The following is a 265,193-nucleotide window of genomic DNA, read 5'->3' on the forward strand; positions in this document are numbered from 1 at the left end:
TTGCCTGGTGACTCAGCAATGCCCACCAGACGGGCCTGGACTTGTGGTCTCTAAGCACATGGACTAAGGGTATAAAACAGAACACAGTGGCCCCATGCGTCACCTTTTTTTTTTCCTTCCCCCACCTACGGTGCAAGCACCAAAGACGCGCTATAGACTCCAACAGAGGAGACCGGCCCAGGTTTCCAGGGTGAAACCTGTGTATTATGAACTGTAACATCCAGTGGGGTGAGAAAACTGCTTGCTCTAAACACTACCTAGTGTCTTCCAGGTTTAAGATTCAGACTGTGCACTTGTTTTGTTTTCTTTGGTAACTAACTCTGACTTTTAGTCACTTAAAATCACTAATCACTTAAAATCGACCTTTTGTAATCAATAAACTTAGTTTAATGTTTATCCTTACCAGTGAGTTTGACTGAAGTGCTTGGGAAATCTGCTCATGTTACAAAGACTGGTGTATTATCCACTTTCCAGTTAATTTCCAGTTAATAAAGTGGCATTTCTCAAGAAAGGGTCTTGAGCAGTGCAAGACGGTATATTCCTAATGTACAACTCTTAGAGCTGGGGGGATTTGGTTGATGCCTTTCTCTGTGGTTCATGAGTGGCTCTGGGAGCATTCACGCAGTCTAGCTGGGTGTGGGGCTCCACATGCAGTTGTACTGAGTGGTAACAGCACCTGCAGGGCTTTGCTGCTTGCCACCAGTAAGGCATTGTGACGGACACCCCAGAATAGAGAGGAAAGGGGGCACAGCGGTCCCACAGTCACAGGTTGCACCCCAGGGGTCCCGTCACACCTCCCCATTGGGCAGAGTAACAATATTTTAAGGCAAATGAGGTGATGAAGGAGGCCGTGAAGGTGACAGCTCTGGTGGAAGTGGTTTCTCGACGTGTGTGCAAAATTTAGCAGATGGGAGTGGGATCATGCTTGGGTGTGCAGGGGGCTCATTATGAAGCCTTGAAGGAGGACAAAGACAGCCGTACTTGCGGGTGGTCCTTGAAGTGCACATGGTTATAACCTGCTGCCATGGTTAGCCACTCAGCTGGCTGGCAGCTCCATCAGGAGCCCAGGCTCTGCAGGGGGGTTACAGAAACCAGCAAAACTTCTGCTTTTATAACCTCACCAGAGACTCTGGAACAGGCCCTGCCAACAGGGTCACAGAGTTGCCCCCTTTTCAGGGGCTCTTCCCTCCCCGCACCCTGGGAAACCCCCTGCCAGGGGGATCTTCTTCTCTTTGTCTCCCCGGCTTCGGTCCCAGGTCTCAGAGGAAGGTGGGTGTGATGCTGCCAGTGCTGGGCCCGCAGCTGCCTCCCCTCCCCAGGCCTGGGGCTCAGAGCTGGGGGCAGAGACAGGAGACGTCTGTGTCCTGCAGGGGAGCAGCAGAGCTAGTGCCAGGGGCGCGGAGGGTCAGGATCTCCCAGCTCCGCCGGCTCTGAGCCTGGCCCAGCTGCCTGGGGGGGGGGGCTCCCCCTACAGCCGCCCTGGAGCGATGGGGCTGCTCTGATTGGGTCGCACCATCCCGGGGCTGATCAGTGCCAAGTCCAGCCTGATTGGTCCAGACCTGAGTGGGCAGGACTTAAAGGGAACTTTTTAAAATCTGGTTGGTCAGTGGAAAGGGTGAGGGGGCGGGGCTCAGGAAGGAGTCTTACCCCAAACCGTATTCCTCATTGGTCAGTGGCAGAGATTTGAAGTGTCTAGGCCATTCTCCTTTTTGATTGGTGAAGGGTAAAGGGCGAGGGGTGGAGTTTAGACAGGAAGTCCCACCCACTGCTGGTTTCTCACTGGACGAGGGGTGGGACTTGGGACAGAGTCTGTAACAGGACGTCTTACTCATTCTGGATGCTGATTGGTCAGACAGAGGGGCTGGTGGGTGGGGCCACCTGTCAGAGCAGCTGTGATGAGCCCCATTCACGCATTGATCCCCCTTCTCTGGCTTTCTCTCTCCTGCAGGTTGGATGAGTGCGGTGTCACAGCCGCTGCCTGTGGGGATCTCGCTGCTGTTCTCACAACCTGACAGAGCTGGACCTGTGGGCTAACCAACTGGGAGAGGCCGGAGTGCGGCTGCTGTGTGAGGGGCTAAAACACCCGAACTGCAAACTACAGAAACTAAAGTAAGTAGCAGCCGGCTCCCTTTAGTCTGTGCCTGGTAACACTGATGCTGTGAGTTAAACTCAGGGTACCAGGAAGGATCACAACATCCTACAGTGCACGCAGTGGGCTCAGGCTTCAGCCTCTGTTGAGCAGGGACAGCAGCTGGGCAGCTGCCCTAAAGGGGCAGCTCAGGATCCCCCTGACTCAGGATTATCCTCTGGTGGTAGAGAGCAGGTACAGAGAACTCTGTATCACCCACTCCCTACATCGCCCTGCCTCTATGTAGGGGGCGTGGAGGAGCATGGAGGTGTATGTCCAGGGCAGAGTGCACGGTGCTCCCCCTCTCCTAGGCTGGCACAGCATCTGGGGTAACTTAGGGCAGCCCTGAGGTTCCTCTGTGTTAGACAGAGGCCGTTTTGGCCCCCACCTGGCCCAGGATCAGGGGAGTGCAGAGGTGGCTTATAACCAGTTTCTTCAGTCTCCTCATCAGCGCTGAGTGTGAAGTTGGTGCAGCCGAGGACAGAGCCCAGTGGTTTTTAGCAAATCCCAGAGGCAGCAGATTTTGAAGTTACAGACCCAATTATTTTAAGACCCAAAAAACCCAACAACCCAGTACTGCCAACATTAAGAGATCAAAAATCATGAGTTAGACCCCCCCGAAAATCATGAAACTTCAAAAAAATTCTAATTGTGGTGTGGTTTTTTTGGTCTACCTTTTGACTTATAAACTCCCCTCTGCTCCTTTGCTGATGTGTGTGAGATGATATCAGGTTGAAAAATCAATTGTTAATGTACACAGAAATTCATGCCTCTCCCTGGTTGCTCAGATGGAGACTGCATTTAATTTCTCCTCATCCATCATGTAGAGGAACTGCTATCCCTTTCCAATCACCGTCTTGACTTTCTCCCCTCGAAATTTATTTCCTTGGATAAAAGAGAGGCCGGTTTGTGAATGGTTCAAGGACCACTGACCTCACACTTGCACATACAACTTACACTTGGTTAGGGTTGATGAGTTACAGATATACGTATTAAAAAACTTGAAACTTATTCATATAAAGATATAAGCCAGGGGTGTGGAACTTATGGCTCGTGGACCGGATCTGTCCCCTTGCTTATTCTCATTTGTCCCTCGGGCCACACACATTCAACTCGCACACCGGGAGGGACACCAAGGTTCAGGGCTTCCCCCCGCAGCGGGGCAAGCCAGCGTTCACATCTCTAGCTCTGCGGGCGTCGCCGAGGCTCAGGACTTCCTGCCCGCAGGACTGGAGCTGCAAGTGCTGGCTCATCCCACCACAGGTGGGAAGCCCTGAGCCTCGGCACCCCCCACCCCCGTGGGGCTGGAGCCGCGATCGCTAGCTTGTCCCACCATGTGTGTATGTGGGGGGGAGCCCTGAATCTCAGCGCCCCTCCCGGGGCTGGAGCTACGAGCACTGGCTCATCCCACAACAGGTGGGAAGCCCCAAGCCTCCGTGCCCCCCCCAGGCAAGTGAGTTCAATGTGTGTGGCCCACCATTAATTTTTTCAGTGGGTCAATGGCCCCTGATACAAAAATGGTTCCCCACCCCTGGTAGAAGTGATAAAGTCACAGTACACTACTATGGGATTGTTTTAGCCTTTTCCAAGAAGCAGCATTTCCCTGATTTCCCCCAACCACTGCGTCTCTGCCAGAGACTAGACAGCGCTCCACCCCGCAAATACTCCTCCTCTTCCTCAGACCCCACTTCAGTCTTCTCCCTTCTGTCCCCCAAATCGCCCTGCAGCCCATTTTCCTGCACCCCAAAATCTGTCTCCTTCTCCCCCCCATTGCCCTGCTCCCCTCACTTGCTCCATCTACTTTTAGCACTGTCCTTGGAGCACCTCACAGTCCTTATGTCCCATCTAGTCCCCACACAAGAGTGGTAGCCATTTTGCCTGTGGGCATGGCTTCGATCTCATTGTAAACAACGGGAGGTGGCAGCCAACTTTATCAAGGGCAGCCTGACTTCCACGAGCAGATGGACTATAGGGAAATGGCAGCCATATTGCTGGCTTGAGCCTCACTGGCAGTAATGGGAGATGGCAGCCATTTTGAATAAGGGAAAATGTGCACGTTTTTGCCTTTCATTATGTTTTCAGGTCGGGGTGGGGAACTGTCAGTATTGCAAACTCGAGTGATTTTAGCACAACTCTTCCATGTGGTCCAGCCATTAGGGAGGGACAGAGTCATACTAGGTAAGGTGGGTTATGCTAGCACATCCCTTTCCTTCGACCAGGACTGTCAAGCTGTCTGGGGGGGATTTAGGAGCGTGGACACCTTCCAAGAGACAAGTCACTCACCAAGGGTGATTTCCATCCTAGATCTCACACCAAAGACACTGGCATCCAATCCTATAGTAAGCTATTGAGAGATTCATTACGAAGGGTATATCTACACAGGAATATAAGCCTAGGCTCAAGCCCTTGTGTCCACACATCAATTGTGTTAATCTAGGACTCAAACCTAGGGTCCAGGACCCTGCAGGACTGGAGCGTCCGAGCCCGTGTTAAGCTGGGACCTAGGGTCAGAGCCCTATATCTTTTCTCTTTGCATGTGGCCCTTACTTGACTCGGGTCCCTCTGGATGTATCCCAGAGTTCCTTGGGGCAACTTCCTTAGTCCTGTCTATGCGAACAATGGGTGGTGCAGTCTGTTGCACTCTATTACAAACAGAAGCCACATCGCCCTTTGCAAGCTGCAGCAGCTCAGATCAGCATTAACCCATTGTCTGCTGAACAGCGGTCTGCCAGCACACTGTCAGCGAGCCTGCAGGGTTTTCGATGGAGACTGATCAGAAGAAGCTTTTTGCAAAGAGAGCTGCTTCCTGGTCCCAAGAGCACAGCCAGATTTTGGTGCCTGCTGCCCAGGTGCCCCTGCACAAACAGCCCCAGGGAGGGCAGAGCTCCCAGCTCAGCATGGCAGGGGGAGGATGACCCCTAACACCTGGCTGTTCCCCATCCCTACAGGGCAGCAGCTTCGTCCCCACTCCGCTCTCTGGCCGCCGTTGCACTCCCTGTGGCTGTGTGTGTAGATTCACCTGGGCATTGTTCACTGTCAGGGCAGCGAGTGGGAGCCAGCCCCAAAACCTCCCCGTAGCCTCCTGCGGTGGTAGCTCTGTCTATGGCTCCTCCTCGCTGCTCTGCAGAGCTTGCCTGAAACACAGAGCAATGCTGACAGGTGGGAGGCAGCTCCCAGCTGCCAGCATCAGCATTGGCTCCATGGGTGCTCCGGGGCTCACGCACCCACAGAAAAAAATAGGGGGTGCTCAGCACCCACCAGCCATAGCGGTTCCGTGCCCTGCGGCTGGTCACCGATCACTGGCCAGGGTCAGCCCTGTTGGAGTGGGGGTGGGGAGAAGTGGACCATTGACCAGGAGAAATAAAGTTAGTGCCTGTGGCTGCGAGGATGTTGGGGGTCATCCCTCCCCCAGCCATGCTGAGCTGAGAGCCCTGCTGCTCCTTCCCCCTTTGCAAGGCAGCCTCACGGTCGGCCCTCTGTCCCTTTCTCATGGGCTCCCCTGGCCCTCCCTGGGGCTGTGTGTGCAGAGGTGTCCAGGCAACATGCACTGGGAGCCAGCCTCTAAACTTCCCCACAGACTCCCGGGGATCCCTTGTCCCTGTCTCCCGGGCTGTGGCGGAATGGTGGAGCACACTGCACCCCAAGCCCTAGGAATACACTTCACTGCTCCGTAGCCGCAGCAGCCAGGCTGGGGTGGGAGTGTTTTTTTCCGCTGAAACCTACATTTTATGTCAAACTTCAAAACAAAAATAAATAATAACAACCGCACAAGACCACCTTCACTGAACGGCCCACTTTAAAAATTAAGACTTGCAAAGTTTCATTTGAATAGTTTGGCAGCCCTGGAGACTGACGTCCTAATTATCCTCAAAACAGGAGCACATGGGCATTTTCCTGCCAGTGTGACTCAACCTAGAGGTGCAGAGCCCAGTTCTCAGATTCGATGGCAGTTCAGTTTCTTCCCAAACTGCAGTCATTCTACTGAGACAGCCACCAAAGGAGCTAATTATGCGGTTTCTGTACTCGTGTGTCCTTATGGGCACCTGAGTCCCATCGACAGCACCGTCACAGTTAGGAAATAGGATGGGCTGGAGAGTTTTCCCGCAGTGTAACACATTCGTAGCGCTGGAGTGTTGACACTGGAAGGGGAGCGGAAGCGAGGCACTCTGGGGTAGGGTTACTTTGACTGGGGTCTGTGCACTGCAATGTGGGTGCCAGAGTCCTAGGTTCAAGCACAGGTCAGAAAATTCTTAACCTAGGGTTAAAATACAGAGTAGATGCTTAAGCTCAGGGTTTCCAGACACAGGTCAGGTGACTCCAGTCCCACTAACCCTCGGCTTCCATTCCTGTGTAGAAACACCCCCAGAAAAAGAAATGAGAGTTATTGAGAGGTCAAAGCATGAAAAGATATATGTACAGGGGAGTTACTGTCTGTAATTTCAAAAGGTAGCAGAGATGGAGGTGATCAAATCACAGAACAGGGAACGAGCTGCATCACGTTACAATTCAGCACAAAAGGAGCAGAACTTTAGAAGATGTACAGAGCAGGAAGGAGGCATGTGTGGGAGTGGTAGTACTAATACTTACTAGTGGTAACTAAAATGAGAATAAAAATAAGAATTCAAACAGTCAAAAGATGAAGAATTTTTCCTTGTGTCCGCATTTATATCTTCTGCTCACAGAAACCAAGTGGATGGGATGGCCCGTAAATAGGTTCTTTTTTCTTAGCGGGAAAAGAGGAATGCACTTAGAGAGGGATCTTTGACCTCACACACAATGGCCATCTGCTTTCAATGCACAGGAATTAAGACCTTTCTGTTAATCAGGCCAGATTTCCAATTAGGCACAGTGGGCACATGCTTCGTGGCGCTGTCATTCTAGGGGCACCTAAAAATTCAGCGTTTGCCACTCCCGGGCCCTGGCAGGGGAAGCTGGGGGGGTGGGGATGGCCCCACGCAGCCCTGCTGAAGCACTTCTGCCAGCAGGGAAGGCAAAGCAGCCCCCTGTGCTGGGAAAGAGCTCATCAGACTAACACAGGGGGCCATGCCAGGCAAGCAGGTCCTGAGGGAGTCCGGCCTGGGTAGGCCCCACTCCTGTTCCTGCTCCAGCCTGGCTGATCGCTGTTCCCGAGGGGCCAGAGCAATCCCCAACAGGCCCCGGCCGTGCTGCCAGCTCAGCCCGACAGATACAGTCACCTCCCAGTGGGGCTGGTGAGTGTGGCTGGGGGGAAGGGCACAGGAAAGTGGGTCTCTGAGGGGGCTTGTGGGGAGGGGGCTGGGCATTGAGGGAGTTGGGGGGTACTGAGCAGTGGGAGGCTTGAGGGAGTTGCTGGGTGCTGTGGGCGTTGTAGAGGAGGTCTGTGTATGTTGAGTCGCTGGGCAGTTGGGTATCTGTAGGAGGCACTGGGCAATTGAGGCGGTGGGGTTGTGTGGTGGCTGTTGAGCAGTGTGTGGGGCATGGTATATAGGGTGCTGGGCAGTTGTGGGGGGGGGGGGCTGTGGAGGGCGGTTTCTGGGCAGGGGGGAGGCTGAAGATGCTGTGCCTAGGGGCTCGTAAGGTGTAAATACGGCCCCTGGACTTCAGAAAAGCAGACTTTGACTCCCTCAGGGAACAGATAGGCAGGATCCCCTGGGAGAATAACATGAGGGGGAAAGGAGTCCAGGAGAGCTGGCTGTATTTTCAAGAATCCTTATTGAGGTTACAGGGACAAACCATCCCGATGTGTAGAAAGAATAGTAAATATGGCAGGCGACCAGCTTGGCTTAACAGTGAAATCCTTGCTGATCTTAAACACAAAAAAGAAGCTTACAAGAAGTGGAAGATTGGACAAATGACCAGGGAAGAGTATAAAAATATTGCTCGGGCATGCAGGAGTGAAATCAGGAAGGCCAAATCACACCTGGAGTTGCAGCTAGGAAGAGATGTTAAGAGTAACAAGAGGGGTTTCTTCAGGTATGTTAGCAACAAGAAGAAAGTCAAGGAAAGTGTGGGCCCCTTACTGAATGAGGGAGGCAACCTAGTGACAAAGGATGTGGAAAAAGCTAATGTACTCAATGGTTTTTTTGCCTCTGTCTTCACGAACAAGTTCAGCTCCCAGATTACTGCACTGGGCAGCACAGCATGGGGAGGAGGTGACCAGCCCTCTGTGGAGAAAGAAATGGTTCGGGACTATTTAGAAAAGCTGGACGAGCACAAGTCCATGGGGCTGGATGCGCTGCATCGGAGAGTGCTAAAGGAGTTGGCGGATGTGATTGCAGAGCCATTGGCCATTATCTTTGAAAACTCATGGCGATCCGGGGAAGTCCCGGACGACTGGAAAAAGGCTAATGTAGTGCCCATCTTTAAAAAATGGAAGAAGGAGGATCCTGGGAACTACAGGCCAGTCAGCCTCACCTCAGTCCCTGGAAAAATCATGGAGCAGGTACTCAAGGAAATTAATTCTGAAGCACTTAGAGGAGAGGAAAGTGATCAGGAACAGTCAGAATGGATTCACCAAGGGCAAGTCATGCCTGACTAATCTAATTGCCTTCTATGACAAGATAACTGGCTCTGTGGATGAGGGGAAAGCAGTGGATGTGTTGTTCGTTGACTTTAGCAAAGCTTTTGATATGGTCTCCCAGAGTATTCTTGCCACCAAGTGAAAGAAGTATGGGCTGGATGAATGGACTATAAGGTGGATAGAAAGTTGGCTAGATTGTCGGGCTCAACGGGTAGTGATCAATGTCTCCATGTCTAGTTAGCGGCCACTATCAAGTGGAGTGCCCCAAGGGTCGGTCCTCGGGCCGGTTTTGTTCAGTATCTTCATAAATGTTCTGGAGGATGGTGTGGATTGCACCCTCAGCAAGTTTGCAGATGACACTAAACTGGGAGGAGAGGTAGATACGCTGGAGGGTAGTGATAGGATACCGAGGGCCCTAGACAAATTGGAGGATTGGGCCAAAAGAAATCTGATGAGATTCAACAAGGACAAGTGCAGAGTCCTGCACTTAGGACGGAAGAATCCCATGCACCACTACAGACTGGGGACCGAATGGCTTGGCAGCAGTTCTGCAGAAAAGGACCTACGGGTTACAGTGGACGAGAAGCTGCATATGAGTCAACAGTGTGCTTTTGTTGCCAAGAAGGCCAGTGGCATTTTGGGATGTATAAGTAGGGGCATAGCCAGCAGATCGAGGGACATGATCGTTCCCCTCTATTCGACATTGGTGAGGCCTCATCTGGAGTACTGTGTCCAGTTTTGGGCCCCACACTACAAGAAGGATGTGGAAAAATTGGAAAGAATTCAGCGGAGGGCAATAAAAATGATTAGGAGACTGGAACACATGACTTATGAGGAGAGGCTGAGGGAACTGGGATTGTTTAGTCTGCAGAAGAGAAGAATGAGGGGGGATTTGATAGCTGCTTTCAACTACCTGAAAGGGGGTTCCAAAGAGGATGGATCTAGATTGTTCTCAGTGGTAGCTGATGACAGAACAAGGAGTAATGGTCTCAAGTTGCAGTGGGGGAGGTTTAGGTTGAATATTAGGAAAAACTTTTTCACTAGGAGGGTGATGAAACACTGGAATGCGTTACCTAGGGAGGTGGTGGAATCTCCTTCCTTAGAAGTTTTTAAGGTCAGGCTTGACAAAGCTCTGGCTGGGATGATTTAGTTGGGGATTGGTCCTGCTTTGAGCAGGGGGTTGAACTAGGTGACCTCCTGAGGTCCCTTCCAACCCTGATATTCTATGATTCTATGATTCTATGTTTGTTAAGAGTTCTTAATTTGCATTACACACAGCTTCTTTCTTGTTTGTGTTATTTCCTTACAGAGGCATATACAATGCAAACGTTTGCTATTACATTAGGAGAGGGTACAGATAAGTAAAAACAATGCATGCTACATCCCACCAGATTTTCATGAACTTTAAATACTAAACACATTCTTATATATCTACATCTCCTTTGAACTATGCTAAAATACCAGTCAGCTGGTCTGGCTTCCAGCTATGAGTTTGTCAGTTCTTAGCTGATGCCTACGGCCTTGGCCAGAGCTGGCCCTTGCTTTATCAGCATCACAAGCAGCATGCTCTGAACTGGAACACTGGCTCCTGCTCTCCCAAACTGGCTGCAGACAGACAAACCCCCATTCTCCTGAACTGGCTGTAACAGTAAATACAAGAGTAAGTGAAATGTTCCTGACTTCCTGCAGCAGGGGTGGAGTTTGAGCTCCTACCTGCATTTCAGCAGTGTCAGACCAAGTCTGCAGCCCCACAACAGCTGCTAAAGACTCACCCCCTTTAAGAGCTGTGTTACTGAGGGGAGTGGGGGCATGAGGTGCCCGCACAGCACTGAGAGCTGAGATCAGGCTGCTTCTATGGAGAGATTCCATGAGCTGGATTTTGCGGCTCCTGCTCCCTGTGAGCGCTGAGTAGCCCACAGCGATCAATGGGACTGTCCGTGTCAGTCATTGCTCCCCACCCTGAGCAAGGGCTGCACAATCTAGACCTTTACGTGCAGAAAGAACATTGATGTCCCTGCCCAGAGCTCCCAGGGTGAGTGGGGTGTGGGGGGAGCTGGCCAGGCTACAGACTGCACAAGCCCTTCTCCTCCCCTCCCCCCAGTGAAAAGCACCTGCTGGCGGAGAGATGAGCAGGTGGCAGTGACAGTGACACAGATCCTGTGGGTGCAGCACTGGGCTTCACAGGGGCTGTGGGCGCAGGTGTTGTGTCTGCAGAGAGAGTTAATACTTCCTTTTCCTTCCCTGTTTTCCCCACAGCTTGGACCAAAGGTATTTCCCTGAAGAAATGTGGGCAGAGCTGGATGCTGTGAAAGACACAAAACCTGACCTGGTCATAGAGACACAGTATAGCTGGTGAGCGGGAGCCACTGCACCAATGCAGCTCTGACCTGGCTGCTCTGCCACTGGCTAAAGGAGCAGCTGGGGGAGCAGGAGAACACCTGCCCCTATTAAGAGGAAACTCTGCCAGCCCCAGGGACTCCAGCAGCACATGTCCACATCTGTGGCAGGGGGCTGGGTAGAGATTGTCAAGGCTTAGGAGTAGGGGCTGGGTTTGCTCTATTCTGACTGCAATGGGGTAGCTGGTTTTTTGTGTGGGGGGAGTGGGGAAGCAGGAGGGAGGAAGGGGATCAGGGCCTAGGGGAGGGAGAAATGTGGGCTTATGAGATGGAGGGGTCTGGTAACCTCCCTTTTTCAGTTTGTCAGTGCAGTGGGGTGACTCAAGAGCCATCCTTGGATCCAAAGGGGAACTGTCGTGCAGCCTAGAGCACTAACCTGCTTGCTTGCATGTATATATAAATAGATCTTTTCTTATAGTTTAAGTATTTGATGTATTGTAATAGGTTTATAAATTTATATTAAAGTAAGTTTGGCTGTAATGCAAGAGACCTACAGGCCCTATCCTGTATGTTAAGCTAAGGCAAAGTTAGCATGTCTATATTAAGACCTTTTACCCAGAAAGCAAAGTTGACCTATATCTTGTTACCTAAGTAGATAAGTATCCATGCATATGTCTAGGACCTTTTATCTAGACCAATAAACAATGAAAGAATGGCATAGAGGGTTTTTCAATTTGTACCCACAGATTTAACAGGTACACCACACGGAAACTTATGTGCGTATGTACATGTCATCAATATGCACATACATACTAGCCTATGGAGTAAGCGTACCCTAAGATTTTATGGGTGAGGAATGAAATTTGGGCATAGGAGTGTAAGGGGATTGTTGCCCCCTTACTAACATTCAGTGGGGGTGTTTTAGTTGCTAGCTCCCAGTATTCAAAGGGGAAGGGTCGATGGGGAATCAGGACCCTGAGATTGACAGTCCCCAGGAACAATGGGGAGAGGCCAGTGCTCCAGGTCAGCCTGAATGACAGGGTGGGCAGGCTAATCAGGAGGCTCCGTGTGAGCTGGAATTGCCTGGGTCAGACAGAGTGGGGAGTGGGGCCGAGCTAAGGAGAAAGCAGAGGCTCGAGCTGAGCTGGGGAGCAGAGCTGTGCCAGGTCCAGAGGGACCAGAAAAGCAGCCCAGAGAGAGCAGACCCTGTCCTGGGAACAGAGCTGCAGCCCCAAAGCCAGAAGCACAGCCCAGAGAGAGCAGACCTGCCCTGGGAGGAGAGCTGCAGCAACCAGAGCCCGAGGAGCCAGAAAAGCAGCCCAGGAAGCAGGTCAGTGCTGGGAGCAGAGTCACAGAAGCAGCCTGCAGAGCAGACCAGACCTGTGCTGGGAACAGAGCTGTATCCCCAAAGCCAGAGGCACAGCCCAGAGAGAGCAGACCTGCCCTGGGAGGAGAGCTGCAGCAACCAGAGCCAGAGGGGCCAGAAAAGCAGCCCAGGAAGCAGGTCAGTGCTAGGAGCAGAGTCACAGAAGCAGCCTGCAGAGCAGACCTGTCCTGGGAGCAGAGCTGCAGCAACCAGAGCCAGAGGGGCCAAAGAAGCAGCCCAAGGAGCTGGAGGCAGAGCAGCAGCAGCGGTGCAGAGACAGAGTGGTGGAGCTGGGGCTGGAGCAGTCCGGAGCTGGGTGCGGTGAGCAGCTGGGGAGAGCGAGGGGGACCCTGGGCAGCAGGCCCAGCACAGGGAGACACCTCAGCCAGGAGGCTCTGCAGGCCAGGCTTGGATCATAACCCGACAGGGCGGGGGCAACGCTGGGAAGAAGGGTCCTACCACTTAGAGCCTGAGATTGTGTGGCCCCCACCAGAGCGAGTGTCCAACCCACAGCATCCCTGCAGCACAGCCAGGGCCTGAGAAGAAGGCCTGGGACTTACAAGGAACAGACTGTGAACCGCCCTAACGTTCCAGAGACACTGTTAGTGATAGGTTTCAGAGTAACAGCCATGTTAGTCTGTATTTGCAAAAAGAAAAGGAGTACTTGTGGCACCTTAGAGACTAACCAATTTATTTGAGCATAAGCTTTCGTGAGCTACAGCTCACTTCATCGGATTTGTGATGTTCCCTGCCACAGAGCGGGTTGATGTGTTTCCTTTAACCCTTCCCATTTTTCCTTATTCTTTTTAAAATTAATTGTTGATTAAATAACTTGCATTTATTTTAAATTGTATGTAATGGTCAGTTGGTCAGAGAAGTGCCCAGTGCAGAGAGAGCACCCTGGAGTGGGGACACTCTAGCCCCTGTCTTAGGTGGCCACAGCAGGGTTGGGGGTCGAGCCCCCCAGGAATCCTGGGCCCAGCTTTGTTGGGGTAATGAGGACTCTGCCAGAGGAAGGGGAGTCCTCAAGGGCAGGGAGGCCACTGGGTAAAGGAAGTGGGAGCGAGGACTCAGATCCTTTCGGTAGTCCACTTCACCGGGGTAGTGCAGAAGCCAGGAAAGTTCCCCACAATAGCGGGACTATTCCCCCGCTTACATGAGGAAGGATTTCCGGCACTTGTGCCCTATAAAAGAGGTGACCCACCTCGCTAGAGTACTCCATTCTCACTTATTTTCTACACTCTCTCTATTCTATCTATCTATGATGACTGCTACTATTAGTAGGCTGTACTTGTTCTTCTTAACTTTCTAAGTTTCAAGGGAACTAGGCTTAGTTTGGTTTCCCTAAGTTTTTATTCTTAGTTTGTTTATTAGGTTTTGATTTTAAGTTTGTTAGTCAAGTAAAGCCTAAGTTAGCTTTGATAGCTCTTAGTATTAGTTTCTTCCAAGCATTGCATCTCTTACTCAAGAATTGAGAAACCTGAACCGCAAGGCTGGTCCTGTGTCTCTTACCACCAGGTTATCGAGGAAGGGTGTGAGTATATTAACCAAAGCTTTGCAGCATATAATACTATATTACCATGTGTATCTTTTGAATAGCAGTAATGCAATTATAACTTTGTAACTCTGATTATTTTACCATTTACTTACTATTTCATTGATTTGAATAAGTCTTTAAGGCTATATCTGTCTCAGTGTGAGCTTCCTGTCGTACCCCCGAGGGTCCTTTATAAATTCTGTGGAGCCTGATTCAGGACAAGAACTTTTATCTTCTGATCAAACAGATTGGTGAGCCTGAAATCTATATTATTAATTAATTAATTATTAATATTATTAATTAAATTAAATAAGAGTTAAGTTGACGAATAACATTAATATTATAAATTCACCGTAAATCAGGCTACAGTCCTTCTCTTACAATGGTTCATTCTATTACGTGTATATTTACAAGGGGGTTGTAATTTTACACAACTCCACAGCTATTAAGTCATCATTTTTCTGTATCTATCTCCAGCAGCGGTTTATCCCAGATGTGTGTTTCTGTCAGTTTTGCTGGAGTTCAATAAAGATAATTTATCAAGAAATAATGCTGCACTTTAGAATTTGTGCTCATGCCCCCAAATTTCCCCATTCTCCAGAGCTAGGGGAGTCTTCAGGAATGTTTCACAGAGATTTTCTCATGGTCCAAGTTTCTTATCCATTCCAGTCAACACTTGCAGAAGCCTGTGCTGGCAAAATGACAATGTGGCTGGCTAAAATGGGGAGGGGGTTGTTTTTCCCCCATTCTCTGGGTGCTTTTTCCAAAAAGTGGTGAGGGTGACAACAAAGGACCCAGAATATCCAGTTGGGTGGGGAGAACAAAGGAGCAGGACAGAGAGAAGGACATGGCTGATCACGTGGCATTTTTAAAAGCCCTAACAGGAGTCCCATGTGCCCAGATAGATGCTGCTGCTCTAATTAAGCCTGGTGCATGATTGAGGAGGGACAAGTGAACACACTCACCTCACAACTACTCCCTTGCTCACATGGATATAACACACATGCAGGCCCCATTACACAACAATTAAGATACACGCTCTCTCTCTGTGTTTGGGGGTATTTGTTTGTGGGTTTGGCCAGGCAGGGGGAGGACTGGGTTTTCCTTAGCTCTGTGCTAGGAAGTGTTAGAAGACTACTGCATTTTCAAAAAAGGTTGTTCATGGGGTGGATGGGGAATGATGCAACGTGGGAACCCCGTGACCACATGAGTCCAAATTTGAACCACAAACTCTACCCTGCACCTTCTACTGGCCTGGCAATTTCCAGGCTTAGTTAGTTACACAACTGTGTTTTAAAGCACTTTTAAAAACTCAGCTGTTCACCGCAACTGCAACAGAACCCCACCCCACCCCATAATTGAAAAGTGGCCTCAGGGAGAGTCCTAAGCTAGTTCACACACTGTGAGTGTGGATGAAGATCCATTACGCTCTGAGTGGCACCTCTGCAGCTTTCTCATTCAGTACAGTCTTATAAAAAAGAGGAAATTATTGGGATGTTTTAGGGAGAGTCCGAGGACTATTGGAGAAGTTATTGAACATAAAATCGGAGCCTCCAGTGCAAGTGGAGGTGGATTTTCCTAGGCTCTGTCTGCCTTCGGGTGCTTGGAGGGACAGTAAATGCCTGGCTGAGGTGTGACTAGCGATGAGAGTGCAGCGAAGGTGTCACCCACCTGTTTTCAAATGCTCCTCATCTCTCATTGTTCTCTGGGGAATGTGTAGAGCATTTTTATGTCAGCATTTAACATGTTTCTGCTCTCTGAAGACGTGTGTATTTGTTTCCCTCCATACCAAAGGCAACTTAGCTCAGCAGCTATCAACTGGATTTTGCAGTATGTGAATTTTATAGCAATTAGAGCAGGCCGTGCAGCAGTTTATCCTGTTAAACCTGGACTGGTTTATATGGTAATTCCTCTGTTACAGGACTGGGATGGAGCCAATAGGTTGCTGGGTCACAAGGGCCAAATTCTGCCCTCAGTTACATCCATGCAGCTCCACTGACCCATAGAAGTTACACATGGACAAGACCCATGATCTTCCTGCCAGCGCAGGACTGTTCCTGCAGAAGCCCAAGGGGCTGCACTGGGGGAGGGGGGTAACTCAAAGTGGAATTTAGCCCCAACACACTGTGGGTGATTCTCCCCTGCACGGCCCCATATCCAGACAGCTGCGTCTGAGCAAGGCTGATGTGAAGATGGGTGTCCAGCTCCCGCACCAGACATGAAGGGGTTAGGGAGCTGCCATGGGTTCGAGTAGCCCTGCGCTGCCGCACCTACCAGGCACGTCAGGACTGGAGGGAAGGTTCAAAGGGGAGAAGCCCGGCCCTGCAGGAGGTGGCTCTGGGAGGAGCACAAACCTCTAGTCCCCAGCTCCAGGGGAGAGGCCTGGCCAAGGACAGAGCCTGCTCCCATGACTGCGGATGGTCCAGGCACCCTGAGAGGAAGGTGAGTTGGGCTAAAAACGGTCACCTCAGGACAATTTCTGGGGGTGCCCAGAGGACACTGAGCTGGGCTGTGGGTGGCCAGAGGCTCCCTGAAGGACTCACAGACATAGTGTTGTTGTTGTCATCGTCCATCCTCGAGGTCGAGGATGACTCTTCCACGGGTTTTATAAAAGTTGCTCCTTTGAAAGAAGCCTGCGCGTGAGTAGTTTGATGTGGGGGAGCCGTTCTGCACCGGCAGCCACACAAATCTTGGTGAAAGAGGCACCTGTGTCCGGTGGCAAGAAAGTCCAAGACAACCACGGGTTTCTTCTCCATTGCAGCCTTCATCTGCCTCTGCAGCCGCTGAGAGGTGATCCTGCTTCATCCTCCTGCTCTGTCACTGAGGTCTTTGTAGGGCTGGAAGGGATCTTGAGATTCTTGTAGAATCAAGTGTCTGGTTGGTGATTTCACAGATCTTTTACCCAGTGATGACGTCTTTCCACTGGGGCTTTTCTTGGGGTTTTATCCTTCTCCAGGCTTAGAAGGGGTTAGCTCCAGTGGAACCAGCTGGAGAGTTGAGTTTCCGTCCCTCAGCCTGTATTGCTGACAGCCTGGTGCCGGCTGACGAAGGGCTGGGTGAGTACGTGGCCCCCTTGTACTCCAAAGGGGGCGCTGTGGAAGGACCACGCTCTGGACAGACAGGTTCATTTCCTGGTTTTTGGTGCTATCACACTTCACTCCTGCTTCACTCTGAGCAGACAGTGAGCCCTCTTTGTCCAGCTGGGGTGACACTCTGGGAGTAGGAAATGGAAATGGTCACACTGCCTGGTGGGTTATGGGTGTTTGACCCCCATCTCCCATAACTGCCTATGGCCCCCAGAATGTCTTGCCTGATTTCTCACAAGCCATTGCTGTGCCAACAACTGTGGTATAAGTACCCAAAGGGCATCGAAACTGCAAAGGGTGTATTAGTCAGCTGGAACACAGCACAGGAAGTCCTTGGTTAGCACAGAGAAGTGAAGGTTAAAGCATTGTCCATTCTGGGTAGCCAGCACCCAGCCCAGCGGTAGTGAACCCCGCAGCCATTTTTACTGGAGTGGCAGCCTGGTTCCATCGCTATAACCAGTAGGGTTTTTACAGGGTGAGTGGCTACCCTTGAGCTCAACCCTCCCCACTTTATCAAGGCTTTGGACCAGTAGCCACATCAAGGTGCAGCAGACGGGGTTAAGGGTAAACAATCAACAACAGACTGGTGCACCATGGATGCTGGTGTGAAGCAAGGCTGCATTGTATCTCCACTGTTGTTTGGCATTGCCATAGACTGGATAGTCAAGAAGTGTATTAGCAACACAAACACTGGTATAGCAAGGGTAGGTGGCAAATGCCTAGAAGATCTAGACGCTGCTGCTGCTGCTGCTATTGCACTACTGAGTGACACCGCCAAAAAGTTAGAAACAAAGACAAGCAACCTGGCTGTCAAGGTTCCTTCCCCACTCTGAACTCTAGGGTACAGATGTGGGGACCTGCATGAAAACCTCCTAAGCTTACTTTTACCAGCTCAGGTTAAAACTTCCCCAAGGTACAAACTATTTTACCCTTTGCCCTTGGACTTTTGCTGCCGCCACCAAACGTTTAACACAATACTGGGAAAGAGTTGTTTGGAAACGTCTTTCCCCCCAAAATCCTCACCAAAACCTTGCACCCCCCTTCCTGGGGAAGGTTTGATAAAAATCCTCACCAATTTGCATAGGTGACCACAGACCCAAGCCCTTGGATCTTAAGAACAATGAAAAAGCAATCAGGTTCTTAAAAGAAGAATTTTAATAGAAGTAAAAAGAATCACCTCTGTAAACTCAGCATGGTAAATACCTTACAGGGTAATTAGATTCAAAACATAGAGAATCCCTCTAGGCAAAACCTTAAGTTATAAAAAGACACAAAAACAGGAATATCCATTCCATTCAGCACAGCTTATTTTCTCAGCCATTTAAAGAAATCATAATCTAATGCATATCTAGCTAGATTACTTACTAAATTCTAAGACTCCATTCCTTTTCTGTCCCCAGCAAAAGCATCACACAGACAGACCCAGACCCTTTGTTTCTCCCCCGCTCCAGCTTTGAAAGTATCTTGTCTGCTCATTGGTCATTTTGGTCAGGTGCCAGCGAGGTTATCCTAGCTTCTTAACCCTTTACAGGTGAAAGGGCTTTTCCTCTGGCCAGGAGGGATTTTAAAGGGGTTTACCCTTCCCTTTATATTTATGACACACACCCCAAATCACAGATAGGGTGAAACGCTGGCTGGGATTTCTTCCTGGAGCTCTAGGAAAAAGCAGAGTGAATAAGACACATGCACCTGTAAATATACTACCAAGTATATAAAGACTAACAATATTTTCCACATCTCAAGGACGATTTGAACCAGTTGATTCTGGGAAACTTTCACGGGACAGTGCATCAGCCACTTTGTTAGAAGCTCCTGAGTTGTGTTGGATGTTGAAATCAAAATCTTGGAGAGCTAAACTCCACCAAATAAGTTTTTTGTTATTTCCCCTGGTGGTATGAAGCCACTGTAGCACAGCATAGTCGGTTTGCAGGTGGAAAAACCGTCCCCAAACACATGGGCGTAGCTTTTCCAGAGCGTAGACAATGGCATAACATTCTTTTTCGCTGACCAACCAGTTACTTTCCCTCTCAGACAGTTTTTTTCTGAGAAACACTACAGGGTGGAATTCTTGATCCGGTCCTTCCTGTATTAAAACTGCTCCCACACCACGCTTGGACACATCTGTGGTTACTAGGAACGGTTTGTCAAAGTCTGGGGCCCTTAGTACAGGGTCAGACATGAGTGTCGCTTTAAGCTGGTTAATGGCCTTCTGACACTCTTCGGTCCACTGAACGGCATTTGGCTGTTCCTTTTTGGTTAGGTCTGTCAGTGGGGCAGCGATTTGGGTGTATTGCGGTACAAATCGTCTGTAATAACCAACCAAGCCTAAGAAGGATTGAACCTGTTTCTTTGACTTTGGGACAGGCCACTTTTGGATAGCATCCACTTTGGACTGTTGGGGGTTGATAGTTTCTTGACCCACCTGGTGTCCAAGGTAAGTCACTCTGTTTAGGCCTATTTGACACTTCTTCGCCTTAACAGTTAGTCCTGCCTCCCTTATGCGCTCGAAGACTTTTTGTAGATGTTCCAGGTGTTCTGCCCAGAAATCCGAACATATGGCCACATCATCAAGGTGGGCGACTGCATATTCTCCTAATCCCGCTAGGAGACCATCTACAAGTCTTTGGAAGGTGGCGGGTGCATTCCACAGCCCGAAAGAGGGTACATTAAATTCATACAGCCCGAGATGTGTGGTGTAGGCTGACCTTTCCTTGGCAGATTCATCTAGCGGTACCTGCCAGTACCCCTTGGTTAAGTCCAAGGTAGAGATGAACTATGCCCGTCCCAGTTTCTCTAATAGTTCATCTGTGAGTGGCATTGGATAGTTGTCGGGGCGAGTTACAGCATTTAGCTTACGGTAGTCCACGCAAAAACGTATCTCTCCATCTGGTTTGGGAACTAGAACCACTGGAGATGCCCATGCACTGCCAGAGGGCGGATTACCGCCATCTGTAACATATCCTGGATCTCCCGTTCTACAGCAGTTTTAGCTTGAGGAGACACCCGGTAAGGTTGGACTTTAATTGGGTGAGCATTACCTGTGTCAATGGAGTGGTATGCCTGTTCAGTCAGTCCTGGGGTGGCTGAGAACATCAGCGCGTAGCTAGTGTACAGCTCCTTGATCTGCTGTCGCTGCATATGCCCAAGGGTCATGGAGAGGTTCACCTCTTCCATGCCACCAGCACTTTTCCCTTTGTAGTAGACACCTTCGGGCCACTCAGCGTCATCTCCTCCCTGGGCTGTAAACTGACAAACCTTTAATTCTCTGGAATAAAAGGACCTTAGAGGATTAATATGGTACACCTTAGGCTTTCGGTTAGAGGTGGGGAATGCTATGAAATAATTAACAGCTCCCAGGCGCTCCTGGACCGTGAATGGCCCTTCCCACGACGCTTCCATTTTACAGGCCTGGAGTGCCTTTAAGACCATGACCTGGTCCCCTACTTTGAAGAAATGCTCTCTGGCATGTTTATCATACCAGGCTTTTTGTTCTTTTTGAGCATCCTGTAGGTTTTCTTTAGCAAGGGCTAGAGAGGTTCAGAGGGTGTTTTGTAGGTTGGTTACAAAGTCCAGAATGTTAGTTCCTGGAGAAGGTGCAAATCCCTCCCATTGCTGCTTCACCAACTGTAATGGCCCCTTAACCTCACGGCCATATACAAGTTCAAATGGTGAAAACCCTAAACTGGGATGTGGTACAGCTCTGTAGGCAAAGAGCAACTGCTGCAACACTAGGTCCCAATCATTGGAGTGCTCATTTACGAATTTACGTAGCATGGCCCCCAAAGTCCCATTAAACTTCTCCACCATGCCATTTGTTTGATGGTGGTAAGGAGTGGCAACCAAGTGATTTACCTCATGAGCTTCCCAAAGGCTTTCCATAGTTCCTGCCAGGAAATTAGTTCCTGCATTTGTGAGGATGTCGGAGGGCCAACCTACCCTGACAAAAACGTCTGCTAGTGCCTGGCACACACTTTTAGCCCTGGTGTTGCTTAGAGCTACTGCTTCCGGCCATCGGGTGGCAAAATCCATGAAAGTCAGTATGTACTGCTTTCCTCTGGGTGTCTTTTTCGGAAAAGGACCCAGAATATCCACAGCTACTCGCTGAAATGGAACCTCAATGATGGGGAGTGGCTGGAGAGGAGCTTTGACCTGGTCTTGGGCTGGTTTTCCCACTCTTTGGCATACTTCACAAGACCGGACATGGGTAGAAATATCCTTGCCCATTCCCTCCCAATGGAATGACCTCCCCAAACGGTCTTTGGTCCTGTTCACCCCAGCATGGCCACTAGGATGATCGTGGGCTAAGCTCAAGAGCTCGAACCGGTACTTAGTTGGAACTACCAACTGTCTCTGAGGATGCCAGTCTTCCTGGTGTCCACCAGAAAGAGTTTCCTTGTATAAAAGTCCTCTTTCTACAACAAACCTCGATCGATTAGAAGAGCTGAGAGGCGGTGCGTTGCTCCGTGCCGCCGTCCAAGCTCTCTGGAGGCTTTCATCTGCTTCCTGTTCGGTCTGGAACTGTTCCCTTGATGTTGGAGACATCAGTTCCTCATTGGATTGTGGACCTATGCTTGGTCCCTCTGGAAGCGATGTAGGGGATGGGGCTGTTTCCGTTGACTGTGAACCGCTCTCCGCTGGGACACTATGTTGGGGTTCAGGCTCCGGCTGAGCCTCTTGTGTCGGGTTATCGGCTGCTGCCGGTTCAGGTTTGGTGAGGCCCTCTGGTGTTGGGGTTGCAAGTACTGGATTCAGTGCTGGCAATGGGTCTGGTGCTGGTTGTTCCGCCGGTTCCAGTTCTGGGACTGGTTCCGTCTGGGTCTCTGGGACTGGATCTACTACTGCTGTTGCAGACATTGGCCTGGGGTCCGGGTCCATCACCTCTGACCGGGTCCTGGTAGAAGTATCCAGAACAGAGCTAGGCATCACGGCTGGTTTAGCCTGGCTGCGGGTGACCATTCCCACCCTCTTGGCTCGCTTCACATGATTGGCCAAGTCTTCCCCCAACAGCATGGGGATGGGATAATCATCATAGACTGCAATAGTCTACGTTCCTGACCAGCCCTTGTACTGGACAGGCAACTTTGCTGTAGGCAAATTGAAAGAGTTGGACTTGAAGGGGTGAATCATCACTTGGATCTCTGGGTCAGTTAAATTGGGGTCCACTCCATCATATCCCCCCTGAGTCATCTTTTTTCCAAGCTGAAACTTTCCCCAGTTTTATTAATCTCTCCTCATATGGCAGCAGTTCCATACCCCTAACCATTTCTGTTGCCCTTTTCTCAACCTTTTCCAATTCCAGTATGTCTTTTTTGAGATGAGGAGACCACATCTGCATGCAAATGACAGAGAAGAATCATAGAATGGTAGGACTGGAAGGAACCTCAAGCATAGGGGTGGGAACTAGAGGTGTGGGGGTGCTACAGCACCTCCAGGTTTTATCTGGGGCTCCACTGCCTGCCCCGGGCCCATGTCTCAGCTGCTGCACCCCCCTGGGGTCTCAGCTGCCAGCCCTGGCACCGACTGCTGCCCCCCACAATCCCGGCTGCTGGCCCAGTGTTCACCCCTAGCGTGGGTCGGGGGGGGGGGACAGAGGTAAGGGGGCTGGCTTTCAGCACCCCCACTATTAAAAGTGTTCCCGTACCACTGACCTTGAGAGGTCATCTAGTCCAGTCCCCTGCACTTAAGGCAGGATTAACTATTATCTAGACTAGAGGTGAGCAAACTACAGCCCGCGGGCCACATCCAGCCCATGGGACCCTCCTGCCCGGCCCCTGAGCTCCTACCCCGGGAGGCTAGCCCCCGTCCCCTGCTGTAGCCCCTCCCCCGCAGCCTCAGCTTACTGCGCGACCGGTGCAATGCTCTGGGCAGCGGGGCTGGGAGCTCCTGGGGCAGAGCAGCTGCAGAGCCTGGCCTGACCCGGTGCTCTGTGCTGCGTGGCGCATGGGTGGCTTCACCAGTGTTCCAGGCAGTACGGTAAGGGGGCAGGGAGTCGGGGGGGGTTGGATAGAGGGCAGGGGAGTTCAGGGGCATGGTCGGGGTGTGTGTGGATAGGGGTCGGGGCTGTCAGAGGGCAGGGAACAGTGGGGTTGAATGGGGGGCAGGGGTCCCAGGGGGGCAGTCAGGAAGGAGGGGGGTTGGATGGGGCGGCAGGGGGCAGTCAGGGGACAGGGAGAAGGGGGGTGGATGGGGCAGGAGTCCTGGGGGGGCGTCAGGAAGGAGAGAGGGGTTTGGATGGGGTGGGGGGGGGCAGTTCGGGGCTGGAGGTTCCAGGGGGCGGTCAGGGGACAGAGAACAGGGAGGTTTGGATGGGGCAGGAGTCCCGGGGGGGGCAACAGGGGATGAGAAGGGGTAGGGGCCATGCCATGCCTGGCTGTTTAGGCCGGCACAGCCACCCCTAACTAGCCCGCCATACAATTTCCTAAACACAATGCGGCCCTCAGGCCAAAAAGTTTGCCCGCCCCTGATCTAGACCATCTCAGACAAGTGTTTGTCTAACCTGCTCTTAAAAATCTCCAATGGTGGAGATCCACAACCTCCCTTGGCAATTTATTCCAGTGGTTAACTAACCTGACAGGAAGTTTTTCCTAATGTTCAGCCTAAACCGCCCTTGCTGCCATTTAAGCACCTTGCTTCTTGTCCTATCCTCCGAAGTTAAGGAGAGCAATATTTCTCCCTCCTCCGTGTGAGAAGCTAGTTTCCACCCGGTTTGCAAACACTGGCACAGGAAGGATGTTATGTCTCAAGTACTAAGTTCAGCTGTCACAGGGTGACTGGCCCTTTTAAGGGGAGATGGGCCCAGCCCCATCTGTGACTGTTTAGCTGCCTCCCAGGGAGGCTTTTAAAGCCTGGTGAAGAGCACTGGTCCTTTTAGAAAAGCCAGCAAGGGCTGAGTGGAGACAGAGGAGCGACAAGGAGCAGATTGGCTCCCGTATTGAAATAGTCATTGGCGCAGGGACTTGAGTCTCCTGTCTCCCAGGTGAGTGCTCGGACCGTTGGCTATAGAGTCACTCTCATGCTTTTTCTGGCCTGATGAATATTTAGTTATTTGTGCAGAGTGGGATGGCTTCAATCGGGGGGGGGGGGGGGAGGGGAGAGAGATCCACAAGGAAACATCCCATAGCACAGTGATTAGGGCACTCTCCAGAGATGTGGGTTCAAACCCCTGCTCCACAGCAGGTGTGGGGGAGAGATTTGAGCCTGGATCTAGTCTATCATGGTTGAGTGCTCGACCCACTGGGTTAAAGGTTTTCAGGGGATCACCACCACTGCCTATGGCCCCTTGAGGCCTGGGATTTAGGTCACATCCTTCACCTCTATTTCCTATTGGCTAGCTTAAGCACATCCCTTTCTGATGGCTTTTGTAGATCCTGTTCTAAGGCTCCTGCCTCTGCCCATGCATTGTATAGAGAGCCTGGCCGCCCAACCCAGGGCTCTGGATTCATTCAGGCAGAAGGCCACATAATCCTCCCAGCCTTGGGAGTACAGATCTTCTCCTCTTCTGCCTTTTAGAGCAGATTTCTCATCCCTCATTGCCAGAGAAGCGTAACGGTTCTTCATCACTGTACGCAGGAAGAGCCGCAAATTCTTCTTCTGCCAACATGTAAATACAGCAGAAGGCAACTCTCAACCAAGGTTGTAGGTCAATAGGGCAGTCATAATACTGGTGCAGAGGCAACGAGCCCACATTTCTTTCAAAGGTATCCGTGTAATCCTGGTATGGATCAGGAATGCCGGGTGTCCAAGTCCAGAATGGTGGACTAGGTTCAGGGGCGGAGGCTGGTTAAAGAAACCCCTACATTTTCAGTCATTTCCATTGCACAATTCCAGTAGGGGCATCACCGGGCCATAGCCCTGACAGCCTGATGCTTCCGAAACTGGCCTCTGAGCATGGGGGCAGGGACAGTATCTGGCCTGGCCCCAGCTCCAAGGGGTCGGGGTGGGGCATGGTGGTGAGAGCGAGGTGCTCGGCCTGGGTTTCTCTCAGTGCTGTGGGCTCTATGGCCGCTCCCCCCAGCCCTTCTCCCCCAGGCCCAGTGAGAAAGAGCAGTACCTGCCGCAGGGAGTGGGAGCTTCTGGGCATGCGAAGGGTGGGCCCTTCAAGGGTGTCCCATGGAGCACAGCCCCTGCAATGCTTTGGGCACCTGGTGCAAGCACCTGAGGTAGAAGAGGTGGGCCATGACCTGAGCTGTAACATCCTCCCGCTGCAAGGAAACAAGAATCAATCAGAGAATCAGACACCCCTGATAACGAAGGGCATTAACGGCACCGGGAGCCAGCAAAATTTCCACCCAACCCCTCCCCACATCTGAGCAATGGATTCCCCCACCCAACCCCCGAGGCGAAATCTTGTCTCCTCTCCAGTGACTTCCAACCCCATTCCCACCATTGTGGAATGAACTCCTGCCCCCATTCCTCTCAGTCCCCCCATGAGAGCTGTTCTACCTCCCAGCCCGGCTGGGGATTCCGCTCAGCTCCCCAGAATCCCCTCAGCCACCCTCTCCCCCTCCGGCTGAGGGGTTGGGAGGCTCTGGGCAGTAGTGCAGTGGGGTGAGAGGACGTGGACACCTTTCCCCAAGGGACACCCTCCGCCCCCGTCCTTAAGGTGACAAAATGGACAGTAGCTCTGGTGAATGGGGCACTTGAGCAGCCTCTGCTGACTGACTTCTCCAGTTCCCCCAGAGCAGGTGGTGGCTGGGATAACATGATACTAGGGCCCTAGAAACCAGCCTGAGGCCCTGAGGGGTATGAGAGGCTCACAGAGGTCGCTAGGGAAGTTGGCAGCCCTTAGCATAAGCAATGGCAGCTTGTTGTGTTGATGTGATGCCTATTAGGAAATAGCCTTGCTGGAGAGCTGGATCTGCTCTGCTTTGAGCTGCTCAGGGGACAAGCTGGCACCGACCAAAGGCACCTGCCTGGGTTCATCCTCTCCTTGCTCCCTGGTCAGCAAATGGGGATGGGATGGGAGTGATTTTCAATGGCCTGGAGTTGAAAGGTCCTGGGGGTCCCTCCCCAGTTGATCCTTCTTTGGTTACCTCGTCCCCTATCAGCTGGCCAGCTTCCTCCAGGATGGAATACGTCAGCACCAGCCCAGCCTGGCTGACACGGAGCTGGGGGTCGTGTATGGCCAGCAGTGCCGCTTGGAGGAAGGTTCTTCTTTGGCCTTCCATGAAGATCTCTCCAAAGACCTGAAACCAACAGCACCTGAGTCCTTGGCAATTGCCCAGAACCAGGCTCCAAATCTCTTTAGTGGCTCACAAGGAGGATAAGAGTCCTGCTGCAGCCAACCTTTGGAGTCCCATGGACCAAGGAACCCCCTTCAGGAAGAGGTTGCAGGCACTGAGGCCTCAAAGAGCTCTTTCTGGAGCAGGATTCACCGCAGGTGCCGTGACGTGCTGGGAATGTGTCTGTGCATGAGCTTGGCGTGCTCTGGAACTCAGCTCACAAAGACAACAAAGGACCCCCTTCTGCTCCCAGCAGCGATATCTCCTGCAGCTCACCCGCTAGAGGTAGGGGCCTTTTAAATCTGCTTCTGTTCCCACTCCCCACCCCACTGACATTCCCACAAGCCTCACATTCGGTGCAGTAATTCAGCCGAGGGCTATAGCTCAGTGTCCCTAACCCAACGCCCAGCACAGGGGCAGGTTCTGCTTCCTGACTCGCAATGGTGCTGGACAAACCCCACACCCTGCCTGTGCTTCCACAGGGTGCAGGGAATCCAACGAGGATCTGGTCTGGCACTAGCTGGTGTGAGCTTCCCAACTCACTGACCCAGGGGCTCCCCTCTCAGACACCAGGTGTCAGCCAGGGAGAGAGTGAGCAGAGCCTGATCCCCTGACATCCAATCCTCCATTAACTCAAATCCCCAGGGGATCCCTTTTATGCCAGGTAGCCACGGATCTATGGAACACACTGTCAAGGTTCCTTCCCCACTCTGAACTCTAGGGTACAGATGTGGGGACCTGCATGAAAAACCCCCTAAGCTTATTTTTACCAGCTTAGGTTAAAACTTCTCCAAGGTACAAACTATTTTACCTTTTTTCCCTGGACTTTATTGCTGCCACCACCAAGCATCTAACAAATATAACAGGGAAAGAGCCCACTTGGAAACGTCTTTCCCTCCAAAATCCTCCCAAGCCCTACACCCCCTTTCCTGGGGAAGGCTTGATAAAAATCCTCACCAATTTGCACAGGTGACCACAGACCCAAACCCTTGGATCTTAAGAACAATGAAAAAGCAATCAGGTTCTTAAAAGAAGAATTTTAATGAAAGAAAAAGTAAAAGAATCACCTCTGTAAAATCAGGATGGTAAATACCTTACAGGGTAATCAGATTCAAAACATAGAGAATCCCTCTAGACAAAACCTTAAGTTACAAAAAGACACAAAAACAGGAATATACATTCCTTCCAGCACAGCTTATTTTACCAGCCATTTTAACAAAACAGAATCTAACACATTTCTAGCTAGATTGCTTACTGAGTTTTTACAGGAGTTCTGACCTGCATTCCTGCTCTGGTCCTGGCAAAAACAACACACACACAGAGAGAACCCTTTGTTCCCCCCCCCCCCAGCTTTGAAAATATCTTGTCTCCTCATTGGTCATTTTGGTCAGGTGCCAGCAAGGTTGTCTTAGCTTTTTAACCCTTTACAGGTGAAAGGGTTTTTCCTCTGGCCAGGAGGGATTTAAAGGTGTTTACCCTTCCCTTTATATTTATGACACACACACAAACCGGGGCCGTTAGCAAGGCTCCAACCCAGGATCCTCAGCCTCTCGCAGCCGAACACTGTCAGCTGGAAATAAGTAGCAGGCTCTTGCCCCGTATCCATGACACACTCACTGCAGGGGGAGACAGCTCCACAGCTGAGTTGCTGCAATGCACCGGCAGGGAGTCCTTACCTCCCCCACCCTGGCCATGTTCCTATAGCCCAGGCGCTCGGTGTCCTGGAGCCCGTCCCGACACCACAGCTCGCTTGCCTCTCTGATGTTCAGCCCTGGGGGAGAAAGGCACACCCATTGGTGAGGTTTGGCATTCCAGTTTCAGTGCCTGTTTCCTTCTGTTCCCTTTGCTGGGTGCACACTGGCCAGGGTCCCCATGGCATCCATGGCTGAATGAAATCGCAGGGTCCCCACCAGGCAGTTTAGTACCTGAAGGGGGATTTGTCTCATTCACCACAGTGATCATGTGACCCTTATGGTCTTTGTGCTCTGGGAGTGGGCGCCTGTTAATGGTGGCATCTAATACTGAGAACCCTCCATGCCCACTGAAGTCAGGATCTGGCCCTAGCTACCCAGCTGGTGACATCCTACGAGCTTTGTGTCCATCCCCTGTGGTCTCTGCTCCTGCCCCTGCCCTCATGATGGGCTCTTCCCCTCCACGTGTCTCAACAGCGCCAGTCCTGTCCCCTCATGGGCTGGCACCACCGTGGGCTGATTTCCCTGGGCTGGGGAACAGAGCTGGGCTCTGAGATAAAGCAGCTTCCTGGCACTTTCTTTCTCTTCCCCTCTCCCACTCCATCTGTAGGAGGCGCTGGGGGGGCGACGCTAGAGCCCTCATTCTCTAGGGCTCATCCAATGGAGCTTGGAGCGAAGGGACCAGGGCAAGGGCCCTCTATGAGCACTCAATGCCCAGATGCTCCAGAATTACAAGGGCCCTGAGGCCAGGCACGAACCTGCCCACCAGTGGCCTGTGGAACGTGGCAGTCCCTTACAGATCCCGGGGGAACCACTTAGCCAGGGGAAGAGGAACTTGACTCAAGCATAGTTGAGGCTCAGTTCTGACTCTGCCTCTGATGGGGGCCCTCTCTATGTACAACCACTGCAGCGGCTTTTCCCACAGCCTGTCAGAGCCACCCCTGCCTATACAGGATGCTGGGGTCAAAGGTCATGTACGTCAAACCCGGGGAGGGAGGTGGCGAATCGGAGCAGGGCAGTGCTGCTCTGTATGGCCCTAGCTCTCTCCTGGGTTTCTCTGGAGTGGAGCCAGAAATGGACGTGCTGCGGGAGAAGGAGGCAGGGGAGGGTCAACGGGCAGGCGTACATGCTCTACAAATGAGCCTCTCCCCCTCCCCAAGGGGATGAGACATTGTGCTCAGGGTAGAATAGCTGACCCCTGGTCGCAGAGCTTAAAAAAGGGGGTTCATGACACTGCCCACATCTTGCTGGGCACAAGCTGTCATTTTCTCTCCTGGCTCGGACAACGTTCAGCCTTGGGGCTGGTCTATTTGCTCTGAACCCTTGATCCAGGAACAACTGCAAAGGCCTTGGTGGGATGGATGTAGTGAGCATGAGGACAATCCCTCTGGGAACTGCAGTGTGCGTAGGACAGAAGAGCTGATTCCCTGAGGCTCCTCCTGTGAGTCAGGGTCTCCCTAGAAAGGAGCCAGTGACTTTTCTCAGAGGCCCATGTCCTGGATCCCACAGGGGTTTCAGTCCCTCAGTCCGCAGCCAGTCCTGGTGCTCAGTGTTAGTGCTTAATGGAACTATAGAGAGCTCTGGCTTATCGTCCCAGTTCCTTCCCTCTGCCTCTCCCCCAACCTATCCTGGGAGGCGGAAGGGCCCCAACATTGCACTGCTCTGCCCTGGGAAAGTGTGGCCGGCTGGGTCCAAGCTGGGAGGACACAATGGAAACATGGCTCTTCTAGTCTCTCCTTTGCAGCCCTCCCACAGGGTTAAGGGCCTCCCAATCTGCTCACCTCCAAGATGCGCTGCAGCTTGTCCTTGGTGGGGGTCTCTGTCAGCAGGCTCCTGAGCATGCTGTCCAGGCTCTGTGAACAGGTCTTGTGCAGAAGAGGGCGCACCCGTCAGTCATTGTATCTGGGGCTACACCAGTCAGGGGACAATTACGGGGGGTTCTCTGGGGACCCCTGGCAAGACCCAAAAGACACATCCTGGCTTCTCCCATTCACATCACTCCAGAGACACTTAGGAAGCGTTCATAGCCGGATGCCTGCTGGCTCTTCAATCCTTACCCTTAGCAGTTCTCTGTGCAGGGCCTGGTACCCAGCAGAGTATGGAACAGCCAAACTGCAATGGGTGGGAGATAGGATCCCCGGGAGAGTCCAGGCAGCAGAGCACAGAATGAGGAGAGGAGGGAAGGCTGGGATCAGCCACAGAGGGGTAACGCAATCCCCTCTGGAGGGAAGGGGCCCTCCCTGCCAGTTTGTGTCCCCCACCCAACCCAGGCCTGTTCCCAGCTCTGCTCACCTCTCCCCTATTCTCAGCAGCTTCATCAAACCGAGGGAGCAGGGACCAGAGGCCACTCCTGGGACAGAGAAGTAGGATATGACCTACCTGGAAGTGGGTGGTGTCCTTCCCAGTGCCCATGGTGAAAATGGTGTAAAGAACAGCCCGCAGGAGGTGTGATTCCAGGTCCAATGCAAGCGGTGGCTGCAGTTTGCTGGCAGGAGAGAGGAGTCTGTCTTACCGTTTGCAGCACCGGAGTGGCGCTGGCAGTACCATGGGCATGACCCCCCACCCCTGCAGTGATCCCCTCCGTAAGGCCACTGTAACGTTACTGGAGTGAAATCAACCACCCAGCCAGGAAAGAGATCCCATTCCCACCTCTTCTGCTGGGGGATGCGAACAACCACAACTGGGGGTAACCTAGGCCGGGGAGGATCTGTGACTCTCAGCTCTGGGCCTGATCAGCATCAGGGTTCGGGCAGCTGGATGGGAGGGGACCTGGTACCTGAGGTTGCAAACCGCAGCCATGGAGCTGGACAGGGTGGAGCTTGGCTCGGACTCCATGGGGAGATCTTCAGTCAGCTCCTGGGAGACCACAAGGAGACAAAACTGTGTGTGAGACTCAGGCCCCACAGACCCACAGGCGCTTCCCAGGGAGGAGGCCAAACTGCTCTGCAGAAACAGCCAGTATCACCCCCACCCCCAACCAGCTGGGCCCCCCTATTCCTCCCACCCATCAAACTTACGCCTTCCTTCCCCCTCTCCCACCCAATTCCTCCCTCCCCTCAGCCTCAGCTGCCCCTCTGGCCTTACAGTTCCCCCACTGCCAGCTCCTGATCTGTGTTAGAAGCTCCCCCTTCCCTGCTCCTCAGCCCCAGGAACCCCTGTCCTCTGCTTCCCCCTCCAGCCCCACTAACTCTTCCTCCCATGTCTGGCTCCCTCGTCCCCAGGGGCCGGGCACGGGGCCCCACTCACCGCAATGCTCTCCATAAGGGCCGCTTTTGAGAAGTGTTTCTCCAGGGTGTCCCGCCCCTGCCTCTGTGCCGAGAAGCACAGACACGGGACAGCATGGAGGAAGCAGACCTGTTCTGCACCCACTAGGAGTGGGATTGGGTCGGGGACAGAGAGAGAGCCTGTTAGGTAGGGACCTCCCGGCCACACCCAGACCAGCTTCAGGGCTCAGGACCTCCATGGGGTTGGACAGGGAAAGACACCCCCCCTGCCACTTCCCGAAACCACAGTGTCGACCTGCACAGACAGGGGTTGTAACTGGGACAGTGTCTGTGGGGAGAGGATACCTTGGCCTATGTGGTACAAACACCCCCACTTTGGGGCCTCAGCTAACAGAGGAGAAGTGACACCCCATTAGGGGTGATGGTTTCTCTGGGACAAGACCCCCCTGCATAGGTGGGGTTGGAACAAGGAGCAGGACAGACTCGGTGGCAGTGCAGATGGGGGATTTTTGTACCTCATCTCTGCCCTGGAGGTGCTGCTGGATGACCCTGATGGTGGATTGTTCTGGGGACACATCCTCCTCTTCCTCCTCCACCTCCTCCAGCTGGGCACTGGGGGTCTCTGCCCCAGGGAGAGAAGGAGAAAGGATAATTCCTGCTGCTGCTGGGGGGATGCAGTGGAGAGAGAAGGCCCAGTGTTCCCCCCTCCTCTGCAGGGAACCCCATGGAAGAGAGGGCCCCACCCTGCCCCTCCCAGAAACACCCTCAGCCCCATCAGCCTCAGGGCCCCATGGCAGTCAGCGCCCCCCCAACATCATCAGGGGAGGCTGGAGCTCCCCCGACTCCGCTCATCATCCCCTGCCGCAGGGCGTGGCTGTGTCACTCCACTGGTGTCAGTGGGGCTCACGTGGCTGTGTCTTGGCGCCTTGGTGTATCAATGGGCACAGGGTGTTACTAGTCCCCCACCGCCCCAGTCCTCCTCCCTTTCCCTTGGGTCTCCCCTCCCCTGTGCAGAGGAAGCCTTCAGCCTCAGGGCTGTCAGAGCCCACGGATGGGCTGCTGGCCCTGCGGGAGTCGGCGGAGCTGCTGGTGCTGGTGCTAGAGTCGCCCATCTCCTGCTCTGGGCTGGCTGGGAGCTCCTCAGTGGCCAGGCTGGTGGGTGGCTCCTCCTGGGCCCTGGGGCTCAGCTCCTGGCTCCTCTGCTTCCTGTAAAGGAAGCCCCAGAGCTGCTTTGCCCAGCTCTCTCCCTCTCCTGGATCCCTTCTGAATAGCTGCACTCTGGGCCACCTCCATTTGGGCCCAGAAGGTGCCTCAGGGCCTGCTATGGGAGCTGGTGTCTTCCTCCTCCTCCAGAAGCAAGGCAGCTCCTCCTGTTTGCCTGGCCACAAGCCTCTTCCCTGCCCGCGGGGACAGAGAGTCCACTCTCCTCCTGGGCAAGCCGGCCGCTTTTTCCTACTGGCTCTGGAGCCACCTGCCCAGCCTTCCTCCTCAGCATCTGTTTCAGCCGCTCCATCCTGGGACTGAGTGGGGAGCAGTCATGAGTCTGGGCTCAAGGCAGCCTCTCATTAACGGGCCTGCCTGAGCCCCTGCCACCTCCCCTCCGCTGAGGCAACTCCCCCACACCACACACCCCATCCCAGGGCACAGGGGCTGCCATCCACACACACTGGCAGCAGCTCACAGCACAGGCTGCTCCCAACGTTCCCCTCACCACTGGGGCCCTGTGACACCGGGGGAGTCTCGTCCTTTCAGAGCAATGGGGCTCTCAGTTAGTTTGGGCAAGGAATTCTCTCCATCGTAATAGACCACGCTCCCTCCCAGGCCAGAGAAAGAGCAGAACTCAGACAGTCCCCAGCGAAAATTCACAAGGTGTCAATCCTAGGAGGCACGGGTTGCCCTCAGTTTCCATTGATTTCACTGACTCGGGGTGTGGGTGTTCAGCAGCTGGCAGGTTCTGCCCTCCCCAAAGACTCTCGACCTGGGAAACAATCTCTGAAAAGGGATGGGCAGGGAGCCCTATTGCTGGGCCATTCCCACCACACTGGGGAGGGCTCTGGAGAACACCCTGCAAGAAACAAGCTGCCCAGGCTGAGCGAAGGGCTGCAGGGCTCTATGTTAGGAAATCTAGTCTCATTAAGAGGAGATTCCCCCCATTTCTGCCCCTCCCCATGCAGAACAGGGAAGCCTCTGAGGAAATGCTCACGTGCCACTCACTTGCTCTAGATGGGATGGAGCTGGATGGCAGATGCTCATTGATGGTCGGTCCCTTGCCCTCCTCCTCGATCTCCCGCACCCAGGTGGGCTGGAAAGGGTGCTGCACAATGCCCTGCCAGCAGGGCAGGGAGTAGAAACCAGGAGAACAAAAGCGGCTGTGAAAACAAGACAATGTTTTATTGCCAGGGGATGGATAAACTCAGGCTAGCAGCCTGGGGTCCAGAACACTGACTGGCAGCCAGCAGGACACCTCCCATCTCAAGATTTCCTAGTACCTCACGCACATTCCTGAAGTGTGAGGACCCAAGGGCTGTAGGGGAGGGACCCCAACCCCACTGATGGAAACAGAGGCCTGGGCAGGAGAAGCCCCTGCCTCAGGGTCGCACTGGGAGTCAGGGATAGAGCCAGGGATGGAGCCCAGGAGTTCTGTGTCCAGACCACCGCACTAGCCACTAGAGGAACACTCCCTTCTCGACCTGGAAAGTGCAAGCAGGACCCTGTTCCTAGTGTCCCTGGCTTTGAGTGTGACTTCTTGTCGTGACTGAGGCAGGGTGTTGGGAGTCAGGACTCCTGGCTTTCATTCGTGGTTCTCCTATTCACTTAAGGGACCTTGGGCAAGCCATTCCCCCTCTCTGCTTCCGTCCCCAGGAATAAAATGAGGATCTAATACTTACCGTTACTGCAAAGCACTGTGAGATTTACCCAGAAAGAGCCACTCTGTGAGTGCTATGCAGCACTGGACCATCAAAGGTCAGATCCAAATTCCTGCACTGGAATGGGTTACCTAGAGAGGTGGTGGAATCTTCATTCTTAGAGATTTTTAAGGCCCAGCTTGACAAAGCCCTGGCTGAGATCATTTAGTTGGAGTTGGTCCTGACAAGATTGCCTTCTGAGGCCTTTTCCAACCCTAACCTTCTATGATTCTATGATCCTAGAGTCAGGAGTGTTTGGATCCTGGCTTTCAGTTCAGCCCAGTACAGAGAGAGGCGCCCATCCTAGAGTTTGGATGGAGGAGGATCAGTCCTTTCTGGGTTGGGAGATGAGCTAAGAGGCCCTTTCATACCTAGCGGGGTGGATAAAATAGATTATTTTTAAAAAATATTAACTGGATTTGTAATTAAATTAACAACAGGCTTCTTTATTAAAAATCATCTACTTAAAATTAATGATGTGTTAGCTAAGCCCCTGGAACCAAAGTTAGCTGAAATGCTAACCCAGCTTTGGACAGCAATAGCTTCCTTGAAAGGTGCAGAAAATATTTTCTTCATTTCAGTTTATTCAGATAGTTCCATTCAATTGACCAGTTTGTTGAAATTTAAGAACACCATTTGGAGTTCACAAAACAGGCAAACTTGTTTTCCTCTTTCAATCTATGAATAATCTGTGGATCTACTAGTTCATAAATCTAGAAACACATGGTGACCAGAATGTATCATTTCAATTCACTAACTACACTTCACATTTCCTTTGTTTAAGAAATCAGTTAGTTTTAAATGCAAAACATTTTTGATACAACTCTTTTCTTATGCTTCTCTTTCTAGCTCTGGCATGACCTTGCTGTGTGACTGTAGATAGGTCACTTCCCTTCTCTTTACCTCTCTATCATGGGGATGGAGAAAATTCTCTAAGTCCTAGCAGGAGAGAGATTTGAGCATGTCAGGAGTTTTAGAGCTCTTGTGCTCCAAAGGACAGTGGGTGATTGTTGTTTGGGGCAAGAATCCTGACGGATTTACTACTTGTCCCCCATTCAAAGACAATAACACATCTCTGTGTTTGCAATCATGAGTTAGAAATTCTCAGTGCCCCTCTGTCTCCCACTGCCATCAGATGTTCCTTGGATTATAGAGGCTTGGATGCTAACAGGACTGGAATTTGTTACCGGCTTCCTGGATGTTCCTAGCCAATGAGGGTCTCAGTCAGGACTCAGAGGCCCAGACCCCAAGACACTAAAGATCAGGGTGGATTGATTTAATTCAAAATGTTTTGCATTTGTATTTTTGAGTATTTTTCTAATGAAAGATTGATTCTCATGAAATTCTTAGTGGTGGCAGATGGCAGAACAAGGAGCAATGGTTTCAAGTTGCAGTGGAGTAGGCGTAGGTTGGATATTAGGAAAACCTTTTTCACTAGGAGGGTGGTGATGACCTTGAATGGGTTACCTAGGGAGATGGTGGAATCTCCATCCTTAGAAGTTTTTAAGGCCCGGCTTGACAAAGCCCTGGCTGGGATGATTAAGTTGGGGTTGGTCCTGGTTTGAGCAGGGGTGGACTAGATGACCTCCTGAGGAAACCATTAAAACATGTTGACTTGCTGGTTTTGCAGGCTACATAAAAATAAAAAGGTTGATTGAAACATTTTTTTTTCATTTAAAACAAACTAAGGTAAAGAAGTATCTCTAGTTAGTGAATTGAACTGATTGTTCTTCGTCATAATGTCCTTCAAGATTTTAGAAGTAGTAGTTCACATCTCCTCCTCTCTAGCATTTATTCATATATTACAAGAGGAAAAGAAGCGTTTATTCTTTTTCATCTCCTAATCAGTTTCTTAAATTTGAATGAAGAAGCTGCATGAACTGAAATGAAGAAAATATTCTGTCTGCACCCGCAGAAGAGGTTATTGCTGCCAAAATCAGGCTCAGTATTTCAACAAACTCTGGAGCCAGGTGCTTAGGCAATGACTTCCAACAGTTCAGTGGTTTGACTTCCTCTGAAACTTGGCAGCAAACATGGATTTCTTCATGTATTTATTTAATTTAAATTAGTTTAATAGGTTATAGCAACTATAGGCCTTAACAGAGCTTGTCATAGTTTCAAATTTTATCCCTGATAGTTTGGGTTTTTAAAACAAATAAAATTGTTTTTAAATTTATATTTTAAAAATCCAATTTACATTTTTAAATCCTTTTTGGGATTTTTGGTTTTGAAACAGCCATTGGTTCATATGCATGTTGATTTTAGAAGAACGACTTCATTCAAGGGAATCATAAACTGCTCATATTCTATGAAAGGAGAGGAGGCAGCAAAAGTCATTGTTGGGGACACTGGGGCATGGCCACTAGGTAACTCGAGGGGATGGAAGACCACGAGTGTCGATGAAGCCCCCTCGCACTAGGCCCAAGTGTCCTTGGCCCCCCGGCCTGGAGGCACACACAGCAGTTATGCTGAGGATCTGCAACAATATGTTGCAGAGTCAGATTGCCTGAAACTAAGCAAGGCCAAACAAGGCAGATATGGAAGAACAATGCTGAATAAAGCAGCTTTATGTATAGTTTAACAAATGATACAGAGAGTCAGGGAACTAGCTGGTAACTGGATTGGCTGGCTATATGGATACTTGGGGCAGCTTGCTATTGGATAAGTATGCTGGGAAAAAGGATGTATAAAAGCCTGTCTAACTTCCTGCTCTGTGTGCAGGATTTGAGATTTTATTCTCCCTGTACCTTTTTGCAGCTGCAAATAAACTTTTCTGCTTCTCCACCCCGTTGTGATTATTGGGTGTAGCACACCGGGTAACGAACCAACTCAAGCTGTTGTTCAGCCTCTCGGCACTGGGTGCCGGCAACATCATCATATCAATAATTGGTTGTGAATTATTTGCTCAGTCTTAAAAGAGACTGACTAGAGTTTTGGACACTGGTTGGTTTATGTAGGCCCAGCTAAGAGGTGGGGGGAGGGGCAGGAGTGCTGTCTCTGTCCCTGCACCAGTAGCAATTTCACAGGATCCTGCCACAAAACCTACATTTGATTGCCAAATCGTCTAAGCCGTTCATGTCCTGCGCTTGCTGGTTTATAAGTTTCAAATCAATGAAACCTTCCCCTTGACAGTCACTGCCCAGGTGGTGCTGCAGACAGAGAGGCCTGAGCAGTAACCCTGTGACATCAGCGGTAACTCAGCCACCCGTCGCTCACTCACTCCACTAACCCTGAGCATGAACCCGAGCCCTGCGGCCTGCCTTGGCCATCACTCCCACCGAAACCTGCAGGTTCATTTGCTGATTTATGCAAATCGCCCACGGAGATTTAGCACTGACTGGCTGAATTAACTCGGAAGTCACGAGGCTCTTCAGCTTACAGCACCAATGTAAGGGGAAATCAGGCTTTTCTGGCGGTGTTGTTTTCCAGTTGTCACTAAAATCAACAAGGTTCTTCCCACCGATGCCTAGAAATTCCCTGAAATTTTGGAATGAATTGGAAGCAGGCTTCAAAAAATTTAGCCACAGGTAGACAAAGAAATGCCATTGAATTGAGCCTTAGGCCTCACTGTACTCAGCCAAGAGTGCCTGAGTCTCCTCCCTGTTGACTCAGCAATAACCCCACACTTGGCCAATCAGTGTGGAGACTCTCAGGGCCTGGGGCCTGAGCATTCTCAACAGATGGGCAAAAGACAGCACTAGTCACCACAGGAGAGCACTCTAGTGGAGATCACCATCAGCAAACAATTCCAGCCCCACCTCTTTGTGAGGGCCCCCTACAATGACAGCTGGAGCAGAGCCCCACCCTCCTCAGGAAGAAGAGCAGCAGAGCTAAGAGAAGAGACAAGAGGGAAGGAGGAAGAGGGAATCAAAAAGGGACAAATTTCAAACACCCCCAGCGAGTCACAGATTCATAAATTCCAAGCCCAGAAGGAACCACTCAGGTCTGACTTTCTGTTTAACGTCGGCCATAGAACTTCCCTCAAAATAATTCCCATAGGAATTAGAATGGATTTTTTGGAAAAACGCCCAATCTGGATTTTAAAAAAAGCCAGTTGTGGAGGATCCAGCACAACCCTTGGTGAATTGCTCCACACCCTGACTGTTAAAAACGCTCGTCTTATTTCCAGTGTGAATTGGTCTAGCTTCAGCTTGCAGCCATTGTCTGATCATAACCTTTATCTGCTAAAGTGAAGAGCCCATTAGTAAATATTTGTTCCCTTAGGCTCATCCCTTAATCTTCTCTTTGATTGAGCTCCTGTAGTCTGTCACCAAAGGGCATGTTTTCTAATCCTTTCATCATTCATGTCACTCTTCTGTGAACCCTCTCCAATTTATCAGCATCTGTCTCAAATTGTGGACACCAGAAATGGACACAATATTCCAGGAGCGGTTGCACCAATGCCCAGTACAGAGATTTAGAACCTCTCTACTTCTACCTGAGATTCTGCTATGTACGGCTCCCAGGGTCACATTTGCCCCTTTGGCCATAGCATCCCACTAGGAGCTCATGGTCAGCTGATTATCCCCCATGACCCCAAGTTTTTTTCAGGGTCACTGCTTCCCAGGAGAGAGTCCCCCATTTTGTACATATAGCCTACCTTCGACACAGATGATGACTTCTTTTGACAAAATCCGCACAGAAATGCAAACACTCCCAAAGAATCTCCTCCACACCAATCCTCTCTTGGTCCTCACAGAGAGACTGCGAGATGGAGGCTTGCTGCATCAAGGCTACAGGGGTCTCCGAGGTTCCCCCTGCCCCGCATCTCTGTCCTGCCGGGCTGATGTCAAGGGAGCTCTGTGAGGTCACAGCCGCCTCACCACCTTTGCCCAATGGGCTGAGTTCCTGCCAAAGGCCTTTGGGAAGTCACTGCCACACTCACCTTTCCTTTGCAGGCCTGATGTCTGCCCCTGGCCAGCCCGGTTGGATGTTTGAGCTGCACCCTGGATCGCCCCACTTGCTCATTATTGATTCTAGGGAGCAAGCAGGCTACCCACTAAAACAGCAGAGTCTGTTCCTCAGCCCACATTGAGTTTTCGATAGAGGCATAGGTTGTGAAACAATCTGATCTCCTAATCCGGCCTCTATTTCACGGGCAATGAAATTTCACACACTTACCACCATATTAAGCCCAATAGCTTGTAATTCACTAAAAGGCACCTTCCAGAATGACAACCAGTTGTGATGTGAGGATACCAGGAAACAGAATCCACCTCTTCCCTGGGTAATTTGTTCCAGTGGTTAGTCTCCCTCACTGTCAAAAATGTGTGCCTTACTTCTCATTTGAATTTCTCTGGCTTCAGCTGACAGCTGTTCGTTCTTGTTATGCCTTTCTTGGCTAGATTGTAGATGGTATTCGTTTTTTTCTCTTCATGAAGCGACCTCTACACCGTAACCAAGCCACCTCTCGATCTTCTTCTATAGCTAGGGCCCTACCAATGTCACAGCAGTGAACGTGTCACAAATCATACATTACACCTGCCCTGTGAAATCTGATGTCCCCATCCTGCTGGGAGTCCCCCAGGCAGGAGCCCCCCAGTAGGGGCCTCCTAGCTGTTAGTCCGCTGGGCTGGGGACAGGACGTCCCCTGCATGGCTGCTCTCTGTGGGGATATCAGAAGCACCTCCAGAGGCAGTGCAGAAGCCGGTGCACTGCAGCATCCTGGCGTTGGGCTCAGGGCTTTGGCCCTGGCAGCTTCTGACAAGGGTCCTGCTCCAACCATGTCTCTGGGTGCCCGGGCTCAGGGCTTTCATGCCCGTTCCCATTCCTACTGGCGCTCTTGATGCCTGGGCTTGGGGCTTCTGGCACCCGTGGCTGCAGCCAGGGCTGGGGCACTGGGCTCAGGGCTTTCATGACCCTCCCCATTCCTTCTGACGCTCTTGATGCCTGGGCTTGGGGCTTCTACCTGGCATCTGCAGCTGGGGCTCGGGCTTCCCTTGCAGTTCCTTCTGGGGCTCAGGTGTCCATTTTTCTGGATGCCCCCAAATTGGCCAAGGCCCTTGCATTGATCTGCCAGGAACTAGTAGGTAGGATGCCCCAGCTGAGGTGCTCCCAGCAGCAGGGACCCACCTCCACATCTGGGAACCTCCTCTAGCTTCAGAAAGGTTGCTGGATGCTGCCCTCAGAGTCCAGGTCTGAAGGCAGCATAGATGAGAGGGTGGCAATGCTGTGACCCCCCTACAACAACCTTTGAACTCCCCCACTATCCCATTTTGGTCGGGACCCCCATGGTTGCAATACCATGAAATTTCAGATGGAAACATTCTGAATTCATGCTGCCTGAGAAATTTCCCAGCATAAGCTACCAGGATTGGGGGGAAATGAAGGAAACCAACCAAAGCCTGAGCTTGGCTGGAGAGCATTGATCCAAGTGGTGTTTGAACCTCTCCACCCCCACCTGCCTGCCTGCGGTGAACTGGACAGAGGGGCACTGATTTCTATTTGTGAACTTGCTAGAGACCATGGGCTTCAGCACAAGCCATATAGCCCATACTCTGAACTCTTGGTTAAACAGCAAAGTTGGCTTTTCAGAAACCATTTCCACCAGTGCTCTGCATCTACTTTGGATTGTGCCCAGCAGAAGCTGGTAGAGGGGAGGGGAAGGTAGAGGAGGCTGTGGAAATGTCATGGCGTCCGCACTACACCACAGACACACACACAGCAATGCATGGCATATTATCCAGGACAGCAAATTATTTGGCCATAACTTACAAAGACCTCAGTGTTGAAAGTACAATTTATCCAGAAAACAATGGGAGGGAGGGGATGGAGAGTTGCAGTAACCAGCCTGGACTTCCAAGTCTCTGGCCAGGCACATCCTCATCTCCAGGGTTTTCACTGATATCTTCTCCAAACTGGTCCTGATATAATCTGAGCTCACATCCTGGCCTTCAGGGACATTGACAGGATCTCCATTCTTCCCAGCTGCTGCATCATCCTAGTTATCCTGCCTGATAAGGGTTCAGCTAAATGGCATGTGTCATGGCAGGCTCTTTGCTGAGGGCCCTTGACAGCGCCCAATCTAGATCTGAATCAGACGGGCACATGCAGGTGCATTTCCTGACTTTTTACTGGAGTTCTGGACTCTCTCATGCTTCTACTTCAAATGTTTCCTTCTCTCTCAGCGCTGAACAGCAGAATGCTCATTGACTTTTGGCTGTGCAACATACAGATGTCTAATCCTGCTGCTCTGAAGGAAACTGTATTCACAGCTATAATCCTAGCAGATATTGATTATAATCTCGCTGGGCTCCTCCAAGTGTATTTGTGATTGGACGTGCCTCTTGCTAGGGGGATTTTCAGATTTATGGACTGCATAAAACAGAGGGAAAGATAAAGAGAAACATCAACATGTCCAGGAACTTGAACTACATTTGAAGACCACATATTGCTGTCTAACTCTCTCCTGCTGCCAGGAGATGTAACTGGTATTTTAATGATCCCCACGCACACACTTGTGCCTGACCTGATATTCAGAGCTCTGAGGAATTCTGTCCCCTCGTGTATGCAGAACAAATAAACTGTGTCTCCAATTACCCCTTACCCAATCCATTTGAATTCAAGAAAGAGAGATCTCTCTCTTGCAACAAGTTTTAATATTATGAGGCAAAGACTAAGGTGATTCATCTATTTTTCTTTCCGTTCTGATACCTGGGGAAAGCTCCAAAATCCATTTTGTCTGCCAAGAGAGAAGATTGTTTTTCTGTTCTCAAAATGCTGATGCTTTTGACCCCAAAATGTTGTCTTCATTTTCTCTCACAAAATAACTTGCAGTGAAATGGGACCAACTGCCTAAACTATCCTGAACGCTGCATGTCAATGTTTGGGAATATCAGGATAGATCATCATCTGGTGTCAGTTGTCATGGATCCATCAGCATCAGCAGAGCTATGTTGATTTATACCAACCGAGTATCTGGCCCATTGTGCTTTAATGAGTTAAACGAAGAGGAAAATAGTCTGTTTAAAATTACCCCTTGGTTTCAAAGAATATTGTTTAATGGAGGTGTAAGCAGAGTCAGGATGAGCTCCACCCTGACATCTGGTGGTGAGGTGTGGCAAGTTTTGGGAAAAGAACTTCAGGGGCTGATCTCATTTGCATAGGCACACCCACCCCGCCTAGAATGAGGCCATAGCTGCCCAAATGGTCACTTTGGCTGCTGTGGGATCCCCAGTGTCTCTGTTATTGGGGCAGGAAGAATAAATTGTTATTACCCTGATTATGAGAATCAAGGACAGTGGAACTGTACTTGGCCTTTTGTTATGATGGAGGGACTCGCCATCAACTAAGTAGCACTCACTAGGCAAGGGACATGAGTTCCAAAACTCTGTGACTTGAGAGAGACTGGGGACAGGTATTAATACTTGGTGGCATGGGTCCCATGATGAGGGCCTTACATGCTAATTGCACTTCCTTCTCTCTCTCCACTGTGGAATATCAGAGCTAATTTTGATTCCATCAGGAGTCTAGTTACAGGCTGCTGAGCTGAATTCACTTTGGGCTAATGGTGCACCAGTACTGAGGCTCCCATACTACAAGCTGAAATCACAAAAGAGCTAAACTTACTAAGAGCTGAAATCACTGAGTGTTGTGTTAAGTAGTGGGGGAGCCTGAAGATATATGGTGGAGCTGTTTGCGGGATGGCTGGCAGAGAAGAGCATTGCAGTTTGTGGGATGGCAATCAGAGCAGCTTGTGGAGCAGAGCGGCTGGTGGAGCAGAGCAGTTTGTTGGCTGCCTAGAGCAGCTCATGGGGCGGCTGACAGAGCAGAGCCCCATGGAGAGGTGGAGCCATCAGCTTTGGACCACGTAAGGTGCCCCTTAACCCTGCCCCCCCAATCTCCACCCAGGTTGGGAGGTAAAACTCTGCAGATAAACTTTCGAACTCTGGGGCTCCTCTGACCAGAGACAGAGACTTTTGGGTCCTTGGACTTTTGGGACTTTGGGTGATTTTGGGTTGCTGGACTCAAGAACCAAGGGGAAAGGACACGCCCCAGTTTGCTTGGGGTGGGTTTTTTGCTCATGGGTTGTGTTATGAATCCTGTCGGTGGTGTTTCCCCAACATAATGCCACGTTGTTTCTCTCTGTTATTAAAAGGCTTTTTGCTACACTCAGACTATGTGCTTGCGAGAGGGGAAGTATTGCCTCTTGGAGGCGCCCAGCGGGGGTGGTATATATTTGTCCCAGGTCACTGGGTGGGGGCTCGAGCCGGTTTTGCATTGTGTTATTGGAATGGAACCCCTAGATACTGAACCCGGCCCTTGTTGCTGCCAACTCTGACAGGCAGAAGGGTTACAGAGGTTTGTTTTTTTTTTCTAAAAATGTGTTTCATTTATTTGAATATCAAACATTTTCCTTTAAAATTTCCCAGAGTGGGTTTTGTGCTGATGAAATATTCCCAGTTGACAGCCCTGGAGAGAGAAGATTGTTAAAAAAGACAGTACAGAATGGAACGGGCAGCACTGGCTTCCCAAATGCACCATTCTCTGCCCCCATGGAAGGTCTCATGTGTTTCGGGTGGATACACACTGATAATGGAATGAAATATTTCTTGCATAGTTCAGTTTTCTTCTTAGTTTGAAGCGGGAGAAAGAACAGGGACATCTGGACCCACCTAGGTTCCAAGGGAACCATCTTTCTTGATGCTGTTTGACCTGCAATTCCAACTACCAGAGTGTCTCATTGTGGCCCGTTAGGTGGAGATCAGTGGCTATTCTCTTTGAAGCTGCTTTATGACTCTGCTAAAGAAATATCTTCTGAGAAGGACAGGCTGGTCCTCCCACTGTCTCCACTCACTCATAGTAAATTATAGAGATTTGTAGCCCTATATTATACATGATGATAAGATACTGCATGGTGAGCACGGGGGAGAGAGAGAGAGATGTTTTCCTTAATATTCATTAGGGTCCTTTCCTCTTGAGGTGGAAGCTTTTCCAAACTCGCTTGCTGCCTCTGCTTCCCCACTTTTGAAATTCCATAATGCTCACCTCCTTCTATTTAAAGTAATTCCTTTTCTCTGCCATTGTCTTTCAGTTCAGTTTCTCTAAATAGCTACAGTATTAGTGTGATTCACTTAGAAATTAGATTTTTTTTTTTACTTTACTAGCAATTTTGGCTCTTTCTACCTGAAAATGAGTCTTGAATTAATTTATTTTCTATCCCACATTACATCACAGTTAAGAGGGAACACAGCATTTGGAAGTGTTCTGGATATTGCGGTGTTATAACAAGGTAAGAGTTGATGATGTTTTAGGATCAGTTCTGAAACCTGGAAATGATAAAGGAAATAATAACACAGTAAAATTACATTTTGTGGAAAAAATACTTTATTTTTCAATGGTCTGTTTAATATATATTTTTTCTCTTGACGTTTTCTTGTGGTTTCCTATTATGGTGAAATGTGATTAATCCACACAGGACAATTGAAATGTGTGTGTGCATGTGCGCACGCATGTGCATTTTAATTTTTCACATTGATAAGGTAAAGAATTCTAGAAATAGCATACAAAATAGACACATTACTAGGAAATCGGGCTTCCAGAAGAGTGTGACTTTATGCTTCCATTTCCCTATGGAGATTTTGATTCCTATCTTTGGTGTTTCTTTGTCTCATAGAGAAATGCAAGAACTTTGTTTTTGGTGACCTTGTTCATAACCATAGGTGGGCAAATCTGAAAAAAAACTAGGAGCTGTAATAAAAAGCAACCAAAGGAGACCAGTTTGTGCAAAAGATCCATATCTCAGGAAAATGACTGAATATTCATGCAAATATATTGTTCACCATGTTTTTATTTTTTATTTGTAAGACTTTAAACAAAAATGATCTCAAAGTATTAAAGTGCTCTATTTAAAAGTCCTCCAGCAATTCCAGTTTATACCAGCTCAGGATCTGGCTCCATAACTTTACCTTTACAGAGATTTCAGGTAGGAGCCCAAGTAGAGATATGTTTGGGTGGGTCTGGCTGTATTTGCATGGGCTGAGTTGACCAGTGCGCTGCTTATGCCATTTTATTACGGATGTTGTTTCTACTCATCAGTTAAAGGCAGGTAAAGCTATCACAAACATCTTGGGATTTTAGACCCTGCTTTCCATTTCCTGACTTCGGTGCATTCAAAATCTCATATTTAATAGTTCAGTAAAAGAGGTAATGTTTTTTCCCCTTTGAGTTCATATAAATTTATAATTCTTTGTGAACTTTACTAATCCATTTGCCTTGAAGATATCCTCTTGCAGGGAGTGCAGAAGGTTCAAATACATGGCATGTTACCTTTCCTTGCTTCTCACTCTGATAGCTGTTAATATCAGATTTCATCATCTTCCCAAACAGCCTGACCCGAAGTGCACTGAAATAAATGGAAAAGTTCCCTTGGCGTCAATCTGTTTTGGATCAGACCCTCCTACAGTGAGTGGGAACACTAAATTCCTAGGAAATAGATGAAAACTGCCCTCCTCCTGCAAAAACAAACATATCTCTTTTTCATTGAATTTTCCATGGAAATTTCAGCATTTTTGCAAAAAAATAAAATAAAATAATAATAATAAATACAAATACTTTTATTCAGGAATCCTGGCAATGTAGGGTGGAAGGGACCTCATGTAGTCAATTTAGGCTCCCTGTGCGGGGTCAAGACCAAGTAACACCAAGTTAACATCCTGATGGGTGGTTTTTTCCGACCTGCTCTGAAACACCTCCAATACTGAGGATTCCACATGTAGAACTGTCTAACTTAAATTTCCAAGGGGGTAGGTGGGAATTTTGACCAGCTCTTCATAAAAGGCCTCTATTAACAGTGAGGGTGATTAACCCTTGGGACAATTTATCAAGGGTCATGGTGGATACTTCATTCATGGACAATTTTTCATTCAAGATTGGATGATTTTTTAAAGGATATGTTCTAGTTTACAATGAAAAATATTGGAAAAAAATGATGACCTGTGTTATACAAGCAATTAGACTAGATTGATGGGTTTGAATTTGTCATCTGCAAATGCCTTGGGGTCCACAGACTATATCTAAGGGGTCCTCAAAAGGTTGTTGTTACTATAGAACACTGGTTTTCAACCTGTGGTCCGTGGATTCCTAGGGGACCACAGATTATGTCTAAGATTTCAACCTCCATTCAAAATTTTTGATTGGTCCAGAAATTAAAAACAAACAAACACTGGTCTAGATAATCAAAATGGTTCCTTTGGGCTTTGGAATCTATGACTAAATTAAATTTCCGTTGTTTAGGCACCTCTTAAGAGATAACAGGAGTCTCCAGTGTACATCAGATTTATTGTTGTGGTACCCATTGCTTCTATCCCCTCTTCTGCCTCTTCTTTGACACAGAGCACAGTGACAGGAGAAATGGCTCCAGGGTGACTGGCTTCATTTTCTGGAGAATAACAGACAGTCCAAAGCTGCAAAACATCCTCTTTGTGTTCTTCTTTGCCATTTAGTTCTGCCCCCTGGTGGGGAATGTCAGGAAGATTGTGCCTGTTAGGGTTGACTCCCAACTCCACAGCTCCATGTACATTTTCCTCAGCAATTTGTCACTCTTAGATGTTGTCTACTCCGCTGTGATTGCCCCCAAGGCGATGGTCATTTCCCTAGCGAAGAGTAAAGACATTTCTTTCCCTGGGTGTGTGGTTCAGTTTTTCCTCTTCTCCTTCTGTGCCAACAATGAGCTTTGCCTCCTGGCTGTGATGGCATAGATCGCTTCGTGGCCATCTGCAACCCATTGCTTTATAATGTCAACATGTCCAGGAGAGTCTGCATCCATCTGGTGGCTGGCTCTTAACTATGCGCCAGTTTCAATGCCATTGTGCCTATGTGTACTGTATTCAGTCTGTCCTTCGGCCACTCCAATGTTCTTGATCTTTTCTTCTGCGATATGAGTCAACAGGTGCCCTTGTTGCCAAGAAGGCCAATGGCATTTTGGGATGTATAAGTAGGGGCATAGAGAGCAGATCGAGGGACGTGATCGTTCCCCTCTATTCGACATTGGTGAGGCCTCATCTGGAGTACTGTGTCCAGTTTTGGGCCCCACACTACAAGAAGGATGTGGAAAAATTGGAAAGAGTCCAGCGGAGGGCAGCAAAAATGATTAGGGGACTGGAACACATGACTTATGAGGAGAGGCTGAGGGAACTGGGATTGTTTAGTCTGCAGAAGAGAAGAACGAGGGGGGATTTGATAGCTGCTTTCAACTACCTGAAAGGGGGTTCCAAAGAGGATTGCTCTAGACTGTTCTCAGTGGTAGCTGATGACAGAACAAGGAGTAATGGTCTCAAGTTGCAGTGGGGGAGGTTTAGGTTGGATATTAGGAAAAACTTTTTCACTAGGAGGGTGGTGAAACACTGGAATGCGTTATCTAGGGTGGTGGTGGAATCTCCTTCCTTGGAAGTTTTTAAGGTCAGGCTTGACAAAGCCCTGGCTGGGATGATTTAGTTGGGGATTGGTCCTGCTTTGAGCAGGGGGTTGGACTAGATGACCTCCTGAGGTCCCTTCCAACCCTGATACTCTATGATTCTATGATATTCGCCCACTCCAAGAAATCTCGTGCTCTGACTTTCGCATCAATAAGCTAGTGCATTTCATCTTTGCAACCATAGAAACAATAGGCACCATTCTCATCATCCTCATCTCCTACATTTACATCATCTTTGATATCCTGAGGATCCGCTCCGCTGCAGGAAGGCACAAAGCCTTCTCCAGCTGCGCCTCCCACCTGACTGTCATTTCCATCTTCTATGGGACCCTGATCTTTACATATTTATGACCCTCACCTGACAGCTCAGGGTCTGGCAGAAAATGGTGGCTGTGTTCTATACCTTGGTGATCCCCATGCTGAACCCCCTGTCTACAGCCTGAGGAACAAGGGCGTGAAGGATGTCCTGAGGCAGGGGCAGATTTACAGTAAAACACAGGATGCCCTGGCATGGGGCCCCTAACGACAGGGGGCCCCAGGGCCAGGCAGCTGCAGGGACAGAAGCTTGGTCCTGCCAGCTCCTGCTGCAGGCTCTTCCCCCACCGGCAGCCAAGCTTCCGCCTCCCCTGCCTCCTCCCCAAAGTGTGCCACGTCCCTGCCCCTCCGCCGCGCTTCCCCTGCCACCGAGGAGCTGTTTGCTGGTGCTCTGGGGAAAGGCGGAGGGGTGGGGCCCCAGTGTGCTCGGGGGAGGAGGTGGAGAAGAGGTGGGGCGGGGCCTTGGGGAAGGGGGTGGAATCGGGGCAGGGCAGAGCAAAGGCGGGGCCCCCTCACTCACCCGACACATAGCCCCCCCCAGCCCCCTGCTGTGAGCCACTCAGGGCAGGGGGCTGGGAGCAGCCCCACGACTCCAGCCCACACCTCCAGCCCCCTGCCCTGACTCCTGCAACCCCCACACGTACCTAGCCCCACCCTGAGCACCAAACGGGAGCTCCTACCCCCCCCACCATTCCCACCTGCATCCCTCGGACCAAATGGGAGCTGCACCAGGTAAGCGCTCCACACCCCAACCTCCTTCCCCAGCCCTGAGCCCCCTGCTGCATCTTAACTCCTGGGCAGACCCTGAACCCCAACCCCCAGCCTGCTCCTGCACCCTAACTTCCTCCCAGACCCTGCACCCCCAGCCTTGAGCCCCCTCCCACACCCTAACTCCTGGCCAGACCCCGCACCCCAATGTTTTTTTGCATTTTTTTTTATAAAGCGCTCTTATCCAACGTGCTTTACAATAGTTAGCTAACAGTACAAACAACATTTGGAAAGATCATTAAGTGGTCCACTGAGACCCTCCGCGATTTTCAAGTGGTCTATGGAAAAATAAGTTAGACTACAAAAACAATCAAGGTACCTCCCTTTATTTTCATTTACTTCCTATTACTTATAGGAGGAGGATGAAGAAAAAAAGAATGAAAAACGGGCGGGGAGGGGGATTAGAGAGAATGTTCTTTTTCTTGGCTGGGTCCCGAGGGGGGCCCCAAAAATGAAGCTGAGCACAGGGCCCCACTAACTCTAAATCTGCCACTGGTATTTAGGGACCCGTATATAGGCCATCCCATGGCAGTAGTTCTAAGGTGACTTACACCAGCTGAGTGAGATATGCCCCCAGGCGGAAATCCCTCTCTCTCCTTCCATCCTAAGAGGAATGGGATCAATGGATTCCCGTTCCCACTTTTCTTATTTCTCTGCTGAAATGAACAGCAAACCTCTCGTTTCCACTTCTCAGCTGGGACAAGGGCTTCTGGCAGCTGCAAACAAAAACAAAAAAGTGAGAAATTCTTAAAATGAGGCAACAGAGCCCCAAATGGTGGCGGGTGGTGGGGTGTGAGCCAGCTCAGAGTTGCTGCTTATTTGATCTTAAAGAGAATTGCCCCAGAAAGACGGCAGAGAGCCCTATCTCCCCAAAATATCCTCCCAAGTTCCTTCACCCCCTTTTCTGGGGAAACTTGAGAATAATGTAGCAACCAATAGGTTAACAAAGTGAGCACAGACCAAATCCCTGATTTTTAGGACACTGAAAAGAAGAATTTTATTAAAAAAAAAAGTAAAAGAATCACACCTGCAAAATCAGGATGGAAGATAACTTCACAGGGTAAATAAAAAGATTTAAAACACAGAGAATTCCCGTCTAACTTTGCTTCCCAGTTACAAAACAGGAATAAAATGACTTCTTAGCATAGGGAAAATTTACAGGCTAAAACAAAAGATAATCTAACTTATTTTCTTGCTATTACTTACAATTTTTGTACTTTTAGATGTATTATTTTAGGATTTTTTTAGGAGCTGGGTTACCTGCTTGGTCTCTTTCTTTGTCCCGAGAAGGAACAAAACAAAGAGAGCACAAACAAAACCTTCCCTCTCCTGCAGATTTGAAAGTATTTCCCTTCCTCCTCCCCCGGCATTGGTTCTTTTGGTTAGGTGCCAACTAGGTTAATTGAACTGATTAACCCCTTACAGGTAAGTGATTCTGTACCTCTGGCCAGGAGGGATTTTATGTTACCGCATACATAAGGCTTGTTACCCTTCCCTTTATATTTATGACAGGATGTAAGTCCCAACTCCTGCTAATATCACTGCTATTTATGTATCAAGATGATGCAAAGTCCAAACTCCATTCTGTCTGTTGCACACTATTCATATGTGGCTTGTCTTGGTTAAAGCTGCTGCACTTGGGAAGGGAAAAGTGGTGAACATGTCTATGGAGTTCATGACATCAATATTCAGAGAAACAGGTTGCTGAAGCCAAAGGAATAAAAGGAATAAAAACCAACACAATATACATACATGGACTAAGAAGGCTTTAAATCCTACTTGCTGTGGTATGAGGGTTGGTAGAGAAATTCAGAAAGTGCTGAAGTTCAGTTTTAGCTGGAGGTGTTTTAGTTTCTTTGTATTGCACAATAAACTCTGAGCAGTTTCCTGTTCCTCTGTCTAGGGTTTTTTTTTGGATGTCTGTGTTTGAACACAAACAAGACTGAGAGAAACAGATCAAACCAGGGCCATCAGATGATGTTTGTGTGAACTTTCTGACTAACAGTAAGTCCATCACTTTCTGCATTTTCTCTTGGGATGGGCTAACTTTAATTTGAACTAATTGTAGTTTATACATGTGGGTGGTGAGACCTGGCAGAATGGGGCCCATGGGGATGTTTACACAGCAACTGAGAGGTGTAATTCCCAGTGCAGGTAGACATATGTGCATGAGCTGTGTTTGTGCTCCTGCCTCAAAGTAGCAGCGTGGGCGGTGGCTTGAGCTAGCTACCCGGGCATGTATCCAGGAGGTCGGGCGGGATTTTACTTGCGTGTCTAGCCTGTGTTGCCCCCACACTGATATTTTTAGGCCCTAGTTCAAGTAGAGCTGAATGTCACATCTGTCTGTCTACCCAAGATGAGACCAACACCCCGCAGTTGCTGTGTAGATGCACCGTGTGTCAGAAATTACCACTGCTCCACCTCACCTTGCTCTGATATCCAAAATACCCATGAGGTTCTCTCAAGCTAACACTGGATCTCAGGATGCAGGGCCTGATATTCCAGGACTGTATTTTCTGGGTTTATATTTTGAAATGTTAATTAAATTAGGGTGTCCCACCTCTATTTTCAAATCCAGTTGGATGACAAATTACCATAGCCCCATCTTCCTAAAAACTCACCTGGCTTTACGAAAATTAGCTAAGCTGCACCACACCCCTGTGAGTTAAATCAGTAGGATTATCTCCATTTTACAGATGTGGACACTGGCACAAAGAATCATTTGTGAGAGAGAAACACTGAGGAGTTATGAGCCCCAGTGACCTTCTCCCACACTTCTTTCCTCTACATGGGAATAATTGTTGTTATACACGATTAATGATTAACACCAAGACTTAACATTGCATTTTAGCTTCTCTCTTGGTGCCCAGTGATGGGAAACCAAAGCAGCAGAATCAGTGACCTGCTCTTACGAGCCCTCGACAACCTTTCTCAGGAAAACTTGAAAAAATTTAAAGACAAACTATCACATTCTGACTTTGAGAGGAAAGGTACCATCCCCCGAGGTCGGCTGGAGAATGCCGACAGGATAGATACGAAGAACCTCCTGATGGAATTCTATGGTGGAGAGGCTGCAGTAGATGTGACCATAGAGGTTTTCACTCAGATCGACCTCCGAGATTCTGCTGCAAAACTCAGAGAAGAAAGAGAGAAAGGTAAGAGACATAAAGTTACTGTAAAACCTAGGAGTCTGCCCCAACAATCTCCCCAGGGAAGCAGCAGCAGGAGCAGAAGGAGAAAGAGGGTGATGGCAGGAATGACACATTCTAATCCCAGCAGGAATCCTGGGGGATTCAAAGCAGAGATGCCCACAGTGGGCCAGATTCTTTCACCTGCTCCACTCCCTTTTCACCACTCACCTGGCACAAGGGGAGCAGAGTCAGCCTTTAACTCTCCCTCTGAGGATATCCCCAGTGTGAGGTAGCTGCCAGTGGGTGTAGAGCCAACACACTGGTGCAGAGGGAGTGTCATGGACAGGGAGAGGTGGGAAGGAGGAGTAACTGAAATGCACCCCCAGCTGGGAGATCATTCCTTGGTGACCATTAGCAGCTAGTGCAAGTAAGAACAGCCCCCAGGCTGCTCTAACCTGTGCCAGAGCTGGGACAGAGAACTGAGGATCTGTAAATGGTAACTGATCACAGCAGAGTATGTTATCCCCAAACAGCTGGTTGACAACATGAGACATTCCTGGGGTTCCAGGCAGGATCTTTATTATCTCCAAGGCTATCTTTTAATTAAAGCAACAAATTCAGTGCAATACAAACAGCCAAGGAGCCAGCAGTCCTGCAGTTCCAAAGGCTCCAGATCGCTTTGCAGTGTCTCACAAAAGTGTAAGTGCCGGTGGGAAGCCACTCTTTAGTGGAGCAGTGTTAGAATCCATGTGCTCAGTGATGGAGCTAAACTCAATCCTGTTACAGTCATTCCTGTTCCACTTCCCTGCACCCCACGGTGACAGTGGAGCTCAGCTGGGTTGGTTCTGCCCGGGGTCCCTGGGATGGAACGCTCCAGGGCTGGCAGCGGGGCTCTCCCTAGAGGCCTTTGGAATTCACTCCCTCGGAGAGTCTCCCAGGGGACAGTTTAGTAGCCTCCAGAGCGCAATTCAGGGGGCAGTTACTTGCTTTAGACTTGCTTTAGAGCTCTGTCAGGCAGGGACTGTCATGTTCTGTGTACGCACAGGACCTAGTACAATGGGCCCCTGATTGGGGCTCTAGATCCTACCATAACTCAGTAATAAAATAATAATTATTGAGGGGTGGGGAAAGGGTACTTTGTTCCCCTAAGTTAGTAACAGATGCTTGGCAAAAGGAGTGGCAATATTATGCAAACATTTCTGGTTGCCTATGCAACTTTTAATCCAGTCAGCATTCTATCAATAACTGAATCTAGTGAAAAGCTCGGGGCTGTTGGGGGGAGGGCGGATGGGGTTGCCCCACGTGGAAGTTATCCCAAATGAGCAAATTCCGTCTGACTGTCCTCTGTGTCTGTCTTAGATCCCTAGGTTTTAAAGGCTCTCCTGAGCCACCTAGCCCATCCCTGAATGAAGGCAAAATTGTCCTTCCCATGGACCCTTTAGTTGTTTCACCTAATCTGTGTGAGAACATGAGTGTTTGTAAGGCATTCCCTCTCCCCACAAATGTTCCTGAATTGACTCTTTGTCCCAATGCCAATTGTTCTGTGTTTCTCTGACCACGTGGCCGGCTCATCATGTAAAGTGCAGACTAGTCATCAGTAGAACCAGGCAGGGGGAGGTCCGAGAAACTGAGCTCCCTTCACAGTATTCCCCAAACTGAACTTCGTACACTGACAGCTGGTAGCCATGCTCTCCTCAGTGATTACTTCATTAACACAGGATGCAATTGCATCGTTTGGCCCCTTGCTGCCTCCGTACGGAACAGAAACGCACTTGCATTGAAATACACTGTAGCTTCTTACACTGTTATTTAAATGCAATTTCCCTTTCAGAGTTTCATCAGAGTCAAAACCCATCAGAGTTGTCGGCAAAAGGTATGTGATGGCTACCCAGGATGTTACCTAAGGACAGTGGTTCCTGCTTACTCAGCTGGATACATTCCCAGGTCTATTGCTGTGAAACAAAAAGGAATAGTTTGCATGGGAACAAAATCTGTTAAGTGCCTTTCCAGGTGACACCATTAGCACAGGGTGTCCTGCCAATTCTCCAGAACAGGGAACACCGTGAAACTGAAGTAACGCTACCTATTCCCAAAGGCCATATTGTAAAGATTTTGATGGTGACTGTGGCAATAGCCCTGGAGGTGAGGAGCATTCCCTAGGATTTAATGGGCAGCAGCCAGCATCAATCCCCCGGAAATGCCTTTGTGCTGGTGGTGCTGCTGAGGTCCAATCCTGTTCCCTTCCACAAAGGGGAGAGACAAATAGCGAAGAGAAAATGACGCTGGTCTCTGATGCTGATGTTCCCATGCAGCTTCCCTGCTGCCGAGTTACAGGGGCAGCAAGTGTGTTGATCAGCCCCCCTGAGACCCAGCAAACTTTTACCAGTGTCGGACTAAGGCGTGACTTGGTCTCAGGCTGACAGCAGTGCTGGGATAGATGGAGTTGTCTTGGCCAGCTGTGCCAGACTTTCCTTAGATAAAAGAAACACGGAGGGGAAGGCAAATGACAGGATTGGGGGCGGGGGGGAACGCAGGGTGACATCAGGAGCCTCAGGCTCACATCCCGGGTAGTGTTCAGGATTTAGCCAAAGGGCAGTGATATCAGTACTCCTGCTGAGACCTCACCGGTGCTGAGCAGAGCAGGACAGTTGCCCCCTGTGTCTTACATAGGACACTCCTGTTAATACACCCCAGAATATTAACCTTTTTCACAACAGCATCACACGGTTGATTCATATTCAATTTGTGATACACTATAACCCCCAAATCTTTTCAGCGATACAACTGCCTAGCCAGTTATTCCCCATTTTGTATTTGTGCATTTGATTTTTCCTTCATAAGTGTAGTACTTTGCACTTCTCTTTATTGAATGTCATGTTATTGATTTTTTACAAATTCTCCAATTTATAAAGGTCCTTTTGAATTCTAAACCTGTCTTCCAAAGTGCTTGTAACCCCTCCCAGCTTGGTGTCATCCACAAATTGTATAAGTATATTCTCCACTCACCATCAAAGTCGTTAATGAAAATACTGACTAGTACTAGACCAAGATTGACTGTTGAGAGACCCCACTAGAATGCCCTCCCATTTGGACAGCAATCTATTGATAACTACTCTTTGAATGCATTTTTTTAATCTGTTGTGCACCCACCTTATAGTAAATTCACCTTGACCACATTTCCCTATTTTGCTTATGAGAATGTCATGTGGGACTGTGTCTCAAGCCTTATTAAAATCAAGATAAGTGATATTTATGGCTCCCCCCAATCCTGTAGGCTAATAACCCTGTCAAAGAAGGAAATTAGGTTGGTCTGGCATGATTTGTTCTTGAAAAATCCACATTGGCTATTACTTATTACCCTATTATGCTCTAAGTGCTCACATATTGAGTGTTTAATAATTTGTTCCAATATCTTTCCATGCATTGAAGTTAGGCTGCCTGGTTTATAATTCCCCAGGTTGTCTTTGTTCCATCATTAAAAAGATATTTGCCCTTCTCCAGTCCACTGGGACCTCATCCGTCCTCCATGAGTTCTCAGAGATAGTGGTTCAGAGATTGCTTCATCTAGTTCCTTAAGTATCCTAAGGTGAATTTTTAGGCCCTGCTGACTTGAATGCATCTAATTTATCTAAGTAGTCTTTACCCTGCTCGTTCCCTATTCTGGCTTTGGGGTCTTCCCTCTTGTTGTTAATAATAATTGTGTTTCCATCTGGTCACAATTAACATTTTTAGTGAACACTGAAGCAAAATAGGCATTAAACATCTCATCCTTCTAGGTATCATCCATTATTAGATCTCCTTCCCTGCGAAGCGGTGGACCTATGCTTTTCTTTGTCCTTCTCTTGCTCCTATTGTATTTGTAGAACCTTTTATTGCCTTCTATGCCCTTTGCTAGGTGTAACTCATTTTGTGCCTTACTTAGCCTTTCTGATTTTGTCCCTACATCTTTGTGCAATCCTTTTGTACTCATCTGAAGCAATTTGTCTGTCTTTCCACGCTTTGTGTCATGGTGGATTCCAGGAGGTGATGGGAATCCCAGCCATGATGGGAAAGTTCGCTCCTTCTATTTCATGTGTTCTTCTGTTCCATTTAGCGACCCCCAGACAAACTGTGTACAAAATGGGGCGGCAGCCTCATGCCATTACAACAAACTGATCAAAATACTTTGGTGATTTCAATTATAAACATTTTTCCTATTTCTAGAATCTCTTGGCTCATTGTCATGCCAACCTATGACTTTACCAGGAGCCTTGCAGACCCCTCAGTATTGTTTTTCTAGCTTAAATGATCCAGTTTGTGTCAGTTGTTTTACAAACAATTTTATATAATGGGCTGAGTGGGACTTTTATTACCTTGGGCAACTTCCAGTACACACGTGTGCAAAATGTCCCTCTGGGTCAGTACTGAGTGAATGTACTAGCCTGGTGCTGGAGGACACTCTGCTGTAGGGGCACCGTGTCTTAAGTGAGGAAGGTAACTGGAGGTTCTCAATTGTGGTAATTAAAGATCCCGTGACATTCTCTCTTGTAAACCCATGTGTCCTAACAAATTCTAGTTTATGAAGTTACATTCTTTCTACCTAAATTCCCAGTATTGTTTCAACTGCATATGATATTCTCCTCCACTTGTGACCTACCTTGCTGTGTAGTGTTGCTGTGCTCTGTCAAACAGTAGCCGGGTTTCACCAGAGGGGTGGCTGCATTTCACTGGGGATAAAGTGATGCCTACAGTCTTTACTCAAATGAATCATTTCAGTGGGAGGCCGTATTTGAGTAAGGGCTGCAGGATCTCACCCATAGTTAAGTGATTTCAGGATCCTTTTTGAAGAAGGTTTCATTATAAATGTGAAGAACCATTATTGTTGTTACAGTAGGACTATTTTAAGAGATTAGTCTGAGATTAGTCTGTCTGTTTTCTGAACTTTCAGTTCAATATTTCTAATGTCTCATGTTCCTGATACAGGTTACAAGAAGAAGTATAAAGAAGATATTAAAAAGAAATACAAGCTAATAAAAGATATGAACAGTCGTTTTGGTGACAATATGATTCTAAACAGAAGATACACAAACCTCACTATTGTAGACAGACCTCGTCAGGCAAAGGAGAGAGAACATGAAATAATGGCTGTAGGATGGAGACATGCAGAAATCATGACTGAACGAGCTAGTTCTGCAATTACACTGGCCACCCTATATAAACCTGATAAAGATGGACAAACACCACAAGTCGTTGTGCTGCTGGGAGCTGCAGGGATTGGGAAAACAATGACTGCAAGAAAGATCATGTATGATTGGGCAGCTGGGGAACTTTATAAGAAAAAGTTTGATTATGTTTTCTACATAAACTGTAGGCAAATGAACCTTCTTAATGAGCAGGGAAGTGTGGCTGACATGATTTTTAAAAATTGGCGTAATACAAATGCACCAGTTAACCACATTCTGGTGAAGCCAGAAAAACTTATGTTTATAATAGATGGGTTTGATGAACTGAGATTTTCCTTTGATCAGCCTAAAGATAATCTGTGCACTGATCCCTGGGAGAAGAAGTCAATGGAAATCATCCTGAGCAGTTTATTTAGGAGAACAGTTGTTCCTGAATCCTACCTGATGATCACTACAAGGCCAGCTGCTCTGGAGAAACTCGGGCAGTGTTTGGAGTGTTCACGTTATGCAGAGATCCTGGGGTTTTCTGAAGCTGAGAGGGAGGAATATTTCCACAAGTTCTTTGAAAATGAGAGAGAAGCAAGACAAGCTTTACGATCTGTGAAAGCAAATGAAATTCTTTTCACCATGTGCTTTGTCCCCTTCGTATGTTGGATCATCTGCACGGTTCTGAAACAAGAGCTTGAAAAAGGTGAGAATCTGACACAAACTTCAAAAACGGTCACTGGCGTGTATATGCTTTACCTTTCCAGTTTAGTCAAGCCTCTCGGCAACAATACGAAGCAACACTTACATGGAAATCTGAGGGGACTTTGCTCCTTGGCTGCTGATGGAATCTGGAAGCAAAAGATACTGTTTGAGGAAGAAGAAATCAAGAAGTTTGGCTTAGATCAAGAAAACTCTCTCCCCCTCTTTTTGAATGAGAATATTTTTCAAAAAGAAACCGACTGTGAATGTCTCTACAGCTTCATTCACTTAAGTTTTCAGGAGTTTTTCGCAGCTATGTCCTATGTCCTAGAGGAAGATGAAACAACAACAGCTTCAGGGATTCCCAAGAAAGATGTGAAAACTTTGTTAGAAAACTATGGAAACTCTAAAAATTATTTAATGTTAACAGTGCGATTCCTGTTCGGGCTCTTAAATGAAGAAAGAATGAAGGACCTGCAGAAAAAAATTGGGTGTAAATTTTCACCTAAAATTAAGGCAGATTTACTGAAGTGGGTTCAAGTAAACCAACAAACAGATTTAACCTTGCCCCATGTTCATGAGGGGATTTATCAAAGTTATCAGCTTGAGTTGTTTCACTGTGTGTATGAGATGTATGAAGAAGATTTTGCAGTTAATGCATTGGCTCACTTCACTGAACTGAAGTTAAATCACAATAAATTTACTCAGATGGATCAAAGGGCTCTTTCATTCTGTGTAAAGCATTGTCGTAGTCTGGAGTCACTTTGTATGTATGACTGTACATTTAGCTTAGAAGACCATGAGGAAGAACTCCCTAGACGACAAAAGTGGCTACATCAGTAAGTACTATCTGAGCTGAAAAATCTGTAATTTCTTTAACAGATTAAATGTTGTTTTCCCTATGTCTTGATAACTAATAATTGGCTGAATGACCTATCTGAGAACAATTCTACTGTTACTGTAAGATAATGATACAGTTATCAGACTACCGAAAAAAATGACCTTTTTTTTAAAAAATCATGATTGTTTGGTCTGCTTTGTCCTCTCAATGACTGAAATGTTTGCTGTACTGTTTTGTGTACAGATATGAACGGGGTGAGACAAAAGAGCGGGGGAGGGAAGCCTGCTTTGTGTCAACGGTTGTACAAGGAAGGTTGAGAGCTGCTCACTGAGACCTTCCATGATGAGGAAATCACTAGGAAACAAAACACGCTTCCACATGCCCGGTGTACAACTAAGGCACCTTTATAGTGGTAAAACTGCATCCACCTTAGGGATTGTACTGGTTAGAACATTTTGGTAAAAATTTGTCTCCTAACCAAAATAGTTATAACAGTACTAAAACCGTGTGTTGATCAGGCCTCAACTGAAAATCAGCATGTAGTTTTACTGTGCTATTGTGTGTAGAAGGCAGTGTGTTTGAACAGTTCGCTGATATTAAAATAAAAATTCAGAACAAAACCAAAACTTGAAATTTCCCACAAAATTCTGAGTTTCAACCAGCTCTAGCTGCAACCAGAAGACGGGTGTCGTCGCCACCAGACTACGCTGCAGTGCTTTAAAATAACAAAGAACAATTGTTTTCGCTAGAACTCTTCACCACAATTTGCTGCATGTGGATAAAACTAAAATTACCATTTAAAAAAATCAGTTTTACATAGGATCTGAAAAATATTTCAGAAGTTTCTTCCTATCAGTATAATTGGATTTTAACAAACAAAAAAGGTGCATTCAATAATTGGTGGTGTGTCTCGGTGTTGGTATTAACAACTGCTTGGCAGGTCTCCAAAAACCATCCTAACCTGACCTACCATGTCTCGCACATCTTGCAAGACTGTCACGTGTCCACATAACCAGTGCAACGTCATGCATGGGAGTGTGGAGTTTTTTTGTTTTTTTCTGGATGAGCGAAGATGCCACAATACCCAGGAGCTTAGTAGATGGTGCATTGAGGCTAAAGGCCTGTAAATTCTAATCCCAGCTGTTTTCTTGGCTGCTCTTGATATTTCTCTGCCTTTTTCATCCCTTATTAACACAGGCCTCAAAACCCTGCCTTAGGGGAGGTATAACTATCACTCACCCATTTTATAGCTAAGATAATGGAGAGATTGGTAAGTTCACTTCAACAGAGCCGAGGATAGAACCCAGGCCTCTAATAGCATGGATCTCAGGCTCATCCATTTTGGCACCCTGCCTATAAGGTGAAAAGAGCCAAAATATCTCTGTGTGTAATCCACAGTCAGACAGATTTCAGAGTAGCAGCCGTGTTAGTCAGACAGAGTGGCTCTTTGTTCTTGTCTAGTGACTAGATCGTACAGCGAGCGGTTCAGGGATCTCTAATAGCCTCTGTTCTCATGGGAGTGTCCTTTAAATCAAGTGACAGATGCTCATGTTTTGAGGTTGAGAGCCCAGGACCACTCCCTGCAGATCACGGCCGGCCAAATCAGGCAGGGAACAAACCTGATCCTGGTCTCTCACATTTCAGGTCAGTGTCCTAACTACCCAGTTACAGAATCAGTCTCGCTCTCTCTGGCCCAATGAATATTTAAGGATTTGCACAAAGTGGAATAGCTCCAACAGAGAAAAAACTGCTAACCGTGGGGTTATGAGCTATTCTGGGATGAGATCTCTCTCTCTCCCTCTCCCCACAGGTATTAAGGAAAGTTTGTTGAACATTCTCTAACCAGTTCTACTGAAGACAACCCAAGCAGGAGGGTTGTTGCAATGGCTCTGCTGTCTCTAACCAGCAGAGCTTAGATTCCTCCCAGAGCAAGGAAGAGAACCCAGCCTAACAATCCTGAAACCCAACAGGCTAGTGCTGGGGATTAAACACTATTCCCCGCTAATAAGGATGTTGGTGGCCCCAGAATGAATTGAGATTGGTCAGTTCCAGGCCCCACCTCACAAACTCACCACCATGTGTTGCACTAACTAGTAAATGATCACGTTTAGTCTAATGAGCCGAAGTTAGGAAGCAGGAGTCATGTGCACCGGCTGCCCGGCCATTGTCAAGTGTGTTGCAGGATTCACAGCAGAGGTGAGTTTTCAGGGGGGATTTGAAGGAGGCTATTGTAGAGGAGTAATGGAGTTATGACATGTTCCTCCCTGGCCCATAAGGGACAGCAGGGGAGAAAGCATGAAAATATTATGGACTAATGGGTAATGAAAGCTGGCGTGGTCGGCAGAGTAGAGGCAGAGGTTGACATCTTGATAGTGTACTACAGTTGACAGACAGGGCAAGGCTAAGCCATAAAGGGCTAAAGGGTAAAGATGAGTAACTCGTGTTCGATTCAGTGGAGAAGGGGTGGCTAGGTCACCAGGAACACGTCTCCCCAAAACAGTGCTGCCTGCACTGGCTCCCTATTGACCAGAGTCGAGTTAAACGTGGTTGTGCTGACTCTTTTCAAAGCATTGCACGGTGCTGGCCCCAGCTGAGAGAGAGAGAGAGAGAGAGAGAGAGAGCTCCTGTCCCTCCATGACAGTGACTTGGCCTGGTGGCTTTGTTCCACAAAAAAAACCAATCTGTTGACAAGGAACGAAAAGCTCATCTCTGCAGGAGACTCAGTTGTCTCAGCTGTGGTGCCACAACGGTGGAACTCACTGCCCAATGAAATAAGAATGGAACCCCTGCCCACACACACACACACACTGCCTCAAAACTAAATACAAACCCTACGTCTCTGACTGAGTTTTCCCACAAGAACCAGCTCTCACCAGCATTGTCACTTTATACATGTTCTTTAAAAATAACCTTAGTGATAACCACGCTCTTTCCTGCTGGAGGGGAGATGTCTTGTGGAAGGCACTGGGACACTACGGTGTTGGATGACCTTATAATAATCTGAGTCTTCAGCATAAATTTGACCATCAAAGCCACATTTTGAATGAAATTCCCCAGTGTAAAGGTGTAAGTGGAGAAAAGGAGGGGCCAAGGATGTGTCATAAATATAAAGGGAAGGGTAACCACCTTTCTGTATACAGAACTATAAAATCCCTCCTGGCCAGAGGCAAAACCCTTTCACCTGTAAAGGGTTAAGAAGCTAAAATAACCTCGCTGGCACCTGACCAAAATGACCAATGAGGAGACAAGATACTTTCAAAGCTGGAGGCGGGGGGCGGGGGGGGAAGGGTCTGTCTGTCTGTCTGTGTGATGCTTTTGCCGGGAACTGATCAGGAATGCTCTTCATAACTCCTTAAGTTTGTACATAATCTAGCTAGAAATGTGTTAGATTTCCTTTTGTTAAATGGCTGGTAAAATAAGCTGCGCTGGAAGGAATGGATATTCCTGTTTTTGTGTCTTTTTGTAACTTAAGGTTTTGCCTAGAGGGATTCTCTATGTTTTGAATCTGATTACCCTGTAAGGTATTTACCATCCTGATTTTACAGAGGTGATTCTTTTACTTTTTCTTTAATTAAAATTCTTCTTTAAAGAACCTGATTGCTTTTTCATTGTTCTTAAGATCCAAGGCTTTGGGTCTGTGTTCACCTGTGCAAATTGGTGAGGATTTTTATCAAGCCCTTCCCCAGGAAAGGGGGTATAGGTTTTGGGGGGAAGATGTCTCCAAGTGGGCTCTTTCCCTGGTCTTTGTTTAACACACTTGGTGGTGGCAGCATAGAGGGTTCCAGGACAAGGCAAAGTTTGTACCTTGAGGAAGTTTTTAACCTAAGCTGGTAAGAATAAGCTTATGGGGTCTTTCATGCAGGTCCCCACATCTGTACCCTAGAGTTCAGAGTGGGGAAGGAACCTTGACAGGAGCCCTGTGGGGTGCCAATGAAAGGTGGAGGGGGTTGGGAGGATGCAGCACATGAAATACTGACTAGAGAGGTAGGAGGAGAAGCAGGAGAGAACAGACTCCTGAAAGTTGAGGGAAGAAGAGATTTCAAGAGGAGGAGAGTAGGCAAAGATGTTAAAGGCAGTGGAGAGGTTGAGGAGATGGAGGACCGAATACAGAATCTGAACTCTGGTTAGGGTGAGGTTAATAAAAACTAAGATGGCAGCTTCAGTGGTGAGGAAGCCAGACTGGACAGGATGACAAAAGACAAGGGATTTGGCCTGCTCTCCTTTTACCCACCATCCCATCCTATCTTCTGATCTACCTTGTCCCTAATACCCTTCCACTCCTCATGTTTTTCCCTCTCAAACTCTGGTCCATTTCCTTGGTAACATATGTGTGATTTATTTGCCCCCATGATAAAAAATCCTTCCTGTGACCCCATTTGTCTCTCCTATTATCACCCTGTCTCCCCAAGTCTTCTACAACTGCTGTCTAAGAAAGACCTGATTATTAGAGCTGGGCAGATAATAATAAATATTTCACTCAGTGAATGTTGCCTTTTTCACAAATTATCCAAACAATTTTATTTTTTTTAAATATTAATTTTTCTAAATTATTCATTTTGATTGGACACACAGGTCATAGATATTTTGGTTCTGTAAATCAATTAACATAAATACGAGAACCAGATTTCTAGTATGAATGCTCAGGATTACAAATACAAATTTGGTTTCACAGGAATATTCTGTAATAGTGACTTAAACGTGTTGCTTCAACAACATTCCTGTCTGCAAATTCCCGTTGCTAGAATATTTGGAAAGCACACAATAAAGATGTGTGAACACAGTGGAAATAAATTCACTTTAAAATTCATCAGAATATTCTTGAATTTTAGTTGTTTAATTATTCATCCAGCACTATTTCTTATACAGATGCTGCTTTAAAATTAACTTGCCATTTTACACATTCTGCTGTCAGGAACCAATGAGCTCCATTTCTGGTTCCTCCTAGGGATGTAATTTCACTAAGCGTAACCCCAATTATACAATATTGAATAACAGTTGTCATACTTACAATTTTAAGCAAATACTTATATTTGGTTTTTAGCTTTGTGGGCAAATGAAAGACAGCATTCCTAGTTAAATAAACATGATAATTTCTATTGTATCTCCAGAAATCATACTGAAGTTACTGGCTGACACACAAGAATAAAAGCTCTGGAGACACTCCCATTTGTCTGAGTAGTTAGAACTGGGTTTTAATATTCAGAGAATCAGAGTACCACAAGTTCATAAAATGAATGGATTAATCGTAGTCACACGTATTCGATTTGACTCCATGTACTTAAAATACATATCAAAGTACTAGCTGTAGTGTTGAACTGGGGGGGCTTACAACTAACTGTAACTGCAGAATAACCTGTATGCACTGTATCACACTGTCCAAGAGGCTATTTCAATGTTCAGGGAATAGAATTAAAATCTGCCTTCAGAGAACAACATAGAAAATTTCTCTTCTCTCCTTTTTTTAAGGAAAAACCATCAGGATAAGCCAAAGCATTCGCCTATTTACCTGCTCTGTCAAGCACTGAAGGATCCAAACTGTAAATTAAAGAAACTAGAGTAAGTAACTATTCATTACTTTTTTTAAATCCTCTTCTTACTGCTGCTATCCCAGAAATTCTACAGCAGTACAGCTCTTCACCGTGGTTGGTATAGCGACCACATAGAATTGTGTAACTTTTGAGTATTATGTTTAAATTTGCAGTTAATACATGTGGGTTTGGCTTAGTCAGCCTAGTGCTACAATGACAGTTTACCCAATTACCTTACCAACAGATGAGCCTGAGAGACAGAGGTAAGCAGTGTGGCCAGGGGAAATTTTTGAGATCAGGAAAGACTCAGGAAGTGGAAAAGAGAAGCTGAGGCATTTTAATCTTAGATATTTCTAAGGTGCCTGTCACTACTGCTGGGTGAAATTTACATGGTGAATAGCTGATTTGGCAAATAATGCAGTTTCGGGTCAACTGAAACTGTTCACAAATTCAGGTTGAATCTGATGAATAGTTTTGACTGAATAAAAAGGGGGGAAAAGTTTCCAAAAAAGTCAAAATAGTTAGTTTAGATGTTTTTGAAACAAAATTTCAAAATTTGTGTCAAAATGATGTTTTGTCAGGAAAAACTAGCTCAGTTTAATTTAAAAAAAATAGAGTTAAACAAAGCCAAAAAACCCTGAAAACTAATCATTTTGTTTAGGGTAGCACAAACCATTTCATTTGAGCCCAAACAAATTTTTTTACAGTATTTTCATTTTGGGAGAAAAATTGACTTTACTGTTTCAGGTGAACCCAGATAAAATGTTTCTTTCATATTACTGGGCTCAGGCACTGAACCAAATAATCAATTATTTGCCCAGCCCTACCTGTCACCAGGGTGTCTAAGCCATGAACATATCTATTTATTTAACATTTATGTATCATCATTGGATTTCATTTCTCCCTGATTCACAGGTATGTTTTTTTGGGAGAGGATTGATTTCTTTCTTTCTCTCTCTGCTCCACCCCTCAACTCTCTCCCTGCTTCTTTCTCTCTCCTCTTACCACACCATCTCCATCTCATGCTAGTTGGTCTAGTTATTACTTAGTCCTGCTTTGAGAGCAGGGGACTGGATTAAATGGCCTGTTGAGGTCCCTTCCAGTCCTCCACTTCTGTGATTCTGTGCTGATCCTGGAGTTGTACCTGGCAAAAGCTTTAGCGAAGAGGTGATCTTGCATTTTGCCTTGAACATGGCCAGGCCAGGACTCAGTCTGATCCCTTCTGACAAGGAGATCTACAGCAAGGCTCTAACTGATTAGAATTCTCTGCCCCAATGCCCAAGAGTCTGAACCTGGGCTCCTCTAGTTGGATTGTCCCTGTGCAGCACAGCTGTTCTGTGGGTCCTGGTGGATGAGCGGCTTGAGACTATGTCTGTGCTAGAAAACTTGGACCTTACCATCAGCAGCAAGTCTTCCTAACACACCCGTAACACTGCACAGCCCCATACTCACACACTTACAGCGATGCACAAGAGATCACATCACCGCTGGATTTTAATCAAATGCAGTGACACACTGTCAGCTACCACGTCCCTTCGCACTGGTTCAGCATGAGCACTGGCAGAGCAGCTGCAGTGGGGTAATAAATACTCCCCGTGCAATCCGACAATGCCCCATGACATCTCTGACAGCTCGGCGTACTGGCGCCGTCGTGACAAGCCTCTCACTGAAGCTAGGAGATTTCATAATGTGGATGAATTAGCAAAAGGTGATGCAAAAATATCAACAGAAAATTGTTTCCAGGTTCCAGCTGGCTCTGCTACTTGTACCCCTGCTGCCTGCCAGCCCCAGAGCATGTGAAGGGAGACTGGCTGGTCTTTGCTCTGTCTGGCCCCAAACGTCTCCCCCCAACCCAGGTTAACAATGCCAGCAATACACTGTGACTACATCTGAATTTCAACTTTAAAACAGAAATCTTGGTTTTATTTGGTCCCTTGAGGATTCTTCTGAAAATCATAAAAGGGAAAAGCAGCAGCTCGTGAACATTGCCCTGGTACGTGGGCACGTACATTCACACACATCGCACTGTGTGTTCACTGCCGCAGCAGCAACTTCCATACAGGTGAGATCTGCAAACAAGAACACAAAGCAGGATAATTAACTAATGAATGAACAGCCAGACAAGCGCTACCCTCTGCACTCCCACACCTCCAAGTAATTCCATTTACTGTCCCATGGTTCTCATTGCTCCCATCCTCCCCCCAGGAAGCTGCACATGCCCCAGGGCCTGCACAACAGGAGGTGGGGAAGAACTCTGAAGTCTCTGGGCTGCATGGAGGAGGGGCCCTGAGTGATATTCTCCCTCTGAGCCCAGAGCACGGCCATCTCAAGCTTCCAAAGAGCTACCTGCAAAGGAATGGCTAGTTCAGCTCCAAAACAAACCACAAAACAAGAACTGAAAACATAACAAAACTACTGAACAAATGAATAAAATCCAGCCCCTCATGAGCACAGACACCCACAGCTGCTGGTGCTTTTCAGGATACATTCTGGGCCTGCGGGCCCACAAACAGCATGGCAGAGGGGCAGTGGGAACTGCTGAACCCCCATCACATCATCTGTAAGTGAGAGGATGTTGCCATTCACAACATATGTGTGGATTTTAGGGCAGGACAGAACCATTTAAAGGAGGCAATGCAGCAAACTAAAAATATGAAGTGAGAACATACACTGTAAGCCATAGACGTTATGCTCCTGGTTCAGGGAGCTGTGTTAAGAAGTGTGGGTCAGATGCAAGAAGCCACAGGCCTGCAGCACTTGCAGACCATGCTGTTTGTGGACATGGGGCACCAGAGTGATAATGCTCACTTTGGCCTTTGTAGCTTAAGGAGTGATCTGCTGACAGCTGAAAGGGAAGCCTACACCATCCTGAGAGAGAGCGAGTCGTGACAGTCCAAAATAAAGGTGACAAAGCCATGGACAACCATGGCTAAGGGCTAGGGAATAGAAGTGCAGAAAATAATTAAACGGAACATCATTTTACTGTTTCCAGGCCCCAATGGCCTAAAGTAATTCCATGTTGGGGGGAAAAAAAGGTGGTCTCCGAAAGGGAGAAGGCTTTTGCCAGCTGCCCCAGAGCTGAGAGCCAGACCTGGCCCATAGTGTGAGGCTATGAAGCTTATAGAGCCCTTGTCTCTTCTGAGATGTGGTGGTGTCTGTGTCTCAGCAGCTGGAATCAAGGTCCACAGGAGCATTCTTCTCCCGGAGGTAGAGAGAGCCCCCTTGCTAATGTTATCTATTCTATGGGCTATCAGCAGACGGCTGGTAGGTTCTTGTTCAGGGATGTGGCAAAGAGAGACCTCCCTCTGCCTGGTGCCCTCTGAGACGGGGCTCTCCAGGGAAATTCCAGTCTTTACTAGTGTATGATCAAGAGAGGGTGGGGGGGACTTGAGACTTGGCAAAGTGGAGCCATCCCTGAATCCTGATACCATAGATGGTGGCTTATTGGCTGAGTCCTCAACTGAAAAGATGCAGCAAGAGAGAATAAAAGGCTCCTCCCATCCATAAAACTATAATATACCTTCCAGTGCAGCACCATTGTCATTAATTCCCAGTGAGATTCTACTCCCCCCACCACCCATCTTTCCTTTCCTCACTTATAATAAAGTTTCTTATTAGCAGACGCCCAAGTGTGTCTGCTCAGAGATGGAAAACACTCATATGTGGAATACGGGATCAATGAGAGCTACAGCTGCACGTGGATTGAAATCCACACAAGGTCGTGTGGTCATCAGCATCCATTACTACAGCTCTGTGATTCCCCCCTCCCACCCTGCCACCCCCAAATAAAAGAATCTTTCTAGAAACCCACGGAGGGGACTGTGCAGACAGAAGTTCTCATTTTCCTCTCTGCTTGTCTCCTGCAGGTTTTGTGATTGCCATTTGACAGCTGCTTGCTGTAAGGATCTCTCCTCTCTTCTTGGTAGCAAACAGACCTTGGTCGAGTTGCACCTGGCAGGAAACAGCCTGGGAGAATCAGGAGTGCAGCTGCTGTGTGAGGGACTGAAGCATGCGAACTGCAAACTGCAGACACTGAGGTGAGTATTTACTGGTTTTTTTCTGTAAAGGAGTGTGAGGATGGTGTAAGATGTTGGCTGCGGGTGCATGAAGGGGGTGTCTACGTTGCAAAAAAGACCCACAACAGCGAAGTCTCAGATCCCGGATCAACTGATCCAGGCTCATACTACAGGACTAAAAATAACAGTGTAGATGTTCCTGCTCAGGCTGGAGTCTGGGCTCTAAGATCCACCCCCAGTTCTGGTTCCAGCCCAAGCAGGAACATCTACACTGCTATTTTTAGTTCTGTAGCATGAGCCCTGCAAGCCCAAGTCAGTTAACCCAGGCTCTGGGACTCTCTGCAGTGCAGACACACCCAGAGAGGCTGAATGCTGAGTGTCCCTCCAGCCCCCAGTGTGTCAGTGGCTCCCAACAGTCTGCTAGCCCGTCGTGTTCGGTAAATGGAATTTATAAATAAAGATGGGCACATACTGGAGCAGTAGTTCCAATCCCCCGGAATCTGAAGAATAAGTCGTCATGTATAAATGATTCCTAATGTGTGCCTGGCATTTAAAACTAATGCAGAATCTTAATCACTTTGATAAGAGCCCCGTTTTATCATCGTTGTAATGATTTTTAAAATAATTTTAGACTTATTTTGATTTATAACTAATAAAAGCACAATGACCCTAAATGAGCCTGATGACCCTAAATCTCCCAGTCGTCCCTTATAGACACATTCCCATGCTGGGAGTGGTGTGCGTCTCAGGGGAACTGTGGGAGGGATTCCAGCTCAGAAAGGAAGAATTTTTCCTGTAACTCCTTCATCTGCCAAGGAGGGGGATTTGCCTGTAGCTAACCCCGCTTCAGGGGGTGCAGCATGTTCTTTTGTTTTACCCAGTCAGCTCTGCTGGCCATTACATACAGGTGTATTTTATCATGGCCCCTTTCTGCTCTTCCCTGCATCCTTTAGTGATTCTGCTGCCCCTAAGGTAGGGAAAGAAGAAGGAGACTGAGTTCATGGGAAGGCCCAGCACAGGACACAAGGACAGGGATGTGTCACCCCTTTTTGACTTGAGCATTTAGCCAAAATTTGGGGTCCTGTGTATTGTTTGTTAGACGAAGAAATTTGGTGATGGATCCAGGCATCTTTGATGCAGTCTTGTTTATGAAGACTGCACACGGTCCCCTTTCCTCAAACACAGGAAGACTCAAACACAAGGTAGTTTCTTTGCTGAAAGCTCCCGCCTCTTTCAGCCAGCGCTGAGCTGCTACAAACTCTCTCTGGGCTTTTTCTGAGGGAAACATCCCCAGTGCTTGTTCGGCTGCCTTGTTCTGCCCTTCTGTCTCTCGTTCTGTGGTATTTCTGACAGCTTCCCTGTCGCACACAGACACAATCGACCCACTGCCCTGGGTTATTAGATCGTCACGGAACCCCCCCGGTGCCACAGGGTGAACTCCTGCTCCAGCCTTGCATGTGGCCTGTGTTTTGGGCGGAGGCCGGTAGTGGCTTCAGCTGCCTGTTCCATAAAGTAGCTCAACTGCTCTTTTTACGTTGGTTCTGAATAAAAGGCAGCTATTATTACACCCGACCCTATAAACGAGGCTTCCTGTGGTCTCCCTGCCCCTTGTGCATCTTTTCAGCAGTCCAGCTCAGTGTGTGAACTGTAACATTCACCGTTTTCAGCTCCTGCCTGGCTGAGGTGCGTCTGGCCTGTGAGGTACTCACAGCAGGCGGTGAAACCCATTCTCAGAGGAGAGAAGGCACCAGTTTGTAGAAAGACCTTTGACACACAGCCCCTCTGGGCAATAGAAAAGCATTTAGTCACTTTTGTCACAATAGCCCCTGCAGTAGCTGTCCTAATAATAGATGAGGCTCTCTGGGTTACATCAGGTACCTGTGACATTCCAGCAATAGATGGGCCTAATTTTTCAATAACCAATATGACACTTGATAACCATGTCATAGTCTTGGAGAAGGTGGCCACAGTCTTAAGATCCATTAGGGAGGCAGGACGGACTGTAAACCCTGCAGAGTGTTCGTGAGCATGGTACATAGATGCTCCAGCGTGTAAGGCTGGGGTGTCAAACTCACTTGAAGAGGGCTGAATTCTATGGTTAATTATGGTCCATAGGTCAGACTATAAATACTATATTCTCTCCATGATGCACAATGGAATGCCCCCCTCATGTCAGAGATCAAGGGGAGAATATGGCCTTTATGTAGTAACTAAATGTTTTGTTACTATTTATTGTTTGTTTAGTGCTTTATTATTGCATTCATCGTCAGTGGAAAAATCTGCTCACCTTTAAGCCCGCTGCTTTTCTGCCTTTGGTTTCTCTTCCTTCTCCATCCTCCCCTCTCTGCTTTCTCTTCTGCTGTCTCCTGTGTGTTCTCTGCATTTCCTTCCCTGCAGCAATTTCCAGTTCCCAACCCAGCGGGCTTCACTCCCATCCCCTACTCCCCTCATTCCACCCACTACAGTGATCATTGATTCAGTAGTTGATGTTGGCACTGAAATGTCACTGGCGAGCAATAAAGTTGATAGTGCAGTCAGATTACTGGGGACAGGAGAGTCCCCACTCCTGAGTCATTGTTTCAGGCTCTCTGTAGGCTTAGGCTGGCTCCACTGCATCGGTTACAAACTTGGCTCACATTGGTGATCTCTGCTGCCATGAGGGCCGGAAACTTCCTTATGTCTGTGGGACACTAAAGCAGCTTGTAGGCCAGATCCAGCCTACGTTACTTATGTTTGAAACTTCTGGGGGATCTGAGCCCAGCTTCCTGCCTCCCATGTGTAAACCGGAATGCTAAATACCTGATGGCGCGGGGGATGAGAACTCCCACTGAGATGAATGGAGCAGTTCATACCTCTAGGAGCTATTGTTTCAGGCTGTTTTCATCTCCATGCTGTGTTCTCATTCAGCTGAGAACGTCTCACTGAGATGAATGGGCCACTTCACACCTCTCTGAGCCTACTATGCTGCTGATGGATGTGTAGAGCCCCTTCTTCATACACTAGGCCCACATTTGGGGTTCCTCACAGCCACACCACATAAGAACATAAGAACAGCAATACTGGGTCAGGCCAAAGGTCCATCAAGCCCAGTATCCTGTCTTCCGACAGTGGCCAATGCCAGGTGCTTTAGAGGGAATAAACAGGTCATCAAGTGATCCATCCCCTGTCGCCCATTCCCAGCTTCTGGCAAATAGAAGCTAAGCACTTCCCATGGCCCCTCCAAGCTCACCGAGAAAAAGTTTTGAACGGTTTCACAGCTGCATTTCGGGATTCACCAGCCCACTGAAAATGCAGCCACGCTCTATCCTCACCTTCAGCTTAGCTGAACACACGCTTGTGGAACACAGGCTAATGGACATAACAGGTGCCCAGAGAAGCACCTCAGTGTAAACTTCTCTTTTACCATCTCACTGCTGCCAACACCAAGGGTAAGATTCATTGCTGAGCTTCTAAGAGGCACAGCAAAGATCTCACATTCCAGCGAGAGGGCGGGGCTAAGTGGATTTAAACCACCTTTATGCCTCCCAGATTCAGGGCTGCTCCAGATATTGGAACGGTTCCCTAGTGTAAACTAGAGCAGCTCTCGGATCCCCAGGCTGCTAATGGACAACTCTGCAGCTTGCAACAGATGAGAATCCCAATAGCTGGCAAAGCAGAGTAATTGTTCTAAAGGAAAAGTGACTTTGATTCTGGAGTAGTGTGTCCATACAGGGAGCTATTCTGGTCAATGTCCTTGTATAGACAAGCCCTCAGTATCTAGTGTGACAGGGTCGGGCCAGATGGCTATAGGAGAGTAATAGAAGGCAGGTATATTAGCCCCAGGCTAAGTAGGTCCCTTTTCCCTGGGTAAGGTAACAGGGAAGGTTCCAGAACAATCAGGAACCTTCTGGAGACAATTAAGACAGGCTGATTAGAACACCTGCAGCCAATCAAGAAGCTGCTAGAATCAATTAAGGCAGGCTAATCAGGGCACCTGGGTTTTAAAAAGACGCTTACTTCAGTTTGTGGTGTGCGTGTGAGGAGCTGGGAGCAAGAGGCACTAGGAGCTGAGAGTGAGAACGCGGAGTGTTGGAGGACTGAGGTGTACAAGCATTACCAGACACCACGAAGAAGGTGCTATAGTGAGGATAAAGAAGGTGTTGGGAGGGAGAAGGCCATGGGGAAGTAGCCCAGGGAGTTGTAGCTGTCGCACAGCTGTTCCAGGAGGCACTCTAGTCAGCTGCATTCCACAGGGCCCTGGGCTGGAACCCAGAGTAGAGGGCGGGCCCGGGTTCCCCCCAAATCCTCCCAACTCCTGGCCAGACACAGGAGGAGTCGACCTGGACTGTGGATTCAGAAAAATGGCCAAGCTCAGGGCTGCCGTGAAGCTCCAAGGCGAGCAAATCCGCCAATAAGCACAAGACCCACCAAGGTAGAGCAGGAACTTTGTCACACTAGCCATCATGTTTAAGGCCTGATCTACACTTAAAATTTAGGTCAACATAGCTACGTGGCTCAGAGGTGTGGAAAAGTCAATTAAATTAAAAATTCAACCCCTGGTGTAAATGCAGCTAGATTGATACAAGAGGACAATATATCTTCAGTTTGTCTATTTTGGTCATATTCTCCTTGATCTGGGTGATATTTCTTTCTAAAGCACTGAGACTTTTAGTCTACAAGAAAGAGAAACTCTAATTTACAACTGGCTTCCTATATAATTCCCTTCTTCTTCATTTTTCACACCAGTCTCTATGCATTTGTTTATTGATATGTTGCAAATCCTTAGATTAAGGGTCATGGGGACTATGGTAAATTCTTCCCATGCTGGAATTTCTATTGAGAAGAGAGGACCGGATAGACAGACATGCTCATTCTCTAATCTGTGCATCTATCTCTTTCAGATTGAAGGCTTGTAAACTCTCAGCTGCTTGTTGTGGGGAGCTCTCTTCTGCTCTCAGCAACAACCAGTTGCTGACAGATCTGGACCTGAGTGATAATCAACTGGGAGCCATGGGAATGCAGCTGCCGTGTGAAGGACTGAAACAGCCAAACTGCAAACTGCAGAGATTAGTGTAAGTATTGACCAGTTTCCTTTATGTACAGACCTTGGCAGGAGGTGTGATGGGGTACGATCAACTTCCTGCAGGTACATGGTGAGGTTAAAAGCTGAGTCTCTCCTATTAATGCCTCAGTTGGGGATACTTTCTCCCCACCCCCAAGCATGTGAGAGCAAGAAGGAGCCACTACCCATAAGGACCCTTTCAGTGAAGGAAAATCACCACCTGCAATCCAGGACAGCTCTGATCCCTCTGTTAACAATTTCTCCTCATGTCCAGTCACCCCCGCATCCACTTCTCATCCCTCTCCCCTGGTCTGTAGGATAGGTGGTGGGAGGGACAGGAACAGTCTCTATCCCTGAAGCCGAATGACATGCCCTCCTAGAGCACCGTCTAGCTGAGGAGCTCAAAGCACTTACAGAGCTGAGGGAATTCACCTCCCACCCCATCGAGCCAACTGGACACAAAATGTAAGATTCATTTAAGTCAGTTCCTGATGCCTTTATCCCCTCCTGCTCCTCCCTCTGCTCCTGACCGTACCCCACCATCCAGGCTTGTGACCTCCCTGTTGATTTTTACTTCCTCAAGTCCCCCACTTACACCCAGGCTGTCATTGAATCTTCTGTGTTCTCCATCCCATGTCCTCCCGTCATCGTTCAGCCTGATGAAAGCAGTTTTTGCTGCATACAACATCCCGATACTAAGGTGCTCCCCCACCCCATCTCCAAGTTTTACTGTTGACTCCAACAAGAACAGGGTTTGTCCCCATTCTGCAAATCCTGACAGTAAAAAGCTTCAAAAATCCTCTCGCCTGTGGACAGGAGGAGGTTCTCCAGCAGCGTTGGCAGTGCCATGTCTGTTCTGTGTCTAGGCCTAAAACCCAGCTGGATATTGCCAATGGACAGATGAAGTTGGATGCATCTGTTCAGTAGCTGCTTGACTAGATTGCTCAGAAACAGGAGACCTGATGATACCGGGCATTCGCTTGTGAAGCTGGTTGCATCAAGCCATGGATTCTTAAGTCCTGGCCAGGGTACTGCATGCTCCAGTTTGGGGGAGCAGATTTCTATCCTCAAAAGCAGACAATGACAGTATTTGTTAGTAGGGGTTCTAGATGCTCTTGCTCAGAGCCGTTCCTAGGGTACGGCGAATCAGGGCGACCGCTCTGGGCCCCGCGCATTGGGGGGCCCTGCGGGCCTGAGCAATTGGCCAGCGCGGTCGCTCCCAGAAGTGGCAGGTCGGTCCCAGAAGTGATGGATTCATCACATCCACCCCGGGCCCCGCACCCCCCTAGGGACGGCCCTGCTCTTGCTGTCCTGCACTAGCCACAGAGATCAAGGATCGGAGTCATAGGCAGAGGCTCAGATTTCCTCTAGCATGTCTAGAATTCCTGTTTTGTAAATGAACAGAATTCTGAGGAGCGTGTTGTGTTATCCCTGATGGCCACAGAGGCCATCTTGGATGTGGAAGATCTTCTCTGTGAAGTGGGTACAGTTCCTCACGCTGAGTGGTGCTGGGCTCTGGAGCTAGGAGACATCTAGGTTAGCAATGTTATTGACAATCCAGAATAGTTCTGTGGGGTGTGACTTAGGGCTTGTCTACACAGCCCTGCAGTTCAGACTACAGGGGTGTTAAGTGCAGCATGCACCAAAGTGCTGTGTTGTAACTCCCCCATATAGACATATAGGTGCAAACAAAAAGGTACCTAGTGCACGCTAATGTAGTCCTGTTTGAAGAGGACTATGTTAACACAAGCTAGGTACCTCTTAGTTCACACTAGGACCATCCACGTTGGGTAGCTGCATGCTCCAGAATGCTGTGCTGTTGCAATTCACACCCCATAGTCCAACTGCATCGATGTAGCCTTGGTGGTTGCTATGGAAGAGGAGAAGGAGGATCTCTTGGTCTCCTCCATGGCGAAGGAGCAGGCAAAGAAGAATTCGTTGTTAAGACACCTGTTTCTTCTTGAGTGTTCTCAACACTGACAGTTGGTTTTCTTGCCTCCTTGCATCATCTGTCACAGGAAGAAGAAACCACAAAGCTCTCTGAGGGCCATACGGGAAGGAAGTGCTTTAGAACCAAAGTATTCATGGCTGTGGTCAGTCAGTGACTGTGATGTCTCACTGGTTCTTCTAGTCCTTGGCTGCTGGGCTAGGGCATCAGTGCTTTGTGGATCTAACTGGCTCAATGAGCTCTCTAGGATGGACCATGACGTTAAGACCTTCTTGCCTGGAAATTAATTAACTAAGAGGCAGCAGATTTAAAACAAACACAAGGAAGTATTTTTTCACACAACGCACAATCAACTTGTGGAACTCCTTGCCAGAGGATGTTGTGAAGACCAAGACTATAACAGAGTTAAAAAAAGAACTAGATAAATTCATGAAGGTTAGGTCCATCAATGGCTATTAGCCAGGATGGGCAGGGATGGTGTCCCTCGCCTCTGTTGGCCAGAAGCTGGGAATGGGCGACAGGGGATGGAGCACTTGATGATTACCTGTTCTGTTCATTCCCACTGGGGCACCTGTCACAAGACAGGATACTGGGCTAGATGGACCTTTGCTCTGACCCAGTATGGCCGTTCTTATGTTCTTTCTCTTTTGGAGGTGGTAATCTGACTGGCATCAGGGAGTGATCCACGTTCATTATAAAGATCAGGATGTGACCAACTGTGTCTGTGTTTAGGAGACTGCCTGTGAGAATCCAAAGGTGAACAGGGCAAATAGAAAGTTTTGTGCATTGGATCAGATGCATTGTCAGTGTGAATCGTTAAGCCTCCAAGAATGATGAGCCTCAGGAATTGCATCACCATGTGTCATAAATATAAAGGGAAGGGTAAACACCTTTAAAATCCCTCCTGGCCAGAGGAAAAACCCTTTTACCTGTAAAGAGTTAAGAAGCTAGGATAACCTCGCTGGCACCTGACCAAAATGACCAATAAGGAGACAAGATACTTTCAAAAGCTGAGGGGAGGGAGAAACAAAGCCTCTCTCTATGTCTGTGTAATGCTTTTGCCGGGGACAGAACAGGAATGGAGTCTTAGAATTTAGTAAGTAATCTAGTTAGGTATGTGTTAGATTATGATTTCTTTAAATGGCTGAGAAAATAAGCTGTGGCTGAATGGAATGGATATTCCTGTTTTTGTGTCTTTTTGTAACTTAAGGTTTTGCCTAGAGGGATTCTCTATGTTTTGAATCTAATTACCCTGTAAGGTATTTACCATCCTGATTTTACAAAGGTGATTCTTTTTACTTTTTCTTCTATTAAAATTCTTCTTGTAAGAAACTGAATGCTTTTTTCATTGTTCTTAAGATCCAAGGGTTTGGGTCTGTGTTCACCTATGCAAATTGGTGAGGATTTTTATCAAACCTTCCCCAAGAAGGGGGGTGCAAGGTTTTGGTGAGGATTTTGGGGGGAAAGATGTTTCCAAACGGCTCTTTCCCAATAATAAACACCGGTTAGACATTTGGTGGTGGCAGCGAAAGTCCAAGGGCAAAAGGTAAAATAGTTTGTACCTTGGGGAAGTTTTAACCTAAGCTGGTAAAAGTAAGCTTAGGAGGTTTTCATGCAGGTCCCCACATCTGTACTCTAGAGTTCAGAGTGGGGAAGGAACCTTGACACCATGTCAGCCAGTGTCTCTGTCAGCTCCTCCAGAAAACTTTCTGTAGTAATAGATCTGTGCTATTGGGATGTCTTATTGGTCTCGTCATTGGTCTCTCAGATTAAGTAGATGCACTCAGAGGATTTTGTTACAAAGGAGCTTCTTTTGCATTTGAAACTGGATGGCAATAAAATTGGCTCTCTGCCAGTGGAACTGCCTGGTCTGGGTCTGTAGGGCACTGTGTCACCTGGAAGGATGAAATGATCCAGCTCCCAGCCTGCAGTGTCATCTAGCCAGGCTCTGGTGATGCAGACCAGGTCAGGGATCTAATCGAAGCTGTTAAAGGGCTTTTCAGCCCCTAACCTTGCTTTGTTCAACACAAGCTTTGATCCTGAGGTGTGCTTGTGTCTGTAGTAATTTTGTGTGCCGTGGCTGAAACTCACTTGCACTGGTTTGGTGGCTGGTGCCTAGAGTAATGCTTTCCAGAGGCTGGCTTGTATTTCTTGTGTGTCTTCCATGTAAATCTTGGATTGGAGTGGAAAAGTCTCATATCCATGAGACACTCCCACAGTCTTTTGCCCACACGAAGGCTACGTCTGCACTCGGAGCTGGGGGTGTGATTCCCAGAGTGACTAGACATACTCACACTAGCTCTCATCGACCCAGAGTGCTAAATTTAGTGATGTAGCTACGGCAGCGCGAGCAGCGGCATAGGCTAGCTGTTCCAAGTATGTATCCATGAGGTCTGGGGGGTGGCAGGAGTTCGCCTCCCCACAGCTCTTCATGGATTCGCATTTTTGCTTGGGTAGCACCAGGCCTTGGGTAGACAGCTTCCTGAAATTTCCCGGACACAGTTCCTCAGATCAGATACCGTGGTTGGACCCCTCATCACTGCCCCTACTGTCTATCCATTGATAAGTAGCTCTCTGCCCTAGAAGCCTTAGGCTTTGTCTGCAGTTAGAGCTGGGGGGGATGTGATTCCCAGCTCACGTACGGACATTCATGCTACTGCTGATCTGAGCTAGTGCATTAAAAATAGTAGCGTAGCCGTGGTAGCATGGACAGCGGTGAGCAGCGGCATGAACTAGCCACCGCACCCAGGCATTTTTGAAAAGTTAGGTGCAATTTCCTGTATTTTAGAAGCTTTTCATATGTTTCAAAGTCAGAATGCTGTGCAATAATTCAATAATCAATAATAATAATAATTAATAATAAATAAATCAATAATTCAAGCACAGCTGGTGTTCATCTGGACTTCCGTGCTAGGATAACTTGTGAATGCATCAGGTAATGTACTGCGAAAACAGATGTGCATCAAAACCACAGGAATCCAAAATATATATGGTTATTTCAGGTAGATGCAAGCTTAAGTAGTCTAAAACCCAGCACCAACACGGGGGAAAAACCTGTGGAGGGAGTGCTAGCAATTCTATAATTAAGTTTGCATTCAGATTTGCAATTAAAGGAGGACTGAAAACCCATTATTTTACAGTAAAGATTTTGAGGTAAACAAAAATCAGGTTATTCCCTCCTCTAATCTCTGGACAAATGGATTTCCATGCCCACCTGCCATTCCTAACCAGGCTACAGAGACCCCATTGTCCTATGGAGTCATGTTGTCTGATATATAATATTGTTGCCATCTCATGATTTTATCACAAATTTTTATATTTGATGGTTTTTCTTAAAGTCACAGCTCCTGGAGTCATGTGAATAAGTGAGCCCCTCACTTTTTAAAAATGAAAGCTAAGTTTCTAGCCCTTGTGGTTACAGAGAGAGCCTGAAAACACAAACCCTAAAGTCTCAAAAACCAGAAGACAAAGAAAAAGAACCCAAAATGTATTTGTAAAAAAATCCCCTGAATTCTAAGCCGATATTGTGATTTTTTTGGAGCCTGACTCATGATTTTGGAAGTTTTGGGGTTGGCCACATGCCATGAGCGTATTTTATTGCAATGTTTTGGCATCAAACTTGATATAAAATAATGTAACAGAGTGTTATTTACTATTTTTAGTTTTTCTCTGCTTGAATGTTTTCTTCTCTCCTTTTCTCTCTGACTCTTTTTTCCTCATTATTTTGTAGTGTCTGTTTTTACCCTCCAATTAACTTCTCTCTTCTGATATTTTCCACCCTCTAAACTTCTCCATCCATCTTCCCCATTTTCCTCCTCCTAACCCTTTCCTAGAGCCTTCCTTGAAACTTCTCTCTCTCTCTCTCTCTCTGTATAGTGCAAGCGGTGGAACTAATGCAGGAAGTCACACCCAAACCTGGATCTGGGTTCTCATTGGTCAAGGCATGCGTCTTGGGACAGAGTCTAGGGCTGGACTTCTGGCTCATTCCTGATGCTGATTGGTCAGGGAAAGGAGACGGTGGGCAGGGCCACCTGTCAGAACGGCTGTGATGAGCCTCATTCACTCTCTGATGGATCTGTCCTGCATTTGTCTCTCCTGCAGGTTGAGATGTTGCGGTCTCACAGGCTCTTGCTGTGGGGATCTCGCCACTCTTCTCAGCACCAGCCAGAGCCTGACAGAGCTGGACCTCAGTTATAATTTTTCTCTGGGAGATGTTGGAGTTCAGCTGCTGTGTGAGGGACTGAAACATCCAAACTGCAAATTACAGATACTGGGGTAAGTAATATTTGGTCTCCTCTGTGTATTTTCAGGTGACCTCTATGTAAAGCGCTTCACAGGGGCTGTAGCTTGTGTCTGGTGTCTGCCCCCTGTAGGTATATGGAAAAGATGAGAGTTAAATGTCTCTCCAGCACCGTTGTCAATGGCTTACAACACGCACCCAGCCTGCCCTGTTTGGAAAATGGAAATATTAAGCAAAGGTGGGCCCACAGCAGACGGCTGGTAACACCGTCCCGATCTTGGGAAAATAAATATTTTAATGTTTTAAAACCAATTCTTTAATATTTGGCTTTTTTTAAAAAAAGAGCACTCTCTTACCCTTCCACTAACAGCCCATTTTAAAGATAACTTTAATGACTTTGACACCTTTACATATTAACTTTAATACTTGTGACACTTTTCTGCCCAGATTTTGAAGCCTTCAACATTGAATGCTGAGCTCTCTTGAAAATCTTCCCTAAAAGCACCAGCAAAGTGAATGTCAGAATTAGACTTCTTTTACTGCAGCTGCTGCCCATCATTGGCGGTTTGGGGTTAGAGCCACCAACCCCTAATTCAGGGACCCTCATTCTCTCCCCAGAACATCAGACCCATGTCAGGACCCATGTTGAGCTGCTTCTGTCCCCATCTCTCCCCACCAGCCCCCAAGCAGGACCTCACAGCTCTGCCTGTCAGTATGTAGGTGGAGAGGACTCGTCTCAGGGCTCTTGGTTTTTTTCTCCTTTTATTCCCACCATCATGGATGATTTGCCTCTCCTCCCCCACAGCCCTGCAGAGAGTGATGGTGGCTCCTCTCCCTGGTGGCAACTGCCTCGACTCTCCCTCACAGAGGAGAGTGAGGAACGACTCAGTAACTCACTGATAGTGATGGGGGGGGGCAGGGAAGATACACAGCTGAAGGGTGAGTCTGCTTCACGGCTGTGTTGCTCTGTCAGATCTACTGGCCCATGGAATAGTCTCCACCTGGAAGGGGTGGAGGCTCCATGACTTGGGACATCGTCACAGTAGACTAGACAACTCATGGGGAAATACTCATGTAGGGAGCGGGGAACAAGGTGAAATAATGGCCTTGTGAACCTGGTGCAGTGCCCACCCCCCACCAGCTTTGGATCTAATGTGCTGCAGAGAAGGGATCTCTGGAGACTGTGTTAGTGACAGATCACTCCTACCTCACCACCCACCCCACTCTGATTGACAACTGTCTCAAACAGAGGCAGCTTGTGTCACTCACTGGCCTGGGGTATCTGCACTCAGCTGCTTTGATGCTGTCATGGCAGGACAGTGAGCGTCTGCCTTGGAAAAGGAGAAAGCCTAAACCCCTGGTCAGGAGGAAGAGGGACGTGGTCGCTGCCCAGACAGAGGTGACAGCTACAGGACAGTAGCTGAGAACTTGTGGTGTTTGCCCTGGATGTAAAGGCAGCTTTTCTTCTTCTCCTGGGATGTAGGGAGCTTGCAAAAGTTGACAGCTTCCTTGCCAAGAGCCGAACTGACCTGCTTTCAGGTTTTAATGTTGCCTTGGTCAAGAGGGTTCTAGAATAGGTGACCCCCTCCCAGAACTGCCGCCAGGTACATCTCCCAGCTGTTGTCGCACTAGGCACAGTGCGTGACCTGGCAGACACACGAACCCAACAACAGTGGCAAAAAGTATGGAGAAGTCAGCTCCAGCCTCTCTGCTTGGAGAGGCTGCAGGACCCTAGGTTTCCCGGGTTCTCGGATCAACAGCCAGCTCTCCTGGTCTGCCCAGGTCCCTAGCTAGTCTCCTCTCCAGACGTCTGGGAAGCCAGGCAGCCCTGGAGCCAGGCGGGCAGCTAGGGAATCATTTTGGTTCTCCCAAAATAGGAATTTTTCTGGAAGTTCTTTCCCACAAAATAATTTGAATTTTTGTCCCAATTTGGTGCAGAACATTTTCAAAAATGGAAATTTTTTTGTGGGAAGGGATTTCCATTTTTAGGCAATTTCTCATCCAGGTCCAGACGGCCTGTGGGGAGGGAGGAAGGAGAAGCAGGAGAAGCAAGGGTGCTGCTGCCAAAATCAAAGGGTGTGCGGCCCAGCTCCCTCCACACAGGGCAGAGCTGCTCGGAGAAGGAGTTTGCTGTGGCAGTTTGGGGGCTTACACTGAGGGATGACTGGGAGCAGAAGAGCCTCTGTCAAAGCTTCAGAGCTCCAAGGAGCCACGTCTTGGCAGGCAGAGCAGAGGCAGCAGTTGACAGGTAGGAACCAAAAACACAGGCCCCTTTGTGCGGGAGTTAGACAGGGTGGAAATGGACCTGCTGGAACCCCATACACACCATTAACCCCACTTCAAATATCCCTGCTCCCCCTTTCCTCGCCCCTCCCCCCCCAACCTTCCTATATTTGTGGTATTAAACTGGGATACTCCATAAACTAAATCTTTATTTAGAAAGGATTATGGCTGGGTGAGTGGGACACCCACTCAACACAAATCCTTAAAAGCAAGGAAATGACAACTTCTGGGACACCTGTTCATTATACCCCAGTGTCCCACTCAGCACATATCCACTGACAGCAACACGGCACATCACCACAGGGAGCTGCCTGCTATCTGAACGTCAAATAGCATCCAGCCTTCTACTGCTGTATGGTCAATAGCTGTGTGACCCACTGGAAACCCCCTCTCTGCAGGCTGGTCCATGCATAGGATAAATAGTTACTATTTCATCTCAGGTGGCAGCAATCTGTTCTGTGTACTTGAAAGTCTCTGATCCAAACCTGGCTGCCGCCCCGTGCAAGGGTCCTTTGGGTGCCACTGGACTGAGTTCTTGTTTTTTTTCTAGTTTTCTTCATAAACAACTAGTTTATTTAATTCACACAGGGAAGAAACAGCCTTAAAAGCAGACGGTTAGTTAAAAATCGTTAATCTGCTCAGTCACGGTGCCATGTAAAGCAAGACCCCGGTGTTCCGCATTCCAGTCATTGTCACACATTTCTATTGCGTCTGTCACTCACTGGCAGGGTGAGGGCTGAGAGGTTTGAGGATTCCCATTGTGCTAGAGAGAGGCTGTAACGGGGGGAAGGTACTGTATCCTCACCAATGTGGGGGGTGAGAATGATCAGGCAGTTTGTCTTCTGGGATTAAGGGTGTCTCTTCTTACAAGGGGCAGGTAATGAATATTCGTGGCCCTGGGGAACGTTTCGGGGCTGGAGAGTTTATTCTGGCTCCATCTGCTTAAACTAGAAGGGATCCAGAGTGCTAGCAATGAAAACGTTTGAACTATTTTCCAGCCATGACCTTACACCTCCCAACCCACTAAAATTATCCTCACAACCCGCCCCCTCCCCTCACTTCAACTGAACAGTCACTTGTGGAGTGCTGGGTAACCAACATAACGGGCCAGACTGTGCTCTCAGCTGCTCTGTATTTGCAAGCCTGCCTTTATTGACTGCAATGGATTTGCTCCAGAGTTACACAAACATAAATGAGAGCTAAACCCTGCCTGACAGATGTGCATGGAAGAAATCTATACTAATGACCTTTCGTGTTTTTATTCCCCCCGGCCTCTTCCCACAGCGCTGTCGTCTCTCCCTGCACTCCAAGAATAATAGATCTTTCTAGACTCAAACGGACATCTGTGAGGGGAACACAGTGCACGGGTCAGAAATGAGTAGTTTTCCATTCTCTCTTCATTTCATGCAGGATGGAGCAGTGCAGACTCTCAGCTGCATGTTGTGGGTTTCTCTCCTCTGCTCTCGGCACCAGCCAGGCCCTGGCAGAACTGAACCTTTGGGGGACGAAGCTGGGAGATTCAGGACTGCAGCTGCTGTGTGAAGGACTGAGACATCCCAACTGCAAACTGCAGAAAATACTGTAAGTATCGGCTGGTCTCCTCCAGTCTGTACCTGCTAGCATGGTAGCTCTGGCTGCTGTGTTTACAGAACTGTAATGCTTGCACTCCCACCAGCCCCAGGCCCTGCACCTTCCACTCCATAGAAATGTGAGGTTGGAAGGGACCTCAAGAGGTCATCGAGTTCATCCCTCAGTGCAGAGGCAGAATTAAGTAAACTTAACTCATCCCTGACAGGTGTTTGTCTCACCTGTTCTTAAAAACCTCCAAGGACGTGGATTCCACAGTCTCCCTAGGTAACTTGTTCCAGGGCTTTACTATCCTTATAGTTAGAAAGTGTTTCCTAATATCCAACCTAAATCTCCCTTGCTGCTGATTAAGCTGATTACTTCTTGTCCTACCCTTGGTGGACATGGAGAACAATGGATCACCATTCTCTTTATAACAACCTTTCACATATTGAAGACTGTTATCATGTTGCCCCTCAGCCTTCTCTTCTGTAGACTAAACATGCCCAATTCTTTCAACCTTTTCTTGTGGAGCTTGTTTTCTAAACCTTTTTTCACTTTTGTGGCTCTCATCTGGACTCTCTAATTTGTCAACTTCTTTCTTGAACTGTGATGCCCCAAACTGGACACAGTACTCCTGCTGAGGCCTCACCGGTGATGAGTAAAGTGGGACAATCACCTTACTTACGACTCTCCTGCTAATACACCCTACACTGATATTAGCCTTTTTTTCAATATTGAACAGTACTGGACCCAGGACAGACCCCTTCGGGACCCCATGTGATATATCCTCCCAGAGGTAGTTTCAGGCCAAACTTGCAGGGCCAGTAAAGCTCTGAAGACTCAGCTACAACAGCAAATGTCTTACTGAGAGTCGGGAAGAGGCAGCATGAGCAGCAGGTGTCCAGGGTGGTACCATGGTCCTAGCACTGTGCGGCAGCAAGACTGGTAATCAGGAAGGATATTTCAGCAGAAACAAATCTCAGTCAGCAAAGAAAACCACTTAAACACATCAAACCATAAACCACCCCAGCCTGAGGCTCGCTCAGCCTGGATTTGCGGCCATCTCAACCCACAGCCGTTCTGCGCCCAGCAGCTGTTTTGATAGCCCTTTCCCTGAGCACCTGTGCAAGGACAGATGGAAGGACGCCAGAATTAACCCCTCAGTCACTGAGGGTCTGGGATGTCCCTAGCCCCCAAGTCTTTGGCTAGTGGCACATGTGGCAAGAGCCATCCTTCCCTCCCTCCAGAATGGAAATGAAACCTTCTCCAGACAGACACCGACCTCAGCGAGGGAACCTCACCCAACAGGGAGGACACAAGTGATCAGGTCCCTCTCTGTGTGTTTGTCTCTTGTAGGCTGGGGAGTTGCAGCCTCACAGCCGCTTGCTGTGGGGATCTCTCCACTATTCTCAGCACCAGCCAGAGCCTGACAGTGCTGGAACTGGCGGATAACAAACTGGGAGATTCAGGCGCGCAGCTGCTGTGTGAGGGACTGAAACATCCAGACTGCAAACTGCAGAAATTAATGTAAGTAACAGATGGTTTCCTGCAGTCTGTGCTAATTAACATTGTACTACAGTGACCTGAGCTTTTTCTTCCGGGACATCCGTATGCCTGACAGCGGTGGGAGACTGTTTTCCATCCTGTGAAAACTCAATATTTCCCCCTGTTCTGCATTGTGATGAAAAAAACACCTTCTTAGAGAGAGAGAGGAGCTAGACTAGCCAATCCCCCACTGGTTAGGGCTCTCACTGAGGTGTGGGGGGCACAGGGGCAAAGCCACTGCTCTGCCTGATTTGTGAAGAGACGAAGCTGGGCCTCCCACAAGCCAGATGAATGCCCCAACCACGGAGCTACTGGCTATTCTAGCCTTGCTCTCGCTGTAGTTTTGCCCAGAAAGTCCAGCCTGGCTCGGAAAGACCTTCCCGACAGAACTTTCATCAACACTGAGACATGCCCATAAAAAGTTTGTGACCAATCTGCATTTTCTGATGGAAAAACTATTCCACTGAAAAAATCCCAACTGGTTCGTCTAATGACCTCCCAAAAACACCTACTCTCCTCCCACGTACAGCTGAGAGACCTCACTGCACTGTAGATTTGTCGTATTTTACTAGATAGAAGTTGGGTCACACAGAGCCTCTTCATGCCCCATAGATATTTTCTGTAGATCCTCTGTTTATTTTACTCGCTAAGGTTTGGTCGTCACTAGAAAGTTAGATCGACTCAGCTATGTCATGCAGGGGTGTGAAAAATTCACACACACCCCGAGAGACTTAGTTAAACCGACCTAAGCCCCAGTGTAGACAGCACTAGGTCACTTACTGAGCATGGCATCCTGCTGGGAGCACATGGCTCCAGGATCTGCACAGGCTGCCCATTGGTCTCTGGGTGGAGTTTAAGAGGCTGATTCTGATCTGTAAAGCCCTAAATGATCTGGGACTGGCCTACCTGAGGGATTGTGTCTGTCACTAGACCAGACTGCCCCAACTGCAGTCAGCATGGGAGCCTGAGCTGAGCCCCCGTTTGTTATAAAAGAGAAGGAATGGCTGGCCTCTGTGAGGGCTCTGGGACTTGCCCTTCCCTCCAGTCCAAAATACCCCACATTTAGGGACCTTCTGGGCATGCTGCAAAGAGCTTCTGTTTGATCGGGGTTTTAGAGAGGGTTGAGGAGTGGGAAGGTGCTTTCTGTAGCTGTATGGATGAGTTCCTATTAGAATAATTAATTTAATGCTACTGGGGTTTTGGTTGTAGCACTAATTGTGTGTTAGAGGTCTAGAGCAGGGGTGGGCAAACTTTTTGGCCCAAGGGCCACATTTGAGAATAGAAATTGTCTGGCAAGCCGTGAATGCTCTCAAAATTGGGGTTGGGGTGCAGAAGGTACCACCCCTACAGCTCCCATGGGAGCGCCAGAGGGGGCCATTGGAGTGCGCAGCAGCCAGAGCGGGGCCATGCCGCGGCTTCCGGGAGCAGCATGGAGCAGCCCCCGACTCTTTTCCCCAGAGCACCGGAGCAGGACAACCCCAGACCCCACTCCCCAGTGGGAGCTTGAGGGCCGGCTTAAAATGGCCCGTGGGCCGTAGTTTGCTCACCCCTGGTCTAGAGCCTCCTATAGGGGGTGTTTTTGTAATCTGAATCAAAATGAAGTGATTTCTGTATTGCTTCTAAATTAAGAATCACTTTAGAGTTACATATAAGTATCAAGGAGGGGAAATGCAGAGGATGGGGCATAAACAAGTCATCATTTTGCTCTCTGTATATCTTCATATCCTACAGACTGGGGTATTGTGATCTCACAGTTGCTTGCTGCGGGGATCTGTCCTCTGTTCTCAGCACCAGCCAGACCCTGACAGAGCTCGGCGTAAAGTGGAACAACCTAGGAGATTCAGGAGTGCAGCTGCTGTGTGAAGGATTAAAACATACAAACTGCAAATTACAGAAACTGCAGTAAGTACCAGCTGGTTCCCTTTAGTCTGTGCCTGTTAACACGGTGGTGTTGTGAGTTACACGCTATTTATCAAAAACAACAAGGAGTCCGGTGGTACCTTAAAGACTAACAGATTTATTTGGGCATATGCTTTTGTGGGTAAAAAAACCACTTCTTCAGATGCATGGAGTGAGACTTATAGATGCAGGGATTATTATACTGACACATGAAGAGAAGGGAGTTACCTCACAAGTGGAGAACCTTCTGAATTTATGAATAATCCCCAAGCCTCCTCTCAGAGCACTATGGTTTATCTGTACATGTCTAGAATCAAGACTGCTGATGGCAGTGAATGGGGCAAAAATAAGCAGTCACAAATCTTTGTATATCTCTGGCTCCTGCAGACTGAGTGGTTGCCATTTCACAGCTGCTTGTTGTGGGGATCTTGCCTCTGCTCTCAGCACCAACCAGACGCTGACAGAGCTGATCCTGGGAGAGAAAACAATGGACAACTCAGGTGTGAAACAGTTGTGTGAAGGACTGAAACACCCAAACTGCAAACTGCAGAAACTGGGGTAAGTTACAAGTGGGCTCCTTTCGCGGGTGTTCCTTTCACATGGGGCCAGGATTTCTAAAGTGCTCAGCATGCAGTAGCATGTGACTTTTATGGTCAGATTTTCAGAAGAGCTCAGCACCCTGGGTAAATGGGACTTCAGTCCCCTTGAACATCCAGCCCCAATTGTGGGTGCTGAGTTCCTTGGAAAATCTGGCACATAGTGGTGTGATTTAAGCTCTTTCTCCTGGGGTCACATTGTTATTTTCCATGCACCCAAGAACTGGCACCTAGTCTCCTCCCACAGAGAAAGGAAGAGAGATCCTCTGCTGTGATAATAGTAGAGCTGGGAGAATTTTTTTACTCAAATAGTAAATTTGCAGAAAAATGCAATTTCAGGATGAAAATATTTGCAAATGGAGGTTGCATTTGGTGAATAGTTTTGGAAGAATAAAAAGCTGATTTTTTGTAAACAAAAGATTTGACTTGTCACTTTGAAACAATCTTTTATTTAGAAATTTAGCTAATTTGATTAATTGGTTTTTTGAGGGTAAAAAAACACTTAAAAAGAAACTAAACAAAAGAAAAAAAAAAGATAAAGACCCGCATTTTTTTTCAGATCAAATAAATTTTCATTTGGCACCAAAAAAAAAAAATGTTTGTTTGATTCCTTTCAAGAAAAAAAAGGAAAAGTTCGGTTTTGGTTCAAAATGGACCTCCTCCCCCTCCCTCAGTTCAGCCACCAACCTGAAAAATGTATTATTCATGCAGGTCAACTAGCTTAAATGTGGGATAATAAAGTGGCTGTTTGAGCACTCAAAAGCGTAGTTTTATGTTAGAATCTCAGTTATTTTACTCAGGAAGCAGGACTAAGAATAGAAGTCTGGGGTGTTTCACAATTGAATTAAAATAGCCCTCCATTCAAAGGATAATTTACCACCATTTCAACAAATAATTCTGGGACAAAGCCAAACAGACAAACAGAAAAAGAAAAAGGAAAAAAGGGAAAGGATACAAAGTGAACACCTCATTGTTTCTGTTTAATTTCTTTTTCTGTCTATGATGGCAACCCCATTCCTTCACTCCTCTCCTCCTCATCTTGGTTGTCTCTCCGGTCAGCAGATCATACAGATATTGGTAGGATTGGAAGGTCCAGCTGGCTCCTTAGGCAACTGACATCTGCCTTTTCCTCCAGAACAATGTCAGGCAGTTTTAAACCATTTTAAAGATCTTCTTAGTTCATAAAAACTACCAGGGTTTCAGTTAAATCCAGCACAGCCAGCCAGCCAGGAGTTTTAAATCAACAGCTACAAGAGAATGTTTTGAAATTTCTATACCACTGACCTGAAGGGGGAAAGGCAAATCTATAAAAGAGAGAGAACTAAAAGGACCAGAAATAAAGGAAGATAAAAGACTGATGGGAATTAAAAAAATGGAAGTAAGTTCTGTGGCGCATTGAGATAGCAAATACATTTAAACAGCGTCCAGTTTTCTACACAGTCCTCGATTTCCCCCACACAGCCTTTGGTTCTGGAATGTTACAACCAAAACACATGATGATTTAGATTTAAAACAATAACTTTATATATTAATAACAATTCACAAACAAATAAGTTCGCTGAAGTCTGTTTTCTTGCTTGCTATAAATTTCACATGCTGGCATCTCCCTTCCTCTAAGTGGGCTGAGAGGTCCACATGTCACTCAACAGCAACCTCTTCAGTAGGAAAGGACAGGCATGGTCAGACTCCAGAGGGAATCCAGTGCAGATGGGGTGGACCAAAAATGTCTGGGATGGGGACAGAAGAAGGGCCCAGATAGTTATGTCTGAACATTCATTGCAATAGTCTTTTGTGTCCATTCCAGAGATGATTTCACTGAAACCAATGGAGTGCGGCTAACTGTGCTTCAAAGGGACTATGTTCTCAGGCTATTATATCTAACACTTTTTCTTGACTTGTTTTCCCCCACAGTTTGAGCAGTGTCAATGTAAATGAAGAAACAGAGAGAGAGCTAGATGCTGTGAAAAAGAGAAAACCTGATATGGTCATACGTATATGGAAGAATTGGTGAGCAGGAGCCATTGCACCAACACCGCTCTGGCCTGGCTCTCGTCCTGCTAGCTGGGACAACAGCTAGGGATGGGACCTGCCTCTTTTAAGGCATCTCTGCCATCACCAAGGACTCTGGATATATTTTCTCCTGACTGGTGTAAAGAGTGAGAACCTCACAATATGGGGAAAAATATGCTCCCATTCTGTGAGCTTGTTGAATTTACACATTCAGCCTCCATAGGCGCAGGGGTGGTAGAGACTGTCAGGGTTATGAGACCCAAAGACTTATTATGTGGAGCTGGTTAGGCTTTTAGGTTCACCCAATTATATCTGCGCACATCCTCAAGGCTGTAGACCCATGTTGCTTATTGAAAGAAATGTTGTTTGGTATCAGTTTTATAAATTGTATTTAAACTATTACACCAACAAACTGTATCACCAAAGCGAAGCTACTAATCGTACCACGAAACTAAATGACGCTTAGCGCAATGCAACTACCCAACCAAAATCAAACCCCAATTAAATTAGTCTCAATGTTGGATCAAAATTATGTCACCGAATTAGTTACCTCATCAGATTAATAAGAACTGATTATTTGTTGTATTAATCCTAAGAAGGGATCTAAGAAGGTGACTGTTTTAGGTATGAATCCCAACTAAAGAATTTTACTCAATCAATTAAATCTTAATACTGTAGGCATTTATTATTTAATGTCTGAACCACAAGCTCAGAGCCGATTACAAAAGCTTCCTCCTGACATTTCAGTGTGTGGTGGTGAAAACTTTCCTCACCACACCCAGAGCTGTTACAGTTCAGGCTTTAAAAAAAACACACTCTGATAAGCAGAAGTTTGACATCTCTTATTTAGCAATTTACAGCGGACAGCTTTGTTTCTCAGGCCTTAAACACACACAGCACAGAACATACTTCAGCAAATGTCTTTGAGACTGTTTTAGGGCTACTTATATCTGGGAAACTTTCTTTAAGGCGTCTTCCTGATGTGGATTCAACGGGTGCTCATACGCACATGCTGCATGCATGTACAAAACCACGCTTTCACACCATCAGATTAGAGAATAAAAAAGGGCTAGGAGTGGAAGGTTGGACATATGACCAGGGAAGAGTATAAAAATATTGCTCGGGCATGTAGGAAAGATATCAGGAGGGCCAAATCGCACCTGGAGCTGCAGCTAGCAAGAGATGTCAAGAGTAACAAGAAGGGTTTCTTCAGGTATGTTGGCAACAAGAAGAAAGCCAAGGAAAGTGTGGGCCCCTTACTGAATGAGGGAGGCAACCTAGTGACAGAGGATGTGGAAAAAGCTAATGTACTCAATGCTTTTTTTGCCTCAGTTTTCAATAACAAGGTCAGCTCCCAGACTGCTGCGCTGGGCATCACAAAATGGGGAAGAGATGGCCAGCCCTCTGTGGAGATAGAGGTGGTTAGGGACTATTTAGAAAAGCTGGACGTGCACAAGTCCATGGGGCCGGACGAGTTGCATCCGAGAGTGCTGAAGGAATTGGCGGCTGTGATTGCAGAGCCCTTGGCCATTATCTTTGAAAACTCGTGGCGAACGGGGGAAGTCCCGGATGACTGGAAAAAGGCTAATGTAGTGCCAATCTTTAAAAAAGGGAAGAAGGAGGATCCTGGGAACTACAGGCCAGTCAGCCTCACCTCAGTCCCTGGAAAAATCATGGAGCAGGTCCTCAAAGAATCAATCCTGAAGCACTTACATGAGAGGAAAGTGATCAGGAACAGTCAGCATGGATTCACCAAGGGAAGGTCATGCCTGACTAATCTAATCGCCTTTTATGATGAGATTACTGGTTCTGTGGATGAAGGGAAAGCAGTGGATGTATTGTTTCTTGACTTTAGCAAAGCTTTTGACACGGTCTCCCACAGTATTCTTGTCAGCAAGTTAAGGAAGTATGGGCTGGATGAATGCACTATAAGGTGGGTAGAAAGCTGGCTAGATTGTCGGGCTCAACGGGTAGTGATCAATGGCTCCATGTCTAGTTGGCAGCCGGTGTCAAGTGGAGTGCCCCAGGGGTCGGTCCTGGGGCCGGTTTTGTTCAATATCTTCATAAATGACCTGGAGGATGGTGTGGATTGCACTCTCAGCAAATTTGCGGATGATACTAAACTGGGAGGAGTGGTAGATACGCTGGAGGGGAGGGATAGGATACAGAAGGACCTAGACAAATTGGAGGATTGGGCCAAAAGAAATCTGATGAGGTTCAATAAGGATAAGTGCAGGGTCCTGCACTTAGGATGGAAGAATCCAATGCACCGCTACAGACTAGGGACCAAATGGCTAGGCAGCAGTTCTGCGGAAAAGGACCTAGGGGTGACAGTGGACGAGAAGCTGGATATGAGTCAGCAGTGTGCCCTTGTTGCCAAGAAGGCCAATGGCATTTTGGGATGTATAAGTAGGGGCATAGCGAGCAGATCGAGGGACGTGATCATTCCCCTCTATTCGACACTGGTGAGGCCTCATCTGGAGTACTGTGTCCAGTTTTGGGCCCCACACTACAGGAAGGATGTGGATAAATTGGAGAGAGTCCAGCGAAGGGCAACAAAAATGATTAGGGGTCTAGAGCACATGACTTATGAGGAGAGGCTGAGGGAGCTGGGATTGTTTAGTCTGCAGAAGAGAAGAATGAGGGGGGATTTGATAGCTGCTTTCAACTACCTGAAAGGGGGTTCCAAAGAGGATGGCTCTAGACTGTTCTCAATGGTAGCAGATGACAGAACGAGGAGTAATGGTCTCAAGTTGCAAAGGGGGAGGTTTAGATTGGATATTAGGAAAAACTTTTTCACTAAGAGGGTGGTGAAACACTGGAATGCGTTACCTAGGGAGGTGGTAGAATCTCCTTCCTTAGAGGTTTTTAAGGTCAGGCTTGACAAAGCCCTGGCTGGGATGATTTAACTGGGACTTGGTCCTGCTTCGAGCATGGGGTTGGACTAGATGACCTTCTGGGGTCCCTTCCAACCCTGATATTCTATGATTCTATGATTCTATGATCTCCCAGTTAACACAACCAAGACAAAAATAGAAAAAAAGGGGAAAATAAGACATTTAAGATGATGGGGGGGAGCGGTTGTGAACACTTCAGTGCTCGCAGTTGTCTGGATTCTCATCACTTAGAAGCTGGAACTGCTGTTAAGGAGCCTGACAGTGATGTTGATGGCACAGCACTTCTCCTAGAGTGATATTACTGGGTGCAGGGAGACTGGTGAAAGCCTGGCATAGCCGGTTTGTTGATGTCTGGACTTCTTCTCCCCAAGGTGAGGGATCCCACATGTTCTGCAATGCCCATTTTCCCTCAGGTGGCTTCTTGACCTGAAAGGTGAGGCTTCTTAGCCTTATCCTGGGTTCTGAAGTTTGCAAATTTTATGTATTCTATCTCGCAGCACCTCCCGTGAAGGCCTTTGGACAAATCACATGCAAGAAGTTGAACAGATTCCCCCATTAATTCCCCTCTTCTTGCTCCTATGACCCTATTGTAGTTTCCCCCAACATTAGCCCTCTAATAAGATCATCTGTTTTTTTAATGCTTATCTGTGGGCTTTTGTCATCTGCCCCCTTTGCACCTAGTTTAAAGCCCTCCTCCTGGGTTGGTGAGTCAGTGCATGAAGATGCTGTTCCCCTTCTTGGTCAGATGGGCCCATCTCTTCCAAGCAGACCTTATTATGAGAACAGCATTCCGTAGTCGAGGAAGCCAAAGTCCTCCCATCCACACAATCTGCATAGCCATGTAGACAAGCCCTATGATGCTAGTTCATAACCTCCTTATATCTGCTGTTTCCATTTCTCAATGTAATCGTTATGGTTCCCAGGTGCGGAGTCAGCGTTTATAGGTAAACAAAACGTGATGTCAATGCGGTGAACTTTGGGGAAATGTGGTGAACTTCAATAGAATACTGTTATGCTGGAAGGCGTTAATGCCTGCCAGCAAGCATGTCTTTGATCTGTAAGCAAAGACTTCTGTGAAACTGGGAGGTGTGCTAGTCGCCCTTCCTTCAGGGCGAATGGAAGGAATTATGGCGTAAGACAGGCAAAACGGACGACACTGCTCAAGACCCTGAACCACAAGGGACAGACTGAGCGAGAACTAACTCAGAGAGAATAAGATGGGTTTCCTGTACACTTATTGCAAAAGCTGGGACTGAGGCATGGATTGTTGTGTCAGAGGCAAAAGCAACCACAAAGTCAAGAGAGAGACCAGAAACCCAGAGAAGCCCCGGTAGGAGATGCAGGGACCTAGTCCTTGGGGCACAGGACTCACTTCAAAGGCAGGGCGTGGATTTCTGAGCAAAACTGCCTCCTGTTTGTTCCTACCGTGCTCAGGAATCAGAACTTTGTGTACATTCTTTGTAAATAAACAAGATTGCACCGAATCAATTCCTGATTCTATAATCAACTTCTTGTCCTAATAGAAACAACCCAGCAAGGCCCCAAATATTGGTTAAGCACTTAGGCCTAAGGGCAATAATAAAAAGGGATGAGAATCCCTTAACTTCATTTTATGTACAGTTATAGGTATCCATTGCTTTGTGCAGACACATTTATTCCCTTAATAATCAGCGCCACGCATGTGCCTTTTAGTCACAAAAGTTAACCTGGCAGAAAGGAGCTATGATATCTGGGCTAAGGAGCGACTGGCAATGAAGGCTGCCTTTGCTGAGTGGTGCCACCTCTTAGAAGGAACTTAACTGATTCAATGAACGTGGAATATCTCCACATGGCCCCAAAACTTAAATCAGCATCAGATCTGCTGGTCACTATTCTTTGCCTGATTTGAGTTCATTGTGACTTACTGTCCGGGTGCTAGAAATGGAAAGATGGACGTCTTGCCCCACAAGGATGAATATGTTGAATCACACACAAAGCCTCTTTTGACAGTCCTTAAGCCAGCCAATTTTCTCAGTGGAACTGTGGACAAGAGCCTAATGTCCACATTCAGTCCCTGCTCCTCATGACACATTCGCTACCCAGATCCATCAGGCCTTGGACAATATGCAGCTATTCAGTCCATCATGTTTCCAATTGCAGCCTGGTATCCTCTATCATGAAGAGCACATTTATGTCCCGATGCTCTGCCTCGACTCAAAATGCTGAAACTTTGCCATGATACACCGCTCGCTTATCACGTTGGCCAAACTAAAACATGGAGCTTGGTTTCAGAACTTCGGGTGGCTGGGTACGTACTCCTTTGTTAAGAAATACATTAGCTCTTCCAACTTTTTGCTCCTGAACCAAGAACCCAAGCGTGAAGCCACTTGGCCTCCTCCAGTCCCTGCCCACCCCATGCCAACCTTGGTTCACCATGTCTCTGGACTTGACTGCGGATCTGCCTTGTTTCCACAGTTGCATGGTGGTGCTAGTGGCCGTTGATCTTTGACCAAGATGGCACATTTTGTATCTTCACGCATAGTCCCATCCACCCTGGAGACAGACCGCCTCTTTTTAAGATCATGGCTTCCAGCTCTGCAGACTTCCAGCTGGCATTGTGTTAATACTCACAATTTATTATCCGGTTCGGGAGCACATTTTTTGAGCTCCTAGGTGTAGAACTTCTTACCTCATCTGTATACTATCCACAAACTAATGGACAGCCAGAATGGGTAAATCAGATTCTGGAGCAATACCTCCACTGCTTCCTAAATTATCATCAGGACAAGTGGGTCTCCCTGCTGCCTTTTGTGGAAATGGCCTATAATAATTTGGTCTGTGCCTCTACCCAACAGAGCCTGTTCTACACCAACTTCAGCTTCTGCCCCTGTTTCCATCCAGCATTATCAACAGTTTCCCTGGTCCATGCAGTGGCAGATCGAGCTACTCATCTGCACCATGCAGGAGCTCATGGAACATCTGGAAGCCTCCAAAGAGGCCTATGAAAAGCACTCTGCTGATCAGGGCCATCAGGCCATACCTAACTTTACCAGGGGGGAGAGGGTCTGGTTGTCAACCAGAAACCTCAAATCAACAGGACTGTCTGCCAAGTTGGACGATCAATACATAGGGCCATTCAAGAATCTGGAGCAAATCAACCTGGTGAGGTTCAAACTGCAGCTAGCAGAGTTAGTGAAAACCCATCCAGTATTACATGGTGCATCTTAACACCTTATGTAGAAAACCCATTCCCTGGTCGGTGCAACCTGCCACCACTGCCTGTAACACTCCAAGAGGAAGACCGGGTCTGGCATATTCTGGCCTCCAAGTGAGTGCGGGGTAGGCTTTATTGCCTAGGAGATTGGGGAGGTTATGGTCATGTTGACTGGTCATGAGAGTCAGCAGAGAATGTCCATGCACCAGCTTTACTGCAGGATTTCCACCAAGCTCAGCCCAATAGGCCCAGGCCCAGGCCCCTTAGAAGGACCCTAGAGAGATTTGGGTACGATTAGGAGTGAGCTCCTTAAGCTGAGCCTGAGAACTAGCCAGCCCAGCCTCCAGGCAGATCAATGAGCTGAGCCGGGGTGCAGTAAGGCTGCCTGACTGGCTGAAAGGAGCCAAGAGGCCTGCTTTTAAGGTCAGCAGCAGCAGATCGTTGGCTACTCAACGCACATGCCCGCAGCTGTGATCTCTCCTGTACCTTTCCTCCTCTTAGCCTTGCTTGATTCTTGCTCCAGTCCTGCTCCTGTCTTGCCCCTGTCCACTCCAGCCCTACTTCATTCCTGATTCTGGCTCTGACCCTTGCTTCTGACTCCAGTCCAGACTCCTGAGGGCTGTTCCTGGCATCTAACCAGCACTGCTCTGATCACTAAGCCTGATTGCCCCTGCCCCAGTCTGTGCACAAGGGATAGTTAAATACTAGAATCAGGTGCCAAGGGAGGTTGTGGAATCCCTATCACTGGAGGTTTCTAAGAATAGGTTAGACAAACACCTGTCAGGGAGGGTTTAGGTTTACTTGGTCCTGCCTCACCATGGAGATGGACTAGATGACCCATCAAGATCTCTTCCAGCCCTACATTTCTATGACTCCGTTATTTTTACCCACTAAAGAGCTTTGCAAACATTTCTCGAAAATGGACCTGGTTTAGAGGGGAAGTGAAGGCAGCTATAAAAAACATGGAAGAAAGGGGAAGTTGATAGTAATGAATATAAATCAGAAGCTATGAACTGTAGATAATGTATAAGGGGTGTGAAGGGGCACAAGGAGAAATGTATAGTCAGCAGAATCCAGGACAATGAGAAGATTTTAAAACATTTTGAAATAAACTGTTTCACAGGAAAAAGTTGGCTGTTTTTGACTAGCTCTGCAATTAATTTAGAACCCAGAGATCTGTACGAGTAATTCAACTTATTCCCTCCCATGTGCATTACTTTGCACTTGTCACTACTGAATTTCATCTGCCATCATGTTGCCCATTCACCAGCCTTCCCCCCTACGCTTGACTAACACCAGCAAGTTTCTCTCTTCTGCAAATGGCATCTCGCTATTCTCACCCTCCTTCAGATTGTAATATATACGCTAAACTGTGTTCCGACCACAGAACCCTCTCGAACCCGCTGAAACTGTGAATCTTTCACAGTGGCAAAGATTGGCGATTTATTTCTACTCTGCTTTTTGTTTCTTACCCAGTTTTTCATCTGTGACAATATATTGTGTCTCACCTTAGGACTAATTAGTTTCCTTCATAGTCTTTTGGGAGGGACTTTCAATGAATGTTTGAAATTATTATTTTGAAATAATATTTCAGCTGGTTCTCCTCTACCTGCTCTTTTATTGGCATGCCAGAGAATTCCAATAGGCAAGTGCGGCACACTGTTCCTTTGCACAAACCGTGTTGTTACAAGGTACAGTTGTGAGGCTTTCGGTTCTGTAATTCCCACATTCACCCTTAGCACTGTTTTTAAAGATGGGTCCAACATTTGCTTTCCTCCACACCTCTGATATAGGATTCTGGTATGACATCTGTAATCCTTCTGCCAAGGGGAAGCCAGCAGCAGCCAGGGCCGGGTTGAATATCTAGGGGTTCCTTTACATCGATCCAACACAGAACCGGCTCGAGCCTCCACCCAGTAACCTGGGAAATTTACACATCCCCCCGAGGCACCTCTGAGAGGCAATACTTCCCCACTTGCAAGCACAGAGTCTGAGTGTAGAAAATAAACTTTTATTAAAAGGAGGGAAGTAACTTGGCATTAATTTGGGAAAACACTGCAAACAGGGTTCATAAACGTAAACCATAAGTAAAAGACCTACCCCAAGTAGGTTGGGCAGTGTCCTTTTCCTCTCAGGTTCTTATGTCCAGTGACCAAAAGTCCCCTTCACATGCCCTGCCCCTCTCTACACCCCACTCACAGTTGCTGCCCCTGGACAGTGCAGACCCAGAGTCCAGAGGTGCATCTGCAGAATTCACTCCCACCCTGGGTAGGGGGTAAAGCAGGGATAAGGATATCTTACGCGCTCATATGCCTCTCTGCTGGCCAGCCACCTGCTTGCTGCCCCGCCCCCCCGCATCGCTGCTCTCGCCAGCCACCCCTGCTGGCCAGACTCTTAAGATTTTAGCTCCGTGCAGGAAACACCATCCTGCCACAAGTGATTTCAGCTCTGATTGAGCAATGAAAATAACAAAAGAGTTGCCTAATAAAGCCTATTTAGCCCTATTCTTTGAACAGGAGAGAAGGAAACAGGTTAAACCACCCTCAGTAAAATCCTTGAGGGTATACAGCCTCCTAGCTATTATTCCTGCCCCCTCCCCCTTACTTTCACAGGACTGGGACATTCGAGCCCTTTGCAAAATGCAGGTTGGATCTCCTATCTGCTGGTGTCACCAGATGCTCTTTGGCTGCACTTTGGAAGAGGTGCCCTCACCCTGCCAGACTGCATAGAACACGGGACACCCTGGTGATGGGGATGTTCTAACACAGCCAGAGAATGAGACTGTCACCCCCCAACTCACCCTGACTTCTGCTTTAGGGTACAGCTACACTAATGACTCCACATATGTATATGCTCTGGCTTGTGCTATAACCCCCTACTGTCCACACTTAAACTCCAGCAGCACCTGTCTCAAGGCAAGCAGAGGGCGAGGGAGCTAGCAAGCCTGAGGGGCGTGGGTAAGCATATGCCTTAACAGTGGCATGGGGCCAGACCTATGGGCCAGTTTTCAGTCTGAACAGGGGGAAAATGTACCAGTTCTTGAGATTCATTAGTCCTCCACCCCCATTCCCACAATGATCCTTTTCTTCCTGACCGTTTCCAGTCTAGGTCCCTGCCCCCTGAGCACTGGTGGTAGCGTGTGGCACTGATTGGCCACAGAAGGGAGAATGACTTTCCACTGCACACCTTATAGGTGAAAATGGATCCCGCTCTGAAAGCAGCCGCTTGGCTGACCAAGCATACCCGGGTGCTGATCAATGCATGGGTGCAGTACACTGTGCTCCACAAATTTGCCCAGAGCAGCAAGAACATTTCCCTATATTGGGAAATTTCAGGAAGGATGGAGCAGGAGGCATTCAGCAGATTCCGTCCCCCATGCCATGAATGCATAAAGCACGTAAGGCTCCTCTACAGGCTGACAAAGACTTAAGCAGTTCCCCCAGGAGGGCTCATCATACATACCCCTTCTACAAGAAGCTTAACCAGGTGCTGTCCAGGGCTCACGATCCCCTGTTCCACCACGCTGGCTTCATTCTCCAAGAGGGCCAGGGAGAGGAGGCAGCAGGGACTGTGGAGGACACCCCAGAAGACTCGGAGGACAAGGAGCATGTGATTCTATACCTGTACCTGCAAGAGCAGGTTGAAGAAGCCCCCCCCCCGGCACGACAAACTGAGGAAGACCCCGAGCTGTGTCAGGAATCAGAACCTGAGGCTTGTAAGTTACGATGCCCCCTCACTCTCCTCACTGATATCCCCTCTTGTTCTGGTGCTGAATTCTCAATTTTAAGATCAAGGGCACTTAAAGTATTGGGCGCTGACTTTTCCTCCCTGTAAGCATATTTCAGCCAATTTCTGTTGCAGCAAAAACTCCAGCTCGTCCTTCAGGTTCACCGGCAGTGCGAATCTGCTTGGTCCACCTTCATAGATGACCAAATCCCTCCATTCAGCACTATGCAGAAGGGTTAACCATTAGCGGAAGCATCTCTCTGGCATAGATTGCCAGATCTCTTCCACAGGACTGGAAAGCCACCTCTTCTCCATTTTGTACTTTGAAAACTGCTATGTTCTCCAAATGTTGGCCAGCCTTAAGGGAAGAAATTGTAAACTGGTGATTTAGCCCCGGGAAGAAATTACCCCCACCTCCTCCCACCCCTGTTGAAACACCATGAACATTTTAAATTGTTAAAAAGCCTAGTAGAGTTTTCTTACCATGACTAGCCTCTGCTCCTTCCTCATGGGCTGCAAAAGGTTTCTGAGAACCCAGGATTGTGAGAGAATGACATTCCTGGAGTGCTGAAAAGTATCAAAATTTTGGCCTCTACAGCAAAGTCATGTAATGTGGGGGGATTTCTCAGCATGTTTCAAAGACCAAAAGTATCATGCTTTCCTTCTCTTTCAATTGGCAGAACCTTCAGTGCCCAAAAGTGAAACCATGCCACCAGGAGGGCAGGAGCAGCACCCCAGAGATAGCAGAGATAGACAGAGATGGACCCTGGAGGAGCTGCTTGTAGGGATGGAGAGGAGAGGCCTGGAGCAACTCGAGTTCCTCAGGGCACGGCAGGAGTGGGCATTTCAGCAGGAGAAGACACTTATAAACCCTTTCATGGACACAGAGACATGCCATAGGGAATGGGAGTGTTCCCTAGAGGAGAGGCTCATTCAACATTGATAAAAAGTGTGTGCCGTCCATCTGCTGTCAAGACCCCAGAACTAGTCCATGATCCACCTCTTCCTCCAGTTGCCGATCCAGGTGCTGCCAACCCAGAGGATCCTGTTACAGTGACACCTGCCACGACTGATCAGGAGGAGAACACTGAGCCTGCAGGAAACCTGGAACACCACCATGTTCTGTCCCCGGAAACCTCTCACATGGGCCACCCCCAGTTCTCAAGCTTTCACAATCTTTCCCTTAAACCTTCTACCACATATTTAATAAATGTTATGCTTTAACTATGTGTTGGTCCTCCATCCTAATGATGAACTGAATATGGTTTTTCATTTTTGAAGGGGTCTCAAGCTTCCTACTGCACATAAGGGAATAGTGTGTAAAAATCTGGTGCATCATAGTGCAAATATTTTCAGTATTCCCCAGGTGGTTCAGAAACAGCTTAAGTCTCACAGATACACAGGCAGGATGGGGAAAGCACAGTGTATGGCATTGAGCTTTAAAAAGCATTATTATTTCTCTACAGAGCAGATGTCTAAAAGACACAAAAGGGGTTGATCAGTGTCTTAAGGGCTTTTTTAAGCATGTTGAAAATCAACCCGTAAGAACAATAACAAAGACAGAAGGAACACGCTGGCAATAATAGCATCGATCAGTACCCGCTCTGCCCCCCACCCAAAACCTTTAGCAATATCAGCTATATCAGGTTTAGTGTTAACAGCTGTTAATTGCACTTTGCACTGTTGACAATAAAGTAAAAAAAAAACCCACAATAGCTGCAGTATTCCCCACCCAAAGTATCCCGTCATCCGCTCATTAAAAAAGCTGAAGTGCTCCCGCTGCAAGAGTGTTCTAAACAAGTGTGACTAGTGAAGACAAAAACACTGAACAATGACTGCATAACAACTCAGCTGGCACCCTCAACAGCACAAACCCAACCCCAGGGCAATCATCCAAGGGAGGGGCCCTGTTAGAATTGTCTGTAATGTGTGCAGTATCTCCTGAACGAACAGCTAATGCCCTTCCGCTACAAGGGAACAAAACCCTCCCAAAGCTACGTAGCCCCATAAGTATGTACCAGTGTTCCCTTCTGTGCATTTCCAGCAGCTTTACAGGCTGGGAAGGTGTCCCTCGGCACAGCCAGATGTCAGCCTCTGCCTCCCTGCTGCGCCAGGAATTGTGAAAATACAGCAGCCCTGATTCCCGTGCCCGCTGGGAGCCAGGATGACTGTGCACATGCAGGTGTTTGTAAACCAGACCTGCACTGAGCCCACTCTGGTTGGAAGCATCCCCTTCTCCCTCACAACAGTTATGTTGTGTGCTGCAGGTGACAATTATATGAATGATGTTTGCCACAATGGCAGATGACTGCATAGGCAACACCAATGTTTCAGCCCACCAAATGCACTCTCCATGTCGATTTTGCAGCTACTTTGCATGTAATAATTGAATGTTCCAGGGTCATCAATGTTGGACCCAAGGTTCAATGAGCCAAGTCAGGGGCTCATGCCTGTGGGGTCCCCTCAAATAATAGCTGTCCAAGACACACCATACAGAACCATAGTTTTTTCTGGGGAATAAAGATCCTTTTCCCCCCCTCCAGGTACAATCCTGATCTCCTCAGCACTGTGGTGCCATGAACCTTTCCAGTCCTTCCCACGTTTGTATTCAGGAATCTGCTTCTGTGATCCACTAAGCCTTGCAGAACGATTGACTGGTAACCTTTTCAATTCACTGATTCACTTGCCCAGTGCAAGGGGCAAAGTACTGGGATATGGGTGCCATTGATGGCCCTGCACAGTTCGGAAACCCCATTCTCTGAAAACCAAGTAGTAGTGCTGGAACTTTTCTTATGGCAACCATCTGTGGGTAAATCAGTGTTCATTGCCTCACAAACCTGCACAACCACAGCCCTGACAGTGGATGGGTCAACCCCAAAGTGGTTTACAATGGACCTATAGCTGTCTGGTGTAGCCAGCATCCACAGGGCAAGAGTCACCCATTTCTGAACTGGTACAGCTTCCCTGAATCAAGTGTTCTGGTGCTGGAGAGTTAGTGGAAACCTCATCACTGTGCTCCATGAAGGTCTATAGTCTCATTCGGCACAAAACTTCATTCCTACCACACTGTGTTGGTTCTCCTTCACCAGATGTGACAGTCACTAAAAGGGCATACCATGACAATACGGGCATTCACATATCTATACAGTGTGAGCAGAATTGACTTGTCGGTGCCTCACAAGGTCAGCCATCTTTGATGCGTCAGAAAATGTGCCCAAATTCCATCCAGCATCTTGCTGAGCACCCACTTCACCGCATAACCATTTATCCCTTAATAAGGAACAGGAGACGAACCAGCTCATCCTCCAATTGCTCCATGTCTTCTAACCAGTTCTGTAGGGAGTAACAATCAGAGAGTGACATGATCAGGAACTGCCATAGGCAAATGTGTGAAGGCAGAGGACAGTATCAGTACCTCACAGCTAAGCGGTTCTTGTAGTGTCTCCCTGTGACACAGAGCCCTGAGAGACCACCCCTGAAATGGCAGGGCTACTGCTGTGTACTTACACTGGCAGTGTGGCCACAGAGCTATGCATCTACACAGTGTGTAACGATGCTGGCTTTGGTGGGACCCAACTGAGAGTACCAATTCAGGACAAATTCCTGAAAGCAGGGCAGTTACAGCCCAAGGCTGGGGTTCCTATGTACACCAAGGCAAACCAAAACAGCCAAACAGAGAAGACTTCAGTTTTACCCCACTGGCTAACCATAAGTCATACAAGCAATTCCCTTAGACACTCCAGTTTTCCAGTATCACCACCAGTGCCACTCGTTATGGGGATGAATGGTTAAGAAAACCAATACCCCAGTAAAAGAAAAAAGGTTCTCCTGATCCCAAAGGACCAAGCCCCAGACCCAGGTCAATGTACAAATCAGATCTTACCCACAAACCACGCTGTTGCCAGTCCTTTAGAATCTAAAATCTAAAGGTTTATTCATAAAAGGAAGAAGATATACATGAGAGCTAGAATTGGTTAAATGGAATCAATTAGATACAGTGATGGCAAAGTTCTTGTTTCAGGCTTGTAGCAGTGATAGTATAAGCTGTAGGTTCAAATCAAGTCTCTGGGGGACATCCACAGCTGGGATGGGTCATTCAGTCCTTTGTTCAGAGCTTCAGTTTGTAGCAAAGTCCCTCCAGAGGGATGGAGCAGGATTGAAGACAAAATGGAGGAGATGCAGCAGCCTTTTATAGTCTCTTGCTTTCTTTTTTCCAAAGACAAGCTATCCAGCAACTGCCCTGGAAAAACCTCAGAGTTCTGTCCATAGGCATATCCCTGCATGCCTTGCTGAGTCCCAAGGTGTATCTACCTTCTCTTAATGGGTCAATTGTATAGCTGATGGTCCTTAATGCGCCATCGAGCAGGCTAGGCAGTGCTGACACCAAATTGTCTAGAGTGTCACCCAGAAGCATAGCACAAGTTTGAAATATAGACAGTATAGAGCCAATACTTATAACTTTAAACACAAAAATGATACATGCATACAGATAGCATAATCATAACCAGCAAACCATAACCTTGTTTTAGACACCTTATTTGACTCCCTTTATACAAGATTTGGTGCCACTACAGGACCTTGATTGCAACAATGATCTATATGGTCCCAGTTCATATTAATAACATCACACAGTGTTATACCTGTTTTCATCAAAGCATATGTGGGTTCTTGGACATGAGTATGTGAAGCCCATGGGGGCATAGGCTTAGAGTGAGGGGAAAAAGCTCTCACCAACATAAGCTCTAAATCAGACCAGTCACATTCAAAAAAAAAAAAAAGATCCAATGCGGATATGACGTGGTGATTACTCCAGAGGTTGCTTTTCCACATAAAGCTGAATCCAAAGCTCGGGGAAGATTCCCTTTGACCTCAGTGGGCTTTGGAGCAGACCCATAAAGCCTATCGCTGACCAGTCAAAGTCAAAGGGAGTTTTGCAGTGGACTCCAGTGGCAGCAGTATTAGGCCTATAGAGCAGGTGAAATTCCCTTGTGTGACAGATTTCAGTCGGTCGTCTGAGCCCCTAGGGGGCGATGGAGAGCTATGGGCCCACTGGCAGGCCTGAGTCACACCTTTCGGGCACACCCCTCAGGCGGGGGGGGGGGGGGAGCGCCGGCCCGAGCCTGCGGCGCGCCCCTCAGACGGGGCCTCCCCTGGGTCAGCAGCAGGATCGCGAGGGAGCAGCCTGTGTCTGTCTCCCCCCCGGTGCTCTCCTCACTGGGCAGAGGGCCCCGCCCTTTGTACTTCCTGTCCCACCCTTCCCCTTCCGGGGATTGGTGTAAGCTTGGCCTGGCCCCGCCCACTCAGGCTGAGAGGGTGGCTCTTTACCCTCTGGTTCGGAGGGGAGCCACTCTGGCTCCCTACACCTAGTAAGGTTTAATTCGCTCTTCACACCAGCTTTGCTCAGATGCAGCTGTCTGGACATGGGGCCGTGCAGGGGAGACTCACCCCTTAATGTGTTAGGGTCAAATTCCACCGTGAATTACCCCCGTGTAACAACTCTGGCTTCTCCAGGAACTGTCCTGCACTAGCCCTAAGATCCTAGGTCTTGTCCATGTAAGTCTGTGCTTCAGTGAAGCTGCACAGATGTAAATGAGAGCAGAATTTGGCCCTTGTGTCACAGCAACCAATTGTCTCCACCCTAGTCTGGTAAGAGAGGAATTACCATGTAAAACAACCCAGGGTTAGCAGGATAAACTGCTGCACGGCTGCTCCAATTGCTATAAACTCACACACTGAAACAGCCAATTCAGGGCTCCGGAGCTCAGCTGCCCTCAGTATGAAAGGGAACAAACATGTTTCTTCGGACAGAAATATTTTTAAATCAAAAGACAAACATAAGCGGTAACCCCCATGGAACAAGGGGAGATGAGGAGCATTTGGAGACCTGTGGGTGACCTCTGCACTCTCACTGCTAGTTACCTCTCAGCCAGGCATTACCAGTCACCAAGCACCTCGTGGCAGACATGGCCTATTGAATTCTGTCTCCACAAGCATGGGAAGCTCAGATTTCTGGCCAATAACTTTTCCAGTGGTCCTGGGGCTCTCCCTTAAATATCTCATGTCTCAGGATTATTTTAATATAAAATTTATATAAAATCCACCTACACTGTCAGATTGGCCTGAAAATTGCTAGGCCAGTAGAGATCCTAGGGTGGAGTTGGCAGTTGAAACTTCAACTCATTTGGTCAAGGGGCTTTCGGGCTACAGTCCTCCACTATCCCCAGCCTGCCCCTCTCCAACATGACCTGCTTTTAAAATGTGTATTTTCTTCTAATTCTTTTTAGCTCAGAGCTAGGCAAAGCCCAGTCCAGCTTCTGCCCAGGCCAAACCCACAAGCACATATGAGCTCTCTGTGTCTCACTCCACCCCATAGTCTGTGTGTTTGGGGGTATTTTAATCAGTGCGTGATAGGGTCTGCAGGTGTGTGTAGCTGTGCGAGCAAGTGAGTGGCTGTGAGGTGAATGTCTTCACTTATGCTGCTATATTAGTCACGCACCAGGCATAGCTGGAAAGCAGCATCTGTGTGGGCACATCAACCAGGTGGTTGGCCATGCCTTAATCATCTCCGTGTCCAGTTTTTTTGTTTTGTTTTCCACTCCCAAATGGGTGTTCATGGTCCTTTATGGCCACCTACAGCACCTTTCTGATAAAGCCATGAACACCCAGAGAAGGGTAAACAAACCCTCTTTTAGCTGCCCAAACAGACATTTTGCCTGGACAAGCTTCTTGACCATAAAGGATAAGAAACTGGGACCCTGAGAAAGTGGTCTTGGAAGCAACCCTGAGGACTCCCCCAGCCTTGAAGAATGGGAGAATTCTTGTGCACAGGAGCAGCACAAACTGTGGCAAGAAATACAAACTCTGAAGTGCAGCATTAGTTCTTGATTCGTGATCTTTATTGAACTGCAGCAAAACTGACACAGAAACATCCATTTGGCATAAACAAATGTTGGAGACAGACACAGAATGCTGCCTTAATGACTGGGGAATTGTATGAAATTGAGGGTGAGGTGTCAAGGTTCCTCCCCCACTCTGAACTCTAGGGTACAGATGTGGGGACCTGCATGAAAACCTCCTAAGCTTACTTTCATCAGCTTAGGTTAAAACTTCCCCAAGGTACAAATTAATTTTATCCTTTGTCTTGGAATATCCACTGCCACCACCAAACTCTAACTGGGTTTACTGGGAAACGTAGTTTGGACACGTCTTTCCCCCCCAAAATCCTCCCAACCCTTGCACCCCACTTCCTGGGAAAGGTTTGGTAAAAATCCTCACCAATTTGCATAGGTGACCACAGACCCAAACCCTTGGATCTGAGAACAATGAAAAAGCATTCAGTTTTCTTACAAGAAGACTTTTAATAGAAATAGAAGTAAAGGAATCACCCCTGTAAAATCAGGATGGTAGATACCTTACAGGGTAATTAGTTTCAAAACATAGAGAATCCCTCTAGGCAAAACCTTAAGTTACAAAAAAGACACACAGACAGGGATAGTCATTCTATTCAGCACAGTTCTTTTCTCAGCCATTTAAAGAAATCATAATCTAACACATACCTAGCTAGATTACTTACTAAAAGTTCTAAGACTCCATTCCTGTTCTATCCCCAGCAAAAAAAGCATACCGACAGACACAGACCCTTTGTTTCTCTCCCTCCTCCCAGCTTTTGAAAGTATCTTGTCTCCTCATTGGCCATTTTGGTCAGGTACCAGTGAGGTTATCCTAGCTTCTTAACCCTTTACAGGTGAGAGGATTTTTCCTCTGGCCAGGAGGGATTTCAAAGTTTACCCTTCCCTTTATATTTATGACATGAGGGGTAGGGGAAGAAACATACAACAAATAATGACTGAGCTATTGGAACAGGATCTGGATCCAAAGATGGTTCCTGGGTCACCCCCCTGCAATGAGAAACTAAAAAGGTGTGTGGGGGGGTGTTACCAGACCTCTCCATTTCATAATCCCAGAGCCATGTTGGTGCAATGGCTCCCACTCAGTCCTCCAGCTATATCTTTATGTTCAAACCAGGTTTTATCTTTTTCACAGCATCCAGCTCTGCCTCCATCTCTGGAGTTGGATGGCCAAAGTCCACCCTGTGGGGAAAATAAGGAAAGAAAAGGATGTTAGTTCTCTCTGCAGACATGATACCTGAGCTCACAGTCCCTTTCACTGCGCTGCCGACCACTGGGTTCTTTCCCATCTGCTGTCTGAGCTCACAGGATCTGTGTCACTGTCACGGCCCTGCCTGCTGAGCTCACTGCCAGCAGGTGCCTTTCCCTTGTGAGGGAGGGGAAGAGAAGCGCTGGTGCAGTCTGTAGCCTGGTCTGCACCACCACACCCGACTCACCCTGTGAGCTCTGGGAAGGGACAGCAATGTCCTTTTTGCACGTAAAGGGCTGGATTGTGCAGCCCTTGCTCAGGGCGGGGAGCACTGACTGACACGGACAGTCCCATTGATCACTCACAGGGAGCAAAAAGAAAAGGAGTACTTGTGGCACCTTAGAGACTAACCAGTTTATTTGAGCATGAGCTTTCGTGAGCTACAGCACACTTCATCGGATGCATAGCATATCGTGGAAACTGCAGAAGACATTATATACACACAGAGACCATGAAACAAAACTTCCTCCCACCCCACTCTCCTGCTGGTAACAGCTTATCTAAAGTGATCATCAAGTAGTAGGGCCATTTCCAGCACAAATCCAGGTATTCTCACCCTTCCCCCCCCCACACACATACAAACTCACTCTCCTGCTGGTAATAGCCCATCCCTCTTTGAAACCTCTCTTTATAATGCGCATGATAATCAAGGTGGGTCATTTCCAGCACTAATCCAGGTTTTCTCACCCCCCCCCCCACACACACACCCCCCTCCAAAAACCACACACACAAACTCACTCTCCTGCTGGCAACAGCTCATCTTACAATGTGCACAGCAATAATCCAAGTTTAACCAGAACGCCTTGGGGGGGGTTTGTAGGAAAAAAACAAGGGGAGATAGGCTACCTTGCATAATGACTTAGCCACTCCCAGTCTCTATTCAAGCCCAAATTAATAGTATCCAATTTGCAAATGAATTCCAATTCAGCAGTTTCTCGCTGGAGTCTGGATTTGAAGTTTTTTTGCTTTAAGATAGCGACCCTCATGTCTGTGATTGCGTGACCAGAGAGATTGAAGTGTTCTCCGACTGGTTTATGAATGTTATAATTCTTAACATCTGATTTGTGTCCATTTATTCTTTTACGTAGAGACTGTCCAGTTTGACCAATGTACATGGCAGAGGGGCATTGCTGGCACATGATGGCATATATCACATTGGTGGATGTGCAGGTGAACGAGCCTCTGATAGCGTGGCTGATGTTGTTAGGCCCTGTGATGGTGTCCCCTGAATAGATATGTGGGCACAGTTGGCAACGGGCTTTGTTGCAAGGATAGGTTCCTGGGTTAGTGGTTCTGTTGTGTGGTATGTGGTTGTTGGTGAGTATTCGCTTCAGGTTGGGGGGCTGTCTGTAGGCAAGGACTGGCCTTTCTCCCAAGATTTGTGAGAGTGTTGGGTCATCCTTCAGGATAGGTTGTAGATCCTTAATAATGCGTTGGAGGGGTTTTAGTTGGGGGCTGAAGGTGACGGCTAGTGGCGTTCTGTTATTTTCTTTGTTAGGCCTGTCCTGTAGTAGGTGACTTCTGGGAACTCTTCTGGCTCTATCGTTCTGGGATCAGGGAGCAGGGGCTGCAAAATCCAGCTCAGAGACTCTCTCCATGGAAGCAGCCTGATCTCAGCTCTCAGTGCTGCAGGGGCTCCTCACACCCCCTCCCCACAGGGGGTGAGTTTTTATCTGCTGTTGTGGTGCTGTAGCCTTGGCCTGACACTGCTGAAATTCCACCCAGCTACAGGAAGACAGTAATATGTCACTCTTGTATTTACTGTTACAGCCAGTTCAGAAGAATGGGGTTTGTCTGTCTGCAGCCAGTTTGGGAAAGCAGGCACCAGTGCTCCAGTTAAGAGCATGGTGCTTTTGATACTGGTAAACTAAGTGCCAGCTCTGGCCAAGGCCCTAGGCATCAGCTAAGAACTGACAAACTCATAGCTGGAAGCGAGACCAGCTGATTTGTGCTGTAGTATAGTTCAAAATAGATTGTTAAATGTGTTTTGTGTTTAAATTTAAAGAAAAACCGGTGCATGGATTGTTTTAACTTGTCTGTACCCTGTTATACTGTAATAGCAAACATTTGCATTGTATATACCGAAGTAACTCATCAAACAAAAAAGAAGTCTTGCGTAATGCAAATGAAGAACTCTAGCAGAAAGGCGTTAAATCCTGCGCATTCAAAACAAATGGTCATTGTGTGTGAGTTCAAAGTCTCTAAGAGCATTCTTCTTTTCCCAGGGCCGCTGATCGTGATTGCGGGGGAATAAGGGGCAGTGGCGGTGGCTGGAGACCCGGGCCCTTTAAATCACTGCTGGAGCTCAGGGCGGTGAAGGGGTACTACCCGGGGTAGTGCTGTAGGGCTGGCTTCTGCCCGAGGCTCAACCCCTTCCAGCCCCCAAACCTTTCCCAGGGGCCTGGCAATTCTGTTGGCAGCCCTGTTCCCACCATGAAGAAAGAACCCACGTCCTGTCAGCTTGGCTTCTGTGAGAACTTATAAATACAGACCCACGGAAAAATTCTTCATTTCTTGATGGTTTGGATTCTAGCAGGACAGAATCTTTTATTTGTTCTTATTTTTATTCTCATTTTCGTTACCACTAGTAAGTGGTTTACACCCATATGTGCCTCGTTCCTGCTCTGTACATCTTCTAAAGTTCTTCTCCATTTGTGCTGAATTGAAATGTGATCAATTTGGTTCCCTGTTCTGTGATCTGATCACCTCCATCTCTGCTACTTTTTGAAATGATAGACTCTAACTCACCTGTACATACATTTTACCTGCTTTAACCTCTCAGTACCTTCCATTTCTTTTTCTTGGGGTAGGTCTACACAGCAATGTAAGCCTAGGGTTAGTGGGACTTGACTCAGTGGATCTGTGTCAGGGAACCCTCGGCTTGAGCATCTACTCTGCATTTTAACCCTAAATTAAGAATTTTCTGACCTGTGCTCAAACCTAGGGCTCTGTCGTCCACATTGCAGTGCACAGACCCCAGTCAAAGTAACCTTATCCCAGAGTACCGAGTGCATTTCCACCTCCACTGCCCCAGTTTTGACACTCTAGCCCTAAAAATGTGTTTCACTGTTGGAAAACTCTGTTGTCCACCCTATTTCCTAACAGTGACGGTGCTATTGATGGGATTCAGGTGCCCGTAAGGAGCACACGAGTACAGAAACTGCATAATTAGCTCCTTTGGTGGCTGTCTCAATGGAACGACTGCCAGCTAATCTGAGAGTTGGGCTCTGCACCTCTAGGTTGAGTCACACTGGCAGGAAAATGCCCATATGCTCCTGTTCTGAGGATAATTAGGACGTCAGTCTCCAGGGTTGTCAGACTAGTCAAATGAAACTTTGTAATTCTTAATTTTCAAAATGAGCTGTTCAATGAAGCTGGTTTTGTCTGTTTGTTTTGACAGTTGACATAACATTTCAAAACAAAAACAAGGTTTTCAGAGGGAAAACCACCCACCCACCCCAGGCTGGCTGCTGCTGCGGAGTGGTGCACTGGATCCCCAGGGCTTGGGGTGCAGCGTGCTCCAGCTGCCCCCAGGGATACCTTATCCTTGCCCCCCCCCCGCCCCCCCGCACCTTGTGAGGCAGGGATAAGGGATCCCCAGGAGGCTGTGAGGAAGTTTTGGGGCTGACCTCCACTCACCACCCTCACAGTGCACACTGACTGGGCACCTCTGCATATGCAGCCTCAGGGAACTCTGGGATACATCTGGAGGACTTTTGAGACCGAGTCAAGCCAGGGCAATATGCACACAGGAAACCAACAGGACTCAGACCCTAGGTCCCAGCTTAACAAAGGCTTGGATCCTCCAGCCTTGCAGTATCCTGTGACCCTAGGTTCAAGCCCTAGGTTAACACAATTGGTGTGTAGCCACAAGGGGGGCTAGGGGGCACAAGCCTGGGCTTACATTGCTGTATAGACATATCCTTAGTAATAAATCTCTAAATAGCTTACTATAGGATTGGCTGCCAGCTTCTTTGGTGTGAGATCTAGGATACAAATCAACCTTGGTGAGTGATGTGTCTCTTGGGAGGTGTCCACGCTCCTAATTCCCAACAGACAGCTTGACAGTCCTGGTCTAAGGAAAGGGTAGTGCTTGTCAGGGCCGGATTAATTTTTTTGGGCCCGGCACCAAACATATTTGTGGGCCCCCCTGGGGAATGAAGGGGCTAGGGGCAAGAGCACAGTGTGCAGGGTGGATTTGATTTAAATCATGATTTAAATCACTAGTCAGGAAGACTCGATTTAATCATGGTTTTCTACATAAAAGTGCATTCTTGTTGGTTGTTATAACCTTAATACATATTCTTCACAACTCAGAGATACATGTAGCTTTCATTTTTAGAAGGTACACACTATACATTTTTAAACAGTGATTTATTTTGAAAACTTTTCAGATGAGTTTTACAGCTATATCAGAAAACGAATGATTGTTTGGTTATTTCGTTTACCAAAGATAACTGAAGTAGATATTTATGAAGTCATTGGGAGGTGAACTATCTCCAATTCAACAGGTTAATCATTAATATTTGGAGGATTTTCTTGCCATGCTGAATTAGGAGGAGAACATCACCAGATAGACATTTAAATTGTTTTATTTAACTAAAACAACAACGTTAAGTATTCTGGATTTTTTTCTTCAACAGCAAACATAATATTTTAACAAAAAAGCATATGTCCCTCGCTTCTCACATTTATCTCCAGAATTCTTCTCCTTGGCCAGATCTATTTCACCCCCAACAATCTTCTATTCATTGAACTTTTTGAAACTTTTCACTTTTAAAGAGAGGTAAGGGGTTGACTCTGTGTACACAAATTTGCAGAGGAACTATAAAGTTGAGGTCTGTTATTTCTCGCCTCTATATATTATTTATTTATTTAAAACATTTTTGCTGTTAACAAGCATGTTACCTCTGGAGACACAAATCCACAGTTTGAGAACTGAAAAACTAAGCATCTCTGATGGTATCTTCTAGACCAGGAATTGGCAACCTTTGGCACGCGGCATGCCAGGGTAAGCCCCCTGGCAGGCCGGGCCAGTTTGTTTACCTGCCGCATCCGCAGGTTCAGCTGATTGCAGCTCCCACTGGCCACGGTTCGCCGCTCCAGGCCAATGGGGGCTGCGGGAAGCCGCACAGGCCAAGGGATGTGCTGGCTGCCGCTTCCTGCGGCCCCCATTGGCCTGGAGCAGCGAACCTCAGCGAGTGTGAGCTACAATCGGCCGAACCTGCGGACGCAGCAGGTAAACAAACCGGCCCGGCCTGCCAGGGGGCTTACCCTGGAGGGCCGCGTGCCAAAGGCTGCTGATCCCTGTTCTAGATTGAGCACTGAGTCCCATTGGGTAGAAAGAAAGATTAACCTAAATAATCTATACAGAAGCTTGTGGAACCCCATAAGACTGGGTCCCTAATCCATGAACTATTAGAACTCATTTACAAAACTTTTCTTAAACATGACATGAATATATTGTCTCATACTATAGAATCAGAATTTATAATCCCTATTCCATGATAAGATATAATGTATCTTAATTAAAACTATCTTTAGATAGATTTTTTCCTCAAAAATCCGATTTAAATAAAAAAAATCCGATTTTTTGATTTTTTTTTTACAAAGCCATTGATTTTTTTCCACCCTGACAGCTGGGCATGGTGGGGGGGGGAGGATTAGTCCCTGCTGACTGGAGCAAGGCAGGGGCCGGGGGCAAAAACACAGTGGGGCAGGAGCTAGGGTTGGACCCTGGAGCAAGGGAGGGGCTGGGGGTAAACTGTAAGCGCAGCAGGGCTGGGGAGGGGGTAAACAGGATCCTCCCCTCCACCCCTGCCCACACAGAGCGGGTACCTACCTTCTCCCTGGTTCTAGCCCGTTCTCTTCATTTCTCTCTGCACTAAGCTGAGGGTGGGGGTGCACTGAGCACAGGGCTGGGGGTGCAGGGTCTGGGAGGGAGTTAGGGTGCAGGAGCAGGCTGGGGGTTGGGGTGCAGGGTCTGGCCAGGAGCTAGAATGAGGGAGGGGGCTCAGGGTTGGGGCAGGAGGTTGGGGTGTGGAGTAGGGGCAGCTCCCATTTGGTGTGAGGGGTGCAGGTGGGTATGTGGGGGGGAGGGTGTAGGATCTCCCATTTGGTGCTCAGGGTGGGGGTGGGGACGTGTGTGTGGGGATGCAGGAGTCAGGGCATAGGGTGTGGAGGGGCTGGGTATGTGTGGGGGTGCAGGAGTCAGGGCTGGGGTCGTGGGGGGATGCAGGAGTCAGCGCAGAGGACTGGGGTGTGTGTGAGGGGGGTGCAGGAGTCAGGGCAGGGTGTGTGAGAGAGGGGTGCAGGAGTCAGGGCAGAGGGCTGGGTGTGTGGGCTGGGGTCATGGGGGTGCTCCCAGCCCCCTGCCTCGAGCGGCTCATGGCAGGGGGCTGGAGGGGATATGCCCTGATTCCACCCCTCTTCCCCAAGGCCCCACCCTCACCTCTTCTCCGCCTCCTCCCTCCTCCCCCTCCCCCTCGTGCCGGCAAACAGATGATCAGCGGCAGGGAGAGGGAGTGAGAGAGGGAGGGGTGGGAACGCAGCATGCTGGGGGAAGAGGCGGGGGAGGGGGGAGCTTGGTTGCTGGCGGAGCCTGCCCTGCAGCAGCAGGACAGAGCCCCAGGAGCCAGCAGCACCAAGCTTCTGCCCCCACAGGAGAGAGCGGGGGGGCGGAGAAGAGCGGCCAGGTCAGGGCCCCTTTGGAGAGTGGGCCCGGTGCCATGGTAAATCCAGTACTGGTGCTAGTGTGACCCACCTTACCCAGAGTGGCTCTGTCCCCCTCTAGTGGCTGGACCACATGGAAAAGTGGTTGCTGAAATCACTCGAGTTTGCAATACTGACAGTTCCCCACCCCCACCTGAAAACATGATGAAAGGTGAAAACTTGACAATTTTCCCTTATTAAAAATGGCCGCCATCTCCTATTACTGCCAGTGACTCTGAAACCAGCAATATGGCTGCCGTTTCCCTACAGTCCATCTGCATGTGGAAGTGAGGCTGCCCTTGATAAAGTTGGCTGCCACCTTCCATTGTTTACAATGAGATGGAGGCCCAGGCAAAATGGCTGCCATTCTGGTTCGGGGGGCTAGACAGGGCACAGGGACTGTGAGGAGCTCCAGAGACAGGGCTAAAAGCGGATGGGGCAAGTGAAGGGGAGCACAGCACTTGGGGAGAAGTAGGCAGATTTAGGGGGTGCAGGAAAATGGGCTGCAGGGCAATGTGGGGGGCAGGAAGGAGGGGATTGCAGGAGTTTGAAGGAGGAGATGGGGTATGCAGGTGGTGGAGCGCTGTCTAGTCTCTGGCTGAGACATGGTGGTTGGGGACTCAGGGAAGTTCTGCTTCTTGGAAAACGGTAAACCAATCCCATTGTACATTTACTGTAACTTTGTCGCTTATACCCTTATTTGAATAAGTTTCAAGTTCTTTGATATGTATATCTGTCACTCATCAACCCTAAAAAGTAGTGTAAGTTCTATGTGCAAGTGTGAGGTCAGTGTTTCTCAAACTATTTACAATTCAGCCCTTCTTTTATCAAAGGAAATAAACATGGATGGCAGACAATCAAGACAGTGACAGGAAAGGAATAGAAGTTCCTCTATATTATGGGTGAGGACAGACTAAATGCAGTCTCCATCTGAGCAACCAGGGAGAGGCACGAATTTTTGTGTACACCGAAGATTGGGTTTTCAACCTGATGTTATTTCACTCACGTTGGTGTAGTAGGAAGAGAGCTTGAGACATAAGCCCTTGTATCAGAGGCCTGAGCTAAAGTAGTCGTCAAAGCTTTGCTAATATAAAGCAGAATCAGGCTGTGAACTGGAGGCAGGCCCTGTTGACAGAATTTGGCAAGAACAGGGCTGATATTGCAGAAATACACATTCCTAAGAATTGCTAGGCAGTGAACACACACACACAAGCATATTCCAGAAGGGTGGTACCAGAACACCTCGATACCAACACATTCCCCAAAGATAACAGGAACACATTGACCCATTTTAAAGATAAGGTCAGGATGACAGCACGATGAATAGAGATGTTTTGATCGAACCAACATGTACAAAGTGGCACCTAGCCACATCAGAGGGGCAATACGTAACTTGTTTGTATCGGTGTGTAAAATGGAGTCTCAGAGGGCGTGTCTTTGGCCCACCAAGGGCAGAATGGAAGGTCCTGCCATTCACTGGGCTGTGTGCATTATCCCGGGCACACACGTGTTAGTGTAACTGTAGACACTGATCTGGGGAGTTAGGACCATGCTTCGTTGGTAATAAACCTGGCCAGGTGCCTCTGCTATTGAAACGGGTCTTGGTCTCTCATTGGGCGGTTCCATCGAGGTCTGCTGTGCAACAATCTGCACAGAGCTGGGACAGCACACAGAACACACACGCAGCCAAACGTGTGACTACATTTGGCAAACGAGTAGAAGGGAGTTAAAAAGCTAAGACACTAAAAAAACCACAATTTGATATTTTTTAAAAATTTTCAAGGGTCTAACGCATGATTTTTGATCTCTTGATGTTGGCAATGCTGGGTTGTTTTTATTGTCTTAAAGTAATTGAGTTTGTAACATCAAAATATGCTGCATCTGGGATTTGCTAAAAAACACTGGACTCTGTCCTCAATTCCACCAAGTTCACACTCAGCACTGATGAGGAGACTGAAGAAACTAGTGATAAGCCACCTCTGCACTCCCCTGATCCTGGGCCGGGTGGGGGGACAAAATGGCCTCTGGTCTAACACAGAGGAACCTCAGGGCCCTAAGATATATCAGATGCTGCGCCAGCCTAGGATAAGTGGAGCACCATGCACCCTGCCCCAGATATACACCTCCATACTCCTCCACACCCTCTACCTGGAGGAAGAGCGATGCAGGGAGTGGGTGGTACAGAGTGGGTTGTACCTGCTTTCTACCACCTGAGGATTACCCTGAGTCAGGGGGATACTTGGCTGCCCCCTTAAAGCAGCTGCCCTGCTGCTTTCCCTGCTCAGCAGGGACTCAGGCCTGAGCCCACTACATTGTTCAATTGTCTAACTAGTAAAATACAAGCAGTGAACACATCGGTGGGTCTCTATTCTTCGCCTGGGGAGCAGAGTGGGGCTGGTCCATGGCTGGGTTCCATGCACTGTAGGACATTGTGATCCTGGTACACTGAGTTTAACTTAAAACATCACAGTGATACCAGGTACACACTAAAGGGACCCAGCTGTTACTTACCCCAGTCTCTGCAGTTTGCAGTTTGGATGTTTCAGCCCCTCACACAGCTGCCGCATTCCTGAATACTCCAGTTTGTTCCGCCTTAGATCTAGGTATGTCAGGGTCTGGCTGGTGCAGAGAACAGAGGAGAGATCCCCACAACATGCAGCACTGAGACCACAATTGCACAGCCTGCAGGAGACAGATATATACAGAGTAAAATGACTTGTGTATTCCCCATTCTCTGCATCTCCCCTCACTGAGACCCATGTGTATCTCCAAAGGGATTCTTAATTCAGAGACAGCGGCTAGGAATAATGTTATCTACTTATTTTGATTGAAATAATCATAAAAAGACACCTACTGAAAGTTACAGGTCCTTAACGTATAATTAATTATATAAAACTCCCCTGTGTTAAGAGAATATTAAGGCTGCAAGATTAAGCACCCAAAAGTTAGGAGCCGCCAAGCTTTAGGCTGCCTAGGCAACCTTAATTTAGCTCCTTTCTGTGTGTGCATTTTGATACAATCTGGGCAGGGAATTCTGGTCGCTGCTGGTGGTCGGGGTGGGGAGAAGTGGTGCGGAGCTCTCCCTCCTCCCCCATACTGCTCCTGCTGTCCATCCGCCTTCCTGCCTACCTCCACCTCTCTGAAGATGCTGTGGAATCGTTGCCTTTTTTCTTTGCAAGGGCATGCGGGTGCATGTGCTCCCCATCAGACTTTCCTCTTCTCTCTCCCTTCAATTTGCATTAGTGGATTGCTGGGCCTCCTTCTCTTCCCTCTGCCTGCCCAGCAGTCCCTTCCGCCCCACCCCCAATAGTGCCCCCTTGCAGTTTGCTGCCCCCATCTCAGGGGATCCCCCTTGTGATCCACTTTCCCCCATGGTGTGTTGCCTGTTTCCTCTGCCCTTCCCAACCAGACCCCTCGCTACTTGCTGCCTTTTGCCCCACCCAGCCACACGTGTCCTGTGCACCCATGTGTGCCTGTGTAGGTGTTTCTCCCCATTTTGTTTAAGTCCTACTCAACTGCACCCCAAACATACCCACTTATATGCACCCCTTCGCTACCAGTGTGGCTGGAGAAGCAGGCCCCACTCCATACTGTTTACAACAAGCTCCCTTGGCTCTTCATTTATCAGATTGATCCCGCCATTGACATTTGCTCCCTCCTCACCACACAGCAGTGTAGTGCAAAGGCTGGGGAGCAGTGTAGTGGGGAGAAGTTGTTAGACTCTGCACAGGCTCCAAAATGCAGCACAGACATACCCTCAGACTCAAATTCCCAGCTATGTATCTTGCTGATGTTCAAATGTGCCCCTCCCAGCCCATCTGCTTAGCACAGCTGGGTTCCCGCTCCCAGAGGGGCTTTCTGGGTGTGTGAGAAATGATCTTCCTCCCTTCCCTGTATCAGCCCCACCTGCCATGGCAAGAGGTGGGTTTACAGGGCTTGTAACATGAAGGAATTCACAGTGAATCCCAGAGAGTGCTCCTTTTAGTGTGTTTCAGAGCTGGGACACAGGGGTCTCCACCCCAGGTAAATGCAGGCTGCTGTCCAGGCTAGAGCTGGACACAGAATGGATTGTTCAGTTTGCTGGCAACTTCAAACAATTACAATAATGTTTCATTTAGAGTTGAATGGAAAATGACACTTTTCAAAATTTTTGATGAGTTGAAAAGTCAGAAAAAAATATTCAAGTTGAAACGTTTCATGTTCACCCATCTCTATTTTTTCATTTTGATTTCAGGCACTTTTACCAATAGCAAGGGAGGACTAGATTAACCATATGGCTGGAGGAAGCGCTGGTGGTGCCCTCTGGATAAGTGTTAGTCCAGTGTGATCTGTGAGTCCTAGATACAGCTCCCCACAGCCCCCAATGGAGAATGGATTTGAATTTGGGACTACAGGATATTCTGGCGTGGGGCTTTCTCAGTCTCTCCTACTGAAGTTCCACTTTTTATAAATAATTAAATAGCTAGTGGATCAGGGACTTGAACTGAGATCTCCAACCTGCTAGCTGAGTGCCCCAACTCATCCATGGGCAGTAGAGTCATTCTCACTGTCTTTCCCTGGCCCAATGACTATTCACTGTCATTAATTAATAGTCATTCTTACCACTAAGAATAACACAATACACTCACACCGTATTCCTCATAGTCACACTGTAATGCAATCCCTAACTCTGTCCTCCTACTTTCCCATGGGGTAAATAGCGCAGCATGCAGTTCACCTGCACATGGATAGTTTGGAATCTCACCTTCACATTGCCAGATTTCAGAAGGCCATGGCTAACCTTTCTCCTGTGGTTGGAAGCTCCTATGAGTAGCTGGACATTTAACTTGGTTCTGCCACATATTAATGGAATAGCTCTTTGTATCAGTGGCAACCTCATCCCTATACTTCCATTCAAGAGATGTTGCTTTTTTTAGTAGTGGCAGTCCTGTAATACCACGGACAAACCATGCTGAATTAAAATAAACCTTACTGAATTACATGTAATACCTTTGGGGTCCATTGTATTAAAGTGTAATTGTTTGTGTTACTGTGAAGATTGCATATAACTTTGCTAGGGGGACAGGGTATGCTAATGTAATTCCTCCAGTCAGAAGCATTTCGAAGCCACTGTCTGCAGAAGTTTGCATATACTAATTCAAACTGGAATCTCCAGGGACCCACAAACAAAGAAAAGACTTTGGCATAAATAACTTGTGTTTAAACTGATTCAGGGCCTTCTTCCTGATCCAGCAAATGGATAGGACCTCTGGTCCACGGAGGGTCCCAATCCCTAGGGAGGGGTAGAAGGACTTGGCCTAGTGAGACCCCAAAAAACAGAGTTCTCATTCTGAGCAAAGGATACAAGAAAACACCTGGGTGGGGTTTTGAAGGACTGCTACTGCCAGAACCCATGTCAGAGGGGGTGATCTCTGTTACACTTATTAGCATGAATGTTGGTTCTTTTATTATTTGTAATATGTTTTCTCTGTAGCGCTTTGACCTTTGGCATAAAATATGTTTGCTTAGAAAGACCTGCATGGTAACTTATAACTGGGGCTATTATGCTGTGTATTTTCTCTGAGGAGAGGAGTGAATCAGACCTGCTTAGGCAGATTGTTGTTTGCTGGGAATAACACAGTGACGGCAGGGAACTGTGCAGCCTGAAAATACCCCACTCAGAAAGGAGAGAGACATGGGCCTCCTCCCAGGACAGGCAGTGGCCAGGGGAGTTGGAAGCCTAAGAGGGGGTGCCCTTGATGGATCACTGAGGGGAAATAATGGTGCAATTCCCTGAATTGTGACAATTCCAATCAACTTCTCCAGAAGTTAACTGTGTTATCTAATAAATCCCCTTTTCTTCAGCTTTTACCAGACAAAGTAGTACTCAGAACTATTCCAGAATTCCTGCCTAACAGAGTTCTCCTTGTCATTTCCATCAAAACACCGCTCTCCTAAACCTACCCTTCTTAAGAGTTCAGATGTCTACAGGGCCATCAAATTCTCCCCGTGCAGGACAAAATCTGATGCCTTGTTCCTCTCCTGTGTTGGAAATAACAAAGGTCTCAAAAAACTTATAAGGCAATCAACTCCAGATGGGTCAGATTTGCTAATCTGGAAGCCTATAGGAAGGCTCAAAAGACACTGCTATCAAACCTCAGAGCATGTTCAATAAGATCAGTCTCTAAATCTCAGCAGATAGATGAGGTCTATAGAGTGACCGCCTGACAATCTCTGCATCTTATGACCAGACACTACAAGTAGATCCATAGTCGCTAGATGCTGCCTTTGGTCTCCAGGACTTTCAGTCTGCTGTTCTTCCTTGATTTGTCTTCTCATTTCATTCTGCTTTCCCTCCCCCACCCCCACCCCCCTTTTTTTTTTGATAGACTGCCTGATACTTCCCATCCCTCAGTCTCCAAACTAGTGGATTCTGGAGAAGACATATTTGAAGTACATTGTAATTATTTGTTACTTAAAATTAGAGTAATTCAATTTTCTTATGCAGGTCTTCAGATTTTACAGAGTTTAACCTTAATTATAAAATATGCAAGTCTGTGTTGTGTGGGACATAAAGGGGAGGAAGAGAAGTTGGGTGTCTTCAAGTTAAACCCTAAAATCCTATGTCCTTAAAATGTGAATCATGGACAAAAATCAGGGCAGCATTTGAGAAGGAAGTCCAGGCTCTATCTACAGTCTGAGGTGACCAAATGTTTTTAGTCCAACTACAGGCAGAGATTGGGTTTAGTCACAGAAACCCCTTCTAAAACTACTGGGCCCTAAATCCAGAGAGTGCCTCTTGACTACATCAGGGCTCCAGAGGTGGGAATTGCTTTTAGGAGCACACCAATGCGAACTTGCATTTGAGTCAGGGCTCTCTCCTAGGTGGGCAGATACATTGTCCAGGTTGCCCTGGTTTAAAGCAAGCAGGAAACATCATCTGTTTGATGCACTTTGCCTAAGTACTGCACTGAGATATCAGTAAGAGTAGAATCTAGAAGCTCATCTTGTAGGCAGCCTTAGCTATTCCCCAAGCCTTAGGTGAACCTTTCTTGGGAGAGGTGCAGAGAATTCTCGGTAGATAACTGTTACTCACTGCTTCATTGTCATTCCAGTAGGACTTATGCCAGCATTGTTAGAGAAGTAGAAAAATGGACATATTCATATAATTAAGATTACACTGCTGGTACGGAGTTCCACAGGGTAGTCTAGATGAGCATATTACCAGTTCAGATGTGGATTCACTTCTTGACATCTATAATCAAAACTACCCTACTCCAGTGCACATAGAGCAAAATCAATTGACTGTGGACAGAGTAGATCTTAAATGACATTCTCAAATTTTCCTGCGGTTGTTAGCCTGGAGGACACAATACAAAAATTCATTCTCGCAGCCCATGTTTTTTCCAGTTCATGCAACAGACTGTCATCAAGGCATACCCTGAAAACACAGGCCACCCTTTATCAAACAGGATGACCAAGCCCTTAGTGTGTTGTGGAAAGTCTGAGGCATGCCTTGTGGGAACTTACACAACAGGGCTCATCAGCAGGGGCCTCCTCTCAGATAAATTCCAGGGGTGGGGGGTGAAGTTGTGACAGCATATAGAACTTTATATGGAGTTACATTATATCTTAGAAAGGCAGGGAGTGGAAGACATAATGGAGCATACAAACCTATGGAAAGTCCAGTGGGGAGCGGGGACAACTGCCCCCTAGAAAATGATGTCCCTGCTGGTAAGTATGAGAAGATATCAATGTGTTTTTACAGCTTTACGGAGAGGTACCCATTTGGGGAGAAGAGAGAAGCCAGGATCAGAGTTTTGGGCAGCTGTGCACACTGGGGTATCCCGATGTGTAAACAGCATTTGGGCAATCGCCCATACCATGGGTGTCTCCTTCCATGGGGGAGGAGAACAATAAACTAGGAAGACCTGTTTTGTTTACTTCCCCACCTGGACGGAATACAGTGCAATGAGTTGACACCTATTCCCTGGCTAGTGCACAAGGAGACTGGGCCCATTTACACAGTACATACGAGTCACAAATGCTTTTATAAGAATAACGCAAGATGGGAACCTTTCAGCTGCGGCAGAAGAAGCAGATGGTTCCTACATGTCCTGTTATTCCGCAAGCCAGTTCTGTGGATGAACTCACTGTGCTGGCCCCATTATTCCAGGATAAGATCCCAAAACCTGGACCCCACAAAAATGCCAAAAAAATGCCATAGAGATTGGCTGTTACAGACACGGCCCTCAGGGGATCCTTTGCCTTCTGTAATTTATTCTGTAACTGAGATTACTCAGAGCTTGTTGACTTTCCTGTACGGTGTAAGAGGACAGAAAAGTGCTACATTGTCTAAACAAAGTAAAAGAAGCAGTGAGAGGCAGAAAGGCCTTCTTTAAAAAGTGGAATTTAAATCCTATTGAGGAAAACAGAAAGGCACATAAATTCTACCAAGTGAAGTGTAAAAATATAATTAGGAAGGACAAAAAAGAATTTGAAGAACAGTTAGCTAAAGATTCAAAAAGTAACAGCAATTTTTTTTAAAGTAAATCAGAAGCAGGAAGCCTGCTAAACAACCAGTGTGTCCATTGTGCGATCGAGGTGCTAAAGGAGCACTCCAGGACGATAAGGCCATTGCAGAGAAACTAAATGAATTCCTTGCATCAGTCTTCATGGCCGAGGATGTGAGGGAGATTCCCAAACCTGAGCCATTCTTTTTAGGTGAAAGATCTGAGGAACTGTCCCAGACTGAGGTGTCATCAGAGGAGGTTTTGGAACAAATTGATAAATTAAACAGTAATAAATCACCAGGACCAGACGGTATTCACCCAAGAGTTCTGAAGGAACTCAAATGTGAAATTGCACAACTACTAACTGTGGTATGTAACCTATCACTTAAATCAGCTTTTGTACAAGGTGACTGATGGATAGCTAATGTGATCCCAATTTTTAAAAAAGGCTCCAGAGGTGATCCTGGCAATTACAGGCCTGTAAACCTAACTTCAGTACCTGGCAAATAGGTAGAAACTATGGTAAATAACACAATTACTTTACTTAAGCAAAGGAAACTGTCATGGGATTAGAGGGAAGGTGCTTTCAGGGATCAGTAACTGGTTAAAAGATAGGAAACAAAAGGGTAGGAATAAATGGTCAGTTTTCAGAATGGAGAGAGGTAAATAGTGGTGTCCCCAGGGGTTTATACTGGGACCAAAACTGTTCAACATAGAGATAAATGATCTGGAAAAAGGGGTAAACAGTGAGGTGACAAAATGTGCAGATGATACAAAACTACTGAAGATAGTTAAGTCCAAAGCAGACTGCAAAGAGTTACAAAGGGATCTCACAAATCTGGGTGACTGGGCAACTAAATGGCAGATGAAATTCAGTATTGATAAATACAAAGTAATGCACATTGGAAAACATAATCCCAAGTACACATATACAATGATGGAGTCTAAATTAGCTGTTTTCACTCAAGAAAGAGATTTTAGAGTCATTAGGGTAGTCTCTGAAAATATCCACTCAATGTGCAGCAGCAGTCAAAAAAGCTAACAGAATGTTGGGAATCATTAAGAAAGGGATTGATCATAAGACAGGAAATATCATATTGCCTGTATAGAAATCCATGGTATATCCATCCTCTATATAAATACTGCATGCAAATGTGGTCGCCCCGATCTCTAAAGAGATATATTGGAATTGGAAAAGGTATAGAAAAGGGTAACAAAAATGATTAGTGGAACAACTTCCATATGAGGAGAGATTAACAAGACTGGGACTTTTCAGCTTGGAAATGAGATGACTAAGGGGAGATATGATAAAGGTCTATAAAATGACTAGTGTGGAGAAAGTAGATAATGAAGTGTTATTTACTCCTTCTCATAACACAAGAACTAGGGGTCACCAAATGAAATGAATAAGCAGCAGGTTTAAAATAAACAAAAGGAAGTATTTCTCCATACAATGCACAATAAACCTGTGGAACTCTTTGCCAGATGATGTTGTGAAGGCCAAGACTATAACAGAGTTCAAAAAAGAACTAGATAAATTCATGGAGAATAGGTCCATCAATGGCTATTAGCCAGATTAGCCAGGGTTGGTGTCCCTAGCCTCTGTTTGCCAGAAGCTGGGAATGGGCAACGGGATGGATCATTTGATAATTTCCCTGTTCTGTTCATTTCCTCTGGGGCACCTGGCATTGGCCACTATCTGAAGTCAGGACACTGGGCTAGCTGGACCTTTGGTCTGACCCAGTATGGCCAATCTTATTTTCTTAAGGGGAAGTAGCTGGGGTAGTAGATATCAGGAGCCCAGTGAAGGGAGTTGCACTGTTCCCAAATGTTCCGACAGCTCAGGAATGTGGCGTTATCTCAGCTTCTCCAAATTCAGCTTATCTTTTATTGCTTGGCTGGACCTAGGATGATGATAATTCCCAGCTCACCAAGCTAAACATCTTTGGGTTACAAACACCACACTATATCTCTGTCACATCGGTAAGAAGTTCTGTCTTCTAGTCCCTGGATGGGTAAAGCTGCCCATCTGTCAATACCCCATCCTGGTCCCTGATCTCTATGTGAGTTTTCTCTTTTCTCACACTACACCGCTATTTCTCCATCCCTCTTTCCTTCCTCTCATTCTCTTCCCCCCTCACCCAGTCATGCTACGGGACACTGACCTTTCTGAAAGTACATCACATTTCCCACTCCCACCCCCACACACACATCTTGGGGGGTCTGCCAAGTCATATATAAAATTAACCTTTGGACAGTCCATCACCCTTCTCCTCACAAGCAGCAACTTGCCTGGCTGGTGATTTGCAGGCTTCATACGTGATTTGCAGGCCTTTTTGTGGCTGTTGTCAATCAAGGGTTGGTGGGTGATGGTGGAGAGTGAGCTGTCACTTCCAATTTCTCCAGAGACCCCCTTCTCTGCAGCACATTAAAGCCATAACATGGGGGGAGGGGTGGAAAGGGGCACTGCACCAGGCTCACATGCCACCCCTATTAGATGACCTAGTACCTCCCCCTGCTAGTGCAGGATAGCTCTCTACAACATGTTTCCTGTGAATTGTCTAGTGGAGAATTAAGATGTCCCAAGTGATGGAGCTTCCATCAGTTCTATGTGGAGACTATTTTCATGGGATAGTAGATCTCACAGCAGACCTTTCAGAGCAACACAGCAGTGAAGCTGTGTATCTTTCCTCCCCATCTCCCATGCCACCAAGAGTGATTTACTCATCCCCCACCCTGCTACAAACATGGCAGGCTGGGAACATATGGTGAGTCCTTCATGCAAGTGCTGGAGGGACACTTGATTTTCAGATTCTCCTTGTAACTGCAGGGAGCAGACACCAGGTATGCACCCTGTTGAGCACTTTACATAAAGGACACCTGTGAATGCAAAAAGGAGGCCAAATGTTACTTACCGCAGTCTCTCTAATCTGCAGTTTGGCTGTTTCAATCCCTCACACAGCAGTTGCACGCCGGCATCTCCCAGAGAATCATTACCACGCAGGTCCAGCTCTGCCAGGCTCTGGCTGGCTCTGAGAACAGCAGCGAGATCCCCACAGCCAGCGGCTGTGACACCGCAGTCCTCCAAGCTGCAGAGAGAGAAAGGCAGAGAAGGGGGAGCATGGTGTGAACGGGCTCATCACAGCTGGTCTGACAGGCCCGCTCCCTGACCAATCAGCATCCAGAATGAGCCAGAAGTCCTGCTGCAGACACTGACCCAAGCCCCACTCCTTATCCACTGAGAAACCAGCAGTGGGTGGAACTGTCTGTCTAAACTCCACCCCTTGCCTTTTACCCGTCACTAATGAACAGTGGGAATGGTCTAGACGCCTCAAACCTCTGCCACTGACGAATAAGGAATAAGGTTTGGGATAAGACTTCCTTGCTGAGTACTGCCCCCTCACCCTCTCCACTGACCAACCAGAATTCAGAAGAGTAAAAAAGTCCTGCCACTGAGCTCTTGACCAGTCAGGCTGGACTTGGCACTGATCAGCCCGGGAATGGTGCGACCCAATCAGAGCAGGCCCCTCCCCAGGCAGCTGGGCCAGGCTCAGAGCAGGAGGAGCTGGGAGATCCTGACCCTCCGCGACCCCGGCACTAGCTTTGCTCTCCCCTGCAGGAAACTGATGTCTCCTGTCTCTGCCCTCACCCCATCAGCTCTGAGCCTCAGGCCTGGGGAGGGGAGGCAGCTGGCAGGCCCAGCACTGGCTGCATCACACCCACATTCCACTGAGACCAGGGACCAAAGTGGGGGAGAAACAAAGAGTGGAAGATCACCATGGCAGGAGGTTCCCCAAGGATTAAGGAGGGAAGAGTCCCGCAAAGGAGGGCAACTGTGTGACCCTGTTATACAGTTGCCAGGTGTCCAATTTTCAATTGGAAAGTCCAGTCGAAAGGGGACCTGTACCGTGTCCGTCAGATGGACTCACCAGACACAAAAAGTCTGGTTACTGCAGGTGGTGGGGAGGAGGTGCGGGGAGGTGACGGGTTGTCAACTCACGCCAGACCCTGCTCATTCAGGGCCTCTTCATACATACATCTTGTGGGTAGTCAGGCTCCACATCATGAGCTGAAGCTCCCATCCCAGCCCTGGAAGCACAGGGAGCCAAGCTTGCGGGGGGAGATGGGGTGGTGGAGAGGATTGAGTGACGAGGAAGGGGAAGTTGTAAGAGCAGCTAGCAATGGGGGAAGGCAGGGAGAGGAGTGAGTGGAGGGCCTCAAGGGAAGAGACGGAGTAGGGGGAGGTTCCAGCACTCTTGTTATAATGTCTGGTTTTCAGAAATTAGAAAATTGGCAACCCTACTCTGTTGGCAGGGCTTATTCCAGAGTCTCTGGTGGGGTGATAAAAGCAGAAGTACTGCTGGTTTCTGTAACCTCCTTGCAGAGCCTGGGTTCCTGATGGAGCTGCCAGCCAGCTGAGTGGGTAACAATGGCAGCAGGCCACCTATGACCATGTGCACCTCAAAGACCACCTGCAATCATGAGAATCTTTGCCCTCCTTCAAGGGCTCACAGCAAGCCTCCTGCACTCCCAAGCACGAGTCCTCTCCACCTCCAAAAGCTGCTAAATCTTGCACACATGTTGAGACACCCCCCCATCAGAATTGTCACCTGCATGGCCTCCTTCATCACCTCAGTTGCCTTAAAAATATTGTTACTCTGCCAAATAGAGGGGAACCCCAACATTTGGAAGAGAAAAAAGCCCCTGAATTCATACAAGGGAGAGAAATCCACACTTCTTGGGGAGTGCCCAGGTTCTGTTAGGGTTTGTAGAGCCCCCAAGATATTTTGGAGGCAGGAAGAGAGGAGCCTGCAATGGGGGTTAGGGGAGAGATTCTAAGATTGGGTCGAATGGGGGAGAAAAACCACAAAGATGTATGTGGGAATCTGAGGGGATAAACCTTACTCTGGGGAGGAGTGAAGTGAAGAGGACATTCAAGCTGAAGCAGAAGAGAAGAACCCCATAAAATTTAAAGGTTAAAAGAGAGAGAGGGGACACCTGAGAAGGTTAGGCAAAAGAGATCCTAAAGTTGTGGGAGGACTTTTGAGGGGAATGGACCTCACTTGGAATTAGTAGGAGACCCCCTCTGACACTCAGCAGTAATAAAGGGAGTAAGGAAAGAACACCCCTCCAATAGAGACACCCTGAGATATTCAATTAAAAGAGATAAGGCTAAGGCAGGTTTGGGAAATACCCACCACGGTGCAGAGAAAGAGAGACCTCCAAAGAAGAGCACCTAAGTGGGGAAAGACTGTAAAGAAAACAGGGGACACCCCTGGAGGACAGAGGAGAATTAATAAGGATACAGAGAGCAAGACAGAAAGAATTAATGAAGTGTGGAGCGAGTCGGGAGCAGCAGGAGGAAAACGGATAAGAAGGAGTGAGGGAGGAATGGTAGGAAAAAGAAAACAGCTAAATTTGAGGGCAAACACGGACACTCAAAAGACTGAAGGAAAAAAGAGACAGAAAGAGAAGAAAATATCTGAGCAAAGAGAGAAACAACAGAACAAATACAAAATAAATTTTAAAAAAGGGAGACAGTGGCACGTCAATTTTTTAAAAAATATTTTATATAAGTTTGATGCTAAAACGTTGCACAAAGATACACACTCACTGTATGATGCCAAATGTTCAAAAATGACAAGTCAGGCTGCAAAGAGTCTTAAACTGAGCATAGTCATGTTACTGTCTTAAAATTCGTGAGTTTTTTTTTAAGGAATACACTGAATTCCTTTTATTTGGCTTCTGGTTTTTCAGATTTTAGGGTTCATGCTCAGGCTGTCTCTGCAACCATAAGAATAGAAACTTAGCTTTCTTTTTTTTAAAAAAAATGGAGAGTCTTCCTTAGTCATATGACTCTGGGAGCTAGGACTTTCAGAAAAACATGAAATATGAAGAGACTTGTGATAAAACCTCAAGATGGCAACATTGTCATATATCACAACATGATTCTCTGGTGTAACAGGGATCTCAGGGACCTGGCTGAGAATGGTAGAGGGCATGGGAGTCCATTGTTCCTGAGATCAGAAGCAGGAATAACCTCATTTTTCTTTCTAACAAAATGATGTGTAAAATAAAGGGTTTTCAGTCCTGATTTAACTGTAAATCTGAATACAAACTTAATCCTGGCGCTGCTCATGGCCCTCCATACATTCCCCCATCCACTCAAATTGAGGCTGGGTTTTAGAATGTAGTTGTGTGTGCATCTGTTGGCAAATAATCATGTCTATTGGGTTTTGATGCACTTCTATATTAACAATATGTAATCTGAGACACTAGAAAGTTATTCTAGTGCAGAACTCCAGATGAACACCAGGAATGCTCTTATTATTCTAATTGCATAGAATTTTGCCTTTGAAATGTCTGAAAACTTTCAAATATACTGGAAATGGCACATGACATTTCAAAAATGTTTGGGAGATGCCACCCTTCACCCCTCACCTCCAGGCAACCCTACCTGGATTTTGTTTTGCCTCTTCATAGCTTTCACATGTTTGTTTGGGTCTGGTCTGGTCAGTAGTCAGAGCTTTTTAATTTTCCTGACACACTTAATCAAATTACACAATGTGTAAAATTCATCAGTAGTAATGGCACTAATTTTTAAATGGTGAATATTAAGTAGTTCTACTTTAAAAACCACAACGATATAAAAGAGAGGCTGTGTCCAATCCAAAAAGCACTTTTCTGAGACCAAACCTCCTCCCCCCCCCAAAAAAAACCCCCCACAAGACAATGATCACAGTTCTCTCGAAGAGAAAGGAGGCTCTTGTAGTTAAAGTCCTGGCTCTACCACTCTATCTTTTTGGATCTCAATTTTCCATGTGAAAAACTGGAATAATTATACTTTCTTCCCCCATCCTTTGTCTTTTTGGTCTCTTATAACAGGGTGATGCTATAGTTAAGGTTTAGACCAGGTTATTTTATTTCGCTATTTTACTGGACAGTTCCAGGGAATAGTCAGTTGCCCTTTGACCCCAGGTCAGTTTGAACCCCTACTTGGGGAGACAATTGGAAAAGGCAGGATAGCAGATTGCCAAAATGTGTGTCTGGGGAGATTGTTATTTTGGGGAAATGTAATCAAAGGATTATTGTTAAAAAATTAGTTACATGAATGCTTGCTGGCAGGGAGGAGCATTTTAGGGGTGCACGAGTGGGGGGAATAAGCATGAGAGGGATTTGGGGCTGCATTGAGGGGAGGGGGATAAAAGTGGATGGGCGGTAGGGGAGGTGAGGGGGAAGGACACATAAGGTAAGTAGCAAGGTGCTTGGGGAGAATGGGGGGAATGGTGCCTGTCAGACCCACATTCTTCCCTTCTGTGTGTGTGCCAGGATCTGGGGTGTCTGACCTCTATCCCTACCTCTCTCATGTGAGCCAGCTTTTGGAGGGGTTGCATTTCTAAGGGTGACTGAGTCCCGCTCCCTTTGTGTATGCCAGGATCAGGGGAAGTCCTGCCCCTCTGGGTGGGCAGCGTAGAACAAGCATGCTCAGAGCAAGCACCAAGAACACACGGCTGAGACTGAGGTGAGAAGCCAGGCACAGGTACTCTTGACCAGGCCAGACTAACCTTTTGTGGGTCCAGCACCAAACATATTTGTGGGCCCCCATGGAGGCAATGGGGCATGGGCTGTGGGGGTCGGTCTCTGGAGCGAGGGGCTGGCTGGGGGCAATGGGGCATGGCGCAGTGGCGGCAGCCCTGCTCCACACAGCCCAGCATAAGGGCACTGTTTACAAACCAGCAGCCGCCAGATGCACACTGGCCTGCCTGGCCCTGCGCTGCCAGCATACCCCTCTCCTCAGAGGTGGGCCCGTGCCTCACCACATGCCCCCCCCCCACCCAGAGACCCCCACACACAGACCTGCTATGGCTAGCACCCCCATGCCAAGAGACCCCCCCCAGATCGCTCCCACCACAACTGTACTGCACCCTGCACACCACGGCCCCCCACCCTTAGCACCCTCACACTCCGACTGGCTGGAGCCAGCCCCTTGGGGGCAGCACCACCAGCCAGGCTGGAGCAGGACTGGGGCCTGCGCAGGCTGGGCTACCTCAGGACCCACTTGCCTGGTGGGGCCCGGCTGAGCCCTCCATGCTGCCCTCCCCCCATACACAAATGGGCCGAGACCGGCCCAGCCTTTGCACCGCTCGGAGGCGGCTCGGCCCCGGGGAGGCGGGCAGGGCCCCACAGGTGGCAGGCAGCAGAGCTTGGAGCCAGAACTGCACTGCGGAGTGGGGAGACCCCTAAGATGTGACCCCCAAGAGCTCACCCTGCCCAGCCGCATCCATCCGCCCTCCGGCCAGCAGCCCTGGCCAGCCCACATAGCTGAGCCTGCTGTTGGGCGGTGAGCCCCCTACAGGTGAGCGGGACCTGCTGGGTGGGAGCTGCTCACACAGCAGTGGCTGGGCGCTGGACTGCCCTGGGCGAGGGGCCAGAGCCGGCCATGTGGATGAGTTAGACAGGTCCGTAATGGGCCCCTTCCTAGTGTGGGAATGGCAGACATTGTAAACCCGGTACTGTGCTTGGCCCATATCATAAATTGTCTCGCACTGGTGGGGGAGGAAGGGACACCCACTGACACGAATGGACCAGTTCACACATCTTAGAGCCTTTGTTTCAGGCTGTGTCCATCTCCATGGGGAGAACATCTCATTGAGATTAATGGGGCGCTTAACACTTCTCTGAGTCCCTAAGACTGAAGTTTGAAACTCACCCTGGGCAGAAATCTCAGAATTTACTTTCAACATTTTGGAAAAGTCTGCCTCTGTTGAGGGCTTTTTTTGTTTGTGGTTATTATTTTGGAGAAATGTCATCTAAGCACAGCAGAATATTCAGAAGGCGCTGATACTATTGTTGAAAAGAAAACAAATTACATGTGACCGCTCACTGCGGGGGGGGGGGGGGGGGGAGGCTGATTAACGGTGCAGGAGCAGGTAGTAATACAGGAAGGGGAGTTTGGGTCTGCAGCAAAGGATGGGGGTATTATGGGGAGGGGGACATATGGGAACAGGAGCGGGGAAGAGGCTTTGGTGGGCTCAGGTAAGAGGGGGTAGGGATTGCAGGAGGGGAGAGGAGAAGATGGGAGGGGTTGGAGAATGTGAGTGGCAGGGGAAGAAGTTGGGGGTTTAGGAGTGAGGGGGCCTGTCAGCCCTGAAATCTCACCTTTCGTGTGTGTGCAGGGAGCTCTACCCCTTTGCAGCAGCCTGAGCATCTCTCCTTGCCCATTGGATGTTCTGGGACCTGGCAGGGGGGGGAGGCTGCTCCTCTGGGGGATCTGAGCTCCTCTCCCTGCGCCTTTGGTGTCTGACTTAGTAGAAAGAACAGGAGTATTTGTGGCACCTTAGAGACTAACAAATTTATTTGAGCCTAAGCTTTCGTGGGCTAAAACCCACTTCATTGGATGCATGCAGTGGAAAATACAGTATAAATCTGTATAAATATAGTAAATCTGAAACCTGACTTAATAGAATGTCTGCAGTTTGTGAAGGCTGTACTGAACTACCATCTAATCTGAGAATTGGGCTCTGCACCTCCAGGGTGAGTCACAGTGGCATGAAAATGCCTGTGTGCTCCTGTTCTGAGGATAATTAGGACATCAGTCTCCAGGCCTGGCAAACTATTAAGTGAAATTTTGCAATTCTTAATGTTTAAAGTGGGCTGTTCAAATGAAGGTGTTTTTGTCTGGTTGGTTTTTTATTTATTTTTGTCTGTTTTGGAGTTTGACATAAAATGTAGGTTTCAGGGGAAAAACATACCCCCATCCGAGCCTGGCTGCTGCTGGCGATGGAGCAGTGAAGTGTATCCCCAGGGCTTGGGGTGCAGTGTGCTCCACCATCCCGCCACAGCCCAGGAGGCAGTGATAAGGGATCCCCGGGAGTCTGTGGGGAAGTTTAGAGGCTGGCTCCCACTCACCACCCTCACAGTGCACGCTGCCTGGACACCTCTGCGCACACAGCCCAGGGAGGGCAGGAGGAGCCCATGAGAAAGGGACAGAGAGCAGACAATGAAGCTGTCTTGCAAGGGGGAGGGGGAGGAAGGGCTCTCAGTTCAGCATGGCTGGGGGAAGGATGACCTCGAACATCCTGGTAGCCACAGGCACTGACTTTACTTTTCCCTCCAAAGGGGCCCACCCTGGCAAGTGATCAGTGGCCATCCCTGGGGCCCGGAACCACTATAGCTGGTGGCTGCTGAGCACCCTCTATTTTTTTTCTGTGGGTGCTTGAGTACCAAAGCACCCATGGAGTCGATGCCTGTGCTGGGAGCTGCCTCCCACTTGTCAGCTTTGCTCCCTGCTTCAGGGAAGCTCTGCAGAGCAGTGAGGAGGAGACAGAGACAGAGCTACCACCGCAGGAGGCTATGGGGAGTTCTGGGGCTGGATCCCACTCACTGCCCTAGCAGTGAATTATGCCCAGGCGCCCCTGCACACACAGCCCAGGGAGTGCAGGGGGGCCAGAGACCGGAGCGGGGACCAAGTGGCTGCCCTGTAGGGAGGGGCAACAGCCAGGGTGTCAGGGGTCATCCTCCCCCAGCCATGCTGAGCCAGGAGCTCTGCCCTCCCTGGGGCTGTTTGTGCAGGGGCATCTGGGCAGCGTGCACCAAAATCTGGCTGTGGTCTTGGGACCAGGAAGCAGCTCTCTTTGCAAAAAAGCTTCTTCTGATCAGTCTCCACTGAAAACCCTGCAGGCTCTCTGACAGTGTGCTTACAGACCGCTGTTCAGCAGACAATGGGTTAATGCTGATCTGAGCTGCTGCAGTTTGCAAAGGGAGATGTGGCTTCTGTTTGCAATAGAGTGCAACAGACTGCACCACCCATTGTCCGCATACACAGGACTAAGGAAATTGCCCAAGGAACTTTGGGATACGCCCGGAGGACTTCTGGGACCTGAGTCAAACCGGGGCCACATGCACACAGGAAAGCAATAGGGCTTGGACTATAGGTCCCACTTAACACGGGCTCAGACCTGCCAGCCCTGCAGGGTCCTGGACCATAGGTTCGAGCCCTAGGTTAACACAATTGGTGTGGGGATGCAAGGGAGATAAGGCTTGAGCCTGGGCTTAGATTGCTGTGTAGATATACCCTTAGTAATAAACCTGTCAATAGCTTACTATAGGTTTGGCTGCCAGCATCTTTGGCATGAGATCTAGGATACAAATCAACTCCAGTGAGTGACGTGTCTCTTGGGAGCTGTCCATGCTCCTAATTCCCCCCCAGACAGCTCGAAAGTCCTGGTCTAAAGAAAGGGATGTGCTAGTGTAACCCACCCTTACCCAGCATGGCTCTGTCTCCCTCTAGTGGCCGGACCACATGAAAGAGTTGTGCTAAAATCACTAGAGTCTGCAATACTGACAGTTCTCCACCTCAACCTGAAAACACGATGAAAGGCAAAAACTCACAAATTTTCCCTAATTACAACTGGTCACCATCTCCTATTACTGCCAACAAGGTTGAAGCCAGCAATATGGCTACCGTTTCCCTACAGTTCATCTGCTCGTGGAAGTCAGGCTGCCCTTGATAAAGCTGGCTGCCACCTCCGACTGTTTTCAATGAGATGGAAGCCATGCCCACAGGCAAAATGGCTGCCACTCTTGTTTGGGGGCTAGATGGGACATAAGGACTGTGAGGATCTCTAAGGACAGTGCTAAAAGTAGATGGAGCAAGTGAGGGGCAGCAGGGCAATGGGGGGGAGAAGGAGGCAGATTTAGGGGTGAAGGAAAATGGGCTGCAGGGTGATGTGGGGGACAGCAGGGAGCGGATTGCAGGGAGGCCTGGAGGAAGTGGAGTAGTATTTGGGGGGTGGAGCGCTGCCTAGTCTCTGGTGGAGACGTGGTGGTTGGGAGATCAGCGAAGTGCTGCTTCTTGGAAAAGGCTAAACAAATCCCATAGCACGTTTATGGTGACTTTGTCGCTTATACCCTTATAAGAATAAGTTTCAAGTTCTTTAATATGCATATCTGTAACTCGTCCCCCCTAAAAAGTAGTATAAGGTCTATGTGCGAGTGTGAATCGTGATTCATTAATTAGGTCAGTGGTTCTCCAACTATTTACAATCCAGCCCTTCTTTTATCCAAGGAAATAAACATGGAGGGGAGAAAGTCAAGACAGTGATTGGAAAGGGATAGAAGTTCCTCTGCATTATGGATGACGAGAAATTAAATGCAGTCTCCATCTGAACAGCCAGGGAGAGGCATGAATTTCTGTGTACATTAAAGACGGACTGATTTTTCAACCTGATATTATCTCACAAACGTTGGCAAAGGAGTAGAGTGGAGTTAAAAAGAAAAAAGACTTAAAAAACACAGATTGTTTTTACAATCACATGATTTTGGTGGGGTCTAACTCATGATTTTTCATGTCTTCATGTTGGCAATACTGGGTTGTTGGGGGTTTCTTTTGTCTTAAAATAATTCTGTCTGTGACATCAAAATATGCTGCATCTGGGATTTGCTAAAATCCACCAGACTCTGTCCTCAACTGCACCAAGTTCACACTCAGCGCTAATGAGGAGACTGGAGAAACTGGTTATAAGCCACCTCTGCACTCCCCTGATCCTGGGCCAGGTGAGAGACAATACGGCCTCTGGTCTAACACAGAGGAACCTCAGGGCTGCGTCTGCCCTAAGTTATCCCCTATGCTGTGCCGGCCTAGGATAGGTGGAGCACCATGCACTCTGCCCTGGACATAAACCTCCATGCTCCTCCACACCCCTTACATGGAGGCAGGGCGATGCAGGGAATGGGTGATACAGAGTTAGCTGTACCTGCTTTCTACCACCTGAGGACTGCCCTGAGTCAGGGGGATCCTTGGCTGTCCCTTTAGGGCAGCTGCCCAGCTGCTTTCCCTGCTCAACAGGGGCTGAAGCCTGAGCCCACTACGTGCACTGTAGGCTATTGTGGTCATGGTACACTGAGTTTAACTCACAATATCACAGTGATACCAGGCACACACTAAAGGGACCCAGCTGTTACTTACCCCAGTCTCTGCAGTTTGCAGTTTGGATGTTTCAGCCCCTCACACAGCTGCTGCATTCCTGAATACTCCAGTTTGTTCCGCCTTAGATCTAGGTATGTCAGGGTCTGGCTGGTGCAGAGAACAGAGGAGAGATCCCCACAACATGCAGCACTGAGACCACAATCGCACAGCCTGCAGGAGACAGATATATACAGAGTAAAATGACTCGTGTATGCCCCATTCTCTGCGTCTCCCCTGACTGAGACCCATGTGTATCTCCAAAGGGATTCTTAATTCAGAAACAGTGGCTAGGAATAATGTTATCTACTTATTTTGACTGAAATAATCCTAAAACGATGCCAAGTGAAAGTTGCATCCCCTTAACATATAATTAATTATATGTAACCCCCGTACGTCAAGAGAATATTAAGGATGCAAGATTAAGCACCCAAAAGTTAGGAACTGCCAAGCTTTAGGCTGCCTAGGCAACCTTAATTTAGCTCCTTTCTATTTGTGCATTTTGATATAGTCTGGGCAGGGAATTCTTGTTGCGGCTGGGGTTGGGGGTGGGGAGAAGTGGTGTGGAGCTCTCCCTCCTCCCCCATACCTCTACTGCTGTCCCTCCGCCTTCCTGCCGACCTCCACCTGCTCCACAGATGCTGCAGAATTGTTGCCTTTCTTCTTTGCAAGTGCATTGTGGTGCATGTGTCCCCCCTCAGACTTCCCTCTCCTTTCTCCCCTCAATTTGCATTAGTGGACTGGTGGGCCTCCTTCTCTTTCCTCTGCCTGCCCAGCAGTCCCTTCCACCCCCCGCTCCACACACACACAAAACGTCCCCCTTGAGGTTCGCTGCCCCTGTCTCATGTGGTCCACATTGTGATCCACTTTCTCCCATGTTGTGTTGCCTGTTTCCCCTGCTCTTCCCAGCCAGACCCCTCACTACTTGTTGCCCTTTGCCCCACCCAGCCCCACTTGCCCACACTCATGTGTGCCTGTGTTTTCCCCCCATTTTGTTTGATTCCTACTCAACTGTATTCCCCCCCCGCCGCCCACATACCCCTTCACTCCCAGTGCGACTGGAGAAGCAGACCCCACCACACATACTGTTTAGAACAATCCCCCTCGGCTCTTCATTTATTGGATTAATCTTCCACTTAAACTTTGCTCCCTCCTTATGCTTCTGTGATCTAGTGGGGAGAAGATATTAGCTTTCCCCCAGCCCCTTCCTTATATATCCCTCTCAAGTGGCTTTTCCTGTCACCTGTCCTCAATGGGAGAGCCCGCCCCAGCCTTGGGCAAGGCTTCTGCTGTGGTGTCTTGGTCCATGGCAGGAAGCCTGGGACTGAGGGAGGGGAATCCCCAGCCACTGTTCACACACCCCCTAGGCTCTCTCCCCTTTCTGCCCCTATGGCTACCATCAACACCTCTGTCACCACCATCGTCACTCCCTCTGGGGCAGCAGCAGAAGGCACAGCCAGGGGCTCTGCTGCCAAACCCACCACCACCCAGGGAGCCCCTCAGTCAGGAGGAAGGGCCAGGGCAGAAAAGAGGGAAAGAGCCCTGCCCAGAAGGCTCCTGCCGCTGTGGTGTTGGCTGCAATTGCTGCAGCCCGGCTATCGGCTGCGGCTCCCCGTCCCGCTGACATCCCTTCCCCAGTGCTGCTGGAGGGCAATGGGGTGTCTGTGGACTTGGTGATTCTGCAGACTTCTCAGCTCCTAACCTGCCACGGGACAAGCTATAAATGTTCCTGAAAGACTCACAAGGATCCAGGAGGAAGGAGCAGCTCACTCTCTAGCATTGGGGGGGATTTTGATCTTGTCTTCCAAAGTGTGACAGTCTTATTGGGGGAGGATGAAGGGAGCAAAGGGCAGTGCTCTGCAGCCTACCAGTGGGCCTGCAACTTCCATGACTCCCTAGTCACCTTTGGGATCGAGCACAGGTTGCTGTGTGGTTCTGAGGGTACAGGCAGCACCACCAGCTGTGAGGATCTTCAGCTCCGGTAATGAGACCTACACCATTGCACCTCTCAACATCAGGGGCTGTAGTGTGAGTCTCCACAGGTGCCAGGTACTGTCCTACCTTCGCACAGGGGTGGATACTCTTTGATCTTCCTGCAGGAGTCTCAATCCGAATCAGCTGTCAAAGCCAGCTGGTAGCTGGAATGGGGGTGCAGGGTGTATACCAGACATATCACTGAGTTTTTGGGTGGGATGGTGACCCTTTTCATCAAAATTTTGCCAGCTCACCTGCTGGATCACTGCATCCAGGTGTAGCATCTGATCCTCAATCCTGGGTAGGGACTTTAACACTATCCTTGACGCGTGCATCCTCACTGGCAGATAGACTTGTCAGGCCCCCACAGACACCCTCAGGCAGATCATCGACCATCCTTCCCTGGTCGAAGTCTGGCACAATCACCACCTGGATGATTCCACCACTGTGACCTGTGTCCAGGTAGAGGAGTCTCATTCATGGCACTCCTGCTTGAACTGTATCTATGTCTCCTGTTTTACCATCTTGCAGGCCAACTCCTCAGGACAGCCCCGTTCTCGAATCACCACATGGTGGCTGTGATGGTTGTTTTAACACCTGAGTGGCCAGTGCTCGCCTACTGGCATTTTAACAAGATCCTGCTGGAGGGGTGGACTTTGTAGCTTCCTTCTGGGAGTTCTGGCTGCAAGTACTCCTTCCTAGGAAGTCATTTCCCATTTTGTATGTGTGCAACTGATTGTTCCTTCCTAAATGGAGTACTTTGCATTTGTCCTTGTTGAATTTCATCCTGTTTACTTCAGACCATTTCTCCAGTTTGTCCAGATCATATTGAATTTTAATCCTATCCTCCAAAGCACTTGCAACCCCTCCCCAGCTTGGTATCGTCCGCAACTCTGTATGCCATTATCTAAATCATTGATGAAGATGTTGAACAGAACCGGACCCGGACTCTGCGGAATTCCACTCATTATGCCCTTCCAGCATGATTTTGAACCACTGATAACTACTCTCTGGGAATGGTTTTCCAACCAGTTTTGCACCCATCTTGTAGTAGCTCCAGCTAGGTTGCATTTCCCTAGTTTGTTTATGAGAAGGTCATGCAAGATTGTATCAGAAACTTTACTAAAGTCAAGATATACCACATTTACGGCTTCCCCCCATCCACAAGCCTGGCTACCCTGTCAAAGAAAGCTATCAGGTCAGACTGACATAATTTGTTTTTGACAAATCCATGCTGACTGTTATTTATCACCTTATTATCTTTTTGATGTTTGCAAACTGATTACTTAATTATTTGCTCCATTATCTTTCTGGGTACAGAAGTTAAGCTGATTGGTCTGTAATTCCCTGGGTTGTCCTTATTTCCCTTTTTATAGATTATCACTATATTTGCCCTTTTCTAGTCTTCTGGAATCTCTCCCGTCTTTCATGACTTCTCAAAGATAATCACTAATGGCTCAGATATTTCCTCAGTCAGCTCCTTCAGTATTCTAGGATGCTTTTCATTAGGCCCTGGTGACTTGAAGACATCTAATTTGTCCAAGTAATTTTTAAATTGTTCTTTCCTTATTTTAGCCTCTTCTGATCCTACCTCATTTTAACTAGCATTCACTACGTTAGACATCCAATCACCACAAACCTTCTTGGTGAAAATCAAAACAAAGAAACAAACCTCTGCCATTTCCACATTTTCTATTGTTATCCGCCTCCTTCCCCCCCCCACACACACACACATTGAGTAGTGGGTTGTACAGACAACAGCCTCTTTCACTACACAAGCCCAAGTAGTAATACAGAGCATTTCCTCCCTGTCCCCACAAACACATCAGTCTGAACCCAGGTCATTGATTAGTAATTTCCTTTCTTTATGTGAAGAATGTCTCCCTGGAAGCAGCATGACTGTATCTCTCAGTGCTAGGACCAAGGTTCTACCCCATGCTTCAGACACTGCCTCCCCACCAGGCTCTCAATAATAGATTCCTTGGAAGGTCTGAGTTCCTCAGCTGTGTTGGTGCTGCAGGTTTTGTCTGAAGCTCCATCAGAGAGCAGGTGAGGAGATCTAGCCCTTCCCATAGCTAACACACAAATATTTATTCTTTTTGCCCATTTATTATTTATTTTTACAGCTGGTTCTGGAGAATGATGGTATTTTTTCTTCCCAGTCTCTTTGGGAGTGGGAGCCAGTGTTACATTCATGTTAAAACCCTAGGCTTCAGAGCCTGAGCCCCAACTTCAAAGCTCTGTCTGCACAGGCTCTAAAATGCAGCACAGACATACCCTCAGACTCAAATTCCCAGCTATGTGTCTTGCTGACGTTCAAATGTACCCCTCCCAGCCCATCTGCTTAGCACAACTGGGTTCCCCGCTTCAGAGGGGCTTTCTGGGTGTGTGAGAAATGATCTTCCTCCCTTCCCTGTATCAGCCCCACCTGCCATGGCAAGAGATGGGTTTACAGGGCTTGTAGCATGAAGGGATTCACAGTGAATCCCAGAGAGTGCTCCTTTTAGTATGTTTCAGAGCTGGAACACAGGGGTCTCCACCCCAGGTAAATGCAGGCTGCTGTCCAGGCTAGAGCTGGACACAGAATGGATTGTTCAGTTTGCTGGAAGCTTCAGACATTTACAATAATGTTTCATTTAGAGTTGAATGGAAAATGAAACTTTTCAAAATTTTTGATCAGTTGAAAAGTCAGAAAAAAAAAATTCAAGTTGAAACGTTTCATGTTCACCCATCTCAATTTTTTCATTTTCATTTCAGGCACTTTTACCAATAGCAAGGGAGGACTAGATTAACCATATGGCTGGAGGAAGTGCTGGTGGTGCCCTCTTGGTAAGTGTTAGTCCAGTGTGATCTGTGAGTCCTAGATACAGCTCCCCACAGCCCCCAATGGAGAATGGATTTGAATTTGGGACTACAGGATATTCTGGCGTGGGGCTTTCTCAGTCTCTCCTACTGAAGTTCCACTTTTTATAAATAATTAAATAGCTAGTGGATCAGGGACTTGAACTGAGGTCTCCAACCTGCTAGCTGAATGCCCCAACTCATCCATGGGCAGTAGAGTCATTCTCACTGTCTTTCCCTGGCCCAATGACTATTCACTGTCATTAATTAATAGTCATTCATACCACTATGAATAACACAATGGTAGGTTTAGGAGAGAGGTGTTTTGATGGAAATGACAAGGAGAACTCTATTAGGCAGGAATTCTGGAATAGTTCTGAGTACCACTTTGTCTGGTAAAAGCTGAAGACAAGGGGATTTATTAGATAACACAGTTAACTCAGTGACCGTTCTGTTGAAGTTGATTTTAATTGTCACAGTTCAAGGACGTGCACTGTTATTTCCCCTCGGTGGTCCAGCAAGGTCTCCCCCACTCAGGCTTCCAGCTCACCTGGCCATTGCCTTTCCTGGGAGGAGACTAATGTAGTGCCCATCTTTAAAAAAGGGAAGAAGGAGGATCCTGGGAACTACAGGCCAGTCAGCCTTACCCCAGTCCCTGGAAAAATCATGGAGCAGGTCCTCAAGGAATCAATTCTGAAGCACTTAGAGGAGAGGAAAGTGATCAGGAACAGAAAGCATGGATTCACCAAGGGCAAGTCATGCCTGACTAATCTAATTGCCTTCTATGATGAGATAACTGGCTCTGTGGATGAGGGGAAAGCAGTGGACGTGTTGTTCCTTGACTTTAGCAAAGCTTTTGACATGGTCTCCCACAGTATTCTTGCCAGCAAGTTAAAGAAGTATGGGCTGGAGGAATGGACTATAAGGTGGATAGAAAGTTGGCTAGATTGTTGGGCTCAACGGGTAGTGATCAATGGCTCCATGTCTAGTTGGCAGCCGGTATCAAGTGGAGTGACCCAAGGGTTGGTCCTCGGGCCGGTTTTGTTCAATATCTTCCTTAATGATCTGGAGGATGGTGTGGATTGCACCCTCAGCAAGTTTGCAGATGACACTAAGCTGGGAGGAGAGGTAGATACACTGGAGGGTAGGGATAGGATACAGAGGGCCCTAGACAAATTAGAGGATTGGGCCAAAAGAAATCTGATGAGGTTCAACAAGGACAAGTGCAGAGTCCTGCACTTAGGACGAAAGAATCCCATGCACCGCTACAGACTAGAGACCGAATGGCTAGGCAGCAGTTCTGCAGAAAAGGACCTAGGGGTTACAGTGGACGAGAAGCTGGATATGAGTCAACAGTGTGCCCTTGTTGCCAAGAAGGCCAATGGCATTTTGGGATGTATAAGTAGGGGCATTGCCAGCAGATCGAGGGACGTGATCGTTCCCCTCTATTCGACATTGGTGAGGCCTCATCTGGAGTACTGTGTCCAGTTTTGGGCCCCACACTACAAGAAGGATGTGGAAAAATTGGAAAGAGTCCAGTGGAGGGCAACAAAAATGATTAGAGGACTGGAACACATGACTTATGAGGAGAGGCTGAGGGAACTGGGATTGTTTAGTCTGCAGAAGAGAAGAATGAGGGGGGATTTGATAGCTGCTTTCAACTACCTGAAAGGGGGTTCCAAAGAGGATTGCTCTAGACTGTTCTCAGTGGTAGCTGATGACAGAACAAGGAGTAATGGTCTCAAGTTGCAGTGGGGGAGGTTTAGGTTGAATATTAGGAAAACCTTTTCACTAGGAGGGTGGTGAAACACTGGAATGCGTTACCTAGGGAGGTGGTGGAATCGCCTTCCCTAGAAGTTTTTCAAGACAGGCTTGACAAACCCCTGGCTGGGATGATTTAGTTGGGGATTGGCCCTGCTTGAACAGGGGGTTGGACTAGATGACCTCCTGAGGTCCCTTCCAGCCCTGATATTCTATGATTCTATGAGACCCATGTCTTTCTCCTTTCTCACTTGGGTATTTTCAGGCTGCACAGTTCCCTGCCATCACTCTGTTATTCTCAGCAAACAACAGTCTGCCTAAGCAGGCCTGCTCCTCTCCTCTTCTCAGAAACGATACAGCGTAATGGCCCCAGTTATAAGTTCTTTCTTTCATGGCATACCCTGAAAACACAGTCCACCCTTTATCAAACCAGATGACCAAGCCCTTAGTGTGTTGTGGAAAGTCTGAGACAGGGCTAGTCAGCAGGGGCCTCCTCTCAGAAAAATCCCAGGGGATGGGGGGCAAAGTTGTGTCAGCATATAGAACAATATATGTGGATATATTACATCCTAGAGAGGTGGGGAGTGGAAGACATAATGGAGCGTACAGACCTACAGAAAGTCCAGCGGCAAGCAGGGACAACTGCCCCCTAGAAAATGATGCCCCTGCTGGTAAGTATGAGAAGATATCAATGTGTTTTTACGGCTTTACGGAGAGGTACCCATTTGGGGAGGCGGAGAAACCAGGATCAGAGTTTTGGGCAGCTGTGCACACTGGGGTATCCCGATATGTAAACAGCATTTGGGCAATCGCCCATACCATGGGTGTCTCCTTCCATGGGGGAGGAGAACAATAAACTAGAGAGAGCTGTTTTGTTTTGTTCTTCCCCCTTGGATGGGATAATGTGCAAAGGGTTGAGACCTATTCCCTTGCTAGTGCACAAGGAGACTGGGCTCATTTGCACAGTACATATGAGTCACAAATGCTTTTATAAGAATAACCCAAGATGGGAACCTTCCAGCTGCAGCAGAAGAAGCAGCTGGTTCCTACATGTCCTGTTATTTCCCAAGCCAGTTCTGTGGATGAACTCACTGTGCTGGCCCCATTATTCCAGGATAAGACCCCAAAATCTGGACCCCTTAAAAACACCCAAAAATGCCATAGAGATTGGCCGTTACAGACACTGCCCTCAGAGGATCCTTTGTCTTCTGTGATTTATTCTGTAACTCAGGTAACTCAGACCTTGTTGACTTTGCTGTACGGTGTAAGAGGATCAAAAAAATACCACATATTGGCTAAACAAAGTAAAAGAAACAGAGGCAAAAAGGCATTCCTATTGAGGAAAATAGAAAGGACCCTAAATTCTGGCAAGTGAAGTGTAAAAATATAACTGGGAAGGCCAAAAAATAATTTGAAGAACAGCAAGCCAAAGACTCAAAAAGTAACAGCATAGAATCATAGACTATCAGGTTCGGAAGGGACCCCAGGAGGTCATCTAGTCCAACAACTATCCCCGAGATGAGTCATATCCAACGACATGCTGCCAGGTGGAGCTTTGAGGCCTTGCTTGTGGGCTGATGGGGTTAGATGGCAGCAGAAGCACCTCAGCCCTTCAGGTAGTGTGTCTGATGTTCTTGGGAGAGAATGGGAGTCCGGGAATTACAGGTTAGTGGCATTAATCCCAGTGGTATGGACAGATTCTGCGAAAGGAGGCTGATTTTGCTATTCACTCTACTGATATAAGTTTTAAAACCAATTCTTAATTAAAATGCATTGGTTTTAAAACTTATACCAAGAGGCTGTGGAGTTAGTTGTCTAGGATGGGCCCAGCTTTATTTATATTTTCAACTCTCACAGGCTGGACACATTGTGAGTCCTTCCTGCAAGTGCTGTACATATACTTGATTTTCAGATTCGCCTTGTAACTGCAGGGAGCAGACACCAGATATGCACCCTGCTGAGCACTTTACATAAAGGACACCCATAAATGCATAAAGGACTCCAAATGTTACTTACCGCAGTCTCTCTAATTTGCAGTTCAGGTGTGTCAGTCCCTCACACAGCAGCCGCATGCCGGCATATCCCAGTTTATTACCACTTAGGTCCAGCTCTGTCAAGCTTTGGCTGGTTCTGAGAATAGCAGTGAGATCCCCACAGCCAGCGTCTGTGACACCGCACTCCTCCAAGCTGCAGGAGAGAGAAAGGCAGAGAAGGGGGATCATGATGTGAACGGTGCTCGTCACGGCTGCTCTGACAGGCGGCCCCGCCCACCTGCCCCTCTCTCTGACCAATCAGCATCCAGAATTAGTCAGAAGTCCTGCTACAGACTCTGACTCAAGCCCACGTCCTTATCCACTGTCTAAACTCCACCCCTTGCCATTTACCCTTCACCAGTGAACAATAACAATGGTCTGACACCTCAAAACTCTGCCATTGACAAATGAGGAATAAGGTTTGGGGTAAGACTCCTTCCTTCCTTCCTGAGCACCACCCCCTCACCCTCTCCACTGACCAACCAGAATTCAGAAAAGGTACAAAGTTGCCCTTTAAGTCCTGACAACTCAGCTCCTGACCAATCAGGTTGGACTTTGCACTGATCAGCCCTGGGATGGTGTGACCCAATCACAGCAGGCCCCACCCCAGGCAGCTGGGCCAGGCTCAGAGCAGGAGGAGCTGGGAGATCCTGCCCCTCCATGCCCCTGGCACGAGCTTGGCTGCTCCCCTGCAGGAAACTGATGTCTCCTGTCTCTGACCCCAGCTCTGACCCTCAGACATGGGGAGGGGAGGCAGCTGGCTGGCCCAGCACTGGCAGCATCACACCCACCTTCCTCTGAGACCAGGGACCAAAGGGGGGGAGAAACAAAGAGCAGAAGATCCCCATGGCAGGGGTTCCCCTAGGTTTGTGGAGGGAAGAATCCCTGAAAGGAGGGCGACAGTGTGACCCAGTTATACAGGTGTCCGGTTTTCAACTGGAAAGTCCAGTCGAAAGGGGACCTGTACCGTGTCCGTCACGAGACACAAAAAGTCCAGTTACTGCAGGTGGTGGGGAGGAGGTGCAGGGAGGTGACAGGTTGTCAACCCATGCCAGCCCCTGCTCATTCAGGACCTCTTCCTACATGCATCTTGTGGGTAGTCAGGCTCCACATCGAGGGATGAAGCTCCCATCCCAGCCCTGGGAGCACAGGGAGCCAAGCTCGGGAGTCGGGGGGCAGGGGGGGCGGTGGAGGGGATTGAATGATGAGGAAGCAGGAGGGGTAAGAGCAGCTAGCAATGGGGGAAGGCAGGGAGAGGAGTGAGTGGAGGGCCTCAAGGGAAGTGGCGGAGCGGGGGAGGTTCCAGCACTCCTGCTTTAGTGTCCAGTTTTCAGAAATTAGAAAATTGGCAACCCTACTCTGTTGGCAGGGCTTGTTCCAGAGGCTCTCGTGGGGTGATAAAAGCAGAAGTTCTGCTGGTTTCTGTAACTCACCTGCAGTCTGGACTCCTGATGGAGCTGCCAGCCAGCTGAGTGGGTAACCATGGCAGCAGGCCACCTATGACCATGTGCACTTCAAAGACCACGCGCAAACATGAGTGTCTTTGCCCTCCTTCAAGGGCTCACAGCAAGCCCCCTGCACTCTCAAGCACAAGCCCTCCCCACATCCAAAAGCTGCTAAATCTTGCACACATGTTGAGACACCCCTCCCACCAGAACTATCACCTGCACAGCCTCCTTCATCACCTCAGTTGCCTTAAAAATATTGTTACTCTGCCAAATAGAGGGGAACCCCAACATTTGGGAGAGAAAAAGCCGCTGAATTCATACAAGGGAGAGAAGCAGGCATTCCTTGGGGAGTCCCCAGGTTCTGTCAGGGTTTGTAGAGCCCCCAAGATATTTTGGAGGCAGGAAGAGAGGAGCCTGCAATGGGGGTTTTCTTTAGTCACATGACTTTCAGAAAAACACCGAATATCAAGAGATTTGTGATAAAATCACACGATGGCAACATTGTCATATGGGACATATGGGAACGGGGGTGGGGGAAGAGGCTTTGGTGGGCTCAGGTAAGAGGGAAGGGTACTGATTAGGGAGAGTGGGAGGGGAGAAAATGGGAGGGGTTGGAGAATGTGAAAGTGGTAGCAGAAGAAGTTGGGGGCTTTGGGGGTCTGTCAGCCCTGAATTATCACCTTTCGTATGTATGCCGGGCTCTATGGGAGCCCTACCTCTTTGCAGCGGTCCCAGCCCCTCTCCCTGACCACTGGATGTTCTGGGAGCTGAGGGGACCTGGTCCTCTTGGGGGATCTGAGCTCCTCTCCTTGCCACTCCCTGTGAGCTGGGATGGGGGAGATGAAGGTGACATAGATTTAACATCTGAAATCCAGACAAGGAATAGTTAAGATTCACATCACCCCTGTGTGTTGGAAGGGGAAGGCTGGCCGGAGTGTGTGAGAGAGTATCCCAGTTTGGAGGAGGGGTGGATTGTGTGGACCTGAGACATGGCTGGGGAAGCCTAGTTGAAGTAGGGGCAGGAGTTTCAACTGGAGCTGGGTAGTGGGAGTGAGAGGCCCAGCTCTGTGTGCGGTTTGGACTGTGTAACCAAGAAAGCATGCAGCCCTCTGTTAAGCTGCTGCCTGTGATATGTGCATGCAGCAACATAGGGCAGGCAACTACAAGGAGCAACTTCTTACATGGTAATGGCTTCTACAGTGCCAACCAATGGCTTAATGGGATGGGAAGAAGAGGTGGAGCTGGAAATGTTGCTGCAGGAGCTATATTTTGCAGGGAATGGTTGTGCAGGGGGTGGAGAAGGAAAGAGACACACCAGTCTTCTCTCACATGCTTAAAGTTATGTAACAACCATGTAATAAAGCTGTCAAGGTTTTAGGACATAGATCATGGAAGAGATTTCTCTCACTGGCCTTGTTAGCAGCTTCACAATGTAAACATTTCAAAATACAACCACTGTCCCATTTCCACTATAACAAAACGTACAGGAGGCAGAGGAGCACTGAGGGATCACAAAGCAACCATGCAACTTAGTGGAAAGACCACTGGACTGGGACTGTTCCTAGCTCTGTGCTGGTGCTGAGTGAGCTTGGGTTAGTCATTTCAGCTCCCTGTGCCTCAGTTTCCCATTTGCAAATTGGGAATAAATGGAATAAAGATATTTGAGAGCTACTGATCAGGAAGGAAAATGGATGTAGTGGTATGGTAAATACTCTGAGATGGAAAATCACTGACAGATAGCTTTTTTCACTACCAGTGGTTGGGGTGAGTGTGTGTCTTTGATACCAGCTGATAGTTTCTGTCTGTCGCAGCTGTGTAGTGAAGAGTGGCACCTCCTGATCATCAAGAGGGAAGAGAAGGAAGAGGCTAGACAACACAGATAGTGGGAATAAAAGGATAAAACAAGCAGTGCTGAGATGAGTCCTATCCACCTACAAACTGATAGGGAGAGCTCTGAGACCTTGATAGCGGCCTAGTGGGGTAGATGGTGACAGAAGCACCTCAGCACTCCAGGCCATGGATCTGATGTTCCTGCAACAAAAAAGGGGAACTTGCATTGGGAGTTAGGGGCATTAACCCCAAACCTCCAGTGAGGGTCAGCAGCTGGTGCAACAGAAGGCTGATTTTGCAGATGACTCTGCTGGTGCTTTGGGGGCAGATTTTCCAGGGGGCTCAACATCCAGCCTGCAGATCCTTTGAAAATCTGGTCACAAGTAACACAATGGGAGCTGCTGGGTGCGGAGCTCTCTTGAAAATCTGGTGTCAAGTCCTGAGAGTTCACCAGAACCTCAGAGGCCTGGAATGGGGCTTCTATCTTGAAAGCAGAAGACACAGAGCAGAAATGTATTGAAAGACAAAAAGGAAGAGCCACAGCTTTCCCCAAAAGGTTTAGTTTCTTATAACGAGTCCAACACTGGCACCTGCTCTCACCTGCCCTGTTTGTAACTGTAAACACACATCCGCATCCCCAACAGGCTGCACTTCAGAGGGTGTTTCTTCAAATTGGTGGTGGCTCTCAGCTGGGAGCACAGTGAGCCCCAGCCCTGGGGACATCAAAGGCAGAAGCCACCATGGCTGGGGCTGAAGCTTAAACCCAAACTGAGTATTTCTGCTCAGCTGGGGAGATTTAGAATCCTCAGATCCCTTGTATCTCTTTTGTTTTTATTCATTGTATACAGTAAAAGCTGTTTTATCTGGCATGTTGGGAGAATGGGGGAGGGAGGTGCTGGAAAGTGAAAAATGCCGGTTAACTAAGAGGGAGGGAGTTTGGGTGCAGGAGGCACAGCCAATGGGAGCTGCAGGGGTGGCGCCTGTGGTCAGAGGCAGCATGCAGAGCTGCCTGGGCACACCTCTGCCTAAGAGCAGCCGGGACAGGTTTCCGCTTGAGGGGAGCTGTCCAAGGTGAGCAGCCCCCGGATCTGGCACCCTGCACCCCTCCCGCACCCCAAGCCCCCTCCCACACTCAAACTTCCTCCCAGAGCCCACGCTTCGCACCCCCTCTTGTGCCCCAAACCCCTGATGGTCCCATGCCAACCAGACTATGAACTGGCATTTCAATGAAGATCAGAAATGCTGGTTTATAGAGATTTCCTATTGGTGAAGTGCTGGATAAAACAGCTTTTACTGTATATGAAAATTCGATGTGTCAAAATTATTAGAATAATCTATAAAATAGGCTGTTAGCTGAAAGGTAACAGTGACCTCTTTTTAATAAATGCTTTTTATTAAAAGTTGTTTATATACATACACATATTCTCTGAAAAACAGGGGGCTGAGGAGCTAATTGTTAGGTGTGGGCTCAGATTTATGTAGTTTCCATTTTCCAAACAGGGCAGGCCGGGACATGTTGTGACCCATGTACTTGAGACACTGAACTCTCAGGTTCTCCATGTAGCTGCAGGGACCAGCCACCAACCATGCACCCTGTCAAGCTCTTTACATAGAGGATGTCATAAATACAAAGGGAAGGGTAACCACCTTTCTGTGTACAGTGCTATAAAATCCCTCCTGGCCAGAGGCAAAGTCCTTTTACCTGTAAAGGGTTAAGAAGCTCAGGTAACCTTGCTGGCACCTGACCCAAAATGACCAATGAGGGGACAAGATACTTTCAAATCTGGGGGCGGGGAGGAGGCGGGGGAGAAAGGCTTTTGTCTGTCTGTGTGATACCTTTGCCGGGAACAGATCAAGGCCTCCAACTACTGTAAAGTTAGTAAGTAATCTAGCTAAAAAATGTGTTAGGTTTTCTTTGTTTTGGCTTGTGAAATTTGCTGTGCTGGAGGAAAGGTGTATTCCTGTTTTTCTGTCTTTTTGTAACTTAAGGTTTTGCCTAGAGGGATTCTCTATGTTTTGAATCTGACTGCCTGTAAGATTATCTTCCATTCTGAACTTACAGAGTTGTTCTCTTATCTTTTTTTTGGTCTTCTAATAAAGTTCTGTTTTTTTAAGAATCTGATTGGGTTTTTTGGGTCTTAAACATCCAAGGCTGGTTTGTGCTCACCTTGTTTATTCTCAAGCCTCCCCAAGAAAGGGGGTGTAAGGGCTTGGGGGGATATTTTGGGGAAATAGGAAATCCAAGTGGTCCTTTCCCTGTTCTTTGTCTAAATCACTTGGTGGTAGCAGGATACTATTCAAGGACAAGGCAAAATTTGTGCCTTGGGAAAGTTTTTAACCTAAGCTGGTAAAAATAAGCTTAGGGCGTCTTTCATGCGGGTCCCCACATCTGTATCCTAGAGTTCAGAGTGGGGAGGGAACCCTGACAGAGGACATCTGTAAACACACAGAGGAACCCAAATCTTACTTACTTCAGGCTCTGTAATTTGCAGTTTTGTTTCAGTCCCTCACACAGCAGTTTCACGCCGGCATCTCCCAGTTTATTACCACCCAGCTTCAGCTCTCTCAGGCTCTGGTTGGTTCTGAGAACAGTGGCGAGATCCCCACAGCAAGTGTCTGTGAGATCACACTCCTCAAAGCTGCAGGAGAGAGAAACACAGAGAAGGGGGATCACGGTGTGAACAGGACTCATCACAGCTGTTCTGACAGGCGACCCCACCCACCAGCCCCTCTCCCTGACCAATCAGCATTGAGAATGGGCCAGAAATTCTACCCTAGGCCCTGTCTCAAGCCCCACCCCTTACCCAATAAGTAACCAATGTTGGATGGATCTTCCTGCTTAAGCCCCACTGCTTCCCCTTCAGAAATAACCAGTCAGCACTGAGAATGGCCCAGATATGTAAATCCCCAAAACTTTGTCATTGACCAATGAGGAATAAGATTTTCAGTAAGAAATAAGATTTTCCTCCCTGGGCAGCTCCCCAGCCCTTTCTACTGACCAACCAGAATTCAGGATGGGCACAAAGTCCCTTAAGTCCTGCCCACTCAGCTCTCAACCAATCAGGTTGGACTTGGCACAGATCAGCCCCGGGATGGTGCAACCCAATCAGAGCAGGCCTATCGCTCCAGGGAGGCTGTAGGGGGAGCCCCCTCCGCAGGCAGCTGGGCCAGGCTCAGAGCAGGAGCTGAGAGATCCTGACCCTCCGCGCCCCTGGCACTAGCTCTGCAAAGCACAGCCCTCTGAAGCCCCTGGCCTTGGCTACTGTCGAAAGACAGGATACTGGGCTAGATGGACCATTTGTGAGCCAAACTCTCAGGCAAACCAGGGCTACTCGCTCAACTGCCCTTCCCACAGTGCCTGCACTGACTCAGCCCTCAGGCATGCAACAACAACCTATCCCTGACCAAAGCCTGGGTCACGTGTCTCCCAGGCTCAGGTATTTCCACAGCCCCACTAGAGCTGCAGATCAGTCTGCACAACAGCACTACCTGGCCAGGAACCCCCCTGCTGCCTCGCAATGCATCAGATTCTGGAGACTCCCAACCTACTCCTGGCCCAGCCTTGCTTGAGCCCTGTCCCAGTATTGTCCGTGGCCTACTCTAACCTTGCTCCAGCCCTGTCACCGACCTGCTCCAGCCTTGCCTCTGCCTGCTGATCCTCCCCAGACCCTCAGACTCTGACTACTCAGCTTCAACCTTTGGCCTGTATATGGACACTGGCTTCAGTACTGACTTGGCTTGTCCCTGGACTCTGACCACCTGCCCTCGACCTCTCTCCTGCCCCTGGACTTCACTTACAGTTCAGAGTCTGGTTCATCTACAGACTTTGATCGCAGTTTTGATCCCGGCTTGTTCCTGGATCTCATTTCCAGCACCACCCTTGGCCTAAGCCGAACTGTACATCTAGCTGCAGCCTACACTCCAACCGCTAGGCCTGCTTTTCAGAGGCACTGCCTGACACCATTGGTCTGACCCAGTATGGCCATTCTTTATTTTGTTGACCACTACCCATATATATGTAAATACACAAAAACACAAACGTTATCTTCCCGCATGTCTTTAAGGGTTGAATTTGAGTTATTTATCCTGCAGAACACTTAACCCTTTCTGGTCATGCATCACAGTAGGTTTGAGGTTATTTTAAGAAGAGGCCTTGGTTTTATTCAGTTATTTGGCAAACAGTCAAAAACATTCATTCTGATTAAAAGTTTATTCATTAAACAAAGAAAGAACAAGAAGTCAAAGCAGTCATTTATATTGAAAATGTGGCTGAGTGATTATGCAAAACAAACTAAGTCAAAGCCTTTGAAGTCTTTCTTTTTTTGGAGGCAAAATATCAGTCTCTTATTTTCAGAACACCCTTTCCTTGATGAAGAGGAAAGGAGTAATTTTACTCTCGGTCCTGATGTATAAAAGGCATTTACTTGTCCTGTTTTTTAACAAACTGACAGACACGAGGTGGAAGAGAGACAGGATAGAAAAGATGAGTGAAATATTGGTTTTGTGGATGTTTTTGGAACACAGTATTGCCAGTTATTTACATATGGATGCTTTTTGGCTGGCAAATCGACCACGACACCTACCGCCAGGACTCCGTTTTACAATCTGGCCAGGGATGTTAGTTGACTGGATCTTTTCTTCCTGGACAAAGCATGTTTGGATGAATACAACATATCTAACTTCAGGATTTGATGAAAAGCCAAAAGAGAACAGAAGGAAAGAAAGGGGGGCAGAAAATAACAAAACAAAGGAAGGGAGAACAATGCAGGATCTTATGTGCTTCTGTGGTGCTGCTAGTTACATACCCCACTGATGGGCTGGGGATTGGACGTCATGATAATGAGATGACGTTCAGCACTCACAGGTGAAAACAAAGTTCCTCAAACAAGTTTAAGGCCAGCCGGCCTTCCTCTCAGGAAGAAAGTCCTTTAGATGTTTACGTGTTTAGCTCTGCACTCAACCCTCCCCACTTTATCCGGGCTTGGGACTGACAGACACAGGCACAAGATGCAGCAACGCAGAAGTGTATTTGTAACACAAATACCAGTCTAGCATAGGTAGACAGCAAATGCCAAGAAGACCGAGACTTAGCTAATGATATTGCGCTATTGAGCAACAGCCCTGAAAAGTTACAAAGTCAGACAACTTGGGAAAAATAGCAGGCTAAGCAGGGCTCAGAGTTAATTATACTAAAACAAACATCCTTGAAACCCAGAGGTCAAGCAGTAACAGCACATTAGAATACAAAAACATCAAAAAAGTAGAACAATTCGTCTATCTGGGCACGACCATATTGATCAACAGATACCTCAAGAAGGAAGTGACATCAAGTATAGGAAAGGCATTTACTAAACTCAGCAATTTATGGAAACCAAAGATATTCAGCACCAGAACAAAACTGAGAATCTTCAATGCAAACATAATCTCGGTGTTAACATAAGGCTGCTAGAACTGGGAGAGCTACCAAAACTTTAGACAGAAAACTAGATGCCTTCGAAAATAAGTGCCTGCAAAAGATTCTTGGCATTGGTTGGAAAGATGTCGTCATCAACAAAATGATCTGAGAAATCACCAACCAGCAGCTCATTTCCAACACAATCTGAGGGCACACTGGACATATTTGGGGCATGTACTGCAGATGCCAACACAGACTCCCACATGAAGTTATCAAGTGGAAATCAACTGCTGTGAGAACACAAGGGTGTCCAAGAGAAAATTTGAAAAGAAACCTTAGCAGGGAGGGCAGAATAGTCCATCTAAACACTTTAGAGCAAATGGAAGCAGCAGCAAATGACAGAGAGGAATGGAAGAGACTGGTTTACACCCTGTGTGCCAACATTGGCAAGGGAAGGATGTAATAACATAATGTAGTAACTCCAGCAGTGCCTAGGGCTCAACCAAGAACAGGGCCTCATTGTGCTAGGAGCTGTTCAGAGTAGTAGCTAGTCCCTCCCCTGAAGAGTTTATGATGGATGGGAGTTGCTAGATGGGGATTAGCTAAATGGAAGGAAATAGGAAGAGGGTGGGGAGGAAGGAATGAGTGGAGCATGGAAAGTGGCTGAGATGCACTGACTGTGAGGGGAGGGGAAAGGACAGGGTTGCAACACGTAGCCAATCAGCACAAGGAACAGAATGTCGAGAGTGACAACTTGTAGCAGGCTGTCTGACGACATCAGTGTCCATCAGCCCTGCTGAGTCTGCTTCTCTGTCTGCTCCTACTGGCTGGGAGTCATCTCTGGTCCTGGGCTTGGTTCTGGAGTTTCATGGAGGATTAAGACCATGGCATTAAACTGACAGCAGAAGCTGACCGGGACCCAATGGAGGGACTGGAGCACTGACGTGATGTGGTTGTAGTGGCATAAACCACAGAAGAGGTGGAGAGTCCTTTTCTATCAGCTGCAACATTTGGATTGTTAGATTCAGCACAATGAATTACAGTGATCTGGTCCAGCGATGAGTAGATTGAACTATTTGGCTAAGTCTTTGTCTGGGCAGAATGTGTGAAGTTTCTGAGCAAACTGCTGATTCCTATTCAAACTCTGTCATAGGTCGTTTCTCTAGAGCACCCCTGTGGGGTGACGGTGGGCGCCTTTCTCATCCCTAAGGTCCCTTTCTGGCTGGAGGTGTCGCTATAGCGCTGGTTTGGATTACAGGGTGCTGTCTCCTGGCTGTTGGTCTTTGGGGCGTGTCTCCTCCTCCTTTAAGGCATGGCCGCAGTCAAAGACAGAAAAAAGCAAAGAAAATAATCCTGCAACCCACAAAACAGCCTGGGCTCACCCCGCTGTTCCTCGCAAGCTAACAGGTAAATAGTCGCTGAGAAGGGGGCTGGGTTCCTAACACCCTGAGTGTCTGAGAGATCCAGGCTGAGCGTCCTGGTTGCTAATGAAAAGCAAAGCAGAGTAGAGATGGTTCCTCTGCCTCTCCAGAGGGTTCAGGCAGCACAGTCTCTTCTGCAGCTTCCCTGGATAGCAGCCCCTGCTCTGTGGGGCTAGGGAGCACTAGTTCTGCTTTCCTCTGAATGCCACCCTGCACTGACTGGGCTTGGATCCTCCCTTTTAAGCAGCCACCCCTCTCCAGGTGCAACAGGTCTCAGAGGTCTGCCATGTTGGGGCTGACTGTGCCTGGAGGAGTTATTTAACCCCTTCCTGACTGGGGTGGGAATCTGTCCCACCACATACCCCACCCCTCAAGATGGAAGTCGGGATCCCCCGATCCAATCCTGATTTCCCCACCAGTCCCAATCAGGGCCGGCTCAACCCTCTGGAGCCACAGGGTGGAGCATGCTTGGTGAAGAAGGGACATTTGGAGATTGTAGCTGCAAAGTTGAAATAAGTCTCCACTGAGCATCGACACTGACATTTTTCAAAAACTTACAACTTTGAAAATTGGGGCAGATGTTCACAGGAACAGAAATAGGCACATCCCTGGCACAAATGCTCCCCACTGCCAAATTTCAAGTTCCTGCTCCAAAGCATGGGGGGATGGAACTTCTCACTGAAAAGTTCACCAGAACTACTTAGGGGAAACAGTGTGTTTCCCTAGCCTATGGATGAAAATGGATGAACCATTTAGGCTGAAATTTCACAAAAATATCCAGCTTGAAGCAGACACCCGGCATGGAAAATGTAAGTCAAAATGGTTAAGGTTAGCAAAGTTATAAGCAACAGAAAACAGGGTCTACTGATGGAAGTTTCAGGCTATAGTAACTGAAGGTAGCACTTCCAGCTTCACTTATATGTACTGCACAAAGCAAAACATAGCTTTTGGCATTAGCAAATATAAAACCTATCAAAGGCACGATACATCCTTTTTACTTCCTAGTCCAGGTTGGGTAGTGCCTTCGTAGCTCTTGTAATGTAGTATTACAAAGAAAGAGAAAGTTACACCATGATACAAGATGAAAAGAAAAAAAGCTGACTGCTAAATTCTAGTCCTGGGTGACATATTTAAATAACCATGCTGTGCTATCTTGGGTGCATATTTTTGAAGCACAACTTCTGTGTGAGGTGAACATGCTGTGACATTAATTGCTTCCCAGAAGGAGTGTATGTATGCCCCCCTTTCATATTGTACTGCTTTGTCCCTTATTAATAAACTAAGCTAAGCTGGGTTATTTGGTCTCTTAAATACTTGTAATATTGAACTGCAAGTGTTGCCAAGACCTCTGGGAATATTGTTAGACTGATACAAGTCACTCTCCCTGTGCGGGAGATAAATAGCACGTTCAGATGGCAGCTGCTCCTTTTTTAAGAAACAATGGCTGATGCGAGCCCCTCTCTGATGCGCCACAAACTCAGTTGGTTTCCCATTCCCTTCCAGACTGAATTCAAAGTCCTCGTACTAATTGGCAAGGCCCTGGATAGGGTATGATCTAACGTGTACACTAGAGAACTGCACATTGCAACTTGCATCAGTGTGACTGAACTGGAAGCTGCAGTGATGCAGTGCTTCCACACTAGCCATTCTATCTTGGGTGCACACAATGAACTGTTCCCCAGGAGTGCACTCTGTAAATGTTGCAGGGCCTGTGGGTTGTTGCACCTACCCTGCATTTCCTCGTACTGCTTCCTGGAGCAGGTGCATAATGTCTACGGCTTATAGTGTTTGTGTGCACATAGTCACTCTTTTTGGTTTGCTGCATTGCCTGCTATAAATGGTTGTGTCCTGCACAAGGATCTGCGTATGTGTTGTGAGCAGGAACACCCTGCACTTGTAGACGCCATGACAGAGAGTCACCAGCTCCTACTGTCACTCCGCCATTCAGTTTCTGGGCCTGGAGGCCCAGAGTGGATCATGACGAACACCAGCAGCTTTGGATGTTGATGCTCATGGCAGTGAGGAGCTGGATTATTTTTCTTTTAATTCATGTCTTCAATCATGTTTGTTAGTTTTTTAGACAGAGTTTGCTTGTTTGTTTAAATTTGTTACTTTTTCCGTTTTTTTGTGTGTGTAGTAGCTGAATTCAGTTCCCCTCTACCCTGTGTTTTCCTTTAGGAGCTAGAGAGGAGAGTGCTCTGGACCCAAAGGAAGAATATCCTTGGGGGTCCTCCACGCAGCCCAGCAAATCCTCCCCGAAGTTCTTCCTCAGCTGCTATAGTGGAGTCCCGTGGGGCTGGAAGGACGGGAACAATAAGTGGGTGATGGAGAACCGTGGAAAAGAGGATTTAGTTGGGGCGGGGGAGTGCAGAGGGTAGGGTTCATCCGGATGTTGATTTGTTAACTAATTACCCTGCTCTGTGTTCTCTTTAGCACATCTCAGGAGTGTGGAAATTGCTGTGGATGCTGCCAACATGCAGCTGTTGTGCATTGTGGGGTGTCTGTGTTCATGCACATAAATCAGGGGCTAGACAGCACTGCCATGGTGTAGCATTTTGTGTTTTTGCACAAGAATTCCCAATGCACCAAACAATGTTTTTAAGTTGACATGTGTTCGAAGTTCTAATGCTATAACATTGTATTTTTCATTCATTGTGTCTTTGTTAATCTGGGGGGTGGGTGTTTGGGGCCAGGCCAAGCAGAGACCAACAAATCTCCCCTCAGCTGCTCTGGGGCTGGCATGCAGCAGGGATAAGAGTGGCAGAGCTCACAGAAAAATGGAAACAATTCTCTTTGGAATATTTTGCTTAATGCTTCATCCATTTTTGAACCAAAATTATGAATTTTTGCAACTAACTCCAGTGAGTGGCTTGGCAGGTGACAGAATCAGCTTCATGGAGTTTAAGGCCAGAAGAGACCATTAGCTCATCTAGTCTGGCCTCCTGCACATCACAGGCTGTTACATTTCCCCTAAAGTCCCCTGTGTTGAGCCCAGTGATTCTGAGTTATCAAAGCACTTGTGGAAGGATGGGCAGGGGCAGTGTGGAATTGCACTGAGAGAAGACTCATTCCACAACTGCAGCTGCTTTGCCAGTGCGTGCGCTAAAAGAATGCAGAGGGACGTGGTGGTGGAAAATATGTGATTGTATTTCCTTTGAGCAGGTTAAACACTAGAGGTGATGGGATCCCTTGTGCACTGCTGTACACACGTTTGTGTGTGGCTGTGCAGCGTTAGAGGTATGGTACAGAGTTGTGCTATTGCTGTCAAGGCCAATGGCCTGTAGCAGACAGTCTCAACTGCGCTCCACAGGCACAATCCCATTGGAGATGCCCAGGTTCAGACTCCAGGGCATTGGAGCAGAGTGTTCTCAACAGCTAGAACTCGGCTGTAGAAGGCCTTCTGAGAGGGGATCAGACTGAGCCCTGGCCTGGCCATGGTCCGAGCAAAATGCAAGATCACCTCTTTGCTAAAGCCTTTGCCAGCAATGACACCAGGGTCAGTATGAGATGGAGTTTGTCTAATAAGAGGAAAGATAAAGAATAAGAGAAACTAAAATGCAGTGGGTGTGACACAGAGCACCCTTGGCAAAGGGTCCGCTATTCTTTGCAAACAGCTCTCACCTCATACCTGACAAACTCAATACACCAAACACATCTTACAGGCTATTTATTCATCAAGTATAACATGTAATGTACCTACAGAAAGCTGTGTTGTCTACCCTTGCCACATCCCAGAACAGTCAATGGAAAACCATTAAAGACCATGGTAAACTAGCAAAACCACTTGGAGGTGAAAAGGAACATCACAGCAGGCAGGAGGTTGCCCTGGCTATGAATATAGCAAATGTCAGTTTTCAGTATAACAGAGCGTAGGCAAAGGCACTCTGTATTTACTGAGGAAAGCCTTTGAGGAGCTGTCCTGAATATTTGGATCCTGGTTCTTATGAAACCAGCTAGTCTGCAACTGACTGAACTTTGTGGGGAAAACCTAGTTCATTAGATCAGGGTTGATGCTTTAGGAGTTTGTTTTGCATTACAACCAGTTGTTTCCATCACCTTCTCTCTTTCCTGGATAAATCTTTATTCTTTCTTAAATAAACCTACTTTTGTTTTATTGTAAGTGTTCAAAAGTGCTGCGTGCTGTACCGGAGCAGTGATTACACGGCATCTTTGGGTGCAGAGGATCTGGTACTTCTGTGACTAGCCAGAGTCAGGGGCTGGGTATAACGGGAATGATTCAAAGGGATTCAGTGACTGGGGTGCCCCTCTTGTCAGTCTACAAGGCAAAGTTGGGGCTGGCGTAAGCCGAGAGGAGAGTGCTTGAGTGAGAGAAGGGCTGGTGGTGGTAGGCAGCTGCTGCCCAGGTACTACAAGTAAGACCTACCCTCTTGCTGTAGGTGGGGGATAAAGAGGTGACTCTCAGTCCCTGAGAGCCATCAGAGTGGGGCAGACAGAGAGAGAAAATATCCTCTCCTCCCCACCGTGTCGAGCACTTCACATACAGGACACCTGTAAATACATAGAGGAGGCCAAATGTGACGTACCCCAGTTTCTGCAGTTTGCAGTTTGCGTGTGTCAGTCCCGCACGCAGCAGCTTCACTCCGGCATCTCCCAGGTTATTAGCACCCAGATCCAACTCTGTCAGGCTCTGGTTGCTGCTGAGAACAGAGGCGAGATCCATGCAGGAAGCACTTGGGAGATCACACATCCACAAGCTGCAGGAGAGAGAAACACAGAGAAGGGGGATCACAGTGTGAAGGGGGCCTGTCACAGCTGTTCTGACAGGCGGCTCTGCCCACCGCCCCCGTCCCTGACCAATCCACATGACGAATGAAGTAGAAGCCCTGCTCCACTGCCTGTCCCAACCCCCACTCTATTCCAGTGCGGAACCAGCGTGGGGTGGAACTTCCTGTCTAAGCCCCACCCTTTGCACTTGACTCTTGACTAGTCAGCACTGTGAGTGGCCCAGACACCCCAATGCATCTCAATAACTAGCCCCCAGCAGGGCTGTCACATACTGCTACTCCCCCCACTCCCTCCAGGGCTCACAGGGAACCCTCTGCACCCCCAACAGCTTCCAAATATTGCCTATATGTTGAAACACCCCTCCCACCAGAACGGTCACCTGCACGGCCTCCTCCATCACCACAGTTGCCTTGAAAATATGGTCACTCTGCCAAATGGGGAGGGGAGTCCCAATGTTTGACAAAGAAAAAGAGCCCTGAATTTGTATGAGGGACAGAAGCTCCCACTCCCTGGGGCCCCCCCCAGGTTCAGCCAGGGTTGGTAGAGCCCCTGAGATATTTTGGAGTCAGGAAGAGAGGCGCCCCCAGTGGGATGAGAGACTCTAAGTTTGTGTTGAACAGGGGAAGAAAAAATTTCATGGGTGTATGTGGGAAACTATGGAGATAAGCCCTAGTCGGGGGAGGTGGGGAGAGGGTGTTCTTGAAGCAACAAATGCTCCACAAGATTTAAAGGTAAGAAAGGAGAGAAGACAAGTGATAAGTTGACGAGGAAGGCTCCCCAAATTGGGGAGATGACACGTAAAGGGAAAGAAGGACAACAACAAGGATAATAAAGGACAGACTCCCACAAACAAGGAGAAAGGTTGGTAATAAGTTTTGGGAAGGAGTTAGCTGTGCCAACAGTAGAGAGTTTGTTCTCTGCCTTGCCTCTGAGTAGAGTCCATTCTTCAGGCAGAGTTTCTCCTTGGGAATTTGGTGCTGGGCTGAGATCTCTGGAAGAAGAGCCCAGCCTGTTTGCTGTGTCACCATCTCATTTCAAAACAGGTGAATGAATATACATATGTAATTTAAATATTAAATATGACAGTTTTCACTTAGAGTTTACTCAGACTCCCTGTCACTGGTTTCTCCTCCGATCTGGCAGGTGCAGGACACCTGCCATTACTTGGCTGAGGGTAATGCTGGTGTCAGAGCAGGACACTGGTGCTAGAAGAAGGAGGAACACTACACACAGACAGTCCCTGCCTTGAGGATCCTACAATCTAAATAGACCAGACAGGCAAAAGGTAGGGAAAGGAAATATTATTATTGTCATTTTTCAAATGGAGAATTGAGACCCATAAGAGATTGAATGACTTGGCCAAGGTCACACAGAGAGTCTGAGTTTTGATCTAGTGATTTAATGACACGACCATCCTTTCTCTTGCATAGAGCTGTGCTTAGTCCCTCGTGTTTCTCAGTTTCAGAAGTGCCCCCATATTTTTTAACCAACATGATCTCTTTTTTTTCTTCCCCCGCCTCATACTTGAGGCTCTTAAGCAAGAGCTACCTACCAATCAGGTGTTGAACATTAGGGCCTGAGCTACTGATGAGGCTTCTTACCATGATACACATTGTGATTTGCTAAAGTGTGTTGGAAGAATTCAAATAGATCTAACTACTGACCAGACCTGACCCAAGCAAACATTTGAAGAGCTCTTGGGAGGGAAAACAAAATTCAAAATGGGATCCCTAGAAGTGAGGAACTCTAGTGTGTGTGAGTGTGGGGGCAGGGACGGGGGGAAGGTTGGACTGACTCAGATGTTTTTGAAATGTCAGGTGCCATTTCCAACATTTTAGAAATGTGCCATACATTTCAAGGGCAAAATTGTGTTCTATCAAAATTACAAGTGCATTCATTGTTTTCATCTGGAATTCTGTACTAGGATGGCTTGCTAGTGTGTCATATTATGATGTACTGTTAAGAGATGTGGGTGCATCAAAACCATGTGACCCCAAAATAGATTTGATTATTTCCCAGCAGATGCACACACAGTACAAAAGCAACATCAACTCAGTGGGAGACAGGAATGTATGCAGGGACATTAGCAGCTCCATGATTAAGTTTCCATGTGGACTTACGCTTGAAGCAGGATAGAAGTGAAAACCGTTTATTTTCACTAGATTACCAGTCCAGACGCATTTTGGGCACTAAGGGGTAAGCCATCAGCTAGAAAATTTTCATTGCTACCATGTTAGGCACATATCTGGTGGTCATCACCAGGGGGGACACAGATGTGGAAAGTGGTGTGTTTTTTCTCTCATAATTAAACGTTATTGGTTATCCCATCGAAAAAAAATTAGAAAATCACAAAAATGGCCACAACTCATAAAAAGTGTTTAATTGTCACCAAAAGTTGCAGAAATCTTCTAAATATGATTTATAATGCAACTATGTACTCAAAAGAGCACTGTTTTTGAAAGTGTGGGAAATACTTAGACCCAGGTGATAGCTTGTATGCATTTTCCCATACTTTTTTCCCTTTGGATACAGCAAAAGTCTGAAATCATAGAACAATGTGAGCTTGTACCATGAAATGCAAAAAAAAAAAGGTCATCATTTGTAGACTGGACTGATTTCAGAACGGTTTTTCCGCCTGCAATTTTTATGAAGACATGCAGACAAGAAGACTCCTACCCCCTATTTATAAAATGTTTTTGATATTACTTCTTCAGCTCTGTGGCTATCAGGACTAACATGACACCCCCCTTCTCAGAATTTTCCCCCTTCGCAAAAGAGGAATCCTAGAAACTCTAGAGGAAATCTAAGCCTCCACTTATGACTCGGATCCTTCATCTTGTTGGCTGATGAAGGACAGTAAGAGCACGTAGAACGTGTATTAACAACTATTCTCACCAACTGCCACTGAGGAGGGAAATCTAACCCGCCGAACTCTTGAGCATGCAGCACTCTGGCCAGCACTTACAAATCCGTTGCTTGATGCAGCCAGACTTACAAGCTACCTCCTGTGCTGTTCAGTGATCATGCAGAGCCAGGGAGTCTGACAGAGCTCTGCTACATTCAGTGTCTTAATTATTACTGGTCAGCATTGCTTAACAGGAGCCTCTGCCCAACATAACCACCTGTTCCAGCTGGCTCATCACCAGGTATCATCTGGTCTCCCAGTTCTGAGCAACTTACTCAAGAAACTGCTGAATAACTGTGTCCAATGTCAACCGTCCTTTGGCAATACCCAGCTGGGTTTTAGGGCTGGACACAGAATAGAAATAGCACTGCTGAGGCTAGGCTGAGAGTGCTTCGCTTCCAGCTCTCACATGTTTCATCCTAGGTTTTGCGATCGGCTTTTTCCCAGAGCAGCACAAAAATTTCTGCAGTTCAGTGATCGAAATTTGATCTCTCATGTCGCTGGGGCTAGAGCCACTAGGTTTTTATTGTTTGGGTTACAGTAGTGCCTGTGGAGCAACCAGGAACAGGGCCACATTGTGGTAGGCACTGTACAGAGTTTTGCTATAAAGTCCCTCCCCGGAGGAGTTTAAAATGTAATTAAACAAGACAGACAAATAGAGGGGACAGAGACAGAACACACAAGCAGAACGAACGGCACAATTGTTTGTAAGTCTCACTTTGTTTATTATTTTGTTGCGGGCATTTCTTTTTTCTTTTTTTTTTAATTCTATGGGTGAGGTTTGTTAGGTGGGGATTAGCTTCATGGAAAGTGTGACAAAGAGACTTTAAACAAGGAAAAATGACACTCCAATAGCTTGGGATAGTCTGATTCTAATCTCAGACACAAAAAAGACACTACAGAGGTAGAAACTAATAATAAATTGCTGAAAGAAATCCTAACAAATGGTGAAACCATGAAAAGGAGAATAAGACAAGAAGAGATTAAAGACACTAGAGATGAAAGGCACAGGGAATGTACCAGCAATGGCAGAAGTGAAACAGGACATGAGAACCCAGACACCCGAGGAATAATCTACAGATTAACCAGAAGGGAATCACTGGAAGTCATCCAGAACAAGCAGATGAGCAGTAACTATCTCAACACTGTAAAGCAAATAGTCTGGAGTTGGTTTAATTGGAGTGGGCAAAACTCTGTGGTAGCTGTGTTCCGTATTAAAAAATAGAGAAAATAAAGGTTATGAAGGGGGAGCATATAAGAGGGTCTCAGAGATGGAGGAGACTGGAGAAAATAGAGAGGGAATCAGAGGGGCCCTCTGGGGTTCTGTGGAAATCCTCCCCCTGTAACTCAAATGATAAGATGGTAATTTATCCCTAGGGGGTGAGAGCTGAGGTCCCATATATGGAGAATGTACTTCACTTGGATTATTTCCCTTTCAGTCCAAATGTTATTGAGAGAGTACAGGGCCTTGGGAAAACACAGTCATTTGGGGACAGATTTATATGACATTTTGGTATTTTATTTTTGGATTTAAATGAAAGGGAATGCAGGATCAGGGACGAAAAATAATATGGGATAGGTGTGGAAGTCTACAAACTGAAATCATGCCATATCAAGGCACACCATTTTAATACAATTTAATAAAAAATGGGAGAGATATTTGCCACAATAGAATTCAACGCATCAGACAGCCTCTCTGCAGACAATTCTTAATTATAAATTAGAGGAAAAGACTAGCTGGATTGCAATCTTTAGTGAAAAGAAAGGGAAAAAACTAAACAAAAACAACTGCTCACCACCCAAAATTGTGCCAAGATTACCTGTGTCCACATCTTGCACTCTATTGTAATAATCTTTGTCCAAAGTATGTTTTGTGAGGTATCATTTGAGAACTCATGATTTGCTGGTCATTATTATTCTGGTAAAATGTGTGTGGCAACATTGTGTGTGAAGTTATAAGATTCCACTGTATGGTGTTACTAACACATATTCCAAACTGAGGTTGGCAAACAGATCAGCCTCAAACAAAGGAATGTCTTCTCTGCGCAATTTGCATTCAGGCAGGAAACAATGATCAAGGAGGAAGGGGAGATAAAGAAGGGTCAGACATGTGAGGGAAAAGCAGCAGGGCACATCCTTCCACATAGACTTTTTGTCTCCCAAATCCCAACTGGAAATGCTTCTCAAAGGGGGAACAGGACTATAAAAAGAAGGAGCAAACACCCCAGGGATGGCCCTCTCTCTCTGCCCACTGAATTCATGGCACCTGAAAGACAAAGGAAGCAGCATTGGACTGGGGGAGGGGTTCTGACCTAAGAATTTGGTCAGTAATTTGCTGAAGCATGTGGTGGGAAAACACCGCTTTCAATCTAATGTATTGTTAAGTTGGCATTAGTAAATATTTTATCTTTATTTTTCTTGTAACCATTTTTGACCTTTATGCCTCATTACTTGTACTGACTTAGAAGCTCTACATCTGTAAGAATTTTATATATATTGTTCCTCTCATGTCATGCCCTGTGTTCTACTATAAGCCCTGAAAGAGGTTAAATGAAAGATATTAGATGTAACCAAAGAATGTACAGACTAGGAAATATAAGGGAAATTTGTTTTCTTTCTAAATGATTGTTGCATTATAGAAGTGGTATGAACAAAGAACAAAGGAATATTGAAAGAGAAAAGCACCTAATTAGGGCATAACATTGGAACTTTAAAATAAATTCCTTAAATAGGGGGAAATTTCAGGTGAGAGTCTGAGATAAAAATGAAATACAATCATTGAAATGAATGAAATATAAAATCCTTCTGACTAAGAAACATTTCTGAGAGATTTGTTGTACATCAACACCACCTTCTGGAGATCCACACTTGCCACTCTCTCTGAGTATGGAAAGGTCATGTGTCCAATAGAAAATCAGAGAGTAGCCCTGGCCAATGAGATCTGCAATAGGGGTATATAAGACTGAGATCACTGTATGGGACCCCAGAGTTGCTGAATCCATTGAAGAAGCTCCAGGACTCAGAAGCACTACCGAGCACTTGACCAGCCCCACAGACCAACTCTCCTGCTGCTAGGATTACCAGGACTGAAAAGAAGCATCAGTGAGATTTAATTTCAGAGATTGCATTTGTCTTTGTATTCTTTATATATATAACTGAATGTTATCTTGCTGCCTGTACATTCTTTTTAGTAAGACATCAAGTAACCATATTATGGATTTTTACTAAATAATGCTGTCTGTGTGTTTATCCTTTTTACGCTCAAGTAAATTGGCCAAAGAGAACCAGAAAATATAGCTTCAAGCGACTGATTTTGAGATTTTAAACCTGTCCGTTTCATATTTTAAATACACTTTAAATAGCACTAGCAGGCACCATATTAGTAAAAGTGCCTTAAGACAATTGAATGCTTATTCCTTGGAGAATTACTGGAATTACTTAAAGTGGGATAAATGTATTAGTGGGAATAAAGAATTGATAACTAATGATTAAAAGTAGCTGTAATAAGAAATGTTGGTGACTTGCGTTGTTCCTTGGTATAATTGCTGGACCTCAATGCTGATCTATGTTAACCACTTTCAAGACTGCACGTGTTGTTTATGTTCAGTATATGCCTAGAGTATTTGTAAAAAGAAAAGGAGTACTTGTGGCAACTTAGAGACTAACAAATTTATCTGAGCATAAGCTTTCGTGAGCTACAGCTCACTTCATCGGATGCATACTGTGGAAAATACAGTGGGGAGATTGATATACACAGAGAACATGAAACAATGGGTGTTACCATACACATTGTAACGAGAGTGATCAGGTAAGGTGAGCTATTACCAGCAGGAGAGCGCGGGGTGGGGGGAAGGGGGAACCTTTTGTAGTGATAATCAAGGTGGGCCATTTCCAGCAGTTGACAAGAACGTCTGAGGAACAGCACGGGGTGGCGGGGGAGAATAAACATGGGGAAATAGTTTTACTTTTGTGTAATGACCCATCCACTCCCAGTCTTTATTCAAGCCTAAGTTAATTGTATCCAGTTTGCAAATTAATTCCCACTCAGCAGTCTCTCGTTGGAGTCTGTTTTTGAAGATTTTTTGTTGAAGAATTGCCACTTTTAGGTCTGTAATCAAGTGACCAAAGAGATTGAAGTGTTCTCCGACTGGTTTTTGAATGTTATAATTCTTGACGTCTGATTTGTGTCCATTTATTCATTTACGTAGAGACTGTCCAGTTTGGCCAATGTACATGGCAGAGGGGCATTGCTGGCACATGATGGCATATATCACATTGGTGGATGTGCAGGTGAACGAGCCTCTGATAGTGTGGCTGATGTGATTAGGTCCTACGATGGTGTCCCCTGAATAGATATGTGGACACAGTTGGCAACGGGCTTTGTTGCAAGGATAGGTTCCTGGGTTAGTGGTTCTGTTGTGTGGTGTGTGGTTGCTGGTGAGTATTTGCTTCAGGTTGGGGGGCTGTCTGTAAGCAAGGACTGGCCTGTCTCCCAAGATCTGTGAGAGTGATGGGTCGTCCTTCAGGATAGGTTGTAGATCCTTGATGATGTGCTGGAGAGGTTTTAGTTGGGGGCTGAAGGTGACGGCTACTGGCATTCTGTTATTTTCTTTGTTGGGCCTGTCCTGTAGTAGGTAACTTCTGGGTACTCTTCTGGGTCTGTCCATCTGTTTCTTCACTTCAGCAGGTGGGTATTGCAGTTGTAAGAACACTTGATAGAGATCTTGTAGGTGTTTGCCTCTGTCTGAGGGGTTGGAGCAAATTCGATTGTATCGTAGAGCTTGGCTGTAGACAATGGATCGTGTGGTGTGATCTGGGTGAAAGCTGGAGGCATGTAGGTAGGAATAGCAGTCAGTAGGTTTCCGGTATAGGGTGGTGTTTATGTGACCATCGCTTATTAGCACCGTAGTGTCCAGGAAGTGGATCTCTTGTGTGGACTGGTCCAGGCTGAGGTTAATGGTGGGATGGAAATTGTTGAAATCATGGTGGAATTCCTCAAGGGCTTCTTTTCCATGGATCCAGATGATGAAGATGTCATCAATGTAGTGCAAGTAGAGTAGGGGCATTAGGGGACGAGAGCTGAGGAAGTGTTGTTCTAAGTCAGCCATAAAAATGTTGGCATACTGTGGGGCCATGCCGGTACCCATAGCAGTGCTGCTGATTTGAAGGTATTCATTGTCCCTAAATGTGAAATAGTTATGGGTGAGGACAAAGTCACAAAGTTCAGCCACCAGGTTTGTTGTGACATTATCGGGGATACTGTTCCTGACGGCTTATAGTCCATCTTTGTGTGGAATGTTGGTGTAGAGGGCTTCTACATCCATAGTGGCTAGGATGGTGTTTTCAGGAAGATCACCGATGGACTGTAGTTTGCTCAGGAAGTCAGTGGTGTCTCGAAGGTAGCTGGGAGTGCTGGTAGCGTAGGGCCTGAGGAGGGAGTCTACATAGCCAGACAATCCTGCTGTCAGGGTGCCAGTGCCTGAGATGATGGGGCGCCCAGGATTTCCAGGTTTATGGATCTTGGGTAGCAGATAGAATACCCCTGGTTGGGGTTCTAGGGGTGTGTCTGTGCAGCTTTGTTCTTGTGCTTTTTCCGGGAGTTTCTTGAGCAAATGGTGTAGTTTCTTTTGGTAACCCTCAGTGGGTTCAGACGGTAATGGCTTGTAGAAAGTGGTGTTGGATAGCCGCCTAGCAGCCTCTTGTTCATATTCCGACCTATTCATGATGACGACAGCATCTCCTTTGTCAGCCTTTTTGATTATGATGTCAGAGTTGTTTCTGAGGCTGTGGATGGCATTGTGTTCTGCACGGCTGAGGTTATGGGGCAAGTGATGCTGCTTTTCCACTATTTCAGCCCATGCATGTCGGTGGAAGCACTCTATGTAGAAGTCCAGTCTGTTGTTTCGACCTTCAGGAGGAGTCCACTCAGAATTCTTCTTTTTGTAGTGTTGGTAGGAAGGTCTCTGTGGGTTAGTATGTTGTTCAGAGGTGTGTTGGAAATACTCCTTGAGTCGGAGACGTCAAAAATAGGATTCTAGGTCACCATCCTAGCCACTATGGATGTAGTGATTACAGACCTAAAAGTGGCAATTCTTCAACAAAAAATCTTCAAAAACAGACTCCAACGAGAGACTGCTGAATGGGAATTAATTTGCAAACTGGATACAATTAACTTAGGCTTGAATAAAGACTGGGAGTGGATGGGTCATTACACAAAAGTAAAACTATTTCCCCATGTTTATTCTCCCCCCACCCCCTGCTGTTCCTCAGATGTTCTTGTCAACTGCTGGAAATGGCCCACCTTGATTATCACTACAAAAGGTTCCCCCTTCCCCCGTCGCACTCTCCTGCTAGTAATAGCTCACCTTACCTGATCACTTTGGTTACAGTGTTTATGGTAACACCCATTGTTTCATGTTCTCTGTGTATATCAATCTCCCCACTGTATTTTCCACTGAATGCATCCGATGAAGTGAGCTGTAGCTCACGAAAGCTTATGCTCAGATAAATTTCTTAGTCTCTAAGTTGCCACAAGTACTCCTTTTCTTTTTGCGGATACAGACTAACATGGCTGCTACTCTGAAACCTAGAGTATTTGTGTATCTATACCTGACTGATGAAGTGTTGCATATATACATAAGTGGTTCAGGGAGAATTAATAAACTGTTGGTCAGTTAAGAGCCCCGCGTGTCCTGATCTGAGAAATACTGTCCAAGGTAAAAGCTGACCTGAAAGGAACCGACCATTAAAATTAGTGTGCTAATGCTCCCTAGACTCAAAAAAAGAGGTTCTCCTATTTAAATTCCATTCCAACATTGGCTACAACACTTATCAAATTGGCTAATCTATTTCTTAGATTTCAGCTCTAAAATCTAATTGGTCCCTTGGGAAATTTGTAAAATAGCCCCACATTTACACTTACAGCTGTGGGTTATGCTTGGCATTTTTAATGTCATAGTGTGGGGTATTAGGCTAATGTCCTTTGTATAGAATCCCAGCACATGCAGCAATTTCATCTCTATTACTATTATTAATTAAATGGTAATGGACTTCTTCTCCCCCAGTGCCTGGGCTGCAGGGGGTTGTGGCGAGAGCCAGAGCCTGCGGGAATGGGAAATTGAAACAAAGTGTGCTCATGGTTGGTGGTATTGCCCATCACCTGCTCCAGGGAAAGCAGGCACTGCTGTGTTAAGGCTCTCATGATATTACAGTTTTTTAGAGTTTAGATAACATGGTCTCACCTCATTCTTTCCGATATCCCTGATGTTACAATATATATTGTACCAATGTGGGTCTATAGTGGGAGCACTAGGGATATTTCTTCTGGCCAGCCATCTGCAATTACTTTGTCATGCTGCTGTAAGGTTGGTCATTTGTTGTTTCGTGTCTGACTGTGTCAAACTTTGTTTTGGAAATGCGTCGTATTGGAGCCAAACTCCTCCTCATGCAGTTCCCTGATTTCACTATTCATAGATGCACTTGAAATCACAGCTGCTTTAAGAAGCTTTTTTCTGGGCCTTTATTTCACATTAAGTACTTTTGCAAAGTCACCATCATTTTCTAACAAACAAGCAGTATTGCCAATTCCAGATGTTCAAAACTCACGAGTCAGGCCCTCCAAATCACGATCAAAATAAATGCTTTTGAGAGTAGCAGCCGTGTTAGTCTGTATTCGCAAAAAGAAAAGGAGTACCTGTGGCACCTTAGAGACTAACCAATTTATTTGAGTATAAGCTTTCATGAGCTGTAGCTCACGAAAGCTTATGCTCAAATAAATTTGTTAGTCTCTAAGGTGCCACGGGTACTCCTTTTCTTTTTATAAATGCTTTTGTGTTTCTATTTCTTAGCCTTCTAGTTCCTGAGTGTGTAAGTTACACATGGTTCACATTTTTAATCTTTTCTCCACAATCACAAGGGCCTAGAAACATAATTATAAACACAAATGTAACCTGAAATTCTCAAATATTCACATGACTCCAGGAGCTGAGGCTGAATAAAAACCCCACCAAGTATTGTAAACCTCGCAATAAAATGGCAAGAATTAGCAACACTAGGTGGTTCTTTGCACAGTGGATTCTGTAATATGGCTTACAGCTCTTAAATTTCATGAACATGTTATGGTCAGAAATCAGTAGAGCTCGAATACACCACCAGACACAACAGCCAGCATTTGTCTCTTCATGGGCAGAGTTGTGCCGTGTTTTACTCAGTCCTTTCAAAGCAAATGTCCATGAGGAGAAACCCCCACCCATAACGAAGCAACTACAATTTTAGGCTCTTTGTTAATCTCAAAGCACTTCAGTACCAGGGCCCCATGACAACATTTTTTAAAATTCCCTAAAGCTTTTCTCGTCTGTCATCCCAGCAACATCCTCTAGTGCCCTCAAGCAGCATTCTGAGTAGAACACTCAATTGTGACAAGTTAAAGCTGGATTTGCTGAGACGTATTAACATGCTGTCACAGGGGGCACTGTCCCTTTAAGGGAGCTGCCAGGTCCAGCTCTGTGGTCTTGTTTTCTATCCTGAATGCGGGCTTCTGGCAGCTGTGGTAGAAAGCAAAGCCCAAGAGGCACTCTGATTATTAAATACCTCTGCCTTAAAAACCTTAACCATAGAAAAGAGAGATGATATCCATTTTTAAAAAGCAATTTCTGACACTGAGAAACACAAGAATGAGCACAACTCTCTGCATGAGACAGCCCAGTTGTGTAGTTAAAGCCCTGGATCAGAACTGGAGAGATTTGTGTTCGGTTCCTATTCCACCTGTGTGACCTCGGACAAGTCATTCCATTTTTCTGGGTCTCTATTTTTCATCTGAAAAATGGGAATTGTAATATTTCCTTCCCCCTCCCTTTGTCTCTCCTGCAATGAGATGGTCACACAGCATAAAGGGCTGTCTCCTCTTTCAGGGATCTCAGCCCAGCACCAAACTCCCAAGGAGAAACCTGTCTCCAGAATGGACTGTAATCAGAGCGCAAGGCAGACAGCAAATTCCGTTGCTGTTTGCACTGCTCCCTCCTTCCCAAAACTGCACCTCCATGAAATCTTGCAAAACCTAATAAAACTAACATAACACATCGCCTCAAAACTAAAACCTTCCTTATGTGCTAAAAAAGAACTTGGAAAACTAAAACAGAACCACCTGGTGACACCTGCCATTGCAACATGTCCAGTGCCTAACACACTGAGGCCCTAAATGTGGCTGGGGCACTTAGGCAATACTGTAATACACTAATAATTAAATGACAAAAATCTTGTTTAATTCAGAGTTAAGGTTGCCTGGTGATAGCTCATGCCCTTCTCACACTTCAGAAAGCCAGGAAATACAGACGTGAAGGTAAACACCCGCACAACCTTAACTCTGCCCCCTGGAGCTAGCAATAGCCACTGGGAATTAAGTGCATGTCCTCCAGATGCATTCACCATGTTAGGTGCAACTGTACTGAATGGTGGAGGAAGCAGCTTGGAAGAGCTGTGACTGTGATAGGAGGAGATCTAGGGATTAGCTTGAGGAGTGTCATCATGGAGCTGTGACTGTGATATGAGGGGATCTGGGTCTGAGTCTCCCCCCTGTGTATTCTCAAAAGAATGTGGAGCATGTGAACCATGAGGTTCCTCTCTGCATCATTTCCGTATAGAATTGTGGAGGTTGTGTCAGGAGCGGGGCACTGGGTGCTATGGCTAGTGTCAGTCGTGATGTGGGATGTGAGAGCAGTCTGTGGATTTAATGATGGGTCAGGGAATGTATAGGCTGAGGGGGTAACCTGTGTGTAAGTCTGAAGGGATTCTAAAAGGGTATGAAAGGGTTGTTAAATTTTACAGATGTGGTGTTCTCTAATGGGAGTAGGCTCAGTATTTGAGTGGAGGGCAATTGCAGATAGCATCTGTGCATCACAATGAAAAGAGAGAGTGCAAATGTGTGTGTTTTGGGCATTCTGAGACATCACTCAGAGAGGGCAGAGTTAAGGTTGTGTGGGCATTTAGCTTAATTTAATATTTTCCCAGACATTTACAGTTAATTCTCTGATTTCTACCCAGGGCGGGTTTCACACCTCAAAGTTGAAGGCTCAGAGGGGTGGTAATGGCTCATTCATCTCAATGAGAAGTCCTCAGCTGAAAGAGAATACCCCACGGAGATGAATACAGCCTGAAAAAATAGTTCTGAGACATATATACTGCTTCATTCATTTCTGTGGGTGTTCCCTTCCCCCCTCAGTGCTGGAGAGTTTCTGATGTGTGTCAAGCACACCTGTCTCAGGAGTGTGTTCTTGGTGCATGCTCTGAGCATGCCTGTTCTAAGCTAGAGGGCAGGGCTTCCTGAGATCCTGGCTCACATGTGGGCTCAGATATGACCAACAAGCAGGCCCCCTATCAACCAGCTCACCTGAGGGGAGGGAAGGGATGAGGGTCAGACCCCCATAGATGGGCAGGGGCTCCCAGAACCAATCACACAGAGGAAGGCAGAGGACAGGGAGAGGGGCTTAGACACCCCAAAAGGGGCAGTGACTTCCAGATTACATGGAGGAGTTAGGGAGAGGGGCTCAGACACCAAGAAAGGCAAGCCCCCTCCAGAACATGGCTTACATGAGGGGGCAGTGATGCGGGTCACACCCCATAGATGATGGGGGCCCCCCAGATCCTCACACTTACACAGGGGCATGGAGAAGAGTTCAGACACCACCAGGGGGACAAGGGACCTCCAGATCCCCAATCTCATAAGGAGTAGGGAGAGAGGCTCAGATCCCCGTGGAAAAGCAAGCCCCCCCCGAACCTGGCTCACATGAAGGGAGTAGGGAAGGGGGAGGTCACGCCCCTATAGATGTATTGGGGGAAACCCAGATTGTGGCACATGCAAACCATTCTCCCCGTGCCCCTATACCCCCATTATCTGAGCCTTAACCCTCTTCTCACCTACTCTTTTATCCCAATCACCCTCCCCTCCAGCAAGCATTTGTTTGTCTACGTTTTTTTTTTCAAACAATAGTTTCAGCACCTTCTGCATATTCTGCCACACTCAGATTCTATTTCCCCCAAATTAAAATCCCCCTGTAACAGAGGCAGATTGGAGCAATATGCCTGCTTCTTTTACTTCAGATTTCTGCCCTGGATTGGATTTGGACTCTCAGTGCCACAGTGGTACTAAGAAACAATTACCATAACATATCCACAGAGCCACCCAGGTCCTGTGATAGGTGGTTTCCAAGATAGCAGTCTCTGTCTCTGCACGTGCTCAGTTTAACCATTAGGCACATAAATAGGTGTGCAAGACTTCTGAAGTGCCTAACTGGAGATGCAAACTCTTTTTGAAATAAGGTTTTAATTTGATTTCCCCCAAAGGGCTTGTTTGTTGCCAGGCCCTCTGTTGGGGAACCCTTGAGCATTGAGACGCAGTTGTGATGGGCTGAGCCCTAGATTGATCTTTATCTATGAGCATAAATTGGTTGCCAGAATTTGTCAGCTTTAAGAAAAGCTGGGTTTTTGGTGGGGGCTGTATCGCAGGAAACCCCTTTGTCAAATGACCCCAATGTTGGGTCACTAACAGAACTCCCTGCAGCCATGAGGCATGCCAAATTCAAAGAAATCTGAGTAACCATGTGGATTTTAGACCTCTCAGTGTCTAGATTTAAACAGGAGGCTGGTCTGAACCTTAACTATAGCAGAGCTATCGCTTTACTGTAATAAAAAATACAACTACCCTAAACAAAATGTGGAATTTATTCGGCTAGCACCTGAGGTCCAGTGTCTGCAAAGAAAAGAATAAATTGGCAACAAGTTCACTTGGTGACAAGAGAAGCTAATTGGAGACACTTTTAGTTGAAACACTGGACCTCAAACAAGACAGCTCCCCCACACACACAACAGGGGCTGATGAGCATCATTTAGACCATCAAACTGGTGGGCCACAAACCATAATTAAAGGACAAGCACATGGAGGTTCTGCTGACCAAATCAATGCTGTATCTAGTGCTGAACAATGAGATGCAGGGAACCCATTCACTGGTAAAGTGGACCTAAAATTGTGGAGGAGTTTCTGTAAAAGGGACAAATTTGGTAGCTCAATGGCCAGAGTGTTTGGCTTCCAGTCAGAGTTGGGGAAACAAGATCCCCTCATGCAAATATTTTATAATGTGAGCTAAAAAATCCCCCTTCACACAAACTTAAATCTTTGTTTTTAGTCTTGACTTCAAAGCGGTAACGTAAACAAGCCAACCCTGCAGAAATAAGCCTATGGTCATGTTCTGCTTTTGCCTCAGACTTGACATTGCAAGTAAGTAGGGTGGAGAAAAATCAGTAGTTTATAAAAAAAAAAAATCCTTAAATCAGCTTTCATTTAAATCAGTGGTATATAAATTAAATAGGTTCATATTTTAAAAGAAAAATGTATTTAAAATTAAATTTGAAATGAGACATCCTATGTTAAGGCCTAAATCTACTATAATCGACATACATCATTACTTTAAATGTCACTGGCTAAGCATCTGGAAGCCCTGGGAATGCTGGCTCCAGCTGTTGATCGGCTTCAGGCTCCACCGTAGGGAGCCTGCCAGCCCTGAGAACTGCAATTTGAGCAGGGCTTCAGCTCTTGACTCCCTGCCACGGAGCTGGGAATCTTGGAGCTCCGGCTTCCGAGTTCCAAGACTCCTGGCTCAGTCGTTGCCTCCAGGACTTCTAGCAGACTGCTGGGGAGCTGGGAGCCTAGAAGCTCTGGGAGCCCTGGCTGAGCTGGGAGACTCAGCACTTGGTCTCCCAGGCTTAATTTCTTTTAGATATTTTTGAAACAAAATGTTTTGATTATTTAAAAATTGGTTCTTTCATTTTTTTCCATTCCAGGGGAAAACTTCAAAATTGCTATTTTTCATTCTGAACTAGGAACTTTTTTTTCCCCCCAGAATGTGTTGCAGAATGGAAACTCTGACGTTCAACCAGGTCTAGTCTTACTTTTGTGGTCTGCCTCAGAGAGCTCAAGGAACGAGTTACTGTTACAAAACACTGGTACCCTAGCCCAGCAGAAAACGACTAGAAAAGCCAGTGAGACGTGATCATCACTGACTGACCACAGCCATCAACACTGGGTTCTAAGTACCTCCTCCTCACTTTGGCCCTCACAGAGGTCTGTAGTTTCTCCCACATGTGACAGATGAAGCAGGAGGGATGAAAACCCAAGTGTCAGTGTTGGGAAACCCAAGAAGAAATAAACATCTGTACAAAGAATTTTTGCAAGCTCGCTCCTTGGGCACGAAGAGGCCAAGAGGTCCTCCTTCTTCTCTGCCATAGCAGCCACTAAGTCACACCTCACTGTTAATCACTTTGTCAGTCTAGTCTCATCTCATCTCCAGAGCCCAGTACCACTCACTGCAAGGAACTGGGCACCCACTTCACAGAGAAACTCTTCCACATCCAGGATGGCCATTGTGGCCATCAGGGATAAAATGACAGCCTCCTTCTCAGAATTCTGACTATTCACAGAACAGGAATCACTAGAGAAAATCTGATCCTCCACCTATGATTCTGATCCTTGATCTTCTTGGCTGGTGAAAGACAGTGTCAAGGTTCCTTCCTCACTCTGAACTCTAGGGTACACATGTGGGGACCTGCATGAAAACCCCCCTAAGCTTATTTTTACCAGCTTAGGTTAAAACTTCCCCAAGGTACAAACTATTTTATCTTTTGTCCCTGGACTTTATTGCTGCCACCACCAAGCGTCTAACAAATATAACAGGGAAAGAGCCCACTTGGAAATGTCTTTCCCCGCAAAATCCTGCCAAACCCTACACCCCCTTTCCTGGGGAAGGCTTGATAAAAATCCTCACCAATTTGCATAGGTGAACACAGACCCTAACCCTTGGATCTTAAAAACAATGAAAAAACAATCAGGTTCTTAAAAGAAGAATTTTAATTAAAGAAAAAATAAAAGAATCACCTCTGTAAAATCAGGATGGTAAATACCTTACAGGGTAATCAGATTCAAAACATAGATAATCCCTCTAGGCTAAACCTTAAGTTACAAAAAGACACAAAAAGAGGAATATACATTCCATTCAGCACAGCTTATTTTATCAGCCATTTAAACAAAACAGAATCTAACACATTTCTAGCCAGATTGCTTATTAATCCTTTACAGGAGTTCTGACCTGCATTCCTGCTCTGGTCCCGGCAAAAGCCAACACAGACAGAGAGAACCCTTTGTTTCCACCCCCCCTCCAGCTTTGAAAGTATCTTGTCTCCTCATTGGTCATTTTGGTCAGGTGCCAGCGAGGTTATCTTAGCTTCTTAACCCTTTACAGGTGAAAGGGTTTTTCCTCTGGCCAGGAGGGATTTAAAGGTGTTTACCCTTCCCTTTATATTTATGACAGACAGTCAGAGCATCTAGGACCCCTACTAACTAGTATGGTCAACACCTGCTTCTGAGGAGGGAAATCTACGCCCTTGAGCATGCAGTACTCTGACTTTACTTAAGAATTAATTGGTTGATGCAACCTGCCTTACAAGCTACCTCCTGTGCCATTCAGTGATCATGCAGAGCCAGGGAGTCTGACAGAAGTCTGTTTTATTCAGTATTAGAGTGCTAACTGATCTGTATTGCTTAACATGAGCCTCTGCACAACATAACAGCCAGTTCCAACTGGTTTACCACACCCAGTATCATCTGTAGGCCTTAATGGAGGCTTAGGCATGGTTAAAACTATGAACCAAAGTAAAGCTGTGAATAAAAGAAGGCCTTGTCAAAATAGTAAAACTAGGTATCAGATAACCAAGTAAGCCCATTCCTGACCTGTGAGGATGGTACAAGAACCCAGTGACCCCTTGTGAGATAAGGAGAGAATGACAGGAGAATGGATGAGAATGTTTTGTTCTAGCTATCAGGTACAAGGATGGTAACTAACAACATTTGGGGTGTAATATGTAACTTGTTGGTATCAATGTATAAAAGGAGAAGTCATAAGAGGGGTAGCTTTGTATTGGCCAACATTATTTTGATGGACCTGGTACTTAGTCACAGGAATACATGTTAATATACCTGTAACCACTGAGCTGGGGCCTTGATACTGTGCCTTGTTGACAATAAACCTGACCGAGCCTTCGCCACCGAACCAAGCTTCTCGTTTTTCTGTATGATTAGCAGTGAGGTCTGCTGAATCAGGAAGCTACAAGCTACGCTGGTGCTGTCAACACCGGAGCTCCACAAACAGCCTAGGAGCACCACAGACCCACAGCAGCATCGAACATCATCTGGTCTCCCGTTTCTGCGCAACCTCATTAGGAAACTACTGAATAACTGTATCCAGCTTCACCCATCCATTGCAATATCCAGCTGGATACAGATCAGAGATGGCTCTGCTGAGGCTGAGAATTCTTCACTCCCTGCTTTCACATACTTGGTCCTGGGCTCTGTGGACTGCAGTGTCCCAGAGGTGCACAGCAATCACCCCAGTTCACAGATCAAAATTTGGTCCTTCATTTGGGGATAGAGCCATTTATTTATTATTATTTGTATTACAGTAGTATAACTCATTTTTATCCTCATACCTGTGTCCTTCTGTTGGAGCACAGCACTATATGATTGATATTTTTAGGAACCTGGCCTGGAGCCTGATGTATATGATGTGTTGGTTCCCTCACACAAGTAATGTTGTGGAATCTATTTACTTTGAAAGTGCATCTTACAAATTAGATTTTTGTTGTTGTTACATTTTATGTTGTTGTTACATAACTGCACTCAAATGAAACAATGTAAAATTTTAGAGCGGTGGTTCTCAAACTTTTGTATTGGTGACCCCTTTCACACAGCAAGCCTCTGAGTGTGACCCCCCTCCTTATAAATTAATTTTTTATACATATATTTTACAACCCCTGAGGGGTCACAACCCCCAGTTTGAGAATCCATGCTTTAGAGCCTACAAGTCCACTCAGTCCTACTTCTTGTTCAGGTTATCACTAAAACAAACAAATTTGTTTATTTTTATGGGAGATAATGCTGCCCACATCTTATTTATAATGTCATCTGAACGTGAGAACAAGAGTTTGCATGGCACTTTTGTAGTAGGCATTGCAATGCATTTATGTGCCAGATATGCTAAACATCCTTATGCCCCTTCATGCTTTGGCCTCCATTACACAGGACATGCTTCCATGCTGATGAGTGTGTATGAGCCCTCATCAAAACATGCCTTCATGTATTGCTGCTACATTGTCTCCCCACAGTCACGGTCTTTACTTATGTCCTCTCTTACTCCCCTTATGTCAGGGTCACTTCATGCACGGGCTTTCTCACCATCCCCTTGTATTAGGGGAGACTGTATGCCCACATTCTTCACCACATTGTCAAGGGGCACACTCATGCTTGCAGCACCTCCTGCTGGCCATCCTGAGAATTAGCTCTGCCAGTTTGCACTTTCCCTCCAGTGGTGTCTTCCCCGTCCTCTGCACCTGCCTCGCCCTTACCTCAGGGCCCTCAGGCACTGCACTGTTCACAATGCTAGTGCTCCTTTCACCTGCTGGGAGACCAGACTTCACTCCATGATCTCCAGGCAGCTACTGACCCTACTCTGCCTTGTAGCTCATTTTGTATGAGCCTGTCAGACGCTGACTGGTTGCTCCCTGCAGTTACTCCATGTTTGGCTTCGCTTCACGCAGCCTCTCTGGGCTGCTTGGAAGACTCACCTCCCCTGCTCTGGTTAACCCTTTCCATATCTGTGTGGGGCCAACATCCCAACACTGGATTAGTTTTGATTAAAGAATAAAACAAGTTTATTTAACTACAAAGAGAGAGATTTTAAGTGAGTACAAGTATAAGGCATTAAAGTCAGAAGTGGTTACAAGAGCAATAAAGACAAAATACTTTCCAGTAGCTAAACTAAACAAACTAGATTTGGTTCAAGGTACGATTCTTACCACATATTCTCAGCAACAGGGCCGACCAAATTTTCAGATCAGAATCTCTCCCAAACTCCAAAAGATGGTTCCTTTGTCTTCTCAGATGAAAGAGAAGAGAGAATACCTTGGGTGTTTTGCCCCTCCCTTTTATAATCCAGCGACCCCTTGAAATGCATTTTCCTGAGGGTTACCCCCCAGTAAAGTTCCTTCTAGGTGTGAGGATGAAGATATGGGGTCATATGGTGAAAGAGGTTCCAAGTGTTTGTTTGTTAAAATGCAAATTGATTTGTTTCTGCCCCCCTTCACTGCCAAAGAATGGCCACTTGACCAGTGGTTGCCAATCACCTTTGACATGTGACTAGAAGTGTCAGCTTGTCCTTTGTCTTTGAGAAACCGGCTCATCCACTCCCCAGACTTGTCTGGTGAACACATTTCTGTCATAACTTCAGTTTATGTTAATAATTTTACATATAATGTTTCTGCATGCATTTCAGCATGAGATTATTGACCAGCAAGTTAATAGTTTTCAAATAATACCTCACAAGGCATATTTTGTACAAAGATATTTCAATAGTTTGTAGAGTGTGAATACAGGGGTGCATTCTGTCACATCCCACTGTTTCTTGCAGGGTAACACGTAAATAATGTCTGAGAAAGGGGCTCGGTTCCTAATGCCCTGAGTATCTAAGAGGCCCAGGCTAGGCGCCCTGGCCTCTTATGAAAAGCAAAGCAAAGCAAAGCTGGCCCCTCTACCTCTCCAGAGGGTCCAGGCAGCAAAAACTCTTCAGCAGCTTCCCTGTAAGCAGCCCCTGCTCTGTGGGGCTAGGGAGCGCTAGTTCTGCTTCCCTCTGAATGCCACCCTGCACTGGGCTTCAAATTTCCCTTTTAAGGAGCCAGCCTTCTCCAAGTGCAATAGGTCTTACAGGTGTGCCAGAGGAAACATCATCAGGTCCTGCCGACTTCAATACATCTAATTTATCTAAATATTTTAAATCTGTACTTTCCCTATTCTGTTTTAGAATCATAGAAGATTAGGGATGGAAGAGACCTCAGGAGGTCATCCAGTCCAATCCCCTGCTCAAAGCAGGACCAACACCAACTAAATCATCCCAGCCAGGGCTTTGTCAAGCCGGGCTTTAAAAACCTCTAGGATGGAGATTCCACCACCTCCCTAGGTAACCCAGTCCAGTGCTTCACCACCCTCCTAGTGAAATAGTGTTTCCTAATATCCAACCTAGACCTCCCCCACTGCAACTTGAGACCATTGCTCCTTGTTCTGTCATCTGCCACCACTAAGAACAGCCTAGCTCCATCCGCTTTGGAACCCCCTTCAGGTAGTTGAAGGCTGCTATCAAATCCCCCCTCACTCTTTTCTTCTGCAGACTAAATAAACCCAGTTCCCTCAGCCTCTCCTCGTAAGTCATGTGCCCCAGCCACCTAAAAATTTTCATTGCCCTCCGCTGGACTCTCCCCAATTTGTCCACATCCTTTCTGTAGTGCGGAGACTAAAACTGGACGCAATACTCCAGGTGTGGCCTCACCAGTGCCGAATAGAGGGGAATAATCACTTCCCTCAATCTGCTGGCAATGCTCCTACTAATACAGCCCAATATGCTGCTGGCCTTCTTGGCAACAAGGGCACACTGCTGACTCATATCCAGCTTCTCATCCACTGTAATCCCCAGGTCTTTTTCTGCAGAACTGCTGCTTAACCAGTCAGTCCCCAGCCTTAGCAGTGCATGGGATTCTTCTGTCCTAAGTGCAGGACTCTGCATTTGTCCTTGTTTCATAGATTCATAGATATTAAGGTCAGAAGGGACCATTATGATCATCTAGTCTGATCTCCTGCACAACGCAGGCCACAGAATCTCACCCACCCACTCCTGCGATAAATCTATGTCTGAGCTGCTGAAGTCCTCAAATCATGGTTTAAAGACTTCAAGGTGCAGAGAATCCTCCAGCAAGTGACCCATGCCCCATGCTACAGAGGAAGGCAAAAGAGCCCCAGGGCCTCTTCCAATCTGCCCTGGAGGAAAATTCCTTCCCGACCCCAAATATGGCGATCAGCTGAACCCTGAGCATATGGGCAAGACTCACCAGCCAGATACCCAGGAAAGAATTCTCTGTAGTAACTCAGATCCCACTCCATCTAACATCCCATCACAGACCATTGGGCCTATTTACCATGAATAGTTAAAGATCAATTAATTGCCAAAATCATGTTATCCCATCATACCATCTCCTCCATAAACTTATTGAGTTTAATCTTGAAGCCAGATAGGTCTTTTGCCCCCACTGCTTCCCTTGGAAGACTATTCCAGAACTTCACTCCTCTGATGGTTAGAAACCTTCGTCTAATTTCAAGTCTAAACTTCCCGATGGCCAGTTTATATCCATTTGTTCTTGCGTCCACATTGGTACTGAGCTTAAATAATTCCTCTCCCTCTCCGGTATTTATCCCTCTGATATATTTATAGAGAGCAATCAAATCTCCCCTCAACCTTCTTTTGGTTAGGCTAAAAGGAGGAAGTAAGGAAGATGCTGGAACTCTGGATGATTGAGGAATCCCACAGCCAGTGGACCAGCCCTATTGTCTTGGTCCCCAAGTCCGACAGCACCCTGAGGTTTTGTAATGACTTCCGGAAATTAAATGAGGTATCCCAATTCAATGCTTACCCAATACCACGTATCGATGAGCTGGTGGATCAGTTAGGCAAGGTCCAATACTTGATCACCTTGGACTTGACAAAAGGCTACTGGCAGATCCCGCTGGCTGAGGACGCCAAGGGAAAAAACGCTTTCTCTACACCCAACGGCCTCTTCCAATATACCGTCCTCCCTTTCGGGATCCAATGGGGCTCCCGCGACTTTCCAACAGTTGATGAACAGATTACTTCGACCCCTTGCCAAGTATGCTGCTGCCTATTTAGAAGATGTAGTAATCGATAGCCCTGACTGGGAGACACACCTTGGGAAAGTGGAAGCAGTACTAGATGCTCTTAGATAGGCCGGCCTCACCGCTAACCCATCCAAATGTGCAATAGGGCTAGCCGAGGCCAGATACCTCGGGTATGTAGTCAGAAGGGTCTTAGTGAAACCCCAATGGAACAAAGTGGAGGCAATACAGGAATGGCCCTCACTGATCCACAAGAAGCAAGTCAGAGCATTAATAGGGATAGTGGGGTACTATCACTGGTTCATCCCTCACTTCGCCCCGAGGGCAGCGCCTCTGACAGACCTGATAAGAACTTGGGGCCCGGAGATCGTTAAGTGGACCGAGGTGGCAGAAGAAGCTTTCACACACGAGGATGGCCCTTTGCAATCATCCAGGGCTCACAGCCCCAGATTTCAAGAAGGAATTCATTCTACAAACAGACATCCCTTGGGGCGCTCCTTTCACAGATGGTGGGGATGAGGAGCACCCGATCCTTTACCTCGGCCAGAAGCTCCTGCCCAGGGAGCAATGGTATGCTGTAGTAGAAAAGTAATGCCTAGCAGTTAAATGGGCAATAGAGATTCTACGGTACTACCTACTTGGGCGGCAGTTCACCCTTGTGATGGACCACGTTCCACTCCAATGGATGCACACAAAAAGGAGAGGAATGCAAGAGTGACTATATCAGTGGTCTCCAAAGTTTTTGGATCATGCACCCGCACGGTGCCGCAGAAGAAAGGAGAGTGGAAGACCTGCCGAAGGCATGCTGCTGAAGAAAGAAAGCGGGAAGACCTGCCGCAGGCGTGCTGCCAGAAGGAAAGACTGGCTGCAGGCATTCAGAGCTGCCGCTGAAGAAAAAAATGGCGGAATGCCGTCCAGTGGTGCTCCTCCTTCCACGCACCCCCTGGGATCCTCAGGCGCGCTCACCCCACTTTGGAGACCTTGAACCTCATCAGATTTCTTTTGGCCCAATCCTCCAATTTGTCTAGGTCACTCTGGACCCTATCTCTACCCTTCAGCATATCTACCTCTCCCCCAGCTTAGTGTCATCTGTGAACTTGTTGAGGGTGCAATCCATCCCATCATCCAGATCATTAATAAAGATGTTGAACAAAACCGGCCCCAGGACCAACTCCTGGGGCACTCCGCTTGATATTGGCTGCCAACTAGACATTGAGCCATTGATCAATAGCCCTTGAGCCTGATGATCTAGCCAGCTTTCTATCCACCTTATAGTCCATTCATCCAGCCCGTACTTCTTTAACTTGCTGGCAAGAATACTGTGGGAGACCATATCAAAAGCTTTGCGGAAGTCAAGATATATCACATCCACTGCTTTCCCCATATCCACAGAGCCAGTTATCTCATCATAGAAGGCAATTAGGTTGGTCAGGCATAACTTGCCCTTGGTGAATCCATGTTCACTGTTCCTGATCACTTTCCTCTCCTCCAAGTGCTTCAAAATGGTTTCCTTGAGGATCTACTCCATGATTTTACGGGGACTGAAGTGAGGCTGACCAGTCTGTAGTTCCCCGAGTTCTCTTTCTTCCCTTTTTTAAATAAGGGCACTATATTTGCCTTTTTCCAATATGGGCACTATATTTGCCTTTTCCAATCGTCCAGGATCTCCCCCGATTGCCACTGATTTTCAAAGATAATAGCCAATGTCTCTGCAATCACATCAGCCAACTCCCTCAGCACCCTTGGGTGCATTAGATCTGGACCCATGGACTTGTGCATATCCAGCTTTTCTAAACAGTCCTTAATGTGTTCTTTCACCACTGAGGGCTGCTCACTTCTTCCCCATACTGTGTTGCTTGGTGCAGCAGTCTGGGATCTGACCTTGTCTGTGAAGACCAAGCCAAAAAAAGCATTGAGTACTTCAGCTTTTTCCACATCATCTGTCACTGTGTTGCCTCCCCCATTCACTAAGGGTCCGACACTTTCCCTGACCTTCTTCTTGTTGATAACATAACTGTAGAAACCCTTCTTGTTACCCTTCACATCCCTTGCTAGCTGGAACACCAATTGTGTTTTGGCCTTCCTGATTACACCCCTGCATGCTCTAGCAATATTTTTATACTCCTCCCTAGTCATCTCTCCAAGTTTCCACTTCTTGTAAGCTTCCTTTTTGAGTTTAAGCTCACCGAAGATTTCTCTGTTAAGCCAAGCTGGTCGCCTGCCATATTTGCTCTTCTTTTTTGCACATTGGGATGGTTTGTTCCTCCACCCTCAATAAGGCTTCTTTAAACTACTGCCAGCTCTCCTGCATTCCTTTCCCCCTCATATTAGCCTCCCAGGGGATCCTGCCCATCCGTTCCCTAAGGGAGTCAAAGTCTGCTTTTCTGAAGTCCAGGGTCCATATTTTGCTACTCTCCTTTCTTCCTTTTGTCAGGATCCTGAACTCAACCATCTCATGGTCACTGCTGCCCTAGGTTGCTACCCACTTCTACTTCCCCTACCAATTCTTCCCTGTTTATGAGCAGCAGGTCAAGAGGATCACAGCCTCTAGTTGATTCCTCCAGCACTTGTACCAGGAAGTTGTCCCCAACACTCTCCAAAACCTTCCTGGATTGTCTGTGCACTGCTGTATTGCTCTCCCAGCAGATATCAGGGTAATTGAAGTCCCCCATTAGAACCAGGACCTGTGATCTGGAAACTTCAGTTAGTTGTCCAAAGAAAGCCTCATCTACCTCATCCTTCTGATCCGGCGGTCTATAGCACACGCCCACCACGACATCACCCTTGTTGCTCTCGCCTCTAAACTTAACCCAAAGACTCTCAACAGGCTTTTCTCCAGTTTCATACTGGAGCTCTGAGCAATCATACCGCTCTCTTACATACAATGCAACTCCTCCACATTTCCTCCCGTACCTGTCCTTCCTGAACAGTTTATACCCATCCATGACAGTGCTCCAGTCATGTGAACTGCCCCACCAAGTTTCTGTTATTCTAATCACATCATAGTTCCTTGATTGTGCCAGGACTTCCAATTCTTCCTGCTTGTTTCCTGGGCTTCTTGCATTCATGTATGTGCACCTAAGATAACTAGCCAATTGCCCTACTTTCTCAGTATGAATCAGGAGGCTTCCTGTCTTGTACCCTCCTCCTTGTGTTTCCTTACCTCTGGGCTATGTTCACTGTCCCCTGGCGAACCTAGTTCAAAGCCCTCCTCACTAGGTTAGCAAGCCTGCCTGCAAAGATGCTCTTCCCTCTCTTCGTTAGGTGGATCCCACCTCTTCCTAGCAATCCTTCTTCCCGGAACAATATCCCATGGTTGAAGTATCCAAAACCCTCTCTCCGACACCACCTGCATAACCACGCATTCACATCCACAATTTGACAGTCCCTACCAAGGCCTTTTCCTTCAACAGGGAGGATGGACAAGAACACGACTTGCGCCTCAAACTCCTTTACCCTTCTTCCCAGAGCCACATAGTCTGCAGTGATCCACTAAAGGTCATTCTTGGCAGTATCATTGGTGCCCATGTGGAGAAGCAGGAAGGGGTAGCGGTCTTTGGTCTTGATCAGTCTCGGCAGACACTCCGTCACATCCTGGATTCTAGCTCCAGGCAAGTAGTACACTTCTCGAGTCTCCTGGTCTGGTCGGCAGATGGATGACTCCGTCCCTCTTAGGAGGGAGTCACCAACCACCACTACTCATCTCCTCCTCTTGGGAGTGGTGGTCATGGAACCCCCATCCCTAGGACAATGCATCCCATGCCTCCCAGCTGATGGGGTCTCCTTCTGATCCCTTCCCTTGTGTTCCTCCCACCTCATTGTTAATATTAATTGTATTAAGCATCTGGTCACACTTAACCTTTTTATTGAAGACTGAAACAAAATAGGCATTAAGCATCTCAAACTTCTGGAGGTCATCTGTTATTAGCTGTCTTTCCCTGCTAAGTAATGGACCTACACTTTCCTTTGTCTTTTTCTTGCTCTTAATGTATTTATAGAACCTCTTCTTATTGCCTTTTATATCCCTTGCTAGGTGTAACTCATTTATGCCTTGGCCTTTTCAATTCTGTCCCTACATGCAAGTGATTTTTTTAATACTCATCCTTAGCAATCTGTCCATGTTTCCACTCTCTGTAGGATTCCTTTTTGACTTTCAGATACTTCTCACTATTCCTATCTTCCCTTCTCACCAGGATAGTTTGCTATTGTGTTTTTAATATTGCCTCTTTGAGAAACTGCCAGCTCTTCTGAACTTCTTTGTTCCTTATATTTGCTTCCCGGGGACCTTACCTACCAGTTCTGTAGTTTGTTCAAGTCTGTGGGGTTGTGGTTTTTTGGGGTTTTTTTTAAGTTAATCATACTTATTCTGCTGCTCCCATTCCTTCCTTTTCTTAGAATCATGAAACCTATAATTTCATGATCACTTTCACCCACATTGCCTTCCACCTTCAGATTCACAACCAATTTCTCCCTGTTAGTCAGAATCAAGTCTAAAATGGCTGCTCCCGGCTCACTTCCCCTACCTTCTGAAACAAGAAGTTGTCCCAGTTATGTTCCAAGAACTTAACAGAGATTTTGTGTGTTGCTGTACTTCTTTTCCAACAGATATCTTCATAGTTAAAGTCCCCCATTACTGCCAGGCCTTGTTTTTTGGCTATTTCTGTTATTTATTCTGTTATACCTAAATGGAGCAGACATCTTACATCATCTGAACACTCTGCTGAGTTCTTTACAGAAAGGAAATTTAAAAGTACTGTGACAAAGCTCTGTCCTTGCCTCCATGGGTCCTGCGTTTCCTGGCAGATTTCGCTAGCCTCAGAGGCTCACTGTGACCCTGCACGTAACCCTTCTCTCTCCAGAGACATGGGTCACAGGCTACTGAGCCATTTTCATCATAAGCCAGCGAGGGAGGTGAGAAGTTATCCTTCCTTGCACAGTCTCTGTTGTCTCCCAGTCTCGGTGATTAATCAGGGGGCAAAGGTGGGGGGGGGAGCCCAGGCCCACCCTCTACTCCGGGCTCCAGCCCAGGGACCCTAATAGTATCAGCTATGGTAGCTGACCTTTTAGAAACATGACATGTACAATTCCCTGGGCTAGTTCCCCCAAAGCAGCCCTCACTTCCTCAAGCTCCACTTCACTCTTACCTCAGGGCCTCCTTCCTTGTGCCTGATATGGTGCGTACTACTCAGCCTCTCCAAAAGCGCAACTTCCTCCCACAGCTCCTGACATGCACACCCACCTGACTAACTGGGAGGTTTTTAACTAGTTTCAGCCAGCCCCTGATTGGCTTCAGGTGTCCCAATCAACCTAGCCTTCTCCCTGCCTTCTGGAAAGTTCTTAATTGGCCCCAGGTGTCTTAACTGACCTGGAGCAGCTGCCATTTCACTTATCCTGGTACCAGGGATTTGTTTAGCCTGGAGCTAATATATCTATCTCCCACTACTTTTCTATAGCCATCTGGCCTTGCCCCGTTACATATCCCCCCGCCCCTCTGCTCAACACCATAGAGTTGGGCAACTTGGGACACCAGGCAGTATGCTCATGACAGACCATCAGCGTTGCCATGGCGGCATCCAGCCCTGTGCCATATGTGGAACTGGAATGGTTGGAGGGATAAGAACCACCTGGTGACCCTTGCATTCTTTTCCTTATTCCGCTGCATCCACTGGAGGGGTGCATGCTCCATCACAAGAGTAAATCGCCAGCCTAAGAGCTAATAACGCAGTGTCTCCATAGCCCATTTGACAGCAAGGCATTCTCTCTCGACTACTGCGTATTTCTGTTCTCTTGGGAGAAGCTTTTTGCTTAGGTAGAGGATCGGGTGTTCCTCTTCTCCCCCTATTTGCGACAGAACTGCTCCCAACCCCACCTCGGAAGCGTCTGTTTGTAAAATAAATTCCCTGTTAAAGTCCAGGGCTATGAGTATGGGGTCATTACAGAGGGCCGTCCGAAGGTCTGTAAATGCCCCCTCTGCTGCGTCGGTCCACTTTACCATGTCTGGACCTTGGGCCTTCACCAGGTCCATTAGGGGACTTGCCCTAGTGGCGAAGTGGGGAATAAAACTTCAATAGTAGCCTACCATGCCTAGGAACGCACGGACCTGCTTCTTTCGGGTCGGCCGGGGCCAGTTTTGAATTGCCTCTAGCTTATTCATTTGGGGCTTCACTATGCCCCTTCCCACAATATATCCCAGGTACCTAGCCTCTGCTAGCCCTCATCCTCAAAGGAAATCTGCACAACACTTTCAAAAGGTGAGCCTGGGAACTTAAATTCATTACTCTGATAGACACTAAAAATTACGATTTATGACTTATTACAAAAATCTGTAGCCCACTAATCCCCTCTTTTTGTTCTATGAATGAAGATGTCACTTTGCCTTAAATGGTCCCTTACAATATGGGACATGTTTGGAAAAAAATAAGAATTTGCCTAACTTTCCTATTCCTATTTCCTATTCAAAAAAAATAAAGGTTATCTTAACAAATAATTTAGGATGATTCACATATGCGAGGTGAATGAGGGTGTTTTAGTGTCACCCTGAAATATAACCAAGGCTGGTGAGAGCCAGAGTGTAACCCAGCTGTGGCTGGCAGGCTGCAGAGTGTGCCTTGAATGCTGGATAGCAGATTCTGAGCAGCCCAGGTGGGAGCTACTTCAGCAAGGCATTAAGGAACCAAAGGTCGCAGGGCAGGGGTGACAGAGCTGCTCATTAGTCTGGATTATACAACAGTATGTCTCACACACACACACACACACACACACACACACACACTTTTTAAAATCTTCAGAAAACTAAATTATTATCAATAGTTCTGCCCTTTAAAACAACATCTTGGATGTCAAAGGAACTGGCAGAAATCAAAGAAAAGAGAAAAAAAGCCCCCACTTCCAGAACATTTTACTTCAAGAGACTGATTTTCGGGAGAGTGGGGAATTAGTTTCTGCACATTTGTTTCTTTAGCAGAACCAACAAAAAAGGGGAGGGGCCGTAATACTGTATTTGCTAAACACATGTCCTTTCAGATTAAAGACCAATTGAAGGAAGAGGAGGAACACTTAATTTTCACAAAGGGCACAATGGCAGGGTTCTGAACAACAGTGGGCTCAGTGTATGCTCCCAATGGAGATATAAATGTTGACAGCCTGATGACTTATCTGCCAGACATAAAGGAAAGAAACATTTTAACACACTTTTAAAAAAGGTCTGGGCTCAGAAATCCCCAAGCCTGCCTTTCCAGCCACTGCAGTACTCAAGGATCTCTGTTTCTCAGGGCTCCTTCTCAGGGTCAAGCTCCCCACGGCTTCTCTCATCTTCCGATCACTTTCTCATGGCTTACTTCCCCTACTGGCTATAACACACACAGACTCAGCTGCCATCAAACAAATCTCCTACCCCTGCATTTGCAACCAGACTTCAAAAAAACTGCTCAGGCGGCATGGCTAAGCTTCTCATCTGCCTTTCCATGTGGCCTGTTGTTTCAAGTGGTGGTTCCTATTGTTTCTGCTACCACTATACAAAAGGACATTTAACTGGTCATCCTATTTAGCCTGAATGAAAGCTTGTTAGCAGATCCATCAGTTTTAACTACATATTGCCAGTGTTCTAATAGTGTTTCAAGTTAATTGAGAAGCATTTATGACTTTAAATCTTACGATGCCTTTTTCATAGAATCATAGAATATAAGGGTTGGAAGGGACCTCAGGAGGTCATCTAGTCCAACTCCCTGCTCAAAGCAGGACCGATCCCCGACTAAATCATCCCAGCCAGGGCTTTGTCAAGCCTGACCTTAAAAACTTATAGGGAAGGAGATTCCACCACCTCCCTAGGTAACGCATTCCAGTGTTTCACCACCCTCCTAGTGAAAAAGTTTTTCCTAATATCCAACCTAAATCTCCCCCACTGCAACTGGAGACCATTACTCCTTGTTCTGTCATCTGCTACCACTGAGAACAGTTCAGAGCCATCCTCTTTGGAACCCCCTTTCAGGTAGTTGAAAGCAGCTATCAAATCCCCCCTCATTCTTCTCTTCTGAAGACTAAACATCCCCAGTTCCCTCAGCCTCTCCTCATAAGTCATGTGTTCCAGTCCCCTAATCATTTTTGTTGCCCTCCGCTGGACTCTTTCCAATTTTTCCACATCCTTCTTGTAGTGTGGGGCCCAAAACTGGACACAGTACTCCAAATGAGGCCTCACCAATGTCGAATAGAGGGGAATGATCACGTCCCTCGATCTGCTGGCAATGCCCCTACTTATACATCCCAAAATGCCATTAGCCTTCTTGGCAACAAGGGTACACTGTTGACTCATATCCAGCTTCTCGTCCACTGTAACCCCTAGGTCCTTTTCTGCAGAACTGCTGCCTAGCCATTCGGTCCCTAGTCTGTAGCGGTGCATTGGATTCTTCCGTCTTAAGTGCAGGACTCTGCACTTGTCCTTGTTGAACCTCATCAGATTTCTTTTGGCCCAATCCTCCAATTTGTCTAGGTTCCTCTGTATCCTATCCCTACCCTCCAGCGCATCTACCACTCCTCCCACTTTAGTGTCTTCCGCAAACTTGCTGAGGGTCAATCCACACCATCCTCCAGATCATTTATGAAGATATTGAACAAAACCGGCCCCAGGACCGACTCCTGGGGCACTCCACTTGATACCGGCTGCCAACTAGACATGGAGCCATTGATCACTACCCGTTGAGCCTGACAATCTAGCCAGCTTTCTATCCACCTTATAGTCCATTCATCCAGCCCATACTTCTTTAACTTGCTGGCAAGAATACTGTGGGAGACCGTGTCAAAAGCTTTGCTAAAGTCAAGGAACAACACGTCCACTGCTTTCCCTTCATCCACAGAGCCAGTTATCTTGTCATAGAAGGCAATTAGATTAGTCAGGCATGACTTGCCCTTGGTGAATCCATGCTGACTGTTCCCGATCACTTTCCTCTCCTCCTAGTGCTTCAGAATTGATTCCTTGAGGACCTGCTCCATGATTTTTCCAGGGACTGAGGTGAGGCTGACTGGCCTGTAGTTCCCAGGATCCTCCTTCTTCCCTTTTTTAAAGATGGGCACTACATTAGCCTTTTTCCAGTCATCCAGGACCTCCCCCAATCGCCATGAGTTTTCAAAGATAATGGCCAATGGCTCTGCAATCACATCCGCCAACTCCTTTAGCACTCTCGGCCCCATGGACTTGTGCTCGTCCAGCTTTTCTAAAGCTCGTCCAGCTTTTCTCAAGGAGTAATGGTCTCAAGTAATTGGTCCTGCTCTGGGCAGGGGGTTGGACTAGATGGCCTCCAGAGGTCCCTTCCAACTCTGTTATTCTATGATTCTATGAATCTCTCACCACACCTCATCCCAGACCCTCTAGCTGGGGTGGTTCTCTTCCCCGTTTCTTTGCCAGGTGTGGTTCCTTGCCTGGCACCATCAGTGGGCTCACCCCAACATCATTCCCCAGCCTTCAGCCCTCACTGGTTGCAGCTGTCCAGCTCAGATATATGATGTCCACCTTCAGCCCTTGCCAGCCATGGCTCTCTGGCCTCGGGAAGTTTGCAGGTGAACCCCCAACTAACTGCCTTCTGACTTCAGCTTTCACCAGCCTTCTCTGTCTCCACTGCTCAACCAGGAAATGCTCACCATCCCCTCCATCAGGGTCATCCCCTCCCTGAAGCTTTCAGCCCAATTCTGCTCTGCTTCTGGGTTCTGGACTCTCACTGATAACTTCTAGGGGCAGTCCCCACACCTCATTACACCAAACTAGGGCACATCTGGATTGGAACAGGAGATATCGGCCCTATTCCATGTAAGGGGCCAGCTATAAGCACCGAGGCAAGAATCTCACATGATTTACATATGGATAAAACTTCTCTCCCCCTCCCAACCTAGCTAAAAAAAACCCCCAAATGCTGCCAAACAGAGTAATACTCTGCTTTCATATCATGTAAAGTGGCCCATTATAGACAGTGAGTAAATCAAGGTCAAGAGATGGTGAAGAAACTACAGGCATTAAACTAACTAGAAATAACCTGCTGTGAACCCAGAAAACAGAAGGATGTATATATATGTGGGTCAAATCTCTTCATTCCCCAAAGAAGTCCAATTCACATTTTTTCATCCCAAATTATAAGGTGCACATTTCTTTCCCATATGAATCAAACATACCATAGATAATTTGTTTTGGTCCTTCAATATGTCTTTCACCCTGAATTAAAAGCTCGACATTTATCTACCCTAGGAATCAGATATGTACATCTCTCTGTACATGAATAATCTGTCCTGTTCTTCCCATGTCATGCCTCATGTTCTACTATAAGTCCTGAAAGACGTGGAATGAAAGGTATTAAATATAACGAAAGAATGTTGCTTTCTTTCTAAACTATTGTTGCACTACAGAAGTGGTAGAAATGAAGGAGAAAGGAATATTGAAAGAGATAAGCACCTAATCAGAAATTCCTTAAAGGGGGAAATTTCAGTTGAGAATCTAGGCTAATAATGAAATACAATCTGTGAAACGAATGAAATATAAAAAAAAAGGCTAATGTAGTGCCAATCTTTAAAAAAGGGAAGAAGGAGGATCCTGGGAACTACAGGCCAGTCAGCCTCACCTCAGTCCCTGGAAAAATCATGGAGCAGGTCCTCAAAGAATCAATCCTGAAGCACTTACATGAGAGGAAAGTGATCAGGAACAGTCAGCATCGGTTCACCAAGGGAAGGTCATGCCTGACTAATCTAATCGCCTTTTATGATGAGATTACTGGTTCTGTGGATGAAGGGAAAGCAGTGGATGTATTGTTTCTTGACTTTAGCAAAGCTTTTGACACGGTCTCCCACAGTATTCTTGTCAGCAAGTTAAGGAAGTATGGGCTGGATGAATGCACTATAAGGTGGGTAGAAAGCTGGCTAGATTGTCGGGCTCAACGGGTAGTGATCAATGGCTCCATGTCTAGTTGGCAGCCGGTGTCAAGTGGTGTGCCCCAGGGGTCGGTCCTGGGGCCGGTTTTGTTCAATATCTTCATAAATGATCTGGAGGATGGTGTGGATTGCACTCTCAGCAAATTTGCGGATGATACTAAACTGGGAGGAGTGGTAGATACGCTGGAGGGGAGGGATAGGATACAGAAGGACCTAGACAAATTGGAGGATTGGGCCAAAAGAAATCTGATGAGGTTCAATAAGGATAAGTGCAGGGTCCTGCACTTAGGATGGAAGAATCCAATGCACCGCTACAGACTAAGGACCGAATGGCTGGGCAGCAGTTCTGCAGAAAAGGACCTGGGGGTGACAGTGGACGAGAAGCTGGATATGAGTCAACAGTGTGCCCTTGTTGCCAAGAAGGCCAATGGCATTTTGGGGTGTATAAGTAGGGGCATAGCGAGCAGATCGAGGGACGTGATCGTTCCCCTCTATTCGACACTGGTGAGGCCTCATCTGGAGTACTGTGTCCAGTTTTGGGCCCCACACTACAAGAAGGATGTGGATAAATTGGAGAGAGTCCAGCGAAGGGCAACAAAAATGATTAGGGGTCTAGAGCACATGACTTATGAAGAGAGGCTGAGGGAGCTGGGATTGTTTAGTCTGCGGAAGAGAAGAATGAGGGGGGATTTGATAGCTGCTTTCAACTACCTGAAAGGGGGTTCCAAAGAGGATGGCTCTAGACTGTTCTCAATGGTAGCAGATGACAGAACGAGGAGTAATGGTCTCAAGTTGCAATGGGGGAGGTTTAGATTGGATATTAGGAAAAACTTTTTCACTAAGAGGGTGGTGAAACACTGGAATGCGTTACCTAGGGAGGTGGTAGAATCTCCTTCCTTAGAGGTTTTTAAGGTCAGGCTTGACAAAGCCCTGGCTGGGATGATTTAACTGGGACTTGGTCCTGCTTCGAGCATGGGGTTGGACTAGATGACCTTCTGGGGTCCCTTCCAACCCTGATATTCTATGATTCTATAAGATCCTTCTGACTAAGAAAAGCTTCTGAGAGATTTGTTGTACATTGACACCACCTACTGGAGATCCACACTTGCCCATTCTCTCTGAGCACGGACAGGTCAAGCATCCAATAGAAAATCAGAGAGTAGCCCTGGCCAATGAGCCATGAAATCAAGGTATATAAGACTGAGGTCACTGTGTGGGACCCCAGAGTTGCTGAACCATTGTAGAAGATACAGGACATTTGACTAGCCCCAAAGACTGAGAAGAAGAAGCGGTGAGATTTAATTTCAGAGATTGTATTTCTCTTTGTGTTCTTTAATTATATATTATGATACAGCATGGCCAGAGGGCAGCAGAAGAGTGTTTTTTTTTAAAGCAAACAAGAGTTTTATTTGTATAACACTTACAAAGAATCACCAAAAAAGATAAAGCAAAACTATGCAACAAAAAAAAAAGCAAACGCAAGGTATAACACAGCAGCCTTCAGGAGGGAGAAGTGTTCAGGCTAGCCTGGGCCCAGAGCGGGGGGGCTTCCTTGAAACTCGTGGTCTTCCACCCTCCTGAGTTACCTGGTGGCCTAGAGCAGGGGGGCTTCCTCGACACTCATGGTCTTCCACCCCATTGAGTTACCTAGTGCCATGCCCAGTGTCACCGATTATTCCTCTCCTGAGAATGCCCGACAAGATGGGCACGGCTGCGGGGTGGGCAGTTTGGGGATGGGGGGGCGTACACCCACGTGTGATAGGACTCCTCCTAGGTGACAGTGATGATGGTATCCACAGCGGCAACGGCTGGGGCTGGGGTCTCTCGCTCTTCCCCTCAATCAAAGGGTCAGACGGAGGGAACCAGACAGGGTCACTGAGCAGAGAATCTCGGACAGCGCCCACCGCTCCTCGAAGACGTCAAGGGAGTCGGTGGACGCCGCTCAGAGGAACTCCGCCCGGGTACGTGAATGTACTAAGGATCGGAAAACGGCCCTACAGTAGCAGAAGAGTGTTTATTTTTGAAGCAGAAAAGAGTTTTATTTGTGTAACACTTACAAGGAATCACCAAAAAAGGATAAAGCAAAACTATGGAACAAAAAAAAAGCAAACACAAGGTATAACACAGCAGCCTTCAGGAGGGAGAAGTATTCAGGCTAGCCTGGGCCCAGAGCGGGGGGGCTTCCTCGACACTCGTGGTCTTCCACCCTCCTGAGTTACCTGGTGGCCTAGAGCAGGGGGGCTTCCTCGACACTCATGGTCTTCCACCCCCTTGAGTTACCTAGTGCCACGCCCAGTGTCACCGATTATCCCTCTCCTGAGAGTGCCCGACAAGATGGGCATGGCTGCGGGGTGGGCAGTTTGGGGGTGGGGGGGACGTACACCACATGTGATAGGACCCCTCCTAGGTGACAGTAATGATGGTATCCACAGTGGCAACGGCTGGGGCTGGGGTCTCTCACTCTTCCCTTCAATCAAAGGGTCAGACGGAGGGAACCGGATGGGGTCACTGAGCAGAGAACCTCGGACAGCGCCCACCGCTCCTCGAAGGCGTCAAGGGAGTCGGTGGACGCCGCCCAGAGGAACTCCGCCCGGGTACGTGAATGTATTTTTTTTTAAAGCAGAAAAGAATTTTATTTGTGTAACACTTACAAAGAATCACCAAAGAGGATAAAGCAAAACTATGCAACAAAACAAAAGCAAACAGAAGGTATGACACAGCAGCCTTCAGGAGGGAGAAGTGTTCAGGCTAGCCTGGGCCCAGAGCGGGGGGGCTTCCTCGACACTCGTGGTCTTCCACCCTCCTGAGTTACCTGGTGGCCTAGAGCGGGGGGGCTTCCTCGACACTCGTGGTGTTCCACCCCCTCGAGTTACCTAGTGCCAAGCCCAGTGTCACCGATTATTCCTCTCCTGAGAGTGCCCAACAAGATGGGCACGGCTGCAGGGTGGGCGATTTGGGGTGGGGGGGAATTACACCCAGGTGTTATAGGACCCCTCCTAGGTGACAGTGATGATGGTATCCACAGAGGCGACGGCTGGGGCTGGGGTCTCTCGCTCTTCCCCTCAATCAAAGGGTCAGACGGAGGGAACCGGACGGGGTCACCGAGCAGAGAACCCCGGACAGCGCCCACCGCTCTTCGAAGGTGTCAAGGAAGTCAGTGGACGCCGCCCAGAGGAACTCCGCCCGGATATGTGAATGTACTAAGGATCAGAAAACAGCCCTACAGTAGCAGAAAAGTGTTAGAAGGGAGCCTTATTCCCTGTAGAGGGAAGAAAGTTTGCTATAGATTAATTAAAGCACCTGAAGCCAATTAGAGCACCTGAAGCCAGTCACCTGATAAAAACCCCCTGCTTCAATCAGACAAAGGGAGGAGTTGAAGCAGAGTGGATTGGTGTGGGAGCAGAGAGCAGTTTGGAGGAAAGCAGAGGAGAGTTTGGAGAAGTGCTGCAGTGGGCTCAGAAGACCAAGACCCTAGGTAAAGGGACACCTGGTTTGTGCAGAGGGAGGGCAGGAAGCCCCACAAGCTGAAGGGCAGAAAAGGGAAGTAGCCCAAGGGAAGGAACCGCTAGTTCAAGTGGTTTACCGCTATCCCTAGGGCCCCTGGGCTGGGACCTGGAGTAGAGGGCGGGCCTGGGTCCCTCCCTCTCCACTCCCCTCCTCTAGGACACTAGTGGGGCAGTTAATACCCCAGTTCAGGGGCAAGAAACGGTGCCCTGAATCCCCCCCCCAAGAAGAGAGAGCGCGAGACCCATCATAGTAGTGCTGGCAATTTGCCACACGTGGTGTCAGAAGTGGGATATACACGCTGGGGACTTAAACCAGGGTTAGCCGAAACCCTGCCATCCCTAAGATGGATGGCGTGGTCAGGGCCCTAATAAAAGCCGCTGCAGCCCAGCAGGAGGCTACCCGGGTCCAAGGAACCACCCAACAGGAGGCGACTTGGATGCAGCAGGAGACTAATCATCTGTTGATGAGTCAGGCTGCCTGGGACCGAGCCCTGCTGCAAGAGCTGGTGAACCAGCTGAAGGCTCTTATGGAGCTGAACCGCAACTGCGACGGGACCCAGACCATATGGGCCAGCCACTGCCAGAAAATGACACGGGAGGATGATGTGGAGGCATACCTCCTGGCTTTTGAAAGAGCAGCCCTGCGGGAGGCCTGGCCCCAAGATCAGTGGTCTAGTATCCTTGCCCCGTTCCTGTGTGGGGAGGCCCAGAAGGTCTACTACGATATGGCCGCGGAGACTGCAGCAGATTATCCCCAGCTGAAGGCAGAGATCCTGGCCAGAACCGGAGTAACCATGGCATTACGAGCCCAGAGGTTCCATGAGTGGCAGTATACGGAGGACAAGACACCCTGATTGCAATTGTTTGACCTGATCCACCTGACCCAGAAATGGCTGCGCCCTGAGGCCCTCAGCTCTGAGAAGATGATGGAGCTCCTGGTACTGGACCGGTATATGAGGGGGCTACCACCAGGCCTCCGGGCTTGGGTTGGCCAGAATGACCCTCCACCTATGATGAGTTGGTCTCCCTCGTGGAAAGACAGCTGGCAGCCCATGAACTGTTCCAGACCCCAGGGAGTGAGACACAGCAAACCAGGAAGCCAGTCCCAAACCCAAAGCCCCGGACTGTCGAGAACTACAGAAGAACCATAACTGGGAGGAAAGACACTGATACCAAGAAGGGACCTGGGGGGTTGGGAAGAGAGGGCTGGGGGGGCCGGCCAAATAGCCCCAGGCAGAGGGCAGCAGCCGCAATAAGGGGGCAGTGTTATGAGTGTGGGGAATTGGGGCATATGCCCAATGCCCCAACAGGGAAGAGCCTATGCTATGTAATCTGGGGGATCACGGGGAGCAATGTGGTCTAATCGGCCTGGTAGGGGTCGCAATGACCTTGCATGGATATACAAGATCAGTAAAAATGAATGGTATTGAGACCATAGCATTAGTAGATTCCGGGAGTGCTGTCACGCTGGTCTCGGGGAAGTTGGTGGGGCAAGACCAACTAACCCGGGCCAAAAACACAGGGGTAACATGCGTTCATGGCACCGTAAATTTCTACCCCACAATCCCGGTACGGATTGAGATCCAGGGGAATACTACCAGGGTGACTGCAGGGGTGGCCCCCAGGCTCCCCTACCCTGTCTTAATTGGTAGGGACTTCCCTGGGTTTGAGAGCTTACTCCCCGCAATAGAGCCAGGGGAGGGTAGCAACCCCTGGGCTGGGATGGCGGCACCTACAGATAACCTCACCACAATGTTTGCCGAATTTGCCCCAGAGTTATTCTCATCCCCTGGAAAACCCCGAAAGTCTAGGCAGGAAAGGAGGGCAGATAAAAGATTAGGGACCAGGATTCTAGCAGAGAACCAGAAAACCTCCCTTGTTGGTAGGCGAACCCATTCAGGAGGCCAGGAGATAATTCAGGCCAGTGAGGACTCGGAGGCGGTTCCTAGCCCAAGTAGGGGCCACCCAGGGGGTGGAGTAGAAACAGGCCCCCTGGAATTAGGTCAGATCAGTACTGCACATGAGAATTTCGGGCAGGACCAAGCCAATGACCTGCTATATGCGAATGTGAGGGAGGAGGTAGTGGAAGAAAATGGCATACCCATGGAAGGAAAGACCAAAGGGCCAAGGCCATATTATGTGCTCAAATGCGATCTGTTGTACAGGATAGCGCAAATACGAGGGGAAGAACTAGAACAACTCTTAGTCCCACGGAGATACACAAGGGCAGTACTAGAGTTAGCTCACAGTCATCTATTTGGGGGACATCTAGGAGTAGACAAGACACTGGATAGAGTCCTAAGAAGGTTTTATTGGCCAGGAATATGTGCAGAGGTCCAGCACTATTGTGCCTCCTGCCCTGAATGCCAGTTGCATAGCCCGTGACCTCAATTGTGGTCCCCATTAGTACCTTTGCCTAATGTTGAAGTCGTGGACATAGTGGGCCTACTGGAAAGATCGGCATGGGGCCACCGAAACATACTAGTCATCCTTGACTATGCCATGCGGTATCCAGAAGCCATTCCTTGAAGAAACCGCATATCCAAGGCAATAGCAAAAGAATTATTCCAGGTTTTTTCCAGAGTGGGCATCCCTAAGGAGATCCTGACAGACCAAGGAACCCCTTTCATGTCAAAATTAATGAAAGACTTATGTACCCTACTCTGCATCCAGGCCATACGGACCTTAGTCTACCATCCACAAACAGATGGACTGGTCCAGCGGTTTAACTGTACCCTTAAAAGTATGATCCGGAAGGTGGTAGCACAGGACAGAAAAGACTGGGATACCCTTCTACTGTATCTAATGTTTGCTATACGGGAAGTCCCCCGGGCGTCCACTGGTTTCTCTCCCTTTGAACTACTATACGGACGCCACCCATGCGGAATATTAGATATTGCCAAGGAAGATTTGGGAAGAACTACCCAACCCAGGAAAGAATGTCAGTGAGCACATGACACAGATGAGAGAGCGAATAACTCAAGTAACCCCTATAGTACGAGAACATTTGGAAAAAGCACAAGAGGCCCAGCAGACATATTACAACTATTGGGCGAAAGTACAGAGATTTCAGCCGGGAGAACGGGTGATGATGCTACTCCTAGCCAGTTGGCATGGACCATATGAGATTGTGGAAGCCATTGGGGAGGTGGACTATAAGGTCAGACAACCAGACCACCGAAGGCCAGAGCAAATCTACCACATCAACTTACTGAAGCCCTGGCTTGACCGAGAGACGTGCTTGATCATTCGGGGAGCTCCACCCCAGACAGATGACCCACGGGAGCAAGTGAAGATATCTCCTGAGTTAACTCTAGAACAATGAACAGAGGTCATTGATATGATCCAACGGAACCAGGACGTGTTCTGTTCACAGCCGGGCCATACGACACTGGTCCAACATCATATTGTCACCAGGCCTGGAGTAAGGGTGACGATAAGACCGTACTGAATACTGGAAGCTAAAAGGGAAGAAATTAGGACAGAAGTGAAGAAGATGCTGGAACTCGGGGTTATTGAAGAATCCCACAGCCAGTGGTCCAGCCCTATCGTCCTAGTCCCCAAGCCTGACGGCACCCTGAGGTTTTGCAACGACTTCCAGAAGTTGAATGAAGTATCCCAATTCTATTCCTATCCGATACCACGCATTGACGAGCTAGTTGATCAGTTAGGTAAGTCCCGATACCTAACCACTCTGGACCTGACCAAAGCATATTGGCAAATTCCCCTGGCCAAGAATGCCAAGGGAAAGACTGCCTTCTCTACACCAGATGGCCTGTTCCAATACACCGTCCTTCCTTTCGTACTCCATGGAGGCCCTGCAACATTCCAACAACTTATGGACAAATTGCTGTGACCCCATGCCAAGTATGCCACCGCCTATCTAGATGACATAGTCATCCATAGCCCTGACTGGGAAACGCACCTAGGAAAAGTAGAAGCGGTGCTAGATGCCCTGCGGAAGGCCGGTCTCACTGCCAACCCTCTCAAGTGTGTAATAGAACTAGCTGAGGTCAGATACCTCGGGTATGTAGGAGGGAGAGGTTTGGTGAAACCCCAGTGGAACAAAGTGGAGGCAATACAAGGTTGGCCTTGACCAGTCCGCAAAAAGCAGTTCAGAGCATTTCTAGGGATAGTAGGATACTATCGGAGATTCATCCCTCATTTCGCCACAAGAGCAGGGCCATTGATGGATCTGATAAAGGCTCGGGGCCCCAAGATAGTAAAGTGGACTGATGAGGCAGAAGGAGCATTTGCAGATTTAAGGACAGCCCTTTGCTGCCATCCAGTACTCATAGCCCCAGACTTCGAGAAGGAATTCATCCTACAAACAGGAGGTAGGGCTAGGAGCCGTCCTTTCGCAGATGGTAGGGGAGGAGGAACACCTGATCTTGTACCTCAGCTCGAAACTCCTCCCCAGGGAACAAAAGAATGCCGTCCTTGAAAAGGAATGTCTGGCGGTAAAATGGGCGATGGAGACTCTCCGCTACTACCTACTGGGGCGGCGGTTTACCTCGTGACAGACCACGCCCCACTCCAATGGATGCACAGAAACAAGGAGAAGAACACAAGAGTGACTAGGTGGTTCCTATCCCTGCAGCCCTTCCATTTCCGGGTGCAGCATAGGGCACTGCTGTGTCAGGGCTCTCATGACATTTTGGATTGTATATAACATGATCTCGCCTCATTCTTTCCAATACCCCTGATGTTACATTATATTTTGCACCAATATGGTTCTACGGTGGAGGCACCTGGGATTTTCCCCTGGCCAGTCCTCTAGAATTACTTTGTTGTGCTTGTGACATTGCACTCCATATGCTTTATGAAAATATGCTTGTAAATATGAATATGACATAACTTGAATATGCTTTATGCTAAATATGCCATGTAACATATCTTTGCAAAGGTTATGATCTACTGAATATATTCATCCTATTTGTATGCATGTATCATTTTTATATCGGAAGTTATGAGCGTTGGCTCTATGCTTGTATCTCAGTGTGTTTGATTTCGAGTAGCATCAGTGAAACATTTTGTCAACTTCTTGAGAAAGGACTATTCTGAATAAGTGCCCAGTCAAGAAACACTTAACTGACAATGGGCCTTGGGAGACTCCAATCCACATCTGAGGAGCCTTCCTGGGAACGTTTGAGGTAACATGTGAGCAGTGGCTGTTCTACTTGCACACTGAGTCATGCATGGACATGTGACTTGCCCATTTGACTCCAAACTCCATCTTGCTGCTGTGATTTTGCGCAGAAGAATAAAGGGGTTTCTGCCAACAAGAGAGAGAATATAAAAGGCCCTGGAAGCCCCTCCATTTTGTCTTCAGCTGGCTCAAGAGGCTGCTAGTCAGGAGAACACCCCTGTTTATCACCTGTGATGTAAGCTGGAACTAACAAGGACTGTACAAGGGGAAAGGATTGGGACCAGGCTAGGAAAGAATCCAGTCTGTGAAGCATGCTTATTGGCACATCTTTGAGTGTGAGATATTACCTGTAACTAGATCCTCAGGGCATTAAGTTAGCCTTGCGTATTTTGATTTATTTTACTTAGTAACTTACCTTGTTCTCTCTGTTATTACTTGAAACCACTTAAATCCTACTTTTTATACTTCTTAAAATCACTTTGGTTTCTTAATAAACCCAGAGTAAGTGATTAATACCTTGGGGAGCAAACAGCTGTGCATATCTCTCTATCAGTGTTATAGAGGGCGGACAATTTACTAATTTATCCTGTATAAAGCTTAATACTGAGTAAAACGGATTTATTTGGGGTTTAGGCTCCCAGAAAGACTGAATACTGGGTGCTGGAAAAGTCACTGTTAACTAAGAAGCCCTTAAACTGAGTGAATCTCAGTTTCTATGAACTTCAGGGGGGCGTGGCCCAACCTCTTGGTCTGTCCTGGAGCCAACTGGTGTGTCCAGCCCAGCAAGATGGGAGCAGTAGGAACCCTTTTCTGGCAGGGGGGTTTGTTCTCAGCGGTAACCTAGCACATCTAGTGACAGTCTTGAGGGAATTTCTGTGACCCAACCCATCACAGTGCTGTTGTCAGGCTAGCCATTTTCTGTTTCTTGTCTGAGTTGTCAGACTTTGTTTTGGAAATGTGTCGTATTGGAGGCAAACTCCTCCTGTTGCAGCTCCCTGATTTCCCTATTTATAGATGCCCTTGCAAGTACAGATGCTATAAGAAGTTCCTTTCTGGGCCTTTGTGTCACATTAATGAGTACTTTTGCAAAGTTATAATCATTTTCTGATGTATTGGCTGTAGTAAGTCAGAGCCCTCCCCATCTAGTGTCTCGTGTCTAGCAGTTGGGGATTTTTGCTACAGGCAGTTGCCAATGAGCCGCATGCTACTGTAGGCAGTCCCATCATACCACCCCCTCCATACACTTAGCCAGCTCCTCACGGCTCCCTTTCGAAGGCTGTTCCAGAACTTCACTCCTCTGATGGTTAGAAACCTTCGCCCAATGTCAAGCCTAAACTTGTTGATGGCCAGTTTATAGTCATTTGTTCCTGTGTCCACTTAACCTAAATAATTCCTCTCCCTCCTGCTATTTATCTCTCTGATGTATTTATACAGAGCAATCATATCTCCCCTCAGCCTTCTTTTGCTTAGGCCACACAAGCCAAGCCCCCTGAGTCTCCTCTCATACTGTAGGTTTTCCGTTCCAAGGATCATCCGAGTAGCCCTTCTCTGCACCTGTTCCAGACTGAATTCATGTTTCTTAAACATGGGAGACCAGAATTACACACCGTATTCCAGATGAGGTTTCACCAGTGCCTTGTATAATGGCAATACTGGAAATACCTCACCTGATGCATCCTAGGATTCTATTAGCCTTTTTCTTGGTCACACCACATTGATGGCTCACAGTCACTCTGTGATCAACCAATACACCCAGGTCTCTCTCCTCCTATGTCACTTCCAGCTTATAGCAAAAATTCTTTTTCTTAGTCCCTAAATGCCTGACCTTGCATTTTGCATTATTAAATTTCATCCCATTTCTATTATTACAGGTTACAAGATAATTGAGACCTTCCTGTATGATATTACGGTCCTCCTCCATATTGGCTATACCTGCCAACTTTGTGTCATCTGCAAATTTTATTAGTACACTCTCACTTTTTGTGCCAAGGTCAGTAATAAAAATGTTAAATAAGATTGGTCCCAAGACCAATCCCTGAGGAACAAAGAAAAGCTCCCAGACTGCTTTACTGGGGCACCACAGTATGCGACGGAGGTTAAAGACTATTTAGAAAAGCTGGACATGCACAAGTCCATGGGGACAGTTCTAATGCATCCAAAGGTGCTGAGAGAGTTGGCTGATGTGATTGCAGAGCCATTGGCCATTATCTCTGAAAACTCATGGCAATCAGGGGAGATCCTGGATGATTGTAATAAGGCAAATATAGTGCCCATTTTTTAAAAAAGGGAAGAAGGAGAATCCAGGGAACTACAGACCAGCTTCACCTCAGGTCAGCTTCACCTCACCAGGTCAGCTTCACCTCAGTCCCAGGAAAAATCATGGAGCAGGTCCTCAAGGAATCCATTATGAAACATGTGGAGGAAAGGAAGGTGATCAGGAACAGCTAACATGGATTCACCAAGGGCAAGTTATGCCTGACCAACCTAATTGCCTTCACTGATGAGATAACTGACTCTGTGGATATGGGGAAACTGGTAGACATGATATACCTTGACTTTAGCAAAATTTTGATAGGGTTCCCCATAGTATTCTTGCCAGCAAGTTTAAGAAGTATGGATTGGATGAATGGACTATATGGTGGCTAGTAAGCTGCCTAGCTCACTGGGCTCAATGGGTAGTGATCAACAGTTTGATGTCTAGTTGGCAGCTGGTATCAAGCAGAGTGCCCCAGAGGTCGGTCCTGGGGCCGGTTTTGTTCAACATCTTCATTAATGATCTAGATAATGGGATGGATTGCACCCTCAGCAAGTTCACGGATGACACTAAGCTTGGGGGAGAGGTAGACATGCTGGAGGGTAGGGATAGGGTCCAGAGTGACCTAGACAAATTGGAGGATTGGGCCAAAAGAAATCTGATGAGGTTCAACAAGGACAAGTGCAGAGTCCTGCACACAGGATGGAAGAATCCCAGGCACTGGTACAGGCTGGGGACCGACTGGCTAAGCGGCAGTTCTGCAGAAAAGGACCTGGGGATTACAGTGGATGAGAAGCTGGATATGAGTCAACTGTGTGCCCTTGTTGCCAAGAAGGTCAATGGCATATTAGGCTGTATTAGTAGGAGCACTGCCAGCAGATTGAGGGAAGTGATTATTCCCCTCTATTCGGCACTGGTGAGGCCACATCGGGAGTATAGCGTCCAGTTTTGGTCCCCCCTCACTACAGAAAGAATGTAAACAAATTGGAGAGTGTCCAGTGGAGGGCAACGAAAATGACTAGGGGGCTGGAGCACATGACTTATAAGGAAAGGTTGAGGGAAGTGGTCTTATTCAGAAAAGAGTGAGGAGAGATTTGATAGAAGCCTTCAACTACCTGAAGGGGGGTTCCAAAGAGGATGGAGCTAGGCTGTTCTCAGTGGTGGCAGATGACAGAACAAGGAGCAATGGTCTCAAGTTGCAGTGCATGGTGGGGTCTAGGTTGGATATTAGGAAACACTATTCCACTAGGAGGGTGGTGAAGCACTGGAATGGGTTACATAGGGAGGTGGCAGAATCTCCATCCTTAGAGGTTTTTAAGGCCCAGCTTGACAAAGCCCTGGCTGGGATGATTTAGTTGGGGTTGGCCCTGCTTTGAGCAAGGGGTTGGTCTAGATGAACTCCTTAGGGTTGGAAGAGACCTCATCTTCTATGATTCTATGAACTCCACTAGCAACCTCCCTCCAGCCTGACAGTTCACCTTTCAGTATGACCCACTGTGGTCATCCCTTTAACCAGTTCCTTATCCACCTTTAAATTCTCATATTAAACCCCATCTACTCCAATTTAACTAATAATTTCCCATATGGAACTGTATCAAATGCCTTACTGAAATCCAGGTAGATTAGATCTATTGCATTTATTTTGTCCAAAAAATAAGTTATCTTCTCAATGAAGATCAGGTTAGTCTGGAGGGGATGGCATGATGGGACTGCCTACAATGGCATATGGTCCATTGGAGACTGCTGGTAGCAAAAATCCCCAACTGCTGGACACGAGACACTAGATGGAGAAGGCTCTGAGTTACTACAGAGAATTCTTTCCCAGGTATCTGCCAGGCAGGTCTTGCCCACAAACTCAGGGTCTAACTGATTGCCATATTTGGAGTTTGAAAGGAATTTTGCCCCAGGTCAGATTGGCCAAGATGCTGGGGGGGGTTGCCTTCCTCTGCAGCATGGGGCACAGGTCACTTGCAGGTTTCAATGGTGTAAATGGTGGACTCTCTGTAACTTGAAGTCTTTAAACCATGATTTGAGGACTTCAGTGACTCAGGGGATACTGAGCTGACTCTCAGTCCTGGGTGCCCCGAGAACCATCACAATGGTACAAAGAGAGAGAGAAAAAACATCCCTTGCTCCCCTCCAAAACCCGACCTTTGAATCAGGGAGAAATTAGATCAAACCAGGATACATGAATGGTAAACAAATAGACTTGTACAGACGCTCCCCGACTTACGCAATCGTTCCATTCCAGAAAGCCTTGCGTAACTCAAATTTTGCATAAGTCTGAAACTTATACCCGTACATTACACAAAAATTTCCACGACTCGAAAATTCTATTTCTGGCTTACGGAGCTTTTTTTGTAAGTGTGAATTTGCGTAAGTCGGGTCTTGCGTAACCTGGGAAGTGTTTGACAGGGTTTAGACACCACGGTGACAGGCAACTTAGAAATACCTAAGATTAAAATACCTAAAGTCTTCTCTCCAATCTCCTGAGTCTATCCTGACCTTAAACCACACCCAGCCACACTGCTTAGCTCTGTCTCTCCTGCTGACTTGTTGCTATGGGAATTGGGGTAAATGTCATTGAACTGCTGGGCTGCCATATAAGCCAAACCCACACGTATTCCAGCAAATACTCAGCTGGAGAAACTTGACTTCAATGGAGCTATGACAGTTTACACTAGCTGCGAATCTGCCCCATTGACTGGACAGTTAAACAAATTCCTGAACAGCCATGGTGAAGAGCTGTCCGGGCTGCAGCCTTTCTGGGATAACAGCAGTAAAAAGGGGAGTTTTTTAAAAAAAGGAAGGAACAATTTCTTACTTTAGCGTCTTTAAATTAGAGTTTGAAGCCTTCAGTGCTTGGCAGAGCAGGTAAATAGGAGAATGATGTAGCTCATCCTGATGATGTGCCCTGAAAAGAGAGAATAGACACTTTCTATGTTGTTCTCTGGAGACAAATTTTAATTCTATTTCCTGAATACTAAAATAGGCTCTTATATGGTATGATCATGCACTGCACAGGAGTTATTCTGCCATTTCAATTCATTACATTCACACTTATATCCTCCAAACCAAAAATATATCAAGTACGCTAAGATACATAGATATACATTTAAATACACAGAGTCAAACAGAATAGGTTCTGCTAAGTGTAACCTATTCATTTTTTGAACTTGTGGTACTCTGAGCATTCACATGCAGTTCTAAAAACTCACACCAATGGGAATGTCTCCAGTGGTTTTACGCTCTTGTGTTGGTCAGTTGTTTTCAAATCAGTTCTGGAGATACACTAGGAATGATTGTGTTTCTCTAACTAAGAGAGTTGATTTTAATTTACCCAAAAAGAGGAGTATTTGCTTACAATTTTAAGTATGATGACTCTCACTCAGCAATGTGTAATTGGTGTTGCATTTTGTGAAATCACATCACCATAACTAAGCGGAAATGGTGGCTTATTAGCTCCTGACACCAAAGAGAGTAACAGGGCAAGTTAATTTTAAGGCAGCATCTGTATAAGAAATAGTGCTGGATTATCATCATAATGGCAAATCCCAAACAGGCATAGCCTCCTTGCAGATCAAGCACCACCCGGATCAATCTCTACCTAGGACCTTATGATGGTCTGGCTGGATTCTCAATCTATGTACATTATTGGCATCCTTATTGCACCACCAAAGTTTCTAGCGCCCAGTGGTCACATGTGACCACTGACCATGTAGTAGCATTCCTTGGTAAACGTGTTTTGTAATCCATTAAACCAAACCAGTGCTGATGAAAGCGGTTGCTGAGTTCAGCTATGAATATCCTCATTGCTGAGCTTGTCCTACCTCTTAATATGGAGCAACCAACAAAGACAACAAGAATCAAAAATGTCAGTCCACCCCTCTTCAGCCTTCCTCAGTGGTGTTTTTACGAATGTAAATTGGTGAGACTGATACTGGAATGCTGTGTCCAGTTCTGATGTCAACATTTTTAAAAGGTTGTTGAAACACTTGAAAGGAGCCACAAAAATTATCTGAGGGCTGGAGAAAATGCCAGTGAGAGACTGAACAAGCTTTTTTTTTTCCCCTTTAGCTCAGTGAAAGTAAGATCAAGATTTCAGAGTGGTAGCCATGTTAGTCTGTATCAGCAAAAACAACGAGGAGTCCTTGTGGCACTTTAGAGACTAAAAAATTTATTTGGGCATAAGCTTTTGTGAGCTAAAACCAACTTCATCAGCTGCATGGAGTAGAACATACAGTAGGGAGGTATAAATACACAGCATATGAAAAGATGGAAGTTGCCTTACCAAGTGGGGGGTCAGTGGTAACAAGCCAGTTCAACTTAAGTTGGAAGTAGGCAATTCTCAACAGTTGACAAGAAGGAGTGGAACTCACTTTTGTAGTGTTAATGAGGCCAGTGTAAACAAGGTGGCCAATTTCAAACAGTTGACAAGAAGGTGTGAGTATTTAGCAAAGGGAAATTAGTTTTTTGTAAAAACAACGAGGAGTACTTGTGGCACTTTACAGATTAACAAACTGATTTAGTTTTGTAGTGACCCATCCACTCCCAGTCTTTATTCAGGCCTAATTTGATGGTGTCCAGTTTGCAAATTAATTCCAGTTCTGCACTTTCTCGCTGGAGTCTGTTTTTGGAGTTTTTTTGTTGAAGAATTGCCACTTTTAAGTCTGTTATTGAGTGACCAGGGAGATTGAAGTGTTCTCCTACTGGTTTTTGAATGTTATAATTCTTGATGTCAGATTTATGTCTCAGCTCTAGCATGGACTCTACTAAGGCCCCAGTAGAACTGGCAAACACTATCCAGAACCTGCACGTGGTGGTAACAACCCTGCAATCGCAGAATGTGGCCCTGCAGGCACAGATTGCTCAGCTGGATCCTCCTACTGTGCCCTCCTGGAGCTGAAGACATATCTGATGGAGGTGGGGACAACTTTGGGGGATTTATGAACCAATGTCAGCTCCTGTTCTTCCTATGCCCCCGATCATTCCCCACGGACCAGGCCCGGGTGAGGCTCATCTTAAGTTTGTTGATTGGGGAAGCCTTGGCCTGAGTTTCCCCACTCCTGGAAAAGTCCAGCTCCCTCTTGCAACAATTAGAGGAATTCATTCAAGCTGTGTCCACCATCTTTGGTGACACCAATCCGGTGCGGACCACTGAGGCAGCCCTTCAGGCCTTACAGCAGGGGATCAGCCTGTAGCCAAGTACACTGCTGAATTTTGTCAGTTGGCTTCTGACACCAGGTGAAACGAGGCAGTACAGTGTCACCATTTACTCCTGGGGTTAAACGAGGAGATTAAGGATGAGCTTGCCCGGGAGGACTCTCTATCCAGTTTGGACAGCCTGATTGAATTGTGCATCACAATTGATGATTGCCTCACAGAGTGGTGTTATGAGCGTACCTCAATTTTTCCAGAAGCCGCCACCCCTCAGGCCTCCGACACCCCAGGCACACAGGTCTTCCCCAGCATCAGAGCTCATGGAGGACCACCAGGTTTGCCTGCACCTCTCCAACTTGGAGAAGCACCGATGCCGGGTTTCAGGCTTGTGCCTATATTGTGGGAGACCCAGCCAGCTTGCCTTGATGTGTTCAGCAAAGATTTGTGAGGAACTAGGGCTGGGAAATGCCAGGTCCCCAGCCCTTGGGGTGGGGCCCAGACTGAGCTGTTCTTGTCCCCTCTCCAGAAGCTCCCAGCACCCACCATAGTCAGCACAGCACAGAGACCCCAAGTCAGCTTCAAACGCAGCTCTGGACTCTTCTATTAATTCGACTACTGGTAAGCTCTGAGATCCCCCTAGAGGCCCTAGTTGGGGCCTCTAGGTAACTTCATGGATGTAAACTTTGTTAAGACCCATGCGGTTCACACCCTATGGAAGGACCCTCCAGATCCGGTTGAGACTATTGATGGGTTTCTCCTCTCCTCAAGACCTGCCAGACCATGTCAGTAACAGTTATCACTATCTGGGGGCATCAGGAAACCCTATGATTTGGATTAATCTGGGCCCCTCATGCTCCCATTATCCTAGGTATGCCGTGGCTTACCACCCATGACCCTCACAATCACTCATGGAAGAGGACCGTACATTTTAATTCCAGGCATTGCTGGCTATCCTGCCGCCCAGGATCCTAGAAACACACCACTGCAGTCTGTGATACATGTCATCCACTGGAAGATCCTGACCCACAGACAGCAGGACCACGAGGACCCTCAGGGCCCTGCGCGGCCTCACCTGCTGTGGCCAAGATCCCCCACAAATGCCATGACTTGGCTGATGTTTTTGAGAAGGGGAAGGCAGACATCCTGCCACCACATCTGACTTACAATTGCCCAATTGATCTCCAGCCAGAAGCCAAGATCCTATTGGGTAAGATATCTGCCCTCTCTGAACCCAAACTTTGGGCTCTCCACCTGTATTTGAGGGAAAACTTTCAGAAGGGTTTCATCTACCCATCCACATCCCCAGCAGATGCTCCAATCTTTTTTGTAAAGGTTTCTTCTGTCCATGTATTGACTATTGGGCCTTAGACAAGGTGGCTATATAAAACCACTACATGCTCCCTCTTCTCCATCTATAACAGTTCAGGGCCAAGAAGAAAATGTGGTTTGGCAGATTCTAGATTCTTGTCAGGTCCAAGGAAAACTACACTGTCTAGTTGACTGACATGGGCATGGCCCAGATGAGTGTTCATGGGATCCTACAGAGCCCTGATCCTCCTGCACGTCTTCCACAACACTTACCCTGAGAATCCAGGTCCTGAGGCCCCTAGACAGTGCCCTCAAAGGAACTGTAGTGTCAGGAATCTGGGCATGCAGGAAAGCTAGTCTCTGGGCAGCCTCATCACCACAGCTGGCCTGCAGTAGACTGCCTGATTAACCACGCAACCTGATTGGCTGCAGAGGCCAGCAGGCTAGCTCTTAAGCCAGCAGTGATAGCAGGAGACTGCTGGCTTCTCAGTGCTTGTGCCCACCACTGTGTCTGCTCCTGCCTTGCCCCTGAACTTGCCTCTGTCCTGTCCCCTGCCTTGAACCCATCCTTGCCTGATACCCTTCCTGTTCCAGTTCCTGACCTCTGGTTTTGACCTTTTGCTCTGGCTCCTGACTATGGACTCTAGCTCGACCTTTGGTTCTGGTAACCAGTTTCTGCCTCCCAGTTTTACCATGGGCTTTGGCTTCTGTCCACTGACTACGGCTCTGACCCTGGCCACTAGGCTAGACTGCTCTCCTCCCGGTTCCTGACACTGAAAAAGATGGTCCTTCAACCTGGGGTGGGGCAGGGTTGATGTCTCTGGGAACTGAACATACGTGAGAAAGGTGCTTAGGCAAAGATTGTACCTTGCTAGATTAAGTTTTAGACTTTTAGAACCATATTCTGTTTTGTTTTACTTCTAATTTTCTAACTTTATTCCTTATATTTGAACTCACTTGAAATCCTATCTGTTTATTAACAAACTTGTTTTACTATTAATCTAAACCAACGGTGTTGTGAGTGTACTAAAGTGAATATCATCTCCAGTTCATGTGGCAAGTTGGTGTGTTTTGTCTCCCTAGAGGAACAAATGAACCTTATTATTTCTCTGAACTGTCCAGGGGAGGGCTGGACATTGCAGGGCACACGGTTTTGGGGCAATTCAGGACTGGGAGTGTGTTGGGGTCATCTTGCTGGCTGTCACCAAGGCTTGTAGAATCCAGAGTGTGACTGGCATGTTGCTGGCAGGCTTCTGGAGTCACAGTCTGCTGGACCAAGACTGCAGATCTACACAGACGTTCAGGGTCTGACCTGCATGCTCATGTAGGCTGGCTGTGTCAGCCCAGGTTGGGAGCTACAGCAGCAAGGCGTCGTGAGGTGACACAACCGCTCAATGGTCTGGATTGCACTCCCTAAACTGTGAGCCCTGTAACACTGTTATTACAAGAGCTTTAAGTCATAATCACATGGTTATTGCATGGTGAAACTACAGGGCAGAGTTGAGGTTGCCGGGGTCCCCTAACTATGCATTTCTATGTCTTAAAATAAATCCAAACATGTTCAATTTAACCTTAACTCTAAAGTTCCTGGGTTTGATAAAGTTTTGTTTGGGGATGATTTCAACATCCCTGTTATGCTGTTTACCCTGAATTACAGATATGTATTTTCAACTTTTTTTCTGGAAATATATAAGACACTGGGACAAAATTCACTATTAATTTGGGGAAATAATCTACTTTGTTTTAACATATCTAAAAAAGTGTGCCTCCACCCACACACGTAATTTCTGTTCAAAGACAGAACAATTGCAACTGAAATTACCTATTGTTCTTTGCTTGCTTATGTTGTTTTTTCTTTGTTATTAAGTTATTCATAATTAATAAGTTAAGAATTTTTGCTAGTCTTCAATCATGGGGTCACCTAAAGCACATGTGATTAAACCTACTTGTGTCTAAAATAATGAGAGTCACATCCCTGAATTGGAAGATAAAGACACAATAATTAATATTTTCACTACTATTGCCTGTTTCCATAGACTATGGTTTTCAAAAAAAATTATCCAGCACTCAACACTTCAAAGCATCCCATTTTCACCCACAACCCCTTGGCAATGGGACTTTGGTACTTGCACTACTTCCAGGGGACCACGAGTTTGGGGGGGGGCATGCAGTGAATATGCGTTGTTGTGTAGTGCACACCTCAGTTCCCCAGAAAGCATGTATCTGCCAAGGGTATGCTCCTCCTATTCAGGCTCTTGGTCTTGGGCAGCATCTCATAGTATGCACATGCACTTGGCACACCGCCAAAGCCCTTGTTCTTCTTGGTACTTGTATAGTTCTGCTGCAGCTCATTGGCTTTGTCATGGGACAAAATTCAACCCTGCAGTATCCTTCTCCCACATTTGCTGCACTAGCTGCTGATAACTTTTGGCATCCTCGTGACTACTACAGAGATGAGACTGGACATGCTCCTCTCTCCAGACAGAAAGGAAGTCCAAGACCTCAGCACAGAACAAGGCATAGGGCATGAATGTGGCAATGGCCTCAGGATCCATGTACTTGCAAATACATGCTTTGGGGATGCTGTTAATCCTTCCACATTTAACTGTCCAGTGCTCTGCTTTCAAAACATGTGCACAAGGCATCCCTGACTCTGGGTCCCCTGGTGAGGGAGACACTGGATAGAAGAAGCTCTCTGGGTGTTTATAACAAGCCAAATGTCTCTCCACTCTCCCTCCAACCCATCTGAGAGTCTCTTGGCCTTGCTCTCACATATATTGTGCAAAACTCAACAAGCACTAATAACATGAGTCGGACGTCTCCCAAAAGTGTCAAGCCTTGTCATGAGACACCTACATGTTCCTTTCAGGCTTCTACATGCATAGTCAGGTCACATATACACTTGGAGTTATGGGTCTGATTCCCAACTCACGTAGACATACTCACACTTGCTCTCATTGAGCTACCGTATGTCTATATGAGCAGGGAATCACACCCATAACTCCAAGTGTAGAGGCAGCCTTTGTGCCAAGGACATTAATGAAAATATTAAATAAGATCAGTCCCAAGACTGATCCTCGAGGAACTCCAATAGTAACCTCCCTCCAGCCTGTTCGTTCACCTTTCAGCATAACCCACTGTCATCTCCTCTTTAGCCAGTTCCTTACCAACCTTACAATTCTTGTACTATTCAGTTATGCTCTAATAAATTTGTTAGTCTTTAAGGTGCCACAAGACTCCTAGTTGTTTTTGCTGAAACAGACGAACACAGCTACCCCTCTGAATCTTTTCTAATGTAATTAATAATTTATCATGTAGTACCATGTCAAAAGCTAAACTGGAGTTCAAATATATTATTTCTTTTATCTAAAAAAATAATTATCTTCTCAAAAAAAAATCAGTGTAGTCTGACACGATCTTCCTTTGGTAAATCCATGTTGTAGAACATCCCCCTTTCTGTTTACCTCCAAGATTGTAAGTGTTCTTTCCTTTGACATTTGTTCTAAAACCTTGAACACTATTGAGGTCAGACTAATGGACCTGTAGTTGCCCCAATCACTATTCTCCCGCCTCCCTTAAATATAGGTGCAACATTGGCTATTCTCCAGTGATACAGCACCACTCCAAAATGACAGATCTGACAGAATGGCTTAAAAGTGATGCATTTAGTATCTCCAGTTACCCCTTTGCTAACTTTGGAGGCTATCTCCCTCAGGTATATTCCCAAAAGGTAGAGACAGCTCCCTGGAATAGAGCCTAAGAGCCAGCCAGGCACATACCCTGGGCTGGTATTTATCCATATGGACCGTCTTAGAGATGTTGCTTGAATGGAGAAGAATGACCATTTATAAGGGCTGCCCTGGAAAGTAGAGCTGGTCAGAAATTTTCTGATGAAACTTAATTTAATTCAAGAATGCAGATTTGCTGGACTGAAACATTTCCCTGAATGTATTGTAGCTTCTACTAAACTTCTGCTAGTGTTCCAGGATCCACAGCTCCTCAGTAGGATGCCTGCCAGCCCTGGTGTGCTGACTAGCATCAGGTCTCAAGGGACTTTTAGGCTCGCTGCTCCATGGCTCTGGGTGACACCTGCCATGCAGACTGACCCAGGATCCATGGCCCTGGTGCTGCAGACTTCAGGCTGTCTCAGGAGTCAAAGCCCTGATGTCCCTGACCCTGGGACAGTCTACATAGCAGGACTGCTTCAGACTCCCAGACCCTGGGAGCTCCAGGCAGCTGTTAAGTGAAATTGAATGTCAAAAATGTCAATTTCACTCAGGAGCTGCCAGTCTGGGAAGCAAATATCTTTCTGGAAACATCATGTGACTCCTTCCAACTTTTCCCTCCTCTCCCTTCTCACTCCCGCTCCTCTTTTGAAGAGCCTTGTATCTGACTGTCCTTTCCTCTCTGCATTGTTGTCATCTATCACCTATGCAGCTCCTCCCTGTCAGTCTTCCTCTGATTTTGACTCCTGGCTCTTTCTTCCTCTCCTCACAATCTCCCACACTCATCATCAGTGACTTCAACTTCTATGTTGTTGATCTATCTGACCCTCTAGCCACCAGCCCCTCACTCTCATCTCTTCATTCAACCTGCAAACCCGGTTCAACTCTTCCACTCCCCAAAAGGCCCATTTCACCAAACACTACTCTCCCCATTACTGAGTTCCCCCTCTCTGACCATCCCCTGGTCTCTTTCACCATCCGCATCTGTCACTCTGTAAAGTCTTGCCACCGGGTCATTCTGTGACTTTGAGTCCATCAATGTGTATTACTTCTCTTCTTTCAGCCCTCTGCCCCCTTTTTTTCAATCAACATGGTCACTGATTCTCTCCATTTGCCACCCTTGGCTCTTTTCCCCCTCTCCTCCAACACAAGGTCCACACCCCCCCATCCCTGGCTCACTCCCAACGTCCATTTCCTCTGCTCCTGCTCCACACAGCTGAGTGTGTGACATTGCACTCATATGTGTTATGAAAATATGCTTGTGAATATGAACATGACATAACTGGAATAGGCTTTATGCGAAAGGCCCCTTGTAAGGTATCATTGAACAAGTTGTAATCTGCTGAATGTGATTTTCCTATTGTATGCATGTATCATTATTATATCTGAATATGAAAATATGAAGTATAAATCTGAGGTCCTATTGTAATTATGCTAAGTGAGGGCCATTAATGGTGCTTTAGGAACTTGATGGCTCCCATTTACCAGAACAATTGGCCGTGAAAGGTTTTGTTTACCTGCAAGCCTTCCTGTGTATGTATGGGCCAGCCTATGAACAATGGAAACTGGGATCTTATAAAGACATGTGACCATGTCACCTGATACTGGAATCCATCTTAAATTTGGTACTTTTCGACAGGGGGGTGGGGAATCAAACAAAGGTTTCCCGCATTAGGGAAATTCTGTTTAAGGCGGGGGAAGTAAACAATGAGAGTCTTCAGCTGGCTTTAGAGACTGCCTCCGCACCCCAAAGAGATACCTGAAAACACCTGGAAAAAAAGGATTGTAACCACGGGGGTGGGAGAGAACTGCTGGACCCAAGTCAGAAAAGACAACACTGACCTGAGAAGGACTTTACCTGAAATAACATCTAGGGTGAGAAGCTATCACTTGTAACCAGTTTCTTAGTCTATTAAGTTTAGCCTTGCATGTTTCTTTTATTTTTCTTGGCAAGTTACTTTGTTCTGTCTGTTACTTTTTGACCACTTAAGTTCTACCTTTTATGCTTAATAAAATCACTTTTGTTTATTAATAAACCCAGTGTAAGCAGTTATTACCTGTGGGGGCAAACTGTTTGTGCATATCTCTCTTTCTTTGATAAAGAGGATGAACAATATGAATTTATATTGTATAAAATTTTATATAGTGTAAGGCAGATTTTTCTGGGGTTTAGATCCCTTTGGGGCTGGGTATCTGAGTGCTGGAGACAGGTATCTTGCTGTCCTGTTTTCAGTTAAGGGGCATGGCCCAGACCCTGGGTCTGTGTTACAGCAGGCTAGCACGTCTGGCTCAACAAGACAGGGTACTGGGGGCCCAGGCTGGCAGGGAAAACAGGCTCAGTGGTAATTTCAGCACATCAGGTGACAGTTCCAAGGGGGTCTCTGTGACTGAACCCGTCACAGAGTGTCTCTGGCAGAAATCATATGAACAACCTGACTTCCTCCACTACAGATTTGTTCTCTCCTCTTTCAGTTCTGCCATCTTCCTATCTAAACAACTCTTCTTCTCCAACTTAATTGAATCCCATGCCTGTAATCCCAGTCAACTATTCATCGCCTTTGACTTCCACTTCCCTCCCCCGTACCCGCACTTTAGGATGTCACTAAATTCTGATCCCTCGCCTTGCCCCACCTCACACTGCCCTCCTACCACTCACCCCTCCTTCTCCTCAGCCACTGACACAGAAATTTCTTGTCTGCTTTTCTCCTCCAATCCCTCCAACCATGGCAGTGACCCTGTGACAGGGTTTACCAACACCGCATTGGTTAGGCAAGGGTTAAAGAGGTGCTCTGGGCCCCTCACCTCTGCTGGGTATGCTCTCAGTGGAGGGCACATTGAAAAGGGAGTTTCTCAGCTCAGTCTGGGCTGACTAAGGAGGAGAGAAGTCAGGTGCAGCAGCCTCCTGCAGGGAAGCTGCCAGGGCTCCATGCTGACAGGACCGAGACACTGGAAGCCCATTGAGCTGGGTGATGAGTCGCTGAGGCCAGCGGAAGAGACTCCGCAGATGGATCAGAGGGGAACACAGGAGAGACCCCAAGTCCAACTCACGATGACATAGGAAGGACTGGAACAAGGGTAGGAAGTGACTCGGGGAGCTCGTTTAGGGGCATCAGGCCTTGAGCCCTGTGCAAGGGCCCCTTTTTGGAAGGGCCCTAAGTCAGAACCTGGTGGAGTAGGGTGGGCCCATGTTCCCCTACCACCCACCCTTTGCCAATAGGCAACACTACCTTGAACTATAGCTGCTAGGCAAAACAGCCTTTGGACTCTACCAGAGGGTAACACTACCCTGAGCTATAGCTGCTAAGTGAGGTGGCCTATGGACTCTTGCCAGTGGGTGACACTACCTGAAACTGTAACTGCCAAGGAAATTGACTCTTGGACTCTCACAGTTAGGCTTTACACTGTGGAGTATCACATTTAGGCAGTACTTCTGGCCCAGAACACACAGTCAACCCCCCCTTCCCTCACACACACACACTTGGTGGAGAATGCGGACATTGTCTGGGTCCTGTTAGAAAGGCAAGAGAGAGAGTTAAGGGGGCTAAGTGGCAAGGAAACCATGGACACAGGAAAGCTGCTGAAGTGGTTGTTGGAGAGCCAGCAGCAGCAGGTGGCCCAACGGCATCAGGGGCAGCTGCTACAACACGTTGCGGCCCAACAGCAACAATAGAGGGCCCAGCAACAAGAACAGCAGCAACAGCTGATGCATGAGTTGGCGGCCTAGCGCCAGCTGCAGCAAGAATTTTTGATTCAACTGATGTCAGCACAACTACATCCGCAAGGGGAATCCAATGTCACCACGCCTGGGCTGGTGGGAGACAACCCCCCTGCCAGGCTGCCCATATCAGCCCACAAAACCAGGACCTGTGGATGACCCTTAGGCCTTTCTGTCACCTTCAAATGGGTGGCCACCACCACATGCTGGCCACCAGAACACTGGGCTACCAAAGTGGTCTCCTATTTAACCAACCCCACACAAGCCACATATCAGATCCTAGACCCTACAGAGGTGCTGGACTATGCCAAGATAAAGGCTGCCACTTGGGCATCAGTCCAGAAATGTTCCAACAGAGGTTTCGTCAGGAGAAATCACCCCTGAGGTCCAACCCCACGTGCTGGCCCAATGTCTGGATGAAGCACTACAGGCCACTGACCCTGTCCGAAGTGGTGATGCTCATCGAGGATTGCATGACTTACAAGGACCTGGCCCCTTCGGCCCCAAGTCAGGAAGCCGTGGGAGTAAGGAACCAAATACCAGCAGAGGTCAGGTGAGGTGAGAAGAACAGGGACCACTGACCTGACCACTCTGAAAGAGATACACTCAGCCACAGGGAAGAACATGAGTATCGATACGCTACACAGGGAAGATGAAAAACCCTGAGAGAAGGAGACACACCATCCTAGAAAGGAGCATGCTGGCAGGGGTCCCAAAGGGCCAATGCTTTGAGGGAGGGGCTTTTCAGGTTGGAGTGCCCCTTTATGGATTGTAGCTATATAAAGGCATGGGCCACAGGCCCACAAGCTCAGAAGAAGGACACGCCCAATCTACTGCTCCAGTGTGGGTCAACGGCACCCAGATAATGGGCCTGGTGGATTCCGGGTGCAGCCAAACTCTTGTCCAGACCAGCCTGGTGGAATCCCCTGACACAGCACAGGCCCATATTATCATCTGTGCGTACATGGGGATGGACAGTCCTACTCAGAAACCAAGGTACAGCTTAAAGTAAAAGGCCATGAGGAAACCTGCCAGGTCAGCCTAGTGACTACCCTTGCCTATCCTGTAATCCTGGGATGGGACTAGAGGTGGTTTCCTGAAACAATGGAGATCCTGAAGCAATGGAGCAGCAACCACCCCACAGAAACAAACCCAGGCCCAAAAGTGAGGGGTTTCATGGTCCAAAAGGAGATGGAGGACTCAGATGAGAGTCCCTCAGACCAGGCAGAGCCAGCAGTGTCATGCCCCACAGATATGGAGGCATTGGAAAAGACAGGCCAAGAATGCCTGATGAACAATGAGGACTTTTTGTGGGAGCAGAGAGAAGTCCTAAGTCCTGCCGGGGACCAGATAGTTACCCCTGACAGGGAGGGGACTGGGGACATCAGACATCACAGGGACCTACCTTTGAAATCCACAACAAGAGACTGTACCAGTAACAAAAGACCCGCAAACCCAGAAGATGCTGCAGCAGCTGTTAGTTCCCAAGATGTTCCAGCAGGGGCTATTACTCCTGGCCCACTCGGTGCCATGTGCCAGACACTTGGGTAGAGACAAGACACTGCAAAAGGTAGCCCACAGCTTTTTTTTGGCCAGGCATCCAAATGTTTCTGTGCGATTTCTGTGCCTCAAGCCCTGGTTGCCAGCTGAAAGGGCCCAATGGGATGCCCAAGGCACCCCGATTCCAATTCCCATAAAGGGAATACCATCTGAGTGGGTAGGAATGCACCTGGTAGGACCCCTGAAGAAGAGTGGGTCTAGGTTCTGGTATATACTGGTGATTGCAGACTATGCCACCCAGTATCCTGAGGCCATTCCATTGTGCACAACGAAGGCACCTGCCACAGTGGGCAAGCTAATGAAGGTCTTCACCAGGATTGGAATCCCGAAGAAAATCCTGATGAACGGAAAGTCCAACTTCTTGTCTCAGTTGAAGAAAGTGTTGTAGATTACTGAAAATCCAGGTCCTCAAGACATCAGTCTACCATCCACAGACTGACAGGCTGGTGGAATGGTTCAATGGCAGCCTGAAATCCACACTAAGGAAATTCATTGACACCAACCCACAACGCTGGGACAGGCTACTACCAGTGTTGTTAATTCACCAAAGGCTAGGTACCCCAAGCCTCTACGGGATTTCCCCATTTTGAGCCCTTGTACGGGTGGCAGCCCAGGGGGATTCTAGATCTCCTATGGGAAACTTGGGAGAAGCAAGAGTCCTGGGTCATAGGCTCAGTACCGTATATACTGCAACTGCTGGAACAACTCAAGACACTGGGCGGGGTGGTGGTGAGGGGGTTCACCAGGGAGAATCTACTGAGAGCCCAACAAACCCAAGAACACCTGTACAATTGGGAACCCAACTGCAGATGTTTGAGCGAGATGACCAAGTATTACTGTTACTGGTGGCAAGAGCCGTTTGAGGTGGTCCAGAGGGTAGGGCTCATGAACTACAAAATCCACCTGCCAAGGCAATGGAAGGAGATGCAAATTTAAAGTTTGTTGATATCCCTAGCACCAGAACTGGTACCTCAAGCATTGGCTCTACCAGACTCATCCTCTGTCCCAGTGGGTCTGGATCTCAGCCTGGAACAACAAGCCCAACTGAGTCAATGGTCCTGGGCCTTCCCTGCGATAGTCTCAACATGACCAGAGAGGATGAGCCTGACTCACTATCACATCACCAATACACTCTGGGACAGAAGGTACAGGACCGCCATCGCCCCTTGCCAAAGAAACTTAAGGCAATTCTAGTCCTGGGGGCTGTCGAAGAATCCCGTAGTGAGTGGGAAGTGAGCCCCATCATCCTAATACCAAAAACAGATGGCTCAATGAGGTTTTGCATCGACTTCAGGAAAGTTAATGCTCTATTTCACTTTGACACCTACCATTAGGTGATGTTGCCAGCCCAGAGAACACAGCCAGCCCCTCAACAGACCCCATCCCATCCCATCTCCTGAGCTCCCTCTCTCTCATCCACTCCCTCTTATTTTTAACTTCTCACTCTCCTCTGGCTCTTTGCTCTCACTATACAAGAATGCTTTAGTCTCTCTCTTCTTCAAAATCCCACCCTTGCCCCACTTGCCCCTCCATCTACTGCCCCATCTCCATTCTCTCTCTAAACTCATTGAATTTGTTGTCTACAATTGCTGTCTGGAAATACTCTCCCCAATTCCATCCTAGACTCTCTTCAATCCAGCTTCCATCCCTTGCACTCCCCAGAAATCACTTTTGATAAAGTCTCTAATGACCTCTTCCTGGCCAAAGCTCAGAACCAGTACTCCATGCTCATCTGCCTGGGCCTGTTGGCCACCTTTGAAATCATCAATCATGCTCTTCTTGAAATATTGCCCTCCACTGGCTTTCATGATTCAGTCCTCTCCTGTTTCTACCCCGCCTCTCTAATGGTTCCTTCAGTGCTTTGTTTGGAAGAGCCTCCTCATCCCCCTCTAACTTTCTGTGAGTGTTCCACAGGGACCCATCCTTGATTCCTCCTCTTCTCCCTCCACAACTTGTCTCTGGGCAATCTTATTTGTAAACACAAACTCAACTACCATCTCTATACTGATGACTCACAGATCTACCTTTCTGCTATGGGCCTTTCTTTTACTGTTCAAACTAAAATCTCAGCCTGTCTCTGACCTTCCCTTGTGGATGTCTCGCTGTCAGTTTAAACTCAACATAGCCAAAACAGATTCCTGAATCTTCCCATCAAGCCTTCCTCCTCCTTTTTTCTCAGTCACTGTGAACAGCACCATTGTCCTCTTTGTCACTCAGGCCCATAACCTCGGTGGTCATCTTTGACTCAGCCTTCTCTATAAATCTTCACATCCAGGATGCATCTGACTTCTGCCAATTCTTCCTGAATAACAGCTCTAAGATTACATGGCAAAAAAGTTGTTAACCAGAGTTAAGGTTGCTCAGCGATGACTTGTGCTCTTCTAGAACATTGAAGTCAGCAAAACTCAAGCTTGTGTAAACCAGGAAATGCATAGTGAAGGTACACATCCACACAACCATAAATCTACCTTCTCTGAGGCTGGCAATAGCCACTAGGAATTATCTCCATGCACTCCAGCTGCATTCACTTGTTAGATTGGGTGTAGCTGTATTGAATTATGATGGAGATAGTTAGTGCAGGTTGAAAGAGCTGTGACTGTGATATGAGGTGATCTGTGAGGCTCTGGCCTTCTAGGTGGGTGGGGGGTGAGCCTCTCTTCCTGACCCCTGTGTGAGTAACCAAAGGAAACAGGTGAATATGAACCTTGGGAGATCCAGTATGCCTCATTTCAGTTTTGTGTTGTGTAGGCTATTTCACTAGCATGGCACAGGGGTCTTCTTACCATGGGGATAATCACTAGTTAGGTAGCAGATGAGTGTGTTCTGTAGGTTTAATGAAAGGTAAGTGAAAGTACAGTGTTTGATGGTATTGCGTGCATAAGGGTGATGTTGTAAAACAGGCTTGAAGATGTAAAAGTTAGTAATTGTGGTGTTTCTGTGAAGTAAGCTCATGTATAAGAGGGAAGGTGTAGGGAGCTCCTGTTCAGTACAGAGCAAAGGCAGAGTGTGAGCATGTGTTAAGGATTTACTGGGGCAGGGCTCAAAGAGGATACACATAAGTTTGCATGGGCATGTACCTTAACTGCATTTCCTGGGTATTCACAAGTTTGAGATTTGCTGAACCTAATGTTCTGGAAAGGCAAAGATACCACCGGGCAGCCTTAACTCTGAGTTAACAATGTTTTTTCCCATTTAATTTTCTAGTTTTTTTTAACAGAATAGAAATGTTGTTAATGGTCATTTAAGTAGCTTAATTATCATTTAGGTGTGCAGTGCAGATGTTCCTGTGCACAGGTAACAAATAACGTCTAGCTCTTACATAGCACTTTTTATCAGTAGATCTCAAGGAGGCAAATGCCATTATTCTACTTGTAGAGAATGAGAAACTGAGGCACAGAGAGGTGAAGTGACTTGGGTTAAAGTCACCCAGCAGGAAGGTGGTAAACGTGGGAATAGAGCCCAGGCCTGGATGAAAGCAATATGTCTGAAGCGTAATCTGGCTAAGACTGAGGTAATGCTCAGACTGGGAGAAGCAACTCGATGATATGATGCGGCAGATCTCACCCTTTGATTGCAAACATGAAACGTTAAATCTGGGAATGTACTGGATCTTCAGCTGCCACCGAAAGATCAGATGGCAATAATGTCCAAGAATGCTTTTTACCAGCTGCAACTGCAAGGAGATTGTATCCATTTCAGTCGGATGTGGACCTCACAACCATAATCCATGCCTTTCTCACCCCAGAACTGGATTACTGCAGTGTGCTTTATTTGAGGCTACACCTTAGGTCAATCCAGAAACTTAGGCTAGTGCACAATGCAGTAGTCTGCCTCTTAAGTAGTGCTTCCCAGGGGCAGCACATGTCACTGGGTTCTCCACAATTTCCATTGGTTACCTACTGGTTTCCAATTTGAATTTGAGGAGCTAGTTTTGGTTATAAACACCAAAGGCTATGTTTACACTGCAACTGGGAGGTGTGTTTCCCAGCCCTGGCAGACAGACTTGTACTAGCTCTGCTCAAGCTAGTGTGCTAAAAATAGCAGTGTGGACATTGCAGCATGAGCGGTGGCTTAAGCTAGCCACCTGTGTTTGCACCTAGGGGGTCAGGCCGGCTTGAACTTGGGTGGCTAGCCTGACCAGTTGCCCATGCTGAAACATCCACACTCCGAAGTTCCTGATCCTCTGCTCTATCCCTGACTCTGGCTTCGACCCTTGGCTTGATGCCTAATTCTGATTCCAGTTTGACCCCTGGCTCATCCCCTGACTCTGATTCCAGCTTTAACCCTTGGCTTAACTTTTGATTCTGACTCCACCTTTGACTCTTGGCTTGACTCCTCACTCTATCTCCACGTCCAACCCTGGCTCCTGACTCCAACCATTAGGCATGACCACCCATGTCCTTGTCCTTATAGCTTGCTCACACCACTGGAACTCCTCTGGGTGGGCCCAGCATACGATGGACCCAGCAGAGTCCCCTGTACCTCAGAGGGCATCAGCCCTGCACAAGCAGGTGATCCATCTCTAGGCGGACAACTGAGTATTGCAGGCACAAAAGGTGCAGCTGGCTGCTGAGAATCAGGAGTTGCTAGAGTAAGACCATCAACTCCACACAGAGAATGCTGTGCTCTGGGCCCGTCCACCTGCACTGTCACCTGAGCTTGGTCCTACTATCCCACTGCCCAAACACTTTGATGGGAGCAGCCCCAAGTTCTGAGCCTTCATGAATCAATGCTGCCTCTTGTTCTTGCTTCTGCCACAGACATACGCTTCTGACCAGGCCAAGGTAGGCCTGGTAATCATCCTGCTGACTGGGCAGGCATTAGATGGGCTTCTCCCCCGTTGAAACCCTGAAATCTGGTGCTATCCAATTCGGATGCCTTCCAGTAAGCTTTATTTGTAAGTCCACCTGACCTGTTGGAGATCCACCCTCTTTGTTTTAAAAAAAAAAAAAAGAAAAGAAAAGAAAAGAAAAAAATGGAAGCCTACAACTATGTGTGGACTATTGGGCCCTGAATCAGGTCACCATTAGAAACGGATACCCATTACCACTAATCCCCAAGCTAATGGACCATGTGAGCACCGCTTGAGTATACACAAAGCTAGATTTCCAGGGGATGTACAACCTAGTATGTGTTAGAGCTGGGGATGAATGGAAGACTGTCTTTCCAACTCATTATGGTCGCTTCAAGTATCTCGTGATGCTCTTTGATTTGACAAAGGCATCCACAATGTTCCAACATTTTATTACTGACATACTTTGGGACATACTGGATCAATATATGGTAGAACACCTGGATAACACTTATTTTTTCGGACAACACCAAACAACACACCATGCACGTCTGTTCCATCCTGAAGAGACTGCGCTAACATGGCCTCTATGCTAAGCTAGAAAAGCGTGCCTTGGATCAGTCCTCCATAGAAATCTTTAGGTTCATCCTACATCTCACTGGTATTAAAATGGACCTGTGCAAGGTAAAGGGAGGCCTCAAGTGGAACGTTCCATGATGCTGCTGTGAACTACAACATTTCCTGTGGTTTGCAAGCTTCTATTGGCTGTTCATCCTGATCACCCGTCTTACTGTCCTGCACTAAAAAAACACCAGGTTCCTCTGGTTTCCCGAGGCCCAACAGGCCTTTGAGGAAGTAAAACTCATGTTTACCACCACTCCCATATTGGTCCGCCCGGACGCCACCAAACCTTCATAATTGAAGTGGATGCTTCCAAATTGGCAATTGCAGTGGTGGTAACCCAAAAGCACAGTCCTCAACAATTGCTACATCCATGTGCCTTTTCCTCCAGGAAATTCTCACCCACAGAGCAAAATTACAACATTTCAGACAAAGAATTCATGGCAAATAAGTTTGCCTTTGAAGAGTGGCATCACTATCTGTAAGGGGCCTGATACCCTATTCAGGCATACACCATCATAAGAACCTAGAATATCTGCATAGGTCGAAAGTCCTCAATCAATGACAATATAGGTAGGCCTCATTCCTTCTGTGCTTTGATTTCCTAATCTCCTATCATCCAGGAACCAAAAATAGCATGGCTGATGCTCTGTCCCAAAAGGGAGAATATTATGCTGACCTGAAGGACTCAAACCCTAAAATCTCCTGCATCCTTAAACCTCATAACTTTCTGGGCATGGCTTCCCACCAAGACCTGCTCACCCTCATACAGCCCATGGGATCCCTCCTGATGAGCAGGAGCCATAAGTAAGGAACTCCACAAAGTCCAAGACAGGGTAGCTAAATGAAGGGGCATATACATGTTCCCCGCCGCCTCCAAGAACTACAACTCTACAAGTATGTCATAACTCCCCACTGGCAGGATATTTTGGTCACTTTAAAACTGTGTGCCCAGTCTCTTGTCTCTTCTGGTATCCTTGTATGCAGGCCAGAGCACAGGTCTATGGGTCTCTTGAAATGCATGGGCCCACTCCAAGGTACTGCACAATAAACGCTTCAGACTCATTCAACCCCTCAAGACTCCATCCAGCCTCTGGACAGTTCTCCTGTATTTTTGTAGTAGAATCACTGAGTCCAGTGGGTTCATGACCATTCTGACAGTAATGGACCACCTCACAAAGATGGCACTCTTCATCATCTGCCCTGGGCCAACCTCCTCCTCCACTTGCCTGGCTCTGGGTGGATAAAATTGTCTACCTTCATGTCTTCCTAGAGCACATCAACCCTGACCGCAGTGTGTAATTTATCTCCCACACCGGTGAGGAGCTCTCTGGATTCCAAGCATCTGCTTCTCTCTCTCCTTCACCTACCATTCCCAAACAAAAGATCAAATGGAAAGAACTAACCAGATCCTGGAACAGTATCTTCAATGCTACACAAAATTCCACCGGAACAACTGGCCCTTGATGCTACCTCAGGCAGAGTTCACGTACAATTATGCAGAACATACCTCTATAAGGCAAAACCCCTTTTTTCTTGGGCTATGGGTTTTATCCTGAGTTCTACCCGAGCTATTCACAGCTTCCTACAACCCAGCAGCCCTTGACTGGATACAACAGCAATGCCAAACCCAAGATGACCTAAAGTTCACCTGGAGAATGCCAAGGAGAGCTACAAACATTATGCTGACTGTCAATGACTGGAGGAGCCCCTCTTTTGGTAGGCCAGAGGGTATAGTTCTCAACAAAATACCCACACATGGACAGGCCATCTCCTAATTGGACTACCAGTTCCTTGGCCCCACCAAGTTCCCTGGCAAATAAACGCAGTCATCTTTCAAGTTGACTTAACCGGTTCCCTCCGAATACACCTGGTTTTACATATACTTCTGGCAACTGGTGCAGGGTGTTCACACCACTGACCTGGTAAACACCTTCCACAGAAACCACACTGGAAAACTCAGACCACTACTGCCTGGGGCGGGGCACACTAGGGGCGTGGGTGATCTGAGGGTCATGGTTCCCAAACCCTAGCCTGTGGTTCCCAAGCAGTGTTCAGACCATGGCCACCACACAGCAGATCACCAGAATCAGTGGAGAAGGGAGCTAGAGGAGCTAGCCCTCTTGTAGACCGGCCACTGGAGGAGGTCTTGACAAACAATTTCACAGAGGGTTACTCAAATATTTACTAATCAGCAGTAGACTATTGTTGATCAGGAATCCTGGATTCTATCCCTCACTCAGGGTGAGGAATGTGGTTTATCGTGGTTAGAGATAGGATAAGCAAAACTGGTGTAGCGAACATGAGAGGCAGTATGCTTCAGTGAATGAAATTGGGGTTTATGATGTTAGAGAGCTGGGGTCTGTCCCGGCAGTAACCCTGCATAATCTCTCTGCCAGTTTCTTCAAACAATGGGGTGTGTTCAGCAGGTCTTTGGGAACTGCCTTCTAAGGTTGGGGCTCATGGTTTGGTCAATGAAAAGGGTAATGAATTGCATGGGAATAGAATATAAGCAGCACTTAGAGGTGAGGTTTGAACTCCTGGGATCCTGTTTCCCAGGCTTAGGAAGTTTGCCCCATACTATAGTGGCACTTGGTGAGAAAATCCCTCAGACTGAGTGTTGGCATCTGGGCAGTGGCAGATGCATTGGCACATTTGGCTTGGTGCACAGATTTACTGTTAAGATTAAAATGTTATAAAATGCTCCACAGACAAACAGTACCTATGTATAACTGATATGAGCTGCCCAAAAACTTTGTTAATGCAGAGTTAAGGTTGCCCAGCTCTGCCTTGTACCCTTGCAGAATGTGGAGAGTGGCTTACCTTAATCCTCTGTGTGTCAGGGTTTGCTCCACAGCAGCCCCATGGCCCGCCAGAGCACTCTGCACCCTGCCTCAGGGTCTCCAGTGATCAGCCACTGCCTCTTGTGAGGTCCTTTGCCGTGGTGCTTTAGCCCTCTGGCTAAGGCACTTTTCAGTCCCTGTCTTCCGAGGTATTAAAGTCCCAAAAGAAGCAAAAACCAAAAAACTCTTAATAGGGTCGCCCCACAAGTCTTCGGCAGGACCCTGCCCATTTATAGCCAGTCCTTTGGTCAATCCCCCAGTGCTCGGTCATCCCATCCATGGGAAGCTCGTCCAACTGGAAAGCTGCTGCTGCCTCAGCCTCCTGGATGTAACCAGGCTTCCCTCACAGAGGGAGAAGCAGGGCTCTGCTCTCCTTCTTGGACAGCACCCAACAGAGCTAGGTTGTCTCCTTTTATCTGCCCGCTCCACACCTGACATCTGCTGCAGCTGTCGTAGGGTGGAGCTAACTAGTACCACAGGCTCTCATTAATCTCCTCCTTGCCAGCAAGGGGCCTACATGTCCTGTCACAATCTGAAAACTAGGAAATACAAAATTGAGCTAAACATCAGGCTGCCTGCAAACACTCTGGTTTGCAAAAAGCCCCAGACCCATTGCATATGTGCAAATTACTGTCTCTGGCACATACCCAGGGCTCAAGCCACATGGGAGATCCAACATTTACCCTGAACAACTTAAATATTCCTTCCCCAAAGGGGAAGTGGATGCCAAACACTAGCTGAGTAGTCCGCTTAGGTTTGTGGTGGAGACTGAATTTTTCTATCAGATTGGAAGTGAATTGAACAAGAGGTTCCTGGATTAGGGCACTAAAAATAGAGATCTTCACCCTAGGTCAAAAAGTAATTTTTTTGCTACTCTCCAGTAAAAAACAACAAAAAGATGAAAGAAGTCAAAACAGTTCAGTGGATTCCCCTAGCTGGGATCTGGTGCACAGAACCAAAGTTATTATCATTGATTATTTGTAGTACAGTAGCCCCTAGAGGCCCCAGCCAGGATTAGAGTTCTAGTGTGCAAGGCACCGTATCTATACATTATAACAGACAGTGCTTACACAAAGATTATTATGTGCAGAGCTGATAGCAACTCCTGTTATTAGGATTGCTGGACATGTCCCTGTTTTCCAGTGCTTATAACTTTGCCAAATTTTAACCATTTGGGCTGAAATTTTCCATGCCTGGTGTTTCCATCAGGCTAAATAGTCTGAAAGTTTCTGCAAAAATGGTTCAGCCATTTCTGAGAATTAGGTTGTTTTATCCATGTTAAAATTTTTTGGTAACCTTTTCCCTCAGAAGTTCTAGCTTCCCCATGTTTTGGAGCAGGGACTTGAAATTTGGCAAGGGTGGGGGGTGGTCTTTGTGTCAGGGCCGTGCCTTTTGCTGTTCCCATGAAAATCCACCCAAATATAGTCAAATTATAAGCCTCTGAAAAATCTCCATTTGCACAAGCTCTGTAGAGACTTGTTAGAGCTTTGTAGCTAAATTTCTTCTGAGATTTTGTTGTTGCTGTTGTTTGTAATTGTGTCAATCATCCACAGTTCTCATCACCCCCCATACCTTCATCACAGCAGCTGTCCTCCTCTCCCTTCAGTGGCCTCATTTCCCCCTCCTTGTGTTCCCTCACCCCTCTACAGTTCCCACCTGTTCCATCGACTCCATCCAATCCTCCCTCACCTCCCACCAGCCCAGACAGATATAGGTCCAATATCCATAGCTGCCTCCTGACCTCTGATGATATCTGCCCTAACCAGGGCCCTCCCTCGATCCTCACCCTCTCTGTCTCCCTCCCCGCTACCAACCTTGGCCTCTCTGCAGCCATCCTTCCTAACCTCATGCCCACCCCTCTCCTTTCCCACCCTCCCCTTCTATAGCTGCCTCCGGAACACCCATTCCATCTCTAAAAAGATCTCAGCCACCCACAATCTTTTCATATCTCATTCCTCCCAGCTCCACACTCTAGCATTCCATAGGGTTTTGCACTGGACTGTAAGTGTGATGAAGTTGGGGTACATATTGCTTTTGGTAGCTACTGGAGATGGAGGTGAAAGCCAAATGGAGCACTGCAGCCTTACTGACAATGTTTATGCAACATGAAGGTAGAAAGGAGCACACAAGTCTTTCCTCTTAACTTCTTATTTCCATGCTTTTAAGGTTTGGGGGAGGATGGGGCATGGTCCTTCCCAGTCTTAAATGGCTGTCCCTAAATTGACTCAATTTTATGCTGGGTCATTTGGCCATTTGTGAGGTATGAAAACCCGGGGGGGGGAGGGGGGGATCAATGTTTAAAAAAGAAAAAAGATTAAAAAATAAATTACGCAGGCATTTTTAGAGCTTAGATAACACTCACCAACATGGCCGCTTGCTTGGTCCTGGGGAATCTTCATTCAGGTCTTCAGTTAGAAACGTACAGGTGCCTAGATCAACTGACTCCAGGTTACAGCAATTCTTTATACAGAACTGAAGAACAATTTGATCCATTTTGGTAAAGGTATGATCACTTAAGTTTAGCTCAGTGAAATGATTCATTGCACTCTGCACAAATTCTGTTTCTTGAATTTCATAGAAACAGTAAAAATACTCAAAATAGAAAATTGATGCGTCATAAGAAAACTTATAGTTGAACAATGCCAGAGAGAGTTTTTCTTTAACCCATGTTAGTAAATTATTTTTAATTTGGGGTGAAATTTTGCAACTAAGTTTTTTCTCCATCTCCTCCATTCTCTTTTTGTTTAAGAGACCAAACAGGAATCGCACTGTTAACATTAAATGATTCCTAGGTTCTTCACACTTTTCAAACAATTTTTCCACAGGTTGTATAGCAGTTTCTGAATTTTCCACTGTTTCTTCTTTCTCCAATACGTAAAACAAAGCTGCAAAAAACTCTTGAAAACTCAAGTGAATGAAGCTGTAAACACACTCCTTCCCAATGCCTTTCTGAAACATGTTCTCATTCAGGAAGAGGGAATCAGGTTTATCTAAGCCATATTTCTTGACATCTTCTTCCTCAAATAGTATTTTCTGCCTCCAGATTCCATCTGCAGCCAAGGAGCAAAGTCCCTTTAAGTTACCTTTTACCCGTTGCTTTGAAGTGCTGGTGTCACCCTCTATTAAACAGAAGAGATAGTTCATGTACACTCCAGTGATTGTATTGGAAATTTGTGCAAGATCTTCACCTTCTTCCATCTGTTGTTTCAGAACCTTGCAGATGATCCAACACACAAGGGGAACAAAGCACATGGTGAAGAGCATGTCATTCTCTTTTACAAAGCTAAAGGCTTTTGTTGCTTGTTCTTCATTCCGAAAGAACTTGTGGAAATATTCTTCTCTCTCATTTTCAGAAAATCCCAGGATCTCTGCATAACGTTCATCTTTCAAACACCGCCCAAGTTCCTCCAGGGCAACTGGTCTTGTAGTAATTATTAAGTAAGATTTGAGAAGCACTTTTTTCCTAAATAAACTGCTCAGTATGATTTTCACTGGCTGCTTTTCACAGGGATCAGAGCACTGACTACTTGTTAATTGATCAAAGGAAAATTTCAGTTCATCAAAACCATCAATTATGAACAGGAGTTTTTCTGGATTCATCAGAATCTCTTTAGTTGGTGCATTTGGATCAGGACAATTTTTTAAAATTAAATCTTCAACACTTCCCTGCTCACTGACCAAGTTAATTTCCCTGCAATTTATGTAGAAAACATAATCAAACCTGCTCTGATACAGTTCTCCATTTGCCCAGTCCAACATGATCTTTTGTGCTGTCAGTGTTTTTCCAATCCCTGCAACTCCCTGCAGCACGACAATATGTGGTGACTGTCCATCTTCATCAGAGTCAAATAAATCACCTATGGTGATAGGACTAGCATGCTTAGTCATAATTTCTGCATGTCTCCATCCCAAGGCTATTATTTCATGTTCTCTCTGCTTTTTGTGATGATGTCCCTTTCCAAGGATCAGCTTTGTGTATCTCTCATTTAGCTTCACATTCTCACCAAGATGAGCGTTCATGTCTTTTATTGAGCTGTATTTGTTTTTTATATGTTCTCTGTACTTCCCTCTGTAAGCTGAGTTAGTGACAAGCAGCATTAGATATTACTGTAATGATACAATAAAGCTATTTAAATAATAATACTGGTACTGTAAGTTTATAGTGCCCCTTGCATCATAAAGTGTCCCCATGTAAATTAACTCTGGGCCCAGTCCTTACTCACATCAGTGGTCCCATTGAAATCAGTGATGTGAGAGATAAGTGTAGGCTCAGCCCTTCCGTGCATATATATAAGAATCACTTCATCAGTTACTGAAATGCAGCCACCTCTAGGGTGAAACCTGTCTGGTATTAACAGTGCACAGTGGCACTTTGTAACAAAGTGGGGCATGAAGTGATGGAGAATGACATTGTATAACTGAAAGAGTAATGGGAATTTAGGTGCAAAGAATATAACTAAATATAACCTAAAATTTGTCCAAGGCCCAGAGGTTTAAAAAAGTCCCATAGCACCTTCAGTGACCATAAATGTTGACCTCTAGTTATTTTGACTCATTTAAAAGATGGCGTCCCTAGCAGGAGAGTGTCTTCCAGCATCATGGTGCTGCACTGGGTCAGTTCTGCCTCTAAGACAAGAGCTCCACCTCCTCACCAGCACCATGTTCTGCAGCCCCTGATTCTTTCCTGGAGATCTCCCCATGCATTTCCTCATCTTCCATCCAACCCTACGTAACCGGTGTAATCTTTTAAGTAACATCTCAGAGTGCAGTCTCATTATTTCTACTAGTAAACCAAATGTCTGGCTGATCTAGCCTAATGCTGGTAATCACTGGTAATCATGCAATGCAATTCCTTATTGGAATGTCACATACCATTTGCTGATCTTTCACATGTTTGCCGAGGACCCAAAGCTGAAAGAGAAATTTCACATGAATGTTAGTGTAACAAAAATCACAGAGTATCACGCAGTTCAGGACGTTGGGACAAGTCATTCGTTCAGGGGTCTCTGCAATATTAAGCTCCCCAGTAAACCCACGATTGAGGCAGGCAAAGAGAATTTCTTTGGCGACACTAGTTCAGTGACTTGTTCAAAACGTCCACCAGAAGCAATATTCTTTTTTTTAAAACCACTGCAGTAGCCACGTACGGTATGTCTACACAGCAATGTAAGCCTGGGCTCAGTCTAACCTCCCTTGTGTCCATGCACCAATTGTGCTAACCTAGGCCTCAGATCTAGGGTCCCAGGACCTTGCAGGCCTGGAGGGTTTGAGCCCGTGTTAAGCTGGGACCTAGGATCCAAGCCCTATTGCTTTCCTGTGTGCACGTAGCCCTGGCTTGACTTGGGTCCTGGAAGCCCTCTGGGTGTATCCCAGAGATCCTGGTGGCAGAGGAGCAGCGCTGCAGGCAGCCAGCCCAGCAGCCAGAAGCTCCATGACTGCCTGGCCAAACACGATCCCTGCTCCTCTCCCAGTGGCAGCAGCTCCTGCTCTGGCTCCTCCTAGCTGCTGCACAGAGCTTCCCCGAACCAAGGGGCAAAGCTGCCAGGCAGGAAGCAGCTCCCAGCCACTGGGATGTTGGGAGTCTTCCCTCTCCTGGCCATGCTGAGCTGGGAACCCTACTGCTCCCGCTCCCTGCAGGGCAGCTGCCTGGTCCCTACTCCACTCTCTGGCCCTTGCCCCCAGCCCCTCTGGGGCTGCATGTGCAGGGCTGCCTGGGCTGCATGCACTGTCAGGGGACTGAGTGGGAGTCAGCCCCCAAAATTCCCCCACTGCCTCCCTCAATGGTGGCAGCTCCAGCTCCTCCTTGCTGCATGGCAGTTGCTTGCTCCCACTGTGCTCTCTGGCCCTTGCTCTCTAGCCCTCAGGGGCTGCGTGTGCAGGGGTGCCCCAGCTGTGGCACTGTCAGGATGGTAAGTGGGAACCAGCCACAAACCTTTCCCACAGCCTCCTTGTAACGGCCTGGCACTGACCTCTCACGAGTGCCCCTTCTGGTCGGGTGCTTCTTCAGTCTTTAAATAGCTCCAGCCCTGGTATCAGGCTGTAGCCCCAGGGCTTCTCCCTGGCAGCAATAGATATGTCCTCTCTGGGCCCTTCTGGTCCCACGTCTTCAGCCAGGCCACTACGTAGTTCAAATCCCTTTCTTGAGAGTTATGGCTATCCAATTATAGGCCACTTTCCCAGTGGCCTATGGGGGGCACCCAAGTCCGCCCATTACTCCAAGTCCCAGCCTAGCGACCCTAAGAATAGCTGCCACACGCCGCTGTGTCCCTTTAACTAAGCTGCCAGCCAGGAGCTCTCTCACTCCCCCAGTCCCAGCTGGCACTGATCTGTCCATGGTGCTGCAGTTCCCTTTGGCCAGTCCTCTGGCTCCAGCAAGGAACTGCCGGTCTCTGGCTTTGCAGGTCCTTTTTAGATGGCCTTCCTGTGCCTTGATTGGCTGTGTCCCCTGAAGCCACTCTAGGCTGCTTGGAGGACTCCTCTACTACTCCTTTCCTGGGACAAGAGTGGCAGGATCCTGAGGCCTCCAGCAGGTGCACCAGTGTGCACCCCATCACACTCCTATGGTGGTGGTGGCGGCGGCTTTGGCTCCAGCTCTTCCTTGCTGCTGTGCAGAGCTTGCCAGGAACAAAGCTGAGAGGTGGGAGATGGCTCCCAGCTGCCAGGATGTTCGGCTTTCTCCCTCCTCTGGCTGTGCTGAGCTGGGAACTCTACTGCTCCCCTTCCCTGCAGGGCAGCCACTTGGTCCCACTCTACTCTCTGACCCTTGCTCCCAGGCCCCTACTGCCCTCCCTGGGGCTGCATGTTTAGAGAAGCCTGGGCAGCGTGCCCTGTGAGGGCGATGAGTGGGAGCAGTCCCAAAACTTCCCCACAAACTCCAGGGATCCTTTATCTCTGCCTCCCAGGGTGCAGTGGGGGCAGGGATAAGGGATCCTTGGCAGGGTGGGGAGGTGGAGCACACTTCACCCCAAGCCTTGGGGAAACACTGCAGCAGTCCGTAGCCGGCAGCAGCCAGCCTGGGGGAGGGGGTGTTTTTCCTCTGATACCGTCATTTTATGTCAAACTTCAAAACACTCAAGCCTTCTTTATATATAATAAGCAGGACAGAATTTTTTTTAATAGACCATTTTCTCCCCACAGGTAAGCAGCTCAAGAGGGTAAATTTATTATGATACTTCCTAAAACTTATTTTTGGGCTGTCACACAGCATGAGGAATTTAATCCACAAATAATATTTCATAGAAATTTTTAATACCTGAAAACAGGGAGCCTGATTCACCACTGTCCTACACCTTGTGTAGCCATTTATACCTGTGCAAAGCGCAGCACATCATCAGCCTTGATATGTCTTATTTGTGCCTCTTTGAGGATACCGGAGGACCACAGAGCCATTGTAAGCAGCCTCCTGGGGATTTCCAGTGCATGGGGGAATCCTTAGGGAGAGGGACAGGGAAGGCCGATGTAACCAGCAGTACCCCACTGCACATCAGCGTAGGAGCTGTGTTGGGGGCGTGGCTGGGGAAAGAGCGTGTGCCTTGCCAGCTGCCTGAATGGATCCTTGTGGCTCCGCTGCCAGAATGAGCTATTGTAAAACCACCTTTGTCTTCCCGCCATCAGCTGCACCAGGTGCTGCTCTAGCACAGCTGAGGACTGAGCCCAGTGAGTGCAAAGGGGTTACAAATAGCTCCCAAATCAGAAATCTCCACTCAGCTTTTACTGAATGTAGTGTTGGACCTCCACTGAGTGCTCATTTTACACAGAGATTAATGGCTACACAAAGCATAAAGCAGTTTACAATCAGGCCCATTAGTGTGCTCCTAACAACACATCCTCCTGGAATGTTGCGTGGCTAACACAATGCTATTCTTTCTGGATGCGATAGAATTTTCATCCTTAGCCCCTGTTTTCAGGTGCTTAAAGAGAAGTTATTGAACAGTAACTGGGGGTTGTTCAAGCGTGTTGCCCCTGCGTATTCAGACTTGATTCCTGCAAAGGAACTGTGCTGTGAGCTTCCAAAATCCTCTAAAGAGCAATATTCACTGGGGCCACTCCTCTCTCTCTCTCTCTCCCTCCCTCATGCAGGGTTCCTAGGGCATAAAGCGGGGAGTGTTCCCCACCGCTCTTCCACTAATTCAGGAATACTTAACCTAAGACTCTAAAGAAGTGAGGTGGGTGGGGAGTGTGAATTCGCAGAGGGAACTAGTTACTGATAGGTAACTTCTCCTTCTTCTTCAGGGTGCCTGAATCTGATGAGGTTCAATAAGGATAAGTGCAGGGTCCTGCACTTAGGATGGAAGAATCCAATGCACCGCTACAGACTAGGGACCGAATGGCTAGGCAGCAGTTCTGCGGAAAAGGACCTAGGGGTGACAGTGGACGAGAAGCTGGATATGAGTCAGCAGTGTGCCCTTGTTGCCAAGAAGGCCAATGGCATTTTGGGATGTATAAGTAGGGGCATAGCGAGCAGATCGAGGGACGTGATCGTTCCCCTCTATTCGACACTGGTGAGGCCTCATCTGGAGTACTGTGTCCAGTTTTGGGCCCCACACTACAAGAAGGATGTGGATAAATTGGAGAGAGTCCAGCGAAGGGCAACAAAAATGATTAGGGGTCTAGAGCACATGACTTATGAAGAGAGGCTGAGGGAGCTGGGATTGTTTAGTCTGCAGAAGAGAAGAATGAGGGGGGATTTGATAGCTGCTTTCAACTACCTGAAAGGGGGTTCCAAAGAGGATGGCTCTAGACTGTTCTCAATGGTAGCAGATGACAGAACGAGGAGTAATGGTCTCAAGTTGCAATGGGGGAGGTTTAGATTGGATATTAGGAAAAACTTTTTCACCAGGAGGGTGGTGAAACACTGGAATGCGTTACCTAGGGAGGTGGTAGAATCTCCTTCCTTAGAGGTTTTTAAGGTCAGGCTTGACAAAGCCCTGGCTGGGATGATTTAACTGGGAATTGGTCCTGCTTCGAGCAGGGGGTTGGACTAGATGAACTTCTGGGGTCCCTTCCAACCCTGATATTCTATGATTCTATGATTCTATACCCATTCCCACCTGTGCGGATTTAGCGAGCGGTACAACCCCAGGAAGCAGGGCTGAGGAGTTCCAGGTGAACAATGTGCAGCAGCTCTGGGTCTCAGATTAAGATTATTAGTAATAGCTGCAACTTTGCTCTTCCAAATCAGATTTCAGTTGAAGGGAAAAAACGGCCTCAGGTATGTACAGATTTTCAGATAGCAGCCTTGTAAACTCGCTCATGAATACAGTAAGAAAGCATGTTATGGAAATTGCCTTAGGTCTAGTTGAGTAAACGCCAATATTTTCAGGGGGCTGAATGCCTGCCAAGTCAAAACAATTGTGACACAGAGTCTGATTTCATTTGGACCACCTTTGAGCAGTGATGGACTGGTTTCAGCCTCTCTGATAGGATCTTCTGTGGCCAATTGGCCTAGTGGCTAGATCTCTGGCCTTACAGACTGAAAGACCAGCTAAGAGTGTGGGTGTAGGGGGACCAGGACCCTCCCTCTCTACTGGGTCGCAGCCCAGGGCCCTGTGTAGATCAACCCCCTAAAGAGGGGAGATGGGTCTCCCTTCTGGTGAGGAGTTGAGACCCGCTTCCCTGGGATACTTCCTACAAGTCTCTTCAGTGTGGGGTATGGCCCCACTAGTCCAATTGCCCTGAGTTCTGGGGCTTGTTTGCAGCCTCCCCATGGCAGAGGAGCCCTTACTTGCCTCAAGTGGCTGTGCTGGCTGGCAGGTCACTGATCCATCGCTTCGGGCAGGCAGACAGAGAGCTCCTGCCTCCTCGCCAGTGAGCCCCCAGCTGAGCCAGGCTCCCTTCTTTTCTCCCCCTCTCCAGGCCTGGCATTGGCAGCAGGTATAGTGGGGTGGGGCTAGCTGAACCCAAAGATTTTCTTTAACGCCCACTGTGCCAGATGGCAATTTCTCTGCTTTGCTCCCTCACACCATGATAGTCAAAAAAGCATGAATGGCCATAAATAAAAGGAAACAGGAAGGCAAGAAATGAACCAATGTGGCTAAACAGCAAGTTGAGAAAGATTATTGGAGTCAAACAGACACCCTTCTGAAAATGGAAACCCACCCTAGTGAAGCATAAGGACCCAGGAATGCACATAGTGGATCAGACCCAAGGCCCATGTTACCAAGAGTTTCCTGTCTCCAAAGGAGGCCAGATCCAGATGTTTCAGAGGAGAGTACAATAACCATGAAGTGAGCTGATGTGGGCTCCTCTGCCCTTCATGAAGGGCTCCTCCTGGTCCCTAGTAGAGATTGATTTAAACCAGGAAGTATGAGGCTTTATATCCCTTCCAAAACTCATTTTCTAGCATTAACTACAACTCTGGATATTCCTGTTATCCATATAAACATTCCATCTTTCTATGAATCTTACTAAATTCTTGGCAATAAGTTCCACAGTCTAATTACACAGTCAAGGAAAATGTATTTCCTTTTATTAGTTTTGAATTTACCACCTTTCAGTTTCATTAAATGCCCGCTTGATCTTGTGTTATGAGACAGGGAGAACAGAAGCTCCCAATCTACTTTCCCTACTCCATTCACTATCTTATCGACTTTACCATGTTCCCTCTTATTCCTCTCCTTTCTAAGGGCTTGTCTTCACAGTGTGTTAAACGCACCATGTAGACAAGCCCTAAAATAAATAATCCCAATCTTTTCAACCTCTCTTCATATCAGAGTTTTGCCATCTCCCTAGTCATTCTTTTCACCCATTTCTGAACCCTCTACACAATACTCTTTTTGAGGTGGGCTGACCAGCACTGCAGACAGTATTCAAAATGGCAACATAACATTGATTTACATAATGACTTATAATACTGTTATGTGTTGGATTAAACTCCATTAAAGCTGGTGAGTTTAATGGCCACTTTTCATTCAGGATAAGTGTAAGAAGCAACTGAGTTCCTTTATGGAACCAGATGGCTGAAACAATAGGAGCACCATCCAAAACACAAGTGTACGGCAAGCCTTGAGCAGAAGCTGAACCATGTGGTCCAAGCAGGTTTTCCCTGGGACTAATACAACAAATGCGGAAGCTAGGTCATTGATTGGTGCAGCTGTGTGTGACAGAAGCAGCAAGAAAAAATAGAGAAGATGGGAGACAAGCAGCAGAAAGCCAAGGGGACTGTCACAGAATCACTGGGAATGTGTCCCTGAGAAAAAGCCTACAGAAAGCTTTTGGGCTAAGTGCTGGCTGGAAAGGGGCTTAGAACTGTGAGCAAAGACAGTGCCCTCCTGCTATTTGATTCCTACTGCATTCAGAAAACAGGACTTTGTACTTTCTTTGTAAATAGACAGGATTACCATGAAGAAATATCTGACTCCAACATATACATTTCTCCTCTTAATGGGCATGTGAGAATATTCCTGGTGGCTCACTGAAGATTAAGTGGAGATTTTTCAGTCCCTCAGCACACTGCTGAGACACAAACAAACATGGGATTGGGAACCTGAACTAGAAAGGGCTCAGCAGGAAAGCCAAAAAAGGCAAATGGAAGCCCCTTGTTGGATCTACCTCTGAAAGACAAGGGGTTTATCCTGGAAACAGAGTACAGTATGGGCAGAGACTCTGACAGGTCCATGATTAAGAGAACTGGGTCACTCAGCAGAGGGTGAGAAAGTCTTTCTGACAATAATGTGGGGGCCCTGGAGCACCCCTATTATCAGTGGAGGGGAAATGATCATGGAGACTCACCACTCATTTAAATAACTACTAAGGCAGAAAATCAAGGAAGGGAGAATCACCAGTGCCAGGACCACACTGCATGATGCTGGAAGGATACAACCTGGAGGCTTGATATAACCCGAACAAGAGAATCAGAAAAGCTCCAAGTTTCGCTCATCTACACCAACGTAGAGTTACTGGATCAGACCCTCAGATCCTGCACCCATTGAGACTCCCACCCTGCAGGAATTGTGACACCTCCCTTACCAAGAGGTGAGCTCTCATATGACCAAGGCTTCTGCCTAGAAGGGGATGTGCATGCAGGAGTAAGACTTCATTCTGTGGATCACCCCAGAAATTTAAATTAGGTCCTAAATCCAGTCAGTGTGCAAAACAGCCGGTATAGAGATAACTATTCTGTCAGCCCTGGATGATCTCATTCAGGAGCCTGTGAGCTGTTCTGATTCTCCCCTGTATTCTCTATGATGGGGAGGGGAGAGAATAACTTAGGACGGAAGAATCCAATGCACCGCTACAGACTAGGAACCAAATGGCTAAGCAGCAGTTCTGCGGAAAAGGGCCTAGGGGTGACAGTGGACGAGAAGCTGGATATGAGTCAACAGTGTGCCCTTGTTGCCAAGAAGGCCAATGGCATTTTGGGATGTATAAGTAGGGACATAGCCAGCAGATCGAGGGACCTGATCATTCCCCTCTATTTGACATTGGTGAGGCCTCATCTGGAGTACTGTGTCCAGTTTTGGACCCCACACTACAAGAAGGATGTGGAAAAATTGGAGAGAGTCCGGCGAAGGGCAACAAAAATGATTAGGGGTCTGGAATACATGACTTACGAGGAGAGGCTGAGGGAACTGGGATTGTTTAGTCTGCAGAAGAGAAGAATGAGGCGGGATTTGATAGCTGCTTTCAACTACCTGAGAGGTGGTTCCAAAGAGGATGGTTCTAGACTATTCTCAGTGGTAGAAGATGACAGAACAAGGAGTAATGGTCTCAAGTTGCAGTGGGGGTTGTTGGATATTAGGAAAAACTTTTTCACTAGGAGGGTGGTGACACACTGGAATGCGTTACCTAGGGAGGTGGTAGAATCTCCTTCCTTAGAAGTTTTTAAGGTCAGGCTTGACAAAGCCCTGGCTGGGATGATTTAATTGGGGATTGGTCCTGCTTTGAGCAGGGGGTTGGACTAGATGACCTCCTGAGCTCCCTTCCAACCCTGATATTCTATGATGAATACAAAAACCAGCAAGGAAAAGATCATGCTTGCATCAAACTAATCTCCACAGTGGATCAATCAGTTCAGGATAATGACCTGGGAATCCATTGGAAGAAGAAAGGCCCTGACAAACAGGGAATGATATGGCTGATCAGCTAACCTGGGTGAGAGCCCTGACTTGCACTCCCTGGATTTCCAAGCTCTTCCTAGAGCTACAGTAACCATAGTTACCCAAGAGCAAGCTAAGCACTGGGAACCAGAAACCATGGTAGTCACTCCTGAAGACAGGATCCTCTCAAAGCACCTTGGTCTTTGCCTATGAAGACTTTGCAGAGGCACATCTAAAAGGACCTAATGGTGTCCAAGCTTTATCAATACATAGAGGACCCTGTTACCCATCCTATCACATCTGAGAAACTGGCAAAAGGATGAACAACCAGAGACTATGTTCAATCTAAGAGAGAGGATTTTTTATTCAGACTAACCCTGACCTACAGCCATGAATGAAACCACATTCCCCAGCATGCGGTATCCATGCCCTACAGTGGGATTATGCTACTTCATGCACATAGTGAGACAGGCTGAGGACATCCCTGCCCCCAGACCATGTATGATCATCTGAAACAGAGTCCTTCTGACCGGAGTAAGAAAGTAGCTAGCTGTGTCCAGGGAAGCCTCAGCTGCATTAAGTTCCCAGCCTGCACAACCTACACACCGTGCACCCAACAGGGCTAGGGAATCTCCTTCCCCATGTCAGACATTCAAACTGACGGGGTGGGCCCAGAGACCCGTTCCTCCCAATGAAATCCGTATATGCTCACAATAACCTGCCAGTTCTCAGAGTGGAAGGAAGGTTTACCGGACAATGATACAGCTCATACAACAGCCAAACTACCACTCAATCATGTTTTCAGTAGATGGCGTCTGCCCCTTGGCAGAAACTCAGACAGAGGATCTCACTTTATCTCAGAGGTGATACATATGCTGTGCAAGACACCAGGACTAAAACAGAAGCTCCATATTCTACATCATCCTCAATCCTCCAGATAGGTCAAGTACATGAACCGGACAAGGATATTTATCATGAAGATATTGGCCTCAGAAAATGCCCACCACTGGCTGGGACCTGAAACTGCCACTAGCATTAATTGGCTATGGAATCAATTCCAAACAATCCACAAATGTCACCCCTTTCAAGCTTCTGACAGGTATGACTAGAGTCCTCCCCATGAATCTGCTACTCCAGACACAAGAATTGCAACTGTCATCCAACAATTCTTAGTAGAATTAAAGCATCTCTTGCAAAACCATATTTTCATTTGCTTGACAGAAGCCAGAGGAGAGTGCCCAGGAACAAAAGCCTTGTTATGATACAAACGCTTCTATGGGAATGTCATACTGGGACAGGGTATTTTATTTTGACTATATCAAAAAGAAAAGAAGGGTCAAAAAGTTCCAACCTAGTTGGAAACGGACTTACCTCACCACAGGCAAAACCTCCCCTGTAGCATATGAAATCAAAGTGCTGGAGGGAAGGCAAAGTCCCATCTTCAAGTTGGTTCGCAAAAGCCAAATTAAATTCAAGTTGCCCCTTCAACTCAGGAAAAAGACCTGGGCTTCACTAATGAACTGCCGATTGCTCAGAGACAACTTCTGCTCAATGTGTAGCAGTGGTACAAAAACCAGACAAAATGTTAGATTACATAAGAAATAGGGTGGACAAAATACACAAAATACATGGCATTACATAAATCAGTGGTGGGCCCTAACCAGGAATACTGTTCATCCCAACTCCAAAAGTACATAGCAGAATCAAAGGAAGTTCAGAGAAAACAGCAAGAAAGATTCGGGGCGAGGAAAAACTCAAATGAAGAGACCGAACAGACTAGAACTCTTTGCCTTTGAGAGAAGACAAATGAGAAAACAGTCATGACAAAACAATGTCTAGTATAGAGAAGATAGAAGACAGGGGGAATAGAAGTTCCCAGTCTGATACAATATCAAGAGGACATTTAATGAACTTGAAAGACGGCAAATTAAAAACTGATAAAAATAAATTTTCCACACAATGCTTAATTAGCCTGTGGAACTTATTGCCACAGTGTATTGAGGCTGAAAGTTCAGCAGAATTAAACAAAGAATTATTATTTATAGGGATAATAGGCCTATCTAGTTATAGCAGTAAACATTTAAAAAACGAACAAGAGTTCTGGAAAGGATATAAACTTGTGCTTCAGGGCATAAGACCTAATCCCTCCCCCAACTCCCCCCATACCTGCCTTACTATTGAGGTCACAAGGAAACTCACTCTATGGGCAGATTATCCTATAACTGTAGGGTTTCTAGCACCTTCCTCTGAAGTATCTGGCCAGGGCCACTGTCAGAGACAGAACACTGGACTGGATGGACCAATGGTAGCATGGCAGCTCCTATGTTCCTAAAAATGCATGTGTAATCTGGGAGGTCAGGCCTCACCTGCTCTGCAGTTTCCCCTGATTCACTCTGACTCCCCTCAGGTTGTGGAATCTCTTAGGTGTCATTAGTTTGCTGCTTCTCCTGCTACAGCTGCTATGGGGGATATGCATAGAGAAATAACTCAGGAGTCAGAGTCACTTTGGATTTTTTTACCTGTCTTTTTCCCCTGTTCGAGTTTCAAGGCAGAGTTGTTGAGATTGAGGGTAGAGAAGATTTTGATAGCTACGTCCACAGCACTCTCCTGACCATAGTGTTTTTTCAGGAGTCTCGCAGCATCTATCCTGTCAGCCTTCTCCAGTTTACTCCAGGGGATTGAGGGTTTGTCATCAAAGGCAAACTCAGATAATTTGTGTCTAAATTTTTTGAAGTCTTGCTCTTCAAGATCCTCCAGTCCCTGCAGGAGGACGTCACTCAGTGTCTTTCTGCTCATCATGAGGCTATTAAGAACTATCTGAAATGGGAACAAGAACATTAGAGGATTAACGCTAAACTCTGGACATCATAAAGTTGTGATCCCAACAATTAAGTGCACCCAGTGACTGCACAAAAACACCTTTCCATCTACCCACAGCTACCACGTTTTGTGCAATTCCATGTGTCACATTTTATCCAAGTTACTTACTGAGATAATTTGTATTTGTAATTTATAAGTTCACATATAACAAGCTTCAGCTTGTGGGGATCACATCCTGGCCCAAGCAGTGGCAGGGGTATCACACTGCTGTACAAAACTTGGCAGCTGTGCTTGGGGGAAGTTGGTGGCTCTCTGAGTCGCTGGCTGGGTGCTGGGGCACCTTGGGATGGCTGGGAGTATGGGGTGGATGAGTTCTGGGGTTACTGGAGATGGGCATTGCTGACTGCTGGGTCAGTGCTGGGATGGCTGGTGCTGGGATGAGGGTGGCAACGGCTGAAGGGAGGGGGTGGTGCTGGTGACTGTACGAGGGTGGCTGCTGGTAGGTTGGGTGGGGAGGGTGTACACTTCTGGTGCAGGGATTGGTGGGGGCCGGGCACCAATACTGGGCCTCCCAGCTTGTGCTGCTCCCACCTCTCTTTGCTCCTTCCTACCCAGGACCCAGCCAGAGCAAGGAATAGCAGGACAGAAGGTGACCGGCTGCTTGCTCAGCCGGTGCCACACTGGTCTCTAGAAGACACAATGCACAAGTGCAGCCCTTGTCCACAGCTCTGCCAAATGTCTGTGATGTTCAGAGGGAGCTGTGGGCAGGTGGGACAGGGCTGCCTGATGCCTGAGTGTCCTGAGAGAGATTCAATACTTGGCAGCCCTGTGACCCAAGATCAGACCAGAGACAAGATACCTGGTGGTACTCTCTGAAACACCAGCCACAGGCAAAGCTCTGGCCACAGCTGTCTCTGAGCACCAACGCCATCGGAGGAGGGCTCAATGTCTACAGAGTAGAGCTGGCAGTACAGAAGGCCTCCCTTATACACACACACCCCTCATCTGAAGGTGATGGGTTCAGTCAGGGCCCAATTGAGCTTGACCAAGCACTGCACAGAGGTGCACAGCACCCAGAAGGTCCACACAAATCAGGCCCGAAGCTGAACCCAGAGTTGCCAGGATATAAAAATTTTATTAAAGCTAATGTTAAAAATGTACATAATGCACAGGTTAGGAAAAGAGTGTGTGTACATTTGGGTGTAGTGCTTAGATTATCCACAAATACAAAGTTTGTTTAAAAAGTCAAAAATACATGAAGTACATAATCAGCAATAACCCAAATTTAGGGGAATAGATTTAACAATATAGTTTAGATATTAGCATCCAAGTATTTGGGTACATCACTCATGAAAAAAAGTTATACAGAGAGTTGGGGGCAGAAAGCAAAATATATCCATGAGTGGAGATTGTCCCTCAGTAATTGAGAATTTAGGGCAGGTTGTCTGTTAGAAAATACAGTCCATCAGGAAAGTATTTGAGTTACTTTCCTGACTGCGCTTCTCATTGGCACTCCAGCTCATCTAGGGTGACCAGATGTCCCGATTTTATAGGGACAGTCCCAATTCTGGGGGCTTTTTCTTATATAGGTACCTATTACCCCTCACCTCCCGTCCCGATTTTTCACACTTGCTATCTGGTCATCCTAAACTCATCACTTCTGGTATTGCCGTTGTCTGGTGATGTGTCCTATGTAGATGTCCCCCGACCAGCTGATGGTGTCTGACACCATGAGTTGCCACATCAGCCGAGCGTAGCATTGACTGACTCCACATTCTCTCAGCACTCGCTCATTACCAGGGTCCCATGCGCCCAGGGCTCCGACGATCACAGATTGAATATGAGTCAACAATATGATGCAATTGTGAAAAAGGCTACTATCATTCTGGGGTTGGGAGTCAAGGAAGTGCATGACAGACCAAGTCCCTGCCCAGAAACAGATTGTTAAATACAGTCTGGTCTTGTGGGCTTAGGTCTGGTCAAGGTGGATCACTGCCATCAGTATGGACTGCAGTTGCAGCAAAATGGCCTTCACTGCAAGCTTTAGTCCATATAGAGGAGTGATACCAGGTGACAATTCCTCAGGTCATGGAGATCCCCCTTCTTGGGCACCAGAGCAAGCACTGCCTGCTGCCTGCCAGGGAGAGAATTGCATTCCCCAGAGATTCTGTCCAGACATGGATGAGGTACCAAATGGAAGAAACCTGCTGTCAGTCTTTCAACGCCCAGAGATTGTTGGTGGGCATAAGACACAAGTCTTCTAAACTCCAGGTGCTTTGTTCAGATGGGTCTGAAGGACAGACATCCACTGACAAAAGTGCAGATGTTCTTGATCAAAGCAAATACAAAAGGTTTCTGTGTAGTCAGAAATGGCAGCAAGTTCTTCTACGGTATCATCAGCACAGGAGGCATGTCCTTTCTAAACAGCAACAAGGGTCAAACATATAAGAGTCAAACATAAGTTCCTCCACAATCACTGAATTACAGGTCTAGGATCAAATCTTCTGCTATTTTAATGAGAAAAGGAGTACTTGTGGCACCTTAGAGACTAACCAATTTATTTGAGCATGAGCTTTCGTGAGCTACAGCTCACTTCATCGGATGCATTGAGCTGTAGCTCAATGGAAGTGAGCTGTAGCTCACGAAAGCTCATGCTCAAATAAATTGGTTAGTCTCTAAGGTGCCACAAGTACTCCTTTTCTTTTTGCGAATACAGACTAACACGGCTGTTACTCTGAAACCTGTCATTTTAGTGAGAGTAATTCTGTTGAAGCCAATGGTACTAGCTGTGAGAGGAAAGCAAGCAACATCTGACTCCATATCTTTAATGTTCACCTACTGTTTAATGAATTCAGAGGAGGTCAAAATGAATCAGAACAAAGAACATTCTGTATCATTCCAGCCCCCATTCGGGGTAACAAATAATCTTAATGCTTCCCTGATTTGTATTGACAGATTCAGTGTTTGTAACTGTTCACCACACAATTTTCAGACTCTGGGTTTTTTCACAAATGTTCAGCATCATTATTTAAAGGGTTCAGAGTAATAGCCGTGTTAGTCTGTATTTGCAAAAAGAAAAGGAGTACTGGTGCCACCTTAGAGACTAACCAATTTATTTGAGCATGAGCTTTCGTGAGCTACAGCTCACTTCATCGGATGCATACTGTGGAAATTGCAGAAGACATTATTATATACACAGACACCATGAAACAATACCTCCTCCCACCCCACTCTCCTGCTGGTAATAGCTTATCTAAAGTGATCATCAAGATGGGCCATTTCCAACACAAATCCAGGTTTTCTCACCCTCCGCCCCCCCACAGACAAACTCACTCTCTTGCTGGTAATAGCCCATCCAAAGTGACCACTCTCTTCACAATGTGTATGATAATCAAGGTGGGCCATTTCCTGTAGAAATCCAGGTTCTCTCACCCCCTCACCCCCCTCCAAAAACCACACACACAAACTCACTCTCCTGCTGGAAATGGCCCACCTTGATTTTCATGCACGTTGTAAGGAGAGTGGTCACTTTGGATAGGCTATTACCAGCAGGAGAGTGAGTTTGTGTGTGTGGTTTTTGGAGGGGGGTGAGGGGGTGAGAGAACGTGGATTTCTGCAGGAAATGGCCCACCTTGATTATCATACACATTGTGAAGAGAGTGGTCACTTTGGATGGGCTATTACCAGCAAGAGAGTGAGTTTGTCTGTGGGGGGGCGGAGGGTGAGAAAACCTGGATTTGTGTTGGAAATGGCCCATCTTGATGATCACTTTAGATAAGCTATTACCAGCAGGAGAGTGGGGTGGGAGGAGGTATTGTTTCATGGTGTCTGTGTATATAATAATGTCTTCTGCAATTTCCACAGTATGCATCCGATGAAGTGAGCTGTAGCTCACGAAAGCTCATGCTCAAATAAATTGGTTAGTCTCTAAGGTGCCACCAGTACTCCTTTTCTATTTACAGGGTGTTATTTGTCACATATATTGTGCAGCACTGTTCATGCTCCATGAAAGGATATTTTAATTTTTTTAAACAGGAGACAGATCACATAATGACTAAGGCGCTTCCACACAGATTTTCCAGTGAATAATTATTTATCCAGACATTTGTCATTTCAGATTATTGCATTTCACGTTATTGAATTATTTTCCTGAATAATCCAGCACTTATCTGAATGTTCACAGATAACAACTAATAAAGATTCCTCAGATAGCATTTTAAATCATGAGTCTGCTGTATCTGTATATCACCCTCAACTGTGTTCTCACTGATGTCCATGGTAAAGGAAATGTCATATGCAGGAATGTGTAATGAAAGATCAGCAATACCGTTAAAGAAACAAATCATATTCATACCAGAGGAGTGGAACCAGCTCTGTCATGTACATCGCCCCCACCCCATGTCCCATCAGAGATCTAAAGCTGAACATTAACTGTACATCCCAGTGCCTCTGGATTCCACCATAATGAGTACAGGGACTTGACTCTGGCCATGCCTAGTTTTTTGGAAACCCACACTGTCAACCCTCTTGCTGTTTTACTGTCACTACTCAGTTTCCATTGACTCTGATTACTGTGCACACACAGCAGCTCTAGAGTATTAGGCTCACATGTCTTTTTACAGAGCATCAGAGACATGAATAATCCCCGTACTTTGTATTGTCTCCAGCTCCTCGCTCATGACAAGAAGAGAGGGCTGAATTCACTTTGCTGTAACTCACTTTCTGTTTGAGAGGCGTGTGTGTTTCTTGTTCCCTTTCATGCACACTCCAGACATCAGATAGACGGGTCGGGCCCTGTATCTCTAGTTTGTTTCTAAAACCTTGTATTGTATAAAAAGCTCCTTGAATCTCAGTCACACAATCATAGAAATGTAGGGCGGGAAGGGACCTCGAAAGGACATCAAGTCCAGCCCCCTGCATGAAGGAAGGAAGAAGTAAAGCGAGCCCGTCCCTGACAGGTGTTTGTTCGACCTGTTCTTAAAAGCCTCCAATGATTCCACAGCCTCTCTTGGAAGCCTGTTCCAGAACTTAACTATTGTTACAATAAGAAAGACTTTCCTAATATCAAACCTAAATCTCCTTTGCCGAATATTAAGCCCATTACTTCTTGTCCTACCGCCTGCAGACATGAAGAATAATTGATCACCATCTCCTTTATAAGAATCTGTGGTGGGGTTCACTCAGCAGAGCAGCGCTTCCTGCTGGTTGTCTTGGGGAGTAGCTCTTTCAGCCAGCACACCCTCTCCTGGTGGTGCCTGTCCTGCCATCTGCCTGCAGACCCATCTCAACCCAGGAACCGCAGGGTCCTTTTCATGACTCAGCCCTACAGCTGTGTCACCATCCGTGTTTTCCCCCTTCCAGGGATGGGGAGGGCATAGGTGGATAGAGAATCTCCCAGTTCTATAGTCCAGCTGTGATGTTATGAGTGTAATATAATATCTCACTGAAAGGTGACACAGGGCCAGAAAGAGTTAACTAACTCATAGACTGACATGACCCATGGCCAAACTTTAAAGACTTGTTAGGAAAATATGTAAATGATAGTTGGGTTATTGCATTAGGTTAGAATAGAACTTTGAAATGCAAGCCTGCATTGTTAGAGATAGAAGGGTAGATGTTTGCTCAGATCTTGTAATGTAGGCAGACAATTCTTGTCTATTACTATAGCTTTGATTCAAAGATCAAAAAAGGAATATTAACATTTATGATGGCACTTAAGTGAAATAGTATTATTGTCCATATGTCTCTTTGAAGGTTGTGGTGACGTGTATATGAACTGTTTAATGGATTGTCATAAATATAAAGGGAAGGGGTACACACCTTTAAAATCCCTCCTGGCCAGAGGAAAAATCCTCTCCCCTGTAAAGGGTTAAGAAGCTAGGATAACCTCACTGGCACCTGACCAAAATGACCAATGAGGAGACAAGACACTTTAAAAAGCTGGGAAGAGGGAGATCATCAAAGGGGTCTGTGTGATGCTTTTGCTGGGGACAGAATTGGAATGGAGTCTTAGAACTTAGTAAGTAATCTAGCTAGATATGCATTAGATTATGATTTCTTTAAATGGCTGAGAAAATAAGCTGTGCTGAATGGAATGTAGATTCCTGTTTTTTGTGTCTTTTTGTAACCTAAGGTTTTGCCTAGAGGGATTCTCTATGTTTTTAATCTAATTACCCTGTAAGGTATCTACCATCCTGATCTTACAGAGGTGATCCTTTTCTTTTTACTGTTTCTTCTATAAAATGTTTCTTTTCAAGAACTGAATGCTTTTTTCATTGCCCTAAGATCCAAGGGCTTGGGTCTGTAGTCACCTATGCAAATTGGTGAGGATTTTTACCAAACCTTTCCCAGGAAGTGGGGTGCAAGGGTTGGGAGGATTTTGGGGGGAAAGACGTTTCCAAACCACGTTTTCCCAGTAAGCCCAGATAAACGTTTGGTGGTGGCAGTGGAAGTCCAAGGGCAAAGGGTAAAATGTTTGTACCTTGGGGAAGTTTTAACCTAAGCTGGTAAAAGTAAGCTTAGGAGGTTTTCATGCAGGTCCCCACATTTGTACCCTAGAGTTCAAAGTGGGGAAGGAACCTTGACATGGATAAATTACCCTATGCTAATTGCCATGATGTTTGGGAGACAGAAGCTTAAGCCTATTGTTCTCTCAGGCCAAGAGGCTGCTGGAAATGCATAAAGACCCTGGAACACAATCCTTCTTTATCTCAGATCTAGTCAGGGTTTCAAGAGGGGGAAACCCTAAACCACAAGAATTGAGATCCCCAGTCATTGGCTTGAGTCACCCTGAATATGGACACTGGACTATAACCTATGGACTATTTCTAAAAGAACTTTAGGCAACTACAAACTCATCATCTCTGCTATATATCTGAACCTCAAGAATTGAACTCAAGTCTGTATGTATATTGATCTTTTAACCAGCACTCTCTTTTTTTTTTTAAATAAAATTTAGTTTACTTAATAACAATTGGCTATAAGCATGTATTTTGGGAAAGATCTAAGTTATAATTTGACCTGGGTGTGTGGCTGATCCTTTGGGATTGGGAGAACTTTTCTTTTATATGATGAATTAAGATTTTCAGTAATTATCATCTGTCATAAATATAAAGGGAAGGGTAAACCCCTTTCAAATCCCTCCTGGCCAGAGGAAAAATCCTCTCACCTGTAAAGGGTTAAGAAGCTAAAGGTAACCTCGCTGGCACCTGACCAAAATGACCAATGAGGAGACAAGAGACTTTCAAAAGCTGGGAGGAGGGAGAGAAACAAAGGGTCTGTGTCTGTCTGTGTGATGCTTTTGCCGGAAACAGAACAGGAATGGAGTCTTAGAACTTAGTAAGTAATCTAGCTAGGTATGTGTTAGATTATGATTTCTTTAAACGGCTGAGAAAATAGCTGTGCTGAATAGAATGACTATTCCTGTCTGTGTGTCCTTTTTGTAACTTAAGGTTTTGCCTAGAGGGATTCTCTATGTTTTGAATCTAATTACCCTGTAAGGTATCTACCATCCTGATTTTACAGAGGTGATTCCTTTACTTCTATTAAAAGTCTTCTTGTAAGGAAACTGAATGCTTTTTCATTGTTCTCAGATCCAAGGGTTTGGGTCTGAGGTCACCTATGTAAATTGGTGAGGATTTTTACCAGACCTTCCCCAGGAAGTGGGGTCCAAGGGTTGGGAGGATTTTGCAGGGAAAGACGTGTCCAAACTATGTTTTTTCAGGAACCCAGATAAAGTTTGGTGGTGGCAGTGGAAATCCAAGGGTAAAATAATTTGTACCTTGGGGAAGTTTTAACCTAAGCTGGTAAAAGTAAGCTTAGGAGGTTTTCATGCAGGTCCCCACATCTGTACCCTAGAGTTCAGAGTGGGGAAGGAACCTTGACATCATCATATTGGACATGTGTACCTGGATGGAGGCCTGAGGCTGGACACTTTAAAGGAACTGTGTTGTTTGGACTTCTGAGTAACCAGTGAGGTAATACAGAAGCTGTTTTGTGCTGGCTTGGTAAATCTAAATATTGAAATATCCACCAGCGCTTGGGGTTTGTCCACCCCATTCTGTTTGCAGTTCACTCTAATTGAGTGACCTCAGCTGGCTCCCACGGGCACCGTTGTCACACAAGCCACTTCCCCAGTGCCGAGCAGCAGGGACCCAGGCCTGCCCACTACTCTGGGTCCTGACTCAGGGACACTGTAGGTAGCAGCTTCCTGCTGCATCTCTTTAACTCCACTCCATGCTGCTTGTATTCCCTGGGCCACTTCCCCTCAGCCCCAGCACCTTCTTCACCCTCTTCTCAGGGCCCCCAGCCCACAAGTCCCCACAGCAACTTAGTAGCTCCCTCTTGCTCCCCCAGTGTCTGCCAGCAACAGCTCTATCCAAGGTTCTACTTTCCTGCACCCCACAAGGAAGACAGTCCTCCCACCTTGAGCTCCCTGAAGCCACTGACCCTGCTCTGCAGCTCCTTTTATGTAATACTACTAGGCCTTGATTGGCTGCTCCCTGCACAGCCCCCCCACCCCCGGCTGCTTTTAACCCCTTCCTTTCCGATGTGGGGGAACACCGCATCACACAGCCCTTACCATATTGGAAGTCTCTTTTCAGGTCTCCTCTTCAGTCTTCTTTTCTCAAGACGAAACATGCCCAGTTTTTTAAACCTTTCCTCATAGGTCAGGTTTTCTAAACCTTTTATCATTTATCATGTTGGTCTCCTCTGGATTCTCTTCAATGTATTCACATCTTTCCTGAAGTGGTGGTGTCCAGAACTGGACACAATACTCTAGCTGAGGCCTCATCAGTGCCAAGTAGGGCAGGACAATTACTTCGCGGGTATTTCATACAACACTCCTGTTAATACACCCCAGAATGATAGTAGCCTTTTTCACAATTGCATCATATTGTTGATTCACATTCAATTTGTGATCCACTATAACCCCCAGATCCTTTTCAGCAGTACTACCGCCTCACCAGTTATTCTTCATTTTGTAGCTGGATATTTGATTTTTGCTTCCTAAGTAAAGGATTTTGCACTTGTCTTTATTGAATTTCAGCTTGTTGATTTCAGACCAATTCTCCAATTTGGCAAGGTCATCTTGAATTCCAATTTTGTCCTCTGAGGTGCTTGTAACCGCTTTCAGCTCAGTATCATCCACACATTTTATGAGCATACTCTCTACTATCCAAAAAGAAAAGGAGTACTTGTGGCACCTTAGAGAAACAAATTTATTTGAGCATAAGCTTTCGTGAGCTACAGCTCACTTCATCGGATGCATGTATGCTCAAATAAATTTGTTAGTCGCTAAGGTGCCACAAGTCCTCCTTTTCTTTTTGTGAATATAGACTAACACGGCTGCTACTCTGAAATCTACTATCCAAGTTATTCATGAAACTGTTCAATGACTGACCCCAGCAGGACCCCACTATATATACCCTCCCGGTTTGAAGCATACTATTGATATCTACTCTTTGAGTATGGTCTTTCAACTAGTTGTGCACTCACCAGATAATAACTTTATCTCGCTCACATTTCCCTAGTTTGCATATGAGAATGTCATGGGGGATATATCAAGTCTACTGCTTCCCTCTATCCATTAGACCAGTAACCACTGTTCCCTCTAAGCTGTGCATGTGTGCATGCGCACACAGATCCTAAACCCCGCGCACACGGTAAAACACCGCATGCACAAAAATTTGCACAGAAGCACAACAATTTGCATAGAAGAAATTTTTTGCACACACGGCCTGTCAAAAATTAGAGGGAACATTGCCAGTAACCCTGTCAAAGAATGGAATTAGGCTGGTTTGTTCTTAAGAAATCCATGCTGGTTGTTCCTTATGACCACATCATCCTCTTATAAATTATAAATTGAATCTTTAATCATTTGTTCCAGTATCTTCCCCAATATTGAAGTTAGGATACCTGGTCTATAATTGCCAGAATCCTCTTTGCTCCCCTTTTTAAAGATAGGTACTATGTTTGCCCTTCTCCTGTCCTCTGGGACCTCACCTGTCCTCCAGGAGATAATTGCTAACGATTCCAAGATTGCTTCAACTAATTCCTTAAGTACCCTAGGATGAATTTCATCAAGTCACACCGACTAGAATACATCTAACATATCTAGATATTCTTTAAGTTGTTCTTTCCCTGTTTTCAATTTCATTCCTTCCCCATTGTTAATACTTATTGTGTGGAGTATCTGATCACCTTTTTAATGAAGACTGAAGCAAAACAGGCATTAGACATCTCAGTCTTCTTGATGTCATTATTAGCTGTCTTTCTCTAATAAGCAGATGACCTACACTTTCCTTCATCTTTCTCTTGCTCCTAATTACTTAAAGAATCTCTTCTTATTGCCTTTGACGTCCCTTGCTAAGTGTAACTCATTTTGTGCCTTAGCCTCTCTGATTTTATCCTCGCATGCTTGTGCTATTCTTTGGTACTCCTCATTAGCAATTTGTCCATGCTTCCACTTTTTGAAGGATTCCTAACAATCTTTCCCAACTAATCTAATTAAATAAACAAAGTAATTTCTCTTGATATGGGATTTATCTGAAATATAATTCAGAATTGTGTTATTTATGTACTCCCCAAATGTGCTTGATATCTCAAAAAATGTGTACAAAACATGGTCTCTGCCTCAAAATGCTTGAAAGCAATTTTTTTACCTTGTCTTACTTTCTTTATATACATTCCAATCAATGCAACAGGGATAAAGCACAGTTAAGGCTGCATGATGTAAATTTTTTTGTGTATTCTGTTCAATAACTGTTGATAATATTTAAATGTACATAATGTGGTGTAGATGTAAGCAGGGTTTGAAAGAATGCTTCCCTCACAGCTAGCTGGAAGGGGGGAGACACCCTGGGTGTGTCTATGTAAATACAGTTTGATCCTGCTTTGCTTAGATTGGCTAGGTATTCAGCAGATGGAGTGACGTTTTGCTCATTGTAATCAACTTAATTTATGACCCAACACCAGCTGTGTTTGTATTAAATGCAGGAATAGCTGAAATATGGTTACCAATGTTTGTAATTATTGTGGGAATACAGAAAAGCAGGATTGTGCTTAATCTGTTCCAAAGGAAAGGGCTCATGTTTAGGAGAAAGGACCTACCTAAGCAGGGGCTCAATTCTCAGAGCCCTGTGGGAGTAAGAAAGGTGTGGGTAAGCATGCTGGTAAGGAGGCTATGCACCCAGGGCCATCCCTACCAATTGTGGTGCCCTACGCAGCCTGACCACCTGGCCGCCAGTCCATGGGGAGGTCCAGCCCGTCCTTGGGAGAGGGGACTGCACTCAAGGGCTGCAGGGCTGTGGAGGCAGGAGCTGTGAGGGACTGCTTTGGGGGGCCCCAGAGCGGCCCGGGGGATTAGTGCGGGGCCTGGCGCTGGCAGCGGGGGTCAGGCCTGCCCCCGCCCCAGCAGTGGGAAGTGGAACAACCCAGCCCCAGCCTACTCCACTCCCCCCGCCCCAGCTCCAAGCCATGTCACTCGGGGGAGGGGGCAGGACTGCCCCCCTGCACTCACCGGCGATGGGAAGTGGAGCAACCCATCCCCAGCCTGCTCCACTCCGCTCCCCCCACCCCAGCTCCCAGCTGTACCGCTCGGAGGGGGGGATTGGGGAAAGGATCACACCCCCCCCACCGTACTCACCGGCAGCGGAAAGCGGAGCGATCCCGCCCCAGCTCCCAGCCGTGTCACTCGGGGAAGAGGGACGTGACCACCCCCCGCACTCACCGGCAGTGGGAAGCAGAGTGGACTGACGTGGCTGGGAGCTGGCAGAGTGGAGCGGGCTGGGGCCAGGTCGCTCTGCTTCCCGCCGCCGCTGGTGAGTGCAGGGGAAGGCCCGATCCCTGATGCTGGCACCAGGCCCCCCACTAATACCCTGGGCTGCATCAGTTGCACAGGGGAAGGGGTGGAATGGGGGCAGGGCGGGGGCGGAGCAGGAGCAGGAAGAGGCGGGACAGAGGAGATGTACCGGGCTCCGCACCCACCCTAGGGATGGCCCTTGAAATGGGCACAGCAGCCCATGGTGGAACCAGCATGCAGTTGCCTAAGGGCACCACAAAATTTGGGGCAATTTGGTGCCCCACATTTTGTGGTGCCCTAAGCAACTGCATATTCTGCGTATGCCTAGGGATGGCCCTGTATGCACCCTTCCCGGGGGTACTGCCTGGACTGGTTTGACCTGTTTTCCCCCCACCCCCGTTCTAAGAATAGAGTGAAATAGGCTTCATTAGGAGCCTTTTTATTATTTTAATTATGGTAGAGCTGTGTTTCTGCCCTGCCTGCTAAGAGTTAAAATCACTAGGAGCTGAAATCACTTGAGATGGGGCAGAATTTCTGTCCAGTCTGCAAAAATAACTGAAAATTGCTCAGAGACTGAAGTGCAGAGATCACAGCTGAGAGGTGGATGGCAGCAGATGGTGACTGACAGCCAGCAGGGCAGCGGCAGAGAGGCATGACAAGCAGCCAGCAGGGCGGCAGCAGAAAGCAGTGACGATGGCGAGCAGCCAGCAGACTGAGTAAGATGCCTCTTTATCTCCCCCACGCAGGGTGGGAGGTGAACCTGCAGATGCACCTCTGAACTCTGAGTCTGCACTGACCACGGCCAACAACTGTGAGTGGGGTGCAGAGAAGGGTCAGGCATGTGAAGGGGACATTTGGGTTGCTGGATGTAAGAATCTGAGGGGAAAAGGACACTGCCCAACCTACTTGAGGTGGGACTTTTACTTATGGTTTATGTTTATGAACCCAGTTTGTGGTGTTTTTCCAAATTAATGCCAGGTTACTTCCCTCCTTTTATTAAAAGTTTCTTTTCTACACTCAGACTCTGTGCTTGTGAGAGGGGAAGTATTGCCTCTCAGAGGCACCCAGGGGTGGTGTGTAAATTTCCCAGGTTACTGGGTGGGGGCTCGAGCCGGTTCCGTGTTGGGTCGATGGAAAGGAATCCCTAGATATTGAACGCAACCCTGGCTGCTACTGGCTCCACCTGGCAGAAGGGTTACATAAATGTGATCTGTGTTGCATAATTCATGTAATTGTTACCTTATTATTATTCCTTCTATTTTTTTGTTTTTGAAACATGAATTTCCAGTATAATAAGTTTTTATCTGAACTAGAACAGACTAGGGACTGCATAAAGGGGAATGAGACATTCTGGTAAAGCAAAAGCACTGTAAAGCCATAGTAGATGGTCATCTCAGGATTTCCTGGGCCAGGTGGGTTTCCCAGGTTAGGGCTCTATACCACCACCACCCCAGCCCCCAATATAGGACATATGGCTAGGAAAAGAGGGCACAGCTGGAGCATTGCTGTGATCCGATAATCCCTGGCTGGAAATGGGACATAAACATGGCATACAGCTGCTTTTGACACCCCCTTAAGTACTGTGACAATTAGAATTCAGCTGGACACAAGACCAGGGCTCAGCTGTGGAGCATGACTTAACCTGAACTTAACAAGAACATGACCACTCACTAGAAATACTGTATCAGAAAGTCACACTCCAGAGGAGAGAGTTTGTTTAGGCTGGTCGAGCACAATACAAACCAGGAGTAATGGGCTGAAATTAAGAAGGAAAATATAGGCTGAACCCCAGAAAATCCTTCCCGAATGTGAGAAGTATCATAATACCAGGGGTGGGCAAACGTTTTGGCCCAAGGGCCACATCTGGGTGCGGAAATTGTATGGCAGACCATGATTGTAGGGCTGGGGCAGTGGGTTGGGGTGAAGGAGGGAGCTCCAGGGCAGGGGGCTGGGCCAGGGGATTGGGGTGTAGGAGGAGGTGTAGAGTGCCAAAGGGGGCTCAGGGCAGGGGTGCAGGAGGGGTTTGGTGTGTGGGCTCCGGCCAGGCACCACTTACCTCGGGTGGCTCAGGGGTGGCAGCGGCACACAGCGGGGCTAAGGCAGGCTCCTCCCTGCTCTGGCCTTGTGCGGCTCCCAGAAGTGGCCAGCATGTGCAGCAATGGCTCGTGCAGGTCGGGGCGGGCAGGCAGCTCCGTGCTCTGCCCTCACCTGCAGGTACCGCTCCCGCAGCTCCCATTGGCCGCAGTTTTCTGTTCTCCTCAGCTCCCAGTCCCACAATCAGCCTTATTCCTCTGTCCCTCTGATAGCCTATGGACAGAGTGGGGAAAAGCAGCAGTGAGTCACATGATGCCCACAAGAATAGTCCAGTCTCTACAGTCTCTGGAGGCAGTTAAGGGGTGGGTCAAAGTGTCACTTCATTCAGTGAGGCGAAAGAGAAGAAGTGGTCTGCTTTATGGCCACTCTTCAACCTGCAGGCCAATATGGCCAATTAGGGGGAAAGGGAACATGTGGTTGCATCCATGGGGGCCCCTGAAAAGGCTGGGTGCCCTGAACCGCAGCAGGGCAAAGCTGTAAGTGGATGTCAATTGTCCTGATGTCGACATCACTAGGGAAAGTAGTGGGAGAGTGTAAAGAGTGTCTTGATCAAGAAGTGGGTGACACCTAGGATAGCTCCTGTCATAAATATAAAGGGAAGGGTAAACACCGTTCGAATCCCTCCTGGCCAGAGGAAAAATCCTTTCACCTGTAAAGGGTTAAGAAGCTAGGATAACCTCGCTGGCACATGACCAATGAGGAGACAAGATACTTTAAAAAGCTGGGAGGAGGGAGAACAACAAAGGGTCTGGGTCTGTCTGCATGATGCTTTTGCCGGGGACAGAACAGGAATGGAGTCTTAGAACTTAGTAAGTAATCTAGCTAGGTATGCGTTAGATTATGGTTTCTTTAAATGGCTGAGAAAATAAGCTGTGCTGAATAGAATGAACATTCCTGTCTGTGTGTCTTTTTTGTAACTTAAGGTTTTACCTAGGGGGATTCTCTGTTTTGAATCTAATTGCCCTGTAAGGTATTCACCATCCTGATTTTACAGAGGTGAATCTTTTCTTTTTACTTCTATTAAAAATCTTCTTGTAAGGAAACTGAATGCTTTTTCATTGTTCTAAGATCCAAGGGTTTGGGTCTGTGGTCACCTATGCAAATTGGTGAGGATTTTTACCAAACCTTCCCCAGGAAGTGGGGTGCAAGGGTTGGGAGGATTTTGGGGGGAAAGATGTTTCCAAACAACACTTTCCCAGTAACGCAGATAAACGTTTGGTGGTGGCAGTGGAAGTCCAAGGGCAAAGGGTAAAATAGTTTGTACCTTGGGGAAGTTTTAACCTAAGCTGGTAAAAGTAAGCTTGGGGGGTTTTCATGCAGGTCCCCACATCTGTACCCTAGAGTTCAGAGCGGGGAAGGAACCCTGACAGCTTCTGTCTAAGGACTGGAGAATCCGGTGGGTCAGATATAGTGAGATCTGACAGATGTGTGAAGTCTTGTGAGTAAGTTCTCCTCAGTACCGATATAGAGTACGGTGCCAAGGTGTGATATGGAAAAGAGTCAGCAGATGGCACCAGAGAGCTTTTTGGCACCATAGGTTTAGTTGGTATTTGCAATGATGCAGATGGCATTTTCAGTGCCAAGGATTTGTGTGAATAGGGCTTCGGTACCGTGGGGCAGCATCTGGGCTGAGGACTTCACTGGAGCCGGCTGTTTCGCTGGTGTCGGTGTCAGTGCCAATGACTTTTTCAGTGCCAGAAATGGTCCTGGAGCTGAAATGAGGTAGAGGACCCACTTTGGTTGCCAACAACAGAAGGTGATGTTGATACTGTTTCACCCCATTTCCTTCCTTAGACTGACTCTGAGGGAGTCAGTCTGGGAGCAGATTTGTGCCCCTTGTCAGACGCCGTTGAAGCCACAGACCAAGTTGGGGATGGCACTGTTTTTGTTTGTGCCTCAGAAACTGAGGAAGAGGATGGTCTCTTCTTACCTCACACCTATCAGAGGATGTTTGTCTCTTGCTGGTGCGAGGGGATTGAGGTTCAGTAGACGACCTTGCCAAGCGTGAGGATCTTTCCAGTGAGGAAAAGGAACCGGGGTCCGACGCCAGTCACAGGGATTTTTCCATGAGAATTAATTTGAGTTTAAGGTCCCCACTTCTGCCTCTCAAACTCAGGCAATGGGATGACTTTTGAGGAATGTGTCCCTCTCCTAAGCAGCAGATACACTTTGCGTGGCCATCCGTTTATAGAGAAGGCAGCTCCACAGGAGACATAGCACTTAAACCCAGGTGAACCAAGCATTAAAGGGGGTAGCTTCCCTGAGGAAAAGTAGGGGAAAATGGGAGAATGAACTAATGTTTTTTCTTTTGTTTTAGGAGAAAAAAAGAGAAAAGGGAAATGAACAACGATGAGAGGAAAACAGGAACGCTACTATCTAAAGAGCAACTTGGGCTCTGCTAAGTGTTCGATTCCAGACCACAGGTGGAGAAGGAACCGAGGCTGATCGGACCACACAGCGCTATATATACGACCCGTGCACGGGGCAGGGGAGGGGAGGTGTGCCTGACGGGCACTGTTATCGAAGATCTCTGACTCCCAGATGCGAAGGCGCTGCCTCACCTACAGTTGAGCACCCCTGGGAACATCACTCGAAGAAGAACCTAGGGGAAGAGTGGGTAGGCCAAGACCCCTAGAATTATAGTGGAAACAGTGACTATTTTGATGTCCTTGTTCTGTAGAAATAGGGTACCTTCCTGCCCACTGTCAAGGAGTCTCAAGTTTCTAAACACCCTGGTTTCATGTACTTTATCAATACATATGTTAGTGGATCTCCCTGAGTGGTCCTCCAAGGCTTGCAACACTAGAGAATATCCCTTTCTGCCAGTGTACCTATCTGCACTTCTTTGGGCCAGGTTATGCTCACATGGGTAACATCTATGGCTTCTGCAAAGTTTGGGAATCCTAGCTTCTGAAACCTCAGAGTATGTATGTTCTGTGATTAGATTTTACCAACCCTGTAACAAAGGTGAACCCCTGAAGCACTAGAATTGACTTACCATGAAGTCACAGTGTCCTTGATCCTTCCAGTCTATCCTGCCAACTTGGTCAGCTCAACTTATGTCATAAATGGTTGCTTTACTCCAAAAATCACAAAATACACAAGTTGTTCCCATCCCTAAGGGCCAGTCATTTATCTCAGGTCGATTCACACCTTAGACCTCACACCACAGAAAACACTAGCAGCCAATTCTATAGCAAACTAACTGCAGATTCAATAACTAAGATACTCACAGGTTAAAGCAAGCCCTCGCCACAGGGGCAAACTGCTGTCTGAATTGGCAACTCTCATCATTTGGAATGGGGGGGTGGACCTGCTGCCTGTTTCTTTCCCCTGGCTGCCCTCTGCAGCCCTAGTAGCCCCTCAGGTCCCTTAGTCAGGGCCTGAGCCTGTCAGTTAATCAGGCTGGAGCCTTGCTGGCTCTCTGGCCTCTCCCACCACTGCTCTGTCCGTGGTATCAGACTTTACCAGGCAGCTTTGTCCATCTCTCTCCAGCTCTGGAGAGAGATTGAGCTCTCTCCGCCCAGCAGCCCTTCTTATAGGACCTAGCCTGGCCCTGATTGGCTGCCTTCAGCCTTCTTCTGATTGGCTCTTGGAGCAGCGCTCTCTCAGGGCTGTTTTTAACCCCTTTTATTCCAGTGCGGACCAACCATCCCACTTTGCTTTGCTTAACATTTATACCTTTTGCTCTCAAAGGAGTCACATGTTCCAGAAACATGCCCTGTGGCATTTTTTACCTAATTTTACCTAATTAGTGTTTTGGGAGAAGACTATGGGGTGGTGCCAGATCAGGCCATATTTACCAACTCATTAATCATTCACTTTGGTTCCCCATGTGATGTTTCTCCAGCAGGGGGATACAATGCCCCAGGTAAGGTCAAGTCAAACTTAGATGTTCTACACATGTTATTTGCTCTTGAAGCTGGCATATTTACTGACCCAAAGATCAATATCGATCATCCACACAGAGTAGCCAGTACTTTTCCAAAATTAACTGCTGCTAAGAACTCCTGCCCCATCCCCTTTGGCAGTTCAGTCATATCATGCCCTGACAAGCCATATTCACCACACTTATTCAGTACAGCCACACCAATTTGGCACCATCGCAACAGGAGCCAGCTGTGCCCATGGAGTTTCTTCATATTTTGTTTGTTGTGTAATGAGCAAAAGACACAACACTAATCATAAATATTTTTATATTTGTAACAAACAAGTTTTGATAAATTTAGCCATTTTTCCTGTTTGTCTATGAACAAACCAGGGTTCCTATAGATGTCATAATTTGCAGCTGTCCACATAATTTCCGTGATTTTCATCAAATTCATTGAATAATGCTTTTGTTTGATTTTACGTGAATATTGTATGTATACTAACAAAGAAAACCCAAAATAGAAATGGGAGTACAATATCTGGCAGAGCTGAGCCCTAAAATGAAATTTCAGTTCTGGGAGTTGCATAGCTTCATGCCTTCATAATGCATTGCAGATGCAGGGAAGTGTCAATTGCAGTGATCCAAGAAGTGTTTTGTCACTTAGGGGCAGTCAAAACCCAGTTCCTTATTCAAGCACCATTTACAAAATGGAATGTTGGGGGTGTGTGTGACATATGTAGGACTTCTGATTTTAGGTTTTAACTGATTGTCAAGGTTCCTCCCCAACTCTGAACTCTAGGGTACAGATGTGGGGACCTGCATGAAAACCTCCTAAGCTTACTTTCACCAGCTTAGGTTGAAACTTCCCCAAGGTACAAATTAATTTTATCCTTTGTCCCTGGATCTCCACTGCCACCACCAAACTCTAACTGGGTTTACTGGGAAACGGAGTTTGGACATGTCTTTCCCCCAAAAATCCTCCCAACCCTTGCACCCCACTTCCTGGGGAAGGTTTGGTAAAAATTCTCACCAATTTGCATAGTTGACCTCAGACCCAAACCCTTGGATCTGAGAACAATGAAAAAGCATTCAGTTTTCTTACAAGAAGACTTTTAATAGAAGTAAAGAAATCACCTCTGTAAAATCAGGATGGTAGATACCTTACAGGGTAATTAGATTCAAAACATAGAGAATCCCTCTAGGCAAAACCTTAAGTTACAAAAAGGACACACAGACAGGAATAGTCATTCTATTCAGCACAGCTATTTTCTCAGCCATTTAAAAAAATCATAATCTAATACATACCTAGCTAGATTACTTACTAAAGTTCTAGGACTCCATTCCTGTTCTGTCCCCGGCAAAAGCAGCATACAGACAGACACAGACCCTTTGTTTCTCTCCCTCCTCCCAGCTTTTGAAAGTCTCTTGTCTCCTCATTGGTCATTTTGGTCAGGTGCCAGCGAGGTTACCTTTAGCTTCTTAACCCTTTACAGGTGAGAGGATTTTTCCTCTGGCCAGGAGGGATTTTAAAGGGGTTTACCCTTCCCTTTATATTTATGACACTGATAAGTAAAGACAAAGACACCCCCAATACAAAAGATGAAATTGGTGTTTATCCAATAAACATCAGCCAAAACACCAGATATGGTTGCTTGTATTAGGAGCTTGTGTACACAAAAGCAGTAATGCGGACTACAGGCATGCAATTTCTAAAGCGCACCAAGATGTTGTGCATTAAGTGGTCTGTGTAGACCCTGCTGGTGGCCACTAAAGGTTTGAAACAGTACTATGTTAAAATGCGCTAGGGAACATTATAAGGAGATTACTCATTACAGTAAATCTGACTGTATAATACTGTATAATGTACATTACTCATTATTGTATATACTAAAAATACCTGGAACCTACTAATTTTTAAACATCTACGTAAGACTCAAAAATTGCTAAAAAATAAGCCCCCCCCCAATGAAATTAATAAACTCTGAAAAAAGAAGACCTAGACCTAGGTTATCATATTGGTCAGGAATAAAGCTTCAGGTTGGGAAATAACCTACCCCAGCTACTTCAGAGCAGTCTAATGGTTGTAGCAACATGTCACTTGCGGTGACCTGAGAAATATTTTGTCATAACCAGTCAAAACCCAGTTTTTTTTATTTAAATTATTAATTTATTAATCACCAATATCAATTATTATAAGATTCATTCCCATCTATTGTGGTGAAATCTTTGAAAATTTAATTTTCCATTGAATATTTAGGAAATTTTGGTCTTTGAATAAGGGAGCCACAAATAAGGAATAAGGAACCAACTTCAGCCTTGTCAAAGACAGCAATAGTGTGATGAGATTGAAAGACAGAGACTGCTATCAAGACAGGGGAAAAGGGGAAAAGAAATCCAGCAGGGATAAATTAGGGGATGGATGATTTTGTGACTAATGCACAGGCCTGTGAACCTGGACTCCGGGGTACTACTCTTGGCTTTGTCACTGGTTCACTATAAAATGGAGACAATAATACTGATCTGCCTCACAGCAAGGTGAAATCATGAAAGAACCTTAAAACAGTGGGATGGGAATTTTAACATTAGTCCTAGATGATTTAGGAGCTTCCTATCTATGAGACACCTCCACCCCCATCTCTCCTCATGCCATAGCACCTCATCTGAGATCAGCAGAGATGCTGAAGCCCTGCTAGTATAAACAAGGGGCTGCTAGCAGGGCATTCTCTGTGAGGGCCTCACAACTTAATAATTTTCTCCCTGTCCCTTGGTTCAAAATAACCCAAATTTAATGTTCTTTGGGGTACATAGCAAAGCTTAGCTTTTGCCTGGGGCATCTGAAGAGGGGAACTGCAAGAATAGGGAATTACTGGGTGGGGTTTGAGTTTATAATTTGCCAGGCTTGTTAGTGGTGGATTAAATTGAATTGTACTCCTGCACAATATACGTTGTGTTATATCGTTAAGTTATGTCAAGGCCTGAAAGAGCAAGGTAACCACTGAGGAGGTTTTGTTTGGAAGGTACATGGCTGTGGATGGGAAGAGAAGACCCTGTGGAGTCAGGCAATGGGAGGACCTAGAGTGGATTATGTCTGGTCTGTGGGTGAAACCAAGGGAGCCTATTGGTAGATGAGAGAAGAGATATCCTTAATAGAGGCCATAGGCCCACTATCTTCTAAGGGCACCACAAGACCGTGGGTAGCAAGCAACTTCTTCTGCCCCTGAAATCCCACCACACAATGGGGATAAGCAGGACTTCATGGAGATAGTCACGGGGCCAGGTGGGAGCCTCTGTAGGTTGGGTTAAGTGTCCAGATTCTTAGACTCTAAACCTTGTAAGGCTTCCCAGTTACACATTTTAGATGTAGTTTTGGAAAGTGGAGACTGGTTTGTGGCATGCTATTATATGAATTTACTATAAGCTATAGGGTATTGCAGGCTGTGTGCTTCTATATAAGTTGCTGCAATATTGATTATGGTATTTTGTGCATTTTATCCCCTTTTTAGTATTAGAAGCAGGGCAATATTTTTTTTAAAGGAGGAAAAGAAAATATTATACTTAGAGTTACAGGGAGCAGGGGATATTCGGTAAGTTTAAAGCCCTCTATCCATATTCCTACTGGCCATAAACCCTAAGTTCTTTTGAAAAATTTATAAATTAGAGTTGTGCGTAAGTAAGCACCACATGGTACCATCTGTTTAACCAGAAAACAATGATGGTGTTGTGTAATTAGCTCTACTTTCCCAACTTCTAGGCTAAATTAGAGCCAAAAGAAATGGTGAAGGAGTGCATGTTACAGAAGATTTTATTCTTCACAGCCCCCTTACGAGAGGGGCAATCTTTCAACACACAGCTTCCACAAACCTTAACACTTTCTGTCAGGGGTTCCTCAAGACCTACACACATTGATTGCAGGGGTACTGTGAGCTCTGGAATAAAGGCAAAGTTTTTCAGCCCTTGGTTGCACCTCTAGTTGGTGCCTAAGCCCTCCCTCTGCTTCAGGCTCCAGCTGTGGGACCACATGTTATGGAGCACCTGCCCACCTTCAAACTCTGACCTGTTCTGCTTTACGGAGCCCAGGGCTACTTAAAACTTCTCCCACAGACTTCTCCTGCTAGGCCTCCTTAGACAGCTTCAGCCAATCACAGTCCCACCTTCTCCCATAGAACAGGGTGTCACCGTGCCTCAGTGGGTCACAACTGAAAATACCAAATTCAGGACAAACTGCTGAAAAATAAGACAGATACACCCCAAAACTGGTGGTTATTCTTCCATAAGATATACCAAACCAGCAACAAAAGTAAATTTCTGTTGCACCACACTGGCTAACAAGAAGTCAGAAAAGTAGCCTCCTTAGGGATTCCAGTCCTTGTATCGCCGCCAAAATCACTAGACTTAATGGTGAGTGGTTATTTAAAACCAATTTAATCACACACTTTTTTTTCCTTCTTTCTCATTTTGATCCTGGCTTCTTTGTACCTGTGGTTGAAATGTGGATTGTTTTGTAGTTCTGTGCAGAATTCTATTTAAGGGCAAAAATGCCTATGCTGGCTCTGCCAGGTCTGGCCAGTGCTATTGTTGTGTTCTTACAGCCCCTGTCTGGCCGAGCATTGTCAGGGCCGTACCCAGAAGGAGTTTGTGATTCAGGGGAAACATGATGTAAAACAGCTCTGTGGGTGCAGGGGGAAGCCAGGGGAAGCCAGAAAACCAGCAAGGGGGGCTGGTTTGGCCATGTGTGATGTTATCTGATTAAAATATGACCATGTAGATCATTGTTGCTA

The 265,193-nt window shown here is 47.2% G+C and overlaps 2 protein-coding genes, 1 long non-coding RNA gene and 1 pseudogene across 4 annotated transcripts; 2 read left to right on the forward strand and 2 right to left on the reverse strand.

Moving 5' to 3' along the window:
* Positions 1-44,859: 44,859 nt before the first annotated feature.
* On the reverse strand, positions 44,860-49,785 carry LOC141988756 (uncharacterized). The gene is made up of 3 exons (XR_012639827.1): positions 49,752-49,785; positions 49,043-49,207; positions 44,860-45,338 (listed from the first exon to the last, which is right to left on the reverse strand). It is a non-coding gene; the product is annotated as an uncharacterized LOC141988756 (long non-coding RNA).
* Positions 45,959-47,931, forward strand: LOC141988361 (olfactory receptor 5G9-like; annotated as a pseudogene).
* Positions 49,786-51,358: 1,573 nt separating the features above from the next.
* On the forward strand, positions 51,359-100,202 carry LOC141988750 (NACHT, LRR and PYD domains-containing protein 3-like). 2 transcript variants are annotated; one of them, XM_074954685.1, is made up of 13 exons: positions 51,359-51,646; positions 53,454-53,495; positions 56,585-58,310; positions 63,779-63,868; positions 67,707-67,877; positions 72,737-72,907; positions 78,947-79,120; positions 82,779-82,949; positions 84,294-84,464; positions 86,214-86,384; positions 86,769-86,939; positions 88,889-88,984; positions 99,484-100,202. In XM_074954685.1, coding segments are annotated over exons 1-13 (3,438 nt in total). In that variant the 5' UTR covers positions 51,359-51,363; the 3' UTR covers positions 99,485-100,202. The 2 variants fall into 2 exon arrangements, with proteins under 2 accessions (XP_074810786.1, XP_074810785.1); XM_074954684.1 differs by lacking the exon at positions 99,484-100,202 and having other exon boundaries at positions 88,889-90,361.
* A 6,129-nt stretch (positions 100,203-106,331) lies between these two features.
* LOC141989733 (NACHT, LRR and PYD domains-containing protein 3-like) lies at positions 106,332-243,578 on the reverse strand. The gene is made up of 11 exons (XM_074956658.1): positions 243,507-243,578; positions 242,347-242,644; positions 231,663-231,701; positions 229,153-230,866; positions 205,891-205,980; positions 149,486-149,653; positions 143,720-143,890; positions 135,131-135,301; positions 125,079-125,252; positions 116,183-116,353; positions 106,332-106,893 (listed from the first exon to the last, which is right to left on the reverse strand). The coding sequence occupies exons 1-11, from the start codon at positions 243,576-243,578 to the stop codon at positions 106,806-106,808; spliced, it is 3,156 nt and encodes a 1,051-aa protein (XP_074812759.1). The 3' UTR covers positions 106,332-106,805.
* Positions 243,579-265,193: the final 21,615 nt, after the last annotated feature.

This window comes from Natator depressus, chromosome 6 (genome assembly GCF_965152275.1).
Source record: "Natator depressus isolate rNatDep1 chromosome 6, rNatDep2.hap1, whole genome shotgun sequence".
Taxonomy (NCBI): domain Eukaryota; kingdom Metazoa; phylum Chordata; order Testudines; family Cheloniidae; genus Natator; species Natator depressus.

Coding starts and splice junctions, on each gene's coding strand:
- LOC141988750 (XM_074954684.1), top strand. CDS start 51,364: ATGGGAAACCAAAGCAGCAGAATCAGTGACCTGCTCTTACGAGCCCTC. Junction 72,908..78,946: donor TGCAAACTGCAGAGATTAGT/GTAAGTATTGAC, acceptor TCTCTCCTGCAG/GTTGAGATGTTGCGGTCTCA. Junction 84,465..86,213: donor TGCAAACTGCAGAAATTAAT/GTAAGTAACAGA, acceptor CATATCCTACAG/ACTGGGGTATTGTGATCTCA.
- LOC141989733 (XM_074956658.1), bottom strand. CDS start 243,578: ATGGCGTTGGTGCTCAGAGACAGCTGTGGCCAGAGCTTTGCCTGTGGC. Junction 205,981..229,152: donor CCAAGCAAGCGGCCATGTTG/GTGAGTGTTATC, acceptor CTCTCTTTTCAG/GGCACATCATCAGGATGAGC. Junction 143,891..149,485: donor TGCAAATTACAGAGCCTGAA/GTAAGTAAGATT, acceptor TCTCTCCTGCAG/CTTGGAGGAGTGCGGTGTCA.